We start from the raw sequence: 288358 nt of genomic DNA, 5'->3' as shown, positions 1-288358 counted from the left end.
ATTGGACTGGTTTTATATTTTATGGTTTATGTGCTGATTGTTATGTTGCACCTATATATGTGCTGATTATTATGGTACACCTATCTAGGTGACAATCATATGTATACATGGTTTTGCGCCCAATTTTTTACAATTTTTTTGCTTTATTAGGTTCACTAATTTTTTGGTGCAGCATCACTTTATTTAATTACTGTTTGTATTATTTTGGCGCTGTTCCTCATTCCTTTGCCCCCAGTGTAGCCAATCTATTCATGGCACACTGGGAGGAAGAAGCCGTACTTAAGAATAAACCCTCCGAGCTAGTCTGTTACCAGAGATACATCGATGATCTTATCATGGTGTGAGGTGGTGATGAGGCTGGTCTTGATACATTCATGCAGAAGCTGAATTCCAATAATAAAAACATTGTCTTGACATGGAATGTCAGCACAGACCAGATAGTGTTCTTGGACTTAGATTTATCAAAAGACGGAGATCAGGTCAAGATGACTAACTATTTCAAATCCACAGATCGTAATGCCTTTATTCCAATAGAGAGCTGCCACCATAGTAAGTGGCTTTGTAACATCCCTAGGGGACAATGTATACGTTTAAGGTGAAATTGTATGTATGAAGGTGATTATGTCTCTCAATCTCAAATTTTGGCATCCCGTTTTTTACAAAAGGGTTATGATAAGCTTTCTCTGGATAAAGAAATTGAGACAGTTTGTAGTCTGGATAGGAGAACCTTGGTGTCCAATGCCCCTAAGGCCAATCAAGGTTCATCTATGAACATGAGAATGACCTTAGACTTCAACGTCCAATATAAAAAATTTGAAAGAATTATCCAGAAGCACTGGCCTATTTTAAAACAAGATCAGATTTTGGGCCCTGCACTACCTGAACGACTGCAATTTATATATATGAGAGCACCCTCAATGAGGGATAAATTAGCCCCAGGAGGGGGGGCGTGGCTTAGCAATGGCCGAGTAAAGACGCATTTGAAGAGAGCTCCTGACCACCCCGCTATATCCCGCTGAATTGACGGAGATCCGTGCATGTCAGAGAGGCATGATAACTCCTAGACGCTACCGGACAAGATCGTCAGCTGGAGGTAGCCGTCCCTCTGTCCCGAGCAGTGGAATTCAGCGATACTTCCGAGGCTCACAGGGAGTGTCGCCGGGCGCCATTATAGCAGCCCCACGTGTCCGCGGCCTAACAGTGGACGGTGCCCTGAACTCACTGAGCTCTACTATACCGCTGAGTAACACTGACACAATCCCAGAAACCTTTATTACGGGCCCCGTAAGCATGGCTGACACCTCCCCTAAACCAAGGGACATACCGGACGATATCCGAGCCATACTGCAGTCCCTACCGACCAAGGCTGATATTGAAGGCCTCATCCTCCGTATTGAAGAAGCGCACAGTAGGGACATCCAGGAGGTGAGGTCAGACCTGCATGCCCTCACAGACAGGGTGGACTCGGGGGAGGCTACGATCTCATCTTTAACACACAGGATAGAGGCGCTGGAACGATCTCAAGAATCCCAAGATGCTACGGCAATCGACCTACAACTTCACTTAGAAGACCTCGAGGATCGTAGCCGACGCAACAACCTCCGGCTACGGGGTATCCCAGAGGCAACAGGCTCGGAGGACTTGGCAGCTACTGTGACAGCCCTGTTTCAGATCATTCTGGGCCCTACCCCACCGTCCGTGGAAATGGACCGGGTGCACAGAACTTTGGGACCTAAATCGTCCGATCCTGCCAGACCAAGGGATGTGCTGGTTAGGATACATCACTATAACCAAAAGGAACTTATCCTGCGCAGAGCCTGGGAGCAAGAGACTGTAGAATTTGATGGCGCCACAATTAAGGTCCTCCCGGATCTCTCCAGAGCCACTTTGCAAAGAAGGGCCATGTTAAGACCCCTTCTGGACTTGTCCAGGAGACAGGACTGCACATATCGTTGGGGATACCCCCTTGCGGTCAATTTTCGCAAAATGAATGCCGCCTTCACACTACGTACACCCGCGGACTTACCAGCCTTCTTTGCCTTCCTGGGAGTAGAGCCCATACATGTCCAGAATTGGCTGACCATCCTTCCACGTACCTCAGGCCGTCCAGGATCCTCTGCTCAACAACATCCTCAACCCCCTCGCCGACAACGGAACAGAAGAAGAGCACGCTCTCCTTCTGCTGAAGGCTCCAGGGAATCATGAGTCATGTTTAGGTGAGCTATTCCATTTTGTTCTCCACACACATCTGAGTTTATAAGGTTTGACTGTTGGATTCTACCGCCCCCCACTTCATGCGGTTTGGAGGCATTCTTCCTTCCCTTTACCACATCAGGGAGGTTGACGGTCTCGTTCAGTGGCAGACATTCCCCACCTCCTGACTCTGCCTTACCACAGTGCACGCATTCAGCCCTGCAACATGCAACAGTATTTTCCGAGTAAGCAGCGACTGTGGGGCTGGAGACTTGGAGACAAACTGGACCCAACCTGAAACCTGGAGGTATGCTCGTTCAGATATGATGGCCAGGTCACTTTTACGGGTGTTTCAGGTGAGCCCTACATACTCTGAACCAGCACTTGGGCATAGTGACTTGCACTTTACACCTACCATGGAACTCTGATCTTAAGGGGCCAACCTGTCACTCTGGAGCGTCCTAATAACTGCCATCGAGGAGAGCTGGGGAGACTGGAATCTGGGGGGCTTGCTTCCATGCTCCCGGACGGGTATCCCAGTCCCTTAAGAAGATATGATCCTGGGCTCCTCCCGCGGAGGTGACTTTTCAGGCTCTGCCGGATGAGCCCCCCCCCTTGCCTTCCTGGCATGCATGTCAGGCCCGCCCTGTATTGCGGTACCGGGTGGGAACCATGGACCTTATATAACAGCGATAAATAAGTGTATTTTATGTCTGTCCCCAGCCCTCGCGAGGGGGAATGTGATGGTGTGGGGGGGGTGTCTGTGGGGGGGGTGTGCCCCCCCTCTTCTCGCCGGGGCACTTGTCCTGGGGGGGGGGGTGCCTCCGCCCTATGGGTGCGGAACGCAACGGGAGACATGCATTAAGGGAGGATGGGTTAGACATTATAAGTGGTGGGTTGGGAGTAGTCCAGACGCAACATACATTTTTATTTAATGGGTGGCCTGGAGGCCTTCACCTATGCCACCCTGGTATCCCCACAATCATTGGGGGGATGCCACCCTGGCTACACTCCAGTACAACCAATAGTGAGCAACTGGTGACAACCGGGCACTGCCGGCTAGCACCTAATACACTTAGGGGGTGGACGGAATCCATATTTTGGTTGCTGTTATTAATTTTCTTTTATGTTTTAACTGTTCCTTAATTAAGATGTGTAGGAGCACAGGTTAATGTTTCCCTCTTAGCACGGGTAGATGCTAGTTTTATGTTGCACTGTCATAGCTTAAACAGATCTTAAATCTCCCTCCTTGATTTGACCGGTTCATCTCTCTGTATTCACCGTCAACACATATTTTTCTTTCTTTATATGATATACTATAATGCGGGTCAGGCGAGTGGTCAGTGAGTATCTCACTGGTCATTGCTTTCTACAACCCCACCTAGGTCTGCGCTCGACAACCAGAATCCCCCTGGTGAGCGTCTTAGTTTTCTATTTTAGTACTACAATATCCCTTCTTTGGGGTACCTATACACAGACTTCTAACTGCTGCTTTTTTCTCTCTTTTTCCCTCTGCCATAAATCTCCCTCCTTCCACTCTCTCTACCTACTAATTTTCCACCTTTTACTCTCCCTTATTCCTCCTCCCTTCCCTTACTCCCATCCCTCCTCCCCCACCCCTATCTCCTTTGTCAAGTGGGTCACGGGTCATGGAGGCGGTACGCGTGCTTTCGCTTAATGCGAGAGGCCTAAACGTCCCCGAAAAAAGGCGTATGTTACTTCAAGAGTTACAACGACAAAAGTCTGATCTGGCGTTCATCCAGGAAACACATTTTAAGGAAAGTAAGTTTCCTCTGCTGCAAAACAAATACTTTCCGAAGGTCTATCACTCTACCAATCAGAATAGCAAATCTCGAGGGGTCTCCATTCTCATCTCCCGCTCAGTCCCCTGGATCCTAGAGGACATGAGAGCTGACCCGGAGGGACGCTTTCTGTTCCTTAGAGGAACAATTGGAGGGGTAGAGGTGACCCTTGTCAATGTCTATGCCCCGAACACTGGGCAGGAACAGTTCATCTCCAAAGTAACTAATACCCTGCTAGAATTTGCTAAAGGCCAGACAATACTGGGAGGTGATCTCAATGTTCCATTGATCCCGTCAGAGGACACATCGGTGGGACATTCATCGATTGCCCCTTGTGTGGGGAAACGCATTGCGCGTGCCCTACATAGGGCTCAGTTAATTGATGCCTGGAGACTCACTCACCCCAATGAAAGGGACTACACCTTTTATTCAACAATACACAAACAATACTCGAGAATAGACTACTTCCTGATCCCCCACTCCCAATTACACGCCATTAGGGAGACCTCCATTGGCTCTATTACATGGTCTGACCATGCCCCTGTTCTATTGACCTATGCCCTGACTGACCATTTTACATCCAGAACAAGAACTTGGAGATTAAATGAAAGCCTCCTACAGGACAAGGAGGTACTTCGAGATGTAGCTGGGGAGCTGGACTTTTACTTCCAAACTAATGATACTCCTGAAAGCAACCCCGGCACTGTCTGGGAAGCCCATAAGGCTGTGATCCGGGGTGTCCTTATCAAGCATGGCTCACGCATTAAGAAACAGCGTTCGGAGCAGTTGGCTTCGCTTCTGACACAACTGAACCTCGCTGAAGCCCGACACAAGCATGCCCAAAGTCAATCTCTAGAGGCCGAAATTTTGACACTTCGAAACAAAATTACTGATCTTATGCAATTTAGAGCTAAAGCCGCGATTCAGATTTGTCGCCGGATTTCATATGAGTCGGGTAACAAATGTGGCAAACTCCTGGCCAGGTCACTTAGAGAGCAAGTCTTAGCTAATTATATACCACATATCAAGACCTCTACAGGCCAGAAGACCTCACTCCCCCGCAGCATAGTCGGAGAATTTAGGGAGTTTTATGCATCTCTCTATAACCTGCAGACTCCAGCTCCCCAGCTCTCTCGAATTGAAGAATATCTCACTAACTCGGGCATGCCCAGACTTTCAGATGACATTAGGGAGCTACTTGATGAACCAATCTCCACAGAAGAGATACAATTAGCAGTTAAGGCGGCTAAGTTAGGGAAAGCCCCGGGACCGGACGGATTTACCGCGCAGTACTTTAAAACTTTACTCCCCTCCCTTGTGCAATTCATGCATAAATTTTTCAATTACATAGGCCCCGATACCAATTTCCCCCGTGACTCACTATCGGCACACATCACAGTGATCCCTAAGGAGGGGAAAGACTCTTCCCTGTGCGGGAGTTACAGACCAATCTCTCTACTAAATACGGATTTGAAAATCTTTACCAAAATAATATCTACTAGGATCCAATGCCACCTCCCCTCCTTAATTCACCTAGACCAAGTGGGTTTTGTCCCAACCAGGGAGGCTAGGGACAACACCACTAAAGTACTAAATCTCCTACATGTGGTCAATAAGGGGAAAATTCCCTGTATTTTTCTAAGCACGGACGCGGAGAAGGCCTTCGACAGGGTGAACTGGCAGTTTATGTTGGCTACCCTGAAACACATAGGCCTGGGTGGTAGCATGATAGGCTGGATCAAATCGTTATATGGGGCTCCTTCAGCGCGTGTCCGGGCTAACGGATATTGTCAGATCCCTTTGCAATCAAAAACGGGACGCGCCAGGGATGTCCCCTATCACCACTCCTCTTCGCCCTGTCGTTGGAGCCTTTTCTGCGCACCGTGAGAGCCAATCCGGACATCTCTGGGGTGGTTATGGGAGATTCACAGCAGAAAATAGCCGCATATGCGGATGATATGTTGTTCTCTCTCACCAACCCTCTGATCTCTCTCCCCAACCTCCTTAGGGAATTTAAAATATATGGGGACCTTTCCAATCTGAAGATTAATTTCAATAAGTCCGAAGCTATGAGCATAGGAATTCCCATTCAACACCTCACAGTCCTCCAATCCAATTTCAAATTTAGATGGACCACCTCTGCTTTGAAATACCTCGGAACATATATCCCAACCAAATTTTCACAACTTTTCCCTCTGAATTTTCCCCCCTTGCTGACCAAAGTTAGAGCTCTCCTTACCAAATGGCAAACAGGTCTTCATTCGTGGTTCGGGAGATGCAATATTATTAAGATGTGCGTCCTGCCTAAATTCCTCTATCTTCTCCAAGCACTCCCGATCCGGATTCCCTCTAGCTATTTTGACCAAGTCAGAGCAGTATTCTTTGACTTCATTTGGGCCCATAAAAGACCTAGACTGAACAGACGACAGATTGTGTTACCTAAGCAATATGGGGGTCTGGCAGTCCCAGATCTTCGTAAGTATCACCAAGCAATTCACCTAACAAGACTGATTGACTGGAACCGACACCGATCCACGAAACTATGGACTACCCTGGAACAGACTCAATGCGAGATACCACTGAACAGAGCCCCCTGGTGCCATAATTCCTTACCAAGAGACATTAAAAACCATCCACTAATAGGCACTACCATACAAATATGCGCTGCTCTTTTTGCGCGCGCAGACCTGGTGTCAACGAGGTCCCCTCTTCAACCGATACTGGGAAACCCAGAGTTTGTCCCCGGTTATACAGACCCTGTCTTCCGGGCAATGAGAGTAGCGGGTCGCTTCCAAGCCTCCCACTTTAGGATCAATGGTAGATGGCTGACACGGATTGAACTCATGGATTTAGATGGCCCCTTCCATCTAGATTTTTGGAGAGCCCAGCAGCTTAGTCACTTTCTTAAATCACTACCACTCCCAAGTAGCCCTGACCAGAATCTAACCACCCTAGAGACTTACTGTACAGAAGAGGGTGCTGTGTCCCATATGCTATCGGCCACGTATCAGTTGCTAATTGCCCCATTAGATGGTCATCGCCTTCGTTGCTTGGATAATTGGGAAAGGGACCTACACTGCACTTTTTCCACAAGACAAAAACAAAATATCCTCCAATTCACTTTCAAATCTTCAATTTGCTCGAAAACGCAAGAGACTAACTATAAAATAATTACTAGGTGGTACAACACCCCGGCAAAGCTACAAAAGATATTCCCCGGTGTCACGAACCGATGCTGGAGATGTCAGAGAGAATGTGGAACAATTCTCCACATCTTCTGGTCTTGTCCTCTGCTGGAGGGGTTCTGGAAAACCATCCAGCAGACGCTGCAGAAGTTCACTGAATACCCAATTCTGGCAGATCCAGCTCTGTTTCTGCTACATGCATCTGACAAATCCCAGAAAGCATACAAACGATCGTTAATACCCCACTTACTTGACGCAGCGAAAGCCTGCATCCCTTTGTACTGGAAATCCACACAACCCCCTCCTATCAGTTTATGGGTTAGGAAAGTAGAAGAAATCAAAACAATGGAGGACTTAATTCTCTCAGCCCGTCACCAGAATGAACGCTTCACCAAGAAATGGTCCATTTGGAACGTTTTCTTCTTTTCAGATGAAGGTCAGACACTTCTGGGGAACTAACATATTCCTACTATGCTATACAGGTATACTACCCTTATAGGGTTGACTGGCTTTGCCACACTGTTTTTCAACTCGCAGAGGGGCACGCGTGCTGCCTCGGGGCACTAAGGTGGTCCCACGCCCTCCCCCCCCCTATGTCTTTATCCCCCCTTCCACTCCCGTTCCCCCCTCACGTTTTCCCCCTTCCTTTCTCTCTCGCTCTTTCTTCACCTGCCTCTCTCTGTTCTTACTAGGGTTGTAGTGGTTGTAAGGGGTAACTATTAATGCCCCGTGACCTATATAGCCCTACTCTTTTATTAAATTAGAAAATCAGGAGCAAGACTTGCGGAACCTTTTGACAGTTTTAGTGCAACTCAGAAGTGGGTTGCCTTTATGTTCTGACTGAGGTCATGGTCAGATACAGTCCTAATGTCAGGATAGCAGTATTCTATTTTCTGTTGAGTTGAACATGACATGGAACTACGTTCATACCATTGTATGTTATTTTGTGCATGTATGATCTCGAGATGTTATATTTCGCTTCGCTTGTCTTGTGTCCTTTCAATAAATAAAGAATTTGGAAAAAAAATTAGCCCCAGGAGTTATCGACCCCCCAGTACACTTTGAAAACCGGATTTTCAATTTTCTGACTGGTTTCCATGCATGTGGTTGCTGTCCCGCATGTAGGCACACCAAGCGTAACATTACAAAACGTAAGGAGCGTGTTGCTTCTACCACCAATAAAAGTTACCAAATTAAAGAGCTAATAACATGTAACACGGTGGGTGTCGTATACATGTTAGAATGCGAGTGCGGCCTGCAGTACGTAGGAAGGACCTCCAGACCCTTACATGTGAGGATTGGAGAACACGTGAACAATATAAAAAAGGGTCTCAAAACACATAATGTTTCCAAACACTTTCATTTGTTTCACAATTGCAGCCCTGCAGGGTTGAAATTTTGGGGGGTTGAAAAAGTGACCAATCACTGGAGGGGAGGGAATTTAATCCGGCAATTAAGTCGCCGTGAATCCTTTTGGGTATATGAAATGAAGGTAGGTGTTCCCACAGGGTTGAACGTAGAGTTCGATCTGAATTGCTTCATTTCAGATCGTTAAAGAATAGGACTGAACTCTGTAGCTTTATATAGGGACTGCAGCGTTTTAAATAAAATTAATTTGATCATGTTTTAATGTTTTTTTGTATTCAAGAAGGGTGGCTGTACTGATGTTTTAATTTTATTCTATTTCATGGATTTATGCAATTTGTGTATCCATGATTATGGAGATGTTATTATTGCTATGATCTTAAATAAATTATTTTAGTGTTATGTTCCCTTTACTGACATGCCGTGTTACAGAGGGGTTATATGTGCTCCGTCAGATGCTGTCTAGCTCTGGTGTCCTTGCTACAGAGCGTGACGAGCACTTGGAGCATGGTAAGTGACCTGATGACCTATCAGGCTTTTGTGTCATTATGGGAACATATAGTATAGGGAGGAGTAGTCCAGAGGTTAACTGCATCTCTTTTGTGTCTTTGCCTCTATGGCAACGTATGAGGATACAGGAGGAGAGCAGGATATCCCCAAGCCCATTAGGGGGTTGGCTCCAGATGCCCTTCATGCCTCTTGGACGTAGCCGAGGTGATACACTGTGTGGAGGGCGGACCTCCGGAAGTTAACCATGCCCCTAGGGCATCTGTGACGGTTTGGCAGGCTATTGTGTAGGTGCAGTCTTTGGATATTAGCCATGCCCCTTGTACATTGCTGTTGCGGCGGACGAGGTGGTGGGTGTCCGGAAGTTAACCACACCCCTTGAGAGCCTGTGAAGCTCTGGCAATGCATGCTAGGGGGGTGTATGGATGCTAGCCATGCCCCACGAACGTCCTGACACTATGGCGATGTACGCTGTAGGGGCGGGTTTTTTCAATATCAGTTTAGTAAGGTGGATTATATAAATAGGAGTTCACTCATGAGCCCCCGAAATTCGCTGAAGAAGTCCCGCCCACAGGGACGATACGCGTGCGGGAATGTACCTTGATGTCACTACAGCCACCTTCCTTTCATGTATGATATGCTGTATGCCTCGCATCCTAGCACTGGGGGTACAGTGTTATGTTTGTAAGTAACTTTTTTATAACTATTAAAAGCTGGTTTTAGTCAAAACGGAGAGCACTATATATGTCTCATTGATTTTACATGAACCATGACTGCATGAGAGATTTGCCATATTGCTGCTGCATTATTGAAGCTGGATTTTGATAGTTGGATCGGCCGTTAAACAGACTTGCATCTTATGATTGCCCCAGTGGGGACTGCTCGAATTACCTTTCTGTTAATTCAGAGGTCCACAGATTAAGGTGAGCGGCCTGTACCTACGATGGTGGAAGCACAGATAAGGATTACACTAATTACGATTGTCTTGAGCACCCTGATCACCATTGAGGAATTTGCTCTTGACTGCTGGTGTCTTCATTTATATCATCCTTAGCTTTCTATTTTCTCATATCTGGGACTTTTTATGCGTTTTATAGCAGTTGGCTATCACATATTTATGCATTTTTAGTTAAATATTTAGAGCTGCACGATTTTGTATTTTATGTTCATTTAAGGATTGCAATATATTGGCCTTGAGTGTTCAGCTGCTTAGATTAGGATTTATATTGTGGTTTTGCGCTGACTGAATCCATTTAGTATTAGGGTGAATATTTTTGCAAGGCACTGTACCTGTGCATCACTGGCTTGCTTCTGGGTTGGACATAGCACAAGTTTGACAGCTGATTTTAGCCAATGGTTTTGGCTGAAGTGAGCTTATCGGTTGTGTCCAATTACACACATTTTCAAAAACACAGAACTCTGTTTACTGTGAACAGCCTGCCTGTTCTTCTCGCCTCTACAAAAAGGCAAGAAGAACAGGCAGATAGTAAAAGTAAAAGCAGCACACATTACACATTGTTTGGCACAAAATTATCCCCCTGTCAGTTAGTGACCCTCCCAGATAGTGCCCCTATGCCAATTACGCTCGCTGATCCCTGCCATTACAGCATAGCGTCTATATCTGCGTAAATTCCACTATATATGCCATAGTTTGTAGACTCTATAACTTTCACACAAACCAATTAATATACACCTATTGGGATTTTTTTTCTACAGACAGAATACATTTTGGCTTAAATTTATGAAGAAATTGGATTTTAGGATTTTTTTAATGGATACAGTATGTTTTATAACAGAAAGTACAGAAAGTAGAGATTATAATTTTTCTAATCAACATTTTGGGTCCTTTTTCATTTATATAATGAAAAATAAAAAACATTGTGGTGATCGAATACCACAAAAAAATGATTTAAATTTAATTTGCGTACAGTGTTGCATGGCTGTGCAATTGCCAGTTAAAGTAGTGCAGTACTGAGGTCAAGTGGTTAAATTGTTGGCAAATGACAGCTTCTGGCCCCTTACTTCTGTTTGTAAACAGAGTGTCAAACGATGCAGATTGGTGGTAAGTCAGCAACAGGATTGGATGTGTTTTGTGTAATTTTTTTTCTTTTAACAGGCACCATTCATTGTGATTAGCATCACTATGAACGTTGTCATGTTATCCCCTTCCCTTTGTTTACATGGCGGAAGATTACCAGGATAGGATACGTCACTGGTTGCTGCATGCTCCTACTGCATCCTTAGCAACCATTGACAGAAAGGGAACCATCATATATAGTAGTAGTAGAAATACCTCTACTGTATATGATGTTGGCATCTAGCTTAATGAGCAAAAAGTCTAGTGTTTGGACAAATGCCCAAACAATCAAAGTTCTGAATCTTGAGCTCTTCCCTAATTACAACCTTATAATGCATTTTAGTAAGTATCCCTGCAGATGGTTGAGAGTCACATGAGCTCATGGGGGCAAAATGTAAACAAGCTACTTGTCCTTGGGATGAAGTCTTTATCAGGATAAAAGGAGTTTGGATGGAGAACTGGCCAAGGGCAGTGATAAGTAAATAAATTATTGATACCCGGTCATATTGGGGTTGATTTACTAAAACCAGTGAGTGCAAAATCTGGTGCAGCTCTGCATAGAAAACAAACAACTTCCATTTTTTTTTAAAAGCCTAATTGAGGAAGCTGACTGGTTGCACTCCTGTTTTAGTAAATCAACCCCGTTGTGTCCCATATAGTTCTATTGTAACTAGCCTGAGTGTTTGTTCCCGGCTGCTATCGTTAAAGTGGAGGTCCACCATGAAAAAAAAAAATGCACAAAAAAATACCTTAAAAAAATGGAGGAAAAAAAAATTTTTACTTACGTGAAATGGCTGTTGCTAGGCAGTCTTCCTAATCTGCCTCTTCCTACACCGCGGTGATCTTCAGTCTTCTGCTCCCCGCGTTTTCTTCTGGGGAATGGGGCGCGGTGTGTTATGGGAACTGTGTGTGTCCCACAACACATCGCATCCCATTTACAAAGCGCCACGCCGCTCGCGCGTGCGCAGCAGGAAACTGGCAGTGAAGCCGCAAGGCTCCACTGCCTGTTTCCCCCCTACTTAGGATGGCGGTGCCGGGACCCAAGAGCTGAGGGACGGGTCGGCCTCAGGCACCCCCGACAGGTAAGTCTACTTATTTAAAGTCAGCAGCTACAGTGTTTGTAGCTGCTGACTTAAAAAAAAAATTTAGCTGGCTGGAATTCCCCTTTAAAGTCTATATCATCTGAAGACTGCCTAGTTCTGTATCCTTCATCGTTTCTTCATCAGCATACATACATACATTTCCATTTGAAAGTGCAGAAAGGATGAGTAAAGAGGCCTTATGACAAAGTCTAGGGACGGTAAAGAGATTTTGATGCTTGCAACATCAGAGAAAAAAACTTTGTGTTTGTAACCTAGATTGTAGCTGATAACTGTTGTGGAACTTCTTTCTCTGTAATGGCTGTATTATTCTTCTGCAGTGTGGACAGGGTTAAAATGAATATTCATCAGCCACTTTACAATGCTTGCCCATGAATTGTGTCCACATAGGGGGCAGCCATCTTAGCTGGGTCTGGATCAATTCTGGAGGATGGTGACAAAGCAAAGGGAGTGTGTCTGCCAGCTGTTTGAAGGAAAGGGGAGGACAGTCTTAAAGCTACCAGGGGTATCTGCAATCGGGGGAGACCTCAGAGAAGCAAAGAGACTGCTCATCGCATAGGATCTTGCCTCAAAGATGGGGAACCTGGGAGGATGAAAGGTGTGATTTGGGTGCCTGGTGAGATCAGACTAAACTAAATAGCACACCTACCGCTTGTAAGCAGTTAAAAGAGGGACTGTCTCAGGCTAGATTGAAAGAGAGACAGCACAGCAGCTCCTATCTCTGTCTGAGGATGTGAACTTATTTAAAGCACGTGTCCAAGGACCCAGAAGAGGTCCCCCTGGGTCTGGTAAGAGACTAACATTGTACAAGTTAATCTGTTTTCTGCTAGGAACTGTTGTGCATTCTCCAAGTGCCCTAATCATGTCAGCCAACTTGATATAGCAAGTTAGGACTGTCTTTATATACTGTTGCTAGGTAAATGCAGTTCAGTTCTGTTAAGTACTATGAGCCAGAATACTGCTGGTGTTTACCCATATCACTCAGAGAAAAGATATTGTCTTATTGATTGTTTTTATAGATATGCTTGCTAATCTTCTCTTCTTTTAGGCTATGCTTGGCCTAATACATTTTTTGAAATACCTCAAAGTGTGTTGGTAAGTGGTAGGTGATTGAAGTGTGTCATCTTCAGGTGTGCAAAGTAGGGTTGTACCGATACCAACCGATACCGAGCATTTGTGTGAGTACTTGTACTCGCACAAATGCTCCCGATGCCAGATCCGACACCTGGAACCAGAAGTCGGTGGGCGGAGAGGGCGGAGCGGAGATTGGTCTGGTAGCAGTGGAACACAGGGGTTAGCTAGCCGGGGCAGGGGTGCAGGGCACCGCCGCATATTCCGTTCAAAACGGTGAACGGAGCTGTCACATTCAGTACAGGAAGTGACGTTCCATGTCTCCGTCGGAGGGTAAACATCACAACGCCCATCTTGGTACACCCTGCACTCAGCTGCAGTAAGCCAGCAGCAGACATCTTGTTACACCCAACCCATATAGTTCTGGCTGGGTGTAACAAGATGTGCGCTGCTGGCTTACTGCAGCCAAGTGCAAGGTGTACCAATATGGGCATCGCCGTAGCTTCCCACATGGTAGAATCCTACTTGACGACCCGACATACAGACCAAATTTTTTCATCCCTATATCTTAGAATTTCCTTTTGTGACACAAACCAGAACACACAGCTCTTCCATCGCTGGCAGAGTGACATTCCAGACCTGGACTCAGAAGACTGGGATGAGGGGATCCAACAGTATATTCCACTAATGATTTCTGCCAGAGACAGATATATTCAGCTCAAGTTTCTACACAAAGCTTATTATATCCCTCAAAAACTGGCTAGAATCTATCCGACACAGTCGGACCGGTGCCCCAAGTGTTTGACTGAGTGGGGACTTTCAGGCATGTAGTCTGGACTTGCCCCTTAATACAAGACTTCTGGAGAGGAGTTGTGAATGAGATTAATGTGACTGGGGGACTACGGGTGGTTACCGACCCCAGAACCCTCCTTCTGGGAATATGTGACACCATCACGCCTAATAAACACAAACAGCTGTTTGTTTTCTATTCAGCCTTTTATGCCAGGAAAACAATTCTATGCAAATGGAAACTGGGGGATCCACCGACGGTTTCGCAATGGAGGTCAATGATTGATAAGGTACTACCCTTATATAAATTAACATACATGAGCCGTAAATGTCCCAAGAAATTTGATAAGATCTGGGGGAAATGGGTGACGATGAGGCCAAATCCTAATTAGAACTCTTAAGGATAGAGGCAATGAGCCTGGTGATGGGATTATCCTATTTCTGATGTCCGTTTCTTCCCCTGATCCCCCCCACCCCCACCCTTCGTATGCTTCCCTATTTTCCCTTCTACTTCCTGAGGAATTCCCCTCTCCTATGGAGCTGCTCTCTTTTAATGTATCTACATGACCCTTCTCTAAAGACTTGATAATATGTGCCTTGGAATCTTAGACCTAATGTTTTGATTGCTTATAGAACCTTTGTAAGCATACACAAATGTGACTGTTGTTCTGAAAAATGATGGAATGTGTACCTTTTTATTTTCAATGTATTGTGTTTGAGGAATAAAAACTTTTCTCTTAAAAAAAATATTGGCATCACCGCATACTTACTTGATGTTAAATGATATGAATGATGAGAGGCAAGGAAGGATTTTGCAGTGCTATATGCCTAATAGCATTGCAAAATCCTTCCTCTCCTCTCATCATTCATGTCATTTATTATGCAATTGCCAATCAGTGCTGCATTTCAGTGCTCATCAGTGCCGCCTATCAGTGCCATCCCTCAGTGCCCATAAGTGCTGCCTATCAGTGCCCATAAGTGCCGTCTATCAGTCCCATCTATCAGTGCCCATAAGTGCCGCCTATAAGTGCCATCTATCAGTGCCCATAAGTGCCACCTATCAGTGCCCATAAGTGCTGCCTATCAGTGCCATCTATCAGTGCCCATAGGTGACATCAGTGCCATCTATCAGTGCCCATAAGTGCCATCTATCACTCAGTGCCATCTATCAATGCCCATCTGTCAGTTCCATCTATCAGTGCCCATCTATCAGTTCCCATTAGTCAGTGCCATCTATCAGTGCCCATAAGTGTGACCTATCAGTGTCATCAGTCAGTGCCAGCCATCAGTGTCAGCCACTTGTCAGTGCTACCTATCAGTGCTCATAAGTGCTGCCTATCAGTGTGACCTATCAGTGTACATCAGTCAGTGCCATCTATCAGAGCCCATCAGTCAGTGCCATCTATCAGTGCCACCTATCAGTGCCCATTAGTCAAACTGTCACATGACAATAAAAAAACTATCGGTATCGGCGAGTACTTGAAAAAAAGTATCGGTACTTGTACTCGGTCTTAATAAAGTGGTATCGGGACAACCGTAGTGCAAAGAAATCACAAAACAATTCAGCAGCCCCTCTGGGGGTAGAATTAAAAGTGGGGGCTCATCCGGGATTTGAATTTGTGACCTGGCTGTTACTTACCTGGTAGGAGACTGAATTGATGAGGTGGGCCTCTCCTGTATCTCCAGCCCAGGTCCCACTGAAGGTACCAAGGGACAGGAGGAACACGAGTGCTGGCAGGTGTTGATAGCAGGAGATGCAGGCTTGAGAGGTTAGGCAGGACATCAGGCCAGGAGCAGATGAGATGTATGCTTGACCAGCCCAGGCTAAAGGGACACTCCACATGTACTGCTGGTTCTGGAAGCAAAGCTTTTCAAAGCTCTCAGCAGGCTTTAGGCAGAAACACACTGCTGTGACTGGAACAGTCATAAAGGACAGCCGAAGCAGACACTCAGCAGCCAGGTCACAGAGGTAGCTGAGTTCAGTAGCAGGTGGACAACGGGGTACAGAAGCGTAGACGGAAGAGTGGTCAGTAACAAAGCCGAGGTCAGGAACAGGTGGGCAGAAGTACAAGCAAAATACAGGATCAAGTCAGTAACAAGCTGGGTCATCAACAGAAGTCAGATACAGAATACACTCAGAACACACGGAAAGCTGAAGACCAGTCAGCACTGACAGTGTGCAAGAGCATTCCTTAAATAGCCTGTCTGGCGCAAGAAACTGTGGACACGCTCCTACATGCATGCACATGTGTGCGCACATTCCTATGAGCTATGCGGCTATTCTTATTTCTATGAGTGATGCCATGTGTCAGTCGCCGTAGTGGAATTCCCTTAAACTGACAGAACATTCAAGTTAGAGACATAGTTTCTATTGGCTGTGTATGCAGTAGAGACCTCACAGAAGCAAAGAGACTGCTCATGGCACTGGAACCATGATTTGGATATCTGGTGAGGTCAGATGGTACCAAAGAGCACCACTACTTGTAAGGATGGAAAAGAGGGACTATCTCAGCAGGATTGAAAGAGAGACATCACAGCAACTCCTAGAGAACTGAATCAGAGCACATGTCTGGGTACTCAGAAGAGGGCATCTTGGGTCTGGTAACTAACATTGCACAAGCTAATCTGTTGTCTGCTAGGAACTGATGTGCATTCTTTAAGAGCCCCAACTTTGCTGGCCAATGTTTTTTTTCATTACTCACTGGCCAGTGTGAGAAAGCGGGGATTGTTATGTCGAGTCAGAATTGACTTTATATACCGTTGAAGGTAAATAAAATTAATTCCTGTTAATTGCTGTTAGTCAGAATACTGCAGGTGTTTAATCATATCTCTCAGAGTAATAATAGTCATTTGTATCAGTACAATTTCTAATTCTCTCTTCTTTTAGGCTATGCTTGACCTAATAATATCTTATAAATACCTCAAGGTGCGTCGGTAAGTCCTGGGTTGTGGAGTTGTGTCCTCTTCAGGTTTGCAGACACAAATTACAAAACAATTCAATGGTCCCTCTGGGAGTAGTGCTACATGTGACAGCAGGATCACCTACTGATTTCTGTGCAGGGATGATGCAGATATTATTACCATACTGAGTAATTTTCACATTGCAATCTTCACTTTAAACAAATCACTTCATATAAAACAGTTGCTGATATCAAAATGTCAAGCAACCCTACCCCTAGGTAATGCACAAACCTTAGATGGTGGTCAAAGAACTAGGCACAATCTCAAAACGGTCAGGAATGACATGACCAATGTAATGGAAATTTGTAAGTTCTGTATATAATTGTATTGTATTTTGTATGTATTGCACTCTGCCCTCACTGTGCACAAGGCACTAATAATGTTTTCAGTAAATGTTTACATTCTTTTGAGTCCTGATTAGAATAAGCCTGCCTATGTAACGCTCCTTGTTACCATAAACGTACAATTGTAATATTAATGTGATACCTACGTAATCATGTGCATAAAAACCTTCAATTGCGTCATAATAAAGCAGAACAGTAATTTGGAAAGATGCTGAGCGTATCTTTTGTGTCTGTTCCCTACTGCAGTAGTTATTATTAATTTGGAACCACTAATCAATATGAGGATAGGAGTTGCCTATCATCAATTCAACCGAGTCAGCATGGCGAGCTTTGCCTTAGGAGGGGATTCCAGGTGACCCTGAGTATCCGAAACGAGGAGCTTGAGACGATCCGGGAATTTCTGATAATCAGCCGGCTGAGGTAAGCCTTTTGCTTACATTTGAGTTATCAGACTTCCTTGATCGGTAAGGCATTTTCGGGACAAAGGGTACCTATTTTACTCCCCTTAATCGAACTGTATTGATTGGTGGTTATATGTTATGTTGTCCCTGTCTATTGTCCATCGGAGTGTTATAAATAAGAAAGGGAAGAATAGTACTGTTCACAGGTATATGTAGTACATCTGCTAGATAAAGTAGTTTAGAGGCAAGAGGGTATAGGCACAAGTAGAGAAGAGAGAAGACTGGCCAGTCATTATGGGCATTAAATTAAGTAAGGGAATGAAGGGTAAGAGACCCTCAAAAATGCCCAGCGCAAGAGGAGCGCTATATATGAACCAAAGGTGCGGTTCCGCCTATACTGAGCCCCTAGATTAATGGCTAAAGTGGACAGGGATCCACAATGGGTAACTGGGTTACCAAGGTCCACAGGGACTAAGAATCATGCAGAGTAAACAGCTAGAGAAACAGCTATCTATGTGAGCAGGATGGATCAAGGGTGACATTAACACTAGACAGAAAGGGACATTTTCATGTTAAGTTGTGGGATGAATTTGGGGTCAGGCACTACAACTATTAAAGTCAGAAACAGAGAAATGAGAGGTAAAACAGAATACTTTATATGTTGTCAGAGAGGGAAGATGGGATGAGCACTGTGGCTCCCCATCTGATCATAGAATCATAGAAGCTAGATATAAAAGTTATTTAAACAAAATAAGGAAAGCAGAATTTAGGCAGGGAAATATTAAAGAGTTAAAAGAAAGTGAGAGAATGATATGCATGTGTTGTGTACAAATGGGAAAAATGTAAGCGATTTTAGAGAGATATTGGTGTGTGTGCGAATGCTGGGACCTTTAGTTCTATTGCTTGTGTGTGTCATGTACGCAGATGTGACCCCCTCCTTTGTGCTCTCCTGAAAGAATGTGGTCAGTGATAAGCTGGAAGGACTCCATGCCAATTTCTGTTTTTTAGACAAAACATTTATAACAAAATGTGCCGGGTTAACGAATCTAATGGTAAACAATGTGATCACAATTATTTTGAATCTGTTTTCCAAACATGGTAAAATGAAGGTTACATTTAACCGTGTATTACACAAATTGAATATCCTTTGATAGTGGAAACAGTGCATTTAAAAAAGGAAATTAAGTAAAATTAAGTAGTAATGAGTATTCATTTCTAATATGAGTTTAACAATTTTATTAATAATATAGATATATTGAAACTGGTTTAGACAACCTTTGGTTGGAAATGAAGTCCAGGTTAATGGGGAAATTTGTAATGAATGAGATTAGTTTAGATTAAGATAACAAATTTGTAATTTTACATTTATTCAATAAGCCCTTATTGAGAGAAAAAAAGATTAAGATGAGGTTGTTATTTGGAATAAAGCTGCCATAATATTTAACAAAGCCAAGATGGATGGAATACATAAAAAGTTTTTCTACAAAAATGAAATTTCAAGGTTCTTGATAATAACTTGATGTGCGGTCCATGATGTGAGAGTTGTTATAAATAAAATTTAAATATAACAGACCCATCACATCAAGTCCACACACCCTGTTAGGATAGATGTCACCTGCAGCCAGTTGTTTTATAGTTTTTGATGCTTTCTGGTCCATCATACAGATTGGTCCTTTTGTTTTTATTTATTTTTATTTTTGAAATCCAAAGCAGAATGTGTGGATTGTGAAATGATGTGCCCCTTTTTCTTGTAAGTGAAGTGGTATAAGCAGAAGAATAGTTTGGATTTATGGGCATCTCTCGATGACCGCAGGGTATTGTTATCATTTATTATAATATTGCCAGGAAAAAGTTGTCTTTTGAAACATGAGACTGGAGTTCTTACACAAATAGCATGATAGAAAACAAGACATTGTAATATATTTATGCAAGCTGGACCCAGTAATGAAGGGTTCACCCCGATATATCAGAGCTGTAGCTTTTATGCAAAGGTGCTATTAGACAAAGTTAGATATTGTTTTGGTCAAACATTTAATTTTTAATGGCCCGACATTCTGTGCAGCAAATATACAGCTAACTAAATGTTTGTTTAATGAAAGGTTTAAAATATGAGTTTGTTTATGTACAAATCTAACCATGACAAATGCGTACATTTATTCAAAAGAAAGGAAAAGACACATGTGTTAAATTGATGGTGTAGGAATCAGCTGCTGTGAGCCCAGTGCAGGACACACTCCCTGAAGACCCAGATATTACATTTTTTGTAGATTTGAGTATGCAGTTTATCACCCAGAAGGATACTCTGTATTCAAAGTCATTGGATCCTTTTTCCCCAGCTCAAGAAGCAGAGCTCCATGTTTTAGCAAAGCCTGTGAGCTGTAAAAAGAGTATATATTTATATAGATAGTCAAGATATAGAGAGCTTTTGGTTCCATTTAAAGGGCCAGAAGTTTGTTTTTACTTCGGCAGGTAAACCAATAAAGCATGCTAAGTTAATTTGATCGGCTGTTTTCAGCCTTCCAGGTTCTTGCTGAGGTAGCCATATTAACTTTCACACATGGAAGCAGACCAGGTGACTAAGGATGCTGCAATTACAGCCCCGGACACTTGATGGGTCTGTGCAACTCACAGATTCCACCCTAGTTCTGGCCCAGTATAGCTGGGATTAATAATTCAACTTTAAGGACCCCAGAACGAGAAGAACAAGTGGTCCACAGGGGGCAACTTCTTATGAAACAGGACTTTGGAAAAGGTGATCATTTATGTCTGCCAGCCACTCTTTTTCCTTCAGCTTGACACATGGACCGTGTCATCAGTCACAAGCAGTTATGGCTGCCTTAGTAAATGAGCGTGGGATAGAGCCAGGGTTCTCCACAGTTGTTTTTATAACATACCACTTCTTGTTTTACCTGTTACCAAAGGTGTTACCAAAAGCTGAACATCCCTCGCAGAGATTACATAAAAGATATATCCAGATGCCCAAGTTAGGATCTTACGAGTATGCATTTTGTCTGTATGGACATGTTTTTTGGATGTCCAGTGGCAAATGCTACTGCAAAGGCCACAGTAAAAAGTGTTATCAGAAGTAGTTTGTAAGTACAGAGTGCCAGGGAGTACAGAGAGTAACAGAGGAAATCATTTTTTATAGGAGAGTCCTTACTAGAAGTTTTGAGGTTTTATTTTTACACCCCTTACTGTCTACAATGTAGCGGACAAAGTAGAGTAAGAAACTAGAAAACTTTTGCCTGAATGTTTTCTTATATTTTATGAAGCCCCTAAGGGGGATATTGGACTCTCTCCCTATGGGATTTGGTTTGGGAGTGTGTTACTCACTTGCTTATATTTTGTCTCAGCAGCTGAAGTCCTTCATTCGGATCTCATAGAGAATGTTGCTGATCTTTTAAGGTTTTTGACAAACTCATTTATGTGTTTTCTCCCCAATTCCAGATCCTAAAAGTTTGGAAGGATCTAAAACTAAAGCCAGGTGACTTGTGGATTTTTAAGAGACATTTATATATAAGGAAATGTTTGGAGACTCAATACAGCATCTATTTCATGTACAGTTTTTGCAAAACTTGAAGGAAAAGTCACCTGGATCCACACCAGACACTGCAAAAATGACTAAATTAAAGAAATCTCTGTTTGATTTGTTTCCCTCTTGTGATCACAGTCTAGGGTACTTTTTGATTCAGTTACTTTAATTGTAAGGGATATATATATATTTGAAAAATAGTTTAGCCATGTTGAAGTCATATTTGTCTTTTGTACGTCTTCCATTTTATGTAGAATTGTCTGTGTTTACATATGCTGATAAGTCAGCATGCCAACAATTAAGCTAGAAGGCCATTCTGGCCACAGGAGTGTACAGCCAGTACTCTGTAAATATGTCTTATCAATCATTTGTTTTTCACAATGAAAAGTCATTTGGTAATGAAAAAGTTGCTCAGCTATTATTTTCTCCACAATGGAGTTTTTTTTTGCCTCTTTGGCCAGGACTACCTCCACCTAAGCGTGTGGAGGTTCCAGGTTAAAGGTGATAGCAGGTATGGTTAGTGATCAAAATATTGATCAAAAGAGGGGAGACTGTAATGGAAATTTGTAAGTTCTGTATATAATTGTATTGTATTTTGTATGTATTGCACTCTGCCCTCACTGTGCACAAGGCACTAATAATGTTTTCAGTAAATGTTTACATTCTTTTGAGTCCTGATTAGAATAAGCCTGCCTATGTAACGCCCCTTGTTACCATAAACGTACAATTGTAATATTAATGTGATACCTACGTAATCATGTGCATAAAAACCTTCAATTGCGTCATAATAAAGCAGAACAGTAATTTGGAAAGATGCTGAGCGTATCTTTTGTGTCTGTTCCCTACTGCAGTAGTTATTATTAATTTGGAACCACTAATCAATATGAGGATAGGAGTTGCCTATCATCAATTCAACCGAATCACCAACTTCAGTTACTACAGTCTCCTGAAGGTTCCATGAACATGAACCATAGGCTCAGTTGTATATTCTTGTTCATTTTTACAAATATTGTAGAATGATCAGATGCTTATGCTACTTGATCAGGAGTGATACAAAGTATCTCAGTAGGACTCAGCTGACATCCTTGAAACTGGCAAGCACAAATGATGCAGGCAGGATTACATAGGCTGTAAACAGCTTCTTTCTTTTTATTTCCAGATGCCAGACTTTTAAAGTAGACCTAGATTTAAAAATGACTTATGCTAGCTTATAGGAAACATCAAAAATTGTTTACTGGCTTGTACTGGTTGCAGACATTAAGAGGATTTCTCCCTGTTCTGATAGTTACATAGTTACACATCCAATTGGCAGGAAATAAAGGGTAATGTCTTCAGAACAGGCATAATAAGACCTGACAGAGGGCCTACCCCCTTTACACTAGAAAACAAAAACTTTTTGTATTGCTTTGTTAGAGATGTCAGAGACATTTAAGGTAAAAGCAGCACTTTTCCACTCTATCCAGAAGTAAAAGTTTTGGCTAGAGTTGGACTGTTCTATGGGAAAAAAACAGCTGCAGTACAAGCACTTTTTTAGCTCTGCTTTATATATAGGACAGTGAAGAGGCAAATTGCAACAGCAAACATGAATGTGAGGCAGAAGGGTTTTCACAGAGTCGCCAGGCTGCCAGGGAGCACATCATGCTAGAGAGTACTTTGAATGACTCACATTTTCTGTGTGGCAAATTCCCCCATATTATAGTTATAGTCTTTCATTCAAGCTGACATATGACATTAGCATAGTTTTTGGCTAGGATTTCTTTATTGGGAAAAAATCTGCAGCTTTTTTATTCGAGGCAATACATTATACTAAACAAAAAACAAAACAATGTGCTTCCTATATAATGCGTCTTCTATAAAAACTTTTTTGGTCTGATTGAAAGTAGAGTAGTTTAAAACCAGCTATATTCTAGGAGTGTTTCCAGCTGATTTCCTATAGTTTCCTAAAATATCATAATACATTACAGTACATTGTGCTCAGGGATAACTATGTCACTTATTTCCTTAGGCTGGTTAATTGTGAGCTAAAAACAGACCCTTGTTTTTAGGCAGGAACTGAGACTTCAAATGCCACATTCCTGCACACTGCCAAATGTAAAAGAAATGATGTGTAGTTGGGAATTTCCCTTCCTGTACTTTCTGTCATTCACTATAATGCATTGGTGGGAGCTTCCACGGACTCTATAATAATAAAGTAGGATGGGCACAAGCAACACAATGTTCCAAGTATTTCGTTTAGGACAGTGGTTCTCAACTCCTTTCCTCAGGACCCACTAACAGGCCAGGTTTGCAAGATAACTGAAATACATCACAGGTGACATAATTTTCTGCTCAGTGATTGCAGTATTCTAGTCTGCATCTCCCCAAGGTAATACTTAAACTCTGGCCTGTTAGTGGGTCCTGAGGACTGGAGTTGAGGACCACTGGTTTAGGAGATCAAGTGCACCTTAGCAGCACTCCAACTTCTTAAACTGAGCCAAAATGGTTAATTAGTTATATGCAGAAACCAGAGTTCTCCTATAAAGGGGATCGGTATAATATGATTACAGTAAATATTTTGATCCATTATTGTGGTGCTCACCGTAAAGTGGACCTTGCACTAAAATGCACAGTGCAGGAGCCTCTTCCTGTAAAATTTGGGACACTCAACATTCTCAGGATCTTGCCAGAAGGATTATTACATCACCTTGTTTGGAACCAGCTGTAAGGCAAATATATTTTCTCACTTTTCTCTGCAGAATTTATTTTAAAGTTATAATGCAGGATTTTTAGATGGAGTGGGATGGGGGATAGGGTAGTGTGTGTTTAAGTGCTTTGCATTTTAGTACAAGGTCTACTTTAAGTAATTTTTGCTATGACTTTCATATTTTTACATTTCGCTCTTCCAGATTTGTGCATTCTATTACATTTACAGATGTTTGATTAGCTACTAGAGAGAGCTTTCCATTAAATTTCTATATCTTTTTCTCCATCTTAACAAATGTGGGAGATAAGATCAGCCAGAGAGGGAGTTAACAATTTTTAATGAGTTAGCCGGCTCATATATAGAGCTGCTTGGTGCGAAGGAGCAGTAAACCAAAACCACTGTGTAGTACTGAAAAGCAGAAATCAGATACTGTGTATGTGGAGCAAACACAGGCGCTACTGTGTTCAGATATAATTACATATTGTACATAGAAACGAGGCTTTTAAAACATTACATGTCAGTAAAATAATTTTACGTCAAGCTGATCCATTTGTACATATTTATCTAAAAAAAATTAAAAATCTCATTTTCAAAAAACTCTAGTCATAAAAGGGTTAACAGAACAAAAGGGAGCAAATAAGATAAGTTCATTGCTAGGGTTTACATACACTTTAGGTCAGTCTGCAGTCTTGGCAAATCCTGGAATTGCTCAGGCCACATCCATTTTGGATCCTGGTGTTATCCCAGCTGTGGCCATGTTGAATCTTGCAATTTCCCCAACATACACATTTACACTTAACATTCTGGTGTCATTTTTTTTTTAACAGTGGTGTGACCACATAATGCTGCAAATAACCCTTTGTAAATGGAGGAGAGGCAAATCACGTGACGTTGACAGATCATATGACCAAGCTCTCCTTTATATATGTGCTTTTTTCCTTTTTTTAAACAGAAGTTTGACCATTGTGAGGCCATGCCTCTGATTTGTAAATAGATCTTTTGGTGTCAAAATTAATAACTGTAATGCCGTGTACACACAATCGTAATTTCCTACAACAAATGTTCGATGGGAGCTTGTTGTCAGAAATTCCGACCTTGTGTGGGCTCAATCGGACATTTTTTGTCGGAATTTCCGACACCAAAAATTTGAGAGCTGGTTCTCAAATTTTCCGACAACAAAATCCGTTGTCGGAAATTCTGATCGTGTGTACACAATTTCGATGCACAAAATTCCACGCATGCTCGGAATCAAGCAGAAGAGCTGCAATGGCTATTGAACTTCATTTTTCTCGGCTCATCGTACGTGTTGTACGTCACCGCGTTCTTGACGTTTGGAATTTCCGACAACATTTGTGCCACCGTGTGTATGCAAGACAAGTTTCAGCCAACATCCGTTGGAAATAAATCCCAGGATTTCGTTGTCGGAATGTCCGATCGTGTGCACGCGGCATTAATGTTTCACACAAATAGTTATTTTAGTACTAGGTACAGTGTGTGTGTGTGTGTGTGTATGTATATATATATATATATATATATATATATATATATGGTAAAATTTATATTTTTGTGTTTTTCTCTTGCTGGCAGCTACACTGAAAGGAAATTTAAAAAAATACTTCTTAAATAATTGTCATTTGTATCAGTAAACAAAGTGTCCTAAACATAATGTTACTTCCATGTGTTTGCTTCACATTCTCACTAGAAGCACTTGAAAATGCATGCTTTAAAGTGTGCTTCCATAAACTGCATTGACATGCATTTCAAGATTTGTTTTGAAGGACCGATTCCATTCACTGGTATGACAATGTGTAAAAAATGCTGAATTCAGGATTTTTTTCCAATGTAGAAGAACACATGATGATGGGCAATATATTTTCTTATGTCCATGCTTTTGAACTGAATTGGAAAATGCACCACAATGCATGACCACACAGTAGATAAGAACGTTCTTTAGGCATTGTGACCAGCACAGGGACTAGGTGCCATATAAGGCAGCCTAAGCAGACAGAAATGATAAACTGTTTGTTGCCTCGCCCTCGACTATCAGACCACCTCTGTAGAGGGTCATTCTTGTCATTCTACTAGGTGGCTAAAGTCTCATGAAGAAACTGTGCCATTTGGCTGGATCTTGCCAAGCAAAGTTTTACATGTCTGTTTTTAAATTTAGGTACATTTTTTAAACTGAAAGAGGAACACTATCACAGGATGCATGTACTGGATCAGCTCATGATTACAAAACTTTCCCTGTGTAGGTGAGTAATTTAATAGAAACTATTTACTTGTCATACCACCCAGTAATTCATACTCCACTGCCTTGCAGAGGGGACATTCACAAAACAGCTTGACCTCATACGCTTGCCAAATTTATCACACTTACTAAGGACCCTATCCCATCTCAAATACACTTGATTATAGATTTGGTGTTCCCTCCCATTGCATTTGATTGGTAGAATAAATCTTCTAAAAATGCTATATCCAAAACTTCTATATTTTCTAAAGGCATCACGTACCTGAAAATTATTCTTAAAAATTTACTCTATGGCCTTTTTTTTAAAATTTGGAACAAAATTCAACCCTGCATAGTGAAAAGTTTGTCTTATGAATAGCTACATCAGTGGAACCTCCCAGCCTCTGCAGTATTAATGGTACACCTCTACTGGTCTCAGAAATAGCCTAATTATTATATTATATAGTTTAAATATCAATAATTGTAATAATCTTTCCCCATTGATGTTCCTGTGAAAGCCTGGCTCAAAACAAAGAACAAAATCTATGCACAAGTGTATTTAGATTAGCCAAAGTATTTAGATTAGATTACAATTCAAAGATTAAATAAAATTTACTGCACTCTTTTGATCTGAGCACAGATACACTTTCTTGTTCAAATTAGACTTAAGTGTACCTAAAACTACTTACTCTTAAACAGCTTAACCTCAAATAAAATGTTATTTCATAAATCCAAAGGCATGGATTTCATTTAGAAAAATATAAACTCTGTATATTGTGTGCTGTTTGTTATAGAATACAGACTCCATAAAGCCCGGACTAAAACATTGCTGCATGTAATGTTTGTGTATATTTCAATGGATGAGATTCATTCTACTACAAGCTGGAAACAATTCAGTAAAATGCTTTGATCTGCACCAGGAATATTACTAAATAAGCAAACTGTATATTTTTAAATATGTATTGTATAAAACTGTTCAGAATGCAGAGCAAAGCCTGTATATGGAAAATTTCTTCTACTTATATGGTATTTACATTCTATGCACTCTTCAGCCATAATCTTTTTTTTGTAATCAACTAATTACTTTTTATTTTTGTTATTACACATAGAATACAAACAAACAATCACATTTAAGTCATTATAGGGATATAAACACCCCAGCAGGAGAAAACAAAAGCAAAAAAACAAAGAAGCCACATTATAATATACATTCAATTACATTAATTATGTCAAATCAATCCATGTAATATCATATTAGAAAAAACACAAAACAAACAGACCTAGCACCTCTTGGACTATAGTAATTTACCCTAAAGTAAACCAGACATAGCTGTCACGTACCTGGTAGGTTGTGAGCCTGAAGTGCAGGGAAAGACCTCCCTTACAGCTCCCACTCCCGTTCCCCTGGAATGGAAACAGAGGGCCAGGAGTGAAGAGTGGTATGGGTGCCTGGCAGGATCAACAGCTGCTGGTAGTTCAGTAGTGGTGGCACCCTCTGGAATCAGGAACCTGAAGAGAAGACTGAAGACAGCGACTGGAATGCAGATAGGACCAGGAACCCAACAGGTAAGCAAGCCGGATAGTGGAGTGCTGGACTGGAGCCGGAACAACAGCAGGTAGGAGCCTGGAACACTGGGCTGGAACCAGGAACAAGCAGCAGGTGATAGCCTGGAACGCTGGACTGGAACCAGGAACAACAGTAGGTAGCAGACTGGAACGCTGGACTGGAACCAGGAACAAGCAGTAGGTAGCTGACTGGAACGCTGCACTGGAAACAGCAGGTAATAGCCTGGAACGCTGGACTGGAACCAGGAACAAGCAGTAGGTAGCAGACTGGAACGCTGGACTGGAACCAGGAACAAGCAGTAGGTAGCAGACTGGAACGCTGGACTGGAACCAGGAACAAGCAGTAGGTAGCAGACTGGAACGCTGGACTGGAACCAGGAACAACAGCAGGTAATAGCCTGGAACGCTGGACTGGAAACAGCAGGTAATAGCCTGGAACGCTGGACTGGAACCAGGAACAAGCAGTAGGTAGCAGACTGGAACGCTGGACTGGAACCAGGAACAACAGCAGGTAATAGCCTGGAACGCTGGACTGGAAACAGCAGGTAATAGCCTGGAACGCTGGAGTGGAACCAGGAACAACAGTAGGTAATAGCCTGGAAGCCGGTATACACAGTGGAGGGTCAACAAGCCGGTGGTCGGTAGCGGTCGGACAGCAGAGGTACCAGGGGTAATGCAGAGGGATGGTCAGGCAAGCCAAGAGAGTCTGGTGCAGGCGGATAGCAGGATGGTCAAACAGGAAGCCGGGTCAGATAACAGGATACACAGATCAGATCAGGTAACTCACACAGAACGCTGTAGAGCAGACAGCGGGGATGGAGTGTGACAGACCGGTTTAAATAGCCCGCCTGACACCAGCGGGAGTGCGCGGGCGTGCCCGTGCGTGACCGCACCCGTGAACGCGCGCGCATGCGCAGTGAAACCCGTGGCCATGTTCCCGTGCACCTGGATCGCTGGTTACTGGCAGGATCTTCATGACATTGCCCCCCCCCCCCCAAGGGGCAGCCTCCGGCTGCCCCTTTGAGAAAATTTCTCTGGGTGGGATCTTTTAAAGGTTTGTAACAGATCTTCAGCATGAATATTATCTTCTGGTTCCCAAGAATTCTCCTCTGGGCCAAACCCCTTCCATTTTATCAAAAATTGATTCTGGTTACCTCTTTTCCTATGGTCCATGATAGCCTCCACCTCGAATTCCTCCTCCCCATCTACCAGGATTGGATCAGGAGGATCCGTACTTCGACCTGGAAATGGGTTGGCAATAGATGGTTTGAGCAAGGACACGTGAAAAACTGGATGTACCTTTAGTGAATCCGGGAGTTCAAGTTCATATGCGACTTCGTTAATTCTCCGCTTAACAGAAAACGGTCCAAGAAACTTGGGACCCAATTTCTTGGAAGGACAAGCCAACCTGAGGTTTACTGTGGACAACCATACCTGATCCCCAGGTGCAAGTAAGAGCTCACCTCGCCTTTTCTTATCGAAGGTTGCTTTATTATACTCCTAGGTCCTGGTCATGGTGTCCTGTAAAACTTGGTTGTTGGAGGTAAATAAATCCAATTTCTCCTGGACTGCGGGTACTGTGCATTCTGGAAGAGAGTTAGGTAAAAATGAAGGGTGAAAACCATAATTCGCAAAAAACGGAGTCTGTTTGATAGCAGAATGAATAGAATTGTTATAAGCGAATTCGGCCAATGGCAGAACAGAAATCCAATCATCTTGGGCAAAAGAAGAAAAACAGCGCAAATATTGTTCAAGGGTCTGGTTTGTTCTTTCTGTTTGCCAATTAGTCTGGGGATGATAAGCCGATGAAAATGAAAGTTCAATGTTCAAGGTTTTACACAAAGCCCTCCAGAATCGAGAGGTAAATTGTACCCCTCGATCTGAAACGATATTAACTGGTACCCCATGGAGCCTGATGACCTCTTTAATGAATGCTTGTGCTGTTTCTATAGCTGAAGGGGTGCCCTTCATTGGGACAAAGTGAGCCATCTTCGACAACCGGTCCACTATGACAAAGATTGAGGTGAAGCCCCCAGCCGGGGGTAATTCTACAATAAAGTCTATAGAGAGCATTTTCCAGGGCCTATCTGGGACAGGCAAGGGTTTTAGTAGACCCCATGCCTTTGTTTTGTGCCTTTTGTTCCTAATGCAGGTGGTACAGGACTCTACAAACTCTTTACAATCCTTGCGTAGCTGAGGCCACCAGAAGGTATGCTGTCCCAAATCGGTGGTCTTAGCTACGCCAAAATGCCCAGCCAGCGCATGATCGTGGCAGAGCTCTAGTACTGAAACTTGTAGTGTTTCAGGTATAAAGATCCTACTCTCATGCCACAGTAACCCATCCTTAACCTGGAGCTCTGTTTTAATGGAAGATTCCAATCCTGCGGAAGCCTGTTTAATCTGGGAAAGCAGGTCTCCCTGAAGTAAAAGAAAATTCCCCGGGACAGAATGGTGTCTGGAGGGGAAATCTCTTGGGATTTGTGAAACATCCTAGATAGGGCGTCAGGTTTGGTATTTTTGGAACCAGGGCGGTAAGTGACATGAAAGGAGAACCTGGAGAAAAAGAGAGCCCATCTGGCCTGACGTGGTTTCAACCTCTTTGCAGATCTCAAATACTCCAGGTTCTTATGATCTGTAAAAATTAAGACTGGATGAGCGGCACCCTCCAACAGATAGCGCCACTCCTCCAATGCTGACTTGATTGCCAACAACTCTCTGTCACCTACATCATAATTTCTCTCTGCCGTGGACAATTTACGAGAAAAGAAGGCCACAGGATGCAGCAGGGCCTTAGTTCCCTGTCTTTGGGACAACACTGCCCCTACTGCAATTTCAGATGCGTCCACTTCTAGTATAAATGGCAGAGAGGAATCTGGATGCTTTAGTACAGAGGCGGAGGTGAAAAGGCCCTTGAGAGTCTCAAAAGCCTTTTGAGCTTCGGCAGACCAATGGAAGCGTGTACCTTGTTTGGTTAGTTGTGTGATGGGTATAATGATGGCTGAAAACCCTTTAATAAATTTACGATAAAAATTAGCGAATCCAACGAATCGCTGGATTCCTTTCTTGTCTGTCGGGACTGGCCAATCTAGGACTGCAGTGACCTTTTGAGGGTCCATTTTAATGCCCTTACTGGAAATGACTAACCCCAAAACTGGAATACTTTCCTGTTCAAATTCACATTTTTCAGCCTTTGCATATAGACCGTGTTGTCGAAGTCGGCCCAACACACTTCTGACGTGCCTGCGATGGGATTCAAGGGAACAAGAAAAAAATCAATATGTCGTCTAAATAGACGATGACAAACAGGTCTAGAAAGTCACGTAACACATCATTAATAAAGTATTGAAATGTAGCAGGGGCATTGCACAGGCCGAAAGGCATCACGAGGTACTCAAAATGTCCATAGCGGGTACGAAAGGCGGTCTTCCATTCGTCTCCATCCCTAATACGAACTAAATTGTAGGCCCCACGGAGATCAAGTTTGGTGAATATGGTGGCCGTCCCCAGTCTTTGGAATAGCTCTGGTACTAGGGGGAGAGGGTACCGATTCTTCACAGTGATCTTATTTAATTTGCGGTAATCCACACAAGGCCTGAGGGTTTTATCTTTTTTCTGCACAAAGAAGATGCCTGCACCTGCGGGAGACGTGGATGGACGAATGAAGCCTCTTTTAAGGTTTTCATCAATGTATTCTTTCAACGCCCCTTGTTCCACTTCAGTTAAGGGAAAGATTCTTCCAAAAGGAATTTCAGCACCGGGAAGTAACTCAATGGGACAATCATAGGCCCGGTGAGGGGGTAACACCTCTGCCTTCTGCTTACTAAATACGTCTAAAAAGTCATGATAGGCAGAAGGAATGGATGGGTGTAGACTAGGCATAGCAGAGTAGGGTTCTCCTGGGTATTCTGAGTTCTGCAGAACTGTTGGCAATAAGGAGAGGGGAAGGTAACCTCACCCGTGATCCAATTAATGTCCGGATTGTGAGCCTGTAACCATGGCATGCCGAGAATTATGGGAAACAGGGGTGAAGCGATAATGTCCAGGCGTAACTGTTCCTGATGGGCGTTGGAAATGGAAACGGGTATTGGGATAGTCTCTTGAGTAACAGGTCCAGACTTGATAGCGGTTCCATCAGCTAGATGGATAGAGAGTCCATGGGCTTTAGGCAACAAAAGTATTTGGTGTTGGGTGGCAAAAAGAGAATCCATGAAACAGCTGCAAGCTCCCGAGTCAATAATGGCGGTGATTTGCAGGGTCTCTCCTGGAAGCTGTAGCAGAAGAGGAAGAGCAAGGTGAGTGGTGTTTTTAACCAGAGGTGTAACATAGTCAGTAGATAGAGATAAACACTTACGGAGTTTAAGGGGACAGTTCCTGACATAGCGCCCAGGTTCCCCGCAATACAGGCACAAATTATTTGCTCGACGACGTTGTCGTTCCTCTTGGGTGAGCGAAGGCCGCAGGACTCCCAATTGCATCGGCTCAGGTAAGTTAAACGTGGATGTAGGTGGTGTTGGTGATGAGTGATGAGGAACCTTAGGGGTAACCCAAGTTGGACGAGAAGACCCCATAGCTCTCTCAGACCTACGCTCTCGTAGGTGTCGATCGATCTGGATGGCTAGATCGATTAAAGCATTTAAGGTCTGTGGTGTACCCACCCTGGCCAATTCATCCTTCAGAGAATCAGAAAGTCCCGACCGAAACTGATAGCGGAGAGCCGCATCATTCCAATTCGTGTCCGCACTCCACTTCCTGAATTCAGCCACATAGTCCTCTGCTGCTCTGCGACCCTGTTGAAGGGTGTGCAGAGCCGTCTCTGCAGTTACGGACAGCTGGGGGTCATCATACAACTGACCCAGTGCGTCAAAGAAGGTGGAGAGATTGGTCAGGGATATGTCCTTTTACTCTAAGAGGCGATGGGCCCAGGTTTGGGGGTCACCAGAGAGTAGAGAAATTACGTAGCCCACCTTTGTAGCTGTAGCCTCCAGGGAAAAAGTACTTGGCTGCAGAGCAAAAAATAATTCGCAGGAGTTGCGGAAGGCCCTGAACTTATGGCGATTTCCGAAGAAGCGTTCAGGTGTAGGAACCTTAGGTTCTGGGGGGAGCATGACCACCGTTGAGGAAGGCCCGACTGAAGGAGCAGGAGCAGAGGAAGCTCCCTGGACCCCAATGGGATTAGACAGGGTTAACACTCGTTCCTCCAGCCTGGTGTATCCTTGCTGTAGATTCTTGACTGCTTCAGTCAATCCTGCCAGGTGTGCACAGAGTTCCTCCATGGGAGACGTTCCCTGCTCAGGCTTAGACATGGCTGTCTGCTACTGTCACGTACCTGGTAGGTTGTGAGCCTGAAGTGCAGGGAAAGACCACCCTTACAGCTCCCACTCCCATTCCCCTGGAATGGAAACAGAGGGCCAGGAGTGAAGAGTGGTATGGGTGCCTGGCAGGATCAACAGCTGCTGGTAGTTCAGTAGTGGTGGCACCCTCTGGAATCAGGAACCTGAAGAGAAGACTGAAGACAGCGACTGGAATGCAGATAGGACCAGGAACCCAACAGGTAAGCAAGCCGGATAGTGGAGTGCTGGACTGGAGCCGGAACAACAGCAGGTAGGAGCCTGGAACACTGGGCTGGAACCAGGAACAAGCAGCAGGTGATAGTCTGGAACGCTGGACTGGAACCAGGAACAACAGTAGGTAGCAGACTGGAACGCTGGACTGGAACCAGGAACAAGCAGTAGGTAGCTGACTGGAACGCTGGACTGGAAACAGCAGGTAATAGCCTGGAACACTGGACTGGAACCAGGAACAAGCAGTAGGTAGCAGACTGGAACGCTGGACTGGAACCAGGAACAAGCAGTAGGTAGCAGACTGGAACGCTGGACTGGAAACAGGAACAAGCAGTAGGTAGCAGACTGGAACGCTGGACTGGAACCAGGAACAACAGCAGGTAATAGCCTGGAACGCTGGACTGGAAACAGCAGGTAATAGCCTGGAACGCTGGACTGGAACCAGGAACAAGCAGTAGGTAGCAGACTGGAACGCTGGACTGGAACCAGGAACAACAGCAGGTAATAGCCTGGAACGCTGGACTGGAAACAGCAGGTATTAGCCTGGAACGCTGGACTGGAACCAGGAACAACAGTAGGTAATAGCCTGGAAGCCGGTATACACAGTGGAGGGTCAACAAGCCGGTGGTCGGTAGCGGTCGGACAGCAGAGGTACCAGGGGTAATGCAGAGGGATGGTCAGGCAAGCCAAGAGGGTCTGGTGCAGGCGGATAGCAGGATGGTCAAACAGGAAGCCGGGTCAGATAACAGGATACACAGATCAGATCAGGTAACTCACACAGAACGCTGTAGAGCAGACAGCGGGGATGGAGTGTGACAGACCGGTTTAAATAGCCCGCCTGACACCAGCGGGAGTGCGCGCGCGCGTGCCCGTGCGTGACCGCACCCGTGAACGCGCGCGCATGCGCAGTGGAACTCGTGGCCATGTTCCCGTGCGCCTGGATCGCTGGTTACTGGCAGGATCTTCATGACAATAGCATTACATGGGGACATAAATGCATTTTACATATTAAATTATTTACTTCTGATTTCCAACAATGGTTTATGGCATCAGCTTCTGGGCGGCCTCAAATTATCTCTCTCTTACATATTCACTCCTTCTCACCTCCTCTTCTACCCCCCCCCCCCCCCCACACACACACACACACCTCTGCTTTTTTACTCCTATTTACCTCCTCTGCCCTCACTCCTCTCCACTGAGTAGACCATCATATAGTAAATTACTGGGTTTTATCCAACATGATCATATTTTTTTAAACTTTTGGGGGAATTCCTCTATGTTTGTATGTTAATTTTTCTCTTTTAAGTATATAATTATGTTTTTCACTCCATTGTTTATGGGTTAGAGGAACAGGAGATGACCATTTTTGTAAAATAACTTTACGTGCTAAATATAAGGATCTTGTCCACATAATATGCATCTCCACTGGTAATGCTCCATCAGGGATTATTCCCAATAATGCAAGTTTGGGCGTCCCTGTTAACTTAGTGGGGCATAATAAATTTAAAGTTGTAAATATTTTTTCCCAGTAACGATGAAGCTTTGGACTTCGCCATAGCATGTGGACAAGAGATCCATTAACCACTAGGCGTCCGCGCTATAGCTGAAAGACTCCAATTGCCGGGAGGGCGTCCCTGGACGTCCTCCCTTTTACTTCCGCGTTGCGCGCTCCCGCTGGCGCACATCGGGGAAGTTTTGTGCTGGCCGTGTCCCTCGGACACAGCCAGTCACAGATCGCCGTAAACGGCCAATGACCAATGACAGCGGCCGTTTACAGTGCGATCGCTCTGCCAATGAGAGAGGATCTCATATGTAAACATATGAGATCATCTCTCATCGCCGGCTCTCCCTCCTCACACAGAGACAGCGTGTGAGGAGGGAGAGTGGAACCGCTGCGGCGGTGAGTAAACAGAAACAAAAAAAACGAAAAAAAAAGTGTCAGCACAGTTATCTGCCCCAGTCATCTGCCCCTGCCATCTGCCCCAGCCATCTGCCCCAGCCATCTGCCCCAGCCATCTGTCCCCAGTGCCATCTGCTCCTGCCATCTGTCCCCAGTGCCATCTGTCCCCAGTGCCATCTGTCCTGCCATCTGTCCCTGCTGTCATGTCCCTGCCATCTGTCCCCACTGCCATCTGTCCCCAGTGCCACGTATAAATGCCATCTGTCATCAGTGCCACATAGTGCCATCTGTCATCAGTGTCACGTGTCATCAGTGCCACGTATCAGTGCCATCTGTCATCAGTGTCATGAGTGCCACGTATCAGTGCCATCTGTCATCAGTGCCACGTATTAGTGCCATCTGTCATCAGTGCCATGTATTAGTGCCATCTGTCATCAGTGCCACGTATTAGTGCCATCTTTCATCAGTGCCACGTGTCATCAGTGCCACATATTAGTGCCATCTGTCATCAGTGCCATTTATCATCATCGCCACGTGTCATCAGTGCCACATATTAGTGCCATCTGTCATCAGTGTCACGTGTCATCAGTGCCACATATTAGTGCCATCTGTCAGTGCCATGTATTAGTGCCATCTGTCATCAGTGCCACGTATTAGTGCCATCTGTCATCAGTGCCATGTATTAGTGCCATCTGTCATCAGTGCCACGTATTAGTGCCATCTGTCATCAGTGCCATGTATTAGTGCCATCTGTCATCAGTGCCATGTATTAGTGCCATTTGTCATCAGTGCCACGTCAGTGTCACATGTCATTGTCCTGGTTCTCCAGGGCCTTCAAAAGTGTAATTGGGAAGTCAACAAATTCGATGTGTAATTTATGCTCCTAGAACACGTGATGGCGCTCCCTGCATGTTGGGCCTCTCTATGTGGCCAGGCAGTGAAAAAGTCCCACACACGTGGTATCTTAATACTCAGGAGGAGTAGCAGAATGTATTTTGGGGTGTCATTTGTGGTATATACATGCCATGTGAGAGAAATAACCTAATACAATGACAATTTTGTGGGGGGAAAAAAAACAAAAAACTTCATTTTGCAAAGAATTTTGGGAAAAAATGACAACATCAAAAACCTCACCGTGCATCTTACTAAATACCTTGGAATGTCTACTTTCAAAAAAGGGGTCATTTGGGGGGTGTTTGTACTTTCCTGACTTGTTCGGGTCACAAGAAATGAGATAGGCCGTCAGTACTTCAGGTGTAATCAATTTTTTATGATTTGCACCATAACTTGTAGACTCTCTAACTTTCACAAAGACCAAATAATATCCACTAATTTGGGTTATTTTTACCAAAGATATGTAGCATTATAAATTGTGGCCAAAATTTATGAAGAAAAATTACTAATTTGCCAAATTTTATCACAGAAACAAAGAAAAATGCGTTTTTTTTCAGAATTTTTGGTCTTTTTTCATTTATAGCGCAAAAAATAAAAAACCCAGAGGTGATCAAATACCACCAAAAGAAAGCTCTATTTGTATGAAAAAAAGGACAAAAAAATCATTTGGGTACAGTATTACATGACTGAGTAATTGTCATTCAAAGTGTGAGAGCACTGAAAGCTGAAAATTGGTCTGGTCACGAGGGGGGTTTAAGTGCCCAGTTGTCAAGTGGTTAAATAGATAGCAACGGGGGCATAACGGTGTTATATATTTTCACCAAATAAAAAGCTCAGATAACCTTTGGGAAGGTGAGAGGAATGTCTTGGGTACTTTTTCCAGGGCCCGTATCCAATCTTCCTCCTCCAAATCTTCTATGTCCCCCCAGCGGACAAAACTATTTATTTGTTTTCCAGTACTCTCTATCATTTGTAAATTAGAATAAAGGTCTCCTATTAATCCTCATTTCATGCAAGTTACAGAAGTTGCCTTTGATAATACTTTAGAGGGTTTATACTGTAATTTAAATTTTGAAGTCTGACTTTGTAGTGCATAACGTAATTGGAGATATTGGTAGAAATTAATATTCGTTAACTGATAGCGATCTTTTAATATATAAGAAGGTAGTAGGACATCCCCTTCATATAACTGATACAAAAATATTATACCAGCTTTTTTACAATCTAATAGTTGCGGCAGTCTATTCAATTCATATAAACAATAATTATCCCGTATAGGCATATGTTTCGTATATCCCTTATACTGAGTAATAGTTTGCACTGCTTCCCATACCCTATGAATTAAATAGAAAGTAAGGAACTTTCTTCTATTACAAAAATAATGAGCCACTATCAATTGAACTAAAGGGTACATTTTAAATTGGGATAATATAATTTTGTGCCCTGTGGAATGCACGTTCTGTCTGCAACAAACTCACCGCCCTTCACGACCTCTTTATCACAAATTCCTTTAACCTACTTGCCATTACTGAAACCTGGCTTCATGAATCGGATACTATTTCTCCTGCTTCCCTCTCCCATGGGGGCCTTCTCTGGACTCACTCCCCCAGAGCAAGTGGATGGAAGGGAGGTGGAGTGGGAATCCTTCTAGCCCCATGCAGTACCTATCAGGTACTTCACCCATCTCCCTCTCTGACACTCTCCTCTTTTGAGGCACATTGCATTCATCTTTTCTCTCCCATTTCTCTAAGAATTGCTGTCATCTACCGGCCCCCTGGACCAGTATCAGCCTTTCTTGATGACTTCTCTGCCTGGCTACCCTACTTTCTCTCTTCTGAAATCCCCACAATTATTCTTGGGGACTTCAACATCCCTGTTAACACTAACACTACTATTACTTCTAAACTTCTCAGTCTAACCTCATCGCTTGACCTGAAGCAATGGATACAGGCTCCTACCCACTCCAACGGCAACACCCTTGACCTTGCCTTCTCCTATCTGTGCACTCCATGCAACCTTTCCAACAATCCACTCCCACTCTCTGATCACCACCTTATTAGTTTTGCTCTCTCCCTGTCTTCCACCTCTTCTCCCTCCAACCGCCTAACAATTACACGTAGAAACCTTCGCCACCTCAACCCTTCTCTTCTCTACTCTGCTACTGATCACCTCTATGACAAAATCTCACCTCTGTCCTGCCCCAACCTAGCTACTTTCATCTACAACAGCTCACTGTCTTCCTCCCTAGACAAGCTTGCCCCCCCTCACTACACGCAGAATTAGGCCCCGACTGCTACAACCCTGGCAAACAGATGACACCAGAAGTCTCAGAAAACGTAGCCGCGCTCTTGAGCGCCTGTGGCATAAGACTAAGACCCAGGAAGACTTCACACAATATAAATCCTAAAATACTACTCCTGCCTTCACACTGCCAAACAGACCTACTTTATCACACTCATTAACACCTTCTCATCCAGTCCACGTCAACTCTTCTCTACCTTCAACACTCTACTCTGTCCTCCACTGCCTCCACCCACCAACTCACTCACTGCCCAGGAGATTGCCAAAACTAAGATTGATACAATTCATGAGGAGATCACCAATGCGCAAAAACCTCCCCCATGCAACACCCCATGTCCACAGACACAATCATTACTTCCCTCATTCAACCCTGCTACTATTACTGAGGTTGCTAAACTTTTATCTAGCACTCATCTAACCACTTGCCCCCTGGATCCTGTTCCCTCGCAAATGCTACGCTCACCCTCTAAATCAATTCTACGCTCTCTAACTCACATTTTCAACCTCTACCTCTCTTGTGGCATCTTCCCAAACTCTCTAAAAACATGCGCTAGTCACCCCCATACTAAAAAAGCCCTCACTGGATCCCACCAATCTCAACAACTTACGTCCCATCTCCTTACTCTCCTTCTCCTCCAAACTTCTTGAAAGACTGGTCTACAACCAACTAAGCGAGTGACCATCTGACCATGAATAAACTTCTTGATCCCCTTCAGTCCGGTTTTCGCCCTCAACACTCCACGAAAACTGCTCTCCTTAAACTCTCAAATGACCTACCAATGGCTAAAGCCAATGGACACTATTCTGTACTACTTCTCCTGGATCTCTCTGCTGCCTTTGACACAGTGGACCACCCCCTCCTCCTCAAAAAACTCCACTCCTTTGGTCTCCGTGACTGTATTCCTTGCTGGTTCTCATTCTACCTATCCCACTGCTCCTTCAGTGTCACTTACAACTCTACTTCCTCCTCTCCTCTTCCTTTTTCCGTTGGGGTCCCCCAAGGTTCTGTTCTTGGACCTCTCCTTTTCTCAATCTACACCACCTCCTTGGGTCAGTTGATTGCCTCCCACGGCTTTAAATATCATCTCTACGCTGATGACACCCAAATCTATCTCTCCACCCCCCCAGCTCTCTCCATCTGTCTCCTCACGCATTACCAACTTACTAGCAGACATATCAGCCTGGATGTCACATCACTTCCTCAAACTCAACCTATCCAAAACCGAGCTCATGATATTTCCTCCCTCAGGTGCCACTTCCCCTGATTTCCCTGTCAATATCAACGGCTCAACTATCAACCCATCTCCCCACGCCAAGGTCCTAGGTGTAATCCTGGACTCTGAACTAACCTTTCGACCCCACATTCTATCACTATCCAAAGCTTGCCGCCTCAATTTTCGCAACATCTCCAAGATACGCCCCTTCCTAACCAATGTCACCACAAAGCTTCTAATCCACTCCCTGGTCATCTCCCGCCTTGACTACTGCAACTCCCTCCTCATTGGTTTACCTCTAAATAGGCTATCCCCACTTCAGTCCGTCATGAACGCTGCTGCCAGGCTCATCCACCACACAAACCGCTCAGCGTCTGCCACACCCCTCTGCCAATCCCTCCATTGGCTGCCACTCAGTCACCAAATTAAATTCAAGATACTAACTATAACTTACAAAGCCATCCACAACCTGGCCCCCAGCTAGATCTCTAACCTAGTCACAAAATACCAACCTAATCGTTCTCTTCGCTCCTCCCAAGACCTCCTGCTCTCAAACTCCCTTGTCACCTCATCCCATGCTCGCCTTCAGGACTTCTCCAGAGCCTCTCCCATCCTCTGGAATGCTCTACCCCAATCCGTCCGATTTTCTCCTACTTTATCCACTTTCAGACGATCCCTGAAAACTCATCTCTTCAGAGAAGCCTATCTGGCCCCCACCTAACAAATGTACATTTATCTTCTCAATCAACACATCACCCATAGTTATTACCTCTTGCATCTCTTGACCTTCCCTCTTAGATTGTAAGCTCTAAGGAGCAGGGCCCTCTGATTCCTACTGTATCAAAGTGTATTGTATTTGTACTGTCTACCCTCAAGTTGTAAAGTGCTATGTAAACTGTTGGTGCTATATAAATACTGTATAATAATAATAATAATAAGTATAGAGTCCTACATGTCCGCAGCCTCCCAATCATGCCAGTGTTGCAATTGTGATGCAATAAAATATAGTCTTGCGTTGGGTATCGCGATTCCCCCCTTATCTATGGCAAGTTGTAGTATTTCAAGTCTAATTCTGGGTTTTCTCTCCTTCCATATAAAATGCCTAAAATCCAAATCTATAGTTCTAAATAACCACAACATCAGCCATATAGGGCAGTTATGTAACATATATAACATCTGGGGCATCCACACCACCTTCACAAGATATCAAAAAAAAAAAAAAAAAAAAAGGAAAGAGGATGGAGATAATCCTGTGAACAGCAAATATGTTGTTGTGGACAAGCTAGAAAGCCACAACAGGCCAGATGGGCCACCTTGATGGTAGAGAAGCAGCTAAAGGTAAACTAGCAGTCAGGCAACAGGTATTTTGCAAAAGGCAAGCTAGGTAACCAGAGAGGCCAGGAAGTCCACAAAGGGGCCACTGAGTTTGCACCAGGAGAAGGAGACAAGAATATGCTAGTTCTACTGAAAGTAAGCCAAGGAGCCCAAGGATCCTAAAAAGCCACGGGGGGGGGGGGCGCGGGGGGACCGCACAGTCACTTAGTTACCTGAAACAAAGCCGGAGAGAAAAGCCGAGAGTAGTCTTTTGTTGCTGGAAACAAGCCATAAGCCAAGAGGGCCGGCGGTAGCCACGGAGGAGCCACAGGAGCCGCTATGAGCTGGGGATTCTGCCGGGGATTACACCTGAGAGACTAGCCAGAGATAAGCCAGGGGTGTGCTGAAAAAACAGCAGACGCTGCTTCAAACGAACCGGGAGCACGCAAACAAATGGAGGGAAGACGGAAGCTGACGATTGGAACCAGAATCTACGCGGCTTTAGTGTGGCTACCATCGATATCTGGTCACAGGATAGAAGGGAGGATTAGCAGAGGAGCTCTATCCCATCACGTCCTCTTACATCACACATCCTCTTTCACTGCCATAATCTTTAACAATATACAGTATAGTCTTACTTAAATATTACCTTATTCGTGACATTAAGTAACTCATTTGCGGGGGCGTGCCCAAGATGGTGGAGTGAACAGACGTGCATCTCAGAGCTCTGCTGGTTCATTGATCCTGCATTTTATCTAACCGGGTCAAACGACACTGTATACTGGCTCAATCAGCGGTGAATGCCTTCTAGACTGCCCGGACGAGGCAAAGGGGGAAGGAAACTCAAATTTCCCCCCGAAATACCACCGGAGACCAGCCCCGCTATCCAGAGGCCTAGTGGAGAGGCGCCCCGTGCCAACATGGCGTCGCAAACAGATGCACAGGCGGGATCTGCTGCACCAGCTCCAGGCATCCCGGAGGTCATGGCCGCGATTGCTACCTGCCAGACGGTCGTTGCCTCATGTCAGGCGACCCTGATCATGAAGATAGAGGAGGTACAGATGGATGTGAGCCTCATTCGGCAGGACCTGGACAAAGTTCGTTCCAGGCTGACCGCGGCGGAGACCCGAGTGGGACAGGTGGAAGATGCGGTGGGATGCTGGCGCTATCCACTCGCTGAAATCCAGAGTCAAAATGCTGGAATACAGAGCTGAGGATTCTGAGAACAGATGTCGTCGGAACAACATCCGCGTCATGGGTCTGGCGGAGGGCATGGAGGGTAAGAACCCCACCGTATTTGCAGAGGAGCTGCTCCACTCTTTGCTTCCTGCAGCCCACTTGTCAACCTATTTTATGGTGGAGAGAGCTCACAGACTGCCACCACAGCTTGGCCCACAAGGCTCCCCTCCCCACACTTTTATCATGCGTCTCCTTAATTTTATAGACTGGGATGAGCCTCTTAGAGTTGCTAGAGTGGCAGGGGAGCTGATGTATCAGAATAACCATCTCATGTTATTCCCGGACTTCTACATTGAAACACAAAAGCTCCGGCGCTCGTTTGATGCAGTAAAGGCGGGCCTCCGCTCCAAGGGGATTAAATATAGTGTACTTTTCCCTGCCAAACTCCAGGTGATCGATGGGGAAACAGTGCGCTTTTTTACATCCCCAAAAGAGGTGGCTAAGTGGCTGGAAACTGTCCCCCCTCTGGGATGAAGACCTGCGGTTCTACAAAATTATTTGTTTAATCCACTAGACGGTTAAGTTCATTGGAGTACACTGGCTGTGTGCTTTTTGTATGTATCGCTGTTCTGCATTATTTTTCCGACTATGGGGTTGGCTGACTCCTCCCTGTTACGGATGTGCTTCACTGCTGGCTGCACACTGGTGGCAGGATAACTTGATCTATGTTGCTGTATACTCTCTACCGTAATATAAAGTTCCCTCTCACTTACCTATTGTTTCTTCCGGCATGGAGCTGCTGAACTTTACACCAAACCTTGATGCAGAGGAACTACCATCCTTCTCTACCATGGTGTAGGATGCTTCCTGTGTGCTGGTAGCCGGGTGTGCGCTCATACTAGGATTCACGGCCGATGAACTACCATAACATCATTAGCTTTTTCTATATTCTCCCTATTGAAACAGAAACTGTAAGTTTAAGCCCCTGGTACAGTCCAGGTGATTTCCACAAACCAGTTAGGATGTTATAGCAGCATCTTTTGTGCCTAAGTTGCTCACAACCTATGTGAATAACTCCCTTTATCTCTCTATAAGTTTGTTGCTGGAGCACAGGCGATGCAAACTGCTGACTCTTGGAATTAACACACGCCTCCCAGAAGTTGGTTGCCTTCGGGTAGGTTAATTGGGCAATATGCAGACTTACCTTGGGTGGGATCTACGGGGTGGGGGAAGGGAAGGTCGGCCGTTGCTGACCAAGTTTTGATTGCACTGTTAGGTATGGTTTACAGTTCTAAGTTTAAGTTTACATTGTTTTGTAACCTGTATGTTCCTTTATGGCATTATCACCTTTCCAGTATTTGTGGCCACAGGGTGGGGAAGAGAGGCAGGACCGGAGGTAGCTGGTTGATTCCCCAGAGTGTTTTCACACACAGACCATAATGACTCCTGTATTAATATGATTACACTGAAATGGCTCAGGTATCTATTATTTCTTGGAATGTGCGGGGACTTAATTCTGCTCATAAGAGATCATTAGTCTTCAATTATATTAGGAAATATTCCCCTCACATATGTGTGCTACAGGAAACCCACCCATTGGGCTCTCATATACTGAGCCTTAAAAAGGCCTGGGTGGGCTCTTCATTATCATGCAACATACTCCACTTACTCTAGGGGTGTCAGCATTCTGATACACAAGCAGCTGCCTTTCCAGCTCTTGGGTGTCAGAACGGACCTCGGGGGCAGATATGTCATCCTCCATGCACTAATTGCTAATAGTCCTTATGTCCTGGTGGGATTGTACCTCCCTCCCCCGGCTGATACAGCCTTACTATACACTGTAATGCAGATGGTGATTGATTATGGGGTGGAGGACGTTTTGGTGATGGGGGATTTCAACCTGACCCCTACCTCAGACCTGGATAGCCTCCATTCTGTCTCCAGATGGGTGCCTGGCTTGGCTGAGTGGGCCAGTGCCTTCTCCTTATCCGATGTTTGGTGTCACTCCAATCCCACTATCAAACAGTTCACTTGTCATTCCACTACGTTTAAAACCTTGTCCCGTATTGATATGATATACGCATCCCGTTCTATACTTAGGAGGACTGTGGATGTTGGTATTTTATCCAGGGGTATCTCAGACCACACCGTTATTGCTCAAGATATCCTTTGGGCCCCCTGAGGAGCGGCTATGGAGGTTGTCTCGTTACTGGATTGAGGATGAGGGAGTTCAGGAGGCAGTGCAGAAGGGGATGTGCCACTACTGGTTGGAGAATGCTGACACTGCTACTCCTCTAGTCAGCTGGGATGCCTTTAAGGCCTGGACCAGAGGGGAGTACATAGCGCGTATATCTGCGGCCCATAGGAAAGCCACACTTTCTTTGGGGTGGGGTTGGAAGAGGAGGCGGCTTATGTGACACACCCTGACCAGGTAACCTATGGGGACTGGCAATTTGCGCTTAGAAAGCTTTCACTATGCAGAGTGGAGGGGACACAGAAGTCGCTCCTTACCACAGCCCACAAAATTTTTGAATACAGTAATAAGAGCGGCCGCATGATGGTGTGGTTGGCCAAGGGACAGTTTGCTGTCACTCACATTGGCGGAGTCAGGGGCTCAGACGGGATGCTTTTGAAATTCCCCGGAGACATAAACAATAGATTTGCCCAGTATTACCAGCATCTGTACTCCCCCAGGGTGGAATATTCCTCCTCTGAGCTGTCTGAGTACTTCCTCTGCCAACTCTTAGTGACGGGGTTCGTAAGGACCTAGAAACCGACAATACCCTGGATGAGATCCAGACTGCTCTCTCCCAACTGCAGGCGGGGAAGACTCCCGTGGCAGGGCCTGCCTACGGAGCTCTACTCACACTATCAGGAGCTACTGGCCACTCGGCTTGTATCCCTGTATGCTCAATTCTTTAAATTAGAGACACTCCCTGAGTCCATGTCTGAGGCGGTGGTGGTGTTGATACCCAAAACAGGCAAGGATCCCTTGGACTGCTCCTCATACCGGCCGATCTCCCTCTTAAATGTTGACGCCAAGATTTGGGCAAAAATCCTGGCAAACAGGTTGTCTTCGGGTTTGAAGGAGGTGGTCCACCAAGATCAAACTGGGTTTATGCCTGGGAAGGGTACCGACATCAATCTATGCCACCTCTTTCTCAATATGTCTGTAACTCATGAAAACAGAAGCAAGCGGGTCATCGCCTCATTGGACGCCGAAAAGGCGTTTGGCTTGGTGGAATGGGTCTTCCTGTGGGCAACACTGGGCCGGTTCGGATTCGGTCCTAGGTTTCTCTGATGGATCCATATGCTTTACCGGGCACCCTTGGCACGTGTCCGAACCAATGGCAGGCTGTCAGCACCCTTTCCACTGCAAAGGGGCACACAACAGGGATGCCCTTTGTCCCCGGCCCGCTTCGCGCTCGCGCTTGAACCCCTGGCAATCCTAATAAGGAGCTCGGAGAGCATGGGGGGATTGAAGGTGGGCTCCCTGGAAGAGAAAATTTCTCTATACACGAACGACACCCTACTGTATCTGCAGGATGCGGGCGAATCGCTGACAGCTGCTCTAGAGATATTTTATAAATTTGGCAAGTTCTCGGGCATACGTATTAATTGGTCCAAATCCAACATTTTTCCTTTGGACCCCCAGGCCCGTGATCCTAACATAAACATACCTGTTCTCTGGGTGGACCAATTCAAGTATTTGGGTATCCAGATTAGGAGGGAGCTGACAAGCTTTAATAAACTAAATCTGCTACCAGTCATGACCCAACTGGACCAGGTGCGCCTCATGGGCCTCCCTGCCTCTGAATCTTATGGGACGCATAAATCCTCTGAAGATGCTGTTTCTTCCAAAATTTTTATATGTGTTTCGTAACAGTCCTACCCGGATACCCAACTCCTTTTTTGCGGAGGTGGATAGATGTGTGGGTTCCTTCATCTGGGGGGGAGCTGCTCCCAGGCTGGCTAGATCAACTCTGACACTCCCTGTCTGCTGCAGGGGCCTCGCACTGCCAAACTATCGAACTTACTTCTGGGCGGCTGTGCTGGTCAGTCAGGTGGTGGTATGCCCTCTCTAATGCCCTGTACACAGGATCGGATTTTCAGATGGAAAAAGTGCGATCGGATTGTGTTGTCGGAAATTCTGATCGTGTGTGGGCTCCATCTGATTTTTTCCTTTGGAAATTCTTACACACAAAGTTTGAGAGCAGGCTATAAAATTTTCCGACAACAAAATCTGGTTAAATCGGTTACATTCCGATCGTGTGTACACAAATCCGACGCACAAAATGCCATGCATGCTCAGAATAAATTAAGAAACGAAAGCTATTGGCTACTGCCCCATTGTCAGGTCACTTGAGGCTAGGTGACAGATGCACTCTGTAGGAGTCAGAAGCGCACCGCTAGGTAGTGAACCCTAGGACTGACTGCTGCGGATTGAACCCTGGGAGGTTCAGGAAGCAGGTCTACTGGATTACTGACACAGATCTCACTGGGAGCTAGAGCATAGATTCCCCAGGGCGCGGAGTCTAAGAGCCAGCAGGTGTTCGCCAGAGCCTCTAGCAGTGAGGATGGACTGCGCTGCAGTCTGGCTCCAGGTCGCGGCCCCCAGGGTCTCACAGCTCACGCTCACCGTAGATTACAGGAGAAGAGGAAGGAGGCAGCACGCCAAAGGTCAGGGTCACGAGCAGACAGGAATAGTTAAGAACAGGCCAAAGTCGGTAACTGGAATCAGACGTAGGAAACACAGCAAGTACACACAAAAGCTAACACACAATGGTTGATCAGCACTGCTGACTTGCAGTGCACAGGTTAATATAGGGTTCCCTGATAGGGCCTGGGGTGGGGCCATGCTTAGAGGAGAGGTTATAAAACCAGTCAGGTGAGAGGCAGCTGGTCTTTAGAGATGAACACATGGAAACAGGTAAGCTGACAAAAAACTCTATTGCATAACCATGACAGTACCCCCCTCTTATGAGGCCTCCCCCTCCCCCCGCCTGGGCCCTGGCTTAAAGGGAAACTCCAGATAAAACCTCCTCAACAGACGAGGCGCAAAGATCTCAGATGCAGTGATCCAAGACCTCTCCTCAGGACCAAACCCTTCCCAATGTACGAGGTACTGAAGAATGCCTCTACGGCGCCGGGAATCGAGAACTTGACTAACCTCGTACTTAAGATTATCCTCAGAGACCGAAACCGAGGTAAGGAGAGGACGAGAGGACTTATTGAGGGCTAAAGGCTTCTTAGGAATGGGTAAAGGCATAAGAAGACCATCAGGAGTCTGAGCAGGGTCCCCCAGACCCTTAAAGATGAGCTGGGCATCCAACACAGGACGATCAGACTGGGTAGAGGTCAGTGGATCCCTGAGGTCAGGTTGGTTCGAAGGTGACATGTCACAAGAGTTAAGCTGGATAGCTGAAACACAAACAGAATGCAGAGAGCCCTGAACAAAAGATTGAAAACCCCACCTGGCCGAATGAGGCAGTCTATCCAATGGATGGATTGAGCCTCTTAAACAGGTTTGAACAGACGTAGTAGCAGTAGGGTGAGGCCAGGTTACAGAAGGTCCTGAACAAGAAGCAGGAAGCTCACTGGGCATAGGCTGGACTGGTGCAGAGGCCGACTGAACAGCATCGCCAGGTGCAGCGACCACCAGAATTGCATCGCAGGGCGTAGCGACTGTGGAACTGGTGGATGAGTCAGCCTGGGTGTGTGTCCAAGGGGGTCCAGGGACAGGCAAAGGGAAATGGCCATGCAAACTGGAGTGACTGATCGGCTCAGGTTCACAGGTTGGCTCCTCATCCAGAGTGCCACACGACCCAGAGAGTGCCTCAGCCTGACTATTGCAGGAGACATTCCAGAAATCGCTATATGCAGCGGGAAGAGCAGAAGATACTGGGATGGTGGCAACAGGGAGTTTCTCTTTTGGGGTAACCTTGAGTAGGCAGGAGGAGGAACAGGAGGAACCCCAAGTCAAGATCTGTCCAGCAGTCCAGTCAACATGTGGAGAATGGAGCCGTAACCAAGGAAGACCTAATATGATAGGAGATGAAGTCTTAGGTAAGACAAGGAAGGATATCCACTCCTGGTGGAGTGACCCTACCGACATCTTAACAGGGAGGGTCTGGAAGCGGATAGGGCCCCCTGGGAGAACAGTGCCATCAATCGCCAAGACCACCAATGGCTTTGTAAGGGGCAAAAGGGTAAGTCTCATGGAAGATGCAGTTCCCCAGTCCATGAAATTGTCAGCGGCTCCGGAATCCAGATATGCCGAGACCGAACGAGGGGAAGCGCCAACATGAAGGAACACAGAAAGGAGAAGACGAGAAGGTGAAGGTGATATTTCAGGGTCCAATACTCCACCTTCCAGATGTATTAGCCCTGAGCGTTTTTCCGGATGAAGAGAACAAGTATCACGAAAATGACCTTTGACGCCACAGTAGAGGCACAGGCCCAGAGTTCTGCGCCTAGTGCGTTTTTCAGGAGATAACTTGGTCCAGCCCAGCTGCATAGGTTCCTCAGCAGGCAGGAGGTGCTCCTCGTAATGAAGAGAAGGGACATGGAGTTCAGGCTGCCTAAAGAACGGGGAGAGCTGGTGTATTTTTTTCAGGGCCCTCTCCTGAAAGCGAATATCGATCTGGTTACAAAAGGTGATGACACCATCCAGATCAGCAGGGAGAGAACTTCCTGCTAATTCATCCTTCACTCTATCAGAGAGGCCATGTAAAAAGGTTGCAACTAAGGCCTCATTATTCCAACTCAGCTCAGCAGTCAAAGTACGAAAATTAAGAGCGTACTGTCCCACAGAAGCGGACTCTTGATGGAGACGTAAAAGGGCCCTGGCCGCTGAGGAGACACGACATGGTTCCTCGAAGATATTCCGAAAAAGTTTCAAGAAATCAGACAGGCTAGAAACCACTGGATCATGTAGTTCCCACAAAGGGGCAGCCCAGGCTAACGCCTCGCCGAACAGGAGGGATATAATATAGGCTACCTTTGCCCGATTGGACAGGAAGTTTTGGGGCAGAAGCTCAAAATTAATTGTGCACTGGCTAAGGAACCCCGCAGGCCTTGGAGTCCCCAGAGAAACGGGCCAGAGCTGCCAGATGTAATGAATGTGTGGCTGCGACTGGTGCAATAGGTGCAGCAGCAGATAGCGGTTGAGGTTGTTGAACCGGGGGTCCTAATGAGGCCTGAACCTGTTCAAAATGGGATGCCAAATCCTGAAGGGATCGCATCACCTGGGTCTGATGCGATTCCTGGGTCTCAAGTCTGTGAACTAAGCCCTGCAACGGATCATCTGCGGGTAGCGGCACATCAGCCGGGTCCATGGCTGATCAAACTGTCAGGTCACCTTGAGGCTAGGTGACAGATGCACTCTGTGGGAGTCAGAAGTGCACCGCTAGGTAGTGGACCCTAGGACTGACTGCTGCGGATTGAACCCTGGGAGGTTCAGGAAGCAGGTCTACCGGATCACTGACACAGATCGCACTGGGAGCTAGAGCATAGATTCCCCAGGGTGCGGAGTCTAAGAGCCAGCAGGTGTTCACCAGAGCCTCTAGTGGTAAGGATGGACTGCGCTGCAGTCTGGCTCCAGGTCGCGGCCCCCAGGGTCTCACAGCTCACGCTCACGGTAGACTACAGGAGAAGAGGGAGGAGGCAGCAGGCTGGAACAACAAGGAAAGTAAGGGACAAGCCAAGGTCGGGGTCACAAGCAGACAAGGACAACAGAGTTCACGCCAAGATTCAGGGTCACAGGCAAACAGGGATGGTCGGGGACACGCCAAAGGTCAGGGTCACGAGCAGACAGGAATAGTTAAGAACAGGCCAAAGTTGGTAACTGGAATCAGACGTAGGAAATACAGCAAGTACACACGAAAGCTAACACACAATGGTTGATCAGCACTGCTGGCTTGCAGTGCACAGGTTAATATAGGGTTCCCTGATAGGGCCTGGGGTGGGGCCATGCTTAGAGGAGAGGTTATAAAACCAATCAGGTGAGAGGCAGCTGGTCTTTAGAGATGAACACATGGAGACAGTTAAGCTGATAGAAAACTATTGCATAACCATGACACCCATTTATAGTCCCGACATACGTGTTTTACGTCACCGTGTTCAGAACGATTGGATTTTCCGACAACTTTGTGCCACCGTGAGAATGCAAGACAAGTTTGAGCCAACATCTGTCGGAAAAAATCCATGGATTTTGTTGTCGGAATGTCCAATCAATGTCCAATCCTGTGTACAGGGCATAAGAGAAACGCACCTGTATGCCTGGAAGCGGCTGTCCTTGGTTCACTCCGGAAGTTGGGTAACCTTGTCTATAGGGGACTTCGGGCATATGATCACCTCCCACTGCCTACCAAAACAACCCTTAAGGTCTGGACGGTGGCCAGGCGGGGGCTTGTGGGTCCTGGGAGCTGGTCCCCCTTCTGTCCTCTCTGGGGAAACCCTAACCTTCCGCATATCAGGACAGTGCCGGACCCGCTGATTTGGGCCAGACATGGTATCAAAACTCTCGGGGACCTTATCTCAGGGGGTGCCATACTACCATTCATGACCCTTCAAACTAAACACCATCTCCCAGGGTGGATGTACTTTAGGTGCCTCCAGCTGCGTCACGCCACCAGGGCCCAATTCCCAACGCCAATTAGACTGACAATGGATCCCATTGAGGAGGTTTTGGCTCAAGAGAGACTGGAAAAACCCCTATCTGCCCTATACTTGGATTTGTTAAAGACCGACTCCACTAAGATAGACAGACATTGGGATCAGTGGAAGGCAGACATGCCTGACCTAGATAGAGAGGACTGTAATGACTGTTTGGCAGATAATACTGCTTTACTGATATCCTCAAAAGAAAGACTGATACAGGTCAAATTCTTACACAAGGTTTACTATACTCCCCAGAGGATCCACAGGGTCTATCCACAATGTTCACAGGACTGCCCTCGGTGTCAAAATAATGTAGGCACAAATTTTCATATGTTTTGGAGCTGCCTCAAAATTGCTCATTACTGGGCTGAGGTGGTTGACTCTGTCAATGGCCGCCTTCAGTTGAACCTCCCGGTATCCCCAGATCTGGTGCTTCTGGGACTCCAGGACGATGACCAGAGGCCTAGATACACCAAATTACTACTAACTTACCTTTTCTTTTATGCGAAGAGGGAAATTGTACTGCGTTGGAATGCCCCCCCCCCACCCCCCACGGTTGGATCATGGGAAAAGTCAATAAATGCTGTACTCCCACTCTACAAATTAACATACTTTAACAGGAATTGCCCTAAAAAATGTAATGAAATATGGCAGCCATGGACGGCGTAGACAAGGATAATCCTGGGGGAAGAAATATGACATATGGGGAAGTAATACCTAATATGCCCATGTTTATGCGATTTAGATGATATCCTGCTGTATAGATGAGAAACACCACAAAGTGACGTACATCTCCTCTATTTCTCCTTGTATGAAAATTCTCCTGTACTGTGCCTTTTTAATCTGGCCCACGTTGGACATTTGTTGTATCATGCTTTGACTTTTTTTTGTCTCAATAAAGGAACATTTTGAAGTTAAACAAAAAAAAGTAACTAATTTGCCCACTGGCTTCTTATATTGCTTTACGATTTCAGTGCAATCCCTCTAATATAATGTAATGGTTATTTTAGTTATTATACTTATGGCATTTCAAAGGACATCTCAACTTGAAATATAACTAAAGGCAAAACTTTTTGTTTTGTTTTGGATAGAGAGGAGAGGGATTCGAACGCTTGTCAGTTTTATTGTAGTCTGTGCCCCCGTTAGCGAGATTCACCCTCTCTATCTGTCCCGTTTACCATAATCATTGAAAGTGAAAGTAAAAGGAAATCCCAAATTTTGGGTTGTCCACAGAAAAGTAACAGAGGTGAAATCTTCCCATGGGGACACTAGTACTGGTGACCTTCGGGTCCCGAAGGAATTCCCTTAATTTGCTGGGTCCTTTCACTTCTTGTTTGGCTGTGGGACAGGAAGTGAAGGGAAGTTTCCACAATGGTACACAGATGGCAAAAAAAAAAAAAATCTGACAGCAATGATATTATCTCTTAAAGAAGTTCTGCTTTTTTTAATAAAAATAATTTCTAGAGCTTCAGCCCAATGACTTGACCAAGGCTGAGATGATGTTATCAGTCTTCTGCAGACAGGATGAAGCAAAAACCTAATTTTCATCTCCCCTAATAACTAGACTGCAAATTGTAACTTTGTAGCAAGCCACATGGGGAGAGGTTTCAGTGGAGGCTGACATCTGGCAGACATTTGTGCACATGGCTATGATATGCACTGGCCCCAAGATTTACATGATTTTGTCATCTCAGTCCATGAAGAGGATGCTGACCATTGGCAATGTGTGAGCACAGTTTATGGCATCCTTCTGATAAGAAAACTAGATAAAGGCATTGTCAGGGAGTGCTGTTGTGTCCATGCATGCACTTAGAGCAAAACTCTGGGCTAGGGTCTTACCATCTTTGGAGAAACCTTCCCCCTACAATTGGAGCAGCCCTGCACACATAAAAAACATGTTGCCCAGTTTCTTATCCTCCTCTTCCTCCCGGAGATGGCATAATGATGCTGTATCTTCCTGAGAGTCCAAGGAGGGGTGGAACCTCTGCACTCTGGGTGCACAGAAAGTGTTTTAAATCTGGCTCTGGGTGCCATTTAATCCAGAAGTGTAGCAGCACAAGAGTGCTGCACTGGTGAGTCTGTAGAGGATAGTTTCAGAGACAGACACTGCTTTTTTATTTTTATAGAAGCCCGGGGAGTCAATTATTTTATTCTTTACCCATTGCTGGTGTTAGGTTTCAAAGAAGCAAATGTACTGCCAAGCGTGTTTAGAAATCAGACCTTCTGTTTTTTTTTTTTTTTTGGGGGGGGGGGGGTTGCAGTTGTGATACTAGGAGACGTTTTGGAGGCTTAACTTTGGCCAAATAAGTTTGATGTCCATTTTTTGTTGTGTCTACAGTTGTTGAAAGGCCTATAGCTGACAGTGGCAGAGCATGAAAATCTCTTGTTCAATGCAGGTTGATAACACACATGAAAAAGTACACAGAAAAACACAAATCCAACTGTAGACAGGACACCTTCCAATACAAGTTTTCTTTTACATATATATTTTACTAAGGAAAGTAGCTCAACAATGAGTGACGCATAAGGGGCAATTATTCTTTTTGTTATAATGGTACCCTATTATGTATCCTCTGCAATTTTAATACGCCACTCTTTGTTCTGTTTAGTTTACCTTTCATTGCAATGTCAGTTTAACAGTTATTTATTATACAGATGATATATATTTATCTCAGCTGTTCTTGCGTCAAAAGCCCTTGAACTACAATGTTTGAAGTCTTTATAAGCACATATAGTTAATTCATGCCTATATAAGTAGGTGCCACATCCCTAAATGTTGTACAGAAACATAATAATGGATGGGGTTTTGTAAGCACCACAATATATGAAAAATAAACAATGATAAAATGTAAAATTTTATTCATATGTGTATTCATTATAAACAAGTTAAAAATCACAATAATTAAACAAATCATATTAAATCATGTTTGAAAATTAAAAAGATTCATCAGCTCCACACAGAGGACATCAAAGGCCTCTCTATGTGAACAAGAATAGCAATGCGTTTCAACTTTTAAACATCATGCTTCTTCTTCAGGGCATTGATAGATTGATGAATACTAAAATAAAAATACAAGAGCTATAATAACAACATCATGTACATGATAAATTATTATACATGGGCGATTACAAAAGTATATTCAATATCAACTCTCAAGATAAAAAGTGTTAGACTAAGAGCTTGGGTAGATCTATTCAACCAATATTAGCACCACGATATGCATTGGACTGGGCACAAAGAACGCCACTAATGCCACATGATATTTAGTCTACCAAATGTGCTTAAAACAGTAAAACATAAACCATCCAAAAGAAAAACGTACACAGAGTCAAATGGCCAGAAAATGTGTATACACCACCGTATACTGCCCGAGTCTAATCAAAAAGAAAAAATAATGATTTTAAATTGGGCTCTGAATAATAATCTATCAAAAGCACAGGTCATAATGTAGACCACAACCGGGGTTTGACAATTCACAAAATGTTTGGGATGGAAGACACAACCGTTAGGAAGAAGAGCAGTCCTACTGGGGCAAATATATGAGTAATAATTACAATCCCACAAGGATAATTTATTCAGAAGACAAAACAGTCGAGACCAGCGAATGCTATAATAGAGAGATAGGTGTAGAAATAGGCCAAAATTGCCAGTGTTTCACCCTGCGGTGTAAAACTGGTGGGGTTGATTGGCATGGGAGGTTTACTAGAGTAGAGGAGGGTGTGACCCCTTGCACTTTACTTGGGCAGTTTCCTCTATTTTTCCATGTTTTGATCTGGAGGATGTAAGGAATACAAGTTGGAGTGACAGGTAGTTCTGGAAGACCCCTCTGGACCAATCATTAATTTGTTTGGTCAGGGGCGGGACTTCTATAAAAAGGTTTTGGTCACATGCTTCGGGGTGTTTGGTTAGTTCAGACTTGTTGGAGGATGTAAGATATAGGAGGATTCGTGGGTGCTCTGCCCTTCGGGGGAGAGGGACATGCTTTCTGGGCTATTATGCTCATGGGAGTTGGAGAGATCCAGGTGGAGGATGCGGATACCAATACAGCTTTAGTGCTCTCCCCTGTGGGGAAGAGGGAAGCAAGCTATGCAGGTGAAGGAGAGACTGCAGGGAATTCTTCTTAACGGTTGCAGTCACTGACACACAAGGACTGGGAGAGGATCTTCTATGTGCGGCATGGATGATCACTCGGCAACACATGTGAGTGTAACCTAGGGGAACGGTACTTCTGAGAGACTTTATAGGGATTAGTGTGCAGGTTCAGGAGAACAGGGCTGGGCCTTAGAGAACTAATACCCTGGAGGAATCCAAAAGTTATCTCCTGAACGTTATTCAGAGTATCGTTCATGGAGTTAGAATCAGAAGGACTGTACAGTCAGGAAGTGGTGACTAACAGGCGGAAGGAGAGATGCATTACATTATGAGAATTCAAGCCAGATAGAAGCTTTACTATCTAAGTCTTCGTTTATTCTGGATTCAAAGTTGTATTTCTCATCATTCAAAAACGCTGGAAGTTATTCAGAGTGACTTTCCGGTGCAATGCAGCATTTAACATGGAACTACAATAAAGATGTACATAGTTCAACTGTTTAATGACTGTCTGTGTGTCATATCTTTGGAGGGAAAGGGGTAATGAAACAAACTTCAGGGAAGAACAAACTTTTAGCCGCTCCTACGGGAGTAGGGTGCTTCACCAGCTTGCCTCAAAGAGATGCATCTATACCGGTATGTGATTTGAGGCTGTGATGGAATGATCCTGGCAATATTGGCATCAGAGACCAAAAGATGCCAATATCTCTTTATATATTTCTTAATAATTGCATGCTGCCCATTGTAGGAAGTGATGATACGTAAGGATTGATCTTTAGATTTTTCAATTTTGCCCCCAAATAATAAATCAGTACAGGACTGTCTCACTGCCTTGTTATATGCACAAAGATTTAGAATATCCCCTATCTAGGAGGTGGGACTTCAAATCATCTTCTGCTTGTTTAAATTTCTCCTCACCACAACAGTTCTGATGCAACCTCAAATGTTGTGAAAATAGCATGGAACGAATAAGGGGTGCAGGATAAAACTGTTGGCCTGAAGTATAGTGTTTACCAAAGTGGGTTTTCCATAGACAAGATACCAAGTATACAGAAGATTCATCTGACAGTAAAAAAGAAAGCCCCCATTTCCCTAGGTACAGATTGGCATAGGATGGGGCACAGCAAGTCCTCATCGCTATGACCTGTACCTGGGACCCTATGAAGACAAACACATTCTGCTGCAGAATAAAGGTTAGAACCTGCAGAACAAAATCAAAAACTTCTTTGGAATACTGTTTATTTTGACATAAAAAGTTTTTAACTACATGAACACCCTTCTTGTGAGGACTGGAGCAGTACAACGCTTCTACACCGATAGTTATCAGTACCGCATTATCTGGAACAGTAAGATGTTCCATTAATTGAAGGAAATGAATTGTGTCTTTGACAATTGACCCATTTACTGGCATTCTCATTTAAACGTGTTACCACAAATACTAACACAGACGATGCAAGTTATTCTACTCTTATTAACACAGACAATGGGGCTTAATGACAATAATATTGGACTTTATATATTATTATATTGCATGTATTATTATATTGACAATGATATTGGACTTATTGTACTCCCACTGACACTAGAACTTATTTTACTCCTAATGACACAGATGATGTCGCTTATCTTACTTCTTCTGACACCAATGATACTTACTGTACTCCCACTGATGCTGACATTGGGCCTGCATATGCCCAGTGACACCAATGATAACATTTATTTTACTCCACACCACAGATACAACTTATTTTACTACCACCGACACAGAAGATGAGGCTTTTTTTTTACTCCTACTGACATAGATGACAGGCTTATTTTACTCTCATTGACACCAACAAATGTGGCTTATTTTACTATTGCTAACACTGACGATTGTAAACCTTGCATAATTAACCCTTTCATGACTAAGCCTATTTTTGAAATTTGGTGTTTACAAGTTAAAATCCGTATTTTTTGCTAGAAAATTACTTAGAACCCCCAAACATTATATATATATATATATTTTAGCAGAGAATCTAGAGAATAAAATGGAGATTGTTGCAATATTTTATATCACACGGTATTTGTGCAGCAGTGTTCTAAACGCAAATTTTGGGGAAAAGGGACAATTTCATGAATTTTAAAAAATCCAAACAGTAAAGTTACCCCAATTTTTTTGTATAATGTGAAAGATGATGTTACGCCGAGTAAATAGATACCAAACATGTCACGCTTTATAATTGCACGCACTCGTGGAATGGCAACAAACTCCGGTACCTAAGAATTTCCATAGGCGATGCTTAAAATTTTTTTTACGGTTACCAGGTTACAGAGGAGGTCTAGTGCTAGAATTATTGCTTGCACTCTGACGATCGCAGCGATACCTCACATGTGTGATTTGAACACCGTTTACATATGCGGGTGCGACTTCCGTATGCGTTTTCTTTGCTGCGCGAGCTCGCAGGGACGGGGGCGCTTTAAAAATTTATTTTTTCTTATTTATTTTATTTATTTTTATATTTATAAATTGTGTTTAAAAAAAAAAAAAAAATTTTGATGACTTTTATTGTTGTCACAAGGAATGTAAACATCCCTTGTGACAGTAATAGGTGGTGACAGGTACTCTTTATGGAGGGATCGGGGGTCTAAAACACCCCCGATCCCTCCTTTGCACTTCAAAGTATTCAGATCGCCGAAAACAGTGATTCTGAATACTGTGTATTTTTTTTAAACTGGCGCCATTGGCAGCTGAGTAAACGGGAAGTGACGTCATGATGTCGCTTCCGTGTTTACGATTAGGAGGCTGGAACGAAGCCACCCACGGCTTCGTTCTAGCCCGTCCCCAGCCACCGGAGGTGGCTGATTGGTCATCGGGCCTCTTGATGGAACAGGAGGCCCGGTAAGAGCGGCGGGAGGCGGCGGGAGGGGGGATGTCCCCTCCCGCTCCTCCGGTATAACAGCCGAGCGGCTTTTAGCTGCATCGGTTGTATACTCGGATAACCGATCGCCCGCTCTAAACAACGGTACCGGGATGATGCCTGCAGCTGTGGGCATCATCCCGGTATAACCCCGGAAAGCCGAGTACGTACATTTGTGTATGCTCAGCGGGAAGGGGATAAAAGGAAAATGTGCCTTAATGTAAATATTGTGCCCAGAGCTGTACTCACTAACCATCTGAATATATGATGATAAATAAATTACATATACGAATAATAAATGCATATCAAAACAAATAACAAATAAATGTGATGAAAAAATTTAAAGTGCCCAAAAACCAAGATTTAAGATTCTTATTATCTTGGTTTCTGGACACTTTTAATTTTGTTTTCATCACATTTATGTGTTTTATGTTTGGATACGCACATAATATTTGTATATGTAACATGATCGGCCTGTTTTGTTTGCATTAACATCAAGGATGGGTTTTTTGTTTTGTTTTTTTTTTTACTCCCACTGACAATGGGGCTTATTTTGTACCCACTGAAAGGCTTCATGCACACTAGGAGCAGAAAAAAAGTCAGCGTTTTAGCTGGAAAAAACGTGGCATAAAAAAACACGAATTGAGAGCATATTGTACAAAGTTTAAGCGAGTTTATGAGAGTTTATGAGCGTTCGAGTTTACAGGCGTTTTTTGCACTGAACAACACTCCCCTCTGCAAAAGTTAACTCCCAAATAAATAAAAAAACGTTGAAACTTGATGTTCACAAGAGATAACAGGAATTTAGGAGCGATTGACATTTTTACAGCTCCTAAACTTCTCCAGAAATCGTGATCCAGAAATTTTTTTTACCTGCCTCTGAATGTCCCTGTCAGAAAATGCCTGTAGTGGTCATAATTTGTAAAGACCCATTGAATACATTAGAAGTGCTTCTACAGGCAGGTGAAAAAAAACATCAAACGCCTGTAGAATCAACCTTTTTTTTTTTGCCAGTGTGCATGGAGCCAAAGAGACAATGGAGGTTTTTTACTCCCACTGACACCTGCAACGTGACTTATTTTACTCCCACTAACAATAGGGAAACACAATTATAACAATTTAAGATTAAAAATAAAAAATCTTCCACAAGCCCATTCACGTCTTACTCTTTTTAACTGTACATTAATGTCAGGTTTTGTTGTTACATAATGTACATAATAGTGCCATAATTTAAAATATAGGCTTGAAGCACTGCACCTCTTTCGCTATAAAAAGTCTACACACCCCTGTTAAAATGTCAGGTTTCTGTGATGTAAAAAAAGAGACAAAGATAAATCATTTTCACATTTTTTAGTTTATAGGTCACTTTAAAGGTGGAAAAAATTCTGAAATTATTTATCTTTGTCTAATTTTTTACATCACAGAAATCTGACACTTTTAACAGGGGTGTGTAGACTTTTTATATCCACTGTATATGGCATTTCCACTATTAGGAAAGCAGCTAGGCTAAAGGAATGGGGAGCCAACTTTCAAAATTGTATTGTACAATTTATGTCAAATGTTTTTTTTTTTTTTACTGGCAATTTGGCAGTAATTTTGCATTGGTGGAAGGGGAGTTACCTGTAAAGTTCAACCTGTGGTGCAAGGTCCTCTTTAATCAGTAGTGAGTTTAAGAAGTTATTTGAGTTAGTATTTCACCACGAGACTAGAATTGTAAGTATATGCCTTCTCATATCCCTTCTCATGAAGTAGTTCCCATGCATTACTTTGAAGCTGGCATGTTTTTGTTTGTTTAGTGTGTTCTTGTGATCACATTGACAAATAACAATGTCCAATATTGACTTTACGCATCAAAGCATAAAAGGCTGTTGTGAGATTAATATTACCTTTCATGCAAATGTATGTTTTCCAGAACTTAGCTACAGTGCAGGTATGTGGGAATTGTAAATTAATTTTCTCTAATCACACTTGTTAATGTTTGTGTGTCTGAAAACTAGTTTATGATTAATTAAACTAAACGTACTAACCAGATAAGATAATATATTGTAATTCGTAAATGCATCTCAGTAGTAACAATAACAAATAGAGCATTTTATGATTCTTTTTAAAGCAAATTTATAGTCAAGCAGCTAAACACACAGGTGAAATACATACAGTGCTTTGAAAAAGTATTCATACCCCTTGAAATTTTCCACATTTTGTCATGTTACAACCAAAAACATAAATGTATTTTATTTGGATTTTATGTGATAGACCAACACAAAGTGACACATAATTGTGAAGTGGATGGAAAATGATAAATGGTTTTCAATTTTTTTTTACAAATAAATATGTGAAAAGTGTGGTGTGCATTTGTATTCAGCCCCCCGAGTCACTACTTTGTAGAACCACCTTTCGCTGCAAGTTTGTTTGGGGATGTCTCTACCAGCTTTGCACATCTAGAGAGTGAAATTTTTGCCCATTCTTCTTTGCAAAATAGCTCAAGCTGTCTGATTGGAAGGAGAGCATCTGCGAACAGCAATTTTCAAGTCTTGCCACAGATTCTCAATTGGATTTAGGTCTGGACTTTGACTAGGCCATTCTAACAAATGAATATGCTTTGATCTAAACTATTCCATTGTAGCTCTGGCTGTATGTTTAGGGTTTGTTGTCCTGCTGGAAGGTGAACCTCCGCCCCAGTCTCAAGTCTTTTGCAAACTCTAACAGGTTTTTTTTCAAAGATTGCCCTGTATTTGGCTCCATCCATATTCCCATCAACTCTGACCAGCTTCCCTGTCCCTGCTGAAGAAAAGCATCCCCATAATATGATGCTGCCACCACCATGTTTCATGGTGGGGATGGTGTGTTCAGAATGATGCGCAGTGTTAGTTTTCTGCCACACATAGCGTTTTGCTTTTAGGCCAAAAAATAGGATTTTTAAAACAGCTTACCTGTAAAGTCCTTTTCTTGGAGTACATCATAGGACACAGAGCCTCAAGTATTTACTTAGTGGATTATGGGCCTACCTTCAGGTGTTGACACTAGTATAACCAATACAGGAAGTTGACTCCCCTATATAACCCCTCCTCCTTCTAGGAGTACCTCAGTTTTTGTAGCCAAGCAATATAAGCAATATACTTTCACCCCATTAAAACAGAGGGGCGGGAGCTCTGTGTCCTATTAAGTACTCCAAGAAAAGGATTTTACAAGTAAGCTGTTTAAAAAATCCTATTTTCTTTATCGTACATCATAGGACACAGAGCCTCAAGTATTTACTTAGTTGGACGTCCCATAGCAATGCTAGTTGAGGGGTGGGAGACACAACCCGTAGGGTAACCCCCAGACTTGAGGACTTATACTGCTGCCTGCAGCACACTGTGCCCGAAGGCGATATCCTCATTTCATCTTACATCCACTTGATAGAATGTAAATGTATGTACTGAAGACCAAGTCGCGGCAGATCTGAGACATGGAGGCCTGGTGATGCACTGCCCAAGAAGCACCAACCGCTCTGGTAGAGTGCGCCTTCATTTGAAAAGGGGGAATCTTTAAATCATAAGTTTGAATTATAACTTGCCGAATCCACTTAGCGACAGTGGATTTTGACGCTGCCTGTCCTTTCTTAGGACCCTCTGGCAGAATAAATAAGACATCGGTCTTACGAATCTGAGCAGTTTTAACGTAACACCACTCTGTCCTCATGAATAACCAAATATGGCTCTTTACAAGAAAGAGCAGCCAATTCTGATACCCTCCTTGCTGAGGATATAGCAACCAAAAATACCAGCTTCCTTGTCAAAAGGACTAAAGGAATATGCTGTATCGGTTCAAATGGCTGTTTTTGTAACACAAAACTATAATTCAAGTCCCAAGGGTTTAAGGGTAATTTAACTGGCGGATTAATTCGCATCACTCCTTGCATGAAACCCCGGACTAAAGAATGTGTAGCAAGCGGTCTTTGAAATAAAATTGATAAGGCTGAGACTTGGCCCTTACTAGTACTCAGGGCCAACTTCATCTCTACGCCTAATTGTAGAAAGGCAAGAATTCTGCCTATAATATATCTCCGAGGGTGCCAACCCTTGGATTCACACCAGAAAACATAAGCTTTCCAGACTCTATAATATATAGCTCTAGGCGCTGGCTTCCTAGCATTAATCAAAGTAGAGATAACTGACCTGGAAAGCCCACGTTTCTTCAGAATGTGGGTCTCAATAGCCAGGCCGTTAAATTTAGCGTTTGTAAAGTAGGATTTAATATCGGCCCATGTGATAGCAGGTCTGGCCTTAGTGGGAGGAGCCATGGACCCTCCACCTCATCTTTACAATCTCTGCGTACCATGACCTTCTGGGCCATGCTGGTGCTACCAGTATTACCAACTTTCTTTCCAGCTTGATCCTGCAAAGAAGTCGAGGCAGCAACAGAATCGAGGGAAATGCATAGATCAGTGAGAACTGATCCCACGGGGTCACCAACGCATCTGTTCCATATGCGAGTGGGTCCCTTGTCCTGGACACAAAGTTGACTAGCTTTGTGTTTAATCTAGACGCTAGAAGGTCTACGTCTGGAGTCCCCCATTTTTGGCAAATAGCCCAAAAAATTTCGGGATGAAGAGACTATTCCCCCGGGAATAACTGCTGGCGACTTAAGTAGTCCGCCTGCCAATTCTCTACTCTCAGAATGAAAACTGCCGATAGGCATGGGACATTCTCTTCTGTCCAAGTTAGAATCTGGTTCATCTCTCTCTGAGCTGAGAGACTTTTGGTGCCCCCTTGGTGATTGATATATGTCACAGCCGTGGCATTGTCGGATTGGATCCTGACAGGACAATCTTTTAACCTGGAGGTCCAGGTTTTCAGAGCCAGATACACTGCTCAAACCTCTAGTTGATGGGCAAGGCTCTTTCGGTTCTTGACCACTGTCCTTGGACAGTCGTCTTCTCTAGTACTGCCCCCCAGCCTGAAAGGCTGGCATCTGTCGTTACTACTTTCCAGATAATTGGTCTGAAGGACTTTCCCTTCAGCAGGTTCCGAGTTAGTAACCACCAATTGAGGCTTTGGGACACTCTTGGGGACAGCCGCATTGGCGAGTCCAATGCTTGAATCGTCTTGTTCCAAGCAGACAGAATACTGTTTTGAAACAGTCTCGAATGGAATTGGGCATAGGGAACTGATTCGAATGAAGCTACCATCTTTCCTAACAACTTCATACAAAGGCGAATTGAACTGTTCCTTTAAGGACTGACAAATGCCTATAGCTGCAATTGCAGTCTGAGTTATGGTCCCTGCCAAAGAAAAAGAGGATTTTACCAGACCTTCCAACTTCTTATCTGTTGGATCTTTAAGCATATGCGCACTGTCCACTGGACAAGTTAAACTTTTATTTACATTGGAAATCGCAGCGTCAACTGCTGGAACTTTCCATCTCTTAGTGAATTTTTCCTCCATAGGATAGAGATTTGAGAATCTCTTTGGAGGGGAAGAATGCTTATCCGGACGATCCCATTCGGTATAAATAAGCATTTCTAGTAATGAGTGGACGGGAAATGCATGCAAAGGCTGTAAGGGTTTCAAAGAACCCAAGGAGGAGACCGGACCTTCAGCTAACTCTGTTACGGGTAGCATGAAAGCGGAGCGGACCATCTCTGTAATGCCGCGTACACACGAGCGGACTTTACGGCAGACTTTGCCCGGCGGACTTTTCAACGTACTTTACGATGGACTTTCTGAATGAACGGACTTGCCTACACACAATCCACCAAAGTCCGTCGAATTCGTACGTGATGATGTACGACCGGACTAAAACAAGGAAGTTCATAGCCAGTACCCAATAGCTGCCCTAGCGTGGCTTTTTGTCCGTCGAACTAGCATACAAACGAGCGGACTTTTCGACCGGACTCGAGTTCAACGGATTAATTTAAAACATGTTTCAAATCTAAGTCCGTCCAACTTTTGAGAAAACAAAGTCCGCTGGAGCCCACACACAATTGAATTGTCCGAAGAAATCCCGTCCGCCGGGCAAAGTCTGCCGTAAAGTCCGCTCGTGTGTACGCGGCATAAGGCTCTGTACTTCAGACTGTGAAGCTGAAAATCAAGTATTGTTCCTTCCGCAGAGGAAGAACCGGCTTGTCTTTCCTCTAGATCATCTGAGGGTAATACCTCATCTTGTCCCCATAATTCCTTTGGACCCTCCACTGTCTGTAAAGAGTCTAAGGTGGGGGGAGAGAGATCTAGGACAATTCCTATCCACTTGGATGGAGGATGTGATTAAAGCCGCTAATCTTCCTTCTAAGCCTTGCAAGTCAGAGGAAAATGCATCTTCAATAACATATACAGGGGCTGAAGTGTGTGAAGCAGTTGCACCACCGCTAGCTTCCAATGACTCACCCTGGCTTGCCATGTCTTATATCTCCGAAGAGGATGGCAGTATGGAGGCATAACTGGGGTTCCCAAGGCCTTGGAAGACATAGTGCTAAGCACAAAAGCAGAGGTATATACAAAATATTATTTGCTTAACAACAGTTCTAGCAAAGACAATGTCACCATAATAACAGTTCTTTTGCTGCTAAGTAACAATAGTTTTTCCTGTACTGGAAATGCCTGTTTTACACCCTTATGTGCCCAGCGCTCTAGTGTCTCTTAGTGTGACAGACTCCTTCTCTTCAGTTAAGAGCTTTCTGAAACTGAGAGTGTCTGTTTGATAAAGCCTCAGGTGAAACCTGATTGGCGTCCTCAGCGCTTCCCCCTCAGACAATGCGGCGAGTGCTGTGTGTGTGGATGTTGCGTTCCGTACACAGCGGCACGTGACTTTATGGACACGCCGCTTTGCGTCCTCTGGCAATACTCGCCCGCTCCTTGAATATGCCTAGTGCGCGCGCGCGAACGACATTCGGGTCTGCCATTGCAAACCTGAAGAGAGAAGGTGACGCTGGCCGTTCCCTTTGGAAGCTGAAATGCCACTTGAAACATCGATTCCGGACCTATTTGCCTGTAACATCAGGCTGGGGACATTTATTCTGCCACCTCTAGGGACCAGTATGTACAAAGACAAAGTAAGTTGAGTAATCTCTAACTTGTGGATGCACTATGCACCTCTGTAAGAGGGGAGGGGAAGAGGGGGGGAGAGGGGTTCTGTCAGCAGATTTAATCTAGTTTCTTATTTAAACCACAGAGGTACAGGGAGAATCCCAATGCTACTAGGCGGAAGTGCAGGGTTGTAACTAAACCATGCAGACATAGGGGGCCATGGTTTGGCATACAAAATTGTTATCCTCTCAGCTGCTAGGCAGCTACGCCAATCATTCTGCCACCGCGCCACCCATATAGAAGCTTATACACATCTCTGTATTAGTAATTGCTGTATTTTTACCTAAATCCCTCAAAGACGTTTGTTAAGTAAGAACCCCCTCTGCCGCTGGGACCACACATATTTTATAGGCTGAGACAGAGCTGCTCTAATTCATCGTACATAGGTAGTGTAAATTACTCCCTATAGGGGAGACATTTCAAGGCATACAAGGTATATTGAAGGAAAAAGCATAGCTTCTTCCCTTACCTTGTCCTCGCTGCAGGATACTGCTGAAACAGACAGATCCAAACTTCACCCATCACGACGGGCTGCGTTGTAACACCTTCAAAGACCGGGTTCCTTTTTAATAGGGGTTCCACTCCTTTGGGGCTGTATAGCACCCCTCAGGAAGAGCTTTAGGTAATGTAGCAAGACCAAAAAGAGTCCTGGTTTCTAGGGTCCAGCTCTTAAAGAGAAGAGTTACAGGCAAAACCTCATTCTTCTATGCGAGGCCCAGGTACCATCCTAGGATGGATCTGGTTGTGGAGGTTTTTTAAATCCATCATGGATCCCTCTAGGAGCTCCTCAGAGCACATCTTCACTTGTGACCAACACCTTAGACACTGGCGAAAAAACTGAGGTAGTCCTGGAAGGAGGAGGGGTTATATAGGGGAGTCAACTTAATGTATTGGTTATACCAGTGTCAACACCTGAAGGTAGGCCCATAACCCACTAAGTAAATACTTGAGACTCTGAGTCCTATGATGTACGATAAAGAAAGTTCAATTTTGGTCTCATCTGACCAAAACACCTTCTTTCACATGTTTGCTGTGCCCCCCACATGGCTTCTCGCAAGCTGCAAACGGGACTTCTTATGGCTTTCTTTCCACAATGGCTTTCTTCTTGCCTCTCTTCCATAAAGGCCAGATTTGTGGAGTGCACAACTAATGGTTGTCCTGTGGACAGACTCTCCCATCTGAGCTGTGGATCTCTGCAGCTCCTCCAGAGTTACAATGGGCCTCTTGGCTGTTTCTCTGATTGATGCCCATCCTGTCAGTTTAGGTGGACGACCATGTCTTGGTAGGTTTGCGGTTGTGCCATACTCTTTCCATTTTCAGGCGATGGATTAAACAGTGCTCTGTGAGATGTTCAAAGCTTTTGATATTTTTTTATAACCTAATCCTGCTTTAAACTTCACAACTTTATCCCTGACCTGTCTGGTGTGTTCCTTGGCCTTCATAATGCCATTTGTTCACTTAGGTTCTCTAACAAATCTCTGAGGGCTTTACAGAACAGCTGTATTTATACTGAGATTAAATTACACACAGGTGGACTCTTCTTACTAATTAGGAGACTTCTGAAGGCAATTGGTTCCACCAGATTTTACAAATGCACGCCACACATTTCAGATATTCATTTGTAAAAAAAAATTGAAAACCATTTAACGTTTTCCTTCTACTTCACAATTATGTGCCACTTTATGTTGGTCTATCGCATAAAATCCCACTAAAATACATTTATGTTTTTGGTTGTAACATGACAAAATGCGGAAAATGTAAAGGGGTAGAATACTTTTTCAAGGCACTGCATGTGCTACCTGTGTAGGGATCAGCTGCCATCTTTTGTCTGTACAGCCCTGACCAAAAGTTTTGAGAATGACACAAATATTAACTTTCACAAATTCTGCTGCTTTAGTGATTTTAGATCTTTTTGTCAGATGTTACTATGATACACTGAAGTATAATTACAAGCATTTCATGAGTGTCAAAGGCTTTTATTGACAATTACACTATGTTTATGCAAAGAGTCAATTTTTGCAGTGTTGACCCTTCTTTTTCCTTGTCAAAAGAAGTTTATTGAGTATACAATGTTATAAAGATACATAACGTAAGTTTACAAGGATCTATAAAGTAAGCTCATTGTTTTACAGTAGGGTTTATATAGGTAAATATCATGAAATTTCAAATATTAAACATTGGGTTCACGTAGACCCTTCTTTTTCAAGACCTCTGCAAATCGCCCTGGCATGCTGTGAATCAATTTCTGGGCCACATCCTGACTGATGGCAGCCCATTCTTGCATAACCAATGCTTGGAGGTTGTCAGAATTTGGCTCTTGGGGATTGATCCCAAGTTCTCAATAGGATTAAGTTCTGGGAAGTTTCCTGGCCATGGACCCAAGATTTTGATTTTTTTCCCCAAGCCACTTAGTTACCATTTTTTCCTTATGGCAAGGTGCTCCATCATGCTGGAAAAGGTATTGTTCATCACCAAACTGTTCTTGGATGGTTGGGAGAAGTTGCTCTCAGAGTATGTTTGTTTACCATTCTTTATTCATGGCTGTGTTCTTAGGCAAAATCCCTTGGTTAAGAAGCAACCGTACACATGAATGGTCTCAGGATGCTTACTGTTAGTATGACACAGAACTGATGGTAGCGCTCACCTTTTCTTCTCTAGACAAGTTTTTTCCAAGTGCCCCAAACAATCAGAAAGGGGATTCATAGCACAGAATGACTTTACCCCAGTCCTCAGCAGTCCAATCCCTGTACTTTTTGCAGAATATTAGTCTGTCCCTTATGTTTTTCCTGGAGAGTGTCTTCTTTGCTGTCCTTCTTGACACCAGGCCATCCTCCAAAAGTCTTTGCCTCACTGTGCATGCAGATGCACTCATACCGGCCTGCTGCCATTACTGAGAAAGCTCTGCACTGGTGGTGCCCCTATCCCACAGCTGAATCAACTGTAGGAGATGGTCCTGGCGCTTGCTGGACTTTCTTGGGGGCCTTGAAGCCTAATGTTTTTTATGGGATTAATTTCATTTTCATGGCAAAGAGGGACTTTGCAATGAATTGCAATTAATCTGATCACTCTTCATAACATTCTGGAGTATATTCAAATTGCTATCATAAACACGGAGGCAGCAGATTTGTGAAAATTAATATTTGTGCCATTGTCAAAACTTTTGGCCACGGCTGTATATGTAAGTAGCCATTGCTTTGTAATTACCACAGAGTTTGTTGGGTATAGACAGATACTTCCTGCCCCTGTTAGCTGGGTCAGAAACCCTGATTGGAGGATTGTTACATTGTTAAAAATGTAAGTTTCCAGAATTTAGAGGCAGAACTGAGTCACATGACCTTACAACACACAGGAGCTGCTGCTACTCTATGTCACCCCAACCATAAGGAGAGACTATTAGGCAAGTATTCTTATATTCTAATAGTTTAACTGCAGCTGCCCATAGCTTCCTGAGTGCGTATCTGAATCATTTTGATGGACATATATATTTTATTGGTATTATATCACATGCACAGTACCAGATAGCTAGGTCTGTGCTAATGTACGGTATGAGTGTAGTGGTCACCTTCCAGTCTAATAATAGGTGAACCTGTTTACTGCAATAGACTTTATATGCAGCTCATATTTTAGTTAAGTCCATTCTGGTCTGGGATTCTATAGCGAGTTTTAGCTCAGGGCTCAATAACCAACATAGGCTAGAGCCAGGTTTGGCATCTGAAGGCCACTTGGTAGTTGGAGGTCCAGTTGCATGACAGATTGGAAGCTACTAGGGACTACAACTCAGAGTAGATAGGCTGAGTCTGAGTTCCAGTATTGCACCATGGTTTCTGCTGGTGAGAAGCTGAATTTCAGGCTGATCCGACAAAGGTTGGAAGAACTCCCCATCGGTGCACATTCTGTCTTTAGGTTTTCAACACCAAGATGGAGACTGCATTTGGATTATCAGGGGGCCCTGCAACTTCAATTTGCTGCAACATACCTTTGGAGGTATCTTTATTAATAACCATACATACCCGGGTATAGGTGTACAATTCCACCAAGACTCCTTGGTCAGCCCCTTTTCTGATATTACCTTTTTGTACATTGGATGTATGTTCTGATACTAATCTTTTATTATATAAAGCTTATGATATTTCCACACTGGTGTGCATTTACAGTCAGGTCCATAAATATTGGGACATCAACACAATTCTAATCTTTTTGGCTCTATACATCACCACAATGGATTTGAAAATAAACGAACAAGATGTACTTTAACTGCAGACTTTCAGCTTTAATTTGAGGGTATTTACATCCAAATCAGGTGAACGGCGAAGGAATTACAACAGTTTGTATGTGCCTCCCACTTTTTAAGGGGCCAAAAGTCATGGGACAGATTAACAATCATCCATCAAACTTTCACTTTTTAATACTTGGTTGCAAATCCTTTGCAGTCAATTAAAGCCCGAAGTCTGGAATGCATAGACATCACCAGACACTGGGTTTCACCCCTGGTGATGCTCTGCCAGGTCTCTACTGCAACTGTCTTCAGTTCCTGCTTGTTCTTGGGGCATTTTCCCTTCAGTTTTGTCTTCAGCAAGTGAAATGCATGCTCAATCGGATTCAGGTCAGGTAATTGACTTGGCCATTGCATAACATTCCACTTCTTTCCCTTAAAAAACTCTTTGGTTGCTTTCGCAGTATGCTTCGGGTCATTGTCCATCTGCACTGTGAAGCACAGTCCAATGAGTTCTGAAGCATTTTGCTGAATATGAGCAGATAATATTGCCCGAAACACTTCAGAATTCATCCTGCTGCTTTTGACAGCAGTAATATCATCAATAAATACAAGAGAACCAGTTTCACTGGCAGTCATACATGCCCACACCATGACGCTACCACCCCCATGCTTCACTGATGAGGTGGTATGCTTTGGAGCATGAGCAGTTCCTTTCCTTCTCCATACTCTTCTCTTCCCATCACTCTGGTACAAGTTGATCTTGGTCTCATCTGTCCATAGGATGTTGTTCCAGAAATGTGAAGGCCCCAAGAATGAATCTGGTGTTCCAGAACAGGACAGGTAGCCCCAGTAGGGGAAGACTTAACAGAAAGGGTAATGGACCTCAATATTAAAGTGGAGGAGAACCCAGTAACCATCATAAGGAGACAACAGGTGGGGGAAATTTTAGGTCACCAGCAAAAGTGGTAAAAAAATAAAATAAAACAGACAGACACGGTATGTTTGCACAACGGATCAACCAGTGAACAGTTGAATGTTAAATAAAATACATCTAACTATTAAATTTAGGGAAAGATAGATGCAAAATATACTATTAAATGTAGGGAAAAAGAGATGCAAAATATAATTTTTATTTTTTATTACAGGTGTAGCTCTACCCTCAGAGGAGCCACTAAATTGTGGTCAGCTATGGCAGGCTTACATTCAGTCAGGAGCTTAGTCTTTTTCCAACACCCTGCTAGCCTTTTTGACTATCTCCCTCCTTTCTTCTCAATAGCCTCCCTACACACTTGCTGCATGAGCCAATCACTGTCCTCCAGGACTGATCCAGATCCAGCCAAGACAAATGTCCCCCCTCTGCACTGGAGAAACTCCATAGAAAAGCATTTCAAAGTGGTCTCCTTGAAGTGGTTATAAAGTCACAATCAATCCTTTTAACCTCTCTATTTTTGGTCCATATTAAGTGCAGTGTGTGTTTTTTTTTTTTTAAACTACATGTCTAAGTACCTTTTTGCACAGTGCTGCTGTGCAGTCACACGGTCTCCCTCTGCTCTTCTTCCTGATCTAAGCAAGTACAGAGGGAGGGGCTGAGATTCCCTTTACAAAGAGGTGGGGAGAACCAGCAACAGGGGAATAGGAACTTAATGAAGCCAGGAGGCGAGGGGAGGGGCGAGGAGGAGATCGGCTTCACACCACAGAGTACAGATATGACAGGGAGGGAGATGCACTCACGCTGAAGACACAGTAGGATGACGGAGGAACATAACCTGACCATCCTATCATGGATCAGCAGCCATGATTAGCATGGTCAGTTTACAAAGGGAACACAGGAACAGGCTGGATCAACCAAGTATTGTAGTACATGGAGAGGGAAAAATGACACTGCAAAAGCACTGTGCTATATATCATGCATTAAAGGGACAGGGTTTTTTTTTTTTTTTTTAGGATTACAACCACTTTGTAAATGGCTGCTGCACTTCACATAGGTTGGACTTGATGGACTTGTGTCTTTTTTCAACCTCACCTACTATGTAACTTCTGCAATAATGAATATTCAGTTTAACCCTGTCCACACTGCAGAAGGATAATAAAGCAGCAACAAAGAAGAATTTCTGCGGCAGTTATCAGCTACAGTCTGGGTTACACAGGTATTCATATAGTGCAGACAATATATACATCATTTAATATTCACATCAGCCCCCGCCCACTGGAAATTTACAGTCTGAGGGTCCTATCTCACATGCAAGTGCACACAGAAAATAGGGGTCAGCATGCAGGGCCACTGATAAGGGGGTACCACTGGTCCTCCTGTGAGCAGCCGGGGCACACAGGGGGAAAAGAGAGCAGGGGGAATCAAATGTGGGCGGGACAGGAAGGGGGATATGTGCAGCGGGGGGGGGGGGGCAATTACAGGAATGATGCCATGTGTGTCTCTGCAGCAGCTGAAGGCTGGTTTCTCTCCCTCCTGCTGGCTTTCAGCTGCTGCAGGGGGAGATGCCCCATATCGCCCTCCTGTAGTCTGGGTTTGGAACGCTAGCATGGACTTATCTGCCTTACTGCAATGCTCTGCTTATGCTCTTGTTTGCAGTCTCTCCTCCCTCTCCTTGTGTTTTGATATAAATGGCGCCCCCCCCCTCCCTATTTGGATTAGCGGCATACCTTCTAGTGCTTGTTATCAATGTTTAGAAAAAGGGCTACCCACTCTTCTATTTTATGTTTTAATTCATGTTTTATTGATTCTTTTTTTTTTGGAGTCACCCTTCAGCATTGCTGATTACTGTGTTACTTGGAGATTTCTCCTTTATCAGACTACCTGAGTTCTTTCCTGTTGGACTGAGTGCTATACAGTGGGTGTCCTTTAGCACTCTGCTGCTGTTTAATTTTATTTTTATGAATGAATAGGAGTCTCAGACTCCTGTTCATTTATTGCAGTGCAGCTGAGGCTGCAGAGAAAGGAACTGAAGAATCTGTGTCCTCAGTTTCTTTTTCTGTCTCAAAGGTGAGATGTCAGGGGTCTGTTTAGACCCCTGGTATTTCAACCAAGCTCCCCCAACAGTGTTGTAAATAAAAATTGAAAAAATAAAACAAAATTACGGCTCATTCACACAGGTTCTCTGGCCCATACAGGACTGAAGGGGATCTTGTGGTTCCATATTGCTAATATATCAGGAGTGGATAAATAAGGAGAGGGGTAGAGCTTTGACTAAAGTTTGTCCTCACATCCTGACATGTCACCGGCCAAGTGAATTGTTGTAACCCTTTAAAGGGACGGTCAATGAGAATTGAATATTAAGGCTATCAACTTGCCAAACTATTGGACTAAGCCGGGTTTGAAGTAGAATTGCGACGATCGTTGGCGTTGAAAGCTAGCGCAAAAAGGGAACTGGCAGTGTGCAGGGAAGGGATGAATATGAGAGGACGCTCCCAAAAATCAGCAGACCTTAACAAACTCAGAGACAGTCTGAATTCCAGGTGGGTGTGTAAGCGTTTTTGAAGGACCTCTGGGGTCCCCCCCCACGAAGGTGGGGGGTGGGGCCGCCGCTTTCCATGACCAGGTTTCCACTCCGAGGCACGAGGGAGCGCAGGGCATGAGTATAGTAAACTCGGCACTGTGATCCAGGGGCCAGGTAGTGGCGGGGGGTGGGAGGGAGGGAGATGGGGGGAGGGAGATGGGGGGGAGGGAGATGGGGGGGTGGGAGGGTTAGGGCGTGGGGGTGGGAGGGATCTATCCCATGCAGACTCATAACATACAGTGCCCCTTGGGTAAACAACAGGTCTTTAGTGAGGCTTAAGGACCAGGTTGAATGAATATTAACTGTCTGACATACAATGTTAAATTCCCCAAATAAGAGGCATAAGGTGCTGAGAGAGCTGCGTCATTATGGGGCAGATGTGGTTTTTCTGCAGGAAACCCATCTAGTATGGGAAGCAGGTAAAAAGCTTTATTCTAGGCACTTTCCAAAATGGATATACAGCGATTCCCCTATGAAATGGGCAAAAGGGGTGGCAATAGGTTTCTCGAAAGGATTAAATTATGTACTAATAGACAGGAAGACAGATCCGGAAGGGCGCTTCCTTTTTTTAAAGATTAGAATTGGAGATAGGACCCTCACCCTTGCCAACGTTTATTGCCCGAATCGGGATCCGATCAAATATCTTTCCCAGGTACTAAACAGTCTGATGGAATTCAGAGAGGGGGAGATGATATTGGCAGGAGACTTCAACTTTAGCTTGGACCCACCCTTGGATAGTTCTCCAAATGCACGGGGGATGAGTAAAAGTCTCTTGAGAAGAATAGGGAAAAAACTACATGATTGTCAATTGATTGATGTGTGGAGGGTTCAACATGTAAGAGTCAGAGATTATACTTTCTTCTCCCCCGTGCATGGGACTTATTCGAGATTGGACTATCTGATGGTGGATCATAGCCTGTTGGAGGCAGTTGAAGAGACTGGGATTGAGATCAGAACACTGTCAGATCATGCCCCGGCCACGATGAAAGTGAGATTAAAAGGAGTACAAAAACCCCCATTTACATGGCGCTTAAACGAAAACTTAATTAGAGATGTTAAGATTGTTGAACAAATTCAGCAGGAAATAGATTAGTTTTTTCTAATAAATGACACGGGTGAGATCTCGGGGGCTACTGTATGGGAAGCTTTTAAGGCATATATAAGAGGGGTTTTGATTTCCGTTGGGGCAGGATTGAAAAAAGAAAGAACAAAAAAAAAGGAAATTCTTATGACAGAAATATTTAAGGTAGAGCAGACACATAAAGCCCATAAAGGATCAGATAGGACCCTATTGCAGCAGCTGACCATCAAGAGAGACGAATTAAGAGATTTATTGGAGGAGGAGACGAACCAAATCATGAATAGACACCTCAGAGATAAATTTAGAAGGGGAAAGAAAGTAGGTAAACACTTGGCAAAAATCGTTTAGGTATGTTCACATGTATATACCTGCATTTAAAGTGTCTAATCAGATCCTGGACATGCAGAATTCTACTTTCTCTTAAAATGCAGCTAAACAGAGGTAAACACTCAGAGTGAATGGAACCTTTGAGAAATTAATATATGCATTTATATGCGCTTAAAAATGACCTCTAAATGCAGGTTTGGCAGCGCCAGTGTGAATGAGGCCTTGGAGAAAATACACCTTTAATTTCAAAGTGCCAATTGAAAAAAACATTCCATTACATAAATGAAATACCTTGCATAGCAAGGTGCAACCAAACAAATAGGTCATTATGTTCTTGCGTAGGCTTGGTCTGTCTGTGTATATTGCTATGAAGTTATTAGTTTTATCACTGCCTGGACATGCCTGTAACAATTGAGTGAGGTTGTTTAGAGAAAGCAGCATTTAATATGGCTCCACAATTTGTTGAAAGACACACAGGGCTGCACCTAGTCTTGCCAGTAAATTGATAAATAATATATATCAATAACGTTCTTAATCTAGTTAGTAACACCATTATAAACAACAATTTTTTTTCTTGCATTTCGCAATACAAATTAAATCAATTCATCATTTTCCCCAACCTCTGGATCCCAATATAGCTTCTGAAATATTTACAGAACTATTTTTAACCAGAGTATATCCTACTGGGCACTAAAAAATTAAAAAAATCTTCAGTAAAGCCAAAATATATGTAATGAAAAAATGGAAATATTAACAATCTCCAAGGAGGACCCATTTAGCAATAAAAAGAGACTTTTGCCTTCCATACCCATTGTGTTTGTTTAATAGCTAGAGTGCCTGCAACAGAGGGTACTTCTTGCTTCTTCTCCTGTTGTCAACGCTGCCATCCAAGGCTGCATTAAAAAAAAAAAAAAAAAGTTTGGCTGGAGATACTTGCTAACATAGGATTTACAGTGCCTTGAAAAAGTATTCATACCCCTTAAGATTTTCCACATTTTGTCATGTTACAACCAAGAACTTAAATGTATTTTATTGGGATTTTATGTGGTAGACCAACACAAAGTGGCACATAATTGTGAGGTGGAAGGAAAATGATAAAAGGTTTTCAAATGTTTTTACAAATCTATATGAGAAAATAGCTCAAGCTCTGTCAGATTGGATGGAGAGTGCCTGTGAACAGCAATTTTCAAGTCTTGACACAGATTCTCAATTAGATTTAGGTCTGGCCTTTGACTGGGCCATTCGAACACATAAATATGCTTAAATCTAAACCATTCCATTGTAGCTCTAGCTGTATGTTTAGGGTTGTTGTCCTGCTGGAAGGTGAATCTCCGCCCCAGTCTCAAGTCTTTTGCAGACTCTAACAGGTTTTTTTCTAAGATTGCCCTGTATTTGGCTCCATCCACCTTCCCATTAACTCTGACCAGCTTCCCTGTCCCTGCTGAAGAAAAGCATCCCCACAACATGATGCTGCCACCACCATGTTTCACAGTGGAGATGGTGTGTTCAGGGTGATGTGCAGCGTTAGTTTTCCACCACACATAGCATTTTGCTTTTAGGCCAAAAAGTTAAATTTTGGTCTAATCTGATCAGAGCACCTTCTTCCACATCTTTTCTGTGTCACCCACATGGCTTCCCGTAAACTGCAAACGGGACTTCTTTTGGCTTTCTTTCAACAATGGCTTTATCCTTGCCACTCTTCCATAAATTCCAGATTTGTGGAGTGCACGAATAATAGTTGTCCTGTGGACAGATTCTTCCACCTGAGCTGTGGCTCCATGCAGATCCTCCATGTGCCATTTTCGGATGATGAATTGAATAGTACTCCGTGAGATGTTCAAAGCTTGGGATATTTTTTTATAACCTAACCCTGCTTTAAACTTCACTTCTCCACAACTTTATACCTGACCTGTCTGGTGTGTTCCTTGGCCTTTATGATGCTGTTTGTTCACTAAGGTTCTCTAACAAACCTCTGAGGGCTTTACAGAACAGCTGTATTTATACTGAGATTAAATTACACACAGATGGACTCTATTTACTAATTAGGTGACTTCTGAAGGCAATTGGTTCCACTAGATTTTAGTTAGGGGTATCAGAGTAAAGGGGGCTAAATACAAATGAACGCCACACTTTTCACATATTTATTTGTAAAAAAAAATGAAAACCATTTATCTTTTTCCTTCCGCTTCACAATTATGTGCCACTTTGTGTTGGTCTACCACATAAAATACATTTACGTTTTTGGTTGTAACATGACAAAATGTGGAAAATTTCAAGGGGTGTGAATACGTTTTCAAGGCATTGTAAATAACCATCATCCATACAATTATGACTACAAAGTGAATAACATTGATTGTCTCACTACAATGGCATCTGAAAGTGGTGGGATATATAAGCCAACAAGTGAGCATGTTGTCCCTAAAATTAGTGTGTTGAAAGCAGAAAAAATGGACAAGCTTGAGGAATTGAGTGACTTTGATAAGAGCCAAATTGTAATGGATAGACAACTGTGTCAGAGCAACTCCAAAACTGTAGCTCTTGTGGAATGTTCCCAGTGTGCAGTGGTCAGGACCTACCAAAAGTGGTCCAAGGAAGGTAAATCAGAGAACCAGCATCATGGAGCAGGATCATGGGTGGCCAAGGCTCACTGATGCACGTAGGGACTGAAGGCTTGCCTGTGTAGTTCAATCCAATATAAGAGCTAGTGTAGCTCAAATTGCTAAAAAAGTTAATGCTGGTTCTGACAGAAAGGTGTCTGAACACACAGTGCATTGCAGTTTGTTGTGTGTGGGGCTGTGTAACCACACACCCATCAGGGTGCCCATGCTGACCCTGTCTACAGCCAAAAGCACCTAAAATGGGCACATGAGCATCAGAACTGGACCACAGGAGCAATTGAAGAAGATGGCCTGATCTGATTATTATATCAAATATGTTTTGAGGAACACAAGTTTGTTGACTTGGCATCCAAATTCTCCAGATCTCAATCCAAATGAACATCTGTGGGATGTGTCCGAAAAACAACTTTGATCCATGGAGGCCCTACCTTGCAACTTACAGGACTTGCCACTGATGGCGTGCCAGATACCACAGCATACCTTCAGAGGTCTAGTGAAGTTTATGCCCGACGGGTTATGGTGGATGGTCATAATGTTATATCTGATCACTGTATATAGACTACTGAGGTTTTGAGACATCTTGGCATTTCTCTAAGGCATTAAAGAGAACTTGTACTCAATTCAGGGAATATAGCAGCTGTTTCCATTGCTGACCTCCTTTTGAAAAAACGAGATATCTGGCTGACTTTGGTTTAATACTGTTCTGAGTCACTAACCCAGAACAAGCGTGCAGCAAAGGAAATTGAGTCATATTTCTGATTTTCATACTTGTTCTGGGTCACTGACCCAAGTACTAAAGCAATTGAATAAGCATGATAGACAGGGAACTAGCATTTTCAGGAGAGGTCTGGACTGGCTGCCTACATGTTTCCTTCAGTACCAGTTTCAGTCAAGCTATATGATTAGGTTTTCATTTAATGTTAACTATGTACACAGCATTGATTGTAGAACACTGGCCTTATATTACATTGTCTATGGCTTTGAGCAAAAAGTTCATTACATCATGTAATTACTCTATCCAAAACAATATAAAAGAAAATAAAGAAAACAATCAGATTTTTCAGTCAACATCAATTACTCAAAAATCCCATCATTGCTAACCAACATTTGGCTTTGGTGCTTTAAAGTGGATGTAAACCTTCACATATACCCAGTGAAGTGAACAGCCTCAGATAATACACAGAGATGAAACAAATCCTCCTACATAAGTTTTACATGTATATCTGCTGTCTTCAGCTTTATATATTCTTTAGAAAGTTCAGATTGTGTTAGGAGATTTTCTCTTCCTGGTTAGCACTGCAGTGAAGCCTGGGCATACAGCCAAGACAGCTGATTGGAGGAAAGACACACAAACCCTCTCCTCATAGGTAGAGACTTTCAGATCTGTTTGTTGAATCGTTCAGCACTCTGCTAATCTATTTATAGCATCCTCCCCAACACAAAACTCAGGCTGCTTTTATCTCCTGTATCGGAGAACTTGTCAGGAGTTGTCAGGCTGATGGCAAAAGAACGGAGCAGGAGACAGCTACAGGACATCATGCTTAGAAGAGAGATAAGAAAACACTGCAGATATATGTGCCCAGCTCAAATTTCAAGAATCGGGTTTACATCTACTTTAAGTTCATCTGTACTTACAATCTACTGTGACAAACTTTAACTTGTAGCGTCTCTAAATACTGACTGAACATTGAATACCCCTAGATATCCAGTAAGGAAGTAAGCCAGCCTTTCTCAATCAGGGTTCCATGGAACCCTAAGTTACTTCAGAGGTTACTAAAGGTTCCTTGAGAAGAGAGCAGTGACAGATGACAAATTCCTGCCTAACTGACCACTATTGTAAGGGGTCACTTCTACACTGACCATACATAAGGAGTCACTAAATTTTTTTAGCTTCTGACCATTATTTTTATTCACTTATTTGCACTATTTTAAGTAACACGATTATTTTATAAAATGGTTTACAACCTACTAAACAGACTAATGTACCATGAGCTGTCAGAGTAATTATTTTAGTGGGGGTTCCCTGAATTCTAAAATACTATTTAACCACTTAAGCCCCGGATCATTTGGCTGGCCAAAGACCAGAGCACTTTTTGCGATTCGGCACTGCGTCGCTTTAACTGACAGTTGCGCAGTCGTGCGACGTGGCTCCCAAACAAAATTTATGTCCTTTTTTCCCCACAAATAGAGCTTCCTTTTGGTGGTATTTGATCATCTCTGCGGTTTTTATTTTTGCGCTATAAACAAAAAAATAACGACAATTTTGAAAAAAAAATCTTTATTTTTCTACTTTTTGCTATAATAAATATCCGCAAAAATATATAAAAAAGCATTTTTTTCCTCAGTTTAGGTCAATACGAATTCTTCTACATATTTTTGGTAAAAAAAAATCGCAATAAGCGTTTATTGATTGGTTTGTGCAAAATTTATAGCATCTACAAAATAGGGGATAGTTTCATGGCATTTTTATTTTTCTTTTTTTTTTTACTAGTAATGGCGGCGATTTTTATCAGGACTGCGATATTATGGCGGACAGATCGGACACTTTTGACACATTTTTGGGACCATTGTCATTTATACAGCAACCAGTGCTATACAAATGCATTGATTCCTGTGTAAATGACACTGACAGTGAAGGGGTTAATCGCAAGGGGGCAGTGTAGGGGTCAAGTGTGTCCTAGGAAGTGATTCTAACTGTGGAGGGGCGTGGCTATGTGTGACACAACACTGATCAGCGATCCCGATAACAGGAGGAAGGATGTGCTCTCATGCGTAGTGTGGTCTAGGGTTGTCCCGATACCACTTTTTTAAGACCAAGTACTGATACTTTTTTCAAGTACTCGCCGATACCGATACCTTTTTTTAATTTTATTTGACAGTTTTCAAAGCACAATACAGAATAGGTGGCACTGATATGCAGCACTGATGAACACTGATAGGATTAGGTGGCACTGATATGCAGCACTGACAGATGGCTGGCACTGATAGGTGGCATTGACAGGTGACGATGGCACTGATAGATGGCACTGACAGACGGCACTTATGGGCATTGGGCACTGATAGGTGGGATTTATGGGGACTGATGGGCAGGTGTAATGACACTGTCATGCCATGAGGAAAGGCTGCTGCAACGCCCATCTTTGTACTCCTTGCACTCGGCCGCATTAAAAGCAGCAGAACTAACTATATGGGCTGGTTGTAATAAGATGTCTGTTGCTGGCTTACTGCAGCCGAGTGCAGGATGTACCAAGATGGGCGTCGGGATGTCCAAGCGCTGATGTCAACACGGAGCGTCACTTCCGGTGTTACACCCACTGACTTCCGATTGCGCCGTCGCTTTATTCCTCTCCCAGGTATCGGATCTGGCATCGGGAGCATTTATGCGAGTACAAGTACTCGCGCAAATGCTCAGTATCGGTACCGATACCGATACTAGTATCGGGACAACCCTAGTGTGGTCAGTTAAAAATTGGAAAACAGAGGGACTGGCAGGATCATCATGGATTTCACACAGTTAAGCAATACAAAGTGTACAGGACACTTTTTAACACTGGAACATGGTACAACATGCACTTATCAGGAATATGAAATGTTGGGGTAACATATTCTTTAAGGTAAACCTGTGATTTGTCCATGCAGAGAAAAGCAAAATGTTTGCTTTGTTGCATCCCTTCCTGAGTCACACTATTAAAGTGTCACTAAACCCAATCATAAAAAACTATCAATAACTGGTGTATTACATGCTGTTCATACACACTCAGTCACCATGAGATTCCTTATCTGTATTCTGCAAAAAAAACAGATTGATCCTGCTGCTCTCTATATCCCCCTTCTGTTCATGTCCCCAATTCAATTAGTGATATTGCAGCTGTGGTGGCAACTCTGCACATGCTCAGTTTTCAGTGAGTTTATATGCTGAACATTTCCTCCCTATCACATCTGAGCAGCCCATGTGACTATAGAGTCCCACATGTGAGCGTTTACACAGTGGTAAATGACAGCCCACTCCCTCCCTCCTCCTCCTCCATGCCCACTAACAAGCTAAACACAATAGGGATGGGATATTACATGTAGATTAATGGAGGCTTCACCTCCCTCTTATTCTAAGACACAGGCTGGAGGGGCGTGACACAGCCTGTGATTGGCAGAAATCTGCCCACACCATGTTATTTCTACAAAATAAGGAGGATTTCATTTCAAACATATATTTGTATGACGATTTAAAATTATTTATTGATATTATTTATTTAATTTTATTCTGTATTCCAAATGCAGTTTTTTTTTTTTTTGAACATGTGACCAGCAGCAGAAAACGAGAAGCTCCTCCTGCCTATGTTTCCCTGCAGACAGGCTGGGAAAGATCCCGGTCATGTAAAAGCTATATTATACATAATATATATATATATATATATATATATATATATATATATATATATATATATATATAAAAGGAAAAAGGTACTTAGATTTTTTTTTTGTATTAAAATAACTACAGTGCAGTCATCCACATACAGAAAGAGAAGAGACAATGTAAATAAAATAGTGTGTGTTTAGTATCACTTTATGCCTACAGGTCTGAAAAGGAATAATTTATATTTCCAGATATGGAGGAACATGATGATAGTGCTGGGCCTATCACCAGCAATAATACATAGGCAGAGTCTATAGCCCTGCGCAGGGTTGGGACAAGCTATGGCGCGTGTGTGTGTGTGTGTGTGTGTGTGTGTGTGTGTGTGTGTGGGGGGGGGGGGGGGGGGGGGGGCAACTGCCCTGGGTGCAAGGTTTTTATGTTGGAGGCAGGGTGAGAATCTGTCCTGGAGTTCAGTAGATTTGCTACAGCTCATAGCACTAATCAGTCTCTCTCAGCAGTTTCCACAGCTCGCCCCAGGCCAGCATGAACTGTTTAGAGGACGGAGGGAAGGCTGTGTCTGCTTCTTCTACCACCAACCTCTACCATGCCATGCTGTAAACCTGCCCTGCACCCAGAGGCATTGATTAAAAGAGAAAGTTAGCCAGGCGAAATTAATGCATCGTTTTTGAAAAGGCTATTTGTACTGTATGTAAGGATTTATGTGAGTGTGTGTATGTTAGTGTGAGTTTGTTTGCAAGTGTATATTTGTGGGTGTGAGTGTGCTTGTATGTGGGTGTGTTCTCAAAATAACTCATTAAAGATAGTGCTGTGAACAAAGGGGTGAAATGAATTAGTGGGTGCCATGCACTAGGGTGTATATTAGGGTCGCACCGATACCGAGCATTTGCAGGGGTGCTTGTACTTGTGCAAATGCTCCGATGTTTGATCCAATACCTGGGCAGTCAGGGGTGATCGGTGCGGCGGTGGGGGGGAGCTACAAGGACCAATCTCCCTGTACAGATTTCAATAAAGCAGCTGACAGCCGCGCGGGGGGGGGGGGGGGGGAGTGGCTGCCAGCTGCTTTAATGGAATCTATACAGGGAGATTGGTGCTTGCAACTCCCCCACCACCACACCGATCACCCCGCCTGTCCCCTGTGCCCTCCTCTCTGTGCTCCTCCGGTCCCCCACCATGTCCTCTGTATCCCCCTGTGTGCTCCTCCACCCCCTCTGTCCTTCTCTGGTCCCCCCTGTCCCGGATCTGTCAGGATGGAGAGCCGAGGAAGGACCCGGTAAATCTGTCATTTACCAGCTCCTTCCTTTTCTGAATGCACAGAGTCAGTGATCACGGAACTCTATACATTCATAACTGAGAAACGTAACCTGTGTTTAAGATGCTTCAATCCTTGAATGGAGAGGAACCTCTGTCTCCTGTCCATTCATTTTCAGTGCAGCTGAGGCTGCAGAGAAAGGGACTTAGTCCCTTTCTCTGTCTCAAAGGGGAGATGTCAGGTGTTTTTTTTTTATACCCCTGATATCTCACCAGAGCCCCCCAACCCAACAGGGCTGATAAAAAAATAATAAAATAAATAAATAAAAAAATTGTCCACTCACCCCCCCCCCCCCAAAAAAAAAGCAAGCATTGTAAAAAAAAAATATATATATATATAAATTGTAAACAATAATTTAAAGATAAAAAACTACTGACACAGTCCACTGTCGCATGACATTAAAAAAGTATTGTCGAGTACTTGAAAAAAGTATCGGTACTTGTACTCGGTCTTAAAAGAGTGGTATCGGTGCAACCCTAGTGTATATATTTTTGACCTCTGCACTCCACTTATTGGGGTGTACATTATTTTTACTCCTGACCCCTGTACTCTGTACAGGGGGATGATGAACAGCATGAAAATAAGGTATGGATAAGAATACTGGGTGCACATACCATAGAAAAGAGGGGCAGTTTGGCATCTTTGCCCTGGATGACCTTGTCCCAAGACTGGCCCATATGTAAGCTATGAATTGAGCAACTCATAGCTTACCCAGGTTGGCTTTTCCACCTGGCAACTGAATGGTATGGCAGGAATGAGAAGGAAAGAGAAGCATGTGGTATATGGGTAGCTAAAATCCTGTTGCTTTTCTCAGCATAGGTTTACTTTAAGCATCCTTTGCAAAAATAAGGCAATGCAGTGTGTAAACTAGTGCTTCTGCTTACTCAATGTGATTATTGCATAAAAATATTTTGCTATAAGTGTTGTCTGTTCCATTAAGTAAAAGGCAAGAAGCTTACACTGCTGCATCTATCAGTCAGACGGGCCTGCGAGAATTTGATGACACGCTCCAGTTTTAGCCATTTAAGGACTAGCAGATGTCCCATCATCCATTGTGTTCATCCAGCCTCAGTTACACTAAAATCAATAGTAACTTAGCAGCATCTATAAAGGGTAAGTGGACAGAGGGAATGTCAAATAGCATATGAATCAGCCATAACAGCATAAATAAACAGAATGGAGCAGGGATGAATAACCACTCACAATAGTACATTCATCACAAGCAGCCCTACCTATACATTTTCATCTCCCAATACCAAGAATTACCAGTGTGTGCACCTGTCTATTTCATTCATAAAATAGTACAGTGTTTGTAATAGTCATAACAGCTCATTGAAGTGTACACGTTCATTGTGTAAGGGAAAACAACCTATATTAAATTAGTAGTTGTTTGGATTTAGTGTCCATTTATTGACCAAATAAATAGATTGTAGGGCAAGCACGTTGGCCTCGTCTTGCAATATAACAGTAAAAATAAATGCCCCTTATATGTGCTAAAAAAGATAGGGATGTAGATAGGAATCAGAGGATTTTTATATATGGTCATGTCTGTCTGACCTTTGTGATTCCTTTCTGGTGGACTGGTCTGTGTTCATTACCCGGGAGTTGCGAGGCGCTTCAGGGGCCCTCCCCTATACCTTTGGTTGACACGGGGGATTGGGCGGGCCAGTCCCACTGGGCATCGGTGCCACACCTCCTTGTACCATGCACACGGCGCCCTCTCTGTAGTATGCCCCCTTTTTTCATTTGTATCTTTTTATCTTGGTGTTGGGCTCCATTTACTGGTCAATATTTTTCAATGATATAATACACCTTCATATATTTATAGTCTACCTGGTTTATTCACTTTTACATCATTGGAGCCCAAAAGATTTTCTTTTTGACCACTTGTTTTATCTGGGGATCATGGTGTGCATCCGGCTTCCCTGTGGGCCCCTTCCTCAGCAGCCACCAGTTTTCATGTTCACATGGTCTAGACTTAATTGACATGTAAGTACTTGGGATGAGTTTATTTCTCCCCTCCTTTACATATATAGTCTCCCTTGTGTTTGGGTTTAACTTTGGACCATATTGTTTGTTTATGCTTTTTTACATACATTGGTGCACTCGCCCCTGATGATGTGGTAGGAAACCACGAAACGTGCGTCGGGCCAATTCTGATGCACCATTTTCTTTTTAAATTTTTTATTTCATCCATTCCCAAGCTATTCCACCATGTTGCTTGTCAAGCGATTCTTTATTATGGACAATTGTCAGATACCTCAACATACCATCTCCAAGTTGCTATGATTGTTTTTATTATTATCTGGTCAATATTATGTGATTGTTATGCTTATTTACTATGCATGTACTCAAATTGCTATGTCATGTTTTTTTAATGAATAAAACTTGTCTTGGTACATTGACTCATCTTTTAGCCATGGTAGACCTACCTCATTTAAAGTCCCAAATTATCTATGTAAGAATGAGTTGTTCTGCCATACTTTACATCTAAGTGGGAATGGAGTGAGTCTTTGTAAAGTCCCATTCATGCAGCCATACTTCTGAGAGAATGGTTCACAGAAAGTCATAGTGGCACATAAAATGTCTCTTGTTTATGCCATGTTTCAGAGTCCTGAATGTTATGAATTTGCACTCCTGCTCACTTCAAATTAGTAAAGGACGATATAAACTGTACAATATCTTTACAAAATATGAAATATTGCAAATGGGTGTCCATATTGTGTAGTCATTTGGGTTTTGATGTACAGCAAACAGTATGTTGGCAATGGGTTTTATCAAGACAGATAAGAGGTTACAAAGAACAGGGCTATACATTACATAACCTATAATCAATAAGATGTACTTCTATTGTGTTTCTAAGGTGTCCAATGTGGCTGTATGAAAGGGGGAGGCAGGATGTGGGGTAGGGTGAGTTGAGTCTATTCCAAGGTCCGAGGGTAATAGTGAATTTAGATGCTGAAGGTGGAAGGTGAGAAACTGGGGAAACACGGGCAGGGATGAAGGTGGAAAGGGCAAGGGAGGTAAAAAGGGTAAGGGTAAGAGATGTGGGGACACACAAAAGGTATGAAGGAGAACAGGGCGTAAGGGTCTGGAGGTCTGCGCTGTTTTAGAGGCATGACAAACATTTGAGTCTGGGCAGCACCTGGATGGCCAGAAGGCCAGTTTTCAGCTTTGAAAATGCATTTTTCTCAGAGAGGAGGCAATATTAGAATACAGGAGAGAAAAACCAAGTTAGACTTACGGGTAACTTGTTTTCCAGAAGTCTTTCAGGACAGCACCTGATAGCGACTCCACCCACCAGAAACAGGAAACACCTTCCTCCAAACTTTAAAGGGAGGCGCCTCCCTACCATACCTCAGTTGTAATAGAGAAGACCTCCGGCCCCGGCTGGAACACATAAACACATACGTTAGTCACAGCATAGTATATAAAATACAATAGGGCGGGATGTTGCTGTCCTGAAAGACTTCTGGAAAACAAGTTACCGGTAAGTCTAACTTGGTTTTTCCCAAGGCGTCTTTCAGGACAGCACCTGAGAGGATAACAGAGACTTACCCCCTTAGGGCGGGACAACAGCTTGCAGGACCTTTCTGCCAAATGCCTGATCATTAGCAGATGCGAGGTCCAGCCTGTAATGTTTCACGAATGTGTGAAAACTCGACCATGTTGCCGCCTTGCAGATTTGTTCAGGGGTGGCACCAGCTCTCTCTGCCCAAGTGGCCGCTAATGCTCTTGTTGAGTGTGCAGAAATTCCTGCTGGAGGAGACACACCTGCATGCGAATAAGCCTCTGAAATGGCTAGTTTCAGCCACCTTGCTAAAGAAATTTTAGAAGCCTGGCAACCTTTCCTGTTGCCCGAAAATAGCACGAACAGTGAATCTGAACGTCTAAAGAGCTTTGTCCTTTCCAAGTAACATAACAAAACTCTTCTAACATCCAACATGTGAAAACAAGTCTCCTCCCTTGCTGGGTTGGGGCAGAAGGTCGGAAGTACAATGTCTTGAACACGATTCTGCACTGAGGCTACCTTTGGTAAGAATTTCTGATCTGTTCTAAGTATAACCCTGTCTGGGAAGATAGACAAATAGGGTTCCTTAACTGATAAAGCATTAAGCTCACTGATCCTGCGTGCAGAGACCATGGCAATCAGAAACACAGACTTAAAAGTGAGATATCTGAGTGGCGCTTCTTCCAAGGGTTCAAAGGGACTCTTTGTTAGAGACTGAAGGACTATCGACAGATCCTATTTGGGAAACAACTTAAGTGGTGCTGGTCTGGATCTCGTAAGGGATCTGAAAAATCTGGTTACCAATGGATCTGAGGCCACAGATCTTTCTAGGAACACTGCTAGCGCAGCAACCTGCACCTTCAAGGTACTAACTGCTAGTCCCTTGTCAGCACCAACTTGTAAAAATTCCAGGATGGTAACAAGACTCCCTGGGTCCTGGGCAGATGAATTACACCATGTATTATAAACCTTCCAGACCTTGGAATAGATATTCCTAGTCACCCTTTTCCTACTTGATAATAGTGTTGAGATTAATCGGTTGGAAAAACATTTGCTTCTTAAAAGCTGCTCTTCAGATACCAGGCTGTGAGCGCCAAAGTGGCTACCTCTGGGTGATTTACTGGACCCTGAAATAGTAAATCGTGCCTGAGGGGCAGATGCCAATAAGGCCTGACCGCCATTCTCAGAACGGTTGAAAACCAGGCCCTTCTTGGCCAAAAGGGCGTGATTAGGATAACTGGTACCATTTCCCTTTGAATTTTTCTTAATACTAAGGGAATTAACTGAAATGGGGGGAAAGCATAGCAAAGATGGAATCTCCATGGATACGCCAAGGCATCTGTTCCTAACGACCCGTCGTGATTGTTTAGGGAAAAAAATTGCGGAACCAAGGCATTCTCTTTTGAGGCGAACAGGTTCACCTCTGGCAGCCCCCACTTTTCGGCAATCATGGCGAAAACCTCTGGGTTCAGCGACCATTCTGCTTCCTGAACGGGGTTTCTGCTCAGGAAATCCGCCACCCTGTTCAGGGATCCCTTTAGATGGACTGCTGATAGAGACAGCAAATGTCCTTCTGCCCATTGGGGAATGCTCATGGCTAGTACTTGCAGCGATTTGCTCCTTGTACCTCCCTGCCTGTTTATATAAGCCACGGCCGTGGCATTGTCTGTTAGTATTTGAACATGCTGGGCCTGAAGCCCCTGAGCAAATGACTTCAGAGCCAAGTCGATCGCCTTGAGCTCTCTCCAGTTTGAGGATTTTGTCGCCTCTTTCCTGGACCAGTTTCCCTGAGTGAAACCCTTTCCTAGGTGGGCTCCCCAACCCCAAGAACTGGCATTGGTTGTCAGCCTTTTTCCGACTAACCCCTCCGATAGGATATCCTGCCTTTTCCACCACCATAGTGACCTCTTCACTTGGGTTGGAATTTTTACCTCTGATTCTAGGGATTCCAAATTGTGATCCCAAGATCTCAGAAGAAAGGCCTGCAGGTGTCTGAAGTGTAGTCTTGCCCACTGAACAGCTGGCATTGACGAAATCAGAACACCCAGAGCTGACATGACCAATCTTACCGTTAGCTGCTGGTTGGTCTGCAAGAAAGACACTGTATCCTGGATTATTTCTTTCTTCTCTGAAGGAAGAAAAATTCTTTGGCTTACCGAATTTATTATATACCCTAGAAACCGAATCTCCTGAAATGGTTCCAGGGAAGATTTTTGGAGATTTAGGATCCAACCTAGAGACTCCAGATGGCTGCATGCTCTGCTTAAATTGCTCCTCAATTCCTCTCTTGAGGGGGCGAAAAATAGCAGATCGTCTAAGTAAGGAATTACTGCGATTCCTTGAAGATGCAGCGGAGCTAGGGCCTCTGCCATTACCTTGGTGAAAATTCGGGGTGCGGATGATAGCCCGAAGGGTAGGGCTCTGAATTGCAGATGCTGAATTCTGCCTTCCATCTTTACTGCCAACCTGAGAAACCTCTGGGACTGGGATGAGATTGGAATATGCAGGTATGCATCTTTTAGATCCACTTACTCCATGAAACAACCTGGAGTCAGAAGATTTCTGGCGGTGAAAATTGAGTCCATCTTGAACCTTCTTTATTTGATGGCTCTGTTTAATGGTTTTAAATTGAGAATTAATTGAAATCTTCCTATTGGTTTTTTTACCAGGAAGACATGCAAATAGAAGCCCTCGTGCCGTTCTTCTGGTGGCACTGGGATTACTACGCCCTGTTGCATCAATACCTCCAGAGAGGACTTCATGGCCAGGGCCCTTATTGGATCTCGAGGAGCATTTGTCATCAGAAACCTTCTTGGGGGGCTTCTGGAAAACTCGAGAGTATAACCCTGCGAGAGAGTGGTCAGAATAAACTGATTTGAAGTTATCCCTGACCACTGCGGAAGAAACTCTCGTAATCTTCCGCCGACCCGCAGGGATGAGTCATTGTGAGCTTTCGGCCTGTGAAGGAGGACGGAAGAGAATTCCGCCTTTGCCCTTCGCCTTTTGCGCGGACCAATTTTTTTCTCCTGCCCTGAAACTTATTATCCTGCTGTTGCTGCTGAGTTTTTTGAGGTCAAAAAAGACGTTTTTGGGTCTGCTTTTTCTTTTTGACTGGGAAGGACTTCTTCTTATCGGCAATTCTGTCTAGGATATTATCTAGATCAGGGCCAAAAAGAAGGTCACCTGAAAAGGGAATACCACAAAGTTTACTCTTTGAAGCTGTATCACCTGGCCAGGTTTTTAGCCATAAAGCTCTTCTCGCAGCATTTGTTAAAGCTGCAGACCTAGCTGACATTTTGATAGCTTCAGCCAAGGCATCTGCAATATAAGCAACCGCAGAGATCAGGGTAGGAAAGGAATCTAAAATCTCCTGCTTGGGGGAATCTGCCACTATATGAGATCTAAGTTGGTTCACCCAGTATTCCAGATTCCTGGCTACACAAGTTGTGGCCATTGCTGGCTTTAAATTGCTCATGATTGATTGCCATGATCTCTTGAGCAAAAGATCCATTCGTTTGTCCATTGGATCCCTCAGAAACCCCATGTCTTCAAAAGACAGGTCTGTGGATCTTGAGACCTGCGAAAATGCCGCATCCAAATTGGGCACCTTATTCCACACCGCAGAAGGGTCCTTCGTCAAAAGGGAAGCGCCTTTTGTGGGCTCTGGAAAAAAAGGGCTTTTTCTCTGGAACTTGCCATTCTTTAGTAATGTGCGTCAGAAATGACCGAATGGACCGGAAATGTTCGCCCCTTAGGCTCATTTAACCCTGCATACATGCGGTCATGAAGAGAACTCCTTCTTTTCCTCACTTAAGCCAAGTGTAACATGGACAGCCTTAAGGAGTCTGTCCACCTCCTCTAGGGAAAGCTTGAATTTGGAAGGAGCCAACTCCGCCTCCTCACTATCCTCCTCCGAATCTTTAACGGAAGGAGTAGGGGACTGCTCTTCCCTGATTGAGGGGTCTTCAGGTAAAGCTTCTACCATGGGGATAGAAATAGAACCCTGGGAAGCCTCAGAAGTGGATGGCTGACTAGCAGTCGGATTGACTAAAGAGTCACGAAAAGTCTGAATCGTGGCGTATAGTTCCTTCTTTACAGAGGCAACCAGGTCATCAGAAACCGAAGCTGATTCCTCCTTAACTAAAGAAGTGATGCATGTACTGCATAAGACTTTTTTCCAGTTTTCGCCCATTTTGGCCCTGCAAGAAGGACATCTCTTTTTTGAGTCAGAGCTTTTAGCCTGTGAGAGAAAAAACAAAAAAGGGAGACCCAGTCTCAGCTACACAAGAATCACCCACAGGTGCACTAAGAAGAAACCAGTCAGCCTCTAGTGCCCAGACAGGCCCTTTGCCACTAGGGGGTAGAGAAAAAAAGAGATAGACCAAACCCAGGAAAAGGAAGAAAGGCAGACTTAAACTGCTGCTCCTACCTGAGCTTTACTGGCGCCTGTGCCTGTCCCCACCGCTGCAGACGCTGAGTCCTCCATCTCTGGTGTGCAGCTTTCCACCTGTGGCTTCATATGCCGCTTCCGGACTCCCATAGTGCATCTGCACCGGACCGGAAGTGGAAGTAGGCGCCAGTTCCTGTCCTCCCTCCTTGCATCCACGCCGGAAATAACGTTTTTGCTGACCCAGTGACCCGCCTTGTCACTTCCGGCACGACTGACGGCCAAAAACATGGCGGCGGCGCATGTGCACCGCCGCTCCTACGACCGCGCGGGCCACCGGGTCTACGGCTCTCACTGAGCACCAGGGGGGAAGAGGAGCCCGATTGCTACCGCTGCAAAGGCTTGGGTAGGCCGGGAGGACAGCGGGTCTCCTGAAGGAGGAAAGAGAAGGAAGCCCCGTCTCCCAGGAGCACCTGAGAGAACTAGACTCCCCTTCCAAAAGATGTTCCCTCCGGGCCGGAAGAAACACAAAAAGTGAGGTATGGTAGGGAGGCGCCTCCCTTTAAAGTTTGGAGGAAGGTGGTGTTTCCTGTTTCCGGTGGGTGGAGTCGTTATCAGGTGCTGTCCTGAAAGACACCTTGGGAAAATATATTCATCACCAGGTAGTTTAAAATCTATTTTATGCATATATTTAAGGGTGGCTGTCAGTTCTTCCATTTACCTAATATCCTGGATTTAAGAGAACTAGAGAGAGAAAATGGGCAGGGTGGTCTGTTTCCACAGAGTTGGTATGCAGAACCTAGCTGCACTGACAAGATGAATTCTTAGGGAGAATTTGTATGTGGAGATTGGAAGTTAAATGTAGTAGATATGTAATAATAAACTTTATTTTAAAGGCAGCTTCTCAAATTGCTTTACAAGGAAAACACAAGGAATACACAGGATAAAATAAAGGAAAAAAAGGGACAATTAAGTGAAAGCTCACCTAAAGAAAAAATGTTTTTAGATTTGATTTGAATGCGTTTAGAGAAGATGTCTGATGTTCTTTGGAAGTGAATGCCAGAGTTTTGGAGCATAGCAGGAGAAGACTGTCTCCCATTAAGTGTAGCTGAGTAGAGGAGACACACAGGAGACCAGAATTTGACAATCGGAGGGTACGAGGGAGGGGTGTAAGTTGATCAAAGTTCAGAGAGATAATGAGGTGCCAAGCCATGAAGAGCCTTATAGGTGAGCAACAGGATCTTAAAGTGTTTGTTACTCTTAAAAAAAATAGATCCTGATCCCTTAAAGCATGAATAACAGCACAGTGTTTGTGCTGTGTAATTTGACCCCTTGTATCACCTGAAATACTTGGTTGATCCTGCCCTCCTTCCTGTAAACTGACCACGGCCTATCATGGCTGTTAAGCCCTGACACAGTGGTCAGTTTATGTGCCTCTATCATCAGCAGCTCTCCTCTCCTGTGTCCTCCTCCCCTCCCTGCCTGCCTGTCACAGCTCCATCCACTCCAAGATCCCCCCCCCAGGTGCTATAGTATAAGTATGCCATCCCTCTGTTAAACAACATTATGTGTCCTGTGCTGTATAAAAAAATATGCTGATTTGTACCTATATCATAGTGTCTCCTCGGCTCTCTCTCCTCCCCAGCTGATGTCAGCGGGAGTTCAGTATCTCTCGCTATTAGCCTTCAGCTGGAGAGAGAGAGCCGAGGAGTCACATGAGCACCTTCACCAAAGTCCAGAAGGGTTAAGTTCAACTACATTCCCAGAAGGTATGTAATTTGGAGCAGGGCTCTACTTGCAACATATCACAGGGATGTTATCCATTTTATGGAGTATGGTGGGTACTCTGTACCAATGGGAGAGGATCTTGTATCCATAACCCTGAACATTTTTAGTTTTGTTTGGATCTAACATTGTTTGGATGAGAATGGCATAGCCAGGGCAGATTCCCATTTATTTTTTTTGTAAGTAGTCGGGGGTGGCGTGGGGGGACTCAAATTTTGTTAAATCGGACCTTTACCCTAAACTAACTCTCATATTGCCTTGACTCTACCCCCCCCCCCCACAAACAGATATACATTTTTCTTTTTTATTTAAACAATTTTTGGGTGTGAGAAGTACTAGTATTATTCCTGTAGTGGTCCACTCCGGCAAGAAAGAAACCAACTTAACGGCGAGCCCTTCAAAGGCCTAATTTTTTTGCCAAAACTTTTTGGAAAATGCTAGAAGAAAATCAAAAAAATGAAGAGGTTTATACTTGCCTGCTCTGAGCTTAGAGCGGCTCCAAACCTTTATCCCTTGTGAATTTGCGGCCCATTCAAGTAAAAGGGGTGCTTATACAGGGTCCAAGGGGTTAAAGCGGGTTGTGAGGAAGCGATACAATGCCTCCTCACTGCCTGTCAAATGCTCTCTGAAGAGTGATTTGAACACAGCTGACTCTTCAGTGAGCATCACACATGTGAAAGAGTCCTTATGGTGACACAATGGCTGGTGTGGCAGTGATCAGAGACACAGACTGGTGTGGCAGCGTTCAGAGACACAGACTGGTGTGGCAGCGATCAGAGACACTGAAACTGGTGTGGCAGTGATCAGAGACACTGGGACAGGTGTGGCAGTGATCAGAGACACTGGGACAGGTGTGGCAGTGATCAGAGACACTGGGACTAGTGCAGAGATGATTAGGGACACTGGGACTGGTGTGACTGGTGTGACGGTGTGGTGACATTCATGGTTATTGGCACTCCAAACATGGCAAGCAGATGCACGTTTTTTCCCTATGGAAAAACCCTTGACAAATGCGTCAAAAAGCGTAGTTGAAAATACACTAAGCTCAAACGCTCAAAAAGCTACATGAGCTACTTTGGCTCGTTTGTCACGTGTAGGGCAGCCCATTGAGATTACGGTTTTTCAGATATTCATGACAATGCAATCTGTTAGAGCTGTTGCAGCAGAACACAAAAGAAAAAAAATAAATTTTAACTTTTTTTGTTTTATTTTGTTAACAAAAGTTTATGTACAAACATGTTTGCAGCATCGCAATGTCATAATAGAAATACACATAGTTTTAAGACAAATAAAACAGCATAAACTTTCCAACCTTATAGATTTATCCCATTGGTCTTGGATCTACCAAATGGTGAAAATCTGGCTGAAATTCTCATAGACCTCACCTTTAGACAGTATCTTCCTTCTGAGGATGTCAATACAATTTTCAGGTAACCAAATTCTTCTCTTCAAAAGGTCTTTTCATAGATACTGTATCTGTTAAATGTATTGCTTGCAGGAATATGAGAATGGCAACGCTGAAAACAGCTATGTTTGCTACTTAGCCACCTTTTGGTAGAAATATATCCTTCCTTTACATGTAAAACGTAGATTTATACTACATAGGCCTGCTATCTTTGATAATCAGTGCCTACCCACAGACCAGGGTAGACATCTAATCTTGAGGCATTTGATGTATTTGATTCCAAATCATGACTAACATCTTCACCCACATTTTGAGTAATGCGTTTACAACCTATGGTGGATAGGAGTACCATTTTCAGCTGAAAATGTCACCAATTGATAAACCACAAAGTAATCAACAGGAGAAGCTTGCTAAACAAAGTGCTTAACATGCATTACTCTTTTCATTCACATTAGTCTTCATTAATGTGTTCTGCCCATCCTGGGATCTCCTAGAGGACCATAGACTGAGGGTTTCCAAGGAGAAGTGGAGCAAGTCTAAGTAACGCTCTCACTGGCATTCTGAGGTCTTGGAATTTCAACAGCAGCTCAGAAAAACTACTGCTTCCTGGAGGGAAAAAAAATTACAAATTTATGATTAGCAATTGTCTGGTTGTGATGTCAACAAATCTCTCTCATTTCACACATTTTCAGCAAAAAAAGAAATTGAAAAGGGGGATAGCAGTGTCACAAGAATAGGCATACCATATACATATATACACATGATATAATCAGTGGCATCACTTGAGGTAGTCCTCCATGACAACTGTGAGGTCCAATTTGGTGCACTAAGATGCACTATGTTGCACATTACTGTACATTAAGGCAGGCCAGTTATTTGAATGGGCTGCCAACACACCGCCATGGGCCTAAAAATGCAACTGCGCCTTATTACTGTTACTCTGCATAGTGCTGTGCTGTAATGCAGGTACATTACTTGAGGCCAGTTTTAGAGGAAGATAGAAAAAAACAAACACTCTACCTGAAATATAAAATCAGACTGAACCCAGAACTTGTACAGCTCTGTCATTAACGTGAAGAACAGATATGTAAAGTAAGTTAACAAATTCAGCCAATATTCCTCATAGAGGTCCGTGATAAAAAAATTACAGTGGAGATGGGCCCACACACGTAATTTTGATTGCAAGAATACCAAGACACTACTGATAAAAAAAAATTATCAAGAACGGCTACTTAGAAAATGTTTTTAGTGATTGGGATATAGTGCATAAATCCTTTACTGTGTACATCAAGTCTTTATGGAACCTTTTAATCATAGTACAGAATGAAATCATGGCATATTATTGTGTTATAAATATACACATGCCAACAATAAATCATAAAAGATTAGAAACAAAACAATACGAACCTTCAAGTTTTCCTTCCAGTAACATCTTTGGAGCAGGTACTGAATAGTAAACCAAGAAACAGGCCAACATACTAAGCTGGGAGTCTTCCACTGGCTGGCCAGCTAAATAAGAGTGCAGAGTGATGTCTCCTCCACCTATTGGGATGAGGGAATAAGGGAAGGAAATATTCATCATGTGCCAATTTGTATTACTAAATTAATATACAAAACGTATCTATTGCAAAAAAAGCAATTGCGTTAATATGATGATGACATTTTAAATGTACAAAGGCATTTGGGATTCTTTTACCAGGGACTAACTTAAGATAAGATAAAAGCTAACTTAATAAGAGAAAAGCACAAATAGACATTTTCTGATTTCAGAAGTCTGTGTGAACTAACCCTAAAATATTTCTCTAATTTAAGATTTACAATCTAATACAGAAATAAACACATCAGCTTGACACCTATAGAATTACAGTGCATCTGGAAAGTATTCATAGTGCTTCACTTTTTTCACATTTTGTTATGTTACAGCCTTATTCCAAAATGGATTAAGTTCATATTTTTCCTCAAAATTCTACAAACAATACCCCATATAATGGCAACATGAAAGAAGTTTGTTTGAAATATTTGCAAATTTATAAAAAAACAAAAAGAAAAAAAAAAACAAAAAGAAAAAAAAACACAGGTACTTAAAGGAGTTCCAGTCAAAAAAAAATTAAAAATTAAGAGTCAGCAGCTACAAATACTGCAGCTGCTGACTTTTAATTGGACACTTACCTGTCCCAGGGTCCAGCGATGCAGGGGAAGCCCCGCCCGTCTCCCCCTCCATTTGGTGGCGCCGGCATTGCAACTGTGGGCTCCGGGCTGTGGCTTCACAGCCTGGCACCCACTGCGCATGCGCGAGTGGCGCCGAGCGCCGTGATTGGCCGCTCAGTCACCTGAGACCTGTAATGGGTCCCAGATGATTGACAGGAGGGAGGGAGCAGAGCTGAGCCCTTCCTGTGCCGAGGGGGAAGTGATGTTACCAGCCCAGGCACTGGAAGAGGCAGACTACGAGGGACCCTTTTTTTAGGATTTTTCATGTAGTTTTTTTTTTTTGGGTGGAACCCCACTTTAAGTATTCACAGCCTTTGCTCAATACTTTGTTTAAGAACCTTTGGCACCAATTACAGCCTCAAGACTTTTTCAGTATAATGCTACAAGCTTGGCTGGCACATGTATTTTTGGGCAGTTTCTCCTATTCTTCGTTGGAGGACTTCTCGAGAGTCATCAGGTTGGATGGGGAGCGTCAGTGCACAGCCAATTTTCAGATCTCTCCAGAGATGTTCAATCAGGTTCAAGTTTGGGCTCTGGCTGGACCACTCGACATTCAGAGTTGTCCTGTAGCCACTCCTTTGTTAAAGTGGATGTAAACCCGAAATTTTTAATTTTTTTTATCATACTGTAGAGTATAAGATTTGCTATCATTTGAGCCCAGTCTTGCCACACAGAGTTAATCCATCTCTGAGCAATCCTCTTTTATTGTTCAGTGAGACAATTCTTGACAAACTGAGAAAAACTTTGTCAAATCCTCTCCCTTGCTGTGAGTGACAGGTGATTTACATCTCATGCACTAGCCTAAGAGACATGCATTATTTTTAAATTCCCTCCCCCACTCCTTTCTTCAGCAGCTCTGCAAGGATTGGCTGTTCCACACCTCCGCATGATTTGGCATGCTGAAGTCATGTGGTTACTTTCCTGTCTTTTCACTGGATGTTAGAGATCATAGCAGAAGTTCAGCAGCAGTTCAGTGTTAGAAATACACAGAGAAAATGCATATCGACAAGGGGAGTGTAGAAGTGGGCGGGGAGTCTACTGACATCACGACTCCACCCACCGAGCTCCAGACAACAGAATATGCAGTTTTTCGGGTCTAATAACAGACAGAGGGGAGACATTTTACAGGTAAAGATACATGCAGGAGGCATGTATATCCTTATAGATAACCCCTATGGCAGTAGTTTAGAAAGGATGACATTGGGTTTACATCCACTTTAACTTGGCTGCGTGCTTAGGGTCGTTGTCCTGTTGGAAGATGAACCTTCGCCCCAGTCTGAGGTCCAGAGCGCTCTAGAGGTTTTCATTAAGGATGTCTCTGTACATTGCTGCATTCATCTTTCTCTTGACCCTGACTAGTCTCCCAGTTCCTGCCGCTGAAAAACATCCCCCCAGCATGATGCTGCCACCACCGTGCTTCACTATAGGGATGGTATTGGCCAGGTGATGAGCAATTTTCTCCAGATAGGAAGCTTGCCATTCAGTCCAAAGAATTCAATCTTTGTTTCATCAGACCAGAGAATTTTGTTTCACCACGATCGTACAGTTTGGCCAGGCGGCCCGCTCTAGGAAGAGTCCCGGTGGTTCCAAAATTCTTCCATTTACAGATGATGGAGGCCACTGTGCTCATTGGGACCTTCAATGCTGCAGACATTTTTCTGTACCCTTCTACAGATCCGTACCTCAATACAATCCTTTCTCGGATGTCTAAAGACAACTCCTTGAACTTCATGGCTTGGTTTGTGCTCTGACATGCACTGTTAATGCTGGAACCTTATATAGACAGGTGTGTGCCTTTCCAAATCATGTCCAATCAACTGAATTTACCACAGGTAGACTCCAATCTAGTTGTAGAAACATCTCAAGGATGATCAGTGGAAACAGGATGCACCTGATTTGAGGAGTTTAAAAGGTTTTCACCTAAACCATAAGTGCAATTGACTAAGGAGGGGCGCAGTTTCTATATAGATTTTTTTTTTTTTTTTTTTTTTTACATCCAGGCAATGAAGACAAATTTCCTTTGTGTGCTTTGGAGAAGGGCATAAGGATGGCTATGTTCTTACAGAGGTGGAAGACTGATACCTCCTTAGACAGAAGGGATTTTTTTTTTTTTTAAACAAGCGAGAGCGAAGCAAGATGTTTTTGAAACAGAATGAAAAAAGGTTGAAACCTGTCCTATGACAGTGCTTAAGGATTAAGTTCTGGTCAAGACCTGATTGTAGGAAGGCCAGAATATGAGGAGGAGTAGTTTCCAGGCTTGAATTGCTCGTGTTCACACCAGGCAAAGTAGGAATTCCACGTATTATAATAGATCTTTCTGGAAGTAGCTTTCCTTGCTTAGCAAGGTAGGAAGAACAGGCTCAGCGACCCCTTTATCCATTAGGACTTGGGATTCAACAGCCATGTTGTTAAAGCTCTGAGACAGCAGATCCAGTCTGTTGTAGAGGCCAGGGGATTGTGTGCTAGAAGTCTAAGTATGTCTGTGTCCTCTAAGCCAGTTTGATCAATGAGAATGACCTTCTTCCTCTTTTGAGCAGATGAAGTAAAATTCGCACTGGGACAAAGGCATAGATTGAACTGGCACCAGGGAATTACTTAGATGCCTGAAGCCCACGCTAGATGATCCTTGGTCCTGGCCAAAAACAGAGGTAATTTGTTGAAACTGAAGGTCATGATGTCAACATCCAGAGTCCCCTATCAGAGTAAAGGGCCCATTCCACTTCATCCAGGTGGTAAAGTCTGAGGTAGTCACTTTCTACCGTATGATTAAGATATTACATTTTGTTCTTGGATTAGATATACTTTAACCACTTGCCGACCAGCCGCTGCAGTTGTACTGCGGCAGAATGGCATGGCTGGGCGAAATTACGTTATGTAACGTCGCTTCGCCCTGTGGCCACTAGAGCGCCCCCCACGCCGATGCGAGTGCCCGACGGCCTCGATCAACGCCGGGCTCCCGCGATCGCCGGCGAGACACGGAGAACACGGAACTGTGTGTGTAAACACAGTTTTCGGTTCTCTGGAGGGGAGAAGTGACAGATCGTCTGTTCATACACAGTATGAACAGCAATCAGTTATCTTCCCTGCACCGTCCCCATTCCCCCTTCAGTTAGAAAACACACTAGGACACACTTAGCCCCTTCACTGCCCCCTAGTGTTAACCCCTTTACTGTGAGTGACATTTTTACAGTAATCAATGCATTTTTAATTGCACTGATCGCTGCGCTGTATTAATGCCAATGGTCCCAAAAATGTGTCAAAATTGTCCGACGTGTCCGCCATAATGTCGCAGTCACGATAAAAATCGCAGATCGCCGCCATTACTAGTAAAAATAAAAATTAATAATAAAAATGCTATAAATCTATCCCCTATTTTGTAGACGCTAAACTTTTGCGCAAACCAATCAATATATGCTTATTGCGATTTTTTTAAATCAAAAATATGTAGAAGAAGAACGGCCTAAACTGAGGAAAAAAAATTTTTTTTTATATATTTTTGGGGGATATTAATTATAGCAAAAAGTAAAAAATATTGAGTTTTTTTCAAAATGGTCGCTCTTTTTTTGTTTAAAGTGCAAAAATTAAAAACCGCAGAGGTGATCAAATACCACCAAAAGAAAGCTCTATTTGTGGGAAAAAAAAGGACGTCAATTTTGTTTGGGTGCAACGTCGCACGACCGCGCAATTGTCAGTTAAAGCGACACAGTGCCGAATCGCAAAAAGTGCTCTGGTCAGGAAGGGGGTAAAGCGGTTAAAAATGACATTGTCACCAGACCAGGGGTAGAAGAAAAACTTTCCAATGGTGACATAGGGAAGATTTTTTTATCACTTCCTGTTGAGTCTCTTGTAAAGGAAGTGAGGGTAAAAATTGGAATGGGTATAAAGATAGCTAGAAAAACCTAAAATAGCACCTTTAGAAAGGGGACCACAGTGTCTGCAAAATGTAGGTTGTTATAACATTTTTTTTTGCACAAGCTATGTTACTACAACTAAGATCTCATTAAATACTAATGGTATCTCAGCTGGTCATGTACCCCCCCCCCCATCAACATGTGAAAAGTAAAGGCACAGGATACATTTTTATTCAGAAATAAACCTTGACACGGGTTCTAACTCTTTTCCAGTCAATAAACTAGGAATAAGGTAACCTAACCTTGAAAGTTTACCAAACTTTAACCCTAAAACATAACTAAATATTTAACTCTTTAACGTGTCCTCATCATAAGCCCACATAATTCAAATTTGAATGCATGTCAATTCTACCTTGAAGCCACTGGTCTAGGGTGTTATCAATGGTACATTTCATCACTGGCAAAAACTCAGAATTCATGAAAAGCCTTCGACAGGGTATTCCATTCATCCTCTCCTGGAGGTTCTGTGAGCTAAAGAACTCTAGAACCAGCTTTATCTGCCATAGTGCAAAGGTCTCTGTTGTTTCCCTCCTCTCTAGTCCTCGAACAGCCTAATTAAATAAAAAAATAAAATAAAAAAAAAGATCCATCAATTAAATGTTTCAATTGCAATTTGAATTTAAGACAATGGAACTTACATTTAACAAGTTATTAAAAAATGTAGAAACTACAATGCCTTGTACTTTACTTTTGTGAGGTATCCTATCAGCATTAAAGCTTCAACACGACCAGGAAAAAAAATGTACGAGCAATGATGAATAATGAAAACCACAAAAAGTAAGATCTTATACTACATCAAAATTACCTGGTCAATTGCTATGTAGGCAGGAAGCATCTCAGGGTTCTCTTGAATTACACATTCATACAAGATAGAGGAAAACAAGTCCAGGATGTCCTGTTTCTGAAGGTATAAATGGTTATAGAAAGTTGGGAGGATAATTAGAATTGTATATTGTGATGCAGAAAAGTACCTAATTTGTGCCTCAGTTGTCAAAACTCAAAAACACATTTCAACTTCAACTACTACAATTAAGCACTTCCTGCCCGGGCGGTGGTTCTGTTATCCTGACTATATGACGTCTTTCAGGACAACATGCGTGGCTATCGGTGGTGCAGTGTGTCACTCTGACACACCGCATCTCCGATTGTGGTAAGGAGCCTCTGACGGAGGCTCCTTACCACGTGATCAGCTGTGACCAATCACAGCTGATCACAGCGGGAACCAGAAGGTGTCGGTAAACGGCTTTACTCGGTTCGCACTGACAGGGAGAGCTGATTGACGGCTCTCCCTGTCCGAGGGGGGGGGGAGGGGTCTGTGCTGATAATCAGCACATTGATTATCACATCGATTATCAGCGCAGTCCCCATCATCTATGCCTGTCAGTGCCCTTCAGATGCCAATCAGTATTGCCTGTCAGTAGCTCATCAGTGCTGCCTATCCAGTGCCATCTATTAGTGCCCATCATTGCTGCCTATCAGTGCCTCCTATCAGTGCTGCATATCAGTGTAGCCTTTATGTGCCCATCAGTGCAGCCTATTGCCCTGTACACATGGTCGGATTTTCCGATGGAAAATGTGTGATAGGACCTTGTTGTCAGAAATTCCGACCGTGTGTGGGCTCCATCACACATTTTCCATCGGAAATTCCGACACACAAAGTTTGAGAGCAGGATATAAAATTTATAGTGCCGACGTACGTGTTTTACATCACCTCGTTCAGAACGATCGGATTTTCCGACAACTTTGTGTGACTGTGTGTATACAAGACAAGTTTGAGCCAACATCTGTCGGAAAAAATCCATGGATTTTGTTGTCGGAATGTCCGATCAATGTCCGATCGTGTGTACAGGGCATATCAGTGCCCATCAATTCTACATATTAGTGCCTCCTCATCAGTGCCCCCTATCAGTGTCACCTCATCAGTGCCCATTCATGCAGCCTCAGCACCTGATTTTTTTTCTCTCCGCAGCTCACCAACTTATTTCCAGATTCTGGAAAACTGATACTACCCCTCTGCTTAATCTTTGGGCAGATACTATCAACGATACCATGCTTATGGAGGAGATGCAGGCTCGAGAATCGGACAACTGGAAAAAGCACAACAAACTATGGGGTGTCTGGATTCATTATTCTAACTCAGATAAGTTTCAAAGATGATTTTTCACCTAGACAGAATATGCTTTCCTGTCAGGGGATGGCTCTATAGAGATTGTCTACTTATTATCGCATCTTTCGTGTCGTTCTGCTCAGTCTCTTTTCCTTTTTTCCTCTTACTTTATTGTCCTCCCTTTCTGCTGCTCCCCCCTTCCCTTCCCCCCCCCCTTATGTTATTCATGTTCCCAGATATGACTCATTGTTAAGTCCGATACAAGTGGGGCCTTTGGCCCTTTTGTTACCATGTCTTATTATGTATCAGTTACTTCTTTTTTTTTTTTTTCCCCCTCCCCATCTCTTCTTTTTGTACCCGCATATGTTTTGATGCTCCTTATCTGAAAAAACTGATAATAAAAATATATTTAACCAAAAGAGGTCCAGCTAAAAGGATGAAACTGTGCAGTCTTTATATTTAACCCATAATACTCTGCTCTATGTTTTCCCATGTCTGTATATTTTTTTTTATTTTAGTTGTAAGTTGATATGTCATAAGAGTAAAGGTGGAGGTCACAACAGCTCTATGTTCACAGATGAAAAACAAGCTTTCAAAGAAATATACGCTGTATCTATAGTGAATAATGAAGGGGGTATGGTTATGTTTTGGGGCTGCTTTAAAGCGACTGGTATGGAATTCCTTGAACCTGTTAGGACTGTTTCACGCAGGCTTCAGCTAGTATAAGAATAGTGTGAACAGAGAGTTTATGAAAATGTTGTCAAGCTTCAAGTAACTTTTTCTAAGCCTGTGAAGTGCCTTTCAGATGGAAATGCTATACACAGATCCTAATGGGAATGCTAATTGTTACTTTAAACAAGTTTCTAACAGGCTTTCAACAAACTTCAAGTAGTGCTGAAGTCCGCTAGCAGCTTGTTTAAAGTGGCAATCTGCATTCCCATTAGGTACTGTGTTCAACATTTACAAACTGGAGCTGGATTGTAGGTTCAGCAACTCTTAATGAAAGATATGCAAATGCCTTGTAAAAGCTTGCTGTTCACACTGCTCTTAAAGAAGCTGAAATCTGTGTAAAACAGGCCAAAAGGGCTCAAGACTGTCAAAGAATTATTTTGAGAAATGTACTACCCGGGGTCAGAAAGCTTTGTCTAAATCCAGGTCATGAGTCCTTCTACAGAAAAACCCAAAACACACAGCTAAGTGCTCTCCAGCAGACCAGGTTACCTATTAAGCTGGCCTAACAGGATTGGAATATCCATTTTTATTTTATCCCCATTGGTTAATAGCTTACTGTCGTGAACTCGTCATTTTCCAGGATTTAATGTTAATGAACCTTTAAAATAATTATTAAATGTATCGCATTGTATTCTATGTATTTTAAAAATAAAATATTTTGAAAGTAAAATGTTTCCACATTTTCATATTTTGTTAAAAAACATAAAAAGCAAGTAGGGCTGCAGGGATAAGGATTTTCTTTTGTTGTCTATGGAGAAATTCTGCAAATACACAATATGCAGTGGCCCTGCTGGCTCAAATAGATTACTATAACAATTGTGGTCTGGCAAAAACTTTTAGAAAAAATGTAAACTTTAAATTACATATTTGCTCATGGAAATTTGTTTTTGCTTTTAAAAGAAGATCCAGATAATGATATAAGTTTCAGGTGTCTATAGGAACCAAATAAGGGTATTTTCCACCGCAGCACAGCTAACTTCTTGCTCATTTTAAATGGATAAGTTCACCTTTTAAAAAAATATATAAATGCACATATTTTGCATAAAAAAGTACATTATTATTATTATTTTTTTTTTTCACAGGAGCCCGCAGAGCATTTTTCCCTTGCAATCAGTGGATCACTGGTACAACGTCAGGCTCCAGCACACACTGTCTGCAACTTCCGTACAGGCTTTCTGTTACAAACCTGTAGGCAGTGTGATTGGACTAAGAGTGCGCTGATCAGCTTGCTTGCGGTCTATTGAGAACTACAGGCCCTCTGCTGCGGTGGCAGATCCCTGTGAATGATTGATGTGGCTGTGCAGGTGGAACCCTGCACAGCTGCACTGTTTCCAAAATGTGAATGAGGGTGCGGGGAGAGTACTCCCTGTTCACTATCACAGGGAGGGGATAATCAGGAGTGTGGGGGGCAGGTCTGCAGCATATTATATGGGCCCTTTCACACTGAGGCGGTTTGCAGGCGCTATTGCGCTAATAATAGCGCCTGCAAACCGACCCGAAAGTGCCGCTGCTTTGTCTCCAGTGTGAAAGCCCACGGAGCGGTGCGCTAGCAGGACGGGAAAAAAAAGTCCTGCTAGCAGCATCTTCGGAGCGGTGAAGGAGCGGAGTGTATACCGCTCCTTCACCGCTCCTGCCCATTGAAATCAATGGGACAGCGTGGCTATACCACCAGCAAAGCGCCTCTGCAGAGGCGCTTTGCAGTGGTTTTTAACCCTTTCTCGGCCACTAGCGGGGGGTAAAACCGCCCCGCTAGCGGCCGAGCACCAACGGTAAAGCGCCGCTTACAATAGCGGCGCTTTACCGCCGACGCCGCCCCAGTGTGAAAGGGCCCTAAGTTACACCCTAAATATGGGTGCAATGTATAACATGCTCCAAAAAGTAAACTTAGCCTTTTTAAACCAAGAGCCCTTTTTACCCTTTATCAAACAGCAATTCTTTTTAAACATTACTGATACTAAAATAGTCAAAACTAAATAGAGGAATCAGATAAAGATAAACATCTTAAATTAGTTTTATACCACATATAAAAGTTTCAAAAGAAGTCAGAATTTGCATATTAGAAAAAGAATCCAAATTTTACCTGGCCCATATCAGTTGTTGGCTTGCAAAAGTATTCGGAGAATGACAGCAATGCCGGATCAGATGTGAATGCGGAAATTGCCTCTGGCTAATAAGGAAAAAAAGAACAGTGTGTGCTTAACTGTTTATCAAGCAACATCCCTTACGCAAGGCATGCCACACTTTATAATAACTCCAAAATGCTTTAATTAGTGACAGAATACTACACATAAAATGAGCCTCTGGGATATTGAGAGATAAATATAACTATTATAAAAAGAAAAGGTTTTTTTTTTTTTTTTTTTTTTTAAGAATAATACTTACCTAGGTGGTCCGATGCTGCATCTGTCCCCCACCAGCTCTAAGACTGAGAACCGAGTGAACCAAGACTTCCATTCTCAGAGCTCTGTGTGCAGAGAGCTGGTGACTGTGAGTCACCGCTGTCTGCTCTGCCCCCCGTGCTCACTGAAGTGCTGGGCTGTGGAGCGGGCAGGAGCGGCTGGCTGAGAGCCTGGTCAAGGAACGTGGGTGGATCCCGGCCATATTGTTGCGATCTTACCCCGCCTGGACTGGCTTTGTGACTTCAGTCTGTTCCCTGCTGAAAACGGGTCACAGGAGTGCAGAACGAACTGTACTGCTTTGAGGCAAAGGGGAAATACAGCCAAATAGGCTTTGACTGTACTTCTTTAAAGAAAAAAAAAACCAGACTTTTTTTTTTTCAATTTGGTAGCTGCCCGCTTCTCACTTGGGGTACTTGCACACTGTACTGATAAATGAACAACACACATTCCTGGCAAAAAAACAAAACAAAACATGAGGATGGGCTGTATAGCAATCACACAGGTTAAAATTCAGGGACACTCTAATACATGAGGTGTGTAACTGGCCAGATCACCATGTTAAAAAAAAAAAAGGAGGGAGAAAAGGCCTAAAAAAAGGAAAACTCTTGCTGCCACCACATCTATGGGTTGGTAAGCTTTAACCACTTGCCGACCAGCCGCCGTCATTATACTACGGCAGGTCGGCACGATCCAGCTAGCCTTCGTAGCTATACGTCGCCTCCTTTAAGCGGGACAGCAGGCGCGCGCTCGCTGCACTCGGGGATGCCGATGCTCGTGGCCGACGGTCGCGATGACCACCGGCCACGAGCGAATACGGGCACGAGAGGCGGAACAGGGATGTGTGTGTGTAAACACACAAATACCTGTTCTGTGAGGAAAGACAGATTGTGAGTTCCTAATAGCTAGAACCATGATCTGTCATTTCCTCTAGGTCAGTCCCTTCCCCCTATAGTTAGAAACACACACAAGGAAAACAGTTAACCCCTTGATTGCCCCCTAGTGCAGGGATATGCAATTAGCGGACCTCCAGCTGTTGCAAAACTACAAGTCCCATCATGCCTCTGGGTGTTATACTTGTGGCTGTCAGAGCCTTGCTATGGCTCATGGGACTTGTAGTTCTGCAACAGCTGGACGTCCGCTAATTGCATATCCCTGCCCTAGTGTTAACCCCTTCCCTGCCAGTGACATTTTTACAGTAATTTTATATGCATTTTTATAGCACTGATTGCTGTATAAATGCCAGTGGTCCCAAAAATGTTACAAAGGTGTCCGATGTGTCCACCATAATGTCGCAGTCCCGATAAAAATTGCAGATTGCCACCATTACTAGTAAAAATAAAAAAATAAAAATGCTATAAATCTATCCCCTATTTTGTAGACGCTATAACTTTTGTGCAAACCAATCAATATAAGCTTATTGCTTTTTTTTTTAACCAAAAATATGTAGAAGAATACATACCGGCCTAAACTGAGAAAAAAATTTACTTTTTTTTTTTTTTTTTTTTTTAAATGAGGATATTTATTATATTATTTATTTTATTTATTATTTATTTTTTATTATTATATTATTTATCATTTAATATATTATATTATAGCAAAAAGTATTCAAAATTGTCGCTCATTTTTTGTTTATACCGCAGAAAATAAAAAACGCAGAGATGATCAAATACCACCAAAAGAAAGCTCTATTTGTGGGAAAAAAGGACGTCAATTTTGTTTGGGTGCAACGTCACATGACCGCGCAATTGGCAGTTAAAGTGACAGTGCCGAATCGCAAAAAATTGCCTGGTCATTCAGCAGCCAAATCTTCTAGGGCTGAAGTGGTTATTTTTGTGGGTATTTTTGTTTTTGTCTTTAATATCGCTTTAAATAGAACTGGGAAGGGTTAAAATTGCTCTGTGTGAACCCAACTGGTTAGGTCTCCCCTAAATCTTTATCCATAGTGCAAAAGGAAACGTGGGTAACCAGTACAGGAAAGCACAGACAGTAATTAAAACCTCACAGGAAATTGTAGTCTTCCACAAAATATTATTTCGTTAGGCTTTGTCCCAGTCAGAGACTTCCCCATCACTTCCGGTCCCTCTGACCCTTTGTCATTTGTTTGACAACGCTGTCACAGGCTTCTATTAAATCTATGAATACATCATCATTTGATTCACCCTTTAACGAATACCAATAGGAAGGTAGAGCATGTTTGCACTTATTATTTATTTAGAGAAAATTGTGTACAAAAGGAAACATTTGTATTGTATTCTATATAGCATTCCCACAGCCAAACAAAGCAAGCGCCTTACAACCTCAATGTCTTGGGAAACTAAGGCTACTGAAGTGAAAATAAATCGGAGATACTTTTTAGAACAATGTTTAAGATGGAGATTTGACATCTTGTAGTAGTGTTCCTAAAAGAGCCAACAAGAAGTCATAAGTAACGCTTAACCCTTTCGCTGCCAGGCCCTGTGCTCCATTTTGTACACTCGGGGGCAGACCATTTTTGCAATTTTTCCATTGCTTTTTCATTTTTCACTTATAGCTTTCAAAGTTTGTAAAAGACTCCCCAAACCATATATTTTCTGAAAACACAAGATCAGTAGAATAAAAAGAAGGTGCTACTGATGTCTAAGGTCCCCCGATACTTGCGCAAATGTTTATCAAAACAATATATTTTTGCTAAGAATCCACTAAAATCAAGATGAGCAGATAAATACTCTGCACATTTTTACAAAATTCCTACTGAATATAAAAGCTTAACCTGTATTGAGTTAATAAATAACAAATATTTGTAACTTTTAAATTGCATCTTTTTGCGAAATGGTGAAATTTGAACAGACACAAAAGTGTAAATATCCAAATATCTGAAAGTTTTCGGTTTTCCCTTAGAGCTTTCAGAATTTGTGAAAGACCCCTAAAACCGTATATTTTCTGAAAGCATATGACCTCTAGAATAAAAAGAAGGTGCTACTGATTTTTTTAGACCCTGCGGTATTTGTGCAAATATTTATCAAACCAATATAATATAATCGCAAAAAATACACTAAAACCATTATTAGCAGATAAAAACACAGTTAATTTTACAAAATTCCTGCTAAATCCCAACTAAATATAAAAGCTTAACCTGTATGGTGTTAATAAATAACAAATATTTGTAAATTTTAAATTGCGCCTTTTTGCAAAATGGTGAAAATCGACCGTACCCAAAAATCTCTAAAAATTTGTAAAAAAGACTACCCAGACCATATATTTTCTGAAAGCATATGACCTATGGAATAAAAAGAAGGTGCTACGGATTTTTTTAGGCCCCGTGCTATTTGCGCAAATGTTTATCAAAACAATATTTTTGCTAAAAATTTACCAAAATCATTATTAGCAGATAAACACACAGCTAATTAAGCAACAATTCATGCCAAATTAGAAGCTATCCTTCTGGACAAAGTCCCTAAATTTGAGCAGCTCTGGAACCCTTCGGTAAACCAATTCTTACCTGGCTTTGATGAAACCTTACTATGCCCATGATACCTTTAGCTACCTTTCTTTACCCTACCCCCTGACACCACTCTTTTGCCCTCCTCTAGGGGGATCCCTTCACCCACCCCCCACCCTTTTACTCTTCCTTCCTTACCCCTTATCTGACGCCCCCCCCCCCCATTCCCTTGCTCCATTCTACCCCTCCTACGTGCTTGCCCCTTTTCCCCCTCGATTCTTTCTCATCTCTATCCTCTCCATTCTACCGCAGCCTTACTTTAACTTGCGTTTCTAGCCAGGCTTCCCTTTTGTTCACCCCATTACACTCCCTGACCTGCAGTCTCCCAGTACTCTTGAGCTCTTTGGTATTGTCCCCTGTTGGGGTGCCAACCAGCTACCTCTGTTACTTAGGCATGACTAAAGCTCATGCCCCCCCTCGTTACCCCCCTCATTTTTTTTTTTTTCCAAACCGTTCATATACTGTTTATGCCTAGAATTTCAACCTATGTATAGCAATATGGAGGATTATCCTCCCTTTGATAATTGCCATGTACTTTTGTTTTGACCCAACATGGGCTTTTCCATGCTTCAGCTTCTGTTACATTGTTCTTATTACATGACTGTAATTGCATGACCCTTAGTGGCCATGCACACATAGGCTGTTATCAGCAGTTTTGGGCAGTGGCGTTTTTGAGCAGTAAAAAAAACCCAAATCTAGTGGGTTCTGAGAGATGTTTTTCAGCTGTAAAAATGCTCTAACACTGATAAACATTGATAAACACTCAGAAACATCGCTTTTGATCCATTGAGAAAAAAATTAATTTTTTTCTTCAAAAAAAAAAAAAAAACGCTAAAAAACGCTAATAGATGCTAAAAAACACAATTGCAAAAACGTTGAAAGACTCACTGCAAAGCTACTGCCGTTTTTATAACGTTATTTTAACGTCCAGTGTGCATCAGGCCTAACTCTCTTAATGATACCTTTTGTACTTAACCACTTGTTATCTTCAATAAAATATTTGAAGAAGAAAAAAAAAAAAAAACACAGCTAATTTTACAAAATTCCTGCTAAATATAAAAGCTTAAACTGTATGGAGGCACCGTGGAGAGGCTGAGTGCGGGCATTCCTGGGGGGAATTACTATGTTTGTGTCTTTTTTATATATATATTTTAAATTTTTTTTAATGTTTTAATTTGGGGGGGGGGAAGATGTCCGAGGTCTGAACAGACCCCCATATATCTTTTTTTTTTTAGACAGAGAAAGGAACTGAATGGTCATTGAAGTGACCATAAGCTTATAGGAGAGGAAGAAATGAAGCCCGTACGGACCTAGCAATAAAAGGTTTAAAGGAGAATTCCAGATATGGCATTTTTTCAGAGTTACATTGGTTCAGCTTAGACACTGCTACTCCAGTGATCTCCACTAGGCTCCTGGGTCCTGTGCCGAGTGGCTGCCCTGCTGTATTCTGAACACAGGAGGTTAGCCACTTGGCATGGTGCCATTCGGAGAGTGCATGGCATCTTTTCAATGGATGCAAAGCATTCTCTGGCTGGGCAAAGTGAAGATTTACACAGAGGTATTTACTGTCAGAAAAAAAATGTTTTACTATCCAAAGTTAAAACAACAAGGGCAGAGGATTTAATAAATGGAAAGATGAAAAAATGACTGAAGTCCCGCTTTAAATCTTCTGCCCTTGTTGTTTTAACTTTGGATAGTATAAAAAATTTTTCTGCACGTAAATCACGTAAACCCACTTCCTGTTTCTTGTCTCCTCAAAAGCCTAGGCTTATGACATCCTGCACAGCGCTCTCCCTCATTCTTGTGAGAGTTTGCCAGGAAGGGAGGGGGGATGAGTCATAAGAGGGCCAATGAACAGGCAGCAACTTCAGCTGCCCACAGTTAAAATGATTGCAGCCAGACTCAGTGGAGGGAGATTTCTGCAGCATATTTGGCAAGTACAGAATCACAGTATATATAAAATAATATGCAAAGTGGTTGGAGAGAAACATCAGAATGGCAAAGATGTTTTTATTACAAATTATGTGAGCAGACTGTAGTTCCTCTTTAAAGTATAACTAAAGGCACATTTTTTTCTTAAGTTTTTGGATAGAGCGGAGAGGAATTAGAATATCTGTCTGGTTTTATTGCTGTCTCTGGCCCCGTTAGGCCCCTTTCATACTTGTGCGACTTGTCCTGCGACTTGGGAGTGCAAAGTCGCATGATAAGTCGCACCCTATGATTTCCAATGAGAACCATTCATATCTGTGCGACTTCAAGTCACACCCACTTCAAATTCGTCCCTGCACTACTTTGGTCTGACTTTGAAGCGAGTTGAGGTCCACAGACCTCAAGTTTACACAGGCATTCCTTGAAATCACACCCACAAAATCATGGTAAAGTCACGGCAGTGTGAAAGGAGCCTTAGGGAGATTCATCCTCTCCATTTGTCCTGTTTACCATTCACATTGAAAGAAAAGAAAATCCCAAATTTTGGTTTGTCCCCAGAAAATGAATAGGGGAAATCAATAGGGAAACTAGTTCTGGTGGCCCGGGGATCCCCAAGAGATTCCTTTAAATTTGCAGGGATTTCCTCTCACTTCCTGTCTTGGCTATGGGACAAGAAGTAAAGGAAAATCGCCCCAAAGAGGCAAGGCAAAAAATAAAACAGCAGCTGTTGTTAAAACCCTCCCTTACTCTATCCAATAAAAACAAAAACTTTTTACCTATAGTTCTACTTTAAGCCTAAATACATAGAGGGAGGCAAATTAAATGTACACTCTCCATTTAACCCCTTCAAATTTTCAATGAAATAAAAAAAAAAAAACGATTTCTCCTTGATTCATTTTTAGCATATGCTGTATTGTTGTTTTTTGCTTAACATGCATACCCGTATTCAAAGGCAGAGAAACATTTATCAAAGTGGTCCAAAGAGTGTTTCCACCTACCTCACCTATATTCCTGAGTTCTTAAAGAATATATATTTGCCTCTAAATCACCAAATATAGCCTTAATAAAAAAAAAAGCATTTTGTAATAAACTGCTAATGCTGGTCATAAACTAGGTGATTTTATGCAACCATTTTCAAGCAGCTATTAACCATAAAACATTTCGCAGATCAAAGCAACTTACCAACAGCTGTTTGTCCATATCAGCAGAAACTATTGGCGGTTGATTGTCTATCTGCGCAGTCTATTTTGCAGTCACAAAATTATTGCAAATTCCCCCAAGTAAAGCAGAAACCACCCTCGTCATATTAAACCAATACAGTACATAGCCACAAAAAAACAGCTAGTAGCATCTGAGAGTGAGAACTAGTATTGATATCTGCGGCTGCCTCTCTTATGGTCACTTTTACACATTGGAACTATTTTAAGTGCATGAATTATGATATAGAAAGTATAAAATTATAGGCTATAAAAATGAAATAAAGAAACAAGACATCAGTTTTTACACCTAAGGAAAAACTACCTTAAATGTACGAGCTTCAGAGTTTCTGAGAGTAACAGTCTGAGCAAGTAGACTTCTCCAGCCCATGGGGTCTTCTTTGTAGGACAACTGTCCAGCACGAAGCTTGACATATAAAACACCATCCTTAGAAAGGATAGATCTAACAGGGAAAGATAAGAGACAAAAAAAGTTGGCTTGAGTTGTTACATTTGCAAACTGGGATACTGGACATCCACTTGTTAGATAATAAAAATTAAAGTGGACCTTCAGTCATTTTTTTCATCCAATAAATCTTCTGCCCTTGTTGTTTTAACTATGGATTGTAAAACATTTTTTTTTCTGACAGGAAATACCTTATACAGCTCATTTCCTCTTTCTTGTCTGGTCATTAGCCTAGGCTTATGACATCATGAAAAGCTCGCTCTCACTCTTGTGAGAGTTTGCCAGAAAGGGAGGAGGGATGAGTCAGAGCAGAGCCAAGGAGAGCTGCAGAGCTGGATGAGGGCAGAAATAACAGGAGACTGCAGAAATCAATGAGTATTCATCGAGAGAGTAAAAATGTGCAGGCAGTTTTGTGAGTGTGAGTGTGTGTGTGTGTGTGTGTGTGTGTGTGTGTGTGTGTGTGTGTGTGTGTATATATATATATATATATATATATATATATATATATATATATATATATATATATACACACACACACACACACACACACACACACACACACACACACGTGTATCCAGGAAAATGGAAAGCATCTTCAGTTGCCCACAGTTAAAGTGGCTGCAGCCAGACCTATGGTCCATACACACGATCCGAATATCTTACGAAAATTGTCGTCTGAGGAAGAATCGTACGATTTTCCGATCATGTATACACTACTTTCCAGAGCCGATCATGACAGTTCATCCGCTACTATTCGACCGGACAAGCACGAAAATGTTCCTCGTATGATACCAGCTCGTCCGATTTTTGTTTAGTCAGTATAGTTGTCGTCCGAAATACAATACAAATACATTACAACACATGACATCACTTCCGATTTTTTTTTCTGTCGTACGAGAATTTTCGCGACTTTATTTACCTATTCAATTTCTACTTGCGACTATTAAGCGAAAAAGGTCGTACGTTCTGTCGTACGATATTCGGATCGTGTGTACGGGACATTAGTGGGGGAAGATTTCTGCAGCATATTTGGGATGTACAGAATCACAGTAGAATCACAGTATACATAAAATAATATGCAAAGAGGTTGGAGGGAAGCTTCAGAGTGGCAAGTGTTTTTATTACAAATTATGTGAGCAGACTGTAGTTCCTCTTTAACTGGCAATAAGAGTAACTTTCTCTGCCATACAAGTCTAAAATGAATGTTACCTAAATCAGTCCTATAAATCAGACTGCCCATAGGTATGCATTTTGAGGCTTTGTTGGCTTGCTAATATATTTGATTGTTGAAAATAATATAACAGCATGTGTTCAATATATCTACACATGATTATTTCTTTGAGCATTAGTACTATTTTAAAACACACATATTTGTTACAAATTACGTACTTTAGATGGTGTGTTCCTTTTCGTAAATCGATAACAATCTCCCAGTAGCGAGGACCCTTCACTTTTATCTAGCAGTGAAAGGAAATGTGAAAAAAAAATCTAATATGCACCGTGCAGAGGAGACAGATAAAAAGATTAATAAAGCAATCAATATCCTGCTGTTCAATTCAGTTGAATTCCCTTTTTTCAAAGCTAACCACAGGGTGGAGGGCCATCTCCGCACAATGGATATCACAAAAACACTGTTTACATTCAGAGAACTAGTCACAACTGGGCTTATACAAGAACATGTATCATCAGAGCTCAATCACATCAGATGTGATTCAGTTAGGCTTAGTAACTTTTATAAAGCAGGCAAACTAAAATTGCAACTGAAAACCCATTGCGGTATTATGTGCAACAAAAGATACAGTATAGAGGAGTTGTTGTGCATTTTGAAAATATCTTGTTTGCTGAAGTTTTGGGTGTGTATTCCTGCAGGTCAATTTAAACACTTCACCTCTGGAAGGTTTTACCTCCTTCAAGACCAGACCATTTTTTGAAATTCAGCACTGCGATACTTTAACTGGCAATTTCAAGTCTGTTCACAAAATGCAACCTCTGTTTATTAGCAACTCCTGCGTATTTGCAACCTCAAGCAGACACCAGAGACAGTTTTGAGCAGGTCTGCAAAAGAATTACCACTGGAAATTAAGACATTTTTTGTCAAAATGAAACCAATTTTCACTTAAAACAAAACAAAAAGAAGTGGACAGTGGGAGGTTTAATGTTGTTGCTGTGCTATTTTAGAGCAATAGAGAAAGCTGCTAAATTATATTAAATCTGTCTCAACCTGTCTTACTACTCTTATTCAGCATTGCCTTTCTGTGTTACAGCATACATGTTCCCCACTCTCTATGTACCTGTTTAAGAAGATGGAGCTCTGGAAGTAGAGTGGGTGCAATAAGTTCCTCTGTAGTCTCCTTGTACCACTGGGTTCCCTGTGATGAAAACATATAGAAGACGTCAGTCATAATAACTGTTAAATTGTATAGATAAGTGCCTGATACCCTGCACTACTAATCCCCTGTACACACGGTCAGACTTTCCGAAGGAATACGTGCGATCGGAGCTTGTTGTCGGAAATTCTGACCGTGTGTGGACTCCATCGGACTTTTTCCATCGGAATTTCCAACACACAAAGTTTGAGAGCTGGCTGTAAAATTTTCCGACAACAAAATCCGTTCGCGTAAATTCCAACCGTGTGTGGACAATTCCGACGCACAAAGTGCCACGCATGCTCAGAATAAATTAAGAGACAAAAGCTATTGGCTAATGCCCCGTTTATAGTCCCGACGTACGTGTTTTATGTCACCGCGTTCAGAACAATTTTCTGACAACTTTGTGCGACCGTGTGTATGCAAGACAAGTTTGAGCCAACATCCGTTGGAAAAAATCTGATGGATTTTATGTCGGAATGTCCGATCAATGTCTGATCGTGTGTACAGGGCATTAGTGTACTAAAATCTACCAGGAACCAATGTGTATTGACAACCGTAATAATATGTGCGAGGTCTGCTGCTAAATACCCAGAAGTGTGAGCTTTACTATCACAGTGGTGATTTCTTGTATTGCTATTAGGAGCACTTTGAGGCTGGGTTCACACTAGTGCGAATTGGATGCGGTTTCCCCCACATCCAAGTCGCACAGCAGGAGATTGTGACCGACTCTCTATGTAGCCGGTTCACATATCTCCGCAGCGGCTCTGGTGCCATTTGCACAGGAGCCCCATGTGTCTTTTGGTCCGTTTCAGATCTAAATTCAGCCAAACATTCGAGCTGAAATGGTGAACGAGAACGCACCGGACTCCTGCTTTAAAGTGTCACTGTTTAAGTGATTTCACTTGATGGATATGAAATTTTTATAATATTCGTTATAGGTTTCTGTTATGATTTTTACGTTGATTCATGTATTGTATTTGCTGCCCATCACCGAAGATTCACACATAGAATTGCAAAGAAAATAAAAAGACCAAAAAAACATATAGCATACTAATTGTAATTGAATATCATCAAAAATCACCTTTCCTTTTCAATCTGTGAGTTTCTCTAAAATGCAAAGTAATATGGCAACCTGGAGGCAATCAGTACACACTTGGTGTACAGAACGCCCCCCAGAAATGGAATTTCCTGCTTGTCCGATTAGATCACTGATTTTCCCAGAAGCCTACACTAAGGTGCACACCAGATTTTAGGCATCCTTTGCAGCAAACATTTAATTTTTGATGAGATACGCCAAAAGGATTGATCACATCTAAATGGAGTCAGACACTGCCAATTTCCTCATTAGAACTCTGCAAGAGCATCAGCTGACTAATAATGAAAAAGTCACTCCCATTCACATTCACTGTTCACACAAACAGAGCTTTTCCTTCAGAGCAATAAAAAGATAGAAATCTGCAACAAAGGTATGTAAAACCCTTGCAATGTACATTGGTTACTCAAAGGGAATTGCCAGCAAATCTCAGCAAAAGTGGAGAAAAAGGTTCTTTTTTTGGTCATGCTCCAGGCCACATGTTGATTGCAGTTGGAATTCGAGAGACCGCTCCTGCTCGTGCCCATCAACATCCATTTGGGCTTGCGGCCTAAAAAGACACCACCTTGTCTGGATACAATGGGAGATTCCCCCTATGCCTTTCTGACGTACTGCCATATGGTATGTGCGTCCTATGTATCCGGTAAGGGTACCCTCTTATTCCTCATTGAATATTTATATGCCTTTTGATGTTTATCGGCACCTTCCAACCTGAAGAGACATCCCTCCAACACTTCCTATATGAACTTTACTTCACTTTGCCGTTCCATATTTATACCAGACACCATTTGATGCTCAAATTTTCACATTTATATTTTCCAAACTTGAAGAGCTACTACTCCTCATATGGACTTTTTTCTTTACTATTTTTAATGGTTTTGCTGTTCCATATTGCACACTGGACACTTGATTATCATTTGATGCTTACATGTTTTCACATCTGTAAAGGTGTTCACTTTATATGCTCTTATCACATGTTTAATATTTGAGCGCTGCACTGTTTTGTTATTATCCTTCCTTGAACTTGGTCTGTTTGTGTACTAGCTGCTTGTATTTTAGTTTTGGGTTTAGCACAGCATTTCCACTTTCTACACTTGCATTTATGGGCACAGATTTTGGCTCTTTAAAGTCTACTCACATGCATCAGTGGGAAACATGGCTGCTCATTTAGGAAAGAGGAAAGAGCAAGGGGGTGGGACTTTATATGAGGCACATGGCTGCAAAAAGGTAAATTGGTGAACATAATGGATTTTATTATTATTGATTGCCATAGAATACAACCGAGCATAGCAAGTAAATACACATAACAATGGTAAATGGTAATACAGTACATGAAGTCGTAAAAACAATATAACATAGTATAGCAAGCAATAGCCATCCAGAGTTCACCAGAACAATTGTGGCGTAAAACAATAATGCATCATGGTACTTGCAGAGCCTATGAACTTCTTGTTCCTAAAGGGGGTATTAAAGGTAAACTTGATATTCGAGTAGTGTAGAATGAAAACATGACGTATGGCAGCTCTACGCGTTTCGTGGCTAAGCGGCCACTCGTCAGGAGCAAGCACAAGATGTATCTATGGGTAAAAAGTTAAGCTTAGGTAAAATGATCAGGCAAACATGTAAAATGGTGGGGTGTGAAACCCTCAAATCAAATACCTGTTGACTCTTAATGGTCCGTATGGTTGCGGTGTAAAACCGGGTACCGTGGCCGTCCGAGAAGGTGCTCCCACCGGGAGCCACGGCGAGCATCTCATCCAGAGCGCCCCAACAGGCAACAGCCAGAGCAAGCATGGGAATGCAAGGCAACCTGGGAGTGGGTTAAATTGAGAATGAACCGAGGTGAACTGCACAAGGGGGAAAAAGGAGTAAGAAGGTGAGGAAAAAGGGCCCAAGTGGGGGGTAGGTGAAGGGGGTAAAAACTGGCAGCCAGGGGCTGAGATGTGAGGTGAGGTGAAAATGGAAGAGGGAGAAGGGCAAGTGACCACCAGTGAGAACAAGGAAGTGTGGGTCAAAGAAAAAGTGATGTGGATGAACTGATTACCTGTGGTGGAAAGTGCTTATAACAGGAAGGGAAAAATCCTGAACTGGCGTGCAGGCCAGTGTGATAGAGAGCCTTGAATGCCAGTGCCCGTCCCGGGGGAAGCCTATATAGGCACCGAAGCGATGACGCCGCCGACGTCACACCAGCGCAGCAGAGTGGCAAGGAATGCCCGACCCTCCGCCAGCAGAAGTCCCCCGATCTGCTCGCAAGCGTAGTCACCACACACAAAGGCACGTCAGCGCCCGAACAGCGCCGCGTGTCCAGCATGGGATGCGTGACATTGATGTGCAGTGGTGGTGCCCCCCCCCCAGGTGTCAGAGGCCGGGGGTAGGGGGAGGGCCGCCAGGCACATCATGGCTCCCAGAAAAGGAGAACTAACACCGCCTCCAAAATCGAACCTGGACATGCAACAAATGCAAAAAAACAGGTATATAAGTGAGAAACATAAAATTGGTTGTCAAGGTACCTAAAGTTCAGAAAATAAATGGATCAGAAAGAATTGTCATAGGGTCAAAAGTTGCAAAGGAGGATAATGTAGTTTGAAATGATAGAGCATACCATGTGCTTCCATCCCTATAACTAATATTGGATAGAGATTAAAAGTAATGTTTAGGGACTTTATATGAACGCATGGCCTGGTAAGGCCCATTGTTCCATCCCTTGGGACTTTAAATGAAATTGTGGCCCGGTAAGGTCACATATTTCCATCCCTGTCATAAATCAAAGAGGAAAGAGCAAGGGGGTGGGACTTTATATGAGGCACATGGTTGCAACAACCTTGCTCATTTAGCAAGTTATATTTTACTCGGAAGTACACATTGCTTTCATCACTGAAATTAGTCATTCAGGTCTTGGTGATGCAAGTTTGTAATACAAAAAAAGCTTGGAACTAAACCCTGCTATCCTGTATGGCCATCTTAGCCTCTCTTTGACTTGCATGTGCATGTCATTAGTTGTGACGCCTAGCATTTGATGGTTTGATAGCTTGGTTAAGAGCACAAGAAAAAGTGAGTTATCATTCACGACATGCCTTGAATATAACGGTTTTGGGAAAACCGTCAAAATGAGCTAAAATGGTTTGCAGGCAATTTTATACAAAACAATAACAATAATTTACAAACACAAGGTACACTGTTTTGTAGAGCATTTTGAGTTTTCAAACAAAGCAAAAAATCTGGCTTTTATGGATAACTGCTTTATTTTCTTAGTTCTAATTCAAATTGGCTCCAAAAGTGAAAAATTTCACTGCATTTTGCTGTATTTCACGGTGCAAACAAAATGCCTGAAGCTGAAATCACAAAATTTTCAAAAAAGCCCAATAAACAAAAGTCATGCATTTGGATGCATTATGCTGTATTTTGCCATTTAAGACAAAGTTCCATTCTAAACACTGTGCAGCACATATGAAAATGCATGTTATAGTAGAAATAAGTCCTAACATCTCTACCGCTTTTGCACATACGGCCATTATTAAAAAGTTTCTTCATCCAATAAACATTATCCTCTACTCCCACGCCCTCTAACTGATCGCCCAATATTGTGAGGACTGTTCTTTTTGAGGGGCCGCAAGGGTGGGCAACAAAACTGGCCCAAGGTGGGCCTCAAGTGAAGCACTGAATCATCTGTCCCCACTAGCAGAAGAGGCACCTTTGACAGCAATTTTAGGCAAGTTAAAAGGGGCTTAGGAGAGTCTTTTTTATTTTTTACCCCAAGGAGAGTTTTAATAACTCATATAAGACTAATATATTCAGCACAGCTTTGTCATTCATAAATCTCTACACAATAATGCCCACTGGACGTTAAAATAACATTATAAAAACGCCAGTAGCTTTGCGGTGAGTTTTTCATGTTTTTGCAATAGTGTCTTTTAGCGCTTATTAGCATTTTTCCGCGTTAGCGCTTTTTAGCGTTTTATTTATTTTTTCAATAAATAAAAAACGTCAAAAAACGCTGGTGAGCTGTGTTTTTGAGGGCCTATCATCATTTTTTGACGTTAGAGCGTTTTTACAGCTGAAAAACTCCTCTCACAACTTTGAAGCCAAAAAACTGCCGGTAACAGCCTATGCGTGCATGGACACATAGGATAACATGATGGGGAGTTTATTGACTGTAGAAAAAAAAAATCTGAAGCCAAAAACTGTAAAACGCCAGTTGCTGTAAAACGTCCAAAAACGTCTAATGTGCGTGAGGCCTTAAAATAAATCTCCATCCAATACTTTTTTTACATTTTGGATAACATATAGGAAGTGGTAAATTTCCAGTAAGTTTTTCTTCTGTCTGTGCCCGGTAGATTTCCTCCCACTTGGGACACAACAAATTAATTTTTCAAATCCTTCCCCACTGTACTTAATAAAGTGCGGTTATTGCCATCTTTTGCCTGTAAGAAAGAGTCACTTTATGTCCCAGTCACATAGAAGCACAGAAATAACCCCACCACAAAAAATAGGGTTGACAGGTGTTCTATTTTATTTTTACATCTTTGTGACAAAAGGTCATGATACCTATATGCGAAGACTAAACATATCGGCGTCAGTATTCGCTGCCTAGACTGTAGCTCTATTACTAATTAACCTACCTAAATCAAACTTACACTGTCATTTAAGGACATAGGTGTACATTGGGTATGATGTTTTAATAAAATACCGTGCTCATATTTCTCATTATAGGCTAACAAAAAAGTAAAAAAAAAATTAAAAATTATTAAACAAGTTTAATGAAAATGGTAGTGGTTTCTTTACAAAAAGCATTTATTTCTCTGTGCACACAGGGAGAAATACACCTGCTAACAAAGTGTCCATGTTGATTGGTTCCCAAAAGGAGCTGTCAATGACTGCACTGGTCACACAGCTAGGGGGGAAACAAAACAAAACAAAACAAAAAAATAAACCTAAATTAACTTTCCTTGTGGCCAGAAAGGTGTTCAAGGAAATATGTACTGATAAAAAAAAAATCTAGGCTGCTAGGTTTCTGAATTTAATGCTTCCAGTTACTGATGCAGAAGGTAAACTCTGAGTGATCTGCATTCTGTCTTGGTTAGTTACGCAAAATGTATTTGAGCCATAGAACCAGTATGATAGGCAGGTACCGTAATTAGCATTTTCAGCAGTTCAAACAAAGTAGGCGCTATTTCTCTACATAGATCCTTAAATACTTGGTGCTTATATCCATGTGCTTGTGACTTTAAACATACTACATATGTCATAAACTGCAGTATTGTGCAATAAATTGTGAAATATTAAAACTCCAAAAGGATGATCAAAACCTCCAAAGAGACACTATAAATACTGTATCAACAATATCATGCAATAATTATGTGAGTGAATGTCCCATGTGTGAACAAATATGTATTACAAAATAAAAAAATATTAAAAAAAAAAAAATATATATATATATATATATATATATATATATATATATATATATATATATATATATATATATATATATATATATATATATATATATATGAAAATTCCATCTCAAACTTTTTCAACATCAAAATCTGTATAATTGTACTTTTTTAAATTCATCCCATCCACCGTGCTGCTTTAGTGAACTGATGACGTGATAAGCCACAACTCCTGGAAATAGGGTGCTCCACCACCAGTGATGCCAATAATGCACTCACCAGAGCCCTGAGGCCCGCTGGACCACTACGCGTATATTATATAGCCAAGATAACCAGCAGGAACTCCAAATCAGCATTTCTTCATCCCACAGGTATGTTGTCCCCTCAAAAGGACGTGCACCAATTACCCAAAAAGGAAATGACAGGGTAATATTGCAACAAAGTTTTATTGAAATCTCCCTTTAAAAACAAATCATATGCTCTTACACATCAGAGTGCCCAGACCGGCACCAGCTCGATCAGCATATCTGTGTATTCAATCCAGAATGCTCCCGCCAGATAGTACAGATAAAGGCAACGTCTGTCTTACCAAATCCCGGCGTACGTTCCACTGCTGAACAGACGTGACGTCCTAATAAATATTATATATATATATATATATATATATATATATATATATATATATATATATATACATATACATACACATACATACATACATACACACACGTGTCCATATTACACGTGTGTGTGTACTACAGCACTAATTCAATACACAAAGCTCTATTATATGCTTCCCTTTCATGGGGTACAAATGTGTTTTTAATTCATAGTCATTTGCCATTTTTACTCATAATTACTATGTAAGATCATTCAATTATCTACACAGTCAATGGTCACACAAAAACATGAGGGGTGGAAAACATGGCAACAAGCCAACTTACTCCAAACAACCAAACCAGAGCAAGTAAGAACTTCAGGCAGTAGCCCGCAAAACACATTAATCAAAGGTAGCATCCTCAGCGGCTGTAAGATCCACTTAGTAATACTTTATAAAAGTATGAACCAAAGACCAGGTAAAAGCCTTACAAACTTGAGCTACCGAAGCCTGATGCGGGATAACCCAGGAAGCACCCAAGCTCCTAGTAGAATAAGCAGGCACCCCAAATAGTGTAACATTACCCTTTAGGCCATAAGCCTGAGAAATAAGCTGATGGATCCATTGAGAAATGGTAGACTTGGAAGCTGTGTGACCCTTCCTTGAGTCCTCAGGAAGCACAAGAAGGGAATCTGACTGATGAACAGCAGCAGTTGACTTCAGGTAACACCTGATAGAACAAACCACCTTCAAAATGTGAAGAGCCTTTTCCCCCAGCATCTTTGGCTTGGGACAGGTGGATGGTAACACAATGTCCTGATTGAAATGGAACAAAGAAACCACCTTAGGTAAAAGTTGTAGCTGAGGCCGCGGAACCGTGGAGCACCAGGAAGTGTGAAAGAGCAGCCAATTCCGAAACTCTGCAAGCTGAAGTAATGGCAACTAAGGATGAGCTCAGGCATGCTCGCAAACAGCACATGCAGAGCCCATCAGGAAGTCGGCACTGGAAAGCGCTAATTGCAAGCTGAGAGACTTTTCCCGATCTCTGCAGCTGCGCATCGGGACAATGTCTCACTGCTTGCGATTAGTGCTCCACAATGCCGAGTTTCTGGCGGGCTCTACACGTGCCGTTTGCGAACACGTCTGAGCTCATCCTTAATGGCAACAAGAAAAATTACATTCTGAGTTTGAAGGACTAAAGAAATATCCCAGATGGGTTCAAATGGAGACCTCTCCAATACAAAAAGTATCAAGTTAAGGTCCCACGGAGCTCTAACTTGTGGAAAAATACAAAGGCACACACCAAGGAATGTGAAGCAATCGGTCTCTTTATAAAGATATTCCAAGGCTGCAATCTAGCCTATGATCGGCCAGTCCCAGATCAACTCCAGATTGGAGAAAAGCCAGTATGTGACCCAGGACATACCTGCAAGGATAAAATCTCTTAGCCTCATACTAAGCAAAATATGATTTCCAAGTTCTGTGGTAAATCTTTCTTGAAGTAATTTTCTGAGCCTTCAGTAGGTTAGGAATGACTAAATCAGCGACTCCTATCTCTCAAGACCCTGGCTTCAACAGCCATGCCATTAAAACCAGTGCTGTTAAAGAAGGATGGAAGATTGGGTCAATCCAGAAAGATCCAAGGGTCATCCGCTGACATGTTCACAATGGGAGTACCAAGTTTTCCCAGGCAAGGAAGGCCAGGATGATCAGAATCGTTAAAACATCTTCCACACTAATCTGGTGAAGTAGACAAGGTAGAAGATGTAACAGTAAAAATGCATAAATTAGGAAGAACTGGTTTTATGGTATCACCAGAGCATCCACAGCAAATGCTTGTGGATCCCTTGTCCTGGAGAGGAACCTGTTCAACTTTGTAATGAACCCGGATGCCAGAAGATCCACATCCAGGGTGACTGGCTGGTGACAGATCCTTGAACGCCTCTGGGTAAACAGTCGACTCCCCTGGAGATAGTTGTTAACGGCTAAGCAAATCTGCCTGCCATTTTTCTATGCCTGGAATGTGGACAGCAGACAATGCAGGAACATGGAGTTCCACTCAAGAAAGGATTGCGATCCACTTCCTCCCAAGCAGTCTGACTTCTGGTGCCTCTTTAAAGATTTATGTACGCCTGTGCCAGGGCATTGTCTGACTAGACTCTGGCAGTAGGGCTAGATGAATCTCTCCTCTCAAATTTCATAATGTTGATGGGCAACGATGTCTCCTGTATTGACCAAGTTCCCAGGACCAAGAAATTTTCCAGAACTCCACCCCAGCCCATCAGGCTGGCATCCGTCATCAGGACCCTCCAGGATTAGGGATGGAACAATTTTCCCATCTCTAGCATCTATGAGGAGATCCAGCAGTCCAGAGACAGTCTTGTGCTGAGGGTCAATGACGTTGGGGAATCGAACGGCTGCATCCTCCTCTTCCATGCTGCTAAGACATTCCATTGTAGGGGCCTGGAAAAAAACTAAGTAAAGGGTACTGCCTCAAAGGAGGTTACCATTTTTTCCAGAGCTTTCATGCAAAAGAAAAACAGAGGGATTTGTCTTGAGCAAGTACATCTGGGCCCTCAGAGCAAGACTATTATCCAGAGGGAGGCTCACACTCACCTGGATGGTATCCAGAGTTAAGCCTATTCCAACCTCTGGGTTGGGGCTATGGTCGACTTCTGTAAATTCAGAACCCATCCAAACCGCTCCAGCGTGTGCACTGTGAGAGACACATTAGTATCCAGCAGAGAAGCAGATTGCTTCCTCAGAAGTAAGGATACCCCAGGTACGCAAGTGCCCCAGAACTGGAGCCAGAACCTAGGTAAACATTCTGGGAGCTGTGGACAGGCCAAACAGCAGGGTCACAAACTGAAAGTGGCAGTCCTCCACCAAAAACTGCAGAAACCTTTGGTGAAGTGAAGATTGGAACAGGTACGCATCTATGATATCCACTGACGCCAGGAAATCTCCCTACTGGAGCAAGGCCACCACTGACTGCACCAGTTCCATCAGGAAGTTCTGCACTCTTATGCCCTGTACACACGGTCGGACTTTGTTCGGACATTCCGACAACAAAATCCTAGGATTTTTTCCGACGGATGTTGGCTCAAACTTGTCTTGCATACACACGGTCACACAAAGTTGTCGGAAAATCCGATCGTTCTAAACGCGGTGACGTAAAACACGTACATCGGGACTATAAACAGGGCAGTGGCCAATAGCTTTCATCTCTTAATTTATTCTGAGCAAGCGTGGCACTTTGCCCGTCGGATTTGTGTACTCACGATCGGAATTTCCGACAACGGATTTTGTTGTCGGAAAATTTTATATCCTGCTCTCAAACTTTGTGTGTCGGAAAATCCATTGGAAAATGTGTGATGGAGCCTACACACGGTCGGAATTTCCGACAACAAGGTCCTATCACACATTTTCCGTTGGAAAATGCGACCGTGTGTACGGGGCCTTAGAAACCTTGGCTACAAAAACAAAAGAAAGTGAAGTGCACTGTGTGTTTTAGTTTGTGTACACTTGAAACTTGGCAAGTCTCTTGAGCTTCAAGATCGAACGAACATATCGATTAGGTTTTGGAACTGCGAAAAAGTCGGAGTAGAAATTGCAAAACCTTTCAGCACTTTTTTTTTTAAATAAAAAAAAAACACATTTGAAAGAAAGCATAAAGTGCAGAAGGGGAAAGCTCTAAAAATCCAGCTTGTAGCCACAAGCCACTATATTGCTGAAGCACTGTTGTGCACAAAACGTGTCAACCTTCCTACCTTTTTCTGCTCTTTTTGCTGTGATGTTTTTTTTCTTGAACATTTGATACTTTATTAAAGAACTAGCATTTCCAGTGGAGTGTGCAGGCAAACACCTCTATTTGTAAACCATATATGGGGTAGTGTGCTCAACCTGAAGCGGTGTTACCCTTGTGTGGACATATTGTGTACCCACTCATCTGCAATCATTCCCTACCCAAGGTCTGCAAACATCCACCCACGCAAGCGAGCAGGGGCGCCCCTTCATTGTGAAGGGGACTTGCTCCCCAGTTTAGCAGACTTCAATGTTAACGGTTTCTTACAGAATCGGGACTAGGGTCTGGGATTAGAGTCCAAGCTCTGAGAATGGTGAAAGGAATGCTTTGTTGAAGTAGAAAGAGAATCAGGTTTTTTAACTGTAGACCTAACTTTCTTTCTTTATCGTACATCACGGGACACAGAGCACTATAATAATGACTAATTGGGTTATATGCTACCTTTAGGTGACTGGACACTGGCAACCAATAGAAAGGCAGTTCCTCCCATATAACCCCTCCTATACAGGAAATACCTCAGTTTTTCTGCCAGTGTCTTGAAGGTGATGGTCATGGCTGTTGAAGCTCTTTAAATTTCTTCAAATAAATATTCCAGTGAGGATGTTATAATTGTATCCATTTGGATGGCATAAGAAAGCTAAAGTGGATGGAACCCGAGCCTCGGTTCAAGAACGAGGTTTTGCTTGTAATGTGTCCTATATGGCACTGGACCCTTGTTAAAACTGGTATTCCTGGTCATAACTTGCCCAAGGTAAACCAGAAGGGTGCCTTACAGGTCCAGGGGTGTGGACCTCAAAAAAATGGGGGACCCGGTCCTTGAAGGTCCTCTGAGGCGCTACCCGCCATGATGAGACGCATGCGCCACATGTGCGATGCGTGCGCGCCATCGGTGTGTGCGTGTGCCGCTGCTGTGTGCATCACAGATGCGCCGCGTACGCGGTGTGCGTCTGGGCAAGGCGGGTGTGCCGTGCGACGTCCATGCCGCTGGTCACGCGGGTGCACGCATGTGCTCAGTCCACTGCCAGGTTAAGCTTTATAAGAAGCTGGAGCTCCTGGCGTGTGCTGGGACAGCACAGAGCGATACTTGGTCACGTGAGTCTGGAGGTTTTTGGACACAGTTGCGACAGGTTAAACGCTGGTTACAGTTTGTGGGAGTACTTTTTTCCTCGTATGTAAGCAATGTCTTCCAGAAAACGAGGTACAGGGAGCAGGGCAGGCACAGGGGTAAGAGTACCTCCCTTGAAAACAGGAGACCAGCCCCATGCTGATGCAGCCTCAGTCTCCCCTGAAAGACCTGCGGCATCTGGCTTGCCTGAGCCATTGCATTTGTCAGGCATAGTGGCCACTACCAATATTCCTACCTCGGCTTATGTTACTAAGGATGATTTAGCATCTGCATTAGCGGGCTTTGAAGGCAAAATAGCTGGCATGATTGCTTCTGTAACACAGGGAGGGAAGAAGCGTAATAGATCTCCCTCCCCTGAGCCCGGGCCAAGTGGAGAATCACTAGAGCACCAGGACTCTTATAGCCAGATGGGTCCAGGTGATCTGGAACTAGAGTGGGCAGAGGATTTGGAGGAGGTGGCCATAAAGGACCGGGAGGAAGGAGAGGCTGAAGAATCCTCAGCTGAGGACTCAGGTTCAGAGGAGCCAATTTCAGCCTCCCATTCCCAGAAACTGTTTATCCGATCTCTGACTGAGATGGTACGAGTCGGGTTTAAGTTAACTCCGGTTCAGGAGTCTGGACTCTCCTGTTCTACTTTGGGATCCTTGTGACCTCAGCAGGGTTCCCAAGCATTCCCTTTGCATCCATTATTGGAGCAGGTGGTTTACGCAGACTGGGATCATCCTGACAGGATATACTTACTTCCAAAAAGGTTTTCCATCCTTTATCCTATGGAGGAAAAGTTCAGGAAGAAATGGGGTACACCTTTGGTGGATGCCGCCATTTCTTCAGTAAATAAGAATTTAACCTGCCCAGTGGATAATGCCCAGGTATTTAAGGATCCAGACGATAAAAAGCTAGAGTCCTTATTAAAAGCCTCCTTTTCGGTGGCTGGTGCAGCAGTTCAGCTATTGGAATTTGCCAATCCCTAAAAGACCGGCTTAAAAGGTTAATAAAAAACCTGCCTTTTCAGGAGGAACCTACCGAGGAATTGTTGGAGCTTCCACGTGCTCTATGTTTTGCAGTAGATGCATTGAAAGACTCAATTCAGCAAATGTCTCGTTTTGCGTTACTGTCCATACATATGAGCTGGGTTTTCTGGCTAAAGAACTGGTCTGCTGAGACGCCATGCAAGAGGCTATTTGCAGCTTTTCCCTTCCATGGAGAACACTTGTTTGGCGAGGATCTGGATAAATATATCCAAAAGATCTCTGGAGGAAAGAGTGCCCTTCTCCCTACTAAAAAAAGAGGGAAGCAACCCTCTTACAAAATTCCCAATGCTCCAGGACCTAGTGCTTCTTCCCCCAGGTGGTATCGACGGCCTCAGCTGTCTGGTTTCAAAAAGCCTCAGGGTCAGAAGAAGCCCTGGAATCAAAAGCCAGCCAAGTTCAACTCCAAGTCAACCTTGTGAAGGGACGCCCCCGCTCTCACGGGTGGGGGGCAGGCTTCGGCTGTTTTTGGATGCATGGGAAGATCTGGTCCAAGACAGATGGGTCATTTCCACCATAACACAGGGTTACAGAATAGAGTTCCGGGAATTTCCTCCAAACCGTTTTCTATACTCAAGGGTCCCATTGGATCCAGAGAAAAGGAAATGCCTATTCCTAGCTTTACAGAATCTGCTGAAGCAAGGGGTAATTGTCTGAGAAAGGGAGATTATTTAGCGTCCATAGATATCAAGGACGCATATCTTCATGTACCGATCTTCGGACCACATCAAAGGTTTCTGCATTTCGCAGTAGAGGGCCGTCATTTTCAATTCGTGGCACTGCCATTCGGTCTAGCCACGGCCCCCAGGGTTTTCACAAAGATTCTGGCCCCGGTGTTGGCATCCTTAAGGCCCCAGAAGATCTCCGTGGTAGGATATCTGGACGATCTTCTCCTGAGGGATTGCTCTTGCCCCATCCTGATCCAAAACATGTCAAGAACAGTGCAGGTTTTACAACGCCTAGGTTGGATTCTAAATGTGGACAAGTCGGCACTTTGTCCGACCCAAGCCTTGGTGTATCTGGGCCTGGTCTTAAACACCGCCCAAGAAAAGGTGTTTTTACCGCCCTTGAAGGTCATTTCCATAGTGGAACTCGTCCAGAAGGTGAAAAGGGAACCAAAACCTTCTATTCGGCTGTGCATGAGGTTGCTGGGCAAAATGGTGTCATCCTTCAATGCAATTCCATATGCACAGTTCCAGTCCAGGGTGTTCCAGAACAGTATTCTGGAAGCCTGGGACAGGTTTGCTCAGACCTTAGATCATCCTATGGTTCTGTCCCCACAGGTACAATGGAACCTCTCTTGGTGGTTAAAGACCAGCAATTTGAGAAAGGGAAAATCCTTTCCTCCAACAACTTGGAGAGTAGTAACTACAGACACCAGTCGTCTAGGCTGGGGAGCAGTCCTGGAGGAGGCCTCTGTCCAGGGAATATGGTCCCAGGCAGAAAGGTCCCTGCCCATCAATCTATTGGAGATTCGGGCAGCTCGTCTGGCTCTGCGCTTCTGGACGTCCAGGTTGCGGGGTCTCCCCGTCCAAGTCCAGTCCGACAACTCCACGGTAGTGGCATATATCAAACACGAGGGAGGTACCAGGAGTTGGGCAGCCCAAAGGGAAGTAAATTACATATTGACTTTGGCAGAAAAACATGTGCCGTTCCTTTCAGCAGTGTTTATACCGGGGGGTGGACAATTGGCAGGCAGACTTCCTAAGTCGCCAAAAATTGTTGCCAGGGGAATGGTCCGTGCATCCCGAGGTTTTTCTACAGATCTGCCAACACTGGGGGACCCCAGATGTGGATCTGCTGGCATCCAGATTCAATGCCAAGCTTGACAGGTTTGTATCCAGGATCAAGGATCCGCTTGCTGTCGGGATAGACGCATTAGTAGTTCCTTGGGATCAATATTCTCTGATATATGCCTTCCCTCCGATCCAAATTCTGCCGCACTTACTTCGCAGAATACAAGGGGAACGGAAGCCAGTGATCCTAGTGGGGCCCCAGCATGGCCTCGGAGATCCTGGTACTCGGAGATTGTGAAGTTGGCAGTGGGGGACCCATTGGTCCTTCCGTGCCGTCCAGACCTTTGTCTCAAGGACCCATATTCCATCCTTCTTTACGGTTGCTGAATTTGATGGCATAGCTATTGAGACCAGAATATTGAAAGACCGTGGTATTATGGGTTCAGTCTTGTCTACTCTGATAAACGCTAGAAAGTCAGTTTCTAGAGCTATCTATAGAGTCTGGAAGTCATTTCTTGGTGTGAGGAAAGGAAGTGGAACCCTCGTAGGTATACGATCGGAAGAGCTCTGGCCTTTCTTCAAGCAGGAGTAGACTTGAAGCTGGCTTTAGGGACAATTAAAGGACAGATTTTTTTCCAAAGACCAATTGCATCCATTCTTTGGTACGAACCTTTGTCAAGGGAGTAACGCACTTGAGGGCGCCGGTTAAGCCGCCTTTATGTCCCTGGGACCTAAATTTGGTGCTGTCAGCTTTACAGAGTCAACCGTTTGAACCTATTGGACTTATTCCGTTCGTCCTATTAGCCAGGAAATTTTTTTTTTTTTTTTTTGGTGGCTATAACGTCGGCTAGAAGAGTGTCAGAATTGGCCGCCCTTTCTTGCAAAGAACCTTTTTTGATTCTTCATCAGGAAAGAGTGGTCTTGCACACTCGTCCGGATTTTTTTTACCAAAGGTAGTTTCCATATTTCATTTGAACCAGGATATCATTCTACTTTCCTTTTTTCCAAACCCTAAAACTAAGGAGGAAAGGTTGCTTCACTCGCTTGATGTGGTGAGGGCGATAAAAGTTTACTTAAAGATGTCAGCTTCTTTTCGGAAGACTGACTGTTTTTTTGGATGTTGTGTTCCCCTCCACTCAGGTGCATTGCTTTAGGACATCCCAATTAGTCATTATTATGGTGCTCTGTGTCCCGTATTGTACGATAAAGAAAAATGGATTTTAAATACAGCTTACCTGTAAAATCCTTTTCTTGAAGTACATCACGGGACACAGAGGTCTCTCCCCTCTTTTCTGGGATTGTCATTGCTTGCTACAAAACTGAGGTATTTCCTGTATAGGAGGGGTTATGGGAGGAACTGCCTTTCTATTGGTTGCCAGTGTCCAATCACCTAAAGGTAGCGTATAACCCAATTAGTCATTATTATGGTGCTCTGTGTCCCGTGATGTACTTCAAGAAAAGGATTTTACAGGTAAGCTGTATTAAAAATCAATTTTTTAAAGTGGTAAACAGAGTACATTTACCCACAGTCACCTTCTAAATGTATCCATTCAAAGCGGGACCAAACAAATGTTCACTATGAAAATGTAAGCATTCCTCATGTTTCTTGCAGGGCAATTCCACTGACCAACACATCAGCCCATTTCCCATAGTGGACTTGGGCACATTTGAAACGGTACCCATCAAAATACATATGCCAAGCCCTTTCTTCTAGCCCTGCCCTTCTTTTTACTGCAATGTTGCAGAAGGCCTTCTTGCCATGACAATCATAGATATGGGGCATGTGCTAAAATGGCTGTTTCTTCTTGCCGTATTAAAGATGGAACTGCTTCTATTGGCAAAAACAACCGTATCATATCAGTAGTATTCTGCCTTTTTAAATGTATGTACTGCATTCAAATATAATAAGTACCAGTGAGCTATATGTTTTATGTTGATAATTGATGAAGTGACAAAAAAAAAAAAGTCTGTGCTATAGCTTACTTTATATGTAACCTCCAGCAGTACATAGCAGGGTGTGTTGGTGTCTACATCCACAGGGACCAGGAGCCTCGGCTCAGCAGCCAGCACATAGAGGTGACGTAAAGCTTGCAGATGATATCTGTACACACACAAGTAATAAATATATCTTGGTCATTATTCCATACAAGTAGTTTTGCAAAGGATAAACCACTGAAAACATCTGGCTGTAATGTATGTCTATATGTTCTGTAAAAGTGAACGAACCTTACCTTTATAACTTTACCAGTCAGACCAATACAAATAATGTATTAATTAGAAAAGAAATCCTAAACAAACCCCGAAGAGATGAGCATTTATGGGTTAGATGTGGAGTAGAAAAGTGTAAATATTAAACTCTCAGGAAACGGAGAGGTACTTATTAACCCTCTATTTTACATGAAGCTGCTTTATTTTAAAGTGGAACTTTAGTCAGAAAATTATGTCCTGATAGATTACTTCAGGCTGGCCCCTTTTGTAGGTATAGCCACGTAATACATTGAAAATAAGTGTCTATACTGTTTAAAATCCAGTAATACACCTCTCACCCTGCTCTGCACAAGCTCAGTTGTTCTCTATTCTCGGCACTGTGCCTAAAATCAGCACCACTAGAGACCAATCAGCTGACAGCTTTAAGATTTATGGTTATGCCCTACCCACCCCCCTTCCATGTTCAGCTTCTGAAAGTGATTTCAGAAATACGCAGATTGGAGTATATGACGGCTCAGGTGGGAGGTGCCGTAACCCAGCTTAATAGGATATGGGATGCTTGGGGTTCTTCAGAGTTTGGTTCCCCTCCAGGTCTTGACTCATCGAGACTGGCGGGGACTTGGACTCCCAGGCTTGGCCACCCCCTCCATCTCATGTCCCAGTTCTCTTAATCCAGACCCCTGGTATAACTCCCATTTATTTTCTTTTAAAAATGTTTAATGTTTTAGCTTTTACAGATGTGTGACCCACAACGTTCATTGATCTTTACGTGTAATCCTGTTTTCAACTGTGATGTCTTTTTTATAGGACTTATTTTGTAAATTTTGTTAAACTTTAATAAAAATATAATTATGAAAAAAAAAAAAGGATTTACTGTTGCTGAAGGGGAGAGAAAGTAACAGGAATGACACAGGCTGTGTGGCGAGAACACAGATTGGGGAGAGAGTAAAGAAAGGTAAGAGGGGTGACAGGACAAACTCTACTGCCAGGGAGACGCAAAAGAATTAAAGGAGAAGTCCAGCCAAATCTCGTTTGGCTGGGCTTCTCATATGGATCACAGGAGTGCAATTCATTTTGCACTCCTGTGACCTGTTTTCAGCACAGAGTGGATTGAATTCTGCTCTGTGCTGACGTCACCAATGTCAGTCCAGGCACCGCATCATCCTGACAAAGGAAGTCTGGATCTGCCAGGTGCCTGGACTAACACCCGGCTCAGCCTCTCAGTAAGTCGTTGAGAGCCTGAGACGGCCCGATCCATCCCCTCCACAAATATAAGTTTACAATAGAACAACTTCATAACAGTGGATTCAGTCACATCATATAAAAATCAGTCACAATATACTTGAAGAGAGTCTCAAGTTGTTCTATCATATACATATACTGAGACATTAAAAGCTTTTATTACGCAGCAAATACAGAGTGTGCAAACACACTCTACTGGCTTTCCAGAAGCTCAAACCTTATCCCAGACAACAAGCATACATAAATTTCAATAGAAATATTACGTAAAAAAACTAAAGTGGAACTGGAGGTGAAGTAACTCAACTCAAACTTTAACTGCTAATGGTTAATATTGACTTCTCTTAAAGTGAAGTATCAGTGAGAGATGTGCATGTTTCTAATTGCTTTCAGTAGATTACCATTAACAGCACAACAAAAAAGACAAAGTTTGTTGAGATTCTTTGTTTACTGATGTTCTGTCACACAGTATTACAATGAGATATTGGCACTTTGTATAATTTTACAATGTGAATTTTTGTACCCTGCCACTGAATTCACTTAAAAAAAAAAAAAAAAAAAAAAAAAAAAACTTTATTACAAGTTTTTTTTTTTTTTTAAATTTGATGGAGTAAGGGTAGGCTATAACCCCTGTTAGTTTCTTTTTTGCAATTTATGTCCCATTGAGGAAATTTTGTTTTCACTTCCTGTCCCATAGCCAAAACAGGATGTGAGGGGAAATCCCTCCAAAGTGAAGGGATCTCTAGTGGTCACCAGAACTAATGTCCCCATTGGAAAATTTTCCTCTCTAAACCTGTTTTGGTGACAACTCAAAAATTGAGATTTTATTTAACCACCGCCCACTGCACATTTAGGGCCAGGTGGGCGCTTCCTCCTTCTGAGTGGATGTTCAGGAACGTCCCTCAGAGGGAGGGGGATCGCGCTCGCGCAACTGCACGATCCTGATGCGCTTGTGTCACCCGGACACGGCGCATCTCTGATTGGCAGGAGGGCTCTGTGATTGGCCCTCCTGATCACATGACAGCTGCGTCCAATCAGAGCCGTCATGTGATGTAAATAGAGAGCCGGTTGCTAAGCGATCGGCTCTCCTCTCTTCACAAGGAAGTTGTCAGTGAGGAGAGGAGAGGAGAGCGGTTCGCTGAAGCCAGCCGGTGATCAGTGAGTATGAGCTGTTTTTTACACACTGATCACTGGCCCAGTGTCCCCACACATGTCCCCAAAACACTGTCCCCACACACACACATGTCCCCACACAGTAAAAACACCTGTCCCCCACATATGTAACAGTAAAATCATATGTCCCAATGATCATCTGCACACGTCCGTGGTCATCTGCGCACATATGTCCGTGATCACACAAATTATTATACACACGGGATTTTTTTTTACCAAAGACATGTAGCAGAATACATTTTGGCTTAAATTCATGAAAAAATTAGATTTTATTGGATTTCTTTTAAAACAGAAAGAAGAAAATATTGTTTTTTTTTAATTTCCGCTCTTTTTTCACTTATATCGCAAAAAATAAAATGGATTTGTGAATAAATACTGCCAAAAGAAAGCTCTATTTGTGTGAACAAAATCATAAAAATTTTATTTGGTTACAGTGTTGCATGACCGTGCAATTCTTATTAAAGTTGCAAGAGCGCTGAAAGCTGAAAATTGGCCTGGGAAGGAAAGGGGCGAAAGTGCCAGGTATTGAAGTGGTTAAAGTGATTGTTATTTTTATATGAAAAAAATGAGACTTTACAAACATGTCATACTTGCCTGCTCTGTTGCAGTGGATTTGCACAGAGCAGCCCAGATCCTCCTCTTCTCGGGTTCCACAGCTTGCTATGGGGGCACCCGAGCCAAGTCACGGCTCCATGTGTCTATTCAGACACGGAGCCCCGACCTGGCCCCGTCCCTTCTCTCTCCTGATTGGCTAGCTGACTTTGATTGACAGCAGTGGCAGCCAATGGTGTCATTGCTGTGTCTCACCCAATCAGGAGGGAGAATCTCAGATGGCCGAGACAATTTTGGACATCGTTAGACAGCGAGGGACCTCAGGTGTTAGGGGGGATGCTACACACAGAAAGCTTTTTATCCTAATGCATAGAATACATTAGGATAAAAAACCTTCTGACTTTACAATCTCTAATTTTCACGCTCTGTGATAACAGTAAGGGCTCTTTCACACGCGTGGTCCGCTTGACAGACTCTGCTTTGCTCAGCGGGGGATCGATCCGCTGATCCCCGCTGAGCAGGCAGATGACAGGTCCGTCATCTGTGCAGAGGTGGACCTCAGAGCCCCGCTCTCCTCTATGGGGAGATCGGATGATGAAGGACCGCCTGTCAGTTTTCATTCGATCCCATCTTCAGACGGATGGAAAATAGTAGAGCTGCACGATTCTGGCCAAAATGAGAATCACAATTTTTTTGCTTAGAATAAAAAGATCACGATTATCGTGACGTAAAATCTTTCACATTATACAAAAAAAAATTGGGCTAACTTTACTGGTTAGTTTTTTTCTTCATTAAAGTAATTTTTTCCAAAAAAATTGCATTTGAAAGACCGCTGCGCAAATACTGTGTGACAAAAAAAATATTGCAACAACCACCATTTTATTCTCTAGGGTCTTTACTAAAAAATATATATATATATAATGTTTGGGAGTTATAAGTAATTTTCTAGAAAAAAAAATGATTTTAACTTGAAACCAACAAAATGTCAGAAAAGGGTTTAGTGTTTAAGTGGCTAAACCTAAAGTGACATTAAAGGTTCGATTTTTATCTTTTAAAAGTAACAAACATGTCATACTTACCTCCACTGTGCAGCTTGTTTTGCACAAAGTGGCCCCGAATGGCTTTTTCTGGGATCCCCCAGCGGCTCTCCTAGCTCCTCCCCGTTCCAGATAACCCCCTGGGAGAAGCGCTCTCCCGGGGGGTCTCCTTGCGAGCGCGCTCCTGAGTTCTGCATTCTGCGTCCATAGCTGCCGAGTGCAGGACTCGGCCCCGCCCCCCGGGACATTGGATTTGATTGACAGCAGCGCGAGCCAATGGCTGCACTGCTATCAATCTATCCAATGAAGAGCCGAGAAGAGCCAAGAAGCCCAGGCAACAATCGAGCGTGGGATTTTCGAGGGCTCAGGTAAGTAAACCTTGGGGCTGGGGGGCCGGTAAATCATCAGATGTTCTTTCACCTTAATGCATAGGATGCATTAAGGTGAAAAAACATGAATCTTTACAACCCCTTTAATTCATTTACACACGAAGTCTATTCCATTGACAAATTGTTACAACGTTTAGACTTAGTTCAACTGATAAAAAGTTCTGATTCTTGGCAGACTGCCCGTTTTTTTTTCTTCCTTCCTTTCGACAGCTGTGGCTGCAGAAGAGTAGAGAGAATTCTTTGCATAGCAAGAATCATGAAACACTTTTATCAAGATCGCAACAGGGAAAAATAATTGCTATAACGATTCTTGACTATTAATCATTCAGCTCTAGAAAATAGGGTCACCATCCCTCTGGATTTCACGAGCAGGATCAGATCAGATATCGGCAGATGTCAGCGGACATGTCACATCCGCCGCTCCATAGAGGTGAATGGGGTGTCTGATCAGGTCCGCCTGAAAAACTGACAGTGGATCCGATTGGAAAGCCTGTGTAAAAGGGGCCTAAAACAGGGCAAATTATGGGGAAACAGACAGCAATAAAAACGGACAGGTGTTCTAAACCCTCTCCATTCTATCCAAAACTAAAAAAAGTTTTTCCTTTAGTTCTACTTTAACTCTACAGTCAGAATTCAAAGTAACAATATAAATAAATATTTTAGAAAGACAGTTACCTGTTATCTGTGCTGTGAACAGGAAAGTGAGGATAGAGAGCACACAGCAGAGCTGCTATCGAAGAATTTGAGGTGCTTAATGAATACCTGAAGGAAAAATTCAAATATTACACAAAGTTGAAGTCACCAAGCAAGCTAAACAACTGAAGTAGCCATTCCTGAGTAGCCAACATTTCCAACAAGCCTTTATCAGCCTAGAATGACAGAAAACAGCTTACATGGATAGATTCATAGATGCATGTAAGGGCACTTTAACATGCACAATTTGTGAGTGCTATTGCTATAAAATAACTTCCTCCTGAAAGGCAACTACTGTTAAACATCACTTTTATACATATAGCTATCCCTATATATCTGCACAAGAACTTTCTGTTTTAATTATTATTAATCACCTTACATTGCAGGTCATGCGACTAACCCATATGTCACTACAGGACATTGGAGTCAACAAAAAGAAGCACACCGATCTTGTTGGATACCTCCAGCAGCCTAAAATCAGCATACCAGCAGAGTTTTAAGGTACAGTGGATATAAAAAGTCTACACACCCCTGTTAAAATGTCAGGTTTCTGTGATTGTAAAAAAATCATTCAGAATTTTCTCTACCTTTATTGTGACCTATAAACTGTACAACCCAATTGAAAGACAAACTGAAATCTTTTGGGGGGGGGGGATATAGAAATAAAAAACTAAAATAATGTGGTTGCATACGTGTGCACACCCTCTTATAACTGGGGCTGTAGCTGTGTTCAGAATTAAGCAATCACATTCAAACTCATGTTAAATAGGAGTCAGTACACACCTGCCATCATTTAAAGTGCCTCTGATTAACCCCAAATAAAGTTCAGCTGTTCTAGTAGGTCTTTCCTGACATTTTCTTTGTTGCATCCTACAGCAAAAGCCATGGTCCACAGAGAGCTTCCGAAGCATCAGAGGGATCTCCTTGTTAAAAGGTATCAGTCAGGAGAAGGGTACAAAAGAATTTCCAAGGTATTAGATATACCATGGAACACAGTGAATACAGTCATCAAGTGGAGAAAATATGGCACAGCAGTGACATTACCAAGAACTGGACGTTTCATCAAAATTGATGAAAAGCCGAGAAGAAAACCGGTCAGGGAGGCTGCTAAGAGGCCTACAGCAACATTAAAGGAGCTGCAGGAATATCTTGAAAGTATTGGCTGTGTGGTACGTGACATCAATCTCCTGTATTCTTCATATGTCTGGTATATGGGGTAGAGTGGCAAGACGGAAGCCTTTTGTTACGAAGAAAAATATCCAAGCCCGGCTAAACTTTGCAAAAACACATCTGAAGTCTCCAAAAAGCATGTGGGAAAATGTGTTCTGGTCTGATGAAACCAAGGCTGAACTTTTTGGCCATAATTGCAAAAGATATGTTTAGCACAAAAACAACCCTGCACATCACCAAAAGAACACCATACCCACTGTGAAGCATGGTGGTGGCAGCATCATGCTTTGGGGCTGTTTTTCTTCAGCTGGAACAGGGGCCTTAGTCAAGGTAGAGGGAATTATGAACAGTTCCTAATACCAGTCAATACTGGCACAAAACCCTCAGGCTTCTGCTAGAAAGCTGAACATGAAGAGGAACTTCATCTTTCGGCATGACAACAACCAAAGCATACATGCAAACCAACAAAGGAATGGCTTCACCAGAAGAAGATTAATATTTTGGGATGGCCCAGCCAGAACCCAGACCTGAATCCCATTGAAAATCTGTGGGATGATCTGAAGAGGGCTGTGCACAGGAGATGCCCTTGCAAGCTGACAGATTTGGAGTGTTTTTGCAAAGAAGAGTGGGCAAATATTGCCAAGTCAAGATGTGCCATGCTGATAGACTCATACCCAAAAAGACTGAGCACTGTAATAAAATTTAAAGGTGCTTTAACAAAGTCTTAGTTTAAGGGTGTGCACACTTATGCAACCATATTATTTAAGTTTTTTTTTATTTTTACTTCCCTCCACCTAAAAGATTTCAGTTTGTTGTTCAACTGAGTTGTACAGTTTATAGGTCACATTAAAGGTGGAAAAAGTTCTGAAATTATTTATCTTTGTCTCATTTTTTTTTTACAGAAACCTGACATTTTAACAGGGGTGTGTAGACTTTTTATATCCACTGTATAGGCCGCCATAAGGGTAAACATTTACCCTCTTCTACTACAGGCTAGGCTTAGTTGAATTTGCACCATGTACTGAAAAAGTAGCTTAACATGTATTTCCACTTTTGCAGCCAAACTGGGATAACACCTGCTTTATATTTTTTACATGTACCCATTCACATAGCATAACTTAAAGAATATTTATAAATTGCAGCTAGCCATGACATCTTCTACTGAGAAACATCAAAAAAGGTAAGAACTATTTTTTTAAAAAACATTTTTTAGGCATGCTCTGTGAATGGGAACACAAACATATAGTGGCGTTTTCTGAAATCTGACCGCAAAAGTGAAAATATGCTTTAGGAAACAGAACCTATAAAAAAAGTAGTGCAGAATTTGTATATATATTTTTTATATGAATATTTTATAATTATCTACTTTGCCCATATTTGCTCATTGCATATACAAGCTCCATTTACAAAAGCTACACATTGCTGTGCTTTGCTGAGACACTTCTCAATGGGAGTTTACCAGACAGGGTCTTGTGTGCTTGCACACAATAGACTCAGCAGTCTGACTGATAGCCAGAGACCATTTAATCTAGGCCGATTGCTCAGGAGCAACAGTGTCTTCATTCATGACAATGAAAATAGGTTTGTTATTATAAAAATGATTAAAAAAAAGCAACAAAAGGGTCAGTTCACACTGGTGCGATGCGAGAACCCGTGCAAATCCAGCACGAGTTCCCGCATAGCACCCGACTCGCAGGCAGTTTACACTGCCTGCCATATGCGAACAGCTGCAGGTGTCAATACAAAGATAATGACATCCCCAGATTGGTTTGCATACCGCAGTGCGAACTGTCAGTTCAGACATGAATCGGATCACATACCAATGCGATCCGATTCTGGTGCGGACCAACAAAAAGGGTCCTGCACGATTTTGGTCTGAATGCGATGCAAATTCAGCCATACAATCTGTATGGTTGAATTGGCATTGCACAGACATCGCATTTGTGATTTGGGGTGTGGTGCAAATCACATGCGAGGCCGCACAGCGCACTGGTGTGAACTAAGCCTCCAATATGTAAATTACAAAGCATTTACTGTACAGCAAATTATAGTATTAGAGGGGCATCTCACCTTCCACCACCAAGGAACAGCAGGCCGAGGGCCATGTGGTGAGCCAGGTGGAATCCATAGTTCATCTCTCCCCCGATTTTCTTGTGCATGAATCGGCACAGCTGGAGAACTTTGAGATTCCCAGAACCAGCCATAACCATAGAAAGGGACAACAGCACCACACTAAGGCATGTCTCCAGGTTATAATGACCTGTCTAGGAGAGAGCATGACACACAGGAAGATTATGTGTATATACCCAAAGCCAAACAGTTCATCAATAACAACAAATTTTCTGCAGGAAGCCTGAATAGTGCATTTCCAAAGAATAGTATAATGTAAAAGAAGCCTTGCACACTGCCAAACCGCAGCTGCTAATGAGCACACATAAGCAATGCGGTATATTTCCCAACACACCTTCTCCATAAAATAAAAATAAAGAGGGCAGAAACTGTATCAGCCACGGACTCCTGAAAGACTTAAAAACCATAAAAAAATATATATATATTACTGTGTGCCACAATACCAGAGAATAACAAATACCTTTACTATAGTGCTAACATTAATTTTTACATAGAGGCCCAAAGAAATAGGACAAAGATCAGCGTGAAAAGTATTGTGGCCCATACTAGCCAACCGCTTTTAATTACTCTGACTCCTGTAGCATATTGAAAGAGGAATCTGTTCCTTGTTATCTTTGACAAAACTACTCAGGTCACTATCACAATTATGGCCCAATGAAAGGCACTGATGCAGAGCCTTGGATTACCTTTAGGTTTTCCCTTTGCCACCATTCATTAAATGGATTACACTCTACCTTTATAATAGCGGTAAAGACAAAAGTATTGTAGCATTGTCGTGAGCTCTCATGGTGGCTGGACACATAGCTAAATGCCTAGGTATGTAGACATACGAGGGCTGAAAAGAAGGATCTGAGTTGAGGCAATTGACTAGTTAGCTCTACCTGAACATCAGTCCCTGGCTGCATAAGCCAAAATAATATAGCATTTGATTATATAGCAGTTTAATGAGGAAGCATGAAGCACTGGTTCCTCAAGGCCTTGTGGAGGCTGGTGTTTTTGGTGATGGTAGCTATATAGTATATATTATATATATATATAAAAAAAACACACACACACACACATAAATATTAAATACGTCACCATTTTTCTAAGTAAATATATTTCTAACAGGTGCTATTGACATGAAATTTTCACCACGTTGGTAACAACCCATGCAATCCATACATACAAAGAAACCAAATCAAGTATGCTTAGAAATTAAGTTATGTGTAAAAAAATTGAATGGCACAGGAAAAAGTATTGAACACGTTACCTACTTCACACAAAATCCTTTGTTGGTAATGACAGCTTCGAGATGAACTGAGAATAAAAAACTTGTCTCGGCTCAACCAGCCCAAAAGCATAAAAATAGAAATAGCCCGCTGCATGTATCAAAGATAGCAAACAATTTTATTAGATAAACCACAAATGTATGTTTAAAACAATGATGAACAAAAACAAGCCAAGTCCACCTCTTGTAGAACCATAAGACCAAGATAATAGCGGCATATGGCAATTGTGCAATAATAAATCTAGTGTTGAGGTTGAGTTGAGTCCACAAAACCTCTTAAGAATGAAGGTTACTGGCCACATATACACAAATTGTGCTGACAATGTCCTAATGGTGTTTGGACAACCCAAGAAGGGGAAAACATTTCCAATGGTCTAGAGGAGGTATGTCAAACAGCATGGTTGTGTACACACAATGTAGAGCCACTAAAGACACTCAGTGGCATATCCACTCCTGTGTGGCCTCCCTCTCATTGTAGAATATGGCTGCAAAAAGTAAACTGATAGTCCCAAACCCCTAGGGACAATTTGTACATCCAAAGGTTGTATATAAAATATTGCACTAAAGACACCTAGTGGCATATCCACTCCTGTATGGTCTCTTTCGCATTGTAGCATATGACTGCAAAAAGCAAACTGACTGAACGGTTGGTATATAAAATATTGAGTAATTCCCAAGTTCTTGGGGTGTAAGGTATACTTATCAGATCCAGAAATGTGGCCTTCTCCTTGATGGTGCCACAATCAGTATTCCATTGCAGGGCGCATTCAATAGCACTGACAAGTGGGTGCAATCACAAGGTCAATAGGGTCATGAGGATAAGACTGTGGCAAGGCCTGACCGGTTTCGCCGGTCACCGCAGGCTGCGTGAAGAGCCCCAATCAAGTGCAGTCCTGCCACCATGTGCAAAGGCCGTACTTTAAATGTCAGATATCTGCATGGTTATACATGTGCCATGCTTGTGTCATCACTCAGCGCCTGAAAAACTTGAGTATAATGGACAATGAGTCAATACATGTAATGATACTAAATCTCCACAAGAGGGAGACATAAAGCACCAAAAACCAACTAGTCTGGAAAAATGACAACATGGGGGCAAGAAACACTCATACTATTCATTAATAGATTTATGTCTAAAATATATACATAATTAAGTATCAATAAACTGGGGCTAAATACCTATAATAGTTGGATCTTGGTTGCCTCCAGCTCCCAAACTCATCGGGCTTCTTGCTGACGGACCAAATTGGTCAAAAGTCCCCCGTCCCCCCCCTTTTCCCTGTGGGATCACCTCAAGAACCCAACATTTCAGGCATCGAGGGTCTCCGTTATGCTCCAGGCATACATGCCCAGCCAGTGGGCCCATCAAATGATAGGTCACAAGCTCATAGACATGTTCCTGGAACAGTTTCCGTACAGGTCTAATAGTTTTTCCCACATAAAATGTCTTGGTACAGGTACATCCACGACGTCCTCATCCTGTGGTCAGGCACTGAAGAGGAACTAGGGTCATTTGTGAGTGCTCTGGGTAACAACTCTTACAACCTGAGTGTCACATGCGACTATTACAGAGAAAGGATCAAATTTTTGGATTTGAGTATCTCTCTGGATAGAGGGGGACGTAGCACCAAGCTGTACAGGAAAACAACTGCAGTTAACAGTTTATTACATGCAGAAAGCTTCCATCCAGGGACTTTGATCAGTAACATTTCGGTTGGCCAGGATCTAAGGGCCCGCCGTAATTGTACAGATGATAGTGATTTTGAACAGGAGGCCAGGGTCTTGAGGAATAGATTCAATTCGAGGGGCTATAGTAGAAAGTGGTTCGCTAAAGCCTATAATAGGGCAAGAGTGATAGAATCTCCCTAATTTTTCAATGTAGGGAGAGAAGGGACAACGAACCAGGCCCCACAAGACATTGTTTACAATACACTTAAAAGATTAGTCAAGTTAGGGATATCTGCTCGGCACATTGGCGCTTGCTAAGGGAGGACACTTCAGTCAGTATGTTTATTTCCAGGGATCCACAACTAATATACAAGAGGGCTCGCTCTTTGGGCGACCTCCTGGTACATGGTGATATTACCTGGAAACCCTCTGGCCTCCCAAGGCAAGCGGGAATGACTTGCTGTGGAAGCTGTGAGTTTTGCCAGTTTATGATTTAGGGTGACTCCCTAGAGCTACCTACAGGAAGACTCCTGAAATGTAGGCATAAGGCAAACTATGGTACTTTGGGGGTGGTATACGTGATCATTTGCTCCTGTAATTCATTTTTTGTGGGAAAAACCATTAGACCTGTACGGAAACGGTTCCAGGAACATGTCTATGTGATTGAGACCTATCATTTGAAGGTTCCACTGGCTAGGCATACCATAACAGAGACTCTTGATTGTGCTTTGACCAATTGGTCCACCAGTGGGAAGCCCGACGGATTTGGGAGCTGGAGGCAACCAAGGCTCCTGGCTTGAATGATAGTTTAAGCTTCAGTCCTTTTTTGAAGTGAGGGTTCAACTATTATTATTTGTACATACATACACATGTAAATAATTCTTCACTTTTTAGCTCACTGCATGTATAGGTATTTAGCCCCTGTTTATTGATACTTAATTATGTATATATTTTAGACATAAATCTATTAATGAATAGTATGAGTGTTTCTTGCCACCATGTTTTCATTTTTCCAGACTAGTTGGTTTTTGGTGCTTTATGTCTCCCTCTTGTGGAGATTTAGTATCATTACATGTATTGACTCACATTGTCCATTATACTCAAGTTTTTCAGGTGCTGAGTGATGACACAAGCATGGCACATATATAACCATGCAGATATCTGCCATTTAAAGTCCGGCCTTTGCACATGGTGGCAGGACTGCACTTGATTGGGGCTCTTCACCAACCGGCGGTGACCGGCAAAACCGGTCAGGCCTTGCCCCAGTCTTATACTCATGACCCTATTGATCTTGTGATGGCACCCACTTGTCAGTGCTATTGAATGCGCCCTGCAATGGAATACTGATTGCGGCACAATCAAGAAGGCCACATTTCTGATCTGATAAGTACACCTTACACCCCAAGAACCTGGGAACTATGCAATATTTTATATACAACCTTTGGATTACAAATGGCCCTAGGGGTTTGGGACTATCAGTTTACTTTGTGCAGCCATATTCTACAATGAGAGGGAGGCCACACAGGAGTGGATATGCCACTGAGTGTCTTTAGTGGCTCTACATTGTGTGTACACAACCATGCTGTTTGACATACCTCCTCTAGACCATTGAAAAAGTTTTCCCCTTCTTGGGTCATCCAAACACCATCAGGACATTGTCAGCACAATTTGTGTATATGTGGCCAGTAACCCACATCACTATTGGATCGAACTATGCAGCAGATTGACATTGGGGATATGCACATTTTATCCCATGAGCATTGACAGTATATATATATATATATATATATATATATATATATATATATATATATATATATATATATATATATATATATATATATTGGCCTCCATAGATGCGCAAGCTATTCATTCCTAAGAGGTTTTGTGGACTGAAGGGTATAACCCTCAACATTAGATTTATTATTGCATAATTGCCACATGCCGCTGTTATCTTGGTCTTTTCATGTGTCTGCAGGAGGTGGCTTGATTTTATTAGTTTGTCATTTGTATTAAACATACATTTGTGGTTTATCTAATAACATTGTTTGTCATCTTTGATACATGCAGTGGGCTATTTCTAGTTTCATGCTTTTGGGCTGGTTGAGCCGAGACAGGTTGGTTTTTTATTCTCAGTTCTAATTATGCATTTACCGAAGGTGCCCACTCCATTCATTGTCCCCCTTCGTTGAATTATTGAGATTTGTCAAACTCAAGTAAGTTTTTTTTCTTTTGAACTTTTTTGATCATTATAATTTAGTGTTAGGCATTACCTTGAGGGCCCTTTCATTTTGTAATATTTCAGCTTCAAGATGCCTCTTGTATGGAGAAACTAGTCGCATGCATTGCTCAGGTGAGATTTTGGCCCATTCTTCAACACAGTCTTCAAATCTTGAAGGTTCTGTGGGCCTCTTCTATGAACTCTGATCTTTAGTTCTTTCCACAGATTTTCTATTGGATTCAAGTCAGATGATTGGCTGGGCCATTCTAGCTGCTTTATTTTCTTTGAAACCAATTGAGAGTTTCCTTGGCTTTGTGTTTGGGATCATTATCTTGCTGAAATGTCCACCCTTGTTTCATCTTCATCATCCTGGTAGATTGCAGCAAGTTTTTTATCAAGAATGTCTGGGTACATTTTTCCATTCATCCTTCCTTCAACGATATGAAGTTTGCCAGTACCGTATGCTGAGAAACAGCCCCACACCATGATGTTCCCACCTCCAAACTTTACTGTTGGTATGGTGTTCTTGGGGTGATGTGCAGTGCCATTTGACCTCCAAACATGGTATGTATTATGGCACCCAAAGAGTTCAATTTTGGTCTTATCTGACCAGACTATATTCTCCCAGTATTTCACAGGCTTGTCTAAATGTTGTGCAGCAAACTTTAAATGAGCTTCAACATGCTTTTTCTTCAGCAATGGATTCTTGCGTGGTGAGTGTGCATACAGGCCATGGCGGTTTAGTGCATTACTTATTGTTTTTTTTTGAAACAATTGTACCTGCTAATGCCAGGTCTTTCTCTTTCTGAAAGCTCTCCCACCAGTGGTCCTTGGCTCTTAGACAACTCTTCTGATAAATTTTCCCTCCCCTGTCAGAAATCTTGCAAGGAGCACCTGATCAGCATGTTTTGCAACAATAAGGTTGCAAAGGTTTTGTGTGTGTGGGTGTGGGTGTGTGTGTGTATATATAGATATCTCACACACATACATACACAACATAACAATGCCTGTATATCTCTTAACATTTCTGAAAAATTAAGGTGACTTACTGTACTTGCTGCTTGACCAGATAAGCATTCAAAGTCTTTTGCAAATTTACACTGTAATAAGAGTTATTAATACATTAAGTAAGCTCATAAAGTGATGAAGTAATCATATTGTAATCTATTGTGAATATAGTAAAAGAAGATCTTACCAGGCAGTTGAAAGCATCTAAGTTTGTAGATCCTGCGAATCTAAACCCCAAGGCCAGGCAAGCTCCAGCTATTATGTACACATGGGCTTGACTAGAAAATGATAAAAGAACATAAACATAAAAAACCTGGGACAGCAGAATGGTGGGACACTAGCTGGTTTTCAAGCAAGCAACCAGTGAAGTTTGAGACATTCTTCTGACAGTAATTTAACCAAAGATAAAGCAAGTGTATTTTTAAGCAAAATAGGGATGCTAGAACCCTCTGTCAGATTTTTATTGCTGTCTTGGTGGTTTCCGATTCACCTCTTGTCTGGTAAACCTGCTGTCATGGAACATAAAGTATTGAAATTTCTGTAATGGAGGCCTAGATAGAAATAAAAACTTAACAAAATGTTCTAATCCTACCCCCATTCTTTCCACACACAAAAAAAAAGGTTTTGGCTGAACATACAATTTAGCTTCAGCAAAAAATCAGCTGAAAAATGATCCTGAGTTTACAAAGTGTTGGCTGTAAAACATTGTCAAGGAGATATACACCGATCAGCCATAACTTTAAGACCACCCACCTAATATTGAATTGTTTCTCCTTTTGCCACCAAAACAGCCCTGACCTGTTGAAGCATGGACTAAATTAGACCTCTGAAGGTGTGCTGTGAAATCTGGCAGCAAGCTATTAGTAGCAGATCCTTTCAGTCTTTTAAGTTGCAAGGTGGGGCCCTCTAAAGATTGGAGTTGTTTTTCTAGAACATTGCACAGATGCTTGTTTGGATTGAGATCTGGAGGCCAAGTCAATACCCTAAATGTGTTGATGTTTGCCTCAAAGCATTCTTGAATCCACTAGACCAGCCCAGCTTCTTCCATTGCTCCATGGTGCAGTTCTGATGCTCACTTGGCTACGCAGTCCCACACACAACAAACTGAAATCCCTACTTTTTCCCCTTTCAAAACATCAACTTCATTAACAACATGTTTACTTGCTACCTAATATATCCCCCACTGACATATCAATGGCCTACACACACACACACACACACACACACACACACACACACACACACACACACACACACGGGGTGGTCGGGTCTAGGTGGAAGAAATTTACAATCTTGGGTGCCATGGATGGACATTTCCTGCTCCTCATCATGTTATCTATTATACCTCTCTCTATAATCCACAGATAAAATACATAAAATGTTTAACTGTTAATAACACATACGCCAGAGTCTCCATGTTTAAATCTTCTGAAGCAGGTTGCTCTCCAGTATGTAGTGAAGCGCTGTTTCCTGTGATTATCTGAAAAACAAGATAATCCATCTCGTTAAATATTTAAAGGAAATTTTTAAAATTGAGAATCTTTTTAATAAAGCAAAACTGTCAAAATCACCACACTGTAATATATATTTGGTGATGAAAGATGAATTACATAGTAGGGACCTATTTGTTATTATTTGTCAGCAGCCATGGAACCCCATTTGGCAGCACAATATATTCTCAAGATACATTTATTAATGGTGATTGTTAAGCTGGTACATCTTTTGCAGTTACACATGGGTGCCATTAATTCCTAATGGCACCCCATGCATCCAGCAATTGCATGTTTGTTTGCACCCACTTAAAACGCATGGTACCACAGTACCATGTATTTTGGTGGGGTTCAATTTAAAAATCGTACCAGCACCTACAGGTGTGGAAAAGGACACAGACAAAATGAAAATTTCTGGCAGAAGTTTTAACATTTATCACTTTATCTAAAACATCAAAAATACAGTTTTGGCCTCAGATACAAAAAAAAAAAAAAAAAAAAAAGATACTGGAATCTAAATATCAGCGATAAAATAAATACATTAAATTTCACCAACGCTTACTTGTGGTACATTGCTGTTCACCCACTGCACACTGGGTAGTATGTCATCCCACAAAATAAGGCATCTAGCAAGAGTCTGGGGGAAAAAAAAAAAGAAAAATGTGAAAAAATTTTCATACACCATTACCTATGGATCTGAAGAATTCACGCAAACCAATTCAAATCTACAGAGGCACTGACTTTCACTAAGTATAACTAAAGGAAAAACAATTTTTTGGTGATGGATTAGAATACCTGTCAGATTTTCATCTGCAAAAGGGCAGAGGCATCTACCTCTGCCCCTGTTAGGCAGATTCACCCTTTCTATTGACCTGTTTACCATTATCATTAAAATTGAAAGTAAAAGAAAATCCCAAATTTTGGGTTGTCCCCAAAACAGTAAAAGAAGGGAAATCTTCCACTATGGACACTAGCTGTGGTGACCTGGGGGGCCCCAAAGAGATTCCCGTAATTTTCAGGGATTTCCACGTACTTCCTGTTTTGGCTACGGGACAAGAAGTGAAGGTAAATCTCATTATGGGACACAGATGGAAAAAAAAAATGTCAGGGGTTATAACCCTCCCTTACGATATCCAAAATGGAACTAAAGTTTTGCCTATTGTTCTACTTTAAAATGTACATGGTGTCATATAATCTGTAATTGCAAAACTGCTTTTAATAGAATTGTCATAAAAGTAGAAGTTAAGTCTTCATACCCGCAGTAAAAGGAATTCTGGTTTTACAAAGTCAAGTAAATACATGGTGTCTGGGGCCCGCAGCCAATCTGCTACTGATCTATAGAAAAAAATATATAAAATCATCATCAAGATAAAAGTAAGATTTAAGGTTTGCCAAAAAATTCTTACGCATATAAAAGTAAATACATAGAATAGTAAGGGTGGATTACAGTCATACATAGAACGACTTTCCCAAATCAAAATCCTGTAGGCTTTTACTGTATTGACGTTGTCTAATGTTTTATTTTTATATATTTTTAGCATGAACAAAACAAAGACAAAATTGCGTGCTTCCTTAGTGCCCCTAAAAATGGCCCAAAAGGGTGAGTATCATCACCCTTATCCCAGCAATGAAAGACAGAAAAGTATGCTACAACGGATGGTAAAATATACCAATGCTCAACCAGTCTGAAGCCAGCAACAGATTGCAGAAAGTGGTTAGAAATTCATAAAACCACGCATATCAATATCTTAAAAACATGAATGCTGACTCTACTAACACAAATGGCATCTGTCTGCCCAGAAATGCCTGTGGAGACCCACGAACCTCTCAATTGTAGAGGAAAATTGGAAAAGCTATTACCTTGTATGCAGTGTGCTATAATGATCTGTACAGTAAATAGTACTAACTTTTTCTGTACCATGTTCTGGCCAAACAAATCGTTAGAACTAAGGATGAGCTCCGGCGTGTTCGCACAGCCCACGTGCAGAGCCCACCAGGAAGTCGGCACTGCACTGCGCTAATCACAAGCAGTGAGACATTGTCCGATACGTGGCTGCAGAGATCAGGAAATGTCATGTGGCTCTGCACGTGGGTTGTGCGAACACGCCTGAGCTCATCTTTAATCAGAACATATATGAAGGCAAGAAGAGCTGCGATCTAGTTCAGACTCTGAAACCTGACCTGTGTTTAGAAGCATTTTATAGGAACATACATGCACAATGAAGTTAATAGAGTAACTGTTACAGGCCACTGATCTCTTTGGTGACATATTTGCTCTCCGCAGCTGTTTGGGCTGTTGCAATGAATGTAGCTACAGCCCACGTGTGCAATGATTTCCACAGCCCTCTAACCAGTTTAAGATTTGTGGCACAATATGCTGTCATACAGGATTGCTTAGACCTGATATTGCTTTCTGTAAGAACATTCTGTACTATTCTAAACAAATGTCATTGCACTGCTCTACAGTACCTGTTGTTGGTTTTCAAGTAGATCATAGCCAGCGCCAGAGTAGCTCCAGGGCATGTAACATCCACATTAATAGTGTCTCCTTCCTAAGAAAAAAATATGAAAAATGACAGACACTGTTTAACCAAGGCGTTAGCACATATTCTATTTTTGACTACACTTAAATCAGCAATGTTTGCCTTAGGACAGCTCACTGGATTCAAGGTACTCAAACATAAAAGGCCTTTCCCAGACTAGATAATTTTAGCCAAACGGAACAATAATCTAACACGTTTTTTTTCAACCAGGGTGCTGCGGAAAAACAACAAGAAGCCCTGTACAATCCAACCACGAAAGGGTTACATTGTGAAGCTCCGTGTACAGAGAGGAGGGAGAGCACATCCTGTTGCTCCTTCGGGCTCTCTCTCCCTCTATGCTGTTTTCTGTATTTTGCCAGCAAAAGTGAAAAGTGAAAGCTGTGTAAGCCGCCCGCCTGCGTCCTACCAACCGATAACATCATTGCTTGCTAAGGGAAGGTCGGGCGGCTTACACAGCTTTCACTTTGGTTGGCAGAATACAGATAACAGCATAGAGGGGGAGAGAGCCAGGAGGAGGAACAGGATGTGCTCTCCCTCCTCTCCATACATGGAACTTAACACTGTAACCCTTTCCTGGTTGGATTATACACAGGGCTTTGCTTCATTTTGCTGTAGCAAGGGCAAAGAGGGGGTATTGGGGGGTTGTGCTAGCAGGGGGGATTTAGGAAGGGGAGAGGTTTGTGGCTAGTATGAGGTAGTGTCAGGAGGGAGGGTTTGTGTCAGGAGGGGGATATTGGGGGAGGGGGATATTGGGGGGATGGGGATATTGGGGGGGGGGGGGGAGTTGTGCTAGCATGGGGGATTTACAACCTACTGACCACTTAACTTTTCACACGAGATTCAGTGTGGTAAAATGTATGAAACTGCGCTTTTTCTTGCACCACACAAAAATGCAATGCCTTTTGCCGTTAAACATGGGTGCCGTTAATTCTTAAGGGCACCCCACGCATCCACCAATTGCATGTTTGTTTGTGCCCACTTAAGACGCATGGTACCACAGTACCATGTATTTTGGTGAGGTTCAATTTAAAAACTATACCAGCACCTTTTTGTATATTTCACAAGCATAGAGAAATCTGCACAAAGTAAGAGATCAATTAAAGGAAGCCTTCTAAATATGTGAGGCATCCCCAGCAATGTGTTAACATATACTGCACTGGAAGCATCAACTTTGGTTACATACCCACCCCAAAGCACCTTGTCCCCATGTTGATGAGGACAAGGGACTTTGCGGGCGGGGGGCTTATCGGAATCCGGGAGCCCCCTTTAATAAGGGGGCCCCCAGATCCCGGCCCCCACCCTGTGTGAATGAGTAGGGGGTACCCCTACCCATTCACCTGGGGGGAAAAAAAAAAAAAACACACTAGACCGGTTTTTAAAGCAATTTATTAGGCAGCTCCAGGGGTCTCTTCTGACTTCTCTGCTCTCTCCGCCCCCTTCTCCCCCTCTCCGGCCTCCTCTGCTATCTTCTGCTCTTTTGCCAGCGTTGGCCCGGTCTTCTCTGTAGTCTTCTTCCCTCTTCTCTTCTTCCGATGTTGACACGATGCTCTCTCCCGCTGTAATGCAATGGCATCTGGCGACCCCGCCCTTATGACGTCACTGCCCCATCATGCCCCGGGCAGTGAGGTCATAAGGGGCAGGGTCATCCGAGGACATCACCCGGTGACCACGCCCCATGCCTATAGCGTTGCGCACCACGCACACGGCATTGCAGCGAGAAAGAGCGGCGTGTCAACACCGGAAAAAGACCGGAGGGAAAAAGATGACGGAGAAGACCGGGCCAACGCTAGCAAAAGAGCGGGCAGAAGATAGCGGAGGATCCTGGCAGAAGACACTGGAGACCGGGAGAAGACGCCTGGAGAGCGCGGAGAAGTTGGAAGAGACCCCCCGAAGTTGGAAGAAGACCCCCGGTGCTGCTTAATAAATTACTTTAAAAATCTGTCTAGTGTGTTTTTTTTTTATTGACGCTTTTTTTCCCCAGGTGAATGGGTAGGGGGTACGATGTACTCCCTACTCATTCACATAGGGTGGGGGGGCCGGGATCTGGGCCAGGATCTTATTAAAGGGGGCTCCCGGATTCCGATAAGCCCCCCACCCGCAGACCAACAACCAGGGTTGTCGGGAAGAGGCACTTGTCCTCATCAACATGGGAACAAGGTGCTTTGGGGTGGGGGGCCGCAGGGCGCCCCCCTGCCCCAAAGCACCCACCCCCCCATGTTGAGGGCATGTGGCCTGGTACGGTTGAGGTGGGGGGGTTGGCGTTCGCTCATCTCCACCTTTTCCTGATGGGCCAGGCTGCATGCTCGGATAAGTGTCTGGTATGGATTTTGGGGGGACCCCCACGCCGTTTTTTCGGCATAGGGGGTTCCCCTTACAATCCATACCAGACGGAAGGGCCTGGTATGCTCTTGGAGGGGGAACCCGTGCCGGTTTTTTATTTCAAATTTGGCGCGAAGTTCCCCCTCAAGATCATCAGAGCACAAGTCGCATGCCAAAGTCGGATTATGCAAGACGGCGATCCAACTTTGATCCGACTTCAATGATCGTCAATGGGCTGAAGTAGGATCAAAGTCGGACCAAAGTAGTACAGGGAGCATTTTCAAAGTCGGACCAGTTAAGACGGCTCCCATAGGGAAAGATTGATTTTCACACGTCATGCGACATGAGCTCCCAATGTCAGAGGGTTTGTCGCACCAGTGTAAACCCGGCCTGAAATAAGTGATTGAGCTGGGTTCACACTGGTACGACAAACGCTCCGACATTGGGAGCTCATGTCGCACGACGTGTGAAAATCAATGTTTGCCTATGAAAGCTGTCTTAACTGGTCCGACACAAGTCGATCCGACTTTGAAAATGCTCCCTGCACTACTTTGGTCCGACTTTGGTCCTACTTCAGCCCATTGAATATCATTGAAGTCAGATCAAAGTCGGATCGCCGTCTCGCATGATCCGACTTTGGCATGCGACTTGTGCTCAGATGATCTTGAGGGGGAATTCCGCATCAAATTTTAAATGAAAAACTGACATGGGTTCCCCCTCCAAGAGCATACCAGGCCCTTCGGTCTGGTATCGATCTTAAGGTGAACCGCCGAAAAAATGGTGCGGGTGGGGGGCTTATCAGAATCCGGGAGCCCCCTTTAATAAGGGGGCCTCAGATCCCGGCCCCCCACCCTATGTGAATGAGTATGGGGTACATCGTACCCCTACCCATTCACCTATTGAAAAAAGTGTCAATAAAAAAAACACATGACAGGTTTTTAAAGTAATTTATTAGGCAGCTCTGGCGGTCTTCTTTCGACTTCGGGGGGTCTCTTCCTTCTTCTCCGGGGTCTCTTCCTTCTTCTCCGCGCTCTCCAGTATCTTCTGCCGGGCTCCTCTGCTATCCTCTGCTCACGGTGGCCCGGTCTTCTCCACCATCTTCTCTTCTTCTGATGTTGACACGACGCTCTCTCCCACTGTAATACCATGTGTGCGGTCCGCAACGACTTATATAGGGATGGGATGGGACTGTGACGTCATAAGGGGCGGGGTCACCCGGTGACATCACCCGTGACCACGCCCCATCCCTTTATAAGTCGTTACAGACCGCACACACCGCATTACAGTGGGAAAGAGCGTTGTGTCAACATCGGAAGAAGAGAAGAGGGAAGAAGAGAAGAGGGAAGAAGAGAAGAGGGAAGAAGACGGTGGATAAGACCTGGCCACCGCTAGCAAAAGAGCAGAAGATATCGGAGGAGCCCGGCAGAAGATACCGGAGAGCGGGAGAAGAACCGTAGAGCACAGAGAAAAAGCCGGAGAGTGCTGAGAAGAAGGAAGAGACCCCGGAAGTCGGAAGAAGACCCCGGAGCTGCCTAATAAATTTTTTTAAAAACCTGTCTAGTGTGTTTTTTTATTGACCCTTTTTTTTCCTAGGTGAATGGGTAGGGGTACGATGTACCCCATACTCATTTACATAGGGTGGGGGGCCGGGATCTGGGGGCCCCCTTATTAAAGGGGGCTCCCGGATTCCGATAAGCCCCCCTGCCCGCAGACACCGACAACCAACGTCCAGGGTTGTCGGGAAGAGGCCCTTGTCCTCATCAACATGGGGACAAGGTGCTTTGGGGTAGGGGGCTTCCAAGGTGCTTTTTTTGTGCAGGGGGCTTCCAGATTTTGAAGCCACCCCCAACAATCCACGGGCCAGGGTTGTGGGAAGAAGCTCTTGTCCTCACCAACATGGGGACAAGGTGCTTTGCCCGGAAGGAGGGGGCAATGTAAACCCCCATGCCCTGGGCCTGGTATGGTTCAGGAAGTGAGGGGGACACACTCTCCCTTACCCCTATAGGGCTTTCCCGAGACTAAGCCTGGTGGGTGGGGCGAAACATGTCAGGGGTGTGGCCTGGACAGAATATTTTGAATCAAAATTTTCACAACATACACATTTTGCTTTTAAAGTAAACATGTTTAATATACCTTAATCTGATAACTAGGAGATTTGTGCTTTTCTCTGTTGACACCAACATGTGACCGCTTGTGTCCACCAACCATGTACTGGTATAGCTGCTCTGGAACATTCAGGTCAGACATGCCAATCAAATTACTTCCGTGCTGGAAAAAGGCAACAACACTTGATTCAAATGTACAACCAAACAATAATATAACTGTTTGGAAAGTATCAACAACAACATAATGGTTTTATTGGTCAATAAATGATTAAAAGCTGACTGTTCTTACCCCCAGGCACACCATGCCCAAAGCGAAGCCTGCTGCCAGGGAATAGGATTCTCTGTCTGTGCAGTACTCCATTTCAGGCCCTGGGGGGCGACCTAAAAATTAAAAAAAAAAAAAATAGTTAGCAAGTTTGCCCCATACTGTTAACTCAAGTGCATATTGTAACTTGGGTAAAAATCTAAGTTCCCAAACCCAAAATGAGTTTCAAAAACTTAGTGTTATAGTCATTTTACTCAGTGAGAGTAGAGATCCCTGTCTCTTAAAGAAACTTATCAATCATCTATCTAACACAAGTTTTTTTTTTTTTTTCAAAGTTAATCATGGTAATAGGCTGTAGTAAAAAAAGTAGTTTGTTGAAGTCTTTTAACCATCTCTATGAGCGATATGCAAAATAAAAGTGGAATCAATTCAAAAGACGAATAGAATGAATGAATGAATGAATGAATGGATGGATCTTCCACTGCAAAAATACAACATCCAGCAAGTCTGTTTTGTTTCCGATTCCCAATTGTTATCGGATTATGTTCATCGCCGACAGGAAGATACACTATATTGTCAAAAGTATTGGAACGCCTGCCTTTACACGCACAAGAACGTTAAAAGTAGAACTATAGGCAAAACTTTTTTTTTTTTTTCATTTTGGATAGAGCAAGGGCGAGTTATAACCCGTCTGATTTTTTTTTTTTTTCTCCATCTGTGTCCCACTGGGGCGATTTCCTTTCATTTCCTGTCCCATAGCCAAATAGGAAGTAAGAAGAAAGCCCTGCAAATTAAGGGAATTCCTTGGGGACCCCCAGGCCACCAGAACTAGTGTCCCCATTGGAAGATTTCCCCTCTATTACTTTTCTGGGGACAACCCATAATTTGGGGATTTTCTTTTACTTTCAATGATAATGGTAAACATGACAAATAGAGAGGGTGAATCTCCCTAACTGGGACACAGACAGCAATAATAACTGACAAGCGTTCTAGTCCCCTCTGCAAAAACTAAAAGGTGCTCACTTTAGTTATACTTTAATGACATCCCAGTCTTAGCCCGTAGGGTTCAATATTGTGTTGGCCCACCCTTTGCAGCTATAACAGCTTCAACTCTTCTGGGAAGGCCGTCCACAAGGTTAGTAGTGTGTCTATGGGAATGTTTGACCATTCTTCCAGAAGTGCATTTTTGAGGTCAGGCACTGATGTTGGATGAGAAGGCCTGGCTCGCAGTCTCCGCTCTAAATCATCCCAAAGGTGTTCTATCGGGTTGAGATCAGGACTCTTTGCAGGCCAGTCAAGTTCCTCCACCATAAACTTCGCTCATCCATGTCTTTATGGACCTTGTTTTGGTGTGGGGTTGTTTCTCAGGGGTTGGGCTTGACCCCTTAGTTCCAGTGAAGGGAACTCCTAAGGCGTCAGCATACCAAGACATTTTGGACAATTTCATGCTCCCAACTTTGTGGGAACATTTTGGAGATGGCCCCTTCCTGTTCCAACATGACTGCGCATCAGAGCACAAAACAAGGTCCATAAAGACACGGAAAAGCAAGTTTGGGGTGGAGGAACTTGACTGGCCTGCACAGAGTCCTGACCTTAACCCGATAGAACACCTTTGGGATGAATTAGAGCAAAGACTGCAAGCCAGGCCTCCTAAACACACTCCTAAACCTTGCAGACAGCCTTCCCAAAAGATTTGAAGCGGTTATAGCTGCAAGGGGGGGGGGGGGGGGCAATTCAAAATTGAACCCTACGGACTAAGACTGGGATGCCATTAAAGTTCATGTGCGTGTATAGGCAGGCATTTTAATACTTTTAACAATATAGTGTATCTACCAATCCTCAACCAATGTTAATAGTGACATATGCATAGTACATTGCTCCTTCGCTCATTACTATAGAAGGGAGAAGGTTTGGGCCTCCTGGAAGGAATATTTTCAAACCAGTTGGAAAGATTTACCATAGTTAATCTCTCTGACCACAGGGGAACTCACCATTATCCCCAGGATTTAAAAACAGTTTAACTGTTAAGCCATGCTAAAGCACAACTACTATGTAACATTAGTAAGCAGAGCATGCATATTTAATATACTGGACAAAGTTTCTGTTGCGCCCAGCTAGAAGTGTTTCCTGTTGTCCACTGAGTTTTGGAGGATACTGACAGCCATAAGTGACTAAGAATACAGAGTGAATTCCTGTCTGTGGCTACAGGGAGACAAGCCTGGGCAACTGTTTGACAGGAGGCCTGGACTTTAATGTGTTATATTTTCTGCTCACATCTTGTTTGTTGCCCTTGTAGAAGAATAAACGTGAACAGCTGTCCCCTCTGATGTTGAGTGTATTACCAAGAACCTTGTGATTTACAAACTATATAGAATCATGTGTCAAGTAACATTACCAGACAATGATATGATTTTCATTAAGCTGTTTTTTACATAAAAAATGTTGTATAAATATCTCCGCAGCTTTCTAGTTAATATTCATGACATGTGTTTTAGCCATGGTTTACCTATTTCAGCAAGCAAAACTTCTGCAATGTGTCTGTGTGCAGTTCCCTGGTAAACCAGTCCAATGCCAATCACAGCTGCCACCTGCACGTTATGGGGCACATCCAGCTCTGTAGAGGTAGGAGGTAGTAGAGCTGGGATGTGGATGCTTAAGAGCCGTGTGATGGAAATGTCCATTGTGCCGAGCTTTGCGGCTGACACACCAAGCAGTAGACCGATGCTTGTCATCTCATGACCCTATCAGAAAAAAAGGAAAGAACAATGGCAAATAACAGGGAAGCCACATTTCATATCCACATAATTTCATAGAGGATACAGCCTAAAAACATCATTGATCTGTTTCAGTCTTTTAGAGCAAGACCTTTCTCCACATTCAGGTAACTTTCATTTGATTATAAGCACATCAGTGCCAAGTCACAACCTGGGAGCTTACGTGTAAAGTGCAAGTTTCAAACCTCTTAGCAGAGGTCCATCACCGACAACATGTCATACCAAATATAGCCCACAAAAGGAACATTATGAGATACTGTAAATGTAATTAAAAAGTTGACTTTAATTTCAAAACAGTTTCTGAATAAGGCTGGCTTCCCACTTGTGTTTTGTTGCAATGCACAGAAAATGTTTCACTGCGTTGTGATGGCAAAGCTAGATAAAGCATTGTACTAGCTGCTTCACAGTGTCATTCATTTAAAATGGCACCCTGCTGCACGCAGAGTAGCGGTCAACACACTTGTGGCTACAGTGCACCACAACCCACATACAGATGATAGGGTTGCCTTTTTTTTTTAGTTAAAAATAACAAACATGTTATACATACTTGCTCTGTGCAGTGGCTTTACACAGAGCAGCTAAGATCCTCCTCTTCTCGGCTCCCTCTTCGGTGCTCCTGGCCCCTCCCTCCTGTTGAGTGCCCCCACAGCAAGCAGCTAGCTATTGGGGCACCAGAGCCACAGCACCCTGTGTCCATTCAGACACGAAGCAGTGGCCTGGCCATGCCCAATTTCTCTCCTCATTGGTTGACTGACTTTGATTGACAGCAGTGGGAGCCAATGGCACTGCACTGCTGTCTCAGCCAATGAGGGGGGAAGACAGGGGCAGCCGAGACACTCCTGCAACATTGCTGGATCTAGATGGGCAAATGTATGTATTAGGGGATCTGCTGCACACAGAAGGCATTTTATCTTAATGAATTCATGAAGATAAAAAACCTTCTGCTTTTACAATCCCTTTAAAGTGATATTAAAGAGGAACCGCAGTCTGATAAAATAATTTGTAATAAAAACATCTTTACTGAAGCTTCCCTCCAACCACTTTGCATATTATTTTATATATACTGTAATTCTGTACTTATCAAATATGCTGCAGAAATCTCCCTCTACTAAGTCTGGCTGCAGCCATTTTAACTGTAGGCAGCTGAAGCTGTTGCCTGTTTACTTCCTGGATTTACACACACACACACCTCCAGCTCTGCAGCTCTCATTGTCCCTCTTATTACTCATTCCCCCCTCCCTTCCCGGCAAACTCTCACAAGAGAGAGAGAGAGAGAGAGCTGTGCATGATGTCATAAGTCTAGGCTTATTACCAAAAAAGAAAGAGGAAGCGGGCTGTATAAGGTATTTACTGGCAGAAAAAAAATGTTTTACTATCCAAAGTTAAAACAAGGGCAGAAGATTTAATAGATGGAAAGTTGATAAAATGACCGAGGAGACACTTTAAATGTTATACTTACCTGCTCTGTGCTGTGGTGTGGTTTTGCACAGAGCAGCCTTGATCCTCCTCTTGGGTTCCCCGCGGGCATTCCTGGCCCCTTCCCCTCCTGCCGAGTGCCCTCAGAGCAAGCAGTTTGCTATGGGGGAACCGAAGCAGGCTCGCTCCTGAATATAAATTAACTTCAAACATCGGAGCTTTTCAAATTTATTTTCCCAGATAGACAAGTGATGAGTAGCGCTTTGTTTCAATTTGTGTTGACCTCAGCACGAATTTAACCATGCAAAACAAACAAAAGTATCATTGCGCAATGAACTAAAGTAACAAAAGCAGAGAAGGATAAAACCACAGTGATACACTCACAAGGGCCCGGTATATATTAAGTATAAAGGTTTGCAATCAGCCGCTGTGAACGAGACTCTTTCAAACAGCCGCTGCTGTCTTACTGTTGACTCGGAACAGCCGTATGCATCACTGGCTCCTCCCATGCGTTACGTCACAGACCACGTGACTTTCTCAACCTTTATGCTTAATATATACCGGGCCCTTGTGAGTGTATCACTGTGGCTTTATTCTTCTCTCCTTTTGTTACTTTAGTTCATTGCGCAATTATACTTTTGTTTGTTTTTCATGGTTAAATTCGTGCTGAGATCAACACAAATTGAAACAAAGCGCTACTCATCACTTGTCTATCTGGGAAACGAAATTTGAAAAGCTCCGATGTTTGAAGTTAATATCAGGATTGCTAATCACTACATAATTTAACCCTGTATTCTCAATGATGGATGGACTGTCGGGTTAACATTACTAGTTGAAATCATAGGAATTGTGATAAATTTTATTATACTTCATACTGCAATATATATTACCCACAAAAATATCAACTAAACAAAAGCTGACATTTGTATACTATACACAGTTTATTTTTAGCGTGTAAATCACATGTAATTTTATGCATTTTTATGTAAGGATGTTTTGGTGGCACTATATTACACCTATATATTACACCTATACACCTATATGCACATTTTAGTGTGTTTATCACATGTAATTTCTTACAATTTTCATGCATTTATGCACGGTCTTGATGGCTATATTTACTTACACTTATTTGAACTTACTTTGGAGTAAGTTGTGCACTGATTGAGAATTGATTAGAGCGCATCAATATTTATATTTTAATTTATATTTGGGTGCCTGCACACTTATGATTGATAGCAGCTTAATTTTATTTTTCAATCACTTGTTCTATTTTTATTTATTTTTCATTTCAGCGCTTGTTTTTTTTTATTCTTCACAGACTCGCTCCTGAGCTGCTGCTCTGTGTATCCATTAACACACAGAGCTGCGGCTTGGCCCTGCCCCTCTCTCTCATTGGCTCCCGCTGCTGTTTCAGCCAATGAGGGAGAGTACCTGGAGAGCCAATGCTCTTGTGCACATCGCTGGATCGCGATGGGGCTCAGGTAAGTATTGGGGGGAGCTGCATATAGAATGCATGAAGGTAAAAAACCTTCAGCCTTTACAACCACTTTAACACTTAAAAAAAGTATGTTAAAACACACACACAAGTGGGAAGGAGCCCTCAGTGTTGGGGGGTAGGATACAGCAAAAGCAACTGACAGGAGTTCTACACCCCCCAGCAAACTAAAACAAAAAATACACTTTAATAGGAAGTAAGATTTTTGTTCTTGAATGTAAACTTCCCAGATTGCAAATATAAAAAAAATGAGGTTTACAGCACTGAAACACACCACTCATTGCATTAATATATGTATTTCTCGAACATCACGGGACACAGAGCCTCAGTAATTACTGATGGGTTATATAACTATATCAAGAGAATCTCCTGTGGGAAAAGTACTCTCTTACCTGTTAAGAAGAAGAGTAAACGTCCCTCTTTCAAACGGACTCTCTCCCCAGCGCCAGGGGCTTCAGCCTCCGGGCAGTTACGACGGCCTACTCCATCTGGGGCTACAAACAAGAGTCAACCCCAGGGACAAAAGAAGTCCTGGGGGAAGAAGTCTTCTAGACAAGACACTAAGGCCTCTTCATGAAAGGTGCGCCCCCGCTCGCTCGAGTGAGGGGAAGACTGCTACAGTTCTCAGAGCTCTGGCAGGAGGACTTCCAGGACAGATGGGTAATCTCCACGGTAACCTTAGGGTACAAGCTGGAGTTCCAAGAATTTCCCTCTCCTCGTTTCCTCAGATCAAGTGTTCCCAGAGAAGAAGCAGTCGCTCCTTCTAGCGTTAGAGCGACTTTTGTCGCAGGAGGTCATCAGGGTGGTTCCCACAAAGGATCAAGGATTGGGTTTCTATCCCAACCTTTTTACGGTCCAAAAACCAAATGGGGATGTCAGACCCATTCTGGATTTAAGACATCTGAATCGATTCTTAAGGATTCAGTCCTTCCGCAGGGAATCAATTCGGACATTAGTCTCCATCCTGCAGGGAGGAGAATTATTGGCATCGATTAATATCAGAGATGCATATCTACATGTGCCCATTTTTCCTACTCATTAGAAGTTTCTGCGCTTCGAAGTAGGAGGGCGCCATTTCCAGTTTGTGGCTCTGCCCTTCAGGATAGCCACTGCACCTCGAGTGTTCACAAGGATCGTGGCTCCTCCTCTGGCCAGATGAAAGGCTCAGGGTATGACTGTCATAGCATACCTAGACGACCTGCTCTTGATAAACCGGTCGGTAGCTTCCTTGAACGGGAACTTGAGGACCACGGTCAAGTATCTGGAACATCTAGGTTGGATCCTCAACCCAGGAAAATCTTTCCTAAACCCAGTAAGAAGACTGGAGTATTTAGGTCTGATCATAGATACAAGCCAGGAGAAAGTATTTCTACCTCAGGCAAAGATATCTGCTTTAAGGGAGCTGATTCTGACAGTCAGGACCAAGAAGGGGCCTTCTGTCCGCCTTTGTATGAGGCTGCTAGGAAAGATGGGGTCTTCATTCGAAGCAGTTTCCTATGCTCAGTTCCATTCAAGACTACTGCAACACAGTATTCTGTCGGCCTGGAACAAGAAGGTTCAGGCATTAGACTTTCCGATGCACCTGTCGCATGCGGTGCGTCAGAGCCTCAATTGGTGGCTCATACCCGAAAACCTGCAGAAGGGGAAATCCTTTCTACTGGTTACCTGGACGGTGGTAACAACAGATGCCAGTCTGTCAAGTTGGGAAGCAGTTCTGGAACAGTCTGCGATCCAGGGGCTATGGTCTGAGACCGACAGGACCCTAACCATCAACATTCTGGATAGCCGTGTGGTATATCTAGCCCTAAAAGCCTGGACTATCAGCCTATAGGGTTGGCCGGTCAGGATCCAGTCCGACAATGCCACAGCAGTGGCTTATGTCAATCATCAGGGAGGCACCCGGAGCCGAGCTGCTCAAAAGGAGGTGATCCAGATCTTAGCCTGGGCAGAGATGCAGGTGCCATGCATATCGGCAGTTTTTTTATTCCAGGGATAGAGAACTGGCAGGCAGACTATCACCAGCAGTTACTCCCAGGGGAATGGTCTCTGCTTCCCGACGTCTTTTGGGCATATGCCAAAGATGGGGGGTCCCAGATGCAGATCTCTTTGTATCCCGATTCAACAAAAAGATAGACAGATTTGTGGCAAGGACAAGGGATCCTCTTGCATGCGGGACGGATGCGTTGGTGATTCCGTGGCATCGGTTCTCACTGATTTATGCATTTCCGCCTATTCTGCTACTGCCACGACTCCTTCGCAGGATCAGGCTGGAAAGGAAGTCGGTACTTCTGGTGGCCCCCGCTTGGCCCAGAAGGACTTGGTATGCAGAAATAGTAAGGATGACGGTGGGTTGCCCGTGGACCCTACCGGTACGCCCAGACCTGTTATCTCAAGGTCCAGTGTTTCATCCTGCCTTACAAATGCTAAATTTGACGGTTTGGCTATTGAGACCCACGTTCTGAAGAATCGTGGACTTTCAGGTCCTGTGGTATCTACCTTGATCAATGCAAGGAAGCCAGCTTCCAGAATGATTTATCAGAGAATCTGGAAAGCTTATATATCCTGGTGTGAATCCAGGGGTTGGCATCCCAGAAAATATGTGATTTTCTACAATTGGGATTAGAGATGAAGCTGGCCTTGAGTACCATCAAGGGCCAGGTCTCGGCTTTATCAGTATTATTTCAACGGCCACTTGCTTCGCATTCTTTGGCCCGAAACTTTATGCAGGGGGTGACGCAGCTTAATCCTCCGGTTAAGACGCCCTAAACCCCTGGGATTTGAACTTGGTTCCGTCTGTGTTACAGAAACAGCCTTTTGAACCAATACGTCAGATTCCTTTGGTCTTGCTGACAAGGAAGTTAATTTTTCTGGTAGCCATCTCTTCTGCTAGAAGAGTATCAGAATTAGCAGCTCTTTCCTGTAAAGAGCCTTATTTGATTGTTCACAAGGATAGAGTGGTACTGCGCCCTCATCCTAGTTTTTTACCGAAGGTGGTTTCAGATTTTCATCTAAACCAAGACATTGTTCTGCCTTCCTTTTTTCCAGATCCCTGTTCTACGGAAGAGAGATCTCTACATTCTTTGGATGTAATAAGAGCAGTCAAGGCCTATCTGGAAGCAACTGCTCAGATTCGCAAAACGGATGTTTTGTTTGTGCTGCTAGAAGGTCCCAGTAGAGGACAAGCAGCATCAAAAGCTACCATTTCTAAGTGGAGTCGACAATTGATCATTCAAGCTTACGGTTTGAAACAGAAGCTTACTCCGTTTCAGATCAGGGCACATTCCACAAGGGCTATTGGTGCTTCTTGGGCAGTGCATCACCGGGCCTCTATGGCTCAAATCTGCAAGACCGCAACCTGGCCTTCAGTTCATACATTCACCAGATTTTATCAGGTGGATGTGAGAAGGCATGAGGATGTCGCCTTTGGGCGTAGTGTGCTGCAGGCAGCAGTACAAGGTCCTCAGGTCTGATTGCACCCTACTTGGTTGTGGTTCCCCTCCCCTCAGGTAGCATTGCTCTGGGACATCCCATCAGTAATTACCGAGGCTCTGTGTCCCGTGATGTTCGAGAAAGAAAATAGGATTTTTTAAAAACAGCTTACCTGTAAAAATCCTTTTCTTTCGATGGACATCACGGGACACAGAGGTCCCGCCCCTCTTCTAATACACTATATTGCTTGGCTACAAAACTGAGGTATCCCTGCAAGGGGAGGGATTATATAGGGGGTTGAACTTCCTGATTAGGGTGTGACCAGTGTCCAATCACCTAGCGATACCTATATAACCCATCAGTAATTACTGATGCTCTGTGTCCCGTGATGTCCATCGAAAGAAAAGGATTTTACAGGTAAGCTGTTTTAAAAAATCCTATTTTTACACAACGTCTAATAAATTGCCAGCTAGAAGAACTCCAATGTTTTCCATATGGTTTGATAGAGGAGAAACACATGCGGTGGACTAGCACCCAGCGAAGTCTGACCATACCCAGTGAAATACTAAAAGTAACATTTAAAGCAATTCATTTTCAATAATTGATCAGTGGTACCTCTCACCATTAAATTATTTAACAGATTGAAAAGGAATTCCTCTCTCCAAAAAAACAATATAAAATTGTTAAATGTTTTATTTTTTTTTTTTTTTTATTTTTTTTTTTACAGACTGGTGTCATGTACCCCTGACATCTAGTGGTGTTTAAATCTGTGTCTACACTGGGGAAAAATAACAAAACAAATTAATCTCTTCCTGCGTGTTGATGCCGATCTTGTATAAGGTAAACTAAAATGATTTCTCGCTATGGGCAACTTTCCCTTTATCCAGCAATGGTACTAACTTGTCCATAAACAAGACTGTATATAGTTATTCCTCATTCAGAGTTAACTGGTCATGAAAAAAATATGTGAGCTACTTCTGCTGATCTTCCTGTGATGCTGACCTTCTGACTTTAGTGCTATGAAATCACTGACTTAAACAAGTAAGGAAATCAGGAAAGTCAGAGAAAAGTCAGAGGTTACCTATCTGCAAACATTTTAGGGTCAATGGCAAAATACTGAAGCGAGAGGATCAGCAAGACCAACAAATAAAAAGCATTATCACCAATCAGCTCCTTGGCATTTTCTTATGATAGGTTTCATTTAGGAGCATTTCTAGTCACTTTTTAAATAGACAAAAAGCACAATGTGCGCAAAACTTTCAAAGTACAATAAATAAATAAAGGTCTTGGGGAGGCTCTTAAGTCTACTACACAAAACAAAATGCAGTTGTTACTATAGCAAATTCAAGCTTTCCCTTGTTATATAATCAGAGGAGTGAATGGACGATCAAATTACTGCAGCTCGACTACAAAATAAGAAAAAAATTAAGTCAAAGGCAAAGGCAGGCCATACATTATCACCAACCTATGGTGACCTATAGTCAGTGTTGATGTAGGGAATATCTCCTGCAGCGCTATTGTGTTCTGCCAAAGGGTGCGCAGGGATCCTTCCCCACTGGCAGAATAGAATTATCACTGTTGGCGACTACAGCCTCCGGCAGTGATTGGGCGAGAGAGAAAAACTGACAGGCTGGTTGTTCTGGCAGTACAACCAGCCTACCCATAGACAGATAAAAATTTGTCCGGTTTCTGCTGAACCAGGCAAATTTTGATCCATCTATGGCCAGCTAAAGACAAGAGACAATATGTACGTTTCAGTTAGTGGATCTCCCTACTGTAGTCATCAGACAGGAGTTTAATTGTCTTGATTCATCCACATGTTATGTATGGAGTTTCATTTAATGTAACCTAAATGTCACTATAGAAAACCCCGAAAGACTCCTGTCTATTGCAATATGGCATACATGATATGACCTTTTTTGAAAAGACATCAGTGGAAATTTTAAGCCTGGAACTTTAATTATGAATAACTACTATTAAACTATTATATTCAATTGTATCTTTACCTTAGTTAAATAATCATGGATGTTCAATGTTGCCAGTTTGGTGAGGTGCCCATTGAGACCCAAAGCCATGAGAAAGCCAGCATACTCATTGGCCAGCTCAGCATTCTTTGGCTTGTTGTAAACAATCCAAGCAGAGTCTATCTGAGAAGCTGGGGCAATTTTCAGACCAGCAGCCACTCCATTGTGAAAGCTTGCCCAACATGCCATGTTTGGTGGGACATCAATGTTTCCACTGTTGAGATCAACAGTTGTGTTTCTGGGAGGAGCTCGTCCTGCCAATTAAAATGGAAGTCATGTTTCAGTGTTCATATCATTAAAAAATAGCCCTAAAATGATAGAAATTAAAATGCCAAAGATATAAAAATATACAGAAATTGAGATAAGAGTCTGAATGAAATACAGTATTCCACAAGCTAACATTTTCACATTACAAATCACACAATTTTTCCATTTTGTATATTTTTGCCTATTATATGTAGGATGAAGGCAGATATACCTGTGAGGTTCAGTTTAGGAATAGGTAGCGGTTCTGTAGGGACTGGGTGATGGGAAAACAATGTAAACATCCCTCTGCCCACTGGCAAAGCCATGGTCCTCTGACACAGTTGTAACAACCTGCAACAACATTTAGTATATGTTAATTTTTTTACCAGTGGAAACACTGGTAAACAATTAGGAAAAGACACCCTGTAATATTTAGTTTTGAAATAAGAAAAAAAAAATCAGGATTTGAAGCCATACTCTTTGGGTAGAAAAGGGCTTTGAAAAATTAGTAATTATGCTGTAATTAGTTTCTTTATATTACAGCACATCACTGACTCTTTCATGCTTTACAGCAGCTCCTTAGGAGTGTATGGGATTTATTCTCTGCAACAGTTATCTTGACTGCAATATCTAGTAATGCTTCAGATGCTTTTTTTCATGGGTCCTGCTCATGTCATCTGGAAACATCTTTGTGTGACAATACAACTCATGGTTATAGAAATACTCCCTTCTACTTTTAACCAAGGGAAGTACACAAGAATTTTGTTCCCACTCCTGGGATTTGTATTTGTGCACACAAAAATCTTTACAGCAGCTTCAGATTAAAACTAGATTATTCCTACTCGTTGCAAACTTATTTTCTTGAAGAGTTACAGAACTTGGGGGAAATGGCAGAACTATGGGTAGGGCTTATACCCCAAATACTGCTGTATCCGCCAATGATTGATCTCAGTAAATGCTCCCTCACCCAAATTTCCCATAAAACACCTAAAAACTCTATAAACAGGATATCAGATGGCAATATACAAACATCAAAAGTGCGGTTACCTGTTCTCTTTCTCCTCTAAGTATTCATGATCACTCACTTCAGGCATCTGAACAACATTCACGCGTACAGGATGGGAACTTTGTAAAAGCCTGCGCACTTCCTGCACACGCAAATCTTCACTCCATATCAATGACATTACTTCCTGGTTTAAATCATTCATTCCATCATCCTCCTCTTCACCTTCTCCTGTAGGGGGAACCTCTGTAGATGGTACTTGGCTTGTCGACTGTAAAAATTGTAAAAAGAAATAAGTGTGAAGCAGAGTAAATGCATTGTGCATTTGCCAGATGTTAGATTGTGAATTGACAGAGTTCACTGGGAATAATTCTCAAAAGTGCTTTCTAGAATGTCTAAAAAGCCAGCATGAACAATGCTTTTCCATACAATGCGGTGTATACATTTTTTTTATGTACCATAAAAGTATAAATTTACCCATATTACATACTTCTATCTAACTCCAAAGTATTTATGCCATTTATACACAAATTCCAATCCTATTTGCATGTCCCAACAGTTAATAATTGTCAGACCACGCAACATTTCTACAGTCTTTAATAGTCCAGCTTTGGCCATTTTGTGCACACTGTAAATTAAAGAGATTGTAAAGTCTTAAAAAAAAAAAAAATAGAAAAAATAACAAACATGTTATACTTACCTCCTCTGTACAGTTGGTTTTGCACAGAGTAGCCCGGATCCTCCTCTTCTCAGGTCCCTCTTCGCTGCTCCTGGCCCATCCAGGATGCATTAGGATAAAAAAAACCTTCTGCCCTAACAACTCCTTTAAGATTTTCCCTTTTTTTAGCAAACAGGCAGAGAGCCTGGTATGGCATTCTGCTACTGTAGCTCGCTCTCTTCAAAGTTCAATAAATTGGTTATTTGAGCAGTTGTGAACTTCTTTTCGGTTGTCGGGCTATTCAAAGAGTGCATATGTGTAGTTATGTAACATGTGCATGGTAATACACGGTTATCTCCAATAAAAAAGGAAGCGGCAAATCAGAGATTTGCAACATGTCAGGAATTTCTCTGTGAGATATTAAAGCGGAGTTCCACCCAAAAGTGGAACCTCCGCTTATCTGCTTCCTTCCCCCCTCCGGCGCCACATTTGGCACCTTTCAGGGGGGAGGGGACAGGTACCGTTTTTGAGAGGTACCCTTGCCCACTTCCAGGAGACTCCACCGCAGCGCTGTACCTCAAAAGTTCGGCCCCCCTCCTACTTCCTCCTCCGCCGCCGGGCCAGTAAGAAAGCACCACGCGCTTCGCGCATGTGCAGTAGGGAGCCGGCGGTGAAGCCGAAAGGCTTCTTCACTGGGTTTCCTTACTACGAATGGCAGCGGCAACACCCGAGAGCTGACGTGAAAAAATTGGCTGGGGTGCCGACATCGCGGGAACCCTGGACAGTTAAGTGTCCTAATATTGAAAGTCAGCAGCTACAGTATTTGTAGCTGCTGACTTTTAATTTTTTCAATTGGGGGGCGGAACTCCTTTTTAAAGCGTTTGTTAACCCAAACAAAAAAGAAAATGGATCCTGCTCCTTAAAAGCATGTTATATGACACAGTGTTTGTCCTGTGTCATTTGGCCCTCTGTAACACCAAAAAAAACCTGGCTGATCCTGCCAGTTTCTCCCCACCCCTCTGTAAACTGACCATGGTGTATCATGGCTGCTAAGCCCGGGCACCGTGGTCAGTTTACCTGCCTCCATCCTGGCCGCTATTTGCTCTCCTGTCTACTCCTGTGTCCTCCTCCCCCCTCCCCTCTCTGTCTGTGTGTGAACCCCCCCCCCCCACTGCTCTCATAACACTAACCTGTATACACCATCAGCACTGCCTCCTATTGCAGTGTCCCCCTCCTCTGTGAATGATTTATAAATATAAATGCTGTAAATCTCCTTTTAAGAGCTGAGATTGCGATCACATGACCAGCCAGCGCTCTCCTCCTCCCTTCCAGACTGACATCAGCAGGGGAATCTTAGCCCCGCCCGCTGCATCTCTCAGAGGAGGAAAGGAGACAGCTGAGCAGTCATGTGATTGCAATCTGGGCTGTGAAATTAGGTATTTGCAGCATTTATTTTTATAAATCACACATAGAGGGGGATACTACAATAGGAGCCAATGCTGATGGTGTATACAGGTTAGAGTGGCTTAACAATCACTTTAAGTGCTTTAAAAGCTGTACTTCTGCTATGGGTCACAGGAGCGCAGTCAGTTTTGCACTCCTGTGACCCGTTTTCAGCACAGAGCGGGCTGAATTCCGCTCTCTGCTGACATCACGAATGTCAGTCCAGGCACCGCGTCATCGTGACAATAAAGTCTGGATCTGCCAGGTGCCTGGACAGACACCCGACTCAGCCTTTCAAAAAGCCGCTGCGAGACTAAGCTGGCCGCCCCTGTCCCCTCCACAGCCCAGCACTCCAATGAGGGAGGAGGGGGCAGAGCAGAGAGTGGTGACTGACAGTCTACAGCTCTCTGTTTACGGAGCTTTGAAAACCGAGCAAATCGGCGGTGTTCGATCGCACGGTTCTCAGTGCAGAGGCTTTGGGGGACATGAGTCTGATGCTGCATCCACCTAGGAAAGTATGAATCCGAAAAAAATAAAAATTCTTTACTTCTCTTTTAAGAAGCCCAGTAAGAAAAAAAAGCATTTAGCAGGGTAAATCTTCTTGCTTAGTACTTACAGATTTGGTCTGGGGAAAGTTTCCTTCACAGGCTTGTTTGGAGAGGTCTTGGCGTCCAATGAGAAGGCAGACTGATTCTGGCCAATCAGAAGCAGGATGTTGCCGGCACTGGTAGATGGCATGTCTAATAGGAAGAGCAACTCCAAAAGGCAGAGATTCTAAATCTTGTAAGGAAAATCCTAAAGGACAAGGAAAACAAAATGTATCATAAGCAAAACTCCTGACTAAATGCGTTTTACAAATATTTTTCTGTCTGTTCATACTATACAAGGCAGCTTTAACAGTCTTGCAATCACAGACATTAAATTTGAACTTCAGCGAGAAATTTAAGTCCTGATAGATCACCTCATGTTGGCCCCTTTTGCAGGTGTAGCTATGTAAAATATTAAAGGCTAGGTTCACCTTTAAAAAAAAAAAAAATTATAAATGCACCTATGTATGCAGGTAAAAAAAAAGTATAGAGATATGAAAATGTGGAATAGACTCCATTAAAGATGTAATGTAATGATATAGAACATTAATTGTTATCAAACTGTTATGGGTAAAGTTCCACTTTAAAGTTTTAGTGAGGAGGGCTAAAAAGTTCTGCCCTAATCATCATACTACATTAAATGCAAAAAAAGAAAAATTAGTCTATTTACGTATTCAGTTTTGGACCACAGTCTATTGACTTTATGGGCACACAACACTCGTAATTAGTAAAAAAATAACAATTTTATTTCTGCTTTTAAAATCCAGTTCCTAAAATCAATTAAAAACATCTAGTAGCATATTTGAAACCTATGTGTTGCTAGGGGTGGTGGCCCCTAAAAGTATACAATAACTATGCAACGAAACTAGCGTTGTAAAGTAACCATAGGTAAGGGTGCCACAATCCTTTCACATGGGGCTCAACATGTTTCGCGCAGTATCGCTTCTTCAGGAGCGGATGGTGCAATAGTAGAGGTAAGAAATGCTACAGACATCAGTTGAAAAGGGGGATTTATATCACCCACACAACATACATGTTAGGCAAGTGTGAAAAATCCATATAGCATCAACAGGTTCACTCAGGTTACATATATGGCTATAGGCTATAAGCCTCAGCGTAAGCAAAGGAGAACCCCTCTTAAAGGCAGCAAACGTTCTACCATGAAGCTAGCACTTCTCTCATATCAACACCACTTTTGTGCACTACCTGAATTAATCATACATATTTCCAAGTGGTGTTGATATGTGAGAAGTGCTAGCTGCATGGTAGAATGGTTGCTACATTTAAGGGGGGGTTCTCCTTTGGTTATGCTGAGGCTTACAGCCATATATGTAACCTGAGTGTGCCCGTTCTGCATTTTTAGGAATAGGACTTCAGTTCACAAAAAAACAGGAGCCATGTTTTCCTTATAATGCCCTATGTTTTAATTACAAAAACTAAATTTGAAATTCTTACAAACCATTACAGTATAAAGTTGTATTTTAGTAAAGGATACATTTATGCAAGAACCTTTGTATAAATCTCAAGGATTAAATAACCTTTGCAAAACGTCTCAAGACCCCTTTTACACTGAAGCCCCACTAAAACAGTGCTAAAACGCTGGTCGTTTTTGCGGTGCTTCAGTGGCGTTTTTGCAGCGCTTTTGCTAATGTCACAACGTGACTTTAAAAAGATCCAAAAACCACCCGTTTTGCTTTTAAGGCACTACGGAAGCGCTACCTATTCATTTCTATGGGCATTTTTGGAGTGCTTTTTACAGCGCTCCAAACACACTACAACCCCCCCCACCACCCCCCCCACCCCTCACCCCCAAAGATGCTGCTTGCAGGACTTTTTCTACCGTCCCGCAAGCACACCGCATGAGTGTGAAAGCACTCATGCAAATGAATGGGAGGCAGTTTTTAGGAGCTTATCAGAGGCTATTTCTAGCTAAAATCCCTGAAAACTGAAAGGACAAAGATTTTTTACTTGTTTATCATCTAAAACCATACATTTCCCCTACCTGAATAGCAACTTGACTAAAATCATGGAAAATTATGGAAAACTTAGGAAAGCATAAAAACATACCTATGTCAGTCATCCAAACAACCAGCTTTTCAGAAAGATCAGAAGCCACTGGGTTGAGTTTTATGCTACATCTAAAAAGAAAATGTAAAGGGAAGGAAATATGAGTAAATCCAAATCATAATCAACATTAAAGAATGTATGCTTTATACTACTGTTTTTCAAACCTTCTGACATCCTCCTGCTGCTGCTTTCTCTGTCCTGAAAATAGAAACAAGTCAAAAAAGATTATAAGTGATGAGGTTTACCATACTTCGACTTACGGCCCAACCAAAAATATTTTTTTGGAAAGAGTGGGGAAGAGTTTGATTATTTATGAAGTATTAATTCCGGTTTTATTCCAATTAAATAATTTTCTCCTTACTTTGTACACTGTGCAATTCCTGTCACCAAGTACAAGCTTCAAGGAGACAAGACCTGCAATAAAATACCGACATCACTGTCTATATCCCCATTTGGAAGATGAATTTTCCTCACTTTCTGTTCGGTCTACAAAATGAACAGGAAATTACCCGAAGTGAGGCACAGACATGAATTTGTGACAATGGTTGTAAACCCTTCCACACTCCCAAAAAAAAAAAAAAAGTTGGGCTTTAACCACTTGCCTACAGGGCACTTTTTCCCCCTTCCTGCCCAGACCAATTTTCAGATTTCAGCGCTGTTACACTTTGAATGACAATTGTGCGGTCATGCAATGCTAGCTTTTTGCTAAACGAAAAAAAGACCGAAAATTTTGAAAAAAAAAAAATGCTTGGAGGTGATTGTAGCCGTATTAGTGCACCTGCCACAGAAAATTGAGAGTACTGTCCGTGATACTTTTTTCTATTTGCACTAACATATAATTTTTCAGGACAAGCTTTCGGTGTATGTCCTCTTCTTCAAGGTCCCAGCAGTACTGATTCACAAAAGTTTTAGCATCTGCTAAAACTTGTGAATCAGTACTGCTGGGAACTTGAAGAAGAGAAGGACATACCCCGAAAGCTTGTCCTGAAAAATTGTATGTTAGTGCAAATAGAAAAAAGTATCACGGACAGTACTCTCAATTGTCTGAAGGAAAGAAAAAAAAAAAGGTTTTCTTACTTTGTCAGAAAATGTTGTAAATAATTTTTCTCCTTCACTGATGTGCGCTGATGAGGATGCACTGATGAGGCACTAATATGCAGCACTGATGAGCACACTGATAGGCAGCACTGTTGGGCACAGTAATGGTTTGATTATAAATGCAATTTACTTACCTGCTGTTATTTTAGAAAGGTATTTTGAGGTCTCATTTGACACTGCATTCTCATCCCCACGTATGTACAAAGCAACACTCTGCAAAACAGAACAGGAAGCACCTAAAATATACACACGTAAAACCATAACCGTTCGTAAAGATATGTCAAAAACATCAAAAGGCACAGCATGACTTCAGGCAGAAAGAAATGGCAGCAGATGACATTTAAACCAGGTGAGAATTCCCAAAATCATTTTTTTTTTATATAAAGTCGGTAGGAGAAGAATTTGTTTCGATATCAGCCTCCTGTAATCCCAAATATAGCAGAACTCAGGTGAGGAAAGGCAGTGCTAAGTAACACTTAGAGTTCTAATGCATTTCATACTGGTTTTTATCAAAGCAGTGGAATTACCTCATGGGGGTACAACTGTTCCAATCACATTCTGGGGCAGGTAACAGACAAGGCTGTATTGCTCATCTGCAGTATAGTCTGAAGCGAGGTCTCAGAAGTACACGACTATGCTGCCTGTCAGGGATCCTAGTAGAGGTTTCTGAATTATGACTACCAGTCATAGCAAGATTAGAAGGTTGAATAGCAAAAGAGCCTTGGCGTTCTTAAATGGAGAAGTCTCAAGGAGGGTATCAACTTTCAGTTGGGGTGAAACTGTGATATAAAATTCTGGGCAAGCTGCTAAATACAATGATGAAACACAAGTATATGTAAAGTTTCATCTGACAGAGGACTTGCCATTTTGTCCAGCCAATTGTGTAAATTTGCATTTTTCAAACTCTACAGTCAGTAACATGCTTTTACAAACCTGCTTTCCAGATCACCCCCCCCATTTGGAAAAAAGTCACAATGCAGAATCGCTGTCCAGAGAAAAGCCTGAAGCATAAAAGAGAAGCAGAATGCCAAACTGCTAAACTAGAAAGTAATGACAGAACCATGTAAAGAGCCATGTAAAGATTAGCTGAACAGAACAAATTAGTTGGCAGGTAAAATAGTATTTTATTTGTGTATTTAGCTTCTTGCTGTCAGGGCTTGGCTCTCAGAAGCTCTCTTCTCTGCTCAGGCTGCGTTGGATAATTGTCAGCACTCATGGTTTCCACAGAGGCTCACCTGGTGACCATTTCCTGCTCGTTAATCCCGCCTACAGCCAGCCATTTCTGGCTATTTAAACTGCCTTGTTCATTCCTTCCGTGCCTTCGCCTTGGTCAACATTAAGGATGAGCTCCAGCATGTTCGCGCACCCCACATGCAGAGCCCACCAGGAAGTCGGCACTGCGCTGATCACAGGCAGTGAGACATTTCCCGATCTCTGCAGCCGTGCATCGGGACGTCTCACTGCCTGTGATTAGCGCATCGCAGTGCCGACTTCCTAGCGAACTCTGCACGTGGGGTGTACGAACACGCCGGAGCTCATCCTTAGTCAACATACAAGCGGTCCCCTAGTTACAAACATCCAACTTACAAACGACTCCTACTTACAAACGGAGGTAGAAAACAAGAAGTGGGAGGAAATCTACCCCAAGGAAGGGAAATTCACTCCTGTAAGGCCCCTTTCACATGATCGGACCGTTCAGGTCCGCCTGTCAGTTTTGACGGCAGACCTGAACGGGCGATCCATGTTAGTCTATGGAGAGTCGGATGTCAGCGGAGACATGTCCGCTGACATCCGACCCCGTCCGATCCGCTAAAAGCAGACGGATTGCTCTACCTTCAGGTCCGTCGCTGGCGGATCGGGTGAGATCGGATGAAAACGGACATGCTATCCGTTTTTATCCGATCCCTCCATAGGCGGCAGCGGTGCCTGACAAGCCCCTCCCCGCTCAGTGAGCAGAGAGGGACCTGTGATCCGCCAGCTCAGCGGAGATCAACTAACTGATCTCCCGCTGAGCCAGCGGACCGAGGCGGGCTCCGTAGAAACGGAGTCCGCCTTGTGTGAAAGGGGCCTAAGAGTTACTATGGGAAAAAGGTGTCCCCACTGATGCTTTATCACCATGGCTTGTTTCCACAACAACCCAAAATTTTCAAAATTCAAATGTCATTGGGACAGAAAGTGAGGTGAAATCTTCTGAACAAGGGCAAAGACAGCAAAACAAACGTTACAGGGGTGTTAATCCTTCCCTATGCTATCCGAAAAGCTTTAAAATAGTTTTTTAGGCTGGAGCTACACGTAAAGAATGTACCTGTTCCGACTTACAAACAGATTCAACTTAAGAACAAACCTACAGACCCTATCTTGTTTATAACCCGGGGACCACCTGTATCTGGAAATTCTCTGCTGTGTTCCTGTGAAAGACTTTGCCAGGCTGATGTCCCTTCTGGTTCCTGATCCTGTTCCTCTGCCTCACACTACACTGATCTCTGGCTTCCCGATTACCGACTTGTCTGACTACCCGCATTGGCTTCGGACTACATTTACTGATCTGTACCATTTTTACCATTACATTAAAGGTGTGATTTTTACTGCATTTTCTGTCTCTGTCTGATTCATAGTTACTGACACTTGCCTAGCGGTATGCTTTAATTTCATAGGGGAAGGGTCTTACAGGAATTTATGGTAAAATAAAGTAATCCTTTATGTATAGAAGGAGAACTATTTTCATATACAAAGAACTGGCAAAAAAATAATAGGCATCTACTACTGCCTGTGTTATTGATACTTGACAATTGAAAGTGAAATAACGCAATCCATTACCAGTGCTACAAGCCTGCTTCGCTCACAGATTCCAGGTAGATATGGGTAGGCAGCCACCTCTTCACCTTTCACACAGGAGCTCAACCAGTGATAGATGCTTGGTGGCTCAGCAGTAAAAAATGAAGGATAACTCATTAAACCAAGCTCAGCTGCAAGGGAAATATGAGAAACAGAACAAATGTATAAATGTTAATGCATGTTACAAAATATTTTAAGCCTTCTTGGACAACATGGGATGGTTTTACAAGCATCATCCAATGGCCATAAACTTGACAATTGAAAAACCATTGCTTATTTGATGAACAAAGCCATGGCTGTCAGCAGAGTATTTTTATATCCAGATCTACATCTAGAATTACAACAGTAACAAACATGCTTCTTCGAAAGAGCCAAGAATGCACAGGTTATCTGAGCAATATGATTTCCCCTGCTTCATCAAACTATTGTGCTTTAAACCTAGTCCCCTTGTTACAAAATATGAAAAACAAATTAAAAGCTTGGGCCAATCTCCCCTGGTGACACAAATTAATCTTTTCAAAATTATACGGTTACCTGTTTTCTTATATGTGCTCAGACACTCCCCTGTCTGGATCCCTAAGAAGTACTTTCAGCTTACCAATTCTAGTCTGGCCTCTTTTCTGTGGGGCTCGCAGCCGCTGGGGTTTAGATTAGTGCTACTGCAGCGGCCCTGGTTTAGCCTGTCCCGATAATCTACAAATATTTTTTGGCTGCTATGCTGTGCATGCTCATAACTGGCTGATTGCAGATGACTCTAATGCTGCTGTGGTATTGGAGGCATCCTGCTTGGGCTGTCACGAGGCATTGAGAAACCTTTTCTATCGAGGCCCCACTGCTCCTCTCCCCCTTGACAATAGTGATAAAAGCTGTACTGAGAACTTGGTCGATGGCTTGGGTAGAACAGCCTATTCCCCCTGGGCATATCTCCCAATATACCCAGTTATGGTTTAACCCAATGTTGTTGGAATTTATCTCCATGCCTGATCTACATGTTTGGACAGTAAAGTGTATCAAATACCTTGATCAGATTTGTACAGGGGGGAAGCTGAAGACCTTTGATAGTTTGAAGCAGCAGTATGAGCTCCCTAATGCGTATCTATTTAGATACTTACAGCTTAGGCATGCCTTTCGCACCCAATTTGCCACATAACCGATTACCCTCTATGCACCGGCCCTTGAGACTCTACTCAGAGATAACACTTTAGGTAAGCCCCTATCAAACATCTATAAATAACTACTTCCTTCCATTCATACGGGACTCAAAGCTTTCAGAACCAAATGGCTAGTAGACTTCCCAGAGCTGGATGATGAGGACTGGACAGAAATGTGGAAATGTTCTTTTTGCAGTTAGTCTCTGCCGAAGATAGACTAATACAGTTTAAAATTCCCCACAGAATCTACCTTACCCCTGTATGCCTACACAGAATATATGCTTCTGTCACTGACGATTGCTGGCGGTGTATGGCAGCCTCCGCAGGCTTCATTCACAGTTTTTAGCGGTGTCCCTATATTCAAACATTCTGGATGGTTGTGGTCTCCTTCATTCCTTCAGTGACCACTATTTATGTGTCGCTGATGATGAATGTTTGTCTGCTGGGGCTGGTGGACCATCTGGCCTATCACAAAGCCTCTAGAACTCTTCTCAGGCTATTATTGATTTACGCCAGGAAGGCTTTTGTGCTCAAATGGAAATCCCCAGCTGCCCTCACTCTCAACTTTTGGAAAAATTAGTTAATTTGACTTTGTCATTGTAAAGGGCACTTATTCATCAAGGGGATGTCCCAAAAATTTTTATAGAGTGTGGGATATTTGGGCTGACACTCGTTTCGCTACTGCATCCACCGACTAAAATTACCATAACTTCTACACATTACTTTGGTGTTTGGGGTGAATCTTGGAGTGCCTCCTCTATCCTATCCTTTGTTAGGTTTGACCCTGGCTTATACTTTGAAGGCTCCTATGTGGTTTATGAGCGTACTATTGTTTAGTTGGTAGTTAGAGTATACACCTTGTTTTATTTGTGTAATTTACCTATGTACAGTACCGAGCCTGGGAATGCCCACTAGGCTCTGTTTTATATTCTAATTTTTCAAACAGAATAAGAATTAAAAAAAAAAAAAGAAAGAGAATGCGCAGGTTGATGTTGACATGTTTTTAGGAATCTTCTTATTTGTGAAAATACTCATGTGCTGCCAATCTCACCTAAAATTAAACTATTGAAAATCCACTAATAAATCACCTACCAAACGCAGAAATCATAAACATAAAAAAAAAAAACTACCAAGACTGGCGGGTGCAGCATTATTCCCTTTCATTAAATAATACATCTCACAGTAAATGAATAAGTAAATATAAAAACAAAAATAAATATAAAGTAATCTAAACAGAATTGAATCCAAAATCCCAGTGCTGTAAAACTACTTTTTACACATGAACAATAAATTATGTTTAAAATTTCATTTGCACGATGAAATGAATGAATATGAAAATGAATAAATACAAAGTACAGCTAAATAAATGGGATTGAACCCAGTAACTGAGGTCTAAATGCACTTAAATGTTCCCCCTGGGGACTTGACCTCCTCCTCTATCCTTATATGGGCAGGTTCCTTTAAGAGGCTCCCTATTTGCCATGAATTAGCAGTGTTACTCAAAAGGACATTAAAAAAAAAAAAAAAAAAAGTACACATAGCGTGATACAGTTTAAGGGGTTAAAAATGAACAATTTATTGCCAGAATATGCACTCACATTACAATAGGACACTGAATAAGTGTCTAATCGCACATCATGTATACACTGCGGCTTCTTCTCACTGTTCTTCTGGTCTCTACCGAAACCGTAAGTGATGTCATCCATCTCCTTCCAACGTGTTGCATCACTAATCAAGTGACTTCCTCAAATACACCATTTTGTGGCCCACATGGCTGGTTAGATGTGAGGCTCTCTATCACTCGGGATAGAGCATTATTATTGGGATCCTGCTGTTGATTTTATGGACTCTACCTACCCTTGCAGTTTTGTCATAGGACAATTTCTTGGGGGGTATTGTTGATGATCTGAATTGCCTTTTTAAAGTATGTAAATCGTTCTATCTGGTGTTGTATATTGAGGTTTGCCCCACATTTCCAGTGGTGTCAATCTGTTGGATTTTAGTAACTGAGCCAGATCATATTTTTAACTGAAGGTTGGGATCCTGAGGCAGTGATAAGATTGTGAAATGTGTAGATCCATATCACGCCTATTTGGAATCTTGTTCTTCAGTTTACTGTACCACATTGTTATGGTGAACAAGAAATAATTTGTGCTTGTAATGTGCATTTTGAATGGTTTTAAGTGCTGTAATACAAGTATTTTTATATACTTTTTATATACTGTATGCCAAAATATGTTCCTCCTAAAGGAACATTTAAAGTCCCTATCTACCTCCTCGAGCCCTACTTGATGGGACGTTATGGTAGGAGTGGAATTAGTGGTAAAAAAAAGTGGGATGGTGCCATAGAAGGATTTTTTTGATGATGGTTTAAACCTTGTTGAGAAATAATCTTTTGGAATAGACACAACATTTGAGTATCTGGGACTAGACCTGAACACAGCTCAGGCAAGAGTGTTTCTTCTACAGAAGAAATTTCAGAAATTCTGGTCTCTGGTTCAAGCTCTCCAGTGCAGAAGTCATCCGCATAAGAGTGACAAGTCTGATGGTAACCTCTTTCGAGGCAGTCCCATTCACTCTAGACCTCTTCAAAAACGCATTATTCTGTCACTGTGGGACAAGCAGATCCGCTCTCTGGACAGAACTATTAGTCTATCACTGGGACTGTGCTTGATTACGGAATCCAGCTCTGGAATTGGGGCAAGACCTTCCTTCCTGTTTTTTGGAGGAATTCTCCTGACTCCTGGACCCAGTGGAGCGGTCCCTACATATGCAATTGTTCCAGGACCTGTTTCGCAAGTCAGGGACACAAGATGTAGACCTCCTGGTCTCCAGGTTCAACAACAAACTGCGTTAGCCTTGAGGTATAGGGATCCTCTATCAGGAGTACTGAATACTCTGGTGGCTTTGTGGGATCGGTACATTCTGATCTTTTTTAGCTCTTCCTTGTTACTTTGCAGGATTTAACTGAAGTGCATTCCAATGAACCTCACTGCTACTGCCCCATATGGATATGGTATGCCAACATGGTAAGACTCCCAGCAAAACACTCTGTGGGCTTACTGGATAGTCAGAATCTTTTTCCCCAAAAGACTCTCCTGTTTCACACTTGCTGATTTAAACTGCAAGGCCGTTGAAGCCCAAGTTTTGAGGGCACAGGAAAACCTGTATATCTTTGATTCCTACAATGCTAAAAGCTAGAAAATTTACTTCTCAAAAGTGGAAGGCATATTTCACTTGGTGTGAGGCTTTCTCCATGGGACAAATTCTCTCCTTCCTGCAACTGGGTCTGGACCAGCATCTGGCTCTCAGCACTATCAAGGGTCAGGTTTCTGACCACAAGGTGGTGTTTCTTGTAGCCATTACCTTTGTGAGCTATGCGTCAGAACCCCTTTTATGCATGGAACTCTTTCTAGTTCTGCATAGCAAGGTGGTTTTGAGGCCCAGGAATTCCTTCTTTCCTAAGGTAGTTTCTGCCTTTCACCTCAACCAGAAGATTATTTTTCTGTCCCTCTGTCTAGCTCCAATTTGTGAAAATAAATTTTCCCTCCAGTGTCTGCATGTGGTTCAGGCTGTGATATGATCTTTTAGGAAGGCTGGTTCCCTTATTGTAAAGTCAGATAGACGCCATAAAGGGTGTTCTCATGCTTCTTGTTTCACCATCTCCAGGTGGCTCAGACAGATCATCATTCAAGCCTATATTAAACCTGGTTACCCCAATACTTAAAAACCCTCACTAGACCCCACCTGTTTGAATAGCTTAAGACCCATCTCCCTGCTCCCATTTGCCTCCAAGCTCATCGAACGCCTCGTCCATAACCGAATGAGTCGCTAACTCGCGGACAACCTTCTCGACCCCTACAGTCTGGCTTCCGTCCACAACATTCTACTGAAACTGCCCTACTAAAACTCACCAATGACCTACTAACTGCTACAACCAATGGCCATTACTCCATACTCATACTCTTAGACCTCTCTACTGCCTTCGACACAGTTGACCACCTGCTCCTCCTCAGCAAACTACACTCCCGTGTCCTCTTCCTCTCTCTGTTGGGGTACCCCAAGGCTCTGTCCTTGGGCCCCTCCTATTCTCACTCTATACCTCTTCCCTGGGCCAGTTGATAACTCCCAAGGCTTCCAATATCACCTCTACGCCGATGACACCCAGATCTATCTCTCCACTCCTCAACTCACCCCCTCGATCTCCTCACGGATCTCAAACTTACTGAATGACATATCGGTATGGATGTCACACCACTTTCTCAAACTCAATCTTTCTAAAATTGATTTCTTTTTTTAATATTTCCTCCTTCCCGGTCCCCCCATGACTTTACCATTAAGATCAACAGCACAACCATTGGTCCCTCCACACATGCCAGGGTGCTGGGTGTAATCCTTGATTCTGACCTGTCCCTCAGCCCCCACATCCAATCACTGGCTAAATCCTGCCACCTTAACCTCTGCAACATCTCCAGAATTTGAACCTTCCTGACTAATGACACCACAAAGCAACTTATTCACTCCTTGATTTCCCACCTTGACTATTGCAACTCTCTCCTTAATGGCCTACCCTTACACAGGCTATCCCCCCTTCAGTCTATTATGAATGCTGCTGCTAGACTAATACATCTCACTAATCAATCTGTGACTGCTGCCCCTCTCTGCCAATCCCTTCACTGGCTTCCCCTACCCCACCGTATAAAATTCAAAATGCTAACCACAACATACAAGGCCATCCACAACATCGCCCCCAGCTACATCACCAACCTCATCTGCAAATATCGCCCAAATCGTCCCCTCTGCTCCTCCCAGGACCTCCTGCTCTCTAGCTCCCTTGTTACCTCCTCTCATGCTCGCCTTCAGGACTTCTCCAGAGCCTCTCCCATCCCCTGGAATTCCCTGCCCTGGTATATCCGATCAGCCCCTAACCTGTCCACCTTTAGGAGATCCCTGAAAACTCACTTATTCAGGGATATCCCACACCTAACAACTGTCCCCGAGCCACCCCCCCATCAAATCATTCCCTGCATTTATTACCTTTTGTACCACCATCCCCTCCCTTTAGAATGTAAGCTCTATGAGCAGGGCCCTTCTGTATTGAACTGTACTGTAAGTGTGCTGTCCCACCTCTACATTATAAAGTGCTGCGTAAACTGTTGGCACTATATAAATCATGAATAATAATGATAATATCAAGGATCGAGTCCCACCCTTTCCTGTCAAGGCGCACTCTACTAGGATTGAGAGTGCTCTTTGAGCTGCAGGCAGTAACCAGTTTTCTGTTGTTTTCTTTGGCCTGTTACCAATTGTTTGCTGTGTTGCCCAACCTTTAGTGGGACTGCCTTTGGATTTTCATCCATAGTTTCAAGTCCAAGCCTATATAACTACTACACATTCACTAAAAGTAGACAAACCCCTGAGGGTTTATTCACATCAGTCTGGTCAGCTGCAGTGTGTTAAAGGCACATGCGTGATGGTTTGGGCATTGTTAAATGGGCGTAATACAACACTAGAACAGGAGGGAGGTGTATTGTAACACCAATAGGGCCACACCAACATATTTCTTTCTATTTTAGGTTATACCCTACATCAGGGTATAAATACAGAGTAGGCAGCTATACTCGCTGAGGGGTCCATAGCACTGAGCACTGAATTGATGGAATTCAAAACAATGCAGACTAAAATAAACACATGACGCCTAAGTGACCTGACATTTTACAAACAAGCCTATTGTTAATTCAATTATAATTCTACAAGCTTTGTGTTACTTCTGATAAATATACCAAAAGGTCAACACAGGCTCTTGCCATTCTGCAACGAGACTGGAAACATTCTTAACATAAACTGCATCAAGAATTCATTCAAGATTTTTATTTTACATGATTAACAAGTGGAAACAAATAAAACTATATATTAAGTCTAACTAAGATAGACAAAAATAAATACCGGCATCTAAATTTTGTTTTTCCATTCAACTTACTTTGCTCTTTATTTGATGTTATTATATTTTTCCATTTTAAACAAGTTACAATAAATCATAATTGCAATACAATTTATGTTATTGTGTATACTATAATAGTTGTTATGATTACAGTATAAAAACATTAGAAACAAAGATATTGGCATTGTATATATAAATGGGTGATGCTGAATAATAAAACCAGGAAGTCAATACCAGTGACAAGATTGAACATGTAAATAGGTCAGCCCATAGGATGTGGTGCACAAAGGATGGAATTGTTCCATAATAGGGGTATGAAGATTTGTGGACCATGTAGGTATGATGGGAAAGGTATTTACAAGTAGAGGATAGTGGTAAAGGTGAACAAAAAAAATGAGACGGGAAAAGGGAGGGAAAGGGAACAGCAGGGAGAGATCACCACTTGGGAGGGAAGGGGATTGTAAGGAGGAGAGAGGAAAAAAAAAAAAAGTGGGGTATTCCCTTCCTATCAGCTCAACTCTACCATGCTCATGTCTAAAAAGTGAGGCAAGAAATGTATTTTGATAGAACATCTTGCAACTTTTGATAATGTCTAAACAATGACTATGCAGTGCACATTAATGCCATATCCTTTGGCAGTTAGAAGGAAGTTAATTTCCTATTATGAATCTGGGATACAAGAAGCCATTTATCTTAATTTTAGCGGAGGAATAAAGTGTTACAATTTTGCTTATGAGATTATGTCCCAAACCCAATTGTAAAAGCGTTTGTTTCAGGAAGAGCTAGCTCACCCTGTTGAAAGCCTTATCTGCATCTATAGATAGAGTGCACATCGGTATTCTTGAGTTTTGCGCATGTTGTATCAGCAGTAAAGTTGTCCCCGGATTCTGAACTATGTACCTGGTGGATAATTTGAGGGAAAACCCTTTGTGCTATTCCCACATTTTTTTTACAAGATTTGTATCTTTGTTGTACCAGTTTATCTGTAAATATCTGTGCTGAAATATCATTATTATTCAGTAATTCTAAGATCATGGCCGATATGTCAACTAAGGTTTCTGGTGTTGGGGTCTCCTTATGTTCTAGAGCAGCGTTTCAACTCCAGTCCTCAAGGCACCCAAACAAGTCATGTTTTCAGGCTTTCCATTATTTTGCACAGGTGATTTGATCAGTTTCACTGCCTTAGTAATTACCACACCATTTCATCTGAAGGAAATTCTGAAAACATGACCTGATGGGGCTCCTTGAGGACTGGAGTTGAGAAACACTGTTCTAGAGAGTGAAATTTAAGTAAGGTGTCAATAATACTTTAGGATTATTCTTTCTTCAACCCAGTGCTCGGATGAATAAAAGTGCCCATATGCTCTTACTTTAGAGCAGGGTTTTTCAACTTTTTTACATTGGAGGAACCCTTGGCAAATAATTTGAGATCTCTACTCTACAGCTCACAGAACATTGGATCTGATCAGCGAGCTGTAGATAGAATGATTATTGTAATATTATATAAGGGTTTCTCAATTGGAATTTCGCAGGATGTCCCCATGGGCTCTGCCGCAAATCAACATTGTGGCTGATGTATATCCAGCCAATGTTGTTTTCAATGCACACTGACAGTGAGTACCGTCAGAGTGCATTGATACCTGATGCTTCCTCTGTAGTTGCAGCAACTGTGAACTCAGAGGGCAGTGCTGGGAGGTGTGGAGAGTTCGGGAGCACATTGCTGAAGCAGGAGGTAAGATGCCGTGTATGGCAGCATTGAATGCAGACTGTGGAGAGAGGGAGCAGAGAGCAGAAGCATGTGGCTGAAACAGAAGGTGACATCCTGTGTATGGCAAATTGGAATGCAGACTGCAGAGAGGGGGAGCAGAGAGAGAAGGAAAACGTGGCTAGATCAGACTGAATATAGCTGATGGTGAGACTATAATAGCTTTATATTATGGCATAACATAAAGCCATTATGATGTCACCTCCTGCTACATTCAGTCTGATCCAACCACATGCTCCCACTCACTGAAGTCTGCATTCAGTGCTGCCATAGACAGTATGTCACCTTCTTCTACATTCAGCCTCAGGGTCCCGCTCCCTGCTCCTTCTCTCCACAGTCTGCATTATACAGAGCATCTTACCCAATACACAGCATGTCACCTGCTGCCTCAGCAACGTGATCCTGCTCTCTCCCCTCCTCCCAGCACCACTCTCTGAGTTCACAGGGAATGACCTTGTCATGATTACTGACTGCCCTGACTTTCCTCCAATAGTATTATGTTGCAGCAATACAATCACTTCTATTCCATGGGGAAAAAGAGATCCTGAGCCAGGTACAGAGATCTGGCCACCAGGAGCATGCTTAAGAAATGTGCTCCCGACTTTCCCCACTCCTTCTGGTGCCACCCTCTGTGTTCACAGGAGGTGGAACTACAGAGGAGGTATCAATATCAAATCACCTGACTGTCATTGTGCATTGAAAACATTAGGCATATATACATCTGCCACAGTTATATATTTATATGGCTCTCTACATCTGTCCATCCCTGAGCTCCTATCCTGCTATCCTTGCCGATCCATGATAACGATACAATGTTTAACATGGATTTGGGGGGCTGAAGAAAGATATTGTAGCCTATAGACAGAACAGAAACTCAGAGGAGAGAGGAGACCTAGGATTAGATTATATAAAGCCTGCTCACACTGTGTGAAGTTCTAAAAGCTGTTCTCTGGGAAAACTTTTTTATTCATTACTATATATTTTTAACAAAAACGTTTAAATGTTTTCAAGAGATTGTTTTCTTTCTTTTTCTTTTTTTTTAAGATTTTATTGGCTTTCAAGTAATAATAATAATAATAATTAGTAAGTAAAGCATCCAAATCAAAGGAGGTTGGAGCATATCAGTGGTGAATTGATGTGATCACCCCCTCCACCCCCATTGGGAACATACTGTGTCATGGGGCAGATGGAAATATCACCACCCAACCCTTAATCTTCAAAAGGAATTTTTTTTTTTTTTTTATGACTCATTCTTTGCGACTGCTTCTCTAACCAGAATACAGTATCTCCAAAACTTGCCAATTAGAAATGACAACTCAAAAATGTTTGGTTTCTGTCAGAGCACACACTACCTTATTCATTTTGTTTCACACAGCTTGAAATAATGCAGTTGGCTGCCAGCATTGAATATCTGATGTCTGAAATGTTAGAATTCTATCTTCGATGGTAACAAAGCAACATGTTAACAAAAATTACTGTCGATTTACGACATTATAATCAGTGATGGCTGCATTAGCCAGAGTTGATTTTCCTGAACAAAGCAAATATATCTGTGGAGACTCAAGCAATTCACAAAAATACACTATAGAAAATCGAGATTTCTCTAATCATCTGCAGATAGGTAGGGCTAAAACAACTAATCGATTAATCGACAACTAATCGATTATGAAATTAATCGATTACTATTTTCATAATCAATTAATCGGCCAGTAACATAATGGGGTTAAAAAAAAAAACTAAAATGAGCCCTTTATAGTACAAAAAGAGCAAATAATCCCTACTGTAAATATAACTTTCACAGTTCTACAGTAAAAAAAATGAACCCCTTACAGTAGTGATTATCTGCTTTTTTTGTACTATAAAGGGCTAATTTTAGTTTTTTTTAACCCCATTATGTTACTAAATGTCTTAGACAAGGTTCACATCTATGTGTTTTTTTATGCTTTTTGCAGAAACGCACTACAGTTCATTTACATGGTTTCCTATGGGACACGTTCCCACCTATGATTTTTTTCAGCCTCTGCGTATTTGGAAAGTGTCAGGGACTTTTTTTAATGCAAAACAGTGCTATTTTGGTTCAATATACTTCAATGGAGAAGCTGCAGAAAAGCATGTAATGCGTTTTTGCAGCAATTTGTGTTTTTTAATTTGCCCAACAATAAATTGGCCAAAAAAAAAAAAATCACGTGCGCAAAAATCAAAATGCACAGCAAAAAGCACTGCAGAAACACATCAAAAGCAAACTGCAAAGGTGTGCACCATGCCTTATGCTGGCCACACGGATCAATTTTCAGACGAGAATATTCAGAGGAAAAATCTTTGTACATTTGCTGAATGAAAGAATGTTGTTTGAAACGTTCCAAACGATTTCTGAACGAAAACCACATACGCTGTTTTAAAATTCCTTTGACCAAGAAGTTTTCTATTATTTCCAAATTTTCCCGTCACTGTGGTTGAAAATGAACACCGATTTGACCCCCACTAACGATTAGAAAATTGAACGAACATTCTTAGAAATTTAATTTTTTTTGAGGGAAGACATTGTTTGTTTTTTAAATAACAAAATTTGATCTGAGTCTGATGATATTTACTAGATTCACCCTTTAATAGTATATACAGTATATCACCTCTAATAGTATATACAGTATATCTCTTCTAATAGTATATACATTACACCTCCTCTTATAGTATATACAGTATATATCTTCTGTCTGTATCTCTTCTAATAGTATATACATTACATCTCCTCTTATAGTATATACAGTATATATCTTCTGTCTGTTATTCTCAGAGTGGATTAGATATTTTGCTCCGTAACCATATAGTTGGTTATTTATATTTACCACCACATAGAGATATATAAGAATAAATTGCCTTTTTTTAAAACTTTACATATTAACTAAATTATACACCACACTTTTTTTTAAGGTTATTAACCGATTAATCGAAACAATAATCGGCCAACTAATCAATTATGAAAATAATCGTTAGTTGCAGCCCTACAGATAGGACAAACCATGAATATGCTTTGCCAGATCAAAATGCATACAGAGACAACCTGATTTGCAAATTCTTTTGCCCACTATGAACTGTAATAGAATGTTTTGTAAATGATTTGAAATTATTTTTGTACCTTTTACTACATACTAGATAGATAACAAAATTAAAGCAGACAATTGATTGGAGTCTAAAGCAATATAGACATGTTCTTTTCCCTCAGTCTTCATAGACTGGCACATACTGTATATTTGGCATAGTAAATGAGCAACATATTCTCTCTATGACAAATGAGAGTGTCATGCAGAACTTACTTGGCTCTACATGACAATTCTGGTTAGAGTTCCTGAGGAAGGCTGGGAAATCTCTGAAGTAAAAATCCATGTAAGAGTGTAGATTCAAATCCCTAAAAACATCCAGAATAAGAACAGCATGAGAAAGACAGCAGGCACATAAAAGTGTGTTTGATTAAGCAGTACAAAACACTTAAAAACAGCTATATTCGACACGCTTTTCTACCAATTAGTCCATCTGGGCACAGTCAGCTTCAGACAAGGACTCAAGGAACTTATACTTACTGTATAAATTCTGTATACAGCCACTTTTCCCTGATGATTATGCTTTAGCTCAATATGATAAGCATACAAGTTAAAGTTCTGTTCACAATTTATGTAGTTCCTTTTTTTCAGACTTTGCAATTAGGTCTGTCAATTTGACATTTGTTTTATTAGTATAAAGGACAAACAAGGACTATACAGACCCAGGAAAGAGAAAAGTACAGTGGGTATAGAAAAAAGAAAATCACCCCCTTAAAAATAATCACATTTTGTTGCTTTGCAGCCTAAAATAAAGGAGACACAGTTTTTGTTTTATCCACCTGGTATTTACACAGTACAACTTATAACATCCAAGTGAAACAAATAACACCAACATGTCAGATTTTTTTTTTTTAAAACAACAGAAAACCAGAATCACTGAGTTGAAAAAAGGATCACCACCCCCTTATGTCAGTATTTTGTTGAACCACCTTTTGTTTTAATTACAGCCTTTAGTCTGTTGGGATAAGTCTCTACCAACTTTGTACATTTATGCCCCGTACACACGGTCGGACTTTGTTCGGACATTCCGACAACGAAATCCTAGGATTTTTTCCGACGGATGTTGGCTCAAACTTGTCTTGCATACACATGGTCACACAAAGTTGTTGGAAAATCCGATTGTTCTAAACGCGGTGACGTAAAACACATACGTCGGGACTATAAACGGGGCAGTAGCCAATAGCTTTCATCTCTTTATTTATTCTGAGCATGCGTGGCACTTTGTCTTTGATTTGTGTACACACGATCGGAATTTCCGACTGTATGAATGGTGTTATTTGGATGGTGAGCTTTGTTGGATTTCCACCAGACACATTGTTTGGTGTTGAGGCCAAAGAATTAAATTTTAGTCTCATCTGACCATAATCCCTTTTTCCATGTGGCCTCAGAATCTTCAAGGTGCATTTTGGCAAAGCTCAGTCATGACTGCATGTGGCCTTTCCTTTTTTTTTTTTTGCAACCCTCCCATACAAGCCACATTTATGGAGAATTTGTCATATTGTCACATGCACACAATGACCACTCTGTCATAAATTCCTGCAATTACTTTCAAAGTTGCTGTGGGCCTCTTGGTAGCCTCTCTGACCAGTTTCCCCCTGGCTCTACAATTCAGTTTGGAGTAACGTCCTGATCCAGGGGGGGTCTGTGTTGTACCAAATACCTTACACTTCTTAATAGACTTCACAGTGCTTATAGGCATTGATAAAGCTCTTGATTTTTTTTTTGCATCCATCTCCGTACTTGTGCCTGTCCATAACTTTATCCTGGAGATTTTTTGACACTGCCTTGCTGCCCATAGATGATAATTTGCTTCAGTTGTACTACCAGGGACTGAAATGCTCCAGGAAAGCTCTTTTCATGCTAAGCTAATCAAATTAACCACAGCTGATCACAGTTGAAAGTCAAATGGCTTTGTGTGCCATTGAGAAGGTGAGTAGTTACACCTGATTGAGTTTACAAGTCATTTTGAGGAGGGGGGTGATCTTTTTTCCAACTCAGTGATTCTGTTTTTTAATTTTTTTTTCTGCCATTTTTGTGTTATATCTTTTACTTGGATGTTATAAGTTGCACTGAGTAAGTACAACTGGATAAAACAAAAACGGTGTCTGACTTTTTTTCAGGTTCAAAAGCAACAAAATGTGATTATTTTAAAGGGGGGTTATTTTCTTATTTTCTATACCCACTGTAGATCAGGGTAGAAGATGTAATGCCAAGTACCTTGCCAACTGCAGGAGAAGTATCACCAAAGAACATATGGCTTCTCTCATTAATGTGTTGAGTTTGAGTTCCTCATAAGTCAGATGGAGGACATAGAAAATGGCTGGAATGTGGCTGAAGAGAAGTGCTGTTGAGTCCAAATTTAAAACCTGTGAGCCTTCATTATTAGATATCGGGACATCTAGAGGGTCCAACTGCAGAGATTTGGCCAAAACATGCAGCTCAACAATTCGATGGTAGTCTGAATGTAACAGATATTCCCAATCCTAATGAAAACACACAAAATACCAATTATATTTTGTAAGTCTGCCTTCAAACATTTAAAGAGCTCTAAAAAAAAAAAAAAAAAAAAAAGAACTAAACTCAGTATAATAACACAAATGATGGTGTTCACCCAGAAGATATGACACTTTAGTACCTCATCAGAACCAGTTTCCGATGGTCGGGCCTTCTTAGGAGCAATCACAGGAGACAGCGAGCCTTCGAAATCAAGCTATTGAAATAATATGGAATAGCTATGAGGAACAATCCTTTGTAATTATCATTGCATAAGAAAATAACCTCAATGGAGTTATTTGTAACCAATAACAATGCTCTATATCAATTCCATGTGGTTAAATTACATACTTTTGTCTTTTATTGGTAGGTTAGTTGGATTCTACCTACAATGGCCAAAGAGCATAAAAAGCATATAGAAGAGCGAACAGATAATACGCCATATGAGATGTGGCCCATAGATGTCTAACTAAAAAAAAAAAAAAAAAAAAATTGTGGTGACATGCTCCCATCAATTTTACTGTTAACAGTACACACAGTGAAGGGAAGTCTACACACTTAAATATTTTCCAATTGTAAAAATCTTTGTGTGCCTTGAAGAGCACTTACAACTGCCTGTAGTGCATACTTCCCCCAGCTTTACACGAAGCCACTGATCATTACAAGCAATGTCCAAATGAATCTAAAGGCAAGCAGTAACTTTTTGAACCTGCTGCCTACTATTTGAGGGGAAGCAAAGTTAAAGGCAGGGGTGGGGGGGTTGCTTTACAGGGAGAACTTGGGAAAAAAACAAAAAAAAAAAAAAAAAGGTTGGCTCGGCAAATCAACGTTACCTTACATTGCTTCCCATTGTGGTCGGGATGACCGCCGGGCACCCGCGATCGCTAGTGATAGAGCGAGAACCGGGATCTGTGATCTGTAAACACACAGATCCCGGTTCTTTCAGGGGAGAAGAGACTGATCGTATGTTCATACAAAGTATGAACAGCAATCTGTCATCTCTCCTAGTAAGTCCCATCCCCCCTTCAGTTAGAATACAGTTAACCCCTTGATCGCCCCCTAGTGATAACACCTTCCTTGCCAGTGACATTTTTACAGTAATCAGTGCATTTTTATAGCACTGATCGCTGTATAATTGTCAATGGTCCCAAAAATGTGTCAAAAGTGTCCGATGTGTCCGCCATAATGTCACAGTCCCGATAAAAATCGTAGATCGCCGCCATTTCTAGTAAAAAATGAAATAATAAAAATGCCATAAATCTATCCCCTATTTTGTAGACGCTATAACTTTTGCGCAAACCAATCAATATATGCTTATTGCGTTTTTTTTTACCAAAAATATGTAGAAGAATACACATCGGCCAAACCGAGGAAAAAAAATGTGGGATAATTATTATAGCAAAAAGTAAAAGATACTGTGTTTTTTTCAAAATTGTCACTCTTCTTTTGTTTAAAGCGCAAAAAATAAAAACCTGCAGAGGTGATCAAATACCACAAAAGTAAGCTCTATTTGTGGGGAAGAAAAAAGAACATCAATTTTGTTTGGGTACAACGTTGCATGACCGCGCAATTGTCAGTTAAAGCGACGCAGTGCTGGTCATTGAGCAGCCAAATCTTCTGGGGCTGAAGTGGTTAAAGGATAAAGTCACCTTTAAAAAAAAAAAAATGCACATTTTTATTTTTTATTTTTTTTTTAAGAGTTTGGAAGCATTGCACCCATAATCAGCAGATTGCTGATGTCATGCAGGTCTCCTGTTGGCCCGTACTGGCAGGCAGTTTTACCCTGACAGGAAGAATCAATTAACTACCACAGCTCTCAACAGAGCCCTGGTAATTCATTGAGAACTACCACCCGACAGCTGCAAAGACTGTTGATAGTTGTAGTCCATTCATTCACAGAACACAGTGAATGAATGACGCGGCCGAGCGGAGAAGATCCCCCGCTAGCTGCAAAAATGGGGAGGGGGGGGGGGGGGGGGGCGGTGTATTTGTAACATGTTACATCCTGAATATGGGTGTAACATGTAACAAAACGTGAACATATCTTTTAAGCTGTGTGACGGAGTCTTTTTTAGGCTATTTCTGGTTGGACTTCCTGTACCCCCATACAAAAATATAGACTACAGGACCTGCCATTGCTGACATTCTAAAATCACTGTTTGCCTGGTTGTCTGTTACCTTAATAATTTTAATGTCACTGACATGCAACTAGTACAGTCAGAAGTTCTTGACCCAGAAAGCACTGAAGCCTTTGCATCAGAAAAACAGTCAATCAATGAGAATTTTTAAAAGGAGAGTTCAACCATGGCAGCCTACATATTTTCTCAGTACAAGGTCCATTTAAATGATTTTTGCAGCAGTCTTTAAGCATTTCCTCACATGGAACTGTTTGACAGAGGTCCCTTGTGTCTAAAATTTAGCTTCAAACACAATGAAATTTTGCTAAAAAACAATCTAGAAGAAAGATACACTACTGTGCAGTATGAGCACTTATTGAAATCAAATTGCTGTTACATTCTGCATATGGACAAACTGCCTTCTTTTCAAATGCTACCATATATGTTTATTGTATCCTGCAGACAGACCCACTGAGCACTTGTTAGTGATGATGGAACCGAATATATGTAAAACGAACTGCATCACTTTTCCTATGTACCTAAATACAGACGCCTTTTACAATTGTTGTTTCATGAAGCTTTAACGTTCACGTTATCGTGCCTTGGTATACCCTTTATGTAAAACAATAACAATTATTACAACATAGTTTCATAGTTGATAAAGTTGAATAAAAAGACAGCGGTCCATCCAGCTCAACCTGTGTGGGTGTATGAGTGTGTATGTATTCATGTCTCTACCACTTCCCATATTCCTGTAGATTGTGTTCGCCAAGATGCCCATCTAAGAGCTTTTTAAACTTAACGTCACTCTCCGCTGACACCACCAATTGTGGTTCAATATCCCTACTGCTCTAACTGTAAACAATCCCCTACGCAGTTTGTGATTAAGCAGCTTCTCGTACACTTCAGTGAATGGTTCTGTGTCTTAAGTGACCGAATAGTCTTTTCCCTGTTTGGATCACCATTTAGATAATTTGTTTATTGCAATCATATATCCTCTTAAGTGTCTCTCGTCCAGTAAGAATAACTTTAATGTATGTAGTCGTTCCGCATACTTGAGGTCCTCCAGTCCCCTGGCGTGATTAATAGTGAATAGTGATAACAATATTCAATTTCAAGGTATATATAAATTTAGGATAAAAAATAAAAACAATGAAATCAATGCAGCAGCTTATTAGGTTTTTATGCCTTTATCTCCTTACATGATAATCAATATGATTTGTGCTTACATTATGAGTCCAGGCCAGTTTATCAGTGTTGTAACCCATCATATTCATAAGGCAAGTAACAAAGAGATTCCACTCTGAATGATTACTTGGTCCTCCAGGTGCATTGTGGCAGTTATACCACTTATTGAGCATTTGAACAGCTACTTCTTTTGGCAGAATGTATTTTATTGATTGCAGACACTTTTTAACTGCAAAAAAAAACATAATTAGACTCTAAGAAAAAGCCCAAAGTGATACGCCAAGAAAAAAAAAAAAAAAATTTTAGTGCATAGAAACACAAAATAGTGCCCGTTTTTTGACACAAACAGTCCGGCTCAGTCCCAACTCACACTCTGCTCACACTATTTGATTGCTGAGCTGAACTGTCTGTGTCTAAGAACGCAGGCAACACAGCTCAGGACTGAGCCTGCACGAGTGCTCCTATAGAAAAAGGCTTCCTATGGGGGCACTTGCTGAAGAGGAGGAGCCAGGAGCACGGGCGAGGGACCCAAGAAAAAGAGGTTTGGGACTGCTCTGTGCAATTCCATTGCATAGAGCGGATATGTATATTATGTTTGTTTTTTATTTATTTTTTTTACTTTACAATCCCTTCAAGGTGAATGTTGGGCCAGTTTGTGGAGAGGTTGCTTTGTCTCCTCAATGTACAGGTCTTCACCACTGCACTTCACTGCGTAAACCAAGTTACTTGGCTTTTGTTTGGGTGTTGGGTCCTTACGATGTACAAGCTTCTGTCTCAGCCCTGCTGGGCTTGAAGGATATGGGAATGCAATGATTGTCCGTCCAAGTGTAAGCTTAGCCAAAACGATAAACCTAAACTCTCTAACCCTGTAAAAAAAAAAAAATCCATATGCTTTATAGTACTTGGGTTATACCTTTTGCTTTATTACTTTAAAACTTACCTAATGCAGAGGTAGCAATTTCTGGAATTGTAATCCGAACCATAGATCCATTTGTCATTTCCTAGAATGAAAAATGAACAAACAGTGCATTCATATTTACTTATATTTAAAACATTGTTTAGTAGAGTGTGTCATAAATATTAAAGGATTACATTTAAGTATAAAGATTGTAGGCACCTAGTAGGTGCCTGCAGATACCTGCAGGAAAGATCAGTACCTCCTACCTTAGCCAAATGCTGGGCCCTTCTGACCTGTAAAGCTTCAGCACTTCCTGAAGTGTGCCCAGCTCATCCTGCCTCCTCCTACACATCCTTATTAAGCAGTAAGGGTAGACATAACAGCATGCTTAAACACTACCTGAAGTATGGGAGCTTAGCCTGTGTTTCTTGTAGCATGTAGTTTCCTATTGGTATGTGGCAAGTCTCTTGCAAAAACGCAGTCCCTAAATACTAGATTTGCTTTTTTGCAACACGAACACCTTTTCTTGTCACATGACATTGTTTTATAACATTTGAGTGGTAAAAGAATGTTTTGTGTAGGGTTTCCGGTAAAAACTCTGCAGTTACGGTAACAGTGGGATCAAAAGGTATAGGAAATGAAGGATGGAAGAGCCTGGGGATAAGGATGGAGGAATCCAGGGATAAGAATTGAAGAATGGAGGAGTGCAGGAATAGGAATGGAGGAGTCCAAGCATAGAAATGGCAGACAGAGAGAAGCTCTTGTGCTGTGACTTCTTACTATATGTGTGGCCTTCATGGTGTCAGTGGGGCCCTCAGGAGATACTGTCATCATGGAGTCTTCCAGGTCATTTATATCAGAGGTAGAGGAGCCCCTGTGCTGTATAGATGGCAGGGCTGAGGGTTTCTTCTCCTGGAGTCCAGGGCTGGGAATGTCAGGTTGGAGAGGTACCTGTGCTGTGACCATATACAGGTGAGAGGCCTCCTTTCAGGGCAGTACAGCCCCCCACCCCCCGGCCCCCTCACCTGGCTCTGCCGCTCTCGTTGCTCTCCTTCGGGCTCAGCCAAGGCCTCATCATCCTTCACGGTCACATCTCCGGCTGGGAAGGCCGCAGCCACCTCGAACCCTCCCGGGCCAGAGTACTGATGACTCCGCTCTCCTCTCCACAGGACTCCATGTTACTACACAAACCCAGCCGCCGCTACTCTCATAAGCAACAGCGCCAGCACAGACAGGCTGAGGCGCCCCCAGCCATGGCCCTCCATGTGCCCGCCAACATGTGCACACAGAGCAGCTTGTCACCGACTCCCTCCACTGCTGGCCAGGGGGAGGGTTGTGGGGAGTCACCTCTTGCTGCTTGTAAAAGTGATCCAGCAGCTAGTTAGCCTTTCAGATGGCTTTTACAAGAGAACCGACCCTCTGATCTACACCTTGCTGCCTTCCCGCAGCTAAATGTAAAAAAAAAAAAAAAAAAAAAAAAACCTCTGCTTTGGATTAAAGTAAATCTAAAGCCATATTGTTTTTAAATAATAAGGGAATAGTAAAAACTTCTGTCCAGTTTCAATTGCTGTATTGACCGTGTTGGATAGATTCATTGGCTCCATGTATTCTAAAATTAAAAGGGGTTGTAAAGGCAGAGTTTTTTTTTTTATCTTAATGCATTCTATGCATTAAGATAAAAAGCCTTCTGTGTGTAGCAGCACCCCTAATACTTACCTGAGCCCCCTCTCTATCCAGCGATGTCCATGAGTCCCTCAGCCATCCGGGACTCGCCCTCCTGATTGGCTGAGACACAGCAGTGGCACAGGGGCAATGTCTGAAAGGAAACACAGAGCTGCAGCTCGGCTCTGGTGCCCATATAGCAAGCTGCTTGTTGTAGGGGCACTCAACAGGAAAGAGGGGATAGAAGCAGCGAAGAGGGACCCAAGAAAAGGAGGATCTGGGCTGCTCTTTGCAAAACCACTGCACAGGGGAGGAAAGTATAACATGTTTGTTATTTAAAAAAAAACGAGATTTTACAATTACTTTAAGGGAAAAAATCGAGCGGTCACTAGAACAGGAATAGAAGGGAAATCTTTTAATAACGACACGTGTACTGTTGACAACTATTGATAGGATATTTTCCTTATTTTGTAGAGATTTTCTACCTACTCTCTGCCATGTCTATGGAAGAGGCAGGAAAAGTAAAAGGCAATTCTCCCCAAACGCAGACACCACAGAAAATAAAACTGACAGGGGTGGTGTTTAACCATAATCCACTCTATCCAAAACAAAAATAAATACATTTGGCTTTAAAATAAACTTAAATGTCCAGTGCCATTGTTCCATTATAGTTGTTCTTGTGGACCTGGAATACTCAACAGTAAGGCCTCATGCACACATGACATTATTTTAACTCACCTAAAAGCCATTAGCGCGTTTGCAGAAAAAATGCTTGACGCTTGTAAAAGTGTCCGAAGCTTTTACAAGTTTTAGGAGCTTTTATAGGTTTCAAGCTCTTGGGCGTTAATTCATTTCATTGGCCAGAATAATTTATTCTGGCCATTGAAATTAATTAATGCAAAACTGCTAAACGCACCTAGCATTTAGGCACGTTTAGCAGCAATCGTTTTTTTCTGCCAAACTGTTGCTTCTGGATGCACTGGCAGTGGGTTTTTTCCTGCCTCTAAACGCTGCGTGCATGGACACATAGGCTAACATGCAGGGGAGTTTAGATGCAGGAAAAGAAAAACACCAGACGCCCCTAGGTGCAGCTTTAAAAACATCCAGTGTGCATGAGGCCTTAGTTTTCTTTGTCTAAACTGAAAATCAATCCACAGCTCATCTCTAGGCATCTACAGCAATTAATGGAAGCCTGAAGTATCTTGAACAACTCACCAGTGTTAGTCTGTTATGTACAGGGTCTCTAACAGAATGAATGTACATTCCAAATTGATGAAAAGTGCAGTCATCCAAATAATTAGACTCATGGAGCCTGGAAGAGTCCCGCAGCTCAGGGACTGGAGAAAGCAAACCTGCCTGAGAAAAAAAAAAAAATAAATAAAGTTGTAAACAAAAACAAAGGCCACAGATGGCTTTTATGTGAAATGTACATATGTCAGAAAACAGTCAACACACACATTTAAAGATGTTCATGATCCGGATTTTTGATTCCTTGAATTACCAAAAAGTGCTGGGAATAAAACCATAATAAGAATGGATATCTATTGCCATAAATACTACTACATCTGCCATCCAGCAAACAATGGAAATCACATCATGGTTGTGGAAGAAGTTTTAACACCTATACAGTTACAACAGATAAAACTACCATCAAAATCCCAGTTTATGGACATATTTTAAACATTTCTGGATGTGAACTTGTAAATGAAGCAAAATTATCTTCACAAGCCCATCTCCCTGTACAATTCCTGTAAGCTTTCACAGCCTTACAAATGACCTTTTAATAACTTAGTTAAAAGATTTAATTTCTATAATTTCGAGAAGCTCACTAAATGGCAAATGATAATAAATACAATAAGAAACTTTTGCTGCTTTCCAAATAGTAAGACATCAAACTAAAGTCCTTTCCACAATCTAGGAACCCCTAAACACAGACCATGGTGTTGCATAAGCATCGCCAGTCTTCCAGGAAATTGCCAGATCCCCAAACTTTCCCACAATGCTTTGCTTCCAACAGAGGAAACATTTCTAGCCCTGAAAGCATTCTCAGTAAAGATTACTCTTCTACACCCCTTGGACCAAACACCAAAGCGCAGTAGGATAAATAGAGAACTGTATTAATGCCCAGAACCCACCTACTGTACCTATCAGTGTAATATAGGATTCCCCAGGCAGATCAGCATAATGTGCATTTCTAAATTGAAAAGCAAAAATCACTTGTGCAAATAAATGTAGATATCAGATGATCAAATCTCGACTTCAATGTGGATTCGGAGCACCACAAACTTAATTTTTTTTAAGCTGAACTCCACGCAAACAGCTAAATACTGAGTTGAACTGGCCTTACTTTTCTCTGCTGTATCTCACCTCCCTATCTCAAATCTGTGCATAGACATTGAAGCAGCAGCAGCAGCTCTCTGCACACACTCCTACAGTATGTTTCTTGTCAGTATATGTTCGTGCAGTATGCTGGTTTGGTTTCTAGTGTTGCTCCTTTTTCAGTCTCGGTGCTGATGTACAAATGATGTACTGATATAGAGTCAAGTTCAGGTACTCGTACCAGTTGTTTATTTTTTTAAATATCTGTCCAGAGTTGAGCCTTATATTTAGGATAATGTGTGGAATTACCTGTGGAAGGACCTCTGTCAAGAGTTTAATGCTGTTTGCACCCCCTTTGAAGACTATTTTCTTCACTACCTGTCCCGAGATCACAAATGCAGAATGTGGCAGTAAAAACTGGGCAAAGATTCTGAACTTTTCACATACTATCTAAAGATAAACATTTTTGATACACCAAACCCATTTGGACCTAAAACATAACTTTTATTTCATTTTATTAAAATGTGTGTGAAAATATGCATGTGTTTTTAGTCCTTTTGAGACAGCACATCTGTAAAAAAAATCTGTATAACATAAACACTATCGTGCCAGCTCCTCACTGCCCGGTCAGCAGAGCTTAGCTTTAACTCTGTAAGTATATGTCAATATTTCAGTGGGGGAACAGTCACATAGCATATTTTTACTATGGGAGACTGTTGCCAACACAGCCTCAACAGCAATTATTTGTGGGTAAACCAGCTAAGTCTTCCCTGCTAAGTTGATGTCTGTGCAAATACAATACTGTCTAAAACAACTCATGCTACAGAGTTTGCTCTCATATGAGGTAAGTGAAGTGCTGTTATACAGTATGTCTCCCAATAAGAGATTTAAATACTTACCCTAGGTTCACACCTAAGCATTTTTTAACGCGTTTTGCAGTTTGCAGAAACGCACTACAGTCCATTTAACATTGTTTCCTATGTTACACGTTCACGTCTATGTGTTTTGCGGCCAGTGCATCTTTGGAAAGGGCCGGGGACTTTTTTTACGTGTTTTGCATGTAACACACTTCAATGGAATTGCACCAGAAATGCAAGTGTTTTGTTTGTGATGCGATTTTTGACTTGTTTTGTGGTTTTTATTTTTCTGTTTATAACACTGTATATAGCTGGTTGCTAAGGAGGGGGCTGGGAAGCCGGCCGCTGTGTCCTTAACTACTGATGACTCATCAGCTGTCAGCGGGAAGAGGCCCTTGTCCCCATGTTGAGGCCTGGTATGGTTCAGGATGGGGGTGCTAGCTACCCCTCCCTTTCCTGACCTGCCAAGCTGCATGCTTGTACAAGGGTCTGGTATGGATTTTGGGGGGGGACCCCGCTCCATTTTTTAAAAAATTTTGGCAATGGGTGGGGGGTCCCCTCCAAATCCATGCTAGACCTATGGCACACGTTCACATTTATGTGTTTTGCGGTCGGTGCGTTTTTGGAAAGGAGCATGTGTTGTGTTTGTAATGCGATTTTTGATAGGTTTTGCATTTTTAATTTTTCCATTTAAAACACTGTATATAGCTGGTTGCTAAGAAGGGGGCCGGGAAGCCTGTCGCTGTGTCCTTAACAACTGATGACTCATCAGCTGACAGCTGAATGTAAGAAAAAAAAAAGTGAAAAAACGGCGTGGGGGTCCCCCACCCCCAAGGTCCATACCAGGCCCTTCGGGTCTAGTATGGATTCGAAGGAGACCCCTCCCAAAGCACCTTGCCACCATGTTGATGGGGACAAGGGAGTCTTCCTAACAACCCTGGGCTGTGGTTGTCGGGGTCTGCGGGCGGGAGGCTTATCGAAACCTGGAAGCCCCCAGATCCTGCCCCCCCCACGTGAATCAGTATTGGGAACAACGTAGCCCTACCCATTCACCCCAAAAAGGAGTGAGATGTTAAAAACAACAAGAGCCAGTTTTTGACAAGTCCTTTTTAAAAAAAAGGACATGTCAAAAACACAATGGGAGAATACAGCCCCGAGCTGTATTCTCCCAGAGCTGCCTTCTCCCTTGACGCCGGTTACCCGCTTAAAAAAAAAAAAAAAAGCTGCACTTCCTCTAAGGCTGTCTTCCTCCGTTGTGTTGTCGCCCGCTGTCTGGCATCTCTTATATAGCTAAGGGGCGTGGCCATCTGATGACGTCACCCAGAGAACACGCCCTTTGTGATGACACGTGACGTCACAAAGGGCAGGCTCTCTGGGTGACGTCATCGGATGGCCATGCCCCATGGCTATATAAGAGATGCCAGTGGGGGACAACACAATGGAGGAAGACAGCCTTAGAAGAAGAGCGGCCTTTTTTTGCTTTTAGGGGGTAACCGTGCGGCGAGAAAGAAGACAGATCCTCTCTGAATCAATACTAGACCCGAAGGGCCTGGTATGGACCTGGGGGGGGGAGCCAACGCTTTTTTTTTTTTTTGGCTGGCAATTTTTTTTTTACTTTCAGCTGCCCCCTCCTTAGCAACTAGCTATGTACAATGTGTTTACAGCATGTTTAAAGAGGAGAAAAAAAAAACATAAATGCAAAATGCATGAAAACTGCATGCAAAAATGCATAAAAACTGTACAGCAAAACGTGCCTGAGAAACACATGAAGCGCAGCTGCATAGCTGTGAACATACACTGAGTCTCAACTCATGATCCCATTCTCCCCCAAATAATTTTTTTTTTATATATATTAAAAAAGTGCCCAAAAGTGAAAACCAAAACAAAAAGACTGAACATGTTTCACCCTCTTAAATGAAGGCTTTGTCAGAGGGATAGTATTTGTAGAAAGAAAATAAAGCAACAAGATGCCACATGGCTGTTTTTTAAAAAAGCCATTTTGGCACACATGTGACTGTATCCCACTGAAATATTAACATATATACACATAGGCACTGCTAACTGAAGGTGTACCCTTTTATCTGGTTTCATAGTATTGAGTTAGAGTGATCTAGTTTTAGTGGTATACAGTTTTTTCAATGAACCTAAAAACCTGTCCTAAAAACACTATATAAAGCACATGGCATACTTTTCACACAAATTTTAATAAAATTAAATAAAAAAAGGTTTTAGGTCCTAGTGGGTTTGGTGCATTCTGGGAGAGCGCGTACCACATAATTGGTGTATTTAAAGTGGTTGTAAACCCTTCCATATTCCCAGTGAAGTGACTGGCCTTAGGTAGTACACAAAGATGAAACACATTTTTCTACATAAGTTGAACCTATCTGCTGCCCTTTATTCTCTACATCAATTTAAAGTTTTGAATTTTAAAGCTTGTCTGGGTGTTCAGAAAAAAAGGGGGCAGAGAGCTGACGTTACACTCTGAAGATCTCAGTGAGGAGAGCTCTGAGAGCTGATTGGAGGGAAGGGACACACCCACTTCACACAGCACACAGGAACAGACCTGAGGGTGTCAATCAGCTGGAGGTCCCTACCCGTCACCATTTTTCTCTTGGTGTTAGGAAACCTTGTCAGAAGTAATTCATGCTGATTGCAGAGGAATGAAGCAGCAGACAAAATAGAAACATAAAATAAAAACATGACGGCAAAAAAAGACCCAGTAGTCCAGTGAGACCAAGTAGTTCATCCCTCTGTAGTGAGACAAGTACAAACTACAGAGGGACATGCTTTGTTCATATTTCATTTCTGAGGTTTATAACCACTTTAAGTTAGTTTAGTTCCCACAATAGGATCAATATTAGTGCAGGCAATACAGGTGTAGTTTTGTGATAAACAGTTTTGACTAAACTTTCACTATGACATGGGAAAAAAAATAACACAGACAGGAAACCAACTTGGTATAGCTCATGCAATACACATTACATGTGTCTTTAAACAGAAGCATAATACCATTTCATCCATAGGGACCAAATGCTTGTTCAGTGGCTTCGTAGGGGTGCTAACACTCTCCAGTGGGGTGCTTGGACGAGGCATTGGATTAGACATGGAAAGAGATGGGGCAGCCAGTCCCTGGATGAAAATCTTTCCAACCTGCAGTATTAAAATGATGAATGTCAGTATACATTTCAATGTAATTTCTAAACATGAAGTGTAAAGACCCATGACTGATTAGTATTTTAAACATAATTTGGATTATGAAAACTTACCCTAACCACCCCTGTGTATAAAACCAAGTTACCATTGTTCTCAAGTATCGCCATGGTGTCAATGCTCTGAAAACAAAATAATACAGAATGTAGCAGACATTTATGACAGATAACCTAAAAAAAAAATAATTAGCAAAAAAGCAGCTGAAATTACCTGCACTGGTGCAGCATCCTTTGCAAAGATATTAGTAACAGAGCCAAAGATCAGCTGTGATTTATCGTTGCTTTCTTCAAACTTTACCATACTGAGAAGAAAATAAATATTGTAGGTGATTCAGGTCTTTCAATATTTATCTAAAAACTCGTCTCTTCAGCAATGATTATAAAAGAGGCAAACCAAAATATAAAATCAGAAGAACTGTAAAGGGCATGTAACACATCCACCTGAATTGCCCACATCGTGGCTTTGATAATGTTGTCTGTAAGGAATTAGATGAGCCCCCTGAGAGTTTTAACACATTATACAGTTGTTACACTTCAGCATCATGCAGTAAAGAAGCCACAAAAGGCATCCGGTACAGCTGTAATTAAAGAAGTTTAACTTCTGTATTATGGACAGGATTTCTTACTGTAGCAAAATGTGATACAGTCTTTTGCAGTACAAGGTTCTAGTAGCTACAGTAGCATTGAAAAATAAGTGTTGATCCTAGGATTTATCAGACTGCCTTTAGGGGATCAACCTAGAAAAAAAAAAGAAAAAGCTTGTTTGGCGTTACTTCTCCCATTTGTTCTGCACTCCTGTGACCCATTTTCAGCAGACAGCAGGCTGAAGCCCACTGTCGTCTGATGTCCCAGGGCCAGTTTAGGCTGTGGAAAGATGGCAACCATATGGTCAGGATCCACCCAGAAGCCTGGACAGAAACCTGGCTCAGCAAGCCGCTGAGAGCCTGAGCCAGCTGCTCCCACCCCCTCCACAACCCAGTGCTCCACTAACAGTCACCAGCTCTCTGCTCACAGGGCACTGAGAACCGAGCGATCAGCGGTGTTTGAAAAAGAAAAAAAAAAAAAAAAAAAAAACACAGATACTTCTCTTTAAAAAGTTCAGCTTCAAAGCAGAAGTTTAGGGTTGTAAAAAAACAAACAAATGCTCTCACCTCTACCCTACAGCATCATGTAATGCTGCAGCTTTTCCATGTTAGGTCTAAGACTGAGAACTGAGTGATAACATGACCACTGATCACTCAGTTCTTGGTTTTCTCCAAGCAGAGGGCAGTGACGGTCAGTCATTGCTCTCCACTCTGTCACTCTAGTGCTCACTGCAGTGGCAGGCTGCAGATTGGGCAGACGCAAATGGCTTTGGCTTTCAGCCACACGCTGACAGCTGGAGCCAGCTGTCAAACAGCTAGGTGGATCCCGGCAATATGGTCAGGATCCTTCCAGAGCCTGGAGAGGCTCTGTGATGTCAGCGGACAGTGGGCTTTAGCCTGCTGTTGGCTTAATCTTGGTTTACCGGAGTGCATAAGTAAGTGACCCAGAGGAGGAGTATGGCTAAAAAACTTTGGCTCTACTTATCTTTTGACAATCAAGCTCTCTAGATTTCATAAAGAATGCTTACCGCAGTTGGTGCTGGGATTCTATAAGAAAACACAGAAACTTCTGTCCACACAGGTCAGTAGTGATAAATACTTTAGTGGCTTGTGAGTTCTTTTCCCTGTGAATGTGAAAACAAGAGAATAATAAAGAGTCCTTTGGCCTCATTCATCAATGTTTTTCAGAGCAAATTTGCCCTAGACAGAGCATGCTGCAAAGTAGGACGTAGATTTGTCCATACTGCAAAGAGAATGCCATTGCAACTTGAGACAATTCTTCCATCAAATGTGATAAACAAGGTAGAGTTTGAGATCCACCTTGACTATGTTGGCATGACCTAACATCAGATAAATACTTTTATATTGAGTGCACACATGATAAGTAATGTCCAGGGTAACACTTGCAGGTATGTTTTACTTCTCACACAGAATGCAGTACTCCCCCTGACAATGCATGCATTTGTTTTTCTCTTCAGTGTGGCCTTTAACCGTACTACAAAATTAAAATGTTGCAGTCTGATCACTGGGGAGAGGAGGCTTAAGTAATGCCGATGACATATTTTCAGTTTGACTGCAAGTTTTCTGCATATCTTAAAAGGGATTGTAAAGTATTTTTTTTCCTTATTAAACAAACATACTTACCTGATCTGTGCAATGGTTTTGCACAGAGCAGCCCCGATCCTCCTCTTCTTGGGTCCCCAATGGTGCTCTGGGCTCCTCCCCTTCTCTGTGTGCCACCATGTCCATTGACACACACAGTGCGGCTCAGCCCTGCCCTCTGCTCCCGCTGTTCTGAGTCCAGAGAGGAAGGAGAGAGCAGCACAGCTACTTTTGGAAGCAAGCACTGGATCGAGATCAGGCTTGGGTAATTCTACAGGAGGGGCAGCTGAGAATTCATTCAGAGAATGCATTAAGATAGGGTATAAAACCTTAAGCCTTTAACAATCACTTTAACTGCAATGCTGCAGTTGATCCCCTAGCCTCCATTCTTCTATAATCAGTACATGTACAGACAGCTAAAGCTGGGTACACACAGTTTTTTTTGTTCAACCAACAGGTTGAACGAAAAAAAAAAAAAAACTCAGATTCATGCATTAACACAATGATGGGATATCTCTCGCTGTGACAGAACAAAAGTTGGCCATTTCCCGCTGAACCAGGATGATTTTCAGCCCATGTGTATCGGGCTTAAGTGACTCTCTCTGTCTGTGTCTAAATCATACAGCTCTATATAGAATCTCAATTAGGAAGAGCCAATCCACAAGCCAGCAGTTAATGCTAGTGTGTCTTATTAGACATGCCAGAGTACTTTGAGAACACAAAAAAGACTGTATTTATAGTTTATTTCTAAAATAAAGATTTTTTTTTTTTTTTACAAATAATAAAAATTAGGCAAATGAGCAGTCGTAAACATTCATAGACATTATTAAAATTGAGCAAAAACACACACACACATTTAAATGTATTAACAAGATTCTCTGCACATCTTTACCTTGAAATAGTCTCTGTCCACAGGTGGTCAAGGCAGAGCTCGGGAACAATGGGTTCTGTTTCTGGAGTACAGAAATCGCTGGAAGTACTGTTAGGGGAATGGGAGACTCCTAACCTCTTCGGTGAAGGGGTGTAACTGGAGAAATTAAACCTCTGTACGCCGGAAAAGGATTGCACACCTAAAGCCGGGGAATGGGAGCGGCTGTAAGAAAAAGGAGGAAAGGAAAAAAAAAAAAAAATCTACTTTACAAGGTTATTCTGTCAGCCCTTAAAAAGGAAAGTGTGTGTGTATATATGTATATATATATATATATATATACATACACACACACACACACACATACACACATACATATACACACACACACACACTCTTTTTTAATGTAGAGCTTGTTTTGTGCTAAATAGCTAGTAAGATAGTCTCTTTAACCACTTCTGGACCAAGCCTATTTCTAAAATCTTTTTTTTTTTTTTTTTTTTTGCTAGAAAATTACTTTAGAACCCCCAAACATTAAATATATTTAGTAAAATTGCACACACTTGTGGAATAGCAAAAAAACAACGGTACTTAAAAATCTCCAGGAGGCGACATTTTAAAAAATGTAGCGGTTGGTTACCAGTTTAGAGTTAGAGGAGGTCTTTTGCTAGAATTATTGCTTTCGCTCCAACGATCACGGCAATACCTCACATGTGTGATTTGAACACCGTTTACATCTTAGGGAGGGACTTACGTATGCGTTTTCTTTGGTGCGCAAGCACGCGGGGACGGGGGCGCTTAAAACATTTTTTATTTATTATTTAATTTTTTTACACTGTCTCTTTAAAAAAAAAAAAATCTGATCACTTTTATTGCTGTCACAAAAAATGTAAACATCCCTTTTGATAGTAACAGGCGGTGACAGGTACTCTTTATGGAGGGATCTGGGGTCTAAAAGACTCCAAATCCCTCCTTTGCACTTAAAAGTATTAAAAAAAAACGCCAAAATCTGCGTTTTGTAATACTAGGAATTTTTTTCAAATCGGCGCCAATGGCAGCCAAGTAAACCGTGACGTCACTTTCAGGTTACTACATCAGAGACCAGATCAAAGCCGATTTTTGTTCAGAACTCTGGCCAGCCGGCTGACGTGCTGTCTGGTCGCTCGGGTCTCCCAGTGGGGCGGAAGTCACCTACTGCTCCTTGTGATAATGGCCGCGCGGCTGCTGAGCCGCATTGGTTGTTATCATTAGAAAGCCGACCGCCAGCTCTAAAAAACGGTGCAGCTGCAGGCTTCACGACGGTACAACCGCAGGCTTCACCCCGGTACAACCACTTCCTCAAAACAAGGTACAGGTATGTCGTTTCACGTGACATGGTTAAAGAAGAAGAATTCCAGGTATGGATATCTACTATTTACTACATAGTCCAGCTTGAACCAATGTAACAATGCATATACCATAGCTGGTAATCACTGCAGAAGACAGTGTTACTCTAGTAATCTATACTTGATTCTGGGTCCTGCGCTAAGAGGCTGCCCTGCTGCACTGTGAAAACAGCAAAGGCACTCTTTAGAGAATGTTTTGCATTTTCTGAAAGAATGCAAAGTGTTTCCTGTTTGGATGAGGTGGAAAGGTGGGCTGGTGACATCACACGTTCCATCTCATCCAATCTGAGAATGTTTTGCAATATTTGAGAAAATGCAAAGCATTCTCTAAATGACATCAGTTCCGAGCATCCGACCACCGAAATTCAGAATGTAGCAGGTGAGCCGAGTGGCAGTGTCTACTTCAGAGATTTCCAGCTTCTAGGGGCATCAGCCAGGTATGATATATGCACAGTTACATTACTATAAGTTGGACCAAAGTAGCCATTTAAAAAATATGCATAACTGGATTTCGTCTTTAAAGGCTATAAATCTCAGACTTAAAACACTGGTTTCTGACGCTTGTTTTTATTTTATTAAGTCTGGGGAAAAATATGAATGAGGCACTCGTTCTTAACGCTCAGGTAAAATAATGTGATCAGTACATTCCGGTGTGCTCCATGGGTAAAGAAAGTGTCAAGATAACCCTGTAGTCAATATGACATGCTGAAACACTCAAAAACTACCAGTGCAAACATATTTAAACATTTTTTTTCCGCTGCATAAACAAAACAAAAAAGCAATGTAATGTACTATTCTAGTCCTTTACCTCAGAGCAGCCATGTTGGAAATAGAAGGAGAATGGGAACGAGAATGGATGCTGGGGGAGGACACTGAACGGCTTTGGCTGTGGATTGAGGAATAGTTCTGAAAAGGTGAACCTGTTGGCGAATCTCCTTTAGAAACACTGTGCAGGTGAGCTGTCAGAGAGCTGTTCATTATTCCATGTTGTGGGGTGCCCAGTTGATCTGGATATTTTAAGACTGCATTCTGTTCCTGTATATCAACAACACATAGTGATCCAGTTGCTACTGTAACACGTCCAAAACTTCAAACTGATATGCTTAACATGAATATGAAATGTTGTATTATGAATAAACATGTTGCTCCATCTCACTTAAAGTTCTCCTAAATAATCCATCCAGATGGCTCTCTAACACTGTTCAGCAGCTTGTCACACAAGCCTTCAGCTGACAATCAAAAAAGTCAAAAGTTTAAAGTAGCACTAAAAAGGCAAAACTTTTTTTTTCAATTTTGGATAGAATAAGGGAGGATTATAACCCCCAGTCACATTTTTTTTTTTTTTGCCATTTGTGTTCCATTAAGATTTCCCTTCACGTCCTGTCCCATGGCCAAAACAGGCAGTAAGAGAAAATTCCTCCAAAGTGAGGGAATTCCTGGTTGTCATCAGAAATATTGTCTCAAATATTACTGTTGTGGGGACACAATAATTGTAACCATGACAAATGAAGAGTGAGAATCTGGGCCTGGACACAGACAGCAATAAAAACCTGACAAGTGTTCTAAACCCTCTCCAATTTGTTTAAAAAAAAAAAAAAAAATTAAAGCAAGCATATATTCTGGAGTTGCCTCTTCCTTCACAATTTTTGGAAATCAGTAAAACGGACTGATATAAACCTGGGGTAAGGCCCATTAGCATTCTTACTTCCCAATAACTTCCTCTATATCAAAAAATATAAAACACTACCTATTAATGCATCTATTTGATGCATCAAGAGTGAAACTATGCAAATATAGGACCTCACCTTATTGTTACATAACCAAAATGTCATTTTCAGGAAAGACCTGGTTTCACTTGATGAACCAATACAGCTCATTACTACTAAATGCCATGTAAAGAAACCCAGGCCCCTGTCTCATTTCCTCAAAAAACAACTTATATGAAGTCTCAAAAACTGTACCTCAATGATATTTGTTAACCGTTTTACCCAATAAAAAAGGTTGATAACAGTTATGATCGATTTTAGTGTCAGAGGAGCCCATCGCTCTGTTCAGCCTCTGGGAGCGAAGAAAATACCCAGTATTTAAAAGTATAAAAAGGCACAGCATCTACCCTTTGTCTCTTCTGACAACACTGGCTATTGGCTCAGTGCTGTCAGATAGGGGTAGGGTGACAGTCATCAACCCTGTGCAGGCTCAGGCTAGAACAACTTTAAATGTATACAGGGCCTCCTGTCTGCACAGAAGCAGCGGGGGACAAAATGTACTGTCCCAGGAGGCTGCAGGGCCATTCAGAAAATGCAGCTCAACTTGCGCAGTGGGAATCTGGCTGTGCAACAGCAGAATGTCACAGGCGGCTTCCCACATCCAACATAGCTGCACTGGGGACTCGAAGATCGGTTAAGAACGGGCCTGGGTGAAGACAGCACCGGATCCCTGGGCTGGTGAGTGTTTATTAACACACAGTATTTAAAGTTGCTGGCTTTTAATTTTTTTTTTTTTTAACAAGACCGAAGATCCTTTTTAACTTACCCTTCTGACTCAGTTGTGTACACAATCAAACTGCAGGTAATCTGCTATATAAACAGGTGTTTTTAACAAAGTACTTAAAGACAACAATTTAACATTTTTGAAAGATGGAAGAAAAGTTAGAAACGCTTTTTTTTTTTTTTTATAAAAATGCAAAGTATATCTACTGCATATACACTCAATTTATGTCTCCTTACTTCTGATTTGACTTTACGCAGGGCCCATACTGTATGTGCACCCTGCACTGTATCATAGGTCATCACAATGGATGGGTCAGCATTGGAGAAAACAATCCTTAGTGTGTTATCAGAAACATACTGCACACGAGAGCTGGCAAATATACCTGTAATAAAAGGTAAAAGTTAAAAAGGTATTGTCTAGTATCTGCAACATTTGTGAGATACATGTAAGAGGTCAGCTTGATAAAATCCAATTTAATTTTTGCTAGAAAAAAAAAAAACTCCTATGTGCAGTTTGCATTTACGTATGAACATGCAATCCCTGGAGGCATTTGCTGAACTGAACGTTTGCTCCCACTAGTGGCTAGTATACAAATCAATATATTTAATACAATAACAAAAATATGAAAGAGCAAGCATGTTCAAGAGGAACTGCAGTCTGCTCACATAATTTGTAATAAAAACATCTTTGCCATTCTGAAGCTTCCCTCCAACCACTTTACATATTATTTTATATATACTGTGATTCTGTACTTGCCAAATATGCTTCAGAAATCTCCCTCCACTAAGTCTGGCTGCAACCATTTCAACTGTGGGCAGCTGAAGCTACTGCCTGTTCACTTCCTGGATTCACATACACAGGCACACCTCCAGCTCTCATTCGCCCTCTTATGACTCACTCCCCATCCTTCCTGGCAAACTCTCACGAGAGTGAGAGAGCGCGCTGTGCATGATGTCATAAGCCTAGGTTGTTCAAAATACTTCAGGTATGCCATGTTGTTTATTATTTTCTTGAAAACTTTGCACAGTTTACTGATCATGCTAATGTACCGTGAGATATAGGTGCAATCTCAATTTTAGAAGGAGTTGCCTGAGACCTTAAAATAATTTCATGTGTTCCTTATAGGTAAAAAGGTTGTAAAAGGCCAATTTAGGGAATATCATAGATACTTAAACACAGAAATGGCAAAAATCTTTAACAGCCAACATGTTACTACAAAATATATGGTGTAAATTTATATTCATGGGCAGTAATATTAGGATTTTTGGTTTACCTGTAAATCCTTTTCTTGGAGTATATCACAGGACATAGACACAGGCTATATCAATGGCTGCATTGTGCTGTAAAGGCACACATTTTTTTTCTGTTTATGCTGGCTGAAGGACTATCCAAAAGCAAAAGCTCAATTTATGGGCAATTCCACAAGCAGAACACAAAGCCTGTCCCACTCTTCATTCTCACTTACCTTGTATCCAATGTGGACACACCCTGCCTATGCCTACATTACACCAGCAGCAGCCCACTCAAATATATACTTGTAAAAGGGTTACTGCTGATCTGGGGAGAGAGATTACTACAGTAGTAACTGTCAGCCTGTGTTGTGAATGACAGTGTGTTGGAGACAAGCGCCCCCTTTACAAAAACATAAGCTCACAACACAAGCTGGCAGTTACTACTATCAGGCAAACGGGCCCAGACCCATGCCGGGAGAGGAATTAGAGTAGTAGCTTTTGTCGTGGGCTACAGTGTATTTATGGTTTAAAGAGTGTAGCGAAGTAGCTTTAGTGCGCTTTCCTTTTTCTAAATGTATTTTCTCCTAAATTTGTACACTTACCTCCTGATTTGCACACTAAAGGTGTGATTTCATCCAATGGATGCAGCATGCTAAACATAGTTGGTAAAGGTTCCCTAAGAAAGAAAACAATCCATTACAGAAGAACTCCAATAATGGTAAGCATTGTGTAAACTAACCATTTAGTCATTTCTGGGTCACGGGTGAACATTTTAAAATGGACAGGTCAGCCACTAAACACTTACATCTAAGTCATGCATACCAGCAGCAGGTACCATGAGGGAGCATGGAGTTGAACGAGGAGGAGATGTAGAGCACGTGAGCAGGAATGGAAACGGTAAAACACTGGAGAATGTGTCACTTTTTTTTTTTTTTTTTTAAAGAGCAGAGGAAAACAGTGTATGCTTCCCGAGACTGAAAAGCTACAGTGGGGAAAATAATTATTTGATCCCCTGCAGATTTTGTACGTTTGCCCACTTACAAATAAAATTCAGGGTCTATAACATTTATTTATAGGTTTATTTTAAATGATAGGGACTGAATATCAACCAAAATCAAGAAAAAAAAACATGATACAGATGGTATAAATTGAGTTGCAGTTCAGTGAGTAAAATAGGTATTTGATCCCCAAGCAAAACATGACTCGGTACTTGGTGGAGAAACCCTTGTTGGCAAGCACAGAGGTGAGATGTTTCTTGTAGTTGGTTACCAGGTTTGCACACATCTCAGGAGGGATTTTGGTCCACTCTTCTTTACAGGTCTTCGCTAAATCCTTAAGGTTTCTTGGCTGTCGCTTGGCAACTCAAAATTTCAGCTCCCTCCATAACTTTTCTATAGAATTAAGGTCTGGAGACTGGCTAGGCCACACCACGATATTAATGTGCTTCTTCTTGAGCTGCTCATTTGTTGCCTTGGCAGCATGTTTTGGGTCATTGTCATACTGAAAGACCCATCCATGATCCTTCTTCAGTGTTCTGGCTGAGGGAAGAAGGTTCTTATCCAAGTTTTACAATATATGGCCCCGTCCATTGGCCCCTCAATGCGGCAAAGTTGGCCTGTACCTTTAGCAGAGAAACAGCCCCAAAGCATTCCACCTTCATACTTGACTTCAGGGATGGTGTTCTTAGGGTCATATTCAGCATTTTTCTTCCTCCATACACAGTGAGTCGAGTTAATGCCAAAGAGCTCAACTTTGGTCTCATCTGACCACAGCACTTTCTCCCAATCCTTCTCTGAATCATTTAGATGTTCATTGGTAAACTTCAGAAGAGCCTGTACATGTTCCTTTTGGAAGAGGGGGACCTTGAGGACGCTGCAGGATTTTAATCCTTGGTGGCATATTGTGGTACCAATGGTCTGTTTGGTTACTGTGATCCAAACTGCCTGTAGTTCTGGGCTAATCCCTCACTTTTCTTATGATCACCCTTAACCCGTTAGGCGAAATCTTGCATGGAGCTCCAAGACCAAGGGCGATTGATGGTTATTTTGTATTGCTTCCATTTCAAATAATTGCTCCAACAGTTGTCTCCTTCTCACCAAGCTTCTTGCTGATGGCCCATTCTAGCCTTGTGCAGGTCTACAATCTTGTTCCTGATGTCCTTTGACAGCTCTTTGGTCTTGCCCATGATGGTGAGGTTTGAATGGAAGAAAGAGATTCTGTGGACAGGTGTCGTTTATACACATAAAGGAGTTGTCGTTAGGAGCACTTTCTTAAATGTATAGGACTAATCTGTATACCACATAAGCACATACTGTAGCCAGTCTGTGGGAGCCAAAATTATTTTTAGTTGGTAGGGGGATCAAGTATATATTTTACTCACTGAACTGAACTCAATGTATAACATTGTATCGTGTTTTTTTTCTGGATTTTTGGTTGACATTCTGTCTCTATCATTTAAAATACAAATATGATAAAAATTAAAGACCCTTAATTTTTTGTAAGTTGGCAAACTTGCAAAATCTGAAGGGGATCAAATAATTAATTTTCCCCACTGTATATGTACTGTATGCCAAATTCTTTCATGACTACTGACAAGAAACAGGAAGTGCATTTCTCTCTTTATATTATAAACAAAAATATTTTAAACATTTGCAGTTACTGTTGTTCATTAATAGGAAATGTATAGGTGTATGAATGGCAATAAGATAATTCATCATCTTTTTAAAACGGTCTAACCTGTTCAATAACCATACCAGCAGAATTGATTATTACAAGAGAATCTCCTGAAATGTTTAAAATTTGTTTACCTTTGATTATAACTGGTGATAATCTCTGATCTAAATAAATGCTGACTGTACATTATGCTACAAAGGATAGAAAATCCACTTTTTTTTTTTTTTTTACACCCAAAGCCTTTGCAGACGGAGATATTACCTTGTAAAAATCATCCCGTTGCAGAAAACTACAGAGGGGCAGATACAAGACCAGTCACCCTGCACAAAGATAGAGAGCAGGAGTGACCAATCTTTATTACAGGAAGCCCCTAAACAAGAATTTAAACGTTGTCAGCACCCAGGAAAAGTGCCCACAGCGGCTGGAAACACAATGCCCCCTGGGCAAATAGATGGCTACAGGAATTTCTTCAAGTTGGATTACTGCACAGATCTGGAAAAAAATATACAAAGGGCCTCTAGATTCAAGTAAGAATACAAATAGCTCATCTATTTAGAACATTTCTGGCTTGCCCAGATGCCAGCTTTAAAAAGATTTCTTATGATGTCAAGGGCAATAAGCAAAAAAGAAAGGGATTGATTGAGTTATATGACACAGCCCACTTGAGAGAGCTATATTTCTTTTTTTTTTTTTTTATCTTTTTTATTGAATTTTCATGTACAAGACAACTACAAACAAACACAACATATAGAACCAAACAATGAATATTTGAATATTTGTATGTTGCCCACGCAGGGGTCAGTCATTGAAGGCACAAAATACAAAAAACAGTTAGCGGGAGCAACATCAAGAGGACAATGGTGTGACAGACTAACGTTCACTATTAGATAGCAGTAAAAGGACACAAGAAAAGATGAAGATTTTCCAATTTCACCACACGCAACCCAAAACTGACCTAGGTCCATCTGGGCATCCCCAGACCCTTCACTGTCCACAAATTTTGAGGCAGTTTTGGGGTCGGACAACCATTTCGCCCACACTTTATCATATTTAGCCAGACAACCCCTATTGGCATAAGTATCTTTATATAATGGGTGGTTCTTATTAATCAACTGCTTCCAGAAAGAAGTTGTGGGAGGAGTCTGCTTCTTCCATTGCAAAGTAATAGCCTTTCTTGCATAGAAGAGAAGGAGGCCAGCAAGCGTTTTATCAGCCCTGGTATGGAGAATATTATCTACAAGGCCTAACAAACAGATTTCAATGGCTTGAGGGACCAGCGTTGATTTAAAAAAGTGTTAATGATGGTTATCACGACCGACCAAAAGCTTGTGATGGCAGGACATGACCAGAAGGTGTGGGAATAATTTCCTGGAGAGTAACCACATTTACTCTGGGGGGTGTGTGAGATGGATTCATTATATACAGCCTATAAGGGGTGAAATAAGCTCCATGTACAATCTTGAACTGAATCAGTCCATCACATAAGGAAACAAGTGTTTTAACTGGGAGATCCCATATGTCACCCCAATCAAATGTCTAAATGAGGAGCATCTTGCAGCCACTTATCCCTAAGTCTAAAGGATCTAGGGCTACTAATATTAAATTGGCATAAATGTGAGATGTGGGTTTTTTGCATCGACATACTAATTGGGAATGAATGGTCCTGCAGCTTTCTGGGACCTGTGATGTATCCTGGAAGCTGCAGGGGAAGGAGGGGAAAGCCGAACTTCCACTTTGGTCGATGACCAGAAATGGGAGAGCGAGTACCTGTCAAAGCCAGGTACGTGCTCCCCCCACAAAAAAAAAATAAAGTGCCAATGTGAAGGAGGCGGGGAGGAAGAGTGGAACTTCCTCTTTTGGGAGAAGTTACGCTTTAATTAAAATGTAATCCCTTGATTGTATTACATCAATAAATTTAGAAACAATTTAAATTAAATTGCTTTTTCTGCTGAGAACTATAATGAAAAACACTTACCTAGGAGGACTGTGTGGCACCTCATGAGAGTGGCTGTTACGTTCAAATAATAGCCCATATTTTGTTGGCCAGACAGCTGCAACCTAAGCAACATAGATTGAAATGATGAGAAATAACACGAAATAACACAAGAGAAAGAATCAGAACAAAACAACTTTAATGATGGTTTTGCATTTGGTAGGGCTTTGCTTAGTCAATGGCTCCCGCTGCTGTCAGCAAAGCCAGCAAGAGCAGAGAGAAGAGGAAAGAGCCACTACAGATGGGCACAAGGCTGGACTGAGATCGGGCTCAGGTAAGTATAAGAGAAATGATAGTGATACACATACTGAAACATTTTTTTACTACAGGGAATGCATGAAGGTAAAAAATGTTTAGGCTTTACAACCACTTTAAGGCCTCATGCACACTGGACATTATAAAAACACCAGTAGCATTAGCTGTAGAAAGCTCTAGCTGTAGAATGAGTTTTTCAGCGTTTTTGCAGTAGTGTTTTTCAGCTGTAGTGGTTTTTTAGCAAAGCTATACTCCCAGCTTATCGCTCTAAAACGCTGATAAACGCCGAATAGCAGCATTTTTAACGTTTTTTCAGCTTTTATCAGAGTTAGAGCATTTTTACAAAACTCCTCTCAAAACCCACTAGTTCTGGGGTTTTTTTTCTAGCCAGAAAACCCCCTGCCAAAAACACTGATAAAAGTCTATGTGTGCATGGACACATACAGTACGATAACATGCTGGGGAGTTTACTGACGGCATAAAAAAAATCTGAAGCCAACACACACACAGGGATAAAAAACATATTTGGTACTGGACTAAACCCCAATTTACGTCTAGACTTTACCTGTACCATTCAGGTATAAATATATATAACTGGCATTCTACAATTTGGCAATAAAAGCACCCATATTTCTTTTCTGATGAGCATTTTATGATACCAAACTAGATAAAAAGAGTATTACAAATATTAACTGATAAAGAAATCGGATCGGTTGCTATGATTTACTGCGCATTACTGCTCTCATCAGCCTACAAGAAATACAGTCCTCCTTACCTGAAAAGGCAAAGGCGCTATGTAATCTTTCCCTTCTGTGTTATGGACATTAATACAGGAGTTCTGCAGGATACAGATGCATTTCTCTACTTTATCTTGGCCTGAGAATAATACAACGTAATAAAACCAGGTATAATTAGACATAAGGATTTTGTTTAATTTTTGAGGAAGTCTATAGTAAGAAAATATGGAGGCTACCATTGCTGACCTCTTTCTGAAAAGCACCACTTTAATTCTCTGATTTGGGACAAGTAGAAAGGTCAGGTTTTGACCTTATTCTCAGTTATAATTTGCATCCTTATTAAAAGACAGTTACTCAAAAAATATTAAAGCCAGAGACAGCCAGCCTGCCAACATGCAATCTCAGAGCACAATCATCAATTGCAGCCTTTGTTGTGCTGGCGAGGCAGTAATGTAGTGTGCAATGCCTATATTCCATAGTCTATATAGATCCAGAATATCTCTAAAGACTGCTTCAGCACCTCACTATATTGAGGTCTTAAAAAAGGAAGTAAGTTTTGCACCAGCGGATTCAGCATTCTCCTGTGCTTTAATTATCCTGTAAGCAAACAGATTGATCCCGATCTTATGGTATAGTGAAGACACACACTAAATGTTTGCTGCAGCAACTGCACTTTACACTGCAGTGTTAATCACTCTCCTGCACATCCAAACCCTTTAGACGGGAGATTCAAAATAGGGCATTGGAGCATACGTAAAGTGAAAACTGTGACCAGCTCTCATTGAACACTGTAGATGCAGGTACTGTGTCATACTCCCAACAGCTTAGCTTTCTTTGTTTCTCCCTCCCAGCAGTGACTTAACAGCCATCAAGCTTTGTAGTATCATAAAGTGGGTGCTCTGGAAGGGGAGAGCAGAGTGAGGGGAGATGCTTAAAAAAAAAAAAAAAAAAAAAAGACTTCAGTGCTAAAAGCTGCAGTAAAAATAGGACTTTAAGACAGCTTACCTGTAAAATCCTTTTCTTTCGATGGACATCACAGGACACAGAGCCACAGTAATTACTGATGGGTTATATAGGGTATCACTGGTGACTGGACACTGGCACACCCTATCAGAAAGTTCAACCCCCTATATAATCCCTCCCCTTGCAGGGATACCTCATTTTTGTAGCCAAGCAATATAGTGTATTAGAGGAGGGGCGGGACCTCTGTGTCCCGTGATGTCCATCGAAAGAGAAGGATTTTACAGGTAAGCTGTCTTAAAAAGTCCTATTTTCTTTCTCGAACATCACGAGACACAGAGCCACAGTAATTACTGATGGGATGTCCCAGAGCAATGCTATCTGAGGGGGGGTGGGGGGGGGTGGGATTGGCATGACCAAGTAGGGTACAATCATACCTGAGGACCCTGTACCGCTGCCTGCAGCACACTACGCCCAAAGGCGATATCTTCATGCCTTCTCACATCCACCTGATAGAATCTGGTGAATGTATGGACTGAAGACCAGGTTGCGGTCTTGCAGATCTGAGCCATAGAGGCCCGGTGATGCACTGCCCAAGAAGCACCAATAGCCCTTGTGGAATGTGCCCTGATCTGAAACGGAGGAATCTTCTGTTTCAAACCGTAAGCCTGAATAATCAACTGTCGAATCCATTTAGAAATGGTAGCTTTTGACGCTGCCTGTCCTCTATTGGGACCCTCTGGCAGCACAAACAAAACATCTGTTTTGCAAATCTGAGCAGTTGCCTCGAGATAGGCCCTGACTGCTCTTACTACATCCTACGAATGTAGTGATCTCTCTTCCAGAGAACAAGGATCTGGAAAAAAGGAAGGTAGAACAATGTTCTGGTTTAAATGAAAATCAGAAACCACCTTTGGTAAAAAACTAGGATGAGGGCGCAGTACCACTCTATCCTTGTGTACAATCAAATAAGGCTCCTTACGGGAAAGGGCTGCTAATTCTGATTCTCTTCTAGCAGAAGAAATGGCTACCAGAAAAATTTACTTCCTTGTCAACAAGACCAAAGTAATCTGATTTATTGGTTCAAAAGGCTGTTTCTGTAACACAGCCAGAACCAAGTTCAAGTCCCAGGGGTTTAGGGGTGCCCTAACCGGAGGATTAAGACGCGTCACCCCCTGTATAAAGTTTCGGACCAAAGAATGCAAAGCAAGTGGTCGTTGAAATAATACAGATAAGGCCAAGACCTGGCCCTTGATGGTACTCAAGGCCAGCTTCATCTCTAAACCCAATTGTAGAAAATGAAGAATTCTACCTATCACATATTTTCTGGGATGCCAACCCCTGGATTCACACCAGGATACATAAGCTTTCCAGACTCTATAATAAATCATTCTGGAAGCTGGCTTCCTTGCATTGATCAAGGTAGATATCACAGAACCTGAAAGCCCACGACTCTTCAGAACGTGGGTCTCAATAGCCAAACCGTCAAATTTAGCGTTTGTAAGGCAGGATGGAACACTGGACCCTGAGATAACAGGTCTGGTCGTACCGGTAGTGTCCACGGGGAACCTACCGTCATCCTTACTATTTCCGCATACTACGTCCTTCTGGGCCAAGCGGGGGCCCCTGCCTGATCCTGCGAAGAAGTCACGGCAGTAGCAGAATAGGCGGGAATGCATAAATCAGTGAGAACCGATGCCACGGAATCACCAACGCATCCGTCCCGCATGCAAGAGGATCTCTTGTTCTTGCCACAAATCTGTCTATCTTTTTGTTGAATCGGGATGCAGAGATCCACATCTGGGACCCCCTGTGACAGACTCACCCGAGACAGAGGCTATTGGAGGGGACTGAACGCTAGCCTGTTGCCTTTTGATTATGGGCCCTGGATTTTCAATGGAACGGTGCTCTTTGTGGGGTGAATTGGAGGTCCGGTTTGAACTGTACTAATCGAACTCAGTCGTGTATATATGTATATATTGTTTGTTGTTTGATTCTGTTGGGGACTCCTTGCTGTGGATCTGTGTCCCTGAAGAGGGAGGGGGGGTTCCTCCAGCAGCCCCCTGCTGATAAGACTGATTCATTCTGTTGGGACACATCCTGTGAGGAGATGCTGGTGTCATCAACCTGTGTTTATGTTAATTGAATGAGCTAATGACATTGTCCTCTATACAATGTAGGAGACGGGACGACTGCTATTGTGTTGTTATAACTGTGTGAAGCTCGGTGACCACAAGTCTGGGCGAAAGGTCATGTCTCAGTCACCTGGGCTGTATAAAGGATTAGATAATTAGCTCATGTTAATTAAGTTACAGTTGTATTGTTAGAGGAGGTTCCAACGGCATATAAAGTCTTGTAATTTTGATTCTAAATAAAGTGAGTTCTTGGTAGCAACAAGCAAGTGTCGCCTTGTTTTTGTGCTCAGAGAGGTTGGGATATCTGTATACAGACTGGGAGGAAGTGGTATATGACGGAAGCACTCAAGCGGAGTGTGGGACGTTCCGTGACATTGGTGGCAAGCAGCGGGAAAGCTTCCTGCAGTCTGGAAAATCTAAACCTCCACCTGGATCCAAGATCAGGATAGCAGACTTCAGTCACCCCAGCGGAGATATGGACCTGGCATCAGAATTCCCGGGGCTGCTGCGGATCATCCTTTCAACATACACCAGGACTGTGTCTGAGGAAGAATACCTGGAGCTTAGGCAGCAAATTCGGGTGGAGCTCTGGATTGCAGCCCTCCGTCTCGCTGGTATAAAACAGGGCAAGTGCTTTCCAACCCAAGAGCAACGGGCCAGTGACCAACGGGCATTGCGGATGGCATTCCTGGGAGAGCAGCCCCAGGAGCAATGGGTGACTGAGTTGGACAGGTTGGTCCAGCAGGAGATAGAGCTGGACAATCGTTATCGGGCTCTGCAATGGCACGCAGAGGAGGGATATTTAGGGGAGACAACAGAATGCTCTCCGGAGGGATATGACTTTGGCGGCCCTGGATTGCTGTGGGAGAACCTTACAGATCTTTTTATGTTTGGCGATGAAGGGGAACCTGACCTTGAGGACCTGAGAGACTATAGAGAGTCTATGCTCGGTCTTGCAGGGGTCTCAGAGCTCAAACCTGATCTGGACCATTTGCTAAGGAAGGAACAGCATCTGGAAAGGGCATACAGGAAACTGCTAGAACAAGTTCAGCAGCATGCCAGAGAATCGGCAGTGGAAAATCCGGAGATTGCCGTCCCCAAACCTGAAGTGCTGACAACAGGGCAGAGCTCTGCTAACCTCTGCCCAGAAATGATAGCATCTTCTGGGTTCCATGGACAGGAGATGGTGAACCTCTATCCCCAGACATCAGTTGCAGAGACATGGGATTTGATAGACTTTTCTGCTGAGGAAGAACAACCTGATGAGCCTCCAGCAGAAGAGCTGCTATCAGGGCCAAAGTTCACTGTGTTCTGCCCAGCACCAACAGTGGCTTCGGCCTTCTTGAGAGAAGAGGTAGTCGGCCTTTCTCCCACAACACTGACAGGGACATGTGATTTTCTGCCAGCAGCATCTATGGAGTTAAAACAAACTTCTCCAGCTGAAGATCTGGTAACTGAACAGAGGGTCCAAGACCTCTGCCCCACACTTTTACCAATTCCAGAGACTGGGGATTTAATAGACGTTTCTGTAGAGGAGGAACCACCTGGCAAACCCCCAGCAGAAGTGCTGGCAACCAGACAGAGGGTCCAAGACCTCTGCCCCACACCTGCAGCAATTGTGGAGGCTCAGGGTGAAAAGATGGCAATCACTTCCCAGCAGCAGATACAGGGGGAGAAGGGAGAGGAGGTGTGTGTTGTCCCTCCCCAACAGTTGGCCAGGGTGGAGGAAGTGGGCTTTCCTCCCCAGCAAAGATCCGTGTACCTGGGAGACAGTACCATCGACATGTCGTCCCAGCAGCCAGATGAGGGAATAGAAAAGGAAGCAGCTGGCTCCCTTTTCCAATGGCAACTACACAGTTTGGGAGTGGAGGAAGCCAGCCTCCTGCCCCAACGGTTAGCTGGAGCGGAGGATGCAGAGTCCCCAGCAGAAGTGCTGGCAACAGAGCAGAGTGCTACCAACCTCTTCCCAGCACCGGCAACAACTGTGGAGTTCCAGGGAGCCGGGGCAGTTGGCCCCTCTCTCCGACAACAAGCTGATGTAGTGGAGCTGATACTCCCAGCTGAATCGCTGGCAACAGGGCAGAGCACCGCTGGCCTCTGCCTAGCACCTAGTGTCCCTCTACAGCTTCAAGAAGCAGGGGTGATTGGCCCCTCTGCCCAACAGCAGACCGAGCCCAGGAATGTTAAAAACAATCCAGCTGAAGCCCTGGCAGCCAGACAGAGTAAATGACCTCTGCCCCACACCTACTGAGGTCAACTATTCCTTGCAGCCAAGAATGGAGATCATGCGGGAAGACTATGTGAGTTCACTCTGCCTGACTAACGTATGTCCAGACCAGGTGGAGGTCTGGGACCTTGTTGGTCAACCTTTGATGGGGGAGAAATGTGACAGACTCACCCGAGACAGAGGCTATTGGAGGGGACTGAACGCTAGCCTGTTGCCTTTTGATTATGGGCCCTGGATTTTGAAATGGAACGGTGCTCTTTGTGGGGTGAATTGGAGGTCCGGTTTGAACTGTACTAATCGGACTCAGTCGTGTATATATGTATATATTGTTTGTTGTTTGATTCTGTTGGGGACTCCTTGCTGTGGATCTGTGTCCCTGAAGAGGGAGGGGGGGTTCCTCCAGCAGCCCCCTGCTGATAAGACTGATTCATTCTGTTGGGACACATCCTGTGAGGAGATGCTGGTGTCATCAACCTGTGTTTATGTTAATTGAATGAGCTAATGACATTGTCCTCTATACAATGTAGGAGACTGGATGACTGCTATTGTGTTGATATAACTGTGTGAAGCTCGGTGAAAGGTCATGTCTCAGTCACCTGGGCCGTATAAAGGATTAGATAATTAGCTCATGTTAATTACAGTTGTATTGTTAGAGGAGGTTCCAATGGCATATAAAGTCTTGTAATTTTGATTCTAAATAAAGTGAGTTCTTGGTAGCAACAAGCAAGTGTCGCCTTGTTTTTGTGCTCAGAGAGGTTGGGATATCTGTATACAGACTGGGAGGAAGTGGTATATGACGGAAGCACTCAAGCGGAGTGTGGGACGTTCTGTGACACCCCCCATCTTTGGCATATGTTTCAAAAGACGTCTTGATGTAGAGACCATTCCCCCGGAAGTAACTTCTGGCGACTTAAATAGTCCGCCTGCCAGTTCTCTAATGAAAACTGCCGATATGCATGGCACATGTCTCTTTGCCCAGACTAAGATCTGGTTCACCTCTTTTTTGAGCAGCTCGGCTCCTGGTGCCTCCCTGATGATTGACACAGGCCACTGCTGTGGCATTGTCAGACTGGCTCCTGACCGGGCAACCCTGTAGCCCGATAGTCCAGGCTTTTAGGGCTAGACCTACGGCACAGATTTCCAGAATGTTGAATGGGTAAGGTCCTCTCTATCTTGGACCATACCCCCTGAACCGCAGACTGTTCCAGAACTGCTTCCCAACCTGTCAGACTGGCATCTGTTGTTACCACCGTCCAGGTAATTGGCAGAAAGGATTTCCTCTTCTGCAGGTTTTCGGGAATGAGCCACCAATTGAGGCTCTGACGCACCGCATGAGACAGGTGCATCGGAAAGTCTAATGCCTGAACCTTCCTGTTCCAGGCTGACAGAATACTGTGTTGCAGCAGTCTTGAATGAAACTGAGCATAAGGAACTGCCTCGAATGAAGACACCATCTGCCCTAGCAGCCTCATACAAAGGCGGACAGAAGGACCTTTCTTGGTCCTGACTGCCAGAATCAGCTCCCTTAAAGCAGCAATCTTTGCCTGAGGTAGAAATACTTTCTCCTGGCTTTTATCTATGATCAGACCTAAATACTCCAGTCTTCTTACTGGTTTTAGGAAAGATTTTTCTAGGTTGAGGATCCAACCTAGGTGTTCCAGATACTTGACTGTGGTTCTCAAGTTGCCGTTCAAGGAGGCTACCGACCGGTCTATCAGTAGCAGGTCGTCTAGGTATGCTATGACAGCGATACCCTGAGCCCTTAATCTGGCCAGAGGAGGGGCCAAGACCTTTGTGAACACTCGAGGTGCAGTGGCTATCCCAAAAGGCAGAGCCACAAACTGGAAATGGCGCCCTCCTATCTCGAAGCGCAGAAACTTCTGATGAGCAGGAAAAATGGGCACATGCAGATATGCATCTCTGATGTCTATAGATGCCAGAAATTCTCCTCCCTGCAGGGTGGAGACTACTGTCCGAATTGATTCCATGCGGAAGGACTGAATCCTCAGGCATTGGTTCAGATCCCTTAAATCCAGAATGGGTCTGACACCCCCATTTGGTTTTTGGACCGTAAAAAGATTGGAATAGAAGCCCAATCCCTGATCCTTTGCGGGAACCATCAGAATGACCTCCTGTGACAAAAGTCGCTCTACGCTAGAAGGAGCGACTGCTTCTTCTCTGGGGACACTTGATCTGAGGAACCGAGGAGAGGGAAATTCCTGAAACTCCAGCTTGTACCCTAAGGTTACTGTGGAGATTACCCATCTGTCCTGGAAGTCCTCCTGCCAGAGCTCTGAGAACTGTCGCAGTCTTCCCCCCACTCGAGCGAGCGGGGGCGCCCCTTCATGAAGAGGTCTTAGTGTTTTGCCTGGTAGGCTTCTTCCCCCAGGACTTCTTTTGTTCCTGGGGTTGACTCTTGTTTCTGAACACAGACGGAGGAGGCCGTCGAGACTGCCTGGAGGCTGAGGCCCCTGGTGCTGGGGAAAGAGTCCGTTTGAAAGAGGGACGCTTAGTCTTCTTCTTGACAGGTAAGAGAGTACTTTTCCCACCAGAGATTTTCTTGATATATTCATCCAAGTCTTCTCCAAACAACCTTGCACCACAAAACGGAAACCCAGCCAGCAACTTCTTACATGGTGCTTCGGCTGACCAATTCTTCAGCCACAGAATTCTACGTATATGCACCAACCCCAGTGAAAGACGAGAGGTTTGCACAATAGAATCTCTGATGGCGTCAGCAACGTAACATAAGGCCGCAGGAAGGTTCGCCAACCCCTGGGCCTGCTGTTCAGGTAATACTTTGATGACCTGCTTAACATGGTCTCTTAAGTATTGACAGACTCCAATCGCTGCAACTGCAGGTTAAGCCACTGAACCTGCCAAGGAGAAAACATCCTTCAATAGGGATTCCATCTTTTTATCTACAGGATCCCTGAGCATCTGAGCATTGTCTACAGGACAAGTCAGACTATTGTTTACGGAGGAAATGGCAGCATCAATGGCCGGTATTCCCCACATTTTAATAAACTTTTCTTCCATCGGATAAAGTGTTGAAAACTTTTTTGGCTGAAAAAAACGTTTGTCTGGGTGATCCCACTCAGAATAAATGAGCTTTTCAAGTAAATTATGAACAGGAAAAGCATGTGCTGTTAGAGGAGGCTTGAGTGACCCCAAAGAAGAGGGTTCTTTAACTGATTCAGATACGGGCAGCTTAAATGTTGAGCGGACCAATCCAGTAAGGATCTGCACTAAGGCTTTCTCCTCCTGGGAAGTCGCAGAGGGTCCCTCTCCACCTGATTCCTCAGAAGAGGAATCATCCGTCCCATCCGAATAGTATAAAGAGGGGGGTGGTAGTTGCGCTGTGATAGGAGGGGAATAGGAAAAAAGGAAAGGGGGGGGGGAACTAGACTATAGTAGATACAACAAAAATATCAGATGGCCTGAATACATGAGTGAAATATGTGAAGGAGGACTCACAGATGCAAATATATAAATAAAAAATTGAATACAAACACAAAAATTACCACTTAGTAGTGCATACCAAAAGTGCTAACATCAAATATAAGATAAACATAAATACCAGCAAGCAGTGCACAAGGGTATGTGAATCAGCTACAAAAGTGCATAAAACCAAAAAATATCAAATATCACATAAAATCCATTTAGGCGTGTATAAATATGCTGACATTAAGGTCGACTGATGGCATAAGAAACGAGTGGGTAATTAGTATCAACAAAATAAATAAAAAATATATTTCTAAAAGTACATTAAATAGTCCCAGTGGTAGATGTTGGTAGCACGCCAACACTTGGCGACTTGCAAATATAATCCAAAAAATGAAAAAATGAAAAAAATGTGACAACAGTCCCACCACCAAATGTGACACTTCTAAATGCAGACCGAATGCCAATGGTGGACAAGGGGGGAGGGGAGAGTGTTCTTCAGTGGGGGCACCTCCGTGTTCACAGGCCCCTTACCTTACAGCTGTAAGGTATACAGCATATGTAATGGAAGCCCAACAGATGGGGAAATCCAAAGGTACAGCGGATGGCGTTGGTTAAGGATGCGGTATGTCATATGCAGAGACAAAACGAACAGCATATAGTATAATTCCGTTTGGTGTGGAGGACACAGAAGGGGGGAAGTGGAGTGGGGGGGGGGGGGGGTTGCACTCACTTGTAAGCAATGAGCGCACGCCTCAACCCACGAGCGCCGAGCTCGTATAATCCCAAATGCTGGCTCTGAATCTTCCAAACTGTCCTCGCTTCCTGCTCCTCACCACCCGTCATGCAGAGTTAGAATGTGCGGTATAGAAAACAGAAACCGCACATAGCGTGATCCCGTATAACATATACTTTAGGAGCACGGGACGCTGCCACACACTAGCTGTATGTGACGAACTCTGCGCTCGTGGATGTTTTACCCCCCAGCTGTTTTTAAATGTAAGTGCATGATATTTTTCTGCCTATTCAATAAAGTATATGTTATACGGGATCACGCTATGTGCAGTTTCTGTTTTCTATACCGCACATTCTAACTCTGCATGACGGGCGGTGAGGAGCAGGAAGCGGGGACAGTTTGGAAGATTCAGAGCCAGCATTTGGGATTATACGAGCTCGGTGCTCGTGGGTTGAGGCGTGCGCTCATTGCTTACAAGTGAGTGCAACAACCCCCCCCCCCCCCCCCCACACTCCACTTCCCCCCTTCTGTGTCCTCCACACCAAAACGGAATTATACTATATGCTGTTCGTTTTGTCTCTGCATATGACATACCGCATCCTTAACCAACGCCATCCGCTGTACCTTTGGATTTCCCCATCTGTTGGGCTTCCACTACATATGCTGTATACCTTACAGCTGTAAGGTAAGGGGCCTGTGAACACGGAGGTGCCCCCACTGAAGAACACTCTCCCCTCCCCCCTTGTTCACCATTGGCATTCGGTCTGCATTTAGAAGTGTCACATTTGGTGGTGGGACTGTTGTCACATTTTTTTAATTTTTTGGATTATATTTGCAAGTTGCCAAGTGTTGGCGTGCTACCAACATCTACCACTGGGACTATTTAATGTACTTTTAGAAATATATTTTTTATTTATCTATTTATTTTGTTGATACTAATTACCCACTCGTTTCTTATGCCATCAGTCGACCTTAATGTCAGCATATTTATACATGCCTAAATGGATTTTATTTGATATTTTATGTGATATTTGATATTTTTTGGATTTATGCACTTTTGTAGCTGATTCACATACCCTTGTGCACTGCTTGCTGGTATTTATGTTTATCTTATATTTGATGTTAGCACTTTTGGTATGCACTACTAAGTGGTAATTTTTGTGTTTGTATTCAATTTTTTTATTTATATATTTGCATCTGTGAGTCCTTCTTCACATATTTCACTCATGTATTCAGGCCATCTGATATTTTTGTTGTATTTACTATACTATAGTCTAGTCCCCCCCCCCCCCCCCCCCTTCCTTTTTTCCTATTCCCCTGTTATCACAGCGCAACTACCACCCCCCTATTTATACTATTGTTTTGTCTGTTTTGGAGCAGTTTTTAGGTGTTGCAGCAGTGTCCCTTTAGTATAGGATTCCGCTGACAGCGCAGGAGTTTTCACTGTTTTACGCAAATCCGTCCCATCCCGATCCTCTGAAAGGGATTCCTCTCCTTTATCCCAGAGCTCCTCTTCCTGAGGGTCTTGGGAAACAGAGGAAGGCCTAGCGCGTTTTCTTCCACTGAGTGAAGATGTATTCACGGCCATTAATATCTCCTCTAAACCACTAATGGCTGAGGAAAAAAACCTCCTGTGTAATGTATACAGGGGCTGAAGTGCCGGAGGCAGGTATAGCCCCTGACCCCAATGGCTCCCTCTGGCTAGCCGTCCCTGGCCCCTCAGGGGGGGGAGGATGCTGCAGAAAGGGGGTCCTCAGAACCCAACCGAGATCCCCTAGAGTCTCTGGTTCTTGGTGTGTTTGAACCTCTTCTACCCATAGTGCAAAGCAACAAGGTAGAGGTATCACAAAATGAACACTGACTGCTGAGCGATGTAGTCCGGCTAAAAGCCCTGCTACCAAATGCCCAGTCTGGTGTTACCTTAGTAAATGCTGCCCAGGAGAATGCCTGTGTCCCACCTTACATGTGACCTTTCAGCTCTGAGTCCCTCCAGAAGGCTGTGTGCACCTGTACAGAGTGCTTTGAATAGCCTGCAGCTGGCCTGAGTGGGCGTCTAAGCACCTGTGCTCTTGGCAGCCCCCGGTGGTCACAATAGGCATAGCATGCTTTTACCTTAAAGGAGAAAACCTACTAGAATTCAAAAATTCTGTGGAATCTCCTCTTACCTTATCCAGCCGCAGGGTTCTGTTATACAGACCCAATCTTCGCCTCTCATGGTGGGCTGCGTTAGAAAAAACCATTAGAGCCTGGGGCCCCCTACGAATAGGGGGATCCACAGTTCTGGACCTGTAAAGCACCCGGCTAGAAATTAGGCTAGAAAAAACATTTTCTAATATGCGGGGTCCAGCTCTCTAAAAAGAGAAGCGTTACAGGTAAACCCTCGTTTCTTCGGACACGAGGCCCGGGTACCATCTAATTCTGCCAGGAAAGGACACCCTGAATGGATCCGGTCTGCCTGGCTTGCCCCAGTATAGGGTATAGGATCTTCCCCCTGGAGCTCAGCACAGGACATCTTTACACGTCCATCACCTAAGACACTGGCGTAAAAACTGAGGTATCCCTGCAAGGGGAGGGATTATATAGGGGGTTGAACTGTCTGATAGGGTGTGCCAGTGTCCAATCACCAGTGATACCCTATATAACCCATCAGTAATTACTGTGGCTCTGTGATGTTCGAGAAAGAAAGCTGCAGTTTCTTTAAAGTACCTTATAGCTAAAAGGCAAAACGATTTTTTTTTGTTTTGGATAGAGGGGAGAGATTAGAACACTTGTCAATTTTTATTGCTGCCTGTACCCCCCCCCCCCCTCGGGGAGAGTCACCCTCTTCATTTGTCCTGTACTGTTATCATTGAAAGTGAAAGAAAATCCCACATTTTGGGTTGTCACTAAAGAAGTAATATAGAGGGAGAATCTTCCAATGGGGACACTAGTTCTAGTGACCTGGGGGTCCCCAAGAGATTCCCTTCATTTGCAGGGATTTCCTCTCACTTCCTGTTTGGCTATGGGACAGGATGTGATGGGACAGGATGTGAAGGTAAATCTCCCCAACGGAACAAATATAGCAAAATTAAACCTTATAGGGGTTATAACCCTCCCTTACTCTATCCAAAATAGAAAAAAAAAAGTTTTGCCTATAGTTCTATTTTAAGGGAGATTTACCCATAAAAGGAAAAATATTTTCCAAAAGAGAATAAAAAGACAGGAATAAACACAACACCCGATAGGTTCTAACCATTTTATTTTAATAACAGGGGACCAGTAGGACCCCATTAGGGTTCATTACTTTTTTATTCCTTTCTGGTTTAAAAAAAAAAGTAACGACACATGTTTGCTAAGATGAATGGTGCAGCGCTAGAAATTGAGTATTAATGTCCCAATAGAAATATGAATAGCTGTACAGAGTCCTCTTCATCAGAAGGAAGTGGTAACACTCTATTTGGCAAGATCCATAATGAAAGGACACTCAGCAGGGAGATGTAAACACCATCACCAACACCCAAACAAACTGACCCTTACCATCAGTGTATGGGTTATACACGTGTGTAGAAAACAGATAGCAAGAGGTAATCTTCCTGGGATAGACAAACGATCCTCCAGTAGAGTAGCATAAACATACTCAATCCCCTCTGACCTATATGGAAGGCTTTAGATCACCTCCTTGTGGCAGGATTAAGAACCAAGTATAGTCCAGTGGGTATATGCGCCCCAAGAATCGTGGTATGTGGGGAGTAAAAAGAGAACGCTCATTGCGCAAATTCCATCAACAAGGATATTTTAGAGATGCCCAGGGACGCCCCTGATGACGCATGTTGGTGACGAAACGTTGGGCGACGAGAGACTGGCGACGCAAGACGCGGTTGGACGGTGACACGGCAGCCATCTTTGTGGTTAGAAGCGCTGGACGCTTCATACTGCTTTATATATCTTCTTACTAAATGTGAGTGGCTTTTACCTTTTATACAATAAAATATCCTTGTTGATGGAATTTGTGCAATGAGCGTTCTCTTTTTACTCCCCACATACCACGAATTCTTGAGTCGCATATACCCACTGGACTATACTTGGTTCTTAATCCTGCCACAAGGAGGAGATCTAAAGCCTTCCATATAGGTCAGAGGGGATTGAGTATGTTTATGCTACTCTACTGGAGGATCGTTTGTCTATCCCAGGAAGATTACCTCTTGCTATCTGTTTTCTACACACGTGTATAACCCATACACTGATGGTAAGGGTCAGTTTGTTTGGGTGTTGGTGATGGAGTTTACATCTCCCTGCTGAGTGACCTTTCATTATGGATCTTGCCAAATAAGCTGAGTTAGGCTTACTGGTAACTCCTTTTCTGAGAGTCTTCCAGGACAGCCCATGAGACCTTGGGCTCCTCCTACCAGGACAGGAAACACGTCACCCCCACCAGATAAAAGGGCGGTCCTCCAGGCCCATGTCAGTCTTCTCAAGAACCGTAGGACCCTGCAAAACATATGCATAATACACATAACTTCAGACAATACCGGGTGGGAATCCGGCTGTCCTGGAAGACTCTCAGAAAAGGAGTTACCGGTAAGTCTAACTCAGCTTTTCTCCAAGCGTCTTCCAGGACAGCCCATGAGACGATGAGCCAGAACTTACCAGTCTAGGGAGGGACAACTGCCTGAAGGACCTTACGACCAAACGCCTGCTCCTGAGCTGATAGGAGATCCAGGCGATAATGTTTAATGAAGGTCGAGTAACTGGACCAAGTGGCAGCCCTGCAAATTTGTTCCGGTGAGGCACCAGCCTTCTCAGCCCAAGACGTAGACAAGGCTCTAGTTGAGTGCGCAGTAACAAAAGGTGTAGGAATCTCCCTAATTTTGTAAGCTTCCAAGATGGCTTGCTTTATCCATCTAGCCAATGTGGCTTTAGATGCACTATTCCCCTTGTGAACTCCAGAAAAGAGGACAAATAAGGCATCAGTTTTCCTAAAGGTCTTGGTGACCTCAAGATAGACTAAGAGAATCCTTCTTACATCTAGAAAACTAAATTTTCTTTCTAAGTCGCCCTGGCAATACAATGTCCTGAGATCGGTGGAATTTACTTGCCACCTTGGGTAAAAAACCTGGAACGGTTCGCAAAACAACTCGATCCTCAAAAATCGTGAGGAAGGGCTCCCTTACTGATAGGGCCTGCAACTCACTTACCCTACGAGCTGAGGTAACAGCTATAAGGAACACAGTTTTTAATGTAAATAACTTAACTGACATACTTCCCAGAGGCTCAAACGGAAATTCTACCAGAGTTTGAAGTACTAGGGACAGGTCCCACGTTGGACAACTTCTCACCACTACTGGTCTGGCCCTAGAGATAGATTTGAAAAATCTGGCTATAGTGGGATTTTCCAGGAGAGAAAACTGGAGGAACACACTAATAGCTGCCGCCTGTACCTTTAAGGTACTAACAGAAAGACCTTTGTCGACACCCTCTTGGAAAAATTCCAAAATAGACGGAATATCATGAGTTAATCTTTCATTTTCAAATAACCATGAGTTAAACCTTTTCCAAACTTTGGAATATATGGCTCTAGGAACCGGCTTCCTGCAATTAACGAGAGTCCTGACTACCTTGTCAGAGAACCCTTGGGCGCTCAGTATCTTTTCTTCAGATACCAGGCCGTCAAGTTTAAGGAAACCACCTGAGGGTGTGATACTGGACCCTGCAATAATAAGTCTTCCCTTTTCGGAAGACTCAGCGGAGGCTCTGAAACCAGAGACTGTAGCAGGGAAAACCATGGCCTCTTGGGCCAAAATGGGGCAATTAGAATCAGATCTGTCTCTTCCAGCAGAAACTTTTGGAGGACTTCTGGAATCAGTCTGATTGGCGGGAAGGCATAACATAGGCCTGGAGGCCATGGGTTTGCCAGAGCATCGATCCCCAAGGCTTGGTCTGCCGGGTTCATGGAAAAGAATATCTCCGTCTTGCGGTTGTTTCCGTTTGCGAACAAATCCGCTACGGGATAACCCCATCTCTTGGTGAGGTCTGCAAAGACTTCGGGATGAAGGGACCAGTTGTCTCGGTCTATCCTGTGACGGCTGAGATAATCTGCCAAGCAATTGTTTGTCCCCTTCAGGTGTACAGCAGAAATAGAAGCTAGATTCCCCTCTGCCCATGAAAGGATCTCCTGGGCAATGGACTGAAGCCTCCAGCTTCTCGTGCCTCCCTGCTTGTTGATATACGCGACTGTCGCGATATTGTCCGTCAGAATTTGGAGGTTGTGACCCCTGATCTCCATCTGAAAAGACCGCAGGTCTCTCTGCACTGCAAGCAGCTCTCTTTGATTGGATGAGGCCCTTGCCTCCTCTGGGGACCACTCTCCCTGTGCTACTGCATTGCTGAGGTGGACCTCCCATCCCCAGGAACTCGCATCCGTGGTAATCCTTCGGGAAATGGGAAAGGACCATGGGAGACCAGCTCTCCACCACCACAGGCTTCTTTTTATCCTGTCGGGAAGCCGGTTCCTTGACTCCAGGGACCTTACGTCCCCGTGCCAGTTTCCTAAAAGAAAGACGCTGACGGAGTCTCGCCCATGGTACTGTGGGAAAACATGAGGTCATAAGACCCACTGCCCTCGACACCTGTCTCAGAGAGACCGACTGGTTGGTCTGCAATGCTGACATAGTCTGGAACACCATGGTAATCTTCTCCTGAGGAAGAAAAACTCTTTGGTTCACTGAGCAAAAATTGTAACCCAGATAAGTTACTTTCTGGGCTGGAATCAAGGACGATTTTTCTTTGTTTATCAGCCAGCCTGGGGACTGTAAGAAGTCCTGTACAGCCTGGAGATCCTCCAACAGCCTTTGGTATGATTTTGCCACTATCAGGAGGTCGTCCAAGTAAGGGATAACAGTTATCGCCTTTAACCTTAGTGGAGCCAGCGCTTCCCTCAACACCTTCGTAAAGATGCGTGGGGCTGAGGAAAGACCGAAAGGGAGGGCTTGAAATTGAAAATGTCGGGTCCCCATACCCATCTTCACTGCCAATCTCAAAAACTTTTGGAAGGCTGGATGGATAGGGATGTGAAGATAGGCATCCCTTAAGTCCAATGTGGCCATAAAGCAGTTTGGGTATAGTAGGTTTTTGATTGTAAAAACCGTCTCTATACGGAAATGCTTGTATCTGATGGACTTGTTTAAGGTCCGGAGAGTCAGGATAAGTCAAAACTTTCCTGCCGGCTTTCTGGCCACAAATACATGGGTATAGAATCCCTTGCCCTGCTCCGACTGAGGAACAGGAATCAGGACTTTTTGATCTAATAAGTCTCCCATCTGGAGACCCAGAGCCCTCGCTTTCTCCTGATCTTGTGGAGGAAATGTGACCAACAAACGTTCTGGTGGTTGGTGAACAAACTCCAGCCTGTACCCGTTGGTCACTAGGTCCAGGATGAAGGGGCTCAGAGTGACTGCTGCCCACTGTGGGATGAAGGCCCTCAATCTCCCTCCCACCGGGGAACACAAGTCACTGTGGCTTGGCGGGCTGTTGAGGAGGGTTAAACAGCATTCCCCCTTTGCCTCTGCCTTTGTGCCCAGTCCAATGCTTTTTCGGCCTGCTGTCCTTTTCTCTTTGACTCTGTTGCCTGCTTTGGCCACGAAAAAATTTTCTGGCTGTCGGAACTCTCTTTTTCTCTGGAAACGCCTTTTTCTTATCAGCCGTGCGTTCGAGTGCCTCCTGTAGACCTGGGCCAAATAAATGATCGCCAGTTAAAGGAAGGCCACAAAGGCGCAACTTGGAGGCAGAGTCCCCTTACCAGGTCTTAAGCCAAAGGCTTCTTCTGGCCGAGTTCACTAGAGCCGAAGTCCTGGCCGACATTCTTACCAACTCAGCGGAAGAATCTGCCAAAAAACCCACTGCCTGAAATAGGAGAGGAAAAGACTTTAAAATTTGCTCTCTGGAGGTACCTGCTGACAGATTTGACGGAATCTGAGTCAACCAAACCTCCAGATTTCTGGCCACACAAGTGGAAGCCAGAGCTGGTTTCAGGTTTCCAACCGCTGAGTCCCAGGCTCTGTGGAGAAGGATATCCCCCCCTCTTGTCCTTCGGATCCTTAAGCGTGCCCATATCATCGAACGCTAGGTCCAAGTTTTTTGAAACCTTTGAAAGAGGTGCGTCTAACTTGGGATTCTTATTCCATGGCTGCGCAGTGTCCTCATCAAAAGGAAACCTCCTTTTTTAGGTTACTAGAGAAGAATGGTTTTCTCTCAGGATTATCCCATTCCAGTTTAATAGTATCAACCAAAGAACTATGAACTGGAAAAACTCTCGATTTTCTCTTATGCAATCCTTTATACATAAGATTATGTTTGGATAACTGAACCTGTTCCTCTTTTAATTTAACACCAGCAGCCAGCGTTCTTTGTTTGCGCTGTTTATGGAGACTGGAACCTCGTCTCCAGATGATGACGTCATATGCCCCACAAGTAACCCTCTCCAGGCACTTCCTGTGGGCCAGCTTGGAGCGCAATAGCTCCGCCCCCTCGAGCGCTGCGGCTTCCTCCATTCCCTGCTCAGATCAGCCACGCTGTCGGCAGGGAAGGACAACCGATGCTCAGCTAAGCTATAGTGCAATGCACTGCGCTAGGGGGCCCGACCTCACACCGGTCCTGGCCCTCTCCAGGCACTGAGGACAGGGAACAGCAGCATAGCCAACCTCCCCAGCGGTGTGCTGCTTCTGGCTGAGGAAGAGGTAAGAGATATGCCCCAGAAAATAGCCATACAAAGCCCCTGCTTATAAGGCCTATGGGAGCAGGTTCCAGGAACATGTTACCCCCCGTCCGGAGGAAACACAAATAACTGACATGGGCCTGGAGGACCGCCCTTTTATCTGGTGGGGGTGACGTGTTTCCTGTCCTGGTAGGAGGAGCCCAAGGTCTCATGGGCTGTCCTGGAAGACGCTTGGAGAAAAATTAGTATTAATGTCCCAATAGAAATATGAATAGCTGTACAGAGGACTCTGTACAGCTATTCATATTTCTATTGGGACATTGATACTCAATTTCTAGCGCTGCACCACTCCTCTTAATATCTCTTCAATTGTATCCAGCAATTTTTTGTTTTAGTAGCTTTTATTTTACTACAAATTAAGCGCAACAGATTTTGTTTTTTATCTTTGACACATGTTTACTGTCAGTAATATTGACTCTTCTTTGAATTAAAACAATCCAAAAACAAACTAGCTTACCTTCTGTATCTTCAGATTTATTGCCGAGTACAGTAAAGTCACACCACAGAGCCTGGAAATAAAGCAGCATAGAAATCTTTATTTGAAATATACCTAATACATATTGGCCAGACTGTTATATGCTGTTACTCATTAACAGCCAGATAGAGATAATTTATAATTATGTATAGCGCCTGTAAAGCGCCTCTCACGCCTGCCCAGTGTGAAAGCCTAAGTGCTTTCACATTGGGGCGGTGCGCTTGCAAAACGGGGAAAAAAGTTTTGCAAGCAACATCTTTGGGGCGGTTTGAGAGCGGTGTATACACCGCTCCCAAAACACTCTGGCCATTGAAATGAATGGGCAGCACTGCTGAAGCGCCTGCAAAGTGCTTCGGCAGCGCCGCAACACTGGCGCTTTTAACTTTTTCTTCGGCCACTAGCGAGGGTTAAAAGCGCCCTGCTAGCGGCCGAAAAGCGCCGCTAAAACTAGCAACGCTTTACAGCTAGTGCCGGGGCGGTTTCAGTGTGAAAGTAGCCTGAGAGAGAGAGCTGTGCATGATGTCATACGCCTATGCTTTTTACCAGAAAAGAAACAGGAAGTGGGCTGTATAAGGTATTTACTGGCAGAAAAAAATGTTTTACTATCGAAAGTTAAAACAACAAGGGCAGAAGATTTAACAGATGGAAAGTTGAAAAAATTACCAAAGGCCAGCGCCAAGGGGTTAAAGAATATGTAAACCCAACATTTCATATTACTGATATGTGCCTGTTGTACCATGTACTGTACTCGTATGAAAAAAGTATCCTGTTCTCTTTGCATTGTTTCCTTTATGAAAAATCCCTGATGTTCCTGCCAGTCCCTCTGCTTTCCTATTAAATTATGACCACACTAGGCATGAGAGCACAGCGTGGTCAATTCTATAGCTGTGCTGGGAACTCAATGTGCTCTCCTACAATGATCAGACTTGTCCTGATGACCCACCTCCCCACCTCCACACAGCCTTTCATTGGGAAGATCAGTGTACTGCTGTTTCTCCTCCTCCAGCTCTTATGCAGCTGAGAACAAAAAAAACTAACAAAAAAAGAGAGAGAAAAAAAAAAAAGGATGTATTTATAATTTTTTCTTATATCTATACACAAATGTTTTGCCTTTCATTTTATTTTAAACTGAATAGGTTGTTTTACAAGGTGATCGTTTACACTAACTTTAAGCAATCTGAGAAGTTAGGTCTTAGGTCCCTCTTCACTGCTCCTGGCCCCTCCCTCCTGTCGAGTGCCCCCACAGCAAGCAGCTTGCTATGGGGGCATCCGAGCCGAGCTGTGGGTCTGCGTGTCCATTCAGACACGGAGCTGCTTTTCGGCCCATACCCCTCTCTCTACCGATTGGCTAACTGACTTTGATTGACAGCCACAGGAGGCAATGGCGCCGCTGCTGTGTCTCAGCCAATCAGGAGGGAGAGTCAGGAACGGCCGAGGGACTTGTGGACATCGCTGGATAGAGATGGGGCTCCGGTAAGCATTAGGGGGGCTGATGCATACAGAAGGTTTTTTTTATCTTAATGCGTAGAATGCATTAAGATAAAAAAACCTTCTGCCTTTACAACTCCTTTAAGCACTAGTATGGCCTTACAATGGCCATACTGCTGCTTTGATTATAGGGGGGGGAAAAAAAAAAAAAAAAAAAAAAGAAAAAAAAAAAATGCACCCAATTATAAATAGTTATAAAGATGTGCTTTAAAAAAATGTGTTTAGACATTTGCTGGTTTCGACTCTGAAGCAAGGGAAATATTATTTACTTCAATATATGGGGGTGTAAAGAAAAGGTGCCAGGTTGAGAGCCAGGTCACATGTCTTATTAAAGCCATGGGACCAGCCTCTACTATCACAAAGTACTCACAGCAGTGTTATGCAGAGAACACTCAAACGGCCCCTGCAGGCTCCACACCATGGCCTACATTTTATTATTGGCACATAAAATGTAGGCACAGTGTGGAAAAAACACCATGTTGTCCATCGCAGAATGAATAGTAGCATTCACTCTTGATAATAAATAGCCCCCATGAGTATAAAGCATGTAGTTCCAATTGATAATATAGATATTTGGTTTTACCTGTACAACCGGGCTGTCAACGGTAAATGCTTTAAAGACTGATGATGCATTCATTTTACTCCCTTTGCTCCAGATCACCATGTTCCCTGCCACATACAGCTCTTCATCATACTCCACATCTTCCCCAGGGTCACCAACACCTTTCCTTAGCTGCCAACTTTCCTAAAAGAACATATTAAAAAATGAGTAAAAACAGAGGAATAAATTCCAGCACACGCTATTGTAAACTGTAAACCACAGTCCCATGACATTTTCTTGCCATTAACAAAAGCACCTACACACAGAAAGGGTCAGTTCACACACAACGTACAGCTGCCGGAGAGGTAAACCGCTGCGGTTTCCTCTCCGGCAGCTACACGTTGTGGCTGCGATAAGAGGTGGTGTGGTGTGCGATCCAGTGCACACACGGCTCCCTTTTTATTTCTCACTTAACTTTATTTGAAGTGTACAAACAATTGTTTTCTGTGTGTCCCATTTACACTGCAACACAGCCTGAAGCTTCGATAAAATGCAGACATGCTGCATTTTACTGCAGTACACTGTACAGGATCGCACATCACGTGACATGAATGAAGTACTTTTTTTAGGGTGTCCTTACGGTGACTGGTGTTTTACACTGCAGTAAAATACCAGTTATCACACTATGTGTGAATACAGCCAAAACCTTACTCAACAAATCTGTGGCCATGAAACCATTTACTAAATACTAAACATGGCATGCCATAACGATACTACCAGTGTTACCATTTGGAGGATAGAAACATGGCAGCCGTATGTGGCTATAAATAACAGAAGGGCTTAGTTCCACTTTCACTCACCACCGATTTTGCCCTTGGACAAACTAGGCTCCAATTACTACACAGTTATGTGGTGACCCACCACAAACATGTCCACGCCCCTATTTGGGTCCTAATCCATAGTTTAACCGCTTCCGGAGCGCGCCACAAAATTTTTTCGCGTCAGGACGGCCCGGCTGGGCAAAATCACGTACCTGTAGGATGATTCGTGCACGCGGTTTAGGGGGGAGCGTGCACCGCTCCCGCTGTGATTGGATGCGGCGACCTGCTGATTGTTTACAGGAGAGACGGATCAGCGGTCTGCTTGTGTAAACAAGGCAAACTGCGGATCTCTCAGGAAGGAAAAGAGAGATCTTGTGATTCAGCTAAGCTGAATCACGGATCTCTCTTTTCCTTCAGTGTGACACTGCCCCACACAGTTAGTAAGCACCTCCCACATTTAACCCTTGGATCGCCACTGATGTTAACCCTTTCCCTGCCAGTGTCATTTATACAGTAATCAGAGCCTTTTTATAGCACTGATCACTGTATTGGGGCCACATCGCAGATCCCCGCCATTACCAGTAAGAAATAAATAAGTCTCTATATCTATCCCGTAGTTTGTAGATGCTATAACTTTTGCGCAAACCAATCAATATACACTTATTGGGAATTTTTTTTAACAAAAATATGTAGCAGAATACATATTGGCCTAAATTGATAATTGTTTTTTACATTTTTTTTGGATATGTATTTTAGCAGAAAGTAAAAAGGCATAGTTAAACTTACCGGTGACGGCATTTCTAAGAGCCTTTCAGGACAACCTTGGAGAGAGCGCAGCTCTGCCCATTTTCCAGGAAACACATGCAGCCTTTAAAGAGGAAGTAAACCCTGATGGGTTTACTTCCTCTTTGTTTCCCTGCAAAGGTAAAGCATAATGGCATAAAGCACTTATCTGACACAGGAGCCTGTGATGTCACCGCTGTCCCTTCTCCTACGGAGCCTCCATCTTCTTTCCGGGTATCGTGGCTCCGGCGCTGTGATTGGCCGGAGCCGCAATGACGTCACTCCCGCGCATATCGCTGTTAGCAGCGGCATGCTCAGTGCGCCTGCGCATGCGCCGTAGACAGTGGTGCCTGTCTTTTTGCAAATATCTCCTAAACCGTGTAGGTTTAGGAGATATTTCTTGGACCTACAGGTAAGCCTTAATCTAGGCTTACCTGTAGGTCAAAGTCATCTGTAAGGGTTTACAACCAATTTAAATCCCTCTTCCACCATGGCCTCAGTTATTGTGGTCTCCGACAAACTGGAAAACAAAGCACAGAAAATCACAAACAACCATGATAGACACTTAAAACCACTTCTAAAGATACAAAGGGAGCGAAGTAACGGTTGTCCTGAAAGGTTCTTAGAAATACTGTCACCGGTAAGTCTAACTATGCCTTTCTCAAATCGCCTTTCAGGACAACCTTGGAGAGGATAACCGAGAAACTTACCCTAGGGTGGGACTACTGCCTGCAGTACCTTCCCGCCAAAGGCTTGATCTGCGGCGGACAGTAAGTTTAACCTATAATGTCGGAAGAAATGTTGAGTAGTTGGACCAAGTAGCAGCCTTGCAAATTTGATCAGGCGTAGCACCGGCCCTCTCGGCCCAGGAGACTGCCGTTGACCTTGTGGAATGAGCAGCAATACCTGAGGGGGGTATTTCTCCTTTAGCTTCATAGGCCTCCGTAATTGCCCATCTAAGCCATCTGCCCAATGTGCTCTTAGAAGCTTTCTCCCCTTTGCGAGAAACTGAGAAAATCACAAAGAGGGCATTTGATTTTCTGAACTCCTTGGTGACTGATAAAAAAATGAAGCAGGCATCTCCTTACATCCAATGTGTGGAAAGCTTCTTCTCCTGGATTGGCAGGAGCTGAGGAGAAAGTGGGCAAAACTATTTCCTGCGAACGATGAAAGGTTGAAGAAACTTTGGGTAGGATCCGTTTGAAGGATCACTCGGTCTGGAAAAACTTTAAAGAAACGGTTCTGTGACTGCCAGGGCCTGAAGCTTACTGACTCTTCTTGCCGAAGTGATGGCAACTAGGAATATTGTTTACAGAAATACATTTTTTTAAGGATGCTACCTGTAAGGGTTCAAACGGAGCCCCCATGAGACCCTGTAAAACAATAGATAAGTCCAAGCTGGGAAAAACTTTGAGGGCCACAGGCCTATTTCGTGCCAGTGCCCTGAAGAACCTTGAAATTAAGACTTCTCTGAATAGAGTTTTTCAAAATAAACTAAAAGAGCCGCCACCTGGGTTTTTAGGGTGTTGGCTGCCAGTCCCTTTTCCATTCCATCATGGAGAAATTCTAGGACTGACACAACGCTGTTGACCTGAAAGCTTTTAGAGGTACACCAGGAATTAAACTTCTTCCAGACCTTCAGGTATATGGCCCGAATTACCTCTTTTCTACTGGAGAGTAGGGTCTTTACTAGTTTATCGGATAAAGCTTTGGATTTTAGGAGGTCTTCCTCAGAAGCCATGCAGTCAGATGCAACCGGTCTGCTTCCAGATGAATCACAGAGCCCTGTGTTAGAAGGTCCTTTCTGAGCGGCAGCCTCCATGGAGGTTCTGTGGCCAAATTTAGTAGTGTTGCAAACCAGGGTCTTTTTGGCCAAAAGGGAGTGACCGGGATCATATTGTTTTTTTCTTCTCTGAATTTCCTTAGGACTACTGGTATCAGCGGAAAGGGGGAAAGGCATAGCACAGCTGGTAATGCCACAGTTGTGCAAGAGCATCTATGCCTATAGCCTGGTCTTCTCTGTGAAGATAAAAAGAATCTCTGTACCTTTGCGTTCTGTTGGCTGGCAAACAGGTCTACTTGGGGTTGCCCCCACGCTTTGGAGATTATTAAGAAAACTTCTTGGTTCAGGCTCCACTCTGCTTCCACCGCCTTCCTTCTGCTGAGTAGGTCTGCTAGCACATTCGGAGAACCCTTTAGGTGAACTGCCGACAGAGAGGCCACATTCTGTTCCACCCAAGAAAGTAGTTGACTGGCTAGATCTAGGGTTGTCCCGATACCACTATTTTAGGACCGAGTACAAGTACCGATACTTTTTTCGAGTACTCGCAGATACCGATTACCGATACTTTTTTTTTTTTTTTGTCACGTGGTGGGTTTTTTTTTTTTTACAATGCTTTCTTTTTTTTCTTTCTTTTTTTTTTAGGGGGGGGGGGGGTGAACGGTGGCTGTGTTTTTTTTTTTTTACAATAATATTTTTTTTATTCTTTATTGCAATATGTGTTTTTTTTTTTTTTTTAATCAGCCCTGTGGGGGGGCTTTGGTAAGATATCAGGGGTCTTAACGGACCCCTGATATCTCCCCCTTGAGACAGAGAAAGAGACAGAGGATAGAGATTCCCCAGTCCCTTTCTCTGCAGCCTCAGCTGCACTGAAAATGAATGGAGAGAAAACAGCGGATCCTCTCCATTCATAAACTGAGATATCGTAATCACGGGAGATTACAATGTTTCAGTTATGTGAATGGACAGAGTCAGCTGACTCTGTCCATTCACACAGCGGAGAGGGACAGCAGAACGGAGGGGGACAGAGTAAGAGAGAGGGACAGCGGAACGGAGGGGGACAGAGAAGGAGAGGGGGACAGCGGAACGGAGGGGTACAGAGGAACGGAGGGGGCATGGAGGATGAGGTGACAGTCAGCGGTGATCACTTGAGTTACAAGCACCGATCACCGCTGTATGTCACTAAAGCAGCTGAAAGCCGCGGGGGGAGAAGCTTGTAACTCCCCCACACGCCGATCACCGCTGACTGTACAGGTATCGCGGAAGCATCGGAGCATTTGCCCGAGTACAAGTACTTGGGCAAATGCTCGGTATCGGTGCCGATACCAGTATCGGTATCGGGACAACCCTAGCTAGATCCATAAGACCTCTGCTCCTGGTTCCTCCTTGCTTGAGCACGTATTCTACAGTGATCATATTGTCTGAGTGGACCTGAACGTGATGTCCCTTCACTGCTTGTTGAAAAGGTAGAAGACCGAGAAAGATGGCCTTCAGTTCCCGCCAGTTTGACGATTTTCGGGCTGTTGTCTTGGACCAGACCCCTTGAGAGGTTTGGCCTTCCAGGTGGGCTCCCCAACCCCAGGAACTCGCGTCTGCTGTTAGACGCTTGTCTAGTGGAAAGACCCAGAAGAGACCTTTCGTCAGGTTGGCGGAGTCCCTCCACCACCAGAGTGCACGTTTTACCTTTGAGATAAGTTTAAACTGCTTTTCCAACGACACCTGATATGACCCAGTCTGTAAGATGTTCATCTGGAGTGGTCTGGAATGAAGTTTGGCCCACTGTACTGCTGGGATCGATGCCGTGAGAAGTCCTAACACTGCCATGGCTGATCGGACTGAGATTGAAACATTCGTCTGAATCCGTTTTACTGCAGAAAGAATCTTCTCCAATTTCACCTGTGGCAGAAAAAACTTTTTGAAGCACCGAGTTTATGGTATAGCCCAGAAACATAATTTGCTGTCTTGGTTCTAGATCTGACTTCTCCAGATTGAGGAGCCACCCTAGGTTCTTGAGGCGAGTCTGTGATACCTGAAGATTTGTCACAACTTGTTCCCTGGAGTCCACAAAGAACAGGTCATCCAGATATGGAATGACAAATCCCTATCAACTTCAGAGGCTCCAGAGCTTCCGCCATTATTTTTGTGAAAATTCTGGGGGAAGACGAGAGTCTGAAAGGCAGAGCTTTGAACTGAAGATGCCAAACCGATGACCCTAGGTTGAGGGCCAACCAGAGGAAACATTGGGAAGCCTGAGCAATCAGGACTTGTAGGTAAGCATCCTATAGATCTAGGGATGCAATGAAGCAGTCTGGAGTCAACAGTTTCGTTACTGAATGGATTGTGCCCATGCGGAAATGTTTGTAACAAATTCATGTTTAGGATCTTTAGGTTCAGAATCAATCCTGAAACTTCCGAGGGCTTTTTCACCAGAAAGATGTGGGAATAGAAGCCTCAGCCCTCATGATGTTTCGGGACCTGGACAATCACTTCTTGTTGAATCAGATCCTGTAATAGGTTCATCATTGCTGAAGCTTTGTCTTGATCCCTTGGAAGAGCCGTAACGTAAAACCTGCTTGGGGGGGGGCTCTGAAAACTCCAGACTGTATCCCTGGGAGAGAACATTCCTTATGAACAGGCTTGAAGATGTTCTGTTCCATTGTAGGAGAAAGGCAGACAATCTTCCCCCTACTGGGGTGAGATTGTCACTTGTTTTTGGGGGGCTGGTCTGGGGGAGATCTGAAGAGAACTCCTTCTCTTCCCCTACCCTTTTGAGAGACCCAATACATTTTAACCAATGGTTTCTTTTTGGAAGGGAAAGCTTTTTTCTTGTCGGCTGTCCTGTCCATCATTGTTTCCAGGCCTTGACCGAAAAGAAGACCCCCCGAGAAGGGTAAGCCACATAACTTAATCTTGGAGGCTGTGTCTCCAAAACAATTTTTAGCCAGACAGCGCGTCAGGCTGAATTCACCAGTGCTGATGACCTTGCTGCCATTTTAATTGATTCAGCTGTTGCGTCGGCCATGTATTTCACTGCCTTCAGTATTAACGGGAAGGATTCCAAAAGATCTTTCCATGGCGTCCCCGCCTCTACATGGCTCTTCAGCTTTTCCACCCAGCATTCTAGGTTCCTTGCAACAACCGTGGAAGCCATAGCTGGTTTGAGGCTGGCCGATGTGGAATCCCACGCTTTTTTCAAGAGGGAGTCTGCCCTTTTATCCATCGCATCCTTCAGCACCCTCATGTCCTTGAAAGACAGGTCTGTGCGACGGGACACTTGAAGCGTCTATCAACCCGCAGTTTCTTATTCCACACCTCAGACTCCTTGTCTTCAAAGGGAAACCGCCTCCTAAGGGTCTCGGAAAGGAAGGGGCCTGTTTCAGGGTCCTTCCATTCTTTCTTGACCATATCCGATAGAACTCTATGGACTGGGAACACTGTGTTTGGTGTCATCCACACCCTGGTACATTCTATTGTGCACCTTCTCTTCCTGGATGTCGAGGGTCATGTAAATTGCTTTCAAAAGATCGTCCACTTCCTCTAAAGACAGTTTGTACCTAGAGGCTCTGCTATCGTCTTCCTCCTTGTCATCTGAATCCTTGAGGGAGGGAAGAGTACTTGCCCCCTTGTCCACAACCTCTACGGGCCTAGAGGTAGATGCCCTGGGGCTAGATGGTTATTGCTGGGGTTCAACCTGGCCTGCCGGACTTTAGACCAGCAATGACTGAACCCAGCCAGCTCGTGAGTTCACGTACTGAGGAAAATAAGTCCCTATATTGCTGGGATGTTTCCTCTTCGACAGGTCCTTAATGCAGGACCTGCACATTGCCTTTTGCCAAGACTCTCTGAGGGGGTTTTTGCATGAAGAGCATTTCCTCTGACTGGGTGGGTTTGAATATTTAGATTTCCCTAAAACTTTTTCCTGAAATGAGAATGACAACATTTCACTAAAGGTTCTTAAACCTTCCTGCCCCCTAGTGCAAAGTAACACAGACCACCACCAGCAAAGAAAGAGAGATGCCCCTCAGTGTAAAATCCAATTTACTGCAACCACCATAACCAAACTGCAGGGTCCGAGAGAAGTAACCTCTCACCCTGCAGTAACAGGCTCCCTACAGGGAGGAACACATAAAAAAAAAAAAAAAAAAAAAAACAAACACACACAACATAATCCCATATGGAGAAGAATAAAGGCACTGTACCCCTCTTACCTGGGGCGCCTGTTTCCACCGTAGCTGTCGGTCTCTCGTCCATTATAGTAGAAAGCGCAGCAGGGAATGAGAAGACTCATCTGTTTTTAAATTTCCTGGTTCCGGCGTCATCAGCGAGGGTCGGAAGGGGTAGCACCAGTGGATAGACCCATCCCCTTGGCCTCTGCATTCCAGGCGAGGGGAACCACTTGTCGCCACGCCCCCACAGAAAGCCACGTCACCACACGTGACGTCACCCGCCAGTCAGGACCCGGAACCGTGATGCAGGACATGCCGCTGATCAATGACAGCGAACTGCCCGGCCACCTGAGCCATACCTCAGACCCCAGGCACACCGACACGGACACCTCCTGCTGACCATTGCTCCCCTGAGCTTGGAGAGGCTGGGGACTCCGGAACCCCCTTCGCTCATGCCGGGAAGGTGCTGGGATGGTCACTGCACTCCAAGCAGGAAAAAAAACAAAACACTAAGGTAAGCCCTTTTCCCTCCACCCTGAAGAGAGCGCAGCTCCCTGGTTCCAGCATGCACTTCCACCATGGCGGAGGAAACACACTAACTGAGGCCATGGTGGAAGAGGAGGGATTTAAAGGCTGCATGTGTTTCCTGGAAAATGCGCAGAGCTACGCTCTCTCCAAGGTTGTCCTGAAAGGCGATTTGAGAAAATTTTTTTTTTTTTTTTCAAAATTGTCTCAAAATTTTTTGTTTATAGCGTAAAAAATAAAAAACACAGAGGCGATCAAATACCACCAAAAGAAAGCTCTATTTGTGGGAAAAAAGGACATCAGTTTTATTTGGGTACAGCATTGCACGACTATGCAATTTTCAGTTAAAGCGACGCAGTGCCGTATCGCAAAAAAATGGCCTGGTCATTAAGGGCATAAATCCTTCCAGGGCTGAAGTGGTTAAGAAACACTAAAGATCAAACTTAGTTTTAGCCACAGCATAACAGGTATGAGAAGCGAAGGCCAGACCATGAAGTTCATGGATATATCATTTCTAACTTACCTTGTGTTTCTCATGGATGGTCACCTCTCGAAGGGATCCCACCAAGCCTGCAGCCCCATCAGAGGACCAGAGCTCAGAGGCTGGCTGAAGCTGCCGCAGCTGGAGATTCAATGCATTGGGGTGGTGCTTGCTTTGTTCACGACCAAAAGGAACAAACTCCTGCAAATCCCCTGCTGCAATCATTGTCTGCCTCTCTTCATAGATGTTCGACATGGGTTCCAAATATCCACATTATTTCTGAAAAAGTAGATCAAGTTTGGATGAAAACAATCCTTAAATGAAAGCCGTCAATTGACGCACATAAAGAAAATTTCAAGAGATTCTCAATTAAACAGAATATCTTTTTACTTAGAAAAAAAAAAAAGGATTATCTAATCCATTGAGTGGGTAAAAAAACAAAAGTAGCAGTGTAAAGAAAAACAAACTAGTGCATTTCTCATCTTAAAAGCAGGTTAAAAGCCCCCACAGACCTGCATTTCACGCTTCTTTCTGGAGCCCATGGGTATAGTCAACAAAACTATATAAGATACCATCAGCTGTGTAATTGTTGCTTGATTGGTTAATAAAGAAGTATACTGTGTGCATGGTGTGACCTCAATCTTGTCCACCAATTTTATATTTGCCGCTGACCACTATACCTAACAAAGGCCGGTGCCAAAGCTGTCTACTCAGTGAATACCTATAATCCTTATAAAATCTTCAGGTGTATTAGGTGCTACATATAAGGTAAAAACATGATACAAACAATCCCTAAAATAATTAATTTTATTTGACATCAATATAAAAAGGCTTGAACGAGATCCACAGAATACGCAAACAGCAGCAACTTTTATATAATACATAAGTAACCCTCAACACCTCAACAAGCCCACTAATCAGCAAGTTTTCAAATCTTTACAATTCTGTACATAAGAATTCTTTCTATTAAGCTGAAACTGATTCTTGCAGCGGGATGGGGACAATACCTAACGTGTTTCCCAGCTCAAAAGATCTGCTTCATCACGACATACAGTACACATAAAAACAATACATCAACCAAGTAGTGGACCCACGCTGTATTCCCATTCAGATGAAGCTAGTAGGAGACACAAAAAGGATCCTTAATCTCTAGAACCAAGGATCCTTGGCATCCAGAGTCTGTAAGTAATCATTAATGTAAAAATTCACAATGCAGCCTAGGAATGTGCTCCCCCTTTTTGGTTGGGGCGGGGGTCCAATGGACCTGCTGGACAAGCATATGAGCTTCCTTCTTTCTCCTCCAGAAACCATGATTCATTTAGGCTCCATTCATACATATGCAAATTGGATGCGGTTTCCAGCATCCAATTCGCATGACAGGAGTGTGACCGGCTCTTAATAGAGCCAGTTCACACACCTCCAGGGCGGCCGCAATCCACCATAAAAAAGGGCCCTGTCTCCTTTGCTGGTTCTTGAGGTCCAGGATCCCTCTGTATGTCCCATACTTCTTTTTCCTGAACGCAGTATGGGTCTATTATTTTGTTTGAAGTATTGTATGTTGTATATATATTCTCTCCATATTTCCTGATGAAGCAGATCTTTAGAATTAGGAAACCTTCAGAATTTTGAAAATACACTGATCGGTATGTTATTGAGGGTATAGCTGGGAGTTGTTTATGTATTATGGGATAGTCGCTGCTATTTGTATTGGCTGTGGTCTTCCATGATTTTTTTAATCCTATGATATAAAATTAGAAATGGTATCATTTTCTTACCTTAAATGTAGAATGTGAAAAGTCCCAGGGGGGAACTGATCAAAACTGGAACGGACAGAGAATCTTGAACAGCTGTATATGGCAGCCAATCAGCTGCTATCTTCAGCTTGTTCAGTTAAGCTTTGAAAATTAAAAGCAGAAGCTGACTGGTTGCCATGCACAGCTGCTCCAGAATCTGACTGCTCCAGTTTTGATAAATTCCTCTCCCACAGGGTTTTTTTTCCCCAATGACTTTCCCAATATTTTTAACTGCTTAGAAAATTAGACACTTTATAACTCTGCTGTATGGGCAGCCGGCATCTGTTTAAAAGCTGATCATCTGATCAAAGCTGAAGGTAGGTGGGTGATCGGAATGCCTGGCGTGAAAGGGGCCTAACTGCAGCCAAAATATTTTTTTATTGTGTAGGGAAGGGTTGGTTTGATTGACCCTAGGCTTGAAAACACAAATTGCTTTAATGTGTGCTATTTTTTTTTTTTTTTTTAATTACGACTTGTATTAGCTGCAGTATACTTAGAAGAAGTGTATTGGATGCAGAAGATTCATTAGGTAACAGCAACAGATTGAATATCGATGGAACAGGTAGCAGCTGGGCAGATAAGTATTAACTGTGTTTATAGAGGCACCTCCATGTTTAACCTGTGGCCTTCTTTTTCATGTCATGAAATTCTTACTGTGTTTTTCTGCCTCTTTGTATGGCCCTCTGTGAGTTCTCAAACTTCTCCTTTTTCTCCTCACTTCAGTTTGTTTCAAATGAGCAATGCACAGGTTCTTTTCTGAGTTAAAGCAAAGTTCCAGGCAAAAATACAACATAGTCTTTTTCAATAGAATGCCCCGCCCCCCCTCTTTTTTGGATTTTTAAAAAAAATTTTCCCTCTTTGTTTATAGTACGTTTTCTTTGGTTTTCACATCGACTTCCACCCTACCTCGGTACATCATTTCCTGTGGCTGCATTGGCTCCTGGGATTGATGACACAGTCATTTGGCTTCCCTGCTGCTAGCATTGAGTTATTCATAAACGGGTAATGACGCAATGCTAAGCGGAGATCCGCGCCATCTTTAAATAGGTAATGTATAGTGGCAGTGAAGTGTTTTGTTTGCATTGTTGCCAGGAGGGTGCACTTCCCTCACCCTGCAAATGCAGGAGATTGGGAGAAATCCCGGAAGAGAGACCCAGCGGGCTTCACATGCTCACAGTCCAGATGGCCACACTGTTGCAAAGAAGAACACAGTGAGTAATCAATGCTGCACAAGTAACGAAAAGGGGACACTGTTAACGATTGCCAATCTTAAATGAACGAGCAGTAACAATCACGGGGGTAATATAAAAAAATAAAATGCCGGAACTATGCTTTAAAGTGAACGTAAATCTTTGTTTTTTTTTAAATTGTTTTTTTTATTAAAAACTAACAAACAAACATGTTATGCATGGTATTGCACAGTGGCCCAAACTTCCTCTTCTTGGGTCCCCTACCAGCGATCTTGGCTCCTCCTTTTCACCAAGGAGCTATAGGGGCACTCATGCAAGCTTGATCCCGAGTTGGGCTGTTTATATCTAAAGACACATACACAGCACAGCTTGGCCCCTCCCACACCTGTTAATGTTTAACTGCTTACCAAATGCCCAACGCATATGTAGGGTGGGGTTGGATTATGGTATTAAAAGAAAGAAAAAAAAAACTGCAGCCTACCAATTCTTACATGTGGTGGCCATTTAGTTTCCTTGTTAGCCTTGACCACATTGGAGTGATTTGTCATACGATTTGACAGGTCAAATCATACAAGTCTCAGCCTATTGCTGGCAATGGCATTGTTCTAATCGGTGCGATATCGACTTTGCGACGCCACACCGATTTGCAAAAGTAGTTCCTGCACTACTTTTGCCGATTTTAGATGCGACTTCAATAGACATCTGTGCATGAAGCCGCACAGATATCTTTCAAGTAGCACCTGGAATCATGCTGACCTACTACTTTGAAATCGTGCTACTTCACTTGAAGTTGCATGAATTCAAAGTAACATCAATGTGAACCAGGGCTAAAGGCTTTTTCTGCCTCTATGTTCACCTGGTGATTCAGCCAGTACCTCTGTTATTTTCAACATCCTTTAACAGACCAAGCTGTCCAGCAAAAGTGGTAGTTAGAGTGTAAGACAAAGAATACCAACAGGGGTGCTTACAATGATCAACTTTTATTAATGTAAAACCTTTATCCCAAAAGAAAAAAAAAAAAAAAAAGAAAAAAAGTTGCTTAACACTTCTTAAAAAGTGTTAGCTGGAGTTCAGCTTTAAAAGGGGCTGTAAAGGTAGAAGGTTTTTTTATCTTAATGCATTCTATGCATTATGATAAAAAGCCTTCTGTGTGCAGCAGCCCCTCTCAGCCCTCCTCCTACTACTTACCTGAGGTCCCTCTCTGTCCAGTCATGTCCACAAATGTCTCAGCTGCCCGAGATTCTCCCTCCCTGATTGGCTATGATAAAACAGCAGCGCCATTTGCTGCCACTTCTGTCAATCAAAGTCAGCTAGCCAATCAGGAGAGAGGGGGCAGGCCCGGGTCGGGGCTTCATGTCCGAATAGACACAGGGAGCTGTGACTCGGCCAGCTGCTTGCTGTGGGGGCAATAAACAGGAGGGGAGGGGCCGGGATCACAGAAGAGGGACCCAAGAAGAGGAGGGTCTGGGCTGCTCTGTGCAGCTCCACTGCAAAAGAGCAGGTAACTATGACATGTTTGTTATTTTTATTGGGGTGGGGGGGGGGGACACGAGACTTTACAATCACTTTAATTTCTTTGTCAAGTATATCTAAATCTGCTAGTATAACACTACCCTCCCCCTAAAATGATGTTGTCTAATTGCTCCTCCAGTGGAGTGAAGACACCTTAAGAGAGGAAGCGTGTTGCTGGTCGGATCATCAGGTGAAAATAAATGAGAAAAAAAAGCCTTAAAAAAGAAACCAAATGCATCCAGCACATGTAAGGATTGATTAGATGCAAAATATTACTGGGATGTTTGATACTGCAGCCATGGTTCAATGTTGTGTGCTGAGAGCACGCTCACAGCACACTGACCAAGATGTACCTGAAAGCGAAGGATAAGCTCAGGCGAGTTCGCAACCTGCACGTGCAGAGCCCGGCAGGAAGTTGGCACTGCACATCGCTAATCACAGGCAGTGAGGCATTTCTCAATCCGCCACTGCAGAGATCGAGAAATGTCTCACTGACTGTGATTAGCGATGTGCAGTGCCGACTTCCTGGCGGGCTCTGCACATGCGGGTTGTGAACATGCCTGAGCTTATCCTTATTGAAAGCTACCAGTCACCATTAATGATCAGGACCTGATGTAAGGCACTCCTGATCATGTGGCTGTAGTCGCATATTAAGGAACTCTGGGGGGTTATTTACGAAAGGCAAATCCACTTTGCACTACAAGTGCACTTGGAAGTGCAGTCGCTGTAAATCTGAAATGAGGGGGAAGCTCTGCTGATTTTATTATCCAATCATGTGCAAGCTAAAATGCTGTTTTACTTGCATGCTTCCCCTCGGATCTACAGCGACTGCACTTCCAAGTGCGCTTGTAGTGCAAAGTGGATTTGCCTTTCGTAAATAACCCCCTCTGTCTCTACTCCTTCAGAACCCCTTAAAGGGCTGGTGGCAGGTGGCAGCAAGCAGTTTAAATGTGTGTTCAATACCACTTTAATGTGGGAAGTGGAGTTGTTTATCACCATTAACCCTGTCTGTACTATCCTGACAAGTCTGGATGTACACACAGTGTCCTGATAAAGGGTTAAAGATTTCAAGGCTTGGGTGGTACATTGTATTGTAATGCACTTTTTAAACAAAACTGTACATACAGCTTTCCCCCAATTGCACATTGCAAGTAATTCTGAACAATACAAGCTGCCTATAGTGTGTTATGTATAAACTTTCTCCAATGAAACAACTTGAACAGTAAGAATTTTTTATTTTTAGATATGCTGTGTGAATGGGAAAACAAACATGTAGTGTGTGTGGTCTTAAATTAAACTGCAGAGGTGTAAACTGAATTTAAAGAACTCCAGGGATTACCAAAATGTGCTGGTTTACATCAGGTTAAGTCTAGAGAAGTGTATGCCATCTGGTGGACTTATCTCTTTATGTACAATTGACAGTTTCACTGAGTGCAGGGATTACAGCCATTCCTGAGCAAATGTAAAAGCTGCTATTAAGACTCAATAGGGGCTATGGATCCACCCACTGCCATACGCTGTCAATCAAAAGTAAAGCGGACCTGATGGGGAATTAGTCTCTCAGTTCCACATCAGGATCCACCCATTCCTTATACAAACCCCCATTTACTAAAACTGGTGCAGCTGTGAATAGTAACCAATCAGCTTCTAGGTTTAATGCCTGGTACACCCGATGAGATTATCGGACGAATGATCGTCCAATTTTTTTTTTTTTTGCATGCTAGTCTCATATCGAAAATAAGAGGTTATTAAAATAGCAAATTTTTATTCTGTCGTACGAGAATTTTTGTAAGTGATGTAATGTGTTGTATTGTATTTTCAGACGACAACTATACTAATTAAACAAAAATCGTACGATCTGGTATCGTACAAGAAACATTTTCAGGCTTGATTGTGTGTATGGGCCTTTATCGTCAAAGCTTAATTTAACAAGCTAAAGTTAGAAGCTGCTTGGTTACTATGCACAGCTGCACCAGTTTTACCAAATCTCCCCCCCCCCCCCCCCCCCCGTGTGTCTGTTAGTGTGACCAGTGCAATGGTTGGGGATGGAGGGAGTGCACAAAGGAAGGTGTGCACAGTGTAGACACTCCGACCTCAGTGCAGACACTAACAGATTCAAGTACCGGTCTCTGACAGGCGCAGGTAAACACCAACACTTTCTCTTCTGCAATAAAAAGCTGCCTGCATGCAGTTTTCAAAAAACGGAAAATTGTATACTCACCTTTTCGTAATTTTCCTTTCCTGTCGTATCTTCATGGCAGCATACACTTTGGGTTGTGACTCCGCCCCTCACAACCTGATAGGACCACATAGCTATAAGTTGTAAAGATGGCCCCCGCCCCAGTATTCTCCGTAAATATCACCTCAGACGGGTGGGAGATTGTATGCTGCCATGAAGATACGACAGGAAAGGAAAATTACGGAAAGGTGAGTATACAATTTTCCATTTTCCTGTCGCATCATGGCAGCATACACTTTGGGGAGTAACTCACAAAGACTGGGTGGGAATTCAAACTAAGTTTATTAACAAAGAACAGAAGAATTGGCCTGGATAACGGATCTTCCGAAATCCACAGTGGATAAGCAGGCGGAATCCACCTTGTAATGGGACATAAAGGTGCTCCTGGAAGACCAGGTGGCCGCTCTGCAAATTGTCTCCGCCGAGACTCTACAATATGCTGCCCAGGAGGTTGCCACTGCCCTAGTGGAGTGTGCCCTTAAGCCCTCAGGTACTTGATGATTGCTCAGTGAGTAGGCCTTTTTGATGGTCTTTACCAGCCATGACGCAATGGTGCGTGAGGATGCCGCTTGACCTCTCCTGAATCCATGGGGAATGATTAGGAGACTTTCCGTTTTCCTGATGGATCTGGTAGCTGAAAGATACTCCAGGACATTACCCTTGACGTCCAGAGGGTGAGGATCGCCTTGTTCCGTACTGAGAGCCGGAAGGTTAATCTCCTGGTTGAAGTGAAAGGATGAGGATACCTTGGGAATGAACCGGTCCGAAGGTTTCAAGACTAATCTGTCTGGCAATACAATCAGATATGGATCACTGACCATTAAGGCTTGCATCTCTGACACCCTCTTAGCTGATGTTATGGCTATCAGGAATGAGACTTTCAGCGTCAGATCCCATAAGGATATGTTCTCATTAGGAAAGAAGGGCTCCTTAGATAGGGCTTCCAGTATGACTGAGAGGTCCCAGACTGGGAAGGAAGGTTTTTTAGGCGGCCTCAGCTTTAGACAGGCCCGTTGGAACTGAACCTCAAGGGGATCTCGTGCCCATCTGACTCCTGTCAAGGCGGACAGGGCCGAGACTTGGACCTTTAAAAGGTACTTGATCTAAGGCCCTTCTCTAGGCCTAGTTGAAGGAACTCCAGGACCTGTGACACCGATGGCGAGGATGGGTCCCAACTTTGCTGTTGAGCAAAGGCAGTAAACTTCTCCCAGACTCGCCTGTATTATTCGTGGTAGGCCTCCTGGTCTGGAGTAGGGTATCCACTACCCTCTGGGAACAGCCTTGCTCTAGGTACCTAGCCCTTTCAGTCTCCAAGCCATCAAATGTAGCTTCTACGGGCTCGGATGAAGAAGATGACCTTGGGAGAGTAGGTCTGGCGACAACGGAAGGGGCAGGGGATCTGCCGTATTCAGCTGCATCAGAGCGGTAAACCATGGCCTCCTCGGCCAGAAGGGAATCACTGCTACCACCAGTGCCGATGACTCCTTGAGTCTCAGGAGAAACCTCGCTATATGAGAGGAGTTGGAGGGAAGATGTATCCCAGCTGGAAATTCCAGGGGTGCAGGAGACAATCCGTCCCCTCCGCCGAAGGGAATGGTACTCTTGATAGGAATGTCCGACATTTCGCATTCTCTGGGGTTGCCGCCAGGTCTATGTCTGGTGAACCCCAAGTCCGGGATATGAGGACGTAGGCCTGTGGGTTCAGAGACCACTCGTGGTTGGAGGTGAAGTTCCTGCTCAGCGAGTCGGCCAACACGTTCTGGGCTCCAGGAACATAGACTGCCCTTAGGCTTAACAGGTTCAGTTGTGCCCACTCTAGGACAGGACGGACCTCCTGCATCACGGACCTGCTTCTGGTGCCCCCCTGCCTGTTGACATAGGCAACCGCAACCTTGTTGTCCATTCTCAGAAGAACATGTCTTCCTTTCAAGAGGGAGCTGAAGGACAGGAGCGCCTGGAGTGCTGCTCTCATTTCTAACACATTTGACACTGTGTCCTGAATGGCCAGCGGCCTTGAGCCGCAAAGTGCTGATGGTGAGCTCCCCACCTCTGCAGACTGGCATCTGAGGTCACCGTCTCCTGGTGAGGGGTGATAATGTGCTTGCACCTTCCTAGGTTGCGAGGCCAAGTCCACCACAGCAATGATTGCTTCACCTCCTGAGGGATGTGAATCGACTGGGACATTGAAATCCCGTTCCACTGGCGCAGGAAGGAAATTTGGAAAGGCCTCGAGTTCCATTGCGCCCACTGAACCATCGGAATGGTGGATGCCAAGGAGCCCAGGATACTGAGGCATATTCTGGCTGGTAGTCTCTTGGCCGAGATAGCCTTCTTCACCTTCTGAATCAGGGGAGGGATCTTCTCCTCTGGAAGCTCCACCGTGTTCTCTCTCGTGTCCAGCTCGGCCCCTAAAAAGACCATTCTCTGAGTGGGATGGATACTGCTTTTCCCCCAGTTTATCAGCCACCCTAGAGACTGTAAGGTTTTTTTTTTTTCACCAGGATTCCCCGATGCTGGATGAGAGACTCCTTGTTGTCTGAAAGAAGCAGGATGTTGTCCAGGTAATGGTGGACTCTCAATCCCCTCTCTCTCAAGTGGGCTATCACGAGCAATAGGACCTTCGTGAACATCCTGGGTGCGGTGGAGATTCCAAACGGAAGACTTCGAAATTGGAAGTGCCAGCTGTTTACCGTAAATCGGAGGAATCTCTGGAATTCTGCGTGAATCGGGATATGTATGTGTCTTGAAGATCGATCGAGAGCATCCAGTCTCCCGATTTATCGCTTGGAGAATTGATTGAAGGCTCTCCATCCTGAATGTTTCTACCCGGATTGACCGGTTGAGTTTCTTTAGGTCCAGGACAGGACGAAAGTCCCCTGACTTTTTTCTTACTAGAAAGAGTGGGGAATAGAAACCTTGACCTCTTTGAGATGGTGCGACCTCCACTATTGCTTGTTTCCTTAACAGGTCCTGGATATACTGGACCAAGGACAGCCTTTTCTCTCTGGAAGGAGGAAGTTTGGTTGCGCAGAAGTGACCCCTTGGGGGGCGGTTCTTGAACGACCACCTGTGCCCGACCCGGTTGGTGGATACTGTCCATGGATCTTTTATCAATTCCGCCCAAACCAACTTGAATCCTGTGAGCCTGGCACCCACTACCGCTGGTTGGGCGGGCGTACCTTCAAAAAGGATTCTGTTCATTGGAGGCCGGGGTCTTGGTTTTTTGGAACTTGAGGAAGGACGTCTGAGGGTTCTTCCAAGTTCTCCTGTACTCCTTCCCAGGCCTATAGGATTTTGCATCCCTGTATCTCTCCGGGAGATTGCGCTTGAAGGGAGGCGCTCTTTGTTGTATTGGTCTTCTGTCTGACGGGATAAGACCAGACTTCCCGCCTGTCACTTTGGATATTGCTGTATCCAGCTTTGCACCAAAGAGGTTAACTCCATCATATGGAATCCTGCACCAGTTGGACTTTGAGGCCGGGTCGGCTGACCAGGGTTTAAGCCATAACGCCCTCCTGGCCATTACCGTAGCTAACATAGATCTCGAAGCGGACCTAATGGTATCCACAGAGGCTTCCGCCACGAAACCTCCTGCGAGACTGAGTTCCTGTAGGGCTTTAACGATCTGGTCTTGGTCTGCGTCTTCGGCCACGAGTTTCACGGTATTTGATGACCAACCGGAAATAGCTTTCCCGACGGCGGCCAGCGCCACTGCTGGTCTGCAGGCACCCCCTGCAAAAACGTAAGCCCTTTTAAGGTCCGTATCCACTTTCCTGTCCAGGACATCCCTGAACGTCACTGCGTCCTCAATGGGAAGCGGCACATCAAAGAGGCATCCACCACTGGAGGGGAAACCAGGGGAGATACCCTGGGTTCTTTTAGAGGATATAACTTGGTAAGTCTGTTAGAAAGACTAACTTTCTTCTCTGGATTCTGCCATTCATCTTTAATAAGCTCATCCAGTTCCTCTATGAATGGAAAGGCTTCAGGCACCTTCTTGAGATTCGGAAAGTACTTCCTTTGTCTCTGTTGTACCTCTTCAGGTTCTTCCCAGTTAATCGATTCCTTGACCGATTTCACAAAGGGCCCTATGAGCGAAAAATCAAACCCTGCTGCCGCCTCCAGTTCTTCCTCATCTGACGGGAATTCTTGTTCCCTAGACGTACTGGGATGGGATGGAGAGGTGCTCAGGGCTGTAGCCTCCACGTCTGGAGTTGAAATATGCGTAGCAGGGACCCCGGTAGGTTCTACAGTGACCAGCTCTTTTTCTCCGGTGGCTTCATCCATACATTTGCGGCAGGCTAATCTGTCTGGTAGGGCTGTGGCCCCGCATACCCAGCAAGCATTCCCCGCTGGACGGGAAGGATGTGCAGGAGACTGACGTCTACGAGCAGGGGATCTTCTGTAATGGGAATGTCTATGCCTAGAGTAGGAACGGCTCCTTCTACGGCTTCCCCTGTGGGCTGAGCGACTTCTGCCGCGTGAGCGGCTTCGCCTATGGCTGGAGCGGCTCCTCCTGCGTGAGGTCTCTCTTTGCCTTGATTTAGACGATCTTGATGACCTGGTAGGGCTGACCAATTAGGCAGCATTAGAACGATCCTGCTCTCTTTTTCAATCTTCACTACTTACCATGAACATCCCCCCCTTACCTATTGGGCTGATGGTGATCTGCTGGGGCAGCGGTCTCCATAGAAAGGATAACTGTGAAACCCTGGAGGGATACAGGCAAGTATAAACATGCAAGCAAAACTATCAAGGTACCAGGGAAGAGAAAAAACACTTACCCCAGGGAGGGAGCGATCAGAGGAGAGGCAGAGCTGATAGCAGAGTTTGACAGCAGCGTCAGAAATGCTCAGGAAGCTGGAGGCATCAGAAACTGACATTCTGAGCCTTTTAAAAGGACCGCCATGGCCGCCAGGGTCACGTCCCGCCCGCAATTGCGCAGTAGCGCCGAGCCGCGCTCTGCGCCATCTTGGAACTTGGCAAACCTGCCAGGACGCCCTAAAACCGCTCACTGCGCATGCGCGGAAGCGCTGAGACGCCCGACCGCACAGGGGAGACACAGAGGAGTACCACAATGCCCAGCAAGCTGCACCAAAAAGTGGGAAAGGCAGATGGAGACCGCTGCACACAACTAAGCCTGTTTAAGGCTTATACTGAGGCCGCCTATACCCCTGAGATCACCAGAGTGGGGTTCCTTCCATCTAGCTCATTTAGAGGCTGTACAGGCAAGGACTTCCACCCAGGAGAGGCTAGAACCTGGCTGGGGCGAATTCGGTAAGGGGGTGCTTCTGACATCTTCAGTCCTTCAGGTGAGGAAAAATAAGAGAATACTGGGGCGGGGGCCATCTTTACAACTTATAGCTATGTGGTCCTATCAGGTTGTGAGGGGCGGAGTCACAACCCAAAGTGTATGCTGCCATGATGTGACAGGAAATGTAGGTTTAGTTTCACTTTAAGTGAGTATTTACGCCTGGAGGTGGGAACAAAACTGACATGACAACAACGTTGATGTGAATAGGGCACATAACTGACGTACATGAAAACTGAGGTCACCGTGCATGGAAACTGATGTCTCTGCAAGTGAAATCTGCACAATTTCCCCTTCAGTTGCCATCAACTTTAATGCACGTATGATGCGAGCACTTGCAGTCAAGGTAGCTGCTTCCGTTTGATCTGCAACTGCCATGGTGCTGCACATGGGATCAGTTTTGACACCAGCCATTTGATGGTTTGACAGTTTGGTTGAGGACACAAGCAAACGTGACAGTTAGCAATCCCGTGTTTCACCAGATTTGCCGACCTGTCAGAACTGGTAATGGAAATGACGTTCCGTCGCCGCCATCTTGTTACACCCACCGGAGTCTGGTATTTCACACTTTTTTTAACCACTATAGTGACATTCAGGCTCCTTTCACACTGAGGCGCTTTGCAGGTGCTAAAGTGCTAAAAATTGCACCTGCAAAGGGCCCCGAAAGAGCTGCTCAATGCACTCGAATGTGAAAGCCCCGAGGGCTTTCACACTGGATCGGTGCGCTTGCAGGGCGGTCTAAAAAGTCCTGCAAGCCGCATCTTTGGAACGATGTATTTATCGCTGCTAAAGCGCCCCTTCCCATTGAAAACAATGGGGCAGCACTGCAAACCCGCCCGCAAAGCACCGCAGCAGCGGCGTTTTGCGGGCGGTTTTAACCATTTTTCGGCCGCTAGTAGGGGGGTTAAAACCACCCTGCTAGCGCCGCTGTATCGCCAGCGCCCGCACGCCTCGGTGTGAAAGTAGCCTTAGTGTTTTTAAATTTGTCTGACTAATTTGATGTTGAATTGTAAAAGCAGCGGCAAGCAAGCCTGCTGACCTCACAGGTTTACTGATCTGAAAGAACACCGCTGATTTTACAATTCAACATAAAAACAGTCATATGGATTTCCAAATACTGAATTTCACTATATAAGCTCAGTTTAGTGGTAAAAATAAGTGTGAAATGCCAAACATCGGTGGGTGTAACAAGATGTCCGCTTGCCGCTTTCTCACGGTATCCTTACTGTGGACGAGTGCAGGGTGTAGCAAGATGGCGATGGAACGTCACTTTCGTTTCAAAATCTGATGAAACATTGGCATTCTAGGAATAGAACTGTTTTTTTGAAACCGTTAAATCAATGTGTTTGGTTTCACTTTATGATTTACTGCTGTTCAGGGGCTCCGTGCTTCACCAAAAATGGCAGCCTCCAGCAAGAAGAAACAGGAGCAGTGCTGGAGGAAATTTACAGCACACACTATTAATTTTGGTAGCATAATTATTAATGTGGAATGCATGTTCCTTGCCAAAGAAGATTATTTTTTTGTTATGGGTAAAGTTCCGCTTACAGTTACCTGACACCACTCTCAATCCAGCGCTCTCCACTTCCTAGATTCTCAGGCATTACTGACAGCAGTGGGAGCCATTGGCACCTGTTGCTGTCATTCAAATCCTGTTAGGAGGGAACTGAGGTGGGGCCAAGCTACACTGTATGCGCGTCTTTGGATGCACACAGCCTGGCCTAAAGTGTTACTAAACCCTGTTTTTTTTTTTTACATTAAAATAAACATGTTATACTTACCTGCTCTGTGTAATGGTTTTGCACAGAGCAGCCCCTTTTCTCGGGTGCCATGCTGGTGCTCCTGCCGGATGCCCCCACAGCAAGCAGCTACGCTCCTGAGCTGCGGCTCTGAGTGTCCATTCACACATGGAGCCGTGGCTCAGCCCCGCCCCCTCTGTCTCCTGATTGGCTTTTTTTTTTCACAGCCAGTGAGCCAAATCAGGTGTGGAGTGCGAGTCCCCGGAGTGCCAAGGTTCTTGTGGACATCGCTGGATCGAGAGGGGGCTCAGGTGTGTACACAAAAGGTTTTTGACCTTCGTGCATAAAGAGAAAAAACCTTGTGCCTTTAAAACCATTTCAAGAGCGCGCCTGCACGATTGCCTCCATAGACAGCGGCTCACTGAGGGGGCACTTGGAGAAGAGAGCACTAGAAGAGAAGGATCGGGTCTGCTCTGTGCAATACCATTACACAGAGCAGGTAAGCATGACATGTTTATTTTTCTAAATAGCTTTACAATTACTTTAACCTGAAACATAGGGCGAGCCAATGAAGAGGCTGCCAGTGTGATTGCGGTCGCCTCTGCATAGGGTGCCCACGTGTCCTGGATAGCAGGTCTGTCCTGGGCACCCTCATTCCGGGACAATACAGTTTCCCGCAATTGCCCCCTGGCCCTGGAACGATCTGATGCCCTCTAAAATATCCCTCACATCGCTGCTGTCACTCACTGACAGCCTGTGGTGGACCCCTGGCTGGTGAGACCCCTATTACATGAGCCGTTGGCTCAGTGCCCAAATGGTTGCTAGCTGCCGCTCCGCATCTAGCAACCAGTGACATCACGAGGAGGAGAGAGACAGAGCCCCAGCATTCACAGCGGGGAAGATTTAACTTCCTCCTTCTCCGCACCTACTGATTAGCTCCACCCACCTCCTCCCTGCATCGTTCAGCCAGCAGCATGCAGAAGTGCACGAAGGAGAGATGAGTTTTGTAGAAAGGAAAGTGAATCCAAAGCACTCACCATGGACAGATAGGGGTTAAAATCCTCAGTCAGCTCTCCCCAGCAGCCAACATTCTGTGCTGAACTGTCAGCACTTCAAGGAGCTCCAAGTGTGTGTCAGCCTGGAGCTAGCACTGATAAGAAGACTGTAGGCAGATAAGGGGTCTGCAGAAGAGGAGAGGACACTGACAGATGAGAATACACCCTCAAAAGATGGAAGGAGGACACATCCTTAGATATGAGGGCAGGGTTCATGCTGGGATGTGACCCCCCCCCCCCAGTGAAGAACTACATGTCCCAGCATTAGCATGTGAAATCTATGGGGTCACACCCTTAATTCTCACGGGCCGATGCTGGGACCTGTATTCCTTCAATTTTGGGGGGGGGCATCACATCCTTAGCTATCAGCCGTTCAAGCTGGGACTTGTAGTCCTTTACTTTTGGGGGATGTGACCCCCCCCAAAAGTGAAGGACTACAGGTCCCAGCATGAACCCCTCAGAGCTGAAGATGTGACACCCTCTCCAGCCCCCGCATGAGAGGTGTCACATCAGCAGCCAGTGGTGGGAGGGGTGTTCACTTTCCCGATGCCCCGGCGTGTCAGACTGGTGGCAGGCTATGGGTGGAAAGTGGCACATTGCATCTGGCGGCAGGCTACGGTGGCAAGTGGCACGCTGCATCTGGTGGCAAGCTCAGGGTCTACATTTCCCCTCCCCCCATCTTTTTTTGGTAGAGGGGGGTGTCCCTGAATGGCAGTTTGGAAATGTGGTCACCCTACCTCAGCAGCACAGGCCGGGGTGTCAGCACTGTACAATGAGAAGGATGGTGGGTGCAATAAGAATACACAGAGACCTCACATGACAGTCAGCCTCCCTCTGTCCCTGCCTGCCAGCTGAGTGTATGAATAGCACGGCCGGGCCGCACACACCTGGTTATAAAGTAATCGTCCGCCCGTGCTCCCGGCGCTGCAGTGGGCTCAGCTTCCTCATACAGAACCCTGAGGAGAGATGACACGAGTCTGGAGTGCGCTGGACGGGCCGAAAATCAAGGCAAAGCGGTTCAAATGAAGGCGGCCATCTTGGGACTTCCCGTCAGACACTGCGCGGGAGAGCCACCAATGTGGTCACGTCAATGGAAGTGTATGGGGGACATCTTGGTACAGGCGGAAGTGACAACGTTAAATCTAATGAGCAATGTGATTTGCCAAGAGAAAGAAATGGAAGCGGGCTTGACCAATCCCAGCGTAGTTCCGTTCCTCAGCGGAAGAAACACTTCCAGCGACAATCATGACGGCTTTCTGGTCTGCCAGGAACATGACGTGTTTATGCGCCTGACCAATGGGTTGTACAGGTGGCCCATTTCCGGGAGTGTTCCACTGCTGTCCTCCCGGTGTGTAGAGAAGATGACTTCCCTCAGAGCATTCACCTGCGATGATCTGTTCCGATTCAACAACATGTGAGCTGGGAATTACTCTTCCTTCTATTATTCTCCCATGATAGGCCCTAGTGACAGAGCAGTACTGTGTGTGAGCTCAGAGGGGCACCCCACAATCAGTGTACTCTCCATAGAGGACTTCACTCTGCACACACAACTAACTTTCTGTTGGATTTGGGAAATAGTTCCACCCTTATGTCTGTAGTCTGGTGGAAACATTTCTCTTTACTATCTATTCCTCTGATACAAAACTCCATTGTAAGGAGAAAGTCCCTCCCAGGCAGGATGTCCCCTGGGCAACATGTTACAATAAGGTGATATTAAAGTGGGAGTGAACTTCCATCAATTGTACCTATAGGTAAACCTAGAATAAGGCTTACCTATAGGTACTGTAAATATATCCTAAACTTGCACCATTCAGGAGATATTTACTGTATATGCAGCTGATGATGTCATTGGCGCATACGCTCTGAAGGAACGGCCACCCGTGCCGTTCCTTCAGAGTCCTGTGTGGTGACCAGCGGCACCCGCATGCATGTACGGGAGTGACGTCACGCAGCTCCGTGTGCATGTACGGGAGTGACGTCACGCGACTCCCATGTGCGATGCATACTAGCACATTATGCCTTCACTTTGCAGGTGAGAAAAAAAAAAGAGGCAGTGGTTTACTTCCTATTAGATCATCCGGGCACTTTCACCCCCTTCCTGCCCAGGCCAAATTTCAGCGCTGTCACACTTTGAATGACAATTGCACAGTCATGCAACACTGTACTCGTATGAAATTTGTATTTTTTTTCGCACAAATAGAGCTTTCTTTTGGTGGTATTTAGCCCTTTGGCGACCACGCTGTAGCCAAATGTAGTCGGCTAGTTCTGGGAGCATGGCCTCCCGTGATCGCGCAGGTGGCGCGCTCTGTGATCACAGTGTCCCCTGGATACCGCTGAACACAGGTTGAGGTAAAGAGCCAATCAGCGGCTTTTTACCATGTGATCAGCTGTGTCCAATCACAGATGTAACTAGAAGCTGTTTATCAGCATTCCTTTCCTCATGCTGACAGCGTGAGGAGAGGAAAAGAGAGCTGATAACTGGCTTGAGTAAAAGGGACATCGACCCTCACCTGAAGAGCACTAGACTGAGAGACCCAGAGATTGTGGGATATCTAGTTTCCTCACAGCATGTGTCAGTTCTTAGACTACATACAGACGTCATGCATTAACCTGTGTAGTGCTTTGCTGCACGCTTCATGTTTGAACACAAACAGAAACTGCTGACAAAGGAATGTGAAGAATTACTCTACTACAGGCTGTGTGTACAGGACTACAAATGACACCATGAAACTACATGATCAATGTACATTTTATGCAGGTAAAAGAACACAAGGTGCAGGTAGGATTTATAGTGCCTTTAAGGCGTAATTGTCTGCCCGGGAGTCACAAGAGCAGTGTAAGGCCCACTGCCAGTTGCCTGGTGAATCAGTGACAGGCTGAAATATGCAGCAGCTGTACACAAATCTATGCACACCAGTGCAGTGCTTGTTTACAGGGGCATATGAACTGCTCCAAACAAAGACTGTCTGTCAGAAAAGTACCCAAATGTGACCTGGAATTTGCCTTTAGCAGGCCCTGTATAGCAGGGCTGAAGCGTTGGAGGAAGAAGCAGCACAAGGAGCCAATCAGTTCATGTGCTGATACGAAACATGCTGATAGGAGGACCAGGCTGAGTGACAGGGAGATGAGCTCATCATTTTGCTGTTTTTTTTTCAATGTCCAACTACAGGCAAGGGCGGGTCCAAAAGGACCTGATCTTACAGGAGGTAGGTTGAATGATGCTGGCTATCACACTCAGGGTAATCTCCAGACTGAAGCTAAATATTGCAACAAAATCAGGTTTGGCATTTTAGTCTTTTAATGAGCTATCATTTTTTTTATCATTTTGGTCAGGAGTGCTTTAACTTTCAAGGCTTTATTTAGAAGTAATGATTCAAATCTTGGCTGCTGATTATATTTTTTTATTATGCAAGATTTCTATAGCACCAACAGTTTGTGGAGCACTTTACAGAAGAAAGGCCAGTACATTTCTGTACAAGAGGGTTGGAAGGGCCCTGCCCATGAGAGCTTACAATCCACTGTGACAGTCAAAAAGAGTGGGGATGATTAAAAGAGGACTTGAACTGTGGAAGCTGTGCCTAACAAAAGACAAGCAGAGGGTAAAGGGCTAGTCGCCAATATTGCCTGTAGGCTTAAAGTGGAAGTCCATGCAAAAACTAAAATCCTTGCACCTATTGACCCCACAGATCTAACACTAACCTCTCTATCCCAGTAGAGCTGCACGATTCTGACCAAAATGAGAATCACAATTTTATTGCTTAGAATAAAAAGATTACGATTCTTGCAACGTAAAATCTTTCACATTATACAAAAAAATTGGCTAACTTTACTGGTTAGTTTTCTTTTATTTTTTTTTTTAATCCATTAATTTTTTCCCAAAAAAATTGCATTTGAAAGACTGCTGCGCAAATACATTGTGACATAAAATATTGCAACAACCACCATTTTATTCTCTAGGGTTTCTACTAAAAAATATATATATATATATATATATATATATATATAATATTTGGGGGTTCTAAGTAATTTTCTAGCAAAAAAAAATGATTTTAACTTGAAACCAACAAATGTCAGAAAAAGGTTTAGTGTTTAAGTGGTTAAACGTTTTTCACTTACACAGGAAGTCTATTCCATTCACAAATTGTTACAATGTTTAGACTTAAGTTCAACTGATAAAGAATGTTTTGATTCTTGGCAGACTGCCCAGTTTTTCTCTTCCTTTCCTTTGACAGCTGTGGCTTCAGAAGAGCAGAAAGAATTCTTTGCATGGAAAGAATTGTGAAACACTTTAGTCAAGATCGCGATAACGATTCTTGACGATTAATCGTGCAGCTCTATATCCCAGTAAAGAAAAAAAATGAGTATACACACCTTTTTGGAAGCCGATCTAACCCGCTCTGACCAGATCCCACGCTGAGCTGACAGCCGCGGCTTCACCGTAGAGGCATCTGCAGAGGACTCAAGCCCCATAGTACCTCTATGGGTGATGTCACTTCCCGTTAATTTCACAGCCGTTGTCTGCCGTGTACTCTGCAAAGCTTCCGTCACTGGAGATCGGTTCGGAGCGGGTCAGATCGGCTTCCAAAAAGGTATGTATACAAATTTTTTCTTTACAGGGATAGAGAGGTTAGTTTTAGATCCGTGGTGTCTATAGATGCAGGGATTTTAGTTTTTGCATGGACTTCCACTTTAAAGCAGCTGACTTTTTTCTCTGTGTGGAGGCAGCTATCTTGGGAGATACAGGTCAGAGCTGCCTCCTTAACAACTTGCTTACTGGGCACTTAAACCCCCCTCCTACCCAGACCAATTTTCAGCTTTCAGCGCTGACGCACTTTGGATGACAATTGCGCGGTCATACAACACTGTACCCAAATGAAATTTTTTTCATTTTTTTCCAACAAATAGAGCTTTCTTTTGGTGGTATTTAATCACAGCTGGGATTTTTATTTTTTGATAAACAAACAAAAAAAGATGAAAAATTTTGAAAAAAAAAATCATGTTTCATAGTTTGTTATAAAATTCTGCGAACAGGTAATTTTTCTCCTTCATTTATATGCGCTGATGAGGCGGCACTGATAGGTGGCACGGATAGACACAGTTAAGGCGGCACTGATGGGGACAGATAAGGCGGTACTGATGGGCACAGATAAGGCGGCGCTGATGGGTGGCACTGATGGGCACTGATAGGTACCACTGATGGGGGGCACTGATGGGCACTGGTAGGTGACACTGATGGGAACTGATAGGTGGCACTGATGTGCAGCACTGTTGTGGCACTGTGGGCGCTGATGGGTGGCACTGTGGGCGCTGATGGGTGGCACTGTGGGCACTGATGGGTGACACTGGTGGGCACTGGTAGGCGGCACTGCTGCCTATTTCTAGATGTCACTGGCAGAGGGCACAGATGATCGCCGTGATCAGGACTGTTGTCCCTCTCACGGCCGCCGGTGATCGGCTTTTTTTTTCCTCCTCACGCTGTCAGCGCAAGGAGAAAAAATAGCCGATTACCGGCTCTGTTTACATCACATGATCAGCTGTCATTGGCTGACAGCTGATCATGTGGTAAGGGGTCGGGACCGACCCCTTACTCTGATCTGTGATCAGGCGAGTCTCGTAGACTCGCTTATCACCGCGCGTGCCCTGCAGGGGGCGCTCGTGCACGGAACGACGTCAATAGACGTCGTCCCGGCAATGTAGGTCTGCGCTGTTGCCGTCATTTGGCAGTAGCGCGGATCTGAAGAGGTTAATAGTTTGATGACTGGGGAATACTCAGCAAAAGAGGCGCAGAAATGACAGGTTCACAGAATGGATGAAGCATGAGCATTGCACTCAGGGTGGATAAAAATCAATTATTTTTTTGTAAAAAAAAAAAAAAATCAGATATAATCAAATTTATTTTAATAAAATGCTTTTACTGTAAAAATCTATCTAAAGATAGTTTTCTATTTAAGATACATTAATAATTTAGTTTATTCAGCATGAAATGGAGCTTAGTTATGTAGCATGAGGCTGTATATTCTGCAATATTTACATTTTTGGTAAACCCATTCAATGAATTCAAGCTCTGCAAGCTGAGATAACATGCACTGCATTGATGCATTCACACAATGTCACAGTAACCAAGAGATAAACCAAAGTTCAGGAATATTCATTTATCCCATTGTTTTGCAAATCTATGTACACTACAAACTGTATGATTGAATCGGTTCTCATATCGCTGTTTTACTAACCTGACAGCTTATTATTCTGAATAGGAAACCTTAATTTTGTTTGCAAATATTAAAGATTCTAACTACCAGCGAGAATGAGTCCTTACATTTAAAGGGCACCTGTCATTTCAGATCCATCATGGCAGCGCCTCTTAGCTGGCATCTACTCACCTGCTGCCGCCACGTCTCTCACCTTGTTGTGGTACTGCCGCATCACCAGCCGTCCCATTAAAGTGAATGGGACTGTCGGAGAGTCAACAGCGGGTCAGAGGAGGAGTCGCTGTGGGACACAGATGACAGTTGCTCTTTAAAAATTATGATTTTAAAACGAGCCTTTTTACTAGAGATTTAAATTGTGATTTAAATCGACTTGATTTAAATCAAATCCACTTTGATTGCACTTCAGGTACACCTTCCTCTCCAGCAAGCTCTCAGGAGAACAGTAAGCAGCATTAGTGACATCACTTTAGTTTGAATTAATTAATGGAAACAAATAGGAGAATTTTATTCAAGTTTACAAATGATTTAAAGACTGCTGTCACTGGCTATTAATATGAAGTACTGTGCAAGGAGATGAGGTTACTAATATTATGTTATACTTCTGTAGGTCTGAAACCATTGATAATGTGTCTGTCTTTCTTACATATATTTATTTTTTTATTTTACAGAAATTTGGATCCACTCACAGAAACTGTATCCTTTATTGAGCTATGTCATCTAATAAAGTCTTCAATAACTCAGTAAACAAAGTTTATCTTAAAGAAGAAATGCAGGATATTAAAAAAAACAGAGTGGTGACTGTCAGCTCTGTGCTCCGCCCCTCCAGCGCTCACTATAGTGCCTGGCTGTGAGGGGGGGGTGAGGTTGGTTCAGTCTATCAGTGACGCACTGGGAGGCTGGGGCAGCTGCCAGTCGGGCACCTGGGTGGATCAGGGCAGATCCCGCCATTGTCGGGATCCCTGCAAAGCCTGGACCGGCTCTGTGACGTCAGAAGACAGTGGACTTTAGCCCACTGTTGGGTAAATCTGGCTCACAGGTGTGCAGAAATAAGTGCACTCTTGTGACCCAGAAGAGAAGTATAGCCAAAAGAGCCTACATATGTCGGGCATCATGCAGGGGAGAAGCTGACAGGCAGTAATCACCACTAAAAAGATGTGAATTATTGTAAAATTATTCAGCATTTTTTTGTGGTTTTTTTTTTTACAAAGATTGAAATTTACTGCAGTTCATTTTTGTTGGTGATGAGATTTTTTCTTTAAGGACCTTTTATTTGCTTCAATGATTATGGTATTTCTTAACAAACATGTCAGTATGGGATTCCTTTTTATTTACAGTATTTGGCACACTGGCCAGAATATTTCATTGTTGCTGAGGCTCCAGGAGGTGAACTTATGGGTTACAGTAAGTGATTTATGGTCTCAAAATACCAACCAAATCGTCCTCTTTGCTCCTCCCAAGACCTCCTGCTCTTTAGCTCCCTTGTCACCTCATCCCATGCTCGCCTCCAAGACTTTTTTCAAGCCTCTCCCATCCTCTGGAATGCTCTACCCCAATGTGTCAGACTATTTCCTGCTTTGTCTACTTTCAATCCCTGAAAACTCTTCAGAGAAGCCTATCTGGCCCCCACCCAACAACTGTACATTTATTTTTACATCATCACATCCCCCATAGTTATTACCTCTTGTATCTCTTGACCCTCCCTCTTAGATTTTAAGCTGTAATGAGCAGGGGCCTGGTTCTTACTGTATTAAAGTGTATTGTATTTGTACTGTCTACCCTCAAGTTGTAAAACGCTGTATAAACTGTCGGCGCTATATAAATCCTGTATAATAATAATTTCCTGTGATAGAGTTTCAATTATTAAAAAAGAATACCATCTTTGCACCAAATCCAGGTATAATTTAGGAAATACAAGTAAGATGTATTCCATTATTTTGAGTGCCTTAAATTATTATTATTAAATTTAATATTTTCATCCATTTAAAGTTGTAAAGCAGCAATAGTAATGAAAACCAGCCACTTTCCTTGTGTTTACGTTAAGATACCTGGAACCATTGAAAACTGGGCTGCAAATGTTAAGTTACAGAGCAGATGACTGGCCTGCTCTCTTCCACATGTGCAATAGCTATTAGCTATTGCAAATACTGCCTGCTAAAATAAGTGGGAATATACTTATCTTTCCAGTGGGCCATTGCCTAAATGTAATGCTTCTTCGATGCTCCCTGGCCACTGCAACTATATGACCACTATATAGCTGCTTGTTAAAAGAGAAGTCCAGCCTGAGCTCGTTTAGCACTCTTGGAACCCGTATTCAGCAGAGAGCGGTCTGAAGTTCGCGCTCTGCTGACGTCACACAGATCAGTCCAGGCACCACGTCATACCGACTCTAGGAGTCTGGATCCACCAGGTGCCTGAACAGATGGCCGTCTCAGCCTCTCAGTGAGCCGCTGAGACAGCCGCTCCCTGCCCCTCCACAGCCGAGCGCTTCAATGAGTGCGGAGGGGCAATGCAGCTGATTGACAGGCTGCAGCTCTCTGCTCGGGTAGCTGAGAGAACAGAGCCATCGGTCCGATGCTGCATCCGCCTAGGTAAGTATTATTACGGGAAAAAAAAAATTCCCATACTTCTTATTTAAGAATGCGGTGGGTGCCAGCTCCTTAACAACCAGTGACTCATCTGCTGTCAGTGGGGATTCCACAAAAAGCGGTGTGCAGTCCCCCTAAAGCCAGTCAAATAGATTAAACCCCCCCATATGCAGTGTTTTTTTACTCCAGCTCATACATCCTTTGGTGAATATAGAGCTTTCAAGCAAATGTTCTGGGAAGACCTTTAAGGCTCTCCACACTGGGAATATATTGTACTGTTGCATAGGAAATTGATACATTAGCTTGTTTTTGGGCATAGTCGTGCAGGGGTCCAACGCAGGTTTTAACAATGAAGCAGATAAATTGTTGGCTAAATTCTTGCAGTATACTTGTAAATAGTATGGGTGTTTTCCTTCTAGTAATGGGCAAAGCTGAAGGGTCTGTGGCTCGGGAAGAGTGGCATGGACATGTCACTGCACTCTCTGTAGCACCTGAATTTCGACGTCTTGGGTTAGCTGCCAAACTGATGGAACTGCTTGAAGAAATTTCTGAAAGGTGAAAGCTGCTCCATAACAACATTGCACTGTGAGCATCATGCACTAAAGGAACTTCTTAACATTTTGTTTTTTTTATTTACAGGAAAGGAGGATTTTTTGTTGATTTGTTCGTAAGAGTTTCCAATCAGGTAGCAGTGAACATGTATAAACAGCTGGGCTACAGTGTCTATAGGACTGTAATAGAGTACTACTCAGCCAGTAACGGGGAGCCAGATGAAGATGCATATGGTAAGTTGCGTAAATTTCTTTCTTTCTAACCTCTCAAAATTAAATGTGGGGTGGAGCACATAGCACACTTGCCTATGGGAATGCTAGGGGTGCAACGGATCGTTGCCGATCCGTGATCCGTACGGATCACCCTCCGCGGATCGGCACACCTGCGATCCGCGGAGCACTTTTCGGCCTCAGCCATAGGAAAGGCCGCGGCTTCGGCCTAGCTCCAGAGCCGGCGGCCATCTTAGTACACCCGGAAGCGGCCGCTGTCTCGACAGGAAGTGACATTTCGTCGCCGCCATCTTGCTACACCCCATACTCCTGCACAGTACAATAATGATAGAGTGAGAAGGGGGCAAGCGGACATCTTGTTACACCCACCGGAGTTTTAGATTTAAAAGCCATTTTCAACACAAAACTGAGCTTATATGCACAAATACTGTATTTATGCATATAAGCTCGGTTTTGTGTTGAAAATAGCTTTTAAATCTAAAACTCCGGTGGGTGTAACAAGATTTGTGTGTTGTTTTTTTTTTTTTTTTTTTTTTTTTTTTTTCTGATCCGAAAATGATCCGATCCGTGACTCTGATTTGAGGATCGATCCGATCCGTGAGATTTTTGATCCGTTGCACCCCTAGGGAATGCTGTGGGTCCAACAACTTCTTGCTCTTCCATTGGGCAGGCATTGTTAATGTAACTCCAGTGCATGTGCACTAGAGTCACATTGGGGTCAGTTCACAAAAGGATGAGAGATTTTTGTCATGTGACACATTTAACTCCAATATCTCATGCAATATAAAAAAAATGTCAATTCTTTACAGGTTTATGCGGTATTTACTGCAAAAATGAGAAGTGGTCGGTAAATACTAAAAGTGAAATCATTAAAAATGTAAACAAAACCATTTGTTAAAAAGTTGTGGACTAGCCACGCAATATTTAACAAATGCTGCTGGATATTAAGGAGCCAACAACCACCAGCATCCCTAACGGGGTGGATAAAAATCATTGATTTTATTTTTTTTTTTAAATCTAAAAAATCTGTTTGTGTTTTTTTTTGTTTTTTTTTTTAAATCAAATTTATCTGAATAAAATGCTTTTGGAGTAAAAAAATCTATCCAAAGGTGGTTTCTATTTAAGATACATTAATAATTTTAGTTTATTCAGAATTAAATGGAGCTTAGTTATGTATCATGAGGCTGTATATTCTGCAATATTTACATTTTTGGTAAACTCATTCAATGAATCCAAGCTCTGCAAGCTGAGATATAATGCACTGCATTAATGCATTCATACAATTTCACACTAACTACCAGCAAGAATAAGTCCTTACTTTTAAAGAGCACCTGTCATTTCAAATCCATCATGGCAGTGCCCTGTTAGCGGGCATCCACTCATCTGCTGCCGCCACGTCCCTCACCTTGGTGTGTCACTGCCGCATCACCAGTCATCCCATTAAAGTGAATGGGACTGTCTGTGAGTCAACAGCGACTCAGAGGAGGAGCCGCTGCAGGACAGAGATGACAGTTGCTCTTTAAAAATTATGATTTAAATCAACTTGATTTAAAAATATTTCCACCCTGATCCTTAAAGCGGAGTTCCGCCAAATTTTTTTTTTTTTTTTTTTTTAAAGTCAGCAGCTACAAATATTTCAGCTGCTGACTTTTAAAATATGGTCACTTACCTGTCCAGGGCACCCGCGATTGTCGGCACCTGAAGCTGATCTGTCCCTCAGCTCTCGGGTGGAGGCGCCGCCGTCTTCAGTAAGGGAATCAGGAAGTGAAGCCTTGCGGCTTCACAGCCTGGTTCCCTGCTGCGCATACGTGAGTCGCGCTGTGCGTTCCCACTGGTCCCTGCTGTCTTCTGGGACCTGTGTGTCTCCCAGAAGACAGCGGGGGACGGAGAAAGCGCCGGACATGGTGTAGATATCCACGTATACTGCGGCTATCTATGCCCAGAAGTAGGAGCAAATACCTGGATTAGACAGGTATCTGCCCCCCCTCCCCCCTGCCAAATGTGACACTGGAGGGGGGGGGGGGGGATTCCAAAAAGCAGAAGTTCCATTTTTGGGTGGAACTCCACTTTAATAACCAGGGAATAGTTGGTTGTAAAGGAGCTGGCGCCTGCTGGCACCACAAATAAAAATAAAAAAAAAATGGTGTAAGGTACCTCCCAAAATCCATACCAGAACCTTATCTGAGCATGCAGGCAGGCCAGGAAAGGGAGGAGGAGAACCGTCGGCATCGGTTGGAAACTCATAATAGTACATACAAGCTGCAACACATTTAGTATGTAGTGCTGCTTTGTTCACACACTTTTGATTTACATGTTTTGAGCTGCCTGATCACCCTACACCTTTTTAAAAAAATATTCTACAACCATAACTACAATAGGTTGGTGCCATTCCTAATACAAAAATCTAGGGACACTACATGAAGGCAGAATACAGCGCTAACTGTAAAATTTAAAATAAGGGCAGTCAATTGCACCATGGGATTCAGCTGTCAGCACTGCATGCAGTGTAGATTTTAAAATTAAAATTTTCACACCCACAACTCTGTCCACGTAATAAAGAAAATGTACTGCTTAATGTAGTTTCTAGCCCAGTGGGACACTCAACAAATACAGAGTAGCCTTACCTAAAATTGCAAGCCACAGTCCCTAAATTTCTGTTTTAACTTTTCAGGGATTCTCCTGATGGGCATACATGTATTTTTCCATGCAAAGTGTTACTAATAGGTTGGTGTTTCCACTTAGCAACAGTGGAGGAATGTGGGGATTTTCAATGCATTAACGTTATTTACTAGCTTGAAATTAAGTTCACAATACAGCTGCCTGCACAAGGGTCTCATAGGGGACATGTTTAGTGCAGTCTAAAATACCTGAAAGACAATCTCTGGGAATATATTTTACAGTACATTCTTATTTTCACTGGTGATATTTTAAAAAATACTTGTAAAGCAAAAATCAGTATTTCTGATACAGTGCCTTGACAAAGTATTCATATCCCTTGAAATTCTCCACCTTTTGTCATGTTACAATCAAAAACGTAAATGTATTTTATTGGGATTTTATGTGATGGACCAACACAAAGTGGCACATAATTGTGAAGTGGAAAAAAAATGATAAATGGTTTTCAAAATTGTTTGCAAATATCTGAAATGTGTGGCGTGCATTTGTATTCAGCCCATCTGAGTCAATACTTTGTAGAACCACCTTTTCTCTGCAATTACAGCTGCGAGTCTTTTTGGAGATGTCTCTACCAGCTTTGCACATCTAGAGAGTGACATTTTTACCCTTGCAAAATAACTCAAGCTCTGTCAGATTGGATGGAGAGTGTCTGTGAACGGCAATTTTCAAGTCTTTCCACAGATTCTTAATTGGATTTAGGTCTGGACTTTGACTGGGCCATTCTAACACATGAATATGCTTTGACCTAAACCATTCCATTGTACATCTGGCTGTATGTTTAGGGTCGTTGTCCTGCTGGAAGGTGAACCTCCGCCCCAATCTCAAGTCTTTTGCAGACTCTAACAGGTTTTCTTCTAAGATTGCCCTGTATTTAGCGCCCTCTGTTTTCCTATCAATTCTGACCAGCTTCCTTGTCCCTACCGAAGAAGAGCATCCCCACAACATGATGCTGCCACCACCATGTTTCATGGTGTGTTAAGGGTGATGTGCAGTGTTAGTGTTCCTCCACGCATAGCGTTTTGCTTTTAGGCCAAAAAGTTAAATTTTGGTCTTATATGAGCAGAGCACCTTCTTCCACATGTTTTCTGTGTCCTCCGCATGGCTTCTTGCAAACTGCAAACGGGACTTCTAATGGCTTTCTGTCAACAATGGCTTTCTTCTTACCACACTTCCATAAAAGGCCAGATTTGTGGAGTGCACAACTAATATTTGTCCTGTGGACAGATTCTACCACCTGAGCTGTGGATCTCTGCAGCTCCTCCAGAGTTACCATGGGCCTCTTCTCTGCTTCTCTGATTAATGCTCTACTTGCCCGGCCTGTCAGTTTAGGTGAACGGCCATGTCTTGGTAGGTTTGTAGTTGTGCCATACTCTTTCCATTTTCGGATGATGGATTGAACAGTGCTCCATGAGATGCTCAAAGCTTGGGATATTTTTTTTATAACCCAACCCTGCTTTAAACTTCTCCACAACTTTATCCTTGGCCTGTCTAGTATGTTCCTTGGCCTTCATGATGATTTTTGTTCACTAAGGTTCTCTAACAAACCTCTGAGGGCTTCACAGCTGTATTTATACTGAGATTAAATTACACAGAGGTGGACTCTATTTAATAATTAGGTGACTTCTGAAGGCAATTGGTTCCACTAGATTTTAGTTAGCGGTATCAGAGTAAAGGGGGCTGAATACAAATGCTTGCCACACTTTTCAGATATTTATTTGTAAAAAAATTGAAAACCGTTTTATCGTTTTCCTTCCACTTCACAATTATGTGCCACTTTGTGTTGGTCTATCACATAAAATCCATTTACGTTTTTGGTTGTAACATGAGAAAATGTGGAAAAAGGGGTATGAATATATTTTTAAGGCACTGTATGTAATAGCAGTTTTCCACCTTTTAACATGCCTTGTTTAATCTGCGTTTTTCTTTTTTTTTCCTCAGACATGAGAAAGGCACTATCAAGAGACACAGAGAAAAAGTCTATTATCCCCTTACCCCATCCTGTTAGACCAGAAGATATTGAATAACCATAGCTGTGGTTCTTGGGCAAATTAGTGAAGTTTATATCTTCATATTATGTACATAGCAAAGCACTTGGCTTAGTCTTGCAACCTTTTTTATGCTCAATGAAATGTTTATGTTGCAAATCATCTTCTAATATTGGCAAACATGGCAGCATCTATGGAAGTTTAGTGCAGAATTCCATGTATTTATTTATTTAGGTGAATTATTTCATGGTTATGGACAGTGAATGAATGAATGAATTTCATTATTGTTTCTTCTTTTCATGAGGACCATTCCATTTTCTGCTAAATCTAGCCACACATGTAAATAAAATTCAGTAGATTTCCCCATGAATACTAAATAACCTGCTCCTGGCTATTGTATTCTAACAGAACACACCCATGGCTATCAGTATACCCAACCAGTGACTGCAGTCGCTGTTTAGCTAACTTTTTCCACCCACCTCCTTGAAGTCTGTTAGGCTGGGTGGCATCGTCAAGGCCACCCACAGCTCAGATTTCAGCTGATTTACAGGAATCGCCCAAAATGTGAGCCATCTATGGCTAGCTAAAAGTGATTGTAAAGCCTATTTTTTTTTTTTTTTAGTTGACAAAACAAACGAGTTTATACTTGTCTGCTCTGTGCAATGTTATTGTGCAGAGCATCACCAGCGATCTGGGCTCTTCCTCTTTTGTGTCTGCCACCATAGCATGCGGCTCCTGAGCTGGGCTACAACTAAAAAACACTAGTGCAAAAACACTGAAAAACTCCCTCTACAGCTTTCTACAACTAATGCTACTGCCTTTTTTTATAACTTCCAGTGTGCATGAGGCCTCAGGCCTCATGTACACTGCTGCTGCTAAACGGATGTTTAGGAGCAGTTGGGAGTTTTTTATTAACTCTCCTCTGTTATCTTATCAGTACATGTACACAGGGTTGTTTATAGTCATTTCTAGGCAGTTGAGTTTAGAGGCATTTTTTGGAACGCAAAAAAATGCGTTCAGAAGCTGGGTTTACAGGCATTTCAATCGCTAAATGCGATAACTCACATTTAGCTGCATTTCGTTTACAGACGTTTTTTTATTTTTGGCTATTTGAGGGGAAGGAAAAAAAAAAAAAAAAAAAATAATAATATTAATATATATATAATATTATTATACAGGTTTTATATAGCGCCAACAGTTTGCGCAGCGCTTTACAATAAATATAAATAAATATATATATAATATATATATATATATTTTGTGTGTGTATGTATGTATATGTGTGTGTGTGTGTGTGTGTATGTGTGTATATATGTATATATATATATATATATATATATAATTCAGGAGAGGTTGTAAAAAACGTCCTGTGTACATGAAGCCTTAGGCACCACTAACTCTGCTTTGCCCCTCCAGCGGTCACTGTGGGGGGGGGGGGGGGGGGGGCAGGAGCGGCTGACTCTGTCTCCCAGCAGCTCGCTGAGAGGCTGAGCCAGTTTCTAGTCCAGGCATCTGTGTAGATCCCAACAAGATTATTGTATATTAAATGTTATACATATATTAAGTTGTGTTTATGGTGAGAAGAGCAATAATGGTTTAATCAATGAAGGGTAAACCTATTATCACTTTCAAATCCTAGAAACTTCTTATCCAGTTATCCTGTAACATTTAATATAAATCTATCACAAAGCCGAGCAGTTCAAACCAAGTATATAAATGCACATGCATAATCAGAGATCACCTGTTTTGAAAGCTGGAGAGTCGGCAAAGCTAGAAATATTTTCAACATAAACAAATCGGAACATAAATTGCAGCACTATTCTTGTGTGGGTAGAGGTGTATTGACCCTCACTGCAAGCAGCTGGAGACTTTATCACCATTCTAGCACTGACTGTTTATTTTTTATTTTAAAACTAGAAGTAATGGCTGCTGAGTTTATGTAGAAATCACAAATCAAATGAAGTGTTGTCCATCACATTAACGGACCAATAGAAATGAAATGTGTGAGTTCAGGGCCACACTTGACTTTTGCAAGTAAAGTTGAGATATTAAAATTTCAGCTACCTGTATTTCTGGATCTACTGATTTTTCGATATGTTGTCACTTTTTAAAGTAACTTCTGCTTATGCTTTTAATGCTCAGTTTGAATTAGCTGGGCTTCTGACATATTTATATTAAATGAGGCATGACAAACAGATAACATAAAAACTGTTGACATGGCCTGTGTTTGTTTTCCGGCTGAGAGAAATTTATAAATGGGTTTCCAAACTTCAAGCCACGTTTTTCAAGATCAAGAGGTGCAAGATCTTCTTCGTATGTATGGATTATTTTCCTGCTACCAACTGAGATTTACTTTCTTAAGCCTCATACACACGATACGAGTTTTGGCAGGGGATTGTCTGTTGACAGACTGTTGTCCTAAAATCTTACCGTTAGTACGTTCCTTTTGACAATTGTTGTCCAATTTTCCACCAACAACAAATAATTTTTAGCAAAAGTGTACAATTTATTTAAATGTTTTCTCTGAGCTAAAGTAAAATATGTTCACTGCTGGAAATTGCTTTGCATGGTGCTGCAGAAGGCTCATTTTACCAGAATTACTTCTTATGTATATATGTACTCCCATGCTGACCTTTGGAAACACTTACTGAAGGGTTGAAACCATGGTTAAGTTCTACTCTTTATTTGTCCTGATTACCAGTGTCACGGGGAATGAACATGAGCGTAAATCCAGACTTTTATGTTGCCACCAGAACAAGAAAAGAGGAGTAATCTTCCAACAGAAGCACATTTTCTTTTGCAACTGTCGGAAGTGAATTTCCTTCAGACTGGAAACATATCATCTAACATTCTATGGCAGAGAATGACTCAAGATAATATAATGGTATAAAAAAAAGACAGTGGTGCTAACCTACCCTATGGAAAATACAGAAGAAAAAAGTTTTGGCTTTAGATATGCTTTAGATGTAACCTTCGCTTACAAATTTAGAGGCTACTATTTCTGACCTCCCTCCAATATTTCTTGATTGCCTCTGATTTTAATATTTTGCAACAAAAACCTTAAAAGGAACACCGCAAGTCAAATTGGAGTGAAGACAGAACCCCTGTCAACCCTGGTCAAGCGTGGGAGAAGAGAAGCTCATGAATACTATTTGGAGAAATCTCTAGTAGCTGGAATATTTACTTTAGCCTGGGGACAAAAGCCCTTTAAGCCTTCAATAAACACTGTATATAGTTGCTGTGGTGATCTGTATGGGTAGATATGAAGAAATAAGCATGTTTTACATTTGCCCAAGAACCCTTTGTAAATTTGGCAATGCATTGCTCTGTAGTGTGCTGCAACCCGCTCTTGTACAGCAGATGATGATGGTGTAAAAATTGTGATTTTGGAACAATGGGTAGAATAAAATGTGCTGATCTAGAAAGTGCATTGTGTTTATTTAATTTATTAAAAAAAACTTTATTTCATGTTTGAGTTAGGGATAAAACCAATGTAGGCATTGCAGTGCAGTGTAGTGTATCCACCTTCCGAATATTCTAACCACTTTTCTAATAGGTTGTGGAAACCTGGTACACTGAATATCATAGACTAAAATATACTGAGTTTACCCAAATCTTCTTTTTTTTTTTTTTTTTTTTATTTGGACAGTATTGTAAATATTTGTCAAAGCAAATTAAACTCTATCTCCAGGACCCACTAGTGACTTAGTGGCTGCCAAGTGGAACTGTTGCACACAGACATCTGGCACACCCAGAATTGAGGGATGTTGAAGATGCTTAGGTCAGAGTAGATATAAGAGCAGTGGTCATTGTCAACAATCCCAGGAATGAAAAGTATAATTTTTCTTTTGCAAGTATCTATCTCAACAGTAACTCAAATAATCACTCGTTACAACCAAGCTATGCAGAATACCATCTCTGAACGCACAAAACATTGAGCCTTGAAGCAGATGCACTACAGCAGCAGAAGAATACACTGGTTTCCACTCCAGTCAGCTAAGAACAGGAAACTGAGGCTACAATTGGACAATAGCTTTCCATTTAAAAAACAAACATTGGACAATAGAAGATTGGAAAAAACGTTACCTGGTCTGATGAGTCTTGATTTTAGCTGTGACATTCAGATGGTAGGGTCAGAATTTGGCATAAACAACATGAAAGCATGGATCCATCCTGCCTTGTATTAACAGTTCAGGCTGGTGGTGTAATGGTGTGGGGGAGATTTTCTTGGCACACTTTGGGCCCCTTCAGTACCAATTGAGCATTGTTTCAACACCACCACTTACCTGAGTATTGTTGCTGACCATGTCCATCCCTTTATGCCTTTATGACTACAGTGTACTAATCTTCTGATGGCTACTTCCAGCAGGATAATGCACCATGTCACAACTCTCAAATCATCTCTAACTGGTTTCTCGAACATGACAATGAGGTCACTGCACTCCTATGTCCTCCAGTCACCATATCTCAATCCACTAGAGCACCTTTGTGATGTGGTGGAACGGGAGATTTGCGGAAGATGTTGTTTTGTTTTTTTTTTTTACAACAGACCTCAAGTCAAATGAACATTTCAATAAACCGTTAGGTTTGCTCAATTTATTACAAATGTTATTTATATGCTTTAAAACTGCACTTGGTTCCAATGATATTGATGGATTATCACAAATCCCTATAGCAGTTATAATTTTGTTGTACGCAGGTGGAGGCACCGGTTCCTTCCTTTTATTGAAGAGAAAGCGTAGAGAACAAAATTGGCTAAGTCATTCACAGATTGGTTGCTTGTGCTTGCTGTAGACCCCCATTGGATGGTCAGCTGCGCTTCAGCTAGTTGGATGGTTAGCCGCCTCTGCTGCCTGTGTTCCTGCCTTTCTTGTCTACAGCTTTATGTACTAGGCTGTGGGTGCACATTGTCCTTCAGTTGCCTTAAAGTGTAACTCCACTTTTTTTGAGAAAAAGAAACAGATCACCCAGAGGGGAAATATGTACATTTCAAGGATTTTAACAAACTTTTTGTTGCAGGTTCATACCTTTTTGTTATTCTGAAGAAAGCACTGTGTGTTTCTGTGTCCATGTGGGAAAGTGAATCTAATGGGAGTGGTTTCATAATTATCAATCTGCTGCAGGGCTCTAATGGGGAAAGCTGCTGGGCCTGCATGTGTTCCTATTGGGAGTATCTCACCAAAAATGATTTTTTTGTTGCAGGGGATGCACATTCACATTCAATTACAATATGACTTGTGTCCCAATTGTATACACTATATTATTTTTTATTTATTTGCTATTTTTTTCCCTATGAAAGTGAAGTTACTCTTTAAACCTTATGACCTACAACAAGCTTGCAGTCATTGGGGAAGGCAAGAAATGTTTCCTTCAAGCAGACTAATAACATCATTCTATTGGACTACATCTCTCATCCTAGGCACAGTCGCTTGTCTAGAACTCACCCTAGGCCCATGATGGGGAACCTTGGCACCCCAGATGTTTTAGAACTACATTTCCCATGATGCTCAACTACACTGCAGAGTGCATAAGCATCATGGGAAATGTAGTTCCAAAACATCTGGGGTGCCAAGGTTCGCCATCACTGCCCTAGGCCCTTTCATACTAGTCCGTTTTGATTTGTTTTTCAGTTTAAAAAAAAAGCAGATGAAAAATGCGTCCCTTTAAATCCTATGGAACTCTTCACACTGGTCCTTTTGCGTTTTTAAAAGACCTGCTTGCTGCCTTTCTGAAAACCGTACCTCTCCATTGAAATGAATGAAAACCAAGCCAAAAAGACATCAAAAATGCAACGCACCTGTGGGAAATTACATGTCGGGGTTGAAATACAATTCAAACACGGCAAAAATGCATATGCTTTTTTGCAATGGCGCAATGTGAAAGCAGCCTATAGGGCTCTAGGGAAAACAAAAAAAATCCCTTGTAGCGGGTCTTTCCCCACACAATGCAATGGTTAAATGCTTATTTATGAGTAAGGTACCAGTAAAAAAGGCTTTTACTTTTCTGACAGGCTGCAACACTCTGGACATGGCGCCAGACCTTCCCAAAACTATTAGATACCTGCAAAAGCGATGCTAGCTGTATTGTGGTATTCATAAAGGACCTGATTCCTCCCATACTCATGATGTTGACCCTGATGTCTCAGTTCCAAGTGTATTCTTTGTGATTCCTTGTAGTTTTATTTACCTAATCCCATGCTCCAGCAGGCTGCGTCTACCCTACAAGACTGGCCCCTGCAACTTCTCTAAGGTGCTCCAGTGGTCACAGAGTGTTGATGTCACCAAGTACATCGCAGGGCAAATAGCCCTGCGTTGTACATTAGGATGTCAATTGACAATTAAAAAAAAAAAACTTTTATTCACCTTATCCCTTGTTCCCCCAGCAGCCTGCACTCAGCTGTTCTCCCCAATAATGCTCGTTGTAGGTGGCCCCTTGACATCCCAATGTACAATGCAGGGCTATTTTACCCTGAGATGTACTTGGCGATATCAACGCTTTGTGACCACTGGAGCACCTTAGAGAAGCTGCAGGGGCCAGTCTTGTAGGGTAGAGGCAGCCTGCCGGAGCATGGGATTAGGTAAGTAAAAGTCCTTCCCAGTACCCCAGGGGTAAATGTGCATTTACCTTTTGCGGTTTGGGGCAAAGGTAATTTTTTATGTATTACATAAAATGTCAGGAATATATACAGTACATGCATGCTTACCGATAGGTCCACTTTCAACAAAACTCATTGTCAACTCCCATTAACTGAGTAGCCCCAAATTACCCAGAAAATATGCCTGGAGGAAGCAATCAATGGCTTTAATAAAGCTGGTAAAATCGTGCAATCATGATTAACTATCAGCAACTAAAAATTATAATTCTTTTGAAGTGCAAGACGCTGGGCTCATTGTTTTTGTTGGTCTTCTAAATCAATGGTTCTCAACCCTGTCCTCAAGTACCCCCAACAGGCCATGTTTTGGGAATTCCTCTTAGATCAAATAGCTCCCAAAAAAGAAAACCATTGACTCTGATTTAACCACTTGCCGACCAGCCGCCGCAGTTGTACTGTGGCAGAATGGCACGGCTGGGCGAAACGATGTTATGTAACGTTGCTTCTCCCTGTGGCCACTAGGGGCATACACTCGCCCCCCGAGTCGATGCACATGCCTGGCGGTCACGATCACCGTCGGGCTCCTGCAATCGCTGCTGACGCATGGAGAACCGGGATCTGTGTGTGTAAACACACAGTTTCTAGTTCTCTGAGGGGAGAAGAGACTGTCTGTTCATACAGAGTATGAACAGCGATCTGTGTTCTCCCCTACACAGTCCCCCTCCCCCCTTCAGTTAGAACACACACTAGGGAACACAATTAACCCCTTGATCGCCCCCTATTATTAACCCCTTCCTTGCCAGTGACATTTTTACAGTAATCAATGCATTTTTATAGCACTGATCGCTGTATGGCTGCCAATGGTCCCAAAAATGTGTCAAAATTGTCCGATGTGTCCGCCATAATGTCGCAGTCCCAATAAAAATCGCAGATCGCCGCCATTACTAGTAAAAAAAAAAATTTATAAAAATGCCTTAAAACTATCCCCTATTTTGTAGACACTATAACTTTTGCGCAAAACAATCAATATACTCTTATTGCGATTTTTTTTTTTTACCAAAAATATGTAGAAGAATATATATCGGCCTAAACTGAGGAAAAAAATAGTTTTTTTTATATATTTTTGGGGGATATTTATTATAGCAAAAAGTTAAAAATAATGTGTTTTTTTTTTTCAAAATCGTCTCTCTTTTTTTGTTTATAGCGCAAAAAACAAAAATCGCAAAGGTGATTAAATACCACCAAAGGAAAGCTCTATTTGTGGGAAAAAAAGGACATCAATTTTGTTTGGGTGCCACGTCGCACGACCGTGCAATTGTCAGTTAAAGCAACGCAGTGCCGAATCACAAAATGTGCTCTGGTCAGGAAGGGGGTAGAATCTTCTGGGGCTGAAGCGGTCAAAGCACCTGTGCAAGATAAAGGAAAACCTGCAAACATGGCCTGTTGGGGGTAACTTGGGGACAGGGTTGAGAACCACTGTTCTAAATCACTCTCCGATGACTATCCTTAGCTTTGTGAATCCACCCCCCCCCCCCCCTCTTTCTAGGTAGTACATAGGCCACTGTACTCCTATTATGACCCTGTTTTTCTTTACACTTTAACTTTCACAGATTGTCTTAAATTCTGAATTAAATTTTGTGTTCGTATACTGCTGAGAAAAAAACTTGTGTAACTCAGCTTTGCTGCATTTTGTAAAATCTTTTGCAATATATGCACTAAACACAAGGGGTCGTACATTACTCACATGATAACCAAAACATTAAAATTGGTTAAAGATCCAATTGTTGATGGAACACTACAGTTTCTCAAGAGGTTGCTAGGAGTTCCTTGAGCAATAAACAATTCTCAATAACCACTGCCATCAATGATCTTTTTAGCTGTCTCTAAGCAGGGCAGTTTTTCCACTAAACAACAATATAAGGAGGTTCTTTTCCCACTGATGTAAGAGACTACTACACTGACCACAACTGTAAAGGGGCAGCACAATTTCATTGTCTATGTATCTATTCTGGACAATATTATTTGTTTCATTTCATGATTATTACTAAAAGTAATTTTGTCCTATAGAGCGGGGGTGTTACAAAATGATACAAAATAGGGGATAGATTTATGGCATTTTTTTACTAGTAATGGCGGCAATCTGCGATTTTTTTATCGTGACTGTGACATTATGGCGGACACATTGGACACTTTGACAAATTTTTCAAACCATTGACAATTATACAGCGATCAGTGCTATAAAAATGCACTGATTACTGTGTAAATGTCACTGGCAGGAAAGGGATTAACACTAGGGGGCGATCAAGGGGTTAACTGTGTTCCCTGACTGTGTGTTCTAACTGTGGGGGGAGGGGACTGACTATAGGAGATAACAGATCGTGGTTCCTAGCTATTAGGAACTCACAATCTGCCTCTCCTCTCAGAAAAGGGATTTGTGTGTTTACACACGCACACACGTCCCTGTTCTGCCTCTCATGCCCGTGGACTCGCGCGGCAGGCAGTCATCACAACCGCCGGCCATGAGCATCGGCACCCCCCGCAAAGGAGTCGATGTACAGCTACAACAGTTCGTGGGATCGTGCCGACCTGCCGCAGTATAATGACGGTGGCTGGTCAGCAAGTAGTTAAAAGAGAAGTATCTTTTTTTATTTTATTCATACTTACCTAGGTGAATGCAGCATTTCTCTGCATCCAATTCGCATAGCAAGATAATGTGACCGGCTCTCTATGGAGTTGGTTCACATATCTCCGGAGCGGCTGGGGAGCGCACTGCACAGTGTGCATCTTTTGGCTCCGTTTCAGGTCCAAATTCAGGCAAAGATTCGTCACTGAAACGGAGAACGTTCCTGTGTGATCTGCAGCCGATTCCAGTGTGAACCGAGCCTCAAACTTCTTTTCAGTTGCGAACCCTTTACAAGTATGCAAAATCTCAAATCACCCCAGTCCAAAATGTAAAAAACGTAAAAGGTTACATATCAATATGCAACCCAAGCCTGGGACAATGCACACGACAGTCTTGAGGAAATTAACGTCACACCAGAAGCCCTCCATCGCATCGGAGGTCCCCTTAACATAAAGAGGCCCAGATCACATCAGAGGTCCCTGCATCACATCAAAATCCGTACTTCACTTCAGAATTACCCCATCACATCAGAGGCTCCCATAACATTAGAGGTTTTTCTATAAATGACAGTACCCCCATCACATCAGGGGCCCCCCTTCACATCAGCATCCCCATATCACAGAGCACCCCAGTCACACAGCCCTCCTTCAAAATGCCCTTCAATCACTCAGTCCCTCAATCACATAGTCACCCCATCACATCAGAGGCCCCTCATAACAATCGAGGTTCCCCCATCACATCAGGGGCCCCCTTCACATCAGCATCCCCATATCACAGAGCCCCCCAATCACTCAGTCCTAAAATCACATAGTTACCTCTTCACATCAGAGCCCTACCTTTTAGCTCCAGCAGTGGAGCAAATGGTGGTAAGTGGAAGAGGCAGAGAGTGTGGTTGTAAATGGGGTTCATTTGGTCACTAGTCACTAGTGGTGTACGACAAGGCACTTTAATATGTCCTAATTATGTATACAAGAACCTTGTGAGCTGCTATGAACCATAAATATGTTCCACGTAACAAAACCTCAATATTGAACCAAAATAATGAAAAATAATTTATATACCAGCTACTCCCACCAATCTTTGCCCTCATATGTATGTGCAATACAATATAACTCCAAAATGATGTAGTGCTTACCTCATAAACACTACATCGCACTGTGTATGCTAGTAGTGTCCAAATTGCAATTAATAATAAAAATTAAAAGCCTCTCTAGAAACTTTTGCTGTGTTTCTTTTCATTTTCACCCAATCTGCACTTATCACCACTTTTCCACACCTCTGTGCTTCACCTCCACCGGATGTGCTCTCACCTGGGATCTATAACCTTACATAACATGTAGAGTCATATAAGGCTGGTGTCCCCTTTTAATGGGCTCCTAATGTACTCTGTGGCTCCACTAGTGGTCCTTTCGTGATTACACCTCCTCATAAACGGTATTGCGATCCCAAACCTTTACAGATTTTCTGGGTACTTTCCTTTAAGACACCCTCTGTGTCTCGCTCCCTTTTTCTCCTCCACTCCTGTATGTACAAGGTCTGGTCCAGGAGCTGAATAACAAGAAGGCAACAGATCCTTGCTGTGCCCTGGAGTCTAGATGTGGAGAGAGCTGTCAGAGAGGGGCCAGAGGTGCTGCTATGTCCTGCTCTAGTTAATCCTTTTATCAGTGATATACTGTAACTGAGTGCCAGTTCATACTATGCAGTGCGAATTCGCTGAGAATTCTGTGCAGATTCTGCACCACATTCCTGTTCAAATCACATACGATTCCTCAGCAGTGTGATTTGAGCCATTATTCTGTATGGTTCAAATCACACCGAATCCATACGGAAAACATGCAGGACCCTTTTTATTGGCTGCACCAGAATCGGATTGCATGGGTGTTCATACCTATGCGATCCGATACTGCAAATTGCACTGCATTTTTTACGAACCGGTTTAGGAGTGTCGTTAATTTAATATACACACCCGCAGCGGTTTGCATAAACAGGGTGCAATTTGGATGTGGTACAGGATCCGTACAGCATTCTCAGCGAATTCGCACCGCATTAGTGTGGACCTGGACTCAAGGTTTGGCGGATAAGGTGTCTTTTTGCTGATGACACAAAGTTGTGCAACAAGGGTAATATTCCTGGAGGTGTCTATAATATGAAATGTGATTTGGCATTCCAGGAAGATTAATCAAAGCAGTTCAATGTTTCTAAATGTAAAATAATGCACCTAGCAAAAAAGAATCTCCTGAGAGAGTACAGTATTGGGGGTACAGTGTTGGTCAGCGCTACAGAGGGAAAAGATTTGGAGGAACGTATTTCAGATGATTGCAAAATGAGCGTGACCTAGCAGCAGGAAAAACAAATAGAATTCTAGGTCTATCACTAGAGGAGTCAGCAGCAGGAGGAAGGAGGTCCCGATTTCCCCATATGTCCAGTTCTGGAGTCCTCACTTACAGAAAGATCATAGGTGTGTGCATCCTATTGCATCAGGGTGTACAGTGTGCACCCCAAAGCTCAAACATGCGTGTGTGTATATATACAGTATCTATATATATTTACAATATCTCACAAAAGTGAGTACACCCTTCACATTTTTGTAAATATTTTATTATATCTTTTCATGTGACAACACTGAAGAAATGACACTTTGCTACAATGTAAAGTAGTAAGTGTACAGCTTGTATAACAGTGTAAATGTGCTGTCCACTCAAAATAACTCAACACACAGCCATTAATGTCTAAACCGCTGGCAACAGAAGTGAGTACACCCCTAAGTGAAAATGTCCAAATTGGGCCCAAAGTGTCAATATATTGTGTTTCCACCATTATTTTCCAGCACTGCCTTAAAGCGGAGTTTGGGGTTGTTATCATGTTGGAATATGGCCCTGCGGTCCAGTCTCCGAAGGGAGGGGGTCATGCTCTGCTTCAGTATGTCACAGTACATGTTGGCATTCATGGTTCCCTCAGTGAACTGTATGTTATTTTGAGAGGACAGCAAATTTACACTGTTATATAAGCTGTACACTCACTACATTACATTGTAGTAAAGTGTCATTTCTTCAGTGTTGTCACATGAAAAGATATAAAAAAAATATTTACAAAAATGTGAGGGGTGTACTCACTTTTGTGAGATACTATATATATATATATATATATATATATATATATATATATATATATGTAGAGCAGTGGATGATCTCAGTAGGGCAGAAGTTGGTGCCAGTAGTTTATTTTTATAATTTATGTATCATATTTAGTGTAATGATTATTACTCTTGTCCATCATTTAGTTGAGGGTACATGCACGACAAGAGTAATAATCATTACCCCAATACATAACACCCAGGTGCTCTTGTCCTAAGGGCAGTCAACACGTTTTGCTAGACAATAGCTTCTTCAGGACCCTTTGATTGTGAGGGTACAGACAAAATTATCTTAAAGCAAATATACATTAATTAAAATTTGTACAAATTATTTCATATCAATGTTTCCATAAGATGCTATAAGATAACGATGTTTACAGCATCTTATGGAAACATTGATATGAAAAAATTTGTACAAATTGTAATATATGTTTGTTTGGTTTAAGATATTTTTGTCTGCACACTCACAATCAAATGGTCCTGAAGAAGCCATTGTCTAGTGAAACGTGTTGACTGCCCTTGGAACAAGAGCACCTGGATGTTATGTATCATATTTAGTGTAATGATTATCACTCTTGTCCATGGTTTAGTTGAGGGTACATGCACATTTTCCATAGGGGTTTGTTTTCCCCCACTGGCTGGCTTTATTTCAAAGCCTATTTTTATCCATGTGTCTTTTAATGATGTGTAATAAAATTGAAATTTTATAGTATATTGTGTACATGTCTCATGTTGTACCTTAAAGGTCCACCCCATACTCACAGGGATTATCCATGTGAGATATTTTTGTTCTTGGCTGAATTAGGATGTTGGCACGCTCTAGAAAGCTCATTTTTTATTTTAGAAATCACATCACAACAAAACACATGATACTGCAATTTCATGCTTTTTTGGCAAGTGCAAATGCCCGTGCATCTGCAAGATGCATGTGGGCAGGGCTTTTTTTCTCAGAAAATAGGTGCAGGAACTCAACCATGACCCCCTCCCCCACACACACACACATGGTCACATTTTACGTCAAACAGTGGAAGGATCTTAAAGAGGCATTAAATACCAGGGATGCATTATGTACCCACACATCGCACAGTTCATGGGGAAAGTGTTACACACAGATTACAGAGTTCAGGGGTGCACAACACACAGAGTTCAGAGTTCAGCCTTCTTCCACAGCTGCTTACCTCTGCATCCCCCATCCACATTTCACTTTTACCCCTCTTCAGCTCTGACCTCAGTCGGACTTCTGTGATTACAAGTGATAGTGGTGAGCAGGGTGCCTTAGCCAGAGGTGGTGGAACTGAGTTTCACCAAGTTCCAGCTGAAAAAAATGAAAAAAAAAAAAACCCCTGCATGTGGGTACCATTAGGGATTAATGGCACCCCAGCACATCTGCAAAGGGGCAGTGAGTTTTTGTGTGTTGCATTCCTGCAACGCATTACCTTAGATTACAAGCTCCGTAAAGGCAGGGACTGGAGTGAATATACAATACAGGGACGTGCGGTGAGGTCAGTGGCTGGTGAGGCACTGGCTAGTATCAGAGCCAGATACACACACATACTTCCCAATATTTTGAGATGGG

At 43.0% G+C, this 288358-nt stretch overlaps 2 protein-coding genes across 2 annotated transcripts; one reads left to right on the top strand and one right to left on the bottom strand.

The window, feature by feature from the left end:
• Positions 1 to 93180: 93180 nt before the first annotated feature.
• ANAPC1 (anaphase promoting complex subunit 1) lies at positions 93181 to 261271 on the bottom strand. The gene is made up of 48 exons (XM_073628045.1): positions 261085 to 261271; positions 245401 to 245637; positions 236845 to 237006; positions 234756 to 234807; positions 216086 to 216186; positions 215038 to 215120; positions 210992 to 211065; positions 209394 to 209539; positions 207476 to 207702; positions 205307 to 205507; positions 203841 to 203936; positions 202440 to 202530; positions 202286 to 202351; positions 202029 to 202169; positions 197059 to 197199; positions 194224 to 194284; positions 193325 to 193512; positions 190121 to 190195; positions 189703 to 189968; positions 187702 to 187793; positions 175516 to 175664; positions 172833 to 172911; positions 171765 to 171798; positions 171601 to 171671; positions 169563 to 169741; positions 166890 to 167116; positions 166075 to 166193; positions 165579 to 165850; positions 156962 to 157196; positions 154480 to 154571; positions 154219 to 154353; positions 149693 to 149775; positions 148480 to 148558; positions 147786 to 147860; positions 147137 to 147213; positions 145921 to 146011; positions 145775 to 145825; positions 139507 to 139700; positions 136249 to 136335; positions 130959 to 131076; positions 114119 to 114196; positions 113217 to 113284; positions 111687 to 111825; positions 104440 to 104526; positions 100326 to 100421; positions 99873 to 100071; positions 94809 to 94943; positions 93181 to 94007 (listed from the first exon to the last, which is right to left on the bottom strand). Exons 2-48 carry the CDS (start codon positions 245611 to 245613, stop codon positions 93892 to 93894), a joined length of 5841 nt encoding a protein of 1946 aa, XP_073484146.1. The 5' UTR covers positions 245614 to 245637; positions 261085 to 261271; the 3' UTR covers positions 93181 to 93891.
• A 165-nt stretch (positions 261272 to 261436) lies between these two features.
• On the top strand, positions 261437 to 277862 carry LOC141140650 (N-alpha-acetyltransferase 20). The gene is made up of 6 exons (XM_073628044.1): positions 261437 to 261611; positions 267075 to 267099; positions 267717 to 267807; positions 269411 to 269546; positions 269631 to 269776; positions 274388 to 277862. The coding sequence occupies exons 1-6, from the start codon at positions 261481 to 261483 to the stop codon at positions 274471 to 274473; spliced, it is 615 nt and encodes a 204-aa protein (XP_073484145.1). The 5' UTR covers positions 261437 to 261480; the 3' UTR covers positions 274474 to 277862.
• Positions 277863 to 288358: the final 10496 nt, after the last annotated feature.

Source organism: Aquarana catesbeiana, linkage group LG04 (assembly GCF_042186555.1).
Source record: "Aquarana catesbeiana isolate 2022-GZ linkage group LG04, ASM4218655v1, whole genome shotgun sequence".
Classification (NCBI taxonomy): Eukaryota; Metazoa; Chordata; class Amphibia; order Anura; family Ranidae; genus Aquarana; species Aquarana catesbeiana.
This window is presented reverse-complemented; position numbering and strand designations above follow the sequence as displayed.

Excerpts from the sequence above, each read along its gene's own strand:
- ANAPC1 (XM_073628045.1), bottom strand. The coding sequence starts at position 245,613 with ATGTCGAACATCTATGAAGAGAGGCAGACAATGATTGCAGCAGGGGAT. Across the intron at positions 193,513-194,223 it reads AATTGCTACCTCTGCATTAG|TTAAAAAGTGTCTGCAATCA; the intron begins GTAAGTTTTAAA and ends TTTTTTTTGCAG. Across the intron at positions 111,826-113,216 it reads AAAGGAACACACCATCTAAA|ATCTATCCTTTCTAAGGATG; the intron begins GTACGTAATTTG and ends TTTCCCTGTTAG.
- LOC141140650 (XM_073628044.1), top strand. The coding sequence starts at position 261,481 with ATGCGCCTGACCAATGGGTTGTACAGGTGGCCCATTTCCGGGAGTGTT. Across the intron at positions 267,808-269,410 it reads AGGTGAACTTATGGGTTACA|TAATGGGCAAAGCTGAAGGG; the intron begins GTAAGTGATTTA and ends TTTTCCTTCTAG. Across the intron at positions 269,777-274,387 it reads GCCAGATGAAGATGCATATG|ACATGAGAAAGGCACTATCA; the intron begins GTAAGTTGCGTA and ends TTTTTTCCTCAG.